The following is a 263355-nucleotide window of genomic DNA, read 5'->3' as shown; positions in this document are numbered from 1 at the left end:
CATCAATATGGTTGCACCAGTGGAAAAACTAACCCTCCCCTTCCCAATACTAAGCTTCAGACCTGAGAGAGCCCTGTAGATGATGAAAGGCCCTACTTTTGGTAAAATCAAGCAACTAAAGCATATATAGTGAAAGGCTGATCTAAATTTGAAATCAGACAAATGAGGAACGCAGACACACTGAAAACCTAGCCCGTAGCAATCTCATCCTCTACTGCATGTAAAGTCATTTGGAAACAATTTCAAAAAATCACAGACCTCGGGCTTCCCTGCTGGCGCAGTGGTTGGGAGTCCGCCTGCCGATGCAGGGGACACGGGTTCGTGCCCCGGTCCGGGAAGATCCCACGTGCTGCGGAGCGGCTGGGCCCGTGAGCCATGGCCGCTGAGCCCGTGCGTCCGGAGCCTGTGCTCCGCAATGGCAGAGGCCACAACAGTGAGAGGCCCGCGTACTGCAAAAAAAAAAAAAAATCACAAACCTCTGATCTGATGAAAGGTAAAGGGTTCTCAAATCTGTGGTCAGTTACAGTTGGGGACTGGGATCCATTATGTCCTCCAGAGGCCTTAACGTGCTCCTTCCTGTAGTGCTTTAACTCCCTGATCTCAAGTCTGTTCGATCAGGACCCTAACGTGGACACAGTCATCAGTTAAGAGACTCTACCTTAAGTTCTCACCCCCTTAACCACTTTGAAAAACAGTTTGACAGTTATCTATAAAATTAAACATAAAACTTGCTATATGATCCAGCTGTCCCACTCTAAGTTATTTACTCGAGTGAAATGAAAACGTATACTCACACAAAACCCACACCAGGAATGTTTATAGCAGCTTTATTCATGTTCATCAAAAACTGGAAGTATCTTGTGACAATTTTACATGCCAACTTGGCTAGACTGTAGTGCCCAGTTGTTTGGTCAGACATTAGTCCAGATGTTGCTCTGGGGGTGTTTTGTAGATGTGAGTAACATTTACAATCAGTTGACTTTAAGTGCTGGAGATTACCTTCATTAATGTGGGTAGGCCTTGTCAAATCAGTTGAAGGTCTTAAGAGCAATCACTGAGGTTTCCCGGAGAAGAAGAAATTCTGCCTTGAAAATGTAACATAGAAGTCCTGCCTGAGTGTGCAGCCTGCTGGCCTACCCTTCATATTTTGGACTTACTAGCCTTACAATCACATGGGCCTCAATAAATTTTTTGTCTCAGTAGATAGATAGATAGACATAGACACAGATATTGATACGGATGATGTAGATAGGTATAGAGGTATATATGCATGTGTATATACGTATAGGTATATGTATACATATATACATATATGTATATCCTACTGGATCTGTTTCTCTGGAGAACCCTGACCGGTACATATCCTACATATCCTTAAACTTCTGAATAGATAAACTGGTACAATATTCATACAATGGAATCACACTTAACAGTGAAAAGGAATGAAACAGCAAGCATGCAACAACAGCAGTGAACCTCAAATGCATAATGCTAAATGAAAGAAGTCAGGTTCCAAAGTCTGTACTGTGTGACTCCATTTATATGAAATTCTGAAAAAGGCAAAACTGTAGGGACGGAAAACAGATCAGGGGTTGCCAGAGGTCGAGGGCTGGAAGAGGAGTTGACTGCAGAAGGATTAAGGGAGATTTTGGGGTGTGATGGAACTGTTTTATAGCTTGATTTTATGATAGTTACTTGACTGCATATAAATTATACCTTCATAAAAATACTCTAAGAAATGAATAGGAGGCAATCATGTAAAGAAAATTATTCTACTGAGAAGAAACTGTATGGTAACACAAAACTGCCTACTTAAATATATTAATGATACATAGAATTTGAGACTAAATCTGCAATATAATAATTATCTTAAAAATAATGTCGGGGCTTCCCTGGTGTCGCAGTGGTTGAGAGTCTGCCTGCCGATGCAGGGGACATGGGTTCGTGCCCTGGTCCAGGAAGATCCCACATGCTGCGGAGCGGCTGGGCCCGTGAGCCATGGCCGCTGAGCCTGTGTGTCCGGAGCCTGTGCTCCGCAACGGGAGAGGCCACAACAGTGAGAGGCCTGTGTACGGCAAAAAATAATAATAATAATGTCGGGACTTCCCTGGCAATCCACAGGTTAAGATTCTGTGCTTCCACTGCAGGCGGGCAGAGGTTCAATCCTTGGTCGGGGAACTAAGATCCTGCATGCAGTGTAGCCAAACAAACAAACAAACAAACAAAAAACCACACAAGGCAGTTAATAAAAATATTTAAAAAAATAATAGGTCATGTACATTAAATTTAATTGAGATATGTACCCTACATAAATTAAATTTAATTGAGATATTTAATTGAGATAAATTAAATGTAATTTAATTGAGATATGTACACTACATAAATTATATATTTTTTTATTGAAATAGTGTTATTTAAGAAATTTATATAAAAAAACCCAAACACCAGTAAACTGAGACTGTTAAAAACAAAAAATCCATGTTGTTGCATGTGGCTTTAGTTTTTTTTCTCTTCTGTGTTACATTCCATTGTGTGACCATTGCAGTGTATTCATTCTTTCATTAATGTGCACTTTATGCTATCATGAGTAGTGTTGCTCTGAATATTAAAGTATTATTTAGTAATAATAATTACCTTTTCCTGAAAATTTACCATTATCCCTATTGCCTACAAATAAAACCCAAAGGGACTCTTATGGCTGCATCAGTAGCTTGTCCTGGGCTCTGGCTTCTGCCTGCATTCAGCCAATGGAGAGTACTGGCTAGGTTTGCCTGATAAAATACAGGACACTCAGTTAAATTTGAATTTCAGTTAAACAACAATACTTTAGCATAGGTATTTCCCATGTAATCTGGCAACCCTCATATTAGCACGTAGGAGGAAAGAGAAGACAGTATTTATTCCCTCAACTTCCTGCCCACTGGGTGGCTACGCTACAATGGGCTGGCTGTGACACACCCCCGCTTCGACCATCGGCTCTCAACATACAGCTCACCAGGTTCTAGTAACTGGTCCTTCTTGCTCTGTCAAGCCTAAAGTGGTAGTTGATAGCTCCCAGCTATTATTAGTACCAGGGTACTGTACCAACTCCCCCTTGTTGCTGTTACTAAACCCTGCCCACACTTTTGAAAATAGATCCCTGATTCATTTCCTTTCAGTTTCCCAGTTTGATTGTGTTGTCTGTGTCCTGCAGAGATGAGGCTGTTCCCAGCTTTTTGAGACAGAATATGTAAATCTTTCCTTTTTTGGCACTCCCACAGCAATTTGTGTATACCCTTCTAACTCCTGGAGAGGCCAGAGTATAGGGCCCCTCCTGCAGGCCCAACGTGAGCTAAGCCCCTCTGATTCTTTCTCTCCTGCTGGTTTGTCACTATCATCTCCTTTAGGGCAGGAAAAACAACAAAAAACTGTTCCAGGGACCTCAGGGCTTCCTTTCCTCTCTGTGCTTTTGGTATGAGCTCTGTATTCTGAACCCTCCAGGCTCTTGGTCTCTGAAACCTCAGGAAACCTTTTCTCTCTCAATAAGCCTAGCTCTTGCAATTGAAAAGTATAGCTTTCAAGACCATTGTCTTGGTTAAATGTTTGAAAAATCCACTCAGAAGCTCTGTGGACTTGTGACAGGCCTAGCCCTGACACACTCCCCCCTGAGATGATAAATGTCACTGCCTTTATGGATGAGGGCCAGAGAGCAGTAAGAAGATACTGGGATAGAATAAAGCCTCAGTTATCTCCACATTTTCTCTCATTGCATGGTACCTAGTATAGTGAGAGTTCAGTGCAATTGTGCTTAAGAAAGATGAAAAAAGAGTTAATAACGTAAAAATAGTTATTGAACATTTCATCTGGGCTGTGCAAACAATACCAGTCTTCACCACGCCTGCAAGGCAAGGGAGATTTCGTTTCAGCTCTCACCCGTCTACCCTGTGCTCTGTGATTCATGCCAGGGCTGGGAGTCTGCAAGGTACATTTCTCCTTTGTCAACTGGCCAAAAAAGGGCCACTAGGGGGAGTTTGGAAGGCAGAAGGGACTTGTTCCTTCTTATTTGCTTGCCAGGAACAGCAGATGGTTCCAATTTCCAACTTCTTTCCACATTCCCGGCATTGCTGGGTGGCGCCCACTTTTCAGCAGCCTGTGCCCCAGCTCCGTGAGACCCCTCCTCCAAGGTCCTGAGGCAGCAGTAGTAGCTGGAGCCCCCTCCTCTAAACTTGTAGGTTCTTGTGATCAACTGTTACACCAATGACCCTTGATGGATGACGCCTCTTGAAGTCAATGCCCTCGTGGAGTCCCCGCCAACATAACTTGGGCTAGGCCAGGTGATCTGCTGTGGCCAGTGGGATATCAGCTAACACAAAGCAGAGCCTGGATCAGAACTTACGCTTTGGGACTCACTTTCTTGGACTGTTGCTGCCACCATCACATGAGGGAGCCCCGTTTAGTTTCCTTGAGGATGAAAGACAGAGACAGAGAGAGAGGCCAACCACCAGGATGTCCCAACCTACTTTCCAGCAGAAGACTGCAGCATGAATGACCCCAGGTGAGACCTGCAGAAGAACTGTCAGGCCAGCCCAGACAATGTGAAGCCTCTAAGCTTTGGGGTAATTTGTTGAGCAGCAATAGATGGCTGAAGCAATTCTAATAACCCCAACCTCTTCTCTCCACCAAAGGAATGGTAGCTGCCTCTTGTGGTTATTATCTGTAGCTTCAAAATACCTGTTTTGTTTTTTCAGTCTTCCAACACATGTTTAACAACTTCCCCATGTTCTCTCTGTTAAATCAACTAGTGTAATTTCTTTTGCTGACTGATACAGTATTATTATACCCATTGTACAGATGAGAAAACTGAGGCTCAGAAATTAAGAAATATGCCAAAGGTCACTGCTAATAAGGGTCCCAGGCTGACTCCAGAGCCCTTGCTATACTTCATAGTAACATTATTAATCTATAGCAATAGATAATTGTACTAGATAGTAAGCAAATTGTTATAGATTGTTATGATGACAATTATTTGAAGTTGATGTCACATTAAGAAGGGTTTTGTTCAACATCTAGAAGTCTCCAGCTTGTGAGCCAGCAGAGGGAGCTCTGTCCCCAAGGACCCAGCCAGCCACTGGCTGGCCCAATGGGGAGTAAGGGTAACATACCTCTCACCATCAAAGGTTTGGGCAGAGGAGACTGTGGGCTCCTTGAGGAGAAGGGAAAGGAAGCAATGTAACATTTATTAAGCCTCAAGAGCCGTGTCAATTTAAATTTTAAAATATTAAACTAGAGCCACTTGTTTCGAGTGGATTGTCCTCCAGGAGAAGGAATCCAGGGTCCCTTCCTCTCCTCCGCCCGGCCTACGCCTGATTCCACCCTGAGGTCAAGAGGAGTTTCTCTGGAACTCAATATGGGCCACACTTGCCAGTGGACAGATTTACTGAGTTAAAGGGACCTCGGGTACAGTGTGGCTCTTTCCTCAGTCTCTTCCGGTAAAATGATAGCAGGAGTGGGAAAGGGCAGGCCTGCTCCCTCCCCAAGAACATGTGACCAAACTGCCTCTGATCGCTCCCCGCTTCTTTTCCCGACCTGCACCAGCTCTGCACTTGGCTCCTTGGCTCTTGCCCTCTGGCTACATTTCTCCCTGATGATGAAGGGTTTGTGTGAAGCCAACTTTTCCTCATCACGGTGGCAAAATCTGAGACTCAAGTCTGAGTTCTGGGGTAGGAAGTACTAGACCTCAGAACCTGTAAGCAGGCCTCACAGCCCAACCAACCCAGGCAAGAGAGGGAATACCGGTCCAGCCCAGCTTACCTCCTCTCCCTGCATTGGGGTTTAGAGCAAACAATCAATGACTCCTTGGCCTCCCAGTTGCCTGCCATTCCCTCCTGTTTTGGAACTAGGTCTAGCTAGAGCTGATAGGCCAAAGGTAACATTTGGGCATTCCAGACTTCCCCTAGCTAAATGCCATTTTAAAACATGATGTAATATGTAACACATACTAAAGAATATATATAACATATGACAGTGTCAAGGATAATAAAGTGAATTCTTAGGAACCCACCACCCAACCTAAGAATTAGTACATAACCCACCCCCAGGTTTCTATCTATATGCTCCCCCTCCTCTCATCTAATCTCTACTCCTTTAAGTTAAGGGTTAACTTAAACTAGGCTGAATCTTTTTCCATTCCTTCTTCTTTCAAATACTAATTTATCACAGTTGTATTTCTTCTTTAATTACATTGACACTTTTTAAAGGTTCAGGCTCTCGATTTGGATTTGTCTCATTGTTTTCTCATAATTATATTCAGGCTAAATATTTTTGGTAGGAACACCTTATAGGTGATGCTGTGTCCTCAATACATCCCATTAGAAGCTACATGGTGTTGATTTGTCCCATTACTGATCATATTAAAGAAGATGCGAAGAAGATAACTGGTGAAGATGTCCACCAGATTTTTCCTTTGGAAAGGAAGTTACTGTTTGTAATTAATAAGTAATCTGTGACGTAATCATTCGAGTTGATGTAAATATCCTTTTCCCCAACATTTTTTCAGCAGTGGTTTTAGCAGTTATTGATGATGCTTCCCTACAGTGCTTCCAGAGTTTTCTAGTAAACTCTTTTTCACCAACCCTCGTGCTCTCCCAGTATTTGATTTGAAGTCATATCCTTTTGTTCCCAGTTAAGAGCCATAAAGTAATCAAAAAGCTTATTCTCTTATTTCACCTTCATTCTTTAGTTTATTTTCTCCCCGTATTCTGAAGGTATTGGCTACTCTTTGCTGGCTTCTATTATTGGAAGTGAGAAGTCTCTTGGCACCTAGGGCTGCCCTAACAAAGTACCACAAACTGGGTGGCTTAAACAACAGAAAATTTTCTTCTCCCAATTCTGGAGGCTAGAAGTCTGAGATCAAGGTATTGGCAGCATTGGTTTCTCCTGAACCTCTCTCTGTGGTTTGCAGGTGGCTCTCTTCTCCCTGTCTTTTCACGTGGTCTTTCCTCTGTGTATATCTACATCCTAATCTCCTCTCTCATAAGGACATCAGGGCCTATGTGCTCAGGGCCCTAATGACCTCATTTAGCTTAATTCTTTAAAGACCCTATCTCCAAACACAGTCACATTCTAAGGTACTGGGGCTTAGGACTTCAACACATGTACTTTGTGGGGGAGGGAGGGTGGGGATATTTCAGTTCATAGCAATAAGAATTACAGTATATATCAGGTATGGTAAAAAAAAAAAAAAAAAGAAATCCACACCCAACACAATATAGTGCAGTTGCTGAACACCGAAGACAAAGAGACGATTGTAAAAGCAACCAGAGGAAAAGTTACGCCTCATTTAACAGTAGAAGGGCTCCCTGCCAGGCATCCTGGAATCCAGCTTCTAAAAGCTGTCAAAGCTCAGCTGCGCCCCGCCCCCCGCCGGATGTCTTGTCCTGAGGTTTGCCTTCTCTGAACTTACTCAGCACTAGTTTAGTCCCAAGCCTGTAATGTGGCCTTTCTGCTCACCTGCAGTAGAGGGGTTCTGGCAAAAGTCCCCAGGTGGAGCCAGACCTTAAATCTCTCTCCCACCCAGACCAAAAATGAAAAATCCACCTGGGTTACAGCACAGCTTTAAAAAGTAGATGGGGGACTTCCCTGGCAGTCCAGTGGTTACAGCTCCGCGCTTCCAATGCGGGGGGTGCAGGTTCGATCCCTGGTCAGGGAGCTAGGATCTCCCATGCCGTGTGGCGCAGCCAAAACAATTTTAAAAATAAAAAAATAAAAAGCAAATGCGTGTTGGGGCCACGAAAGCTGGCAGGTGGGGTCTGAGTAGAGGGTCAGTGTGGGAGATGAGGTGGGTCTGTATTCCTGGCTGGGGAAATAAAGGCGGCAGAGACTTTATAGAGTTCACAGTTTTGCCAAGGGTCGCAAAGGCAGATGTCTGTGCAGCTAATGAAATCATCCCTGCTGCCCCTGACTTTCGTGCCCAAGGTCACAAGTGCCTGAGGCCTGGCATCTTATGATTCAATTCGTCAGGTGGGGATGTTTGGTCTACCCATGAGACAGGTGTCTGTCTTAGCATTTCCTATAACCCCTATTGCACCAGTCATCTGTGTCTGTGCCAGGCAAGTGCTCAGCAGAGGACTCATGAGTGGGTTGATTGGAAACCCTGGAGGATCTTTGTATCCTGGAGCCTGCAGGAGTTCTGACCTGTTGGAGGAATTTATAACTTAGCTGTGCATCTGCTGCTGTAACAACTGTCTCCACCACTCTTGCCTGGAATATGGGCGCCACCTTCTCCATGGCGTTCCTTCCCTTCAATGAATTCTCCACATAGCAGTCACGTGGTCTCTGTGAAAAAATAGGAATCAGACTACATCACTGTTTTGCTTAACATCTTCTATGGCTTCCCATGGCACTGAGAATAAAATCCAAGCTCCTTGCTATGGTTTATACGACCCTGCTAGATCTAGGCCCCATTGGCAGAGTTTCTTCTCCTCCTCTTTGTCACTATGGTCCAGCCACCTGGGCTTTCTCGGTTCACCAAACATACCGAGCCCTTCCCCACCCCCAGGACCTTGGCCCTTGTTCATCCTTTTGCCTAGAATGGTCTCTCTCAGTTCTCCCCGGAGCCAGGCCCTTCTCATCTATCAAGTCTCAGTTCACATGTCCCCTCCCTAACGTCCTATGGAAAGTGGACTCTCCCAGTTACTCTCTATTTCATCACTTTATTTCCTTCTGGGTGCTAACCCTAAGCTCTATCCATTTTGTTTCCTTGCTTGTTTACGTCTGTCTCCCCAGCTAGAACCCTACAGTACAGGGACCCTCTCTCATTCTGTTGTCCATTGCATCTCTAGCTCCCAGCACAGTGCCTGGTGCATTCAGTAGGCTTCCTGTGCCAGGTGAGGTCTGCCCTGGGTCCTGGACTCTGTAGCAGAACTCTTTTCTTACATTCCAAGGGAAGCCAAAGCTCAGCAGAATCACCAGAGCTGCAGCCCTGGCGCAGTCCAGCTCCTGAGCATCCAGTCTATCAGAATTTAAATGGACCCCAGGAGCCAAAAAGAGTTGAAATGCAGAGCTAGCAACTGTTTACCTCCATAAATTCACCTCCCCATTGCTCACAGTATTAACTCTGGTTTCAGGCACTTCCACTTCAATTAAGACTTGGCACAATTCAAAATACCTCTGAACAGCGGGACACTGATTGAATTCCAGGTGCCAGGAAGCCAAATGGAAAAATAACAGTAAAACCACTGGTCCTTTGACATTATAGTTAAAAGCTTGAACAAACAACTATTACACTTCCTTTGATGTTGATTCTGTTCCAGATTAATCTGGAATAAGTGTAGTAACTTACACTGTTTTTAACAGGCCCCATTAGGCACGTCCAGTCCGGTCCACAGCGCTCTTGATCTGAGGTTCCAGTTTGTCTCTCTGTACCACTGTTGGTACACAGGGCCAGTCAAGTCTATAAGATTTGTAAATGTTGTAAAGGATGTTTAAATTATTTCAGTGGTTCTTTGCATGTATGTTCAAATATAGAACCTCTGGACAAGTTTGTAATTATATATTTTAAGTGCTCTCCTTTCGTCATATAAATTATGGTACCTATTCAATGAAATACTGCCCAGTTATTTAAAAAGAATGTGGGAAATCAATATGCATTAATATGGAAACATGCCCACACTATTGTTAAGTGAAAACAGCAAGTTGCAGAGGGTTAAGTATAACATCTCTCTGTGAGCATGTGTATGTAGATAAATTTTGTTGTAAGCATGGAGTATTTCTGGAAAGAGACCCTACATCATCTCTGGAAGTACAATGGCTATGATGACTATCATTAACATATGTGAGGTGCTTGCTCTCCTCCAGGCGTTGCACCAAGCATTTTTCAATGCCTTCATTTAATCTCCACAATAATCCTAAGAGGAAGATATCACTATTATGCCTCAATTACAGATTAGGAAACTGAGGCCAGGAGAAGTAATGTAACTCAGTTTCGGTGTCCTAGATTTTTTCTTTTTTAACTTTGAATCTACATTACTTCTCTCATAAAATCTTTCCCTCTTGGATTTTGAAACTGAGAGGGACAGTAGAAATGTTCAGTCCCAACAGGTTCTATTATGACAGTGAATGAAAATCCAGGTTGCATCACTTCTCGCTGAATGCACTTTCTTCTGGCAGCCTTGCATGGAGAAGGTGATCGGGAGCAGAACTCAGTGGAAGTCATAGCAGAGCTCAGTGGAAGCAGGAAGGAAGAGAGGCCGGTGTGAGGCGCTTCAGGAGCCCCCGACTCTGGTTTCCTAAGCGTGTGATTATGGACGAGCTGACCCCACTGCCACTAGGGCAACATTAAGGAGGCCTCAGAACTGAAGAGTAGGGGCTTCCCTGGTGATGCAGTGGTTAAGAATCCGCCTGCCAATGCAGGGGACATGGGTTCGAGCCCTGGTCCGGGAAGATCCCACGTGCTGCGGAGCAACTAAGCCCGTGCGCCACAACTACTGATCCTGTGCTCCAGAGCTCGTGAGCCACAACTACTGAAGCTGCGTGCCTAGAGCCCGTTCTCTGAAACAAGGAAAGCCACTGCAATGAGAAGCCCGCGTGCAGCACAACAAAGAGTAGCCCCCGCTCTCCGTAACTAGAGAAAGCCCGCGCACAGCAATGAAGACCCAACGCAGCCAATAAATAAATAAATAAAATACTTAAAAAAAAAAAAACTGAAGGGTAGCACTGTCCCCCAGTAGCCTACATAATTTAAGATTACCCACTGACTGCAACCTTTTATCCAGTGGTACCTGGATAAAACCCATTACCATTCAACACTCATTGTGTTGCCAGGCCTTACATTAACAATTTGTTTGACACCCACAATTACCCATGAGCCTCCTTATCCCCATTTTAACAGCAAGGAATCTGGCACTTTGTGCAACTCAATAATTTAAGACCCACAGCAAACTGCAAGATTCGCACTTGAACTCAGGTCTGTCTGATTCCCTGCGAACTTCCATTGTGGGCTTCCCGTGGGTGACCTGATGGTGGACAGGTGTCACAAATTTCATAGGTTCAGCCCCCCCTTACTAAGCATCCTTCACCCAAATTGTGTAGGATACGAAAAGTGAACAAGTGCAAGGCTCCTGCCTCTTGAGCCAGCCTCTGTCTGCTCTCAAGTCTTCTTCGTTGGAGGAACATTGAGCAAAGTGGCCATCTGCTACCAGATTGCCCTATGGCCACCTGCCTAATGACCTCTGAAACTGCCCTGAATCTTGTTCCTGTGGTCTACAGCTGAGATCTTCCTGGACTGATTGTTGTGTCCTGGAATTTTCACCTGGGCTCTGGTGCCTCAGCCTCCATGGACTGGCCACTCTGCCACCCGTGGACCTTAATTTTAATTACTCAGGCCCCATTGCACTCTAGAGATCCAGCTTGGAAATGCAACTGCTTGGCCTCTGCAGAACTTGGGAGGGTTCATCGTGTTCTGAATCTCATGCTCTAGAAATCTGGTGTCTTGGAGATAAGATACCGGGGCAGTTCCTGAAGGATTTTCTGAGGCTAAAAATGATGGTGATGGGCAAAGCTAGTCTCCCAGCAATCCCACTTGAACACGGGGCTGCCTGGAGGCACAGGCACACACACGTGTGTGCATACACACACACACACAGCCACGCTCACACACCACGTTTCATACCTCTGGGTCCTGGCTTGCTCTTCCCTCTGCCTGAAATGCCCTCTCTTCGCGTGGCTGACTGTTACTTAATCTTGGAGATTCAGCTCGGATGTCATACCCTCAACCCCCAAGCTGAGCTAATGCTTTCACAGCACCAGGGTTTACCGCCATGCCAGCCTCCTACAGTGAAACACACCTTCCTCTTTGGACTGCATGTATTTAAGGATGGAGCCCAGGTTCAGGTCCCCTGCGGTTGCTCAGGGTCTCACCTGATGTCTGGCACGCGCGGGCACTCAGAGCAGGTAGTTGGCTCTGTCCAGCAGTTGTGTTCTGAGCCTCCAGGTGGCCTCTTCGTTGTGCTGCCACAGGTTCCCATTGTGTGGAAACGTTACCTAAGTGCAGGGCTTGTAAGTTTGCGGCTTATCTGAGGTTCCTCTGCAGAAGCCGCAATTAAAACAGCTTCCACGATGGAAAAATCACTTCTAGAATTCAATTTCCAAGGCTGTGGCCTGGAGCGTTCAAGCTGATTACCGGAAACGGATGGAGTGCTAATGTCCCTGTGCCGAATCCAAATGGGTGCGTTTACTAGGCTGAGAAATGTTAATCCTGTCTTTGGCCCCAGAAATGTCTGGCCTTCACTTTGGAGGAAAATAGAAAAATAGAGTAGTATAGCCAGCTAGGCTCAATTATATTCCTCTTAAGGAATGTTTTTTCAAAACAAAGCTGGCAGGGGGTGGCAGTGGGGTCCTGCCAATTCTAACCTGGGGCTGCTGGGGGACCTTTGCTGTTCAGGAGATAGTGTGTTACTGACATTGATTTTAAAAATTCAGAAAAAGAGTTGTGAGTAGTCAGTCTTTAGCACGATCACACGGCTGGCCAAACGTCAAGAGAGTCTGAATGCTGAAGGAGGAGTGCGCCTAGGGGAAAGAGCAGAGGTCTGAACCTGCTCTCCTTATGTAAGTAAGAGGGCGCATGTGATCAAATGACAACAAGAAGAATTGACTGAGCCCTGGCTTCTTGCCAAGCATCATGCGGAAAAACTCTACATCCCTTACATCATTTGATCCAATAACTCTTGGAGGTAGATGCTAATACTAACTCCATTACAGCCAGGGAAATCAAGGTTCAAAGAGTGGCCTGTCCGAAGCAGTAGGTGTCCTACATGCTTTGCAAACACTTTTCACAACTTTAAACAATTTTTTCATCCCCCATCTATGGTAGGAACGCAACTGGCCCTGCTTCTGTGTGGCCACCCCTGTGCTGTGTAGTGAGAATTCAAGTTGATCTGACTGAAAGATTGGCAGGTGCTCCCCAGGTGGTAGGGCAGCAGGTGCCCTTTTCTCCCCAGGACTCTTCCACGCAGAGCTCAAGACAGCAGAGACAACAGATTCATTAACTAAATGAGTGACCCGCCACCTGCTTGCCCCGTCCAAGCTCTGTGAGGGTCTGTCTTGGGTTACAAGTGCAGGGAGCAGCCATGGAGAGGAATAGACCTTTTGAAGCCCCATGGCCTGGCGTGGAAGTATCTCTGGGCCTCCCCTACCACCTTCCCACCAGTGCTAGGGAGACAGCAAGGAGGGAAGAGTCCCTCTTTGTCAATCAGGAACGCCGCCTCCTGGTGCTGGCACCAGAAGAGAGCGCTGAGCCTACCTCTGGCCCCTGGGCTCAGCCCTGTGACCCAGCCCCAGAGCCCCTGCCTTGCATACACGGTTTGTGGAGCGCTGTAATTAGCTAATGAACCATCTGAATGATATTTCTCTAGTCGTTCAACCAGTCCCTCTCCTCAGGGTGGTAATTGTATTTGAGGTTATTTTGAAATGTTGCTGTATCCAAATAGAGTTTACATCAGCAGACAGCGTGATTAGTAATCCTGCTCTCCCTTGGTGTTTCTAAGCTGTGCTATGAACTGCCTGGTGAGTCGTGCAAAAATGGCTTCTCCAGCCACGGGACCCCCAGGGGGGCTTCTCTGCCAGAAATAACCAACCATCTGAGAGGGGAAGTAGTAAAAGTAACTTCTGGCCAGAATCCAGTTGACCTTGGTTTAGAACAGGTGTTTCCAGAAGAGGTGCGCTGCTGATCTGATCATCGTCTTGAGATGTGAACTCACTCTCCTTTATCTTTACAAGAAAATGTTCTGACAGTAATCTCAGACTACCTTCCTTTACCACCTTTTATGGAATTATTAGAGTGATACAGTTAAAAACATGTAACCCTGCTTACTAAACATCTCCAAGCCTCCATTTCTTTGTCTGTAAAATGGGGATCATGGCAGTGACAGTAACAGGAGTTAACATTTTAGAGCTTATCATGTGTCAGGCACTGTTCCAAGTATTTTACATGAATTGTCTCACGTGAGCCTCAGGGTAGCTCCGTGAGATAATATGATTAGGTAATATAACCAGATACCTATGATAATCCTCACTCTTCCTGTAGGGAAACTGAGTAGTAGAGAGGGTCAGTAACTTCTCCAAGATCACTCCCCTGCAAGTAGGAGTGATCCAAATTCTGGAGACTGATTCTAGAACCTATGCACTCACCACTGTGCTACTCTGCCTTTTTCATAAGGTTGTGAGGACTCAGTGATATTCACTAAAGAAATATTTACTCTGTGCCAAATACTGTCACGGGTGTTAGAGTTAAGGACAAGTTCCACCCCCACCCCCAGCGCCCATAGATATCACATCCAAGTAGGGCAGATTATCCATTTAAAGCTTTTAGTGTAACACTCAGGAGAAGGCCAGTGCCCAGTTCAGGTGTTAGGGCTTTAGAAGTTTCTACATGGTATTTTAGTTATTTATATACATGTTTTAATGCTCCTGCTAGACTGTAAATTGCCTGAAGGCAAGATTAAATTCTGATTCCTTTCTATATGTTTTCTAACTCCTTACACATAGTAGGAAGTCAGTAAATATTTGTTGAATTAACAAACCTGTAGATCCTGAATGTATGTGAAAGAATTGCAAAAAGTGCTTTATCCATGTAGTAATGCAAACGTTTTCAATGTAAAGTTAATCTATAGTGGTAGTTATATCTGAAATGTATTCGATAGAATTACACACCCATGTCAATTGCTAAGAGGATCAGATGAGAGGTATATAAAATGCTCTTTGAAAACTAACACGCCAAACCTAAGTAACATGTCATTGGTATAAACAATACAGAGAGATGTATTATATCTCTTCTAGGCTTTCAGTGGAGCAGATGCTAATCCTAGGGCATAAAATGTCCCTAGAATGTGGATGAGAACCTACCAACCACACAAGGTAGCAGTGAGTAAATAGTGAGTGTTTACACACAAGCCAATACAAGAGATTTTTAAATTTTATTTATTTTTTTGGCTGTGTCGGGTCTTAGTTGCGGCACGTGGGATCTTTTGTTGCAGTGCGTGGGCTTCTCTCTAGTTGTGGCGCATGGGCTCCAGAACACTTGGCCTCAGTAGTTGCGGCACTTGGGCTCTCTAGTTATGGCACACGGGCTTAGTTGCCCCACGGCATGTGGGATCTTAGTTCCCCAACCAGGGATCCAACCTGCGTCCCCTGCATTGGAACTCAGATTCTTAACCACTGGACCACCAGGGAAGTCCCTACAAGGGATTTCTATTGTAAGAAACAAAAAGCTGTATTAGTCGTCTATCACTGTATAACATATTACCACGTTCTGTGGCTTAAAACAACAGCAAACACTTATCATCTCACACAGTGTCTGTGGGTCAGAAATTTGGGAGCAGCCTAGCTGGAGGTTTCAGCTCAGTGTTTCACGCAGTCAAAATGTCTGCCAAGGGCTTGACTGGGGCAGGAGGATACACTTCCCATGTGACTCACTCACAAGTTGGTGCTGGTTGCTGGTGGGAGGCCTCAGCTCCTCTCCATAAGGGCCTCTCCACAAAACTGCTTGAGTGTCTTCTCAACATGGTGACTGGCTTCCCCCAGGGGGAGTGATTCAAGAGACTAAGGCAGAATCATCAATGTCTTTTATGTTCTATCTTGGAAGTCACACACCCTCTCTTTCTCAATATCCTATTGGTCACATGAGTCAGCCTTATTCAATGTGGGAGCGGACTATACAAAGGCAAGTACCAGGAGGGGATGGTCATGGGGCCATCTTGGAGGCTGGCTACCACGAAGGGAAACTGGAGCTCAGAAATCAAGAACGGTGGCCACAGCCAGGCCTCCCTGAGACAAGAGCTAGAGGGTATCCTGGAGCCAAGACAGCTCTGGACACTTAGGTAGCAGACATCCTTAAGTCTTCACTCTTGTTCTCTGCCCTTCATGTGACTCAGTCACACCTCTGTCTTCTGCCAGTTATTTCTATGTTTCTTACTTCACGTTCCTAAAAGCAAAGCTTGAGGGTTCAGTCCATCTTTGTTTCCCAGGTCATTGCAGGTCACATACCAGCCATTGAGTTGGCTTCTGGGGACCCACTCCTAGCCCAGACATTTAGGGGAATTAAGGTTCACATGGTCCAAAACATAGACACTTTAGCATAGAGTTTAGTCCGTGATCAGGATAGTCTTGCTAAGATGAGATTGGGGGGAGGTGGGGTCAGAGCTCAAGAAGCATCGTCTGCCCAGTGTGGCTGTTGCTCACCAGGCACTGTGCTGGACAGATGGGCCGCAGATGGGGAGAAAGAAGAAAAACAAATACAAATAAGTTGATCCTTGGCCTGTCTGTTTAACGAGGAAGACGCCCATAACCAAATAATTATAATTTGTGTATCATAAAGTATACTAGTAGTACCTGGGTCAGGTGGGGAAAGTTTTCTAAGAAGACCCGTCTGCCGGGGTCTTGAAGGATGAGATGGATAGGATCCAGATGAAGAGAAGGGAGAAGGGCATTCCTGTCAGGAAGGAACCCATATAGGATATTTTGTGGGGAGGTGAGACTCTGTAGTGGGACTGGCAGGTGGGGTGGATGGGAGGAAAGCTGGCAAGGTCGGCTGGGGTGACACTGCGGTGGGTTTGGCGGCTTAGTGAAGAGTTTGGGTTCTTCCCCGAGAGTGGTGGGAAGTTCTCGAAGGTTCTGAAACAGGAATGAGGACTCCTGTGGGTGGCTCCCGGGGCTGAGGCTTCCTTCGAAGGCTTGATTAAACACACGCGCATCCATCCCCTTCAGGTTCTAGATCACAGGGGGCTGTGTATGATTTGAGCAAAGCTGTGGTCCCCACTACGCAGAGACATCCGTTCCTGTGAGGAGCTAATCACTGCCCCTCCGCTGGCTTCCTTTAATAGCAGCCAAATATAATTCCACAGGCGTGCAAATTGAGCAAAGGTTTTTCAGCACCAAGAAGGCCACATCTGCAGAATGAAAAGATGTCGTCAGAAGTCTGCGAAAAGTCTCCCTGTGGACTCCTCATCAAATAACTTGTCATCCTCCTACCAAAAAACCTCCCAACCAATTCAGAAAATAATATTTGGAAGATAACCCTTTTTAGCAGTTCAGGTCCTACCAATAAGCAGCTTACAGCAGACTCACAATTCCTATGTAAGTGAGCAAAGTCCAGAGATGCTAGTCGCAGGTTTTATTATTTAAATGTCCATGGGCCAATTTTACGTCTGGGCTTTCACTCTGTGGTTGCTTTGGTGAAGCCTGGTCCTGCGTAGGGGAACCATTATGCTGCAGAAGCTCCTGGAAGCCGCATGGCCCATGGTTAAGAGCCTGCCTCTGCAGCCAGCCTGCCTGATGTCCTGGCTCTGACACTTTCTACTCTGTGACCTTGGGTAAGTTACTTGAGGTCTCGGCACCTCTGTTTCTCATCTGTGAAATAAGAATGGTCTTAGTCTGTTTGGGCTGTTCTAACAAAATAACAGACTCGGTAGCTTACATGAACAGAAATTTATTTCTCACAGTTCTAGAGGCTGGAGTCCAACATGAAGGAGCCAGTATGATCCGTTCTGGGGGAAGCCCTCTCCATTGTTCACAGCTGGTGCCTTCTCACTTTGTCCTCACGTGGTGGAAGATGGTCAGGGATATCTCTGGAATCTCTTTCATAAGGCACTGATCCCATTCAGGAGGGCTCCACCCTCATGACTTAAGCACCTCCCAAAGACCCCACCTACTACTACCATCATCTTTGGGGGTTAAGACTTCAACATATGAATTTTGGGGGGGAGACACAAACATTCAAACAGAATGAATTAATCCTCATGGAAGATTATGAGCATATGGCATATAGCTCCATATAAGTATATGCTGTCATTATTACCCTAGTATAAATTAATTGATCTGCAACTTTTCTCCCGTTAAGCTGTACCTATAAATTTTTTTTGTTTTGAGTTAGCTGTCCCAATCATAATAAATGGCACCAATCATCTGGTTGGGTTCATGGAAGAAACCATCCAATCAATCACCAAGTTCTGTTATTTCTTACTCCTCAGTATATTTTGAGTCTTATCTATTTCTTTCTAGTACATATGGTACATATGGTCATTAAGCCTACAGGCTTTGGACCCAGAGTGCCCAGGTTTAAATCCTGACTCTCCATTCACCAACTGTGTGACCTTGAGCAAATTTCTTTTTTTTTTTTTTTGCGGTACGCGGGCCTCTCACTGTTGTGGCCTCTCCCGTTGCGGAGCACAGGCTCCGGACGCGCAGGCTCAGCGGCCATGGCTCACGGGCCCAGCCGCTCCGCGGCATGTGGGATCTTCCCGGACCAGGGCACGAACCCGCGTCCCCTGCATCGGCAGGCGGACTCTCAACCACTGCGCCACCAGGGAAGCCCTTGAGCAAATTTCTTAAACTCTCTGAGCCTCGACATTCTCTATAAAACAACAAAAATAATGATACCTACTTCATAGGTGTTTGTGAGGATTGAATGAAATCATGCAGGTGCCTGGCACTTAGTTATACATTCAATAAAACCTAATCTTCATTAATATTATCCCCATTCTAGTCCCAGCCATACCATCTCTCACTTAGATGTTCATGTTGGCCTCTTAACTTAGTCCCCTGACCTCCAATCTTGCTTTCCTATGAGGCATTCTCCACATGGCAGCTAAACGATTTCCTAAAAACACAAATCTGATCGTGTCACTCACGGCTTAAAATTCTGCAAATGACGCCCATTGTCCTTGGAATAAGATCCCACACCCTAGAGAGGCCTTGCTGGTTAACACAGACCTTCACACTTACTGCAGAACGACTCCTCTGTCCAGCTAACTCCTATTCATCCCACAAGGGCCAGCTGATGTGTGACTTCCTCAAAGATGCCTTCCCAACCTTCTGGCTAGGATGGCTGTTCCTTCTTGGTGTTAACAATTGTGACTAAATTGTTATCTGTACAACTTTTGTGCCCATGGTCTAGAGTTTGTGCTGTTCACGGAAAATCCCCCGAGCTTGGTGTGGTGCCCTGTCCATAGTAACCACTCAATAAATATTTACAGAGTTGTGAATGAATGAACGGACAGATGTGGCATTCCCAGGGAACTAACCCTCTTCTGCAAGTGCCACTCTGCAGAGCCTTGATTCACTTTGCCTTCTTTTGCTCTCTGGGGCAGCGGTGGGGAAAAGGGACACACTGTTTAAAACCCAGCAGGCTGAGGACAGGTTGTCCTGTCACAGAATCAGAGCAGGAAGGCCCTTTAGAGGCTGGTCATTCAGTCCCCTTCCTTGTTAACACTGCCAGTGACCAAGAGCTCACTCCGAACTGTTAGCACGTTCTTCCCCATCTCAATCTTAATCCCGTCTCCTTAAAAGTTCCCATCCAGGGACTTCCCTGGTGGTCCAGTGGGCAAGACTCTGCGCTCCCAATGCAGGGGGCCCGGGTTCCATACCTGGTCAGGGAACTAGATCCCGCACGCTGCGGTGAAGATCCTGCGTGCTGCAACTAAGACCCAGTGCGGCCTAAATAAATAAATATTAAGGAAAAAAAAAAGTTCCCATCCATGTGTGAGACTTTCATTTTCTTCTGTGACTTCTGTATTTTCCAGCTTTTACAGAGTGTATATAAATTGCTTGTGTAATTACAGAGAAAACAATAAGAATCTTTAAATTCTAATCACAAAATCTAGTTATGCTTTTTACATGAACAAGAAAGAAAAAGAGAAAGAAACCTAACTGCTGGCCTCCTCTCCCACATGAGGTTGGTAACTGAGTCCAGCGTGAGCACAGCTTGGCCTCCCTTGTCTTTGGGACCTGCCTGCTATTGGCACGGACAGTGAGCTGTTAATAACTAGCATATGCTTTTCCCGACTTTCAAATGCACATTTACCAGCCTAGCGCTGTGGGCAAGGAATGCTGTATGGACTCCTAGGGTGCTACCAGGCCTGTCCCAGAGGGTGCAGGCTGCCTCACCATGTTGTAGATGCCATGAAGGCAAACACTGCCTGCTCCAGTTCCCAAGTAGGTCTTGGAACCTTGTGGCCGATCAACAGTACAGGATAGCTGGGTGGGTAAAATGAATATAATTAATCTGGGAAACAGAGACATTTTGGAAAATCATAACAGATTTTTCCCAGGTACAAGTAGGTTAAGATCTAGCCTCCACTGTGTAAGAACAACCCTAAAGAATGCAGAGAAAGAACAGATTAAGACATTGGATGAAATGCTTCATTTATACTTGAGTTTAAAATTTAAAACACATTTTCAAACAATGGTATGTCTTATATATTATTTATGTACTTAAAAAATAACACTAAAAAACTCCAAACATAAACAATGGAAATGCTGCTAATTATTCCTCTCTATTTACTGAGAATAATGCTTCTTTTTGTGAGTGAAGAGTGATAAAAACTAAACCAGTTTGGCCTGTCAGGGTGAAGAATGTGATCTTTAAACACAAACAATAACCCCCAAAATCATAAAACTAAAGAGGCTGAGTTGCCAGAGGGATCCACAGAAAAAATGAAAAGGGCCCTTCAAATTTAACAACCTATTTTGTATAAAATGGGAATGGCTCCAGAGAAATGCCCTGAGAGATTTGTTCTCCACAGCCTCGGAAAGGGAAAGGAAAATGTGTATTTCAAGCACAGCAACAACTAAAGACCATGTGTCCAGCGGCCAAGAGGCGGTACAGAAACACCGAAGTTGGGAAAAGCTTTGATTCTGTGAGACTCTCTCAAATCTGCTCAACCCGCCCGGAAGGCAGGGAACCCTGTGTCTCTCTACTTTACCTTTGTATTTCAGTCCCTAACACACAGCAGGAGGTGCTTAATAAATATGTCGGTCCTGGTTCAAGAGCAAGGAGAGATCTGACAACGTGGCAATAATAACGTATCACATTCTACAGTTAACCATGATTAAAAAAAAAATTTATTGGTGTATAGCTGATTTACAGTGTTGTGTCAGTTTCAGGTGTACAGCAAAGTGAATCAGTTATACGTATATATATATCCACTCTTTTTTAGATTCTTTTCCCATATAGGCCATTACAGAGTATTGAGTAGAGTTCCCTGTGCTATAAAGTAGGTCCTTATTAGTTATTTATTTTATATCTAGTAGTGTATATATGTCAATCCCAATCTCCCAATTTATCTCTCCCCCCCCTTCGCCCCTGGTAACCATAAGTTTGTTTTCTGCATCTGTGATTCTATTTCTCTTTTGTAAATAAGTCCATTTGTACCATTTTTTATATTCTACATATAAGCAATAGCATATGATATTTGTCTTTCTCTGTCTGACTTACTTCACTAGTATGACAATCTCCAAGTCCATCCATGTTGCTGCAAATGGCATTATTTCAGCAGTTAACGACGATTAATGTTATTTCATTTCCATCTCATCTCTGGGCAGCAGGACTACAGATGTTCTATTTTCTATTTTTCTGCATTGTCTGAATTGTTTATGAGTATGTTTTGTGAAAAGAAAGTAATATAATTATTTCCCTATTGGGAAAAAGTAATTCTCTTAACCATCATCACCAATTTCTTGACCCCTTTTGGAACAAGGTTGGGAATTCATTCTTCCATAGATTATAATTCAATACAAGGACAAAGTGAATACATTCACTCCATCAATAAATTTATTCAGCACCAACTTGTGGTAACAATTTAGGTAGGCATGGGGAATATGTATGCTTAAAAACCACCAGGTTATGGCCTAAGAGGGAGTCAGACATTAAACACATACTTCTACTAACAAGGTCCAGTTGCAACTCTGACAACTGCAGTGTGGAAGGTACCTGGAGCCAGGAGCACCTGTGTCTCCGGGATCATTCCCCTGCTTAGGCCCAGCTTTCCTCTTCCTCTTTCACCTCCCAGAAGGCCCTTCCTCCCTCTTCCACCTATTCAAATTTGTCCTTGCTTCAGAATCCTGCTCACCTCTCCAGTTCCTGCTCAAGGCCTCCCTGACGGCTGAGGCCCACCTTCCTCCCTCCCCTCAGCATCTCTCTCAGCTTGTGCTAAGTCAGATACTGCCTTGAGGGTCACACAGCTCACTGGTAGTTGTATTAGTCAGGGTTCTCCTGAGAAAGAGAAAAACAGAGTCTATCTATCTATCTATCTATCTATCTATCACAAGGCAGAGGAGAGATGGAGAGAGAAAGAGATATTTATTTTAAGGAATTGATTCACACAATTGCGGAAGAGCAAGTCCACAAGCTTCACGGTAGGCCAGCAGGCTGGGCACCCAGGAAAGAGTTTTAGTCCAAGTCCAAAGGCAGTCTGCTGGCAGAACTCCCTTTTGCTCAGAGGACATCAGTTTTTGTTCTGATTAAGGCCTTCAAGGATTAGATGAGGTCCACTCACATTATGGAGGGCAATCTGCTTAACTCAAAGTCCACTATTTTTAAAACTTCATCTCATCCAAAATACGTCTTTACATAAACATCCAAAATAATGTTTGACCAAGTATCTGGGCACCATGGCCCAGCCAAGTTGACACATACTATTAACCATCACAGTAACCTTATTTCCCTAACTAGAGTCTACCATCTTGGAAGGCACAGGTCAGCTCTTTTTTTTTTTTTTTTTTGCGGTACGCGGGCCTCTCACTGTTGTGGCCTCTCCCGTTGTGGAGTACAGGTTCCGGACGCGCAGGCTCAGAGGCCACAGCTCACGGGCCCAGCCGCTCCGCAGCATGTGGGATCCTCCCGGACCGGGGCACGAACCTGTGTCCCCTGCATCGGCAGGCGGACTCTCAACCACTGCGCCATCAGGGAAGCCCCACAGGTCAGCTCTCGCATGTCTGTATCTTCCCACAGGGCCAAGGTCAGGGATTATTGTCAGGAGGTGTTCCATAAATCCCCAAAGAATGGAAAAATAGAACAGCAAGACTTGATAGACTCTCTGGAAGCAACCCTAGGCACCTTCTGGAAACAATAGGGGATGCGTGACCAACATCTGCTTAATCCCCAGAGTGCAAAACACGCGGCTGCAGAGAAACCAGAAGCATAACCCGGATCCTTTCTCTGTTCTGAAAACAGCTCTTCAGACATACTCAGTTACACCTTCCAAGATAATGACAGATTGAGACAGAACTGGCTGTTCGTTTGAGTTTGAACTCAGCACAGCCCTAGCCGGTGAAGAAAGAACAACACAAAAGCATGCTGTGGCCTAGGGAGGAATTTCTGAACCTGGTCTCTGACTGTCTTTTTAGGACTTACGTACCTGTTTCAAGCCTCACCTTTCTCCTAAACCTGTTCCAAATTCAAGCAACAAGCTCCCACTTCTTATGCCCCCTCGCGGCCCCCACCAACTTTGATCAGCCCCCTGGAGATAAACCAGGCTCAAAGGAGGGGCCCAGTGCTTTCTCAGACGACTCCCAGTCCAAGCTCAAATGTGCAATTCTAAACCCAGAATCTAGTTTCCAGGCTTCCCCTTGGCTCCTGCAGCCCCTTGCTTAGGCTGGAGAAGGAAGAAATCTCAAACAGCTGGAGAGGTGGTAGTTCCTCCAGCCATCCTCAGGGCCAGTCCTCATCTTCGTGTGCCCCACAATTATCTGACGCCCCTTTAAAATTCCATCTTTCTGCTTCTGTAAAAACCCTTTTCATTCCTCCTCAGTTTCAGCAGAAAAATGGGCAAAGGATAGCTACAGGCTTAAAGAAAGGGAATACCAAATGTCTCTTAAACAGATGAAAAGATGCTCAATTATGCTCATAATAATAGAAATGCAAATTAAAAATACAAAGCGAATATATCAGATTGGCAAAGATCAGGAAGTTAGGTACACAGTCTGGTAAGATTATGGGGAAACAGGCACTGTGAACACGGCTCGTGCGAGGCTGACCTTTTCTGACCTCTTTGGAGAGCAATTTGGTAAAACAGCTCAAATTTTTTAAATGCCCTGATTCGATGACCAAGCACTTTCACCTCCAGGTATTAATAGATGTACTTGTACATTCATGCAAAATGACGTGTGCCAGAGAATATACATTGTGGCATTGTTTGTAATAGCAGAAGCCTGGGAACTATCTAAATGTTTATTAAGAGAAGACCAGTTAAATAAATTATAGATTGTTGTGCAGCCACTTAAGGGAATAAAGAAGGTCTGTGTGGACTGATATGGAAAATTTCACAGGATATTAAGTGAAAAGAGTAAAGAGGATGCCAGTGCACATGATGTGCTAGTATTTGTGTGTGGGAAGAATGCACATACATGCTGAGAGATGTATGGCAGAATACCCAGTAACCTGGGATTACTGGTTGCGGGCACCTGGGAGCAGGGACCTGGGAGGCTTGGGAACATTAGAGGAAAGGAGATTTATATTTTTCTGAGTACTGTTACGGGTTGAAATGTGACCCACAAAATTCATTTGTTGAAGTCCTTACCCTCAGTATCTCAAAATGAGACCTTATTTGGTAATAGGGTCATTGCAGAGGTAATTAGTTAACATGAAGTCATACAGGAGTAGTGTGGGCCCCTAATCCAATGAGCCATGTATCCTTATACAAAGGGGAAATTTGGAAACAGACAGGCACACAGGGAGAACATGGTGAAGAATGGAGATATTTTTGTTGAGGAAAAACGATGATAAAAATTTTGTCCTACAGTTGGTTGGGTGGGAAAAAAAGGACAAATTTGTATGGATCCAAAAAGTGATAAAAGGTTTGTGAAAAAGGAACTTTGAGAAAAGCATTTCGTATGTTGTCAGGATTAAGATTAGACTGAATTTAATTAGGTAAATGAATTTTGTTATTAACAGTAAATTGGTACAAGACTAAATGTGGTTTTCTCTCTCTGTTAAGAAGATTTTTTTTTCTAAACCAATTAGGATTATTTGGTATGTTTAATTATATGGAAAACATTTGATAACTTTCAGATCATACTGTTGAACTGGGTAAGCAATTAAAAAAAAATCTGACCGAACGCTATTGTTTTGTTTCTAACCATACTTTTGACCCTGATATTCAGGATGGAAAAAATTGTCCAGTGAGGTTGTCACAGAGTATGACTACTCATGATGTGTATCACTGCTGGCTCTAAGTTTACTGCTTAAAGCACATGTACAGTGTTTGTGTGAGAATTGGATATAAATGGTAAAGTGTATGGTCTATAAAGCATTTCCCGATTAACATACCTCTGAGTCTGTTCATGATATCTGATTAGTTTTCTCTCAACGTGGACAACTAGGCAAATACACAAACAAAAAGAGGCCTAGCACCGAGGGACATGAATGGATCCAGAGCAGGCAACTGAGCCACTCTGGAAAAATATATTGCATATCAGTGCTTTCTATGGAAAGAGTTACAATTAAAAGGGGGAAATGATGGAGGAAATTTTCACATCTTGAGGTACGGGGAAGTCATTCTGGCTTATACATGATTTAACTTGAACTTCAAGCAAACCAAAACAGCCTGTTTATGGCCTATTAAACATACATTGTACATCTGCTTTAACCATTAAGAAAAAATACATTCAGGGGCTTCCCTGGTGGCGCAGTGGTGGAGAGTCCGCCTGCCGATGCAGGGGACACGGGTTCGTGCCCCGGTCTGGGAAGATCCCACATGCTGCAGAGCGGCTGGGCCCGTGAGCCATGGCCGCTGAGCCTGTGCGTCCAGAGCCTGTGCTCCGCAACGGGAGAGGCCACAACAGTGAGAGGCCCACGTACTGCAAAAAAAAAAAAAAAAAAAAAGAAAGAAAAAATACATTCAGAGAATAATACAAAGATGCATCTTGATTATTATCTTCATTGTAAAATGTCTACAGATTTTCACGTGTTTGTCCAGGTACTATGAAAAGGAATCAAGGAGAGAGGTAATGTTCTCATAATACAAAATATGGATGCTAAGCATGGAGCTCGAGATTATTTCCAATTCTTTCCATTCCCCAAATTAGGCAGGACTATGCCCCACTTCAGCAAGAAGTAACCAAGAGCAGTCGTTGCCCCATTCCCTCAAACAGTTGGGGAAAATTGAAACAGAAATGGAGCTAAACCCGAGCTCCTCTGCCAAGTTGATGACTAACCCTCTACCCAAAACCTTCTTCCCCTCTTGTTCTGTACCCGTCCCTCCTGAAGATTGAGGAGTATCAAAGAAAAGAGGGCATTGAAACGGAGCAGGACCCTATGGTCCTTGCCCCCCATGTCCTCCGCCTGCCTTTTGTGTGCGGAAAAACTTAGCCAAAGAATAAGTTTAATCAGAGAACTGAAAAAATGCAGAAACAGAGGAAAACAGTCAAAGGAGACCAAATAATAATAGTTTAGTCATTAAACATAGTCAAGACCTTTAGTTCCTCCTTAAGGGCTACAGATAACATTCTGAGCCACATCCTGCAAGCTGTCTTACAGGTACTGAAACCCTCACCAGGTAGAAGAAGCGAACTACATGGTGACCAGACTGTAGCCACGGCATAAGCTGCCACAATTCCGAGAATTGGCCTCAAAGAAATGGAAACAAACCGACCCTGGAACTGAAGATTAACTGTACCTAAAACAATCGAGATGACGCTGGTCAGACCACCGATGACCAAATTTCAAGATGACTGTCAGAGCTGGTTGTGCTGTTTCTGCTCGCAGCCCCTCCCTCCGTCTATAGACGCTCTTGTCCACTGATTGTTGGGGGAGGGGGGAGTCGGCCTTTGGACAGGCATCCGCCCTCCCCCCTGCTTGCCGGCATCCAAAACAAAGCAAACTTTCCTTTCCACCAACCTGGCCTCTTTATTGGCTTTTGAGTAGTGAGCAGCCGGACCCCACTTTCGGTTACAGGTTGATTCCTGCCTGGTGGGGAGATGAGGAATCAAGAAATTCTACCTCCCTGCATGGCTGTGTGTGATGAGGGACAAATGAAACAATTTGTCAATCATGCTCTAAAGGGTGGTTCTTATTATGGATTACAGAAGCAACGTTTGGGTTAGACAATGAAGACTGGTAGTATGGCTGCTGTATTGGTTTCCTAGGGCTGCTTTAACGAAGTATTACAAACTGGGTAGCTTAAAACAACAGAAATTGATTGTCTCTGGGGAGGATCCTTCCTTGCCTCTCCCAGCTTCTGGTGTTTGCTGGCAATCCTTGGCTTGTCGGTGCATCACTCCAATTTCTGCGTCACGTGGCGTTTCCCCTGCGTGTGTGTGTGTGTCTGTGTGTGTGGGCACATTTTCCTCCTCTTATAAGGACACCTGTGATCGGATTAGGGTCCTCCCTAATCAAGTACGACCTCATCTTAACTTGAACACATCTGCAAAGTAAGGTCACATTCTGAGGTTCTGGCTAGATATGAATTTGGGGGGAACGCTATCCAACCTAGCACAGCTGTTCAGCTGGGACTCACTGAGGATGGAGAAGCAGCAAAAGGCAAAGGCGTGTTTAACCTTGTAATTAAGCACAGGCCATGGAATCAGACAGATTTAATTTCAGATCCTTATTCTACCTGCTGATTAGCCATGTGAACTTGGGCAAGTTACTCAATATCTCTAAACCCGTTTCCTCCTCTGTGCAATGGGCTTAATGCATCCTAGAACTGCTGCGTGAAATAAATAAGGTCAGGTCCTGGTGTGCTTAGCACTGTGCCTGATATTTTTAAAAACTTAGCTTTTGGGACTTCCCTGGTGGTCCAGTGGTTAAGACTTGGCTTTCCAATGCAGCGGGTGTGGGTTTGATCCCTGGTCAGGGAGCTAAGAGCCCACTTGCCTCGTGGCCAAAAAACCAAAACATAAAATAGAAGCAATATTGTAACAAATTCAATAAGGACTTTCAAAATTGTCCACATCAAAAACTTTAAAATAAAATTAGCTTTTAACACTAGCGTCCCCATTTCCACGGCTCCTGCCATCCTTTCAGGGAAGAACATAGACCGTTAGATAGCAAAGCAGAGTAGTTTATGATTAAAGGCCCAGATGCCTGGAACAGGATATGCCTGGAACAGGGTGTACCTGCCACAGGAGGTCAGAGAGCACAGGGCGGCCGGGCTGGAGCAGGCGCAGACTATAACTTTTAATAACAAACAGATGCATAGTTAGTGCTGAAATCTGAAACTCTGAGCTAAGCCATATTGATTTTCCCCTCCCCCTCCACAGGGTGTATATCTAGAGCTTATCATTGAGGTCTACACAGCATAACCAGACCAGACATCTCCTATTCATCTCTCTGCTCTACCACCTACTGCCTGTGGCCCCTCCCAATGAACTTGACCATCAAGACATTCAAAAGAGGCCAGAGCTTCCATCCAGGTGGGCCTGGATGCATGTGTTGTTCTCTGATCACATCTCAAAGCAAACAGAAACAACTTGGGCTGATCAGCATTTTGCACAGATTGAGGAGAGCTGGCTGTCCTTCTATGCCAGCTCACGTGTTCCATTAGAAATGGATTAAATCATCCAGACACTGAGATCTTTCAGCTGACATTTTCGTTTAGAACTCTCCTTTATGGCTGGGCTTGAGTCCGCTCTCTGTGACCTGTGTTATGAGTCAGCCAGGCCCGTCCACACCATTGACAGGACAGACTGTGATCGTCCCCAGACGTCTGCTGCTGCCCTTGTTTCCTCGGCATTGAGAAAATTATGTGCACAAAGCTTTGTTTCTCAATAGTAGCTTTAAAATTTTTTTTCCTTGGTGACTAGTGGGACTAAGCCATTGATTCACTTATTGTATTTATTGAGTGCCTGGTTAAAAGCGTAGGCTCTAGAATCAATTGCCTGAACTTAAATCCATGAGCTTTGTGACACTGAGCAAGTTACTAAACCTTAATTGCTTCATCTGTAAAGGGAGAATCTTAGTAACACTTACCCATGAGGCTGCTGAGAGGTTTGTTCCAGGTTTGGTTCCTCGGGAAGCAGATTGTGAGACAGAAGTTAGCCAGCAGGATTTTATGAAGGGATTCTCTTAAGAGCAACAGGGGAAGAGGGAGAGCAGGAAGCGGGCCTGGGCAGAGGGAGAAGCAGAGCTGGGATGCAGTCCCAAGAAAGCAGCAGCCAAACCCAGAGGGCGCTCTGGGGCTGGGAGAGCACGTTAGCCCCTACCCGGAATTGAACCCAAAGGACAGGGCAGTGATGCCCCTCTGTTGATCAGTCACTGGATCCAGGCTGCCCCTAGAAGGAGGTGTGACCATGTGCAAGGCAGTTTTCTTCAGCTGAGCCAATCCCCAAAGGACGCCTGAGATTGGGTTTCCTGCAGTGTTCGCAGCATCCAGGTCCTTCATTCCTGAAAGGGGATCACAGGCTCCATCACAAAGATTAAATGAGATTATCCACATAAAGCTCATAACACAGTACCTGGCACGCAGTAAATGCTTAATAAGTGGTCGCCATTACAATTGTTGCTGTTTTTATAACTGTTATTTGCCAGGCACTCTGCTATAGGCTGGGGACTCAGTGTTGATCAAGATTCTGCTCCTGCCCTTAAGAAACTCAATCCATAGCAAATCAGACCATCAAGCAAGCAATTGTAATGCAGTGCACTTGATAGGGTGTCACAGGATTTGTATGGGAGCATCCAGAAGGGACACATGACCCAGACTAGGAAGGCGAAGGAAAGTGATACCCAAGGTGATACCTGGAGGTGGAGAGGAAGGAGTCAGCCAGGCAAAGGGAGTGGGAGGCGTCGGGGGCGGGGAAGAAGGTTGAGGAAGCAGTGTGCGCATGATGCAGTCCAGCAGGGCCAGCACGGAGTGGGCGCCAGGAAGAGGGGAAGAAGGGTCTGATATACACCAGGGCAAGGCGTGTTGGACTTGGATAGAAAGAGGGCCATGGGGAGCCATTAAAGCATACTAACCAGAGAAAGGACATGGCCCATTTGTGCTTGAAAAAAGTCACTCCGGCCACCATTTGGTCAATGGATTGAACATGGACAACATTAGAGGCTGTTTCCAGGGTCCAGATGAGAGATAAGGATGACCTGGACCAGGGTGGTGACACTGAAGAAAGAGACAGGTACCCAAAGTCAAAGAATACTGAGGTGGTGGAATCTACAGACTTGGTGACGATTGGATGGTAAGAGAGAAAGGGGAATTCAGGGTCATGTTTAAGCTTCTGATATGGGCAAGTGAATTCCAGAAGGCCTGGTGTCTTAGTCCATTCAGGCTGCTATAACAGAATAACACAGACTGGGTGGCTTATATACAAGAGAAATTTATTTCTCACAGTTCTGGAGGCTGGGAATTCCAAGATCAAGGTACTAGCTGATTCGGTATCTGGTAGGAGCCAGAGGAACAGCTGTATTCTCACTGTGCCTTCACATGGTGGAAGCAAGCAGTAAGAGAGATCTCTGGGGTGTTTTTTGTAACAGCACTAAACCCATTCATAAAGGCTCCATCCTCATGACCTAATCACCTCTGAAAGGACCCGCCTCCAAATAGCATCACACTGGGGATTATGTTTCAACGTATGAATTTTGGAGGGACACAAACATTCAGTCTATAGCCCCTGGGGAACGTGTGTCCTAAGACCTAGAAGAAAAAAAGCCAAGGACAGACATGCCCCTAATTATTCAGCATGGCTCAAAGGAGCATCTTCCAGGCAGTTCTCCAAGACTTACAGCTCCTTTTTAGACAAACCCACTTGAAGCCCCCGTGGAATATAACTCTCAGAAGCAGCTATGTTAATCCCAGAGGAACCTGCCTCCTCCCTGCTCCTGTCTAGCAAATCTAACAAACAAACAAATGAACAAAACACCAGCAAAGAATGCTCTCAGTGTTTCAGCGTAGTTGTAGTGGAAAACAAATTGAGCAAAGGAAGAAGACAAAGATAAAAATTCTCTTTGGAATCAATCTTCAATAAACATCGATATTTATTGAATATGAACTCTGGGCCCAGCCTTGTGCTCAGGGTTTCAGAAATAAGGAAGAATAAGAGAGCCACTGACTAGTGCATTTGAGGGTCTAGCTCCTTCAATAGTAATACTTCTTATGGTAAATTACTGCACTGGCATTTGGGTTTATACCCCATTCTCGTGTGTTTGGTGACCCAAGTCAGTCCCTGGGGCTTAATCATCTCTGTGTTTTCACAAAACTGAGTTTTTGTACTTTAAAGCTGGTAAGTAGACCTACGTAAGTGAGAATCATTCCATTGGAAGTGATTGGCAGGCCTCTCTAGCATTTGCTCCAAGAGGAGTAATTTGAGGGCGGGAAGACACAAAAGGTGTTGTCTCTGAGGTTCCAGAGTCTTCTCTGCATTTGAGTTGGAAAGCTGGGCCCAACATTAGCCCAAGACAACTTCTCAAAATGTTTCTGGCTAAGGGAATGAGTCTGCGTGCCTAAGGATCTAAAATGGGACCCCCCCCAAACATTCTGCCTCTGGGGGCGCACTCTCTCTCCCAGAGGAATTGAGGTGCTTGGCTGAGGTTACAAGTGCAACCCACCACTGAATTAACCAAACAAAATTTTTTCCTGATTTGAATTCTCCCCTACTTTCCAAATGAAGGTCAAATTAAGAGAGCAAGAACCAACTTCCACCATAAAAAAGACCCAAACCCAAAAGAATATTTTTTTTTCTTTAAAGTTGTTCAATGCAATGATAGTTTCTACATTTGAGATTTGAGGTTCGGGAGCATAAAACCATGCGCTGATGCAATCTTTCTTTAGGTTTCGAAAGAAAGGCAGGTGAGTTTCCATTTGTACTTCCATTTTCTCCCTGGCTTGGTGATGGTGTCGGATCAACATTCCAGAGCTCCTTCCGGACGGCCCTTAAGCCTATGGAAAAAAGTGATTAAAACGTAACTGAGGGACGCCAATATCCTGGTGTATCAGTATATGGGGATGCAAAGGGGAGGTGGGACAGACTCGAGTTTAAATCCAGCGACTTTAAAGGTTAACGATGACTTTGTTTTTATACGAAGGAGCCAGTCCCGGGAACACCCATGCGGCTCGAAGAAGAGGGAACGAGTCTGAAAACCGAAACCGGCCCAGGACACACAGACGATGTCCGCGGGGCTCGCTAGTCCTGCCGGCCGGCGGCATGCGGACTCCGCGGATGCACCGGGCCCACCCCAGGGCCATCTCGGCCGGGGGACCCCCGCCGGGGAAGCTGGGGCTGGGGAGGAGGTGGAGGGGTGGAGGAGGGGCGGCCTGGCCGAGGCCCCGCCCACGCCCTGCCCACGCCCCGCCCCGCCACGATTATAGCTGATGACTCAGGGCGGAGCTCCACATCCAAGCGGCGCCGCCGCCAACTTATCTGGATGGGACCAGAAGTTTCTAGCCGGCCAGTTGCTACCTCCCTTTATCTCCTCCTTCCCCTTTGGCAGCGAGGAGGCTATTTCCAGACGCTTCCAGCCCTCTCCGGCCACGTCACCCCCTCCTTTAATTCATAAAGGTGCCCAGCGCCGGCTTCCCGGACACGTCGGCGGCGCGCACGACTCTAGCTCCGGTCGCGGCCAGCGAGCGACTCTGCACCTGGAGGTCCGGCACCCCGCGACCCCGTGACCCGGCACCCCGCGATCCGGCACCCCGGCGGCCGCCTCTCTGGGCCGACCCCGACCCAGCATGAGCGCTGCCACCCACTCGCCCATGGTGCAGATGGCGTCCGGCAGCGGCGCCGGCGACCGCGACCCCCTGCCCCCTGGCTGGGAAATCAAGATCGACCCGCAGACCGGCTGGCCCTTCTTCGTGGACCACAATAGCCGTACCACGACGTGGAACGACCCGCGTGTGCCCCCCGAGGTCCCCAAGGTGAGCAGGGCCCGCGCCGCAGGCCGCCGGGTCAGCGGCCCCCCCCCCGACGGCCAGCGGTCGGCACAGGGCCGTAGGGGGCGGCTGGACTGGGCCGGGCTGCGGGGACGCGAGGCGCCAGGTGCCCGCCGGCCGTAGCCCGCCTGAGCTGGTGCCCCGGAGGTCAGTGAAGGCCACCTGGGACGCACGGACCCCCCAGAAGGATACCAGCTCTCAGGGGGTCGGCCTGCTGCCCCCCCAACGAGCCCCCTCCCATGGCCGGCGTCGGGGCGGGGGGCAGGTCCCGGAGAGGACTGTCCTCCCTGGGTCGCGTTTGGTTTCCGGGGGTCGGGCGGGAAGTGGGACCCGCGCGGTGGCGCCGGGTCTGGTCCACCGGCTCGATTCGAGGGGCCGTGGGCCAGGAGACGAGGGGAGGCCGGCCTGGTCAGCATCGGAGGCCCGGGCCAGGCCCCGCCGCGGCCTCCGCCCGGCTTCCAAGACCGAGATCCTGGTTTCACCCTGCTGACCGTACTTTGGCGGACGCCGGGGGGCCATTGGCAAGCTGGGGTGGGGGTCTTTTAGGGTCTGTTAGGAATTTTACCCCCTAAAGTTCCTGAATTCGATTGAAGGTGTCTTGACTTCACCCTCCCATCTCAGGCACAGAGTGACTCAGGAGACTGGATGTAAATTCATTCCTTTTTTTTTCCCCATTCTGTATTTGAAATTAAAATTGTATTATTGGTTGAAACTGTTTTCACTAAGAATATATTCTAGTATGACTTGTTAAAAACAAGATGCTGTTCTTCCAGGCAGTTTCTAAACTAAAGATGTGGGACTGTCTCCTAGTTGGCTATTGCCTTAGACATTGCCTCACACTGGCAAGAAAGAGACTTTTTTTTTTTAAATGGCAATACATTCCCTTCCTTGTTATGTTACTAAAATACCTAGGATTTGTTTCTAATACACAAATAACTGTGTAGTAATACTTTTGTTTTAGAAGGATGCCTCATTTACATATATGCAGGGATATATACTACTTAATCCTTAGAAGCATGAAAATTTGAAAATAGGAGCTCGGAATGAGTGTTAAAAAATTATAACTAATCGTACTACTCTTGTAATTTTCTATAAATTTGAACTTTTTCAAAATATAAAGCTTGACAAAAAGAAATATACTTAAAGGGTAGTGTTACGTTGTCTGGGCAAAATAAAAATAAAAGTCATAGAGAGTTAATAAGTTATTTTGAAGATTTAAAAATTCACAAAATTAAAAATGCTTTATAAATCATTATTTTAGAAGAAAGATCTGTTATCCACCTTCATTTTTATGCAGTTTTTTCTTAAAAATATTTATAAGACTGGTGCCCAACAGTGAGACATTGTAAATTCAGCAGCTTACATTTATAAGAAATTAATTGTATATTTATTTCTGAAAATTAGTACCAGAGGCTATAATTAGCTGGGATGGGCGTAACCATATATACTTTTTTGCTTGTCTGTTCGGCCCATTATTGAGTGAAACTGATGCTCATTTCAACCAGCTCTGTTACTGTGGCCTGCAAGGACCTAGATCTTTACTGTGGGCAAAAAAACACAAAAAACAAAAAAAAGTATCATTTTGAGGCTTCCTTCCTATAGAGACAGGGACAGTCGGAATCCGCTGGCATCCTTGGTGGTGAGCGAAGATCAGGTTTGGACACATCCACTGTGAGTGCAGGGTTAAGTCCCGCCTTGCTGGCGCTTTGTTTCCAACATGAAACTCACTCAGCACGTTGAGATCTTCGTGCATCTGTACAGTGGATGGGTTAGGCTGTGGTTTTATAAACTTTTTCAAGGGGGAAGAAAACAGGTTGAGTTACTATTATTGTTCTCGACAAGTAGAAAATGCAAGCTACTAAATCAGAAGTCTGATGCTGGAAAAGTTGATTTGAAAATTTAACAGTCAGAATTTTAAAGTGGAAAAAGGTCCTTAAAGACCTTTTACCCCAGCCTCTATTTTTCTGAGAAAGAAACCCAGAGAGGGGCTTCCCTGGTGGCACAGTGGTTAAGAATCCGCCTGCCACTGCAGGGGACACGGGTTTGAGCCCTGGTCCGGGAAGATCCCACACACCTTGGCGCAGGTAAGCCCGTGCGCCACAACTACTGAACCTGGGCTCTAGAGCCCGTGAGCCACAACTACGGAGCCCACATAATAAATAAATTTATAAAAAAAACACAAAAAACAACCCAGAGAGTTCAAGTGTGTTTCTAAAGGCCACTCAGCTAGTACCAAGAGCAAAGAGAGAACTACACTGAAAAGTCGATAAGAGGCAGTGTATCTGTTCAGAGGAAGGTAGAAGTGTCTTAAATTTTTATGAAACTATGAAGCGTGCAGGCTGGAATACTTAATAATTTTTGTGTCCTCCCAACCATCAAGTATTGGGTGGCTGACTTCTGTTCTGTGACTATTTAGATGGTGATGGCTGGATGTGATCAACTCAAGAAAAGAGCTCTCTTTACCAAATTAATTACTTGAGATTTCTCAGCACGGTACCAAAACATAAGGAGAAAACTAACATTCAGTTCATTAGCTCTGGGCTTCATTGCTTTCAAGACTGTGCTTTGATATACACAGAACATCTGTGTGACTAATTCACTTTCACGTATATGAATGACACCTTACTTCAGAGTAAATACAATGGAAAATCCTTCACTGTTACTTTATATTCGAAATTTGGTTTCTTAATGTGGAATGAGAAAAGGGCTCTGGCAGAAAACAAAGGGTGATTTTAGAGGAACTGAGCTAAGAGGACCCTCTGAGCGTCCTTACTTTCAAGAGGAGATGCTGTCAATCAATAAAGAGCTATTCATTGAGCATGAAAAACAGAGAAAGCCCTCTTCTGGAGAAGACAGCTTCTGGGTGTTTACAGTTTAACCATGTAGGTACAGAAATGGCTTTCGCGGAAGGAAGATAAAGATTAGAACTTTGGTTTAGTCTTATCCTCTGTTGTCTTACGATTGATCCTCTCTCATTCCCCTGAGGTGGTTAGAGTGACTTTTCATCCCATTTTTACAGAGGCGGCAACAGAAAGCAAGTCTCTTGCCCTTCATTGCAGAGGCAGGACAGCTAGAGGCAAAGGCTTTGGGCTTAATCCAGCTCCACTCTGAGCAACTGAACCTGCAGTCTTCCCGGATATCGATTTTCTGCACACGTGGGCTTCCCACTAATCTCCTGGCAATTTCATACCAGTCCAGGCCCCGTCTCTGGCAGAGAGCTTGACGTCCACTTTGGAATCAGGGGATGTGCAGTTTCTGTGCAGCCACTCCTCCAGGCTCTCTTGCTAAATAAACAGAGGCCAGATATTTTGGAGTGTGGCGCTGTGCTGCTCCCTCACAATCCTTCCTGCGACCAGAGCGAGACCCTCCTCCCTGGAGGAGCAGGGCTGTTCTAGCTCTGCCGGTCTTGGAGGTCCCCGGCACGGATTCCCAAGCCTGGCAGTCTCCAGGGAAGCCTTTTAAGAACACACGTTGCCAGCTGGGTGCCCCCTTGTTCAATGCGAGTTGCTCAGGGTAGGGCCCAGAAATCTGTATGTCAGAAAAGCCTCCCTCTTGGTTCTTGGTTCCGGCAGTCTGGCATTTGGGAGCCACCGAAGGACAAGGATCCCACTTCTTAGGGGGGCGGGGGAGCTGTGACTTCACGTGCGCCTGCGTAGGCCTTGGCATCCTCAAGGGGCCTGCTCAACATCTAACCTGCAGAGCCATCACCGGAGCCTCCTTTCCTTCGTGGTGAAACTCACCCGGTGTGTGGCTTCTGGGAACGAACATAGGGGTGGCATGGGGAGGGGTGGAGCCTGGTGGGGTGCCAGTGGCGGGTGTGGGGAGGTGGTCCCGAGACCCTCCTGAACCCCAGGAAGAAGGAAGCCAGAGTCTCTCCCTCTTGTCTTCCGCTGCCGGCAGAATCTCACCACAGTAATTTGACAGATTATCCTCAGGCTCTGTGCGAGACAGGTAGGAACATCCTTTCAGAGGAAATCGGAAATGTTTTGAATGTCGACTGAAGTAGAGCCCCATTTCTTCCCCTTCATGTTCAGCGGAGCTTCCTGAATTTTCTTAAAGATGAGATCACCTTGTTCTTTGCAGATTGACTGCAAGCTCCTGTGCCTCTTAGAATTGGAGCACAGTCAGGAAATGAGCGGCCATTCTCTCCTTTGTATCTCCAGCAAGTTGCAGTTACTCTGGAGCCCATTTCTTTGTGACTAATGAACAGTGATTTGCTGGGGGTGCATAAAGAACATGGCCAGATGCCTTATGAGTCCAGCTCATCCGGGACCTTCATTTTCCCTCTAAAGAACAGTCTGTGTTTGGCTTATGCAAGAACTGAGCAAAACTTGTCTCCTGTTTTGTGGAGTGTATTTACCCTTTACAAGGGTAGAGTCAGTGCCTGGGAACCGTGGCAGCGTTTGACGTTAGCCAGGGCCGGGAAGGCTTGGTTGTTTGTTGCTGTTGGGCTGCCTGTGAGTCAGAAGGCTTCATACCACCCATGAGGCTTGATTAGCACTGTCCTCGTTTCTGGAATGACACACAGTTGCCTTATATAAACCACTCTGCATGTCTGTTACTTCCTATTGACATTTTAAAATGATCTGGTATTTTTCATAAAAATTAAGAAACCGTGCGTAGCCCAAACCTACTCTTTCTCCTTCCTAGTTTTGCTGTTTTCATGTTGCTCTTACATATTTAAGACACCTTATATAGAAAAACGGGGAGCAGGAGACAAAGGCCTTGCTTATTAGGAACCTCCGAGGACCCTCTAGTGCTGATGGACACCGAGCAGACCTCTCTCCTACCTGACTGAGGAATTCTCCAGCCCCTCCCGGCTCCCCATTGCTCGGGAATCAAGTCTACACACCCTTTTGTGCCTCAGCCCTCAGACTCACAGCTGGACTTTTGAAGCTAGGCTCCGGATCCCCTCCTTCTGCAGATGTGGAAGCTGACCTCTAGCCCTTGTTCGGCGTGTGCAGCTGCGGGAGCTATCTGGTGTCTTAAACTCTTCACATATTTCTACGACGATTTCTCTGGGGGCCTCGGCAGCTTCTCAGCAAGCCAGGCAGCTTGTAAAAGCTTAAGCAGAGAGAATTTCTTCAGGAAGGGATGAGCTATTTTTTTGTCTGTCAACATATTTATAGCTATGTGCCAGACGCAGGTGGGTGCTTTTCCAAACCTCTCTTTAAATCCTCAAAGCAGCTCACTAAGGTGGAAGCTGTCAGGCTCACCTTATGCATGAGGAAACAGACTTGGAGAGAGAGGATGTGCCTGGCCTGTCAGCTGTGACGAAACAGAAAGGCTGTTGTAGCCAGAGGTTTACCACCCCGCCCCCACCCCCGCCCCAGGTGACAGACAGGCTTGCCGCTAGTGGACCTGGCTGCTTCTCTATACTCAGTCCTTTATGCTCCGAGCTCGCCAGGCACAGTTCTGCGGATAAACAGCCTTGAGTCCATCTCTTACAGCCGATCAGAAATGTTGGCTCGTTTCCTGAGCCTGGGTCTGAACCTAGAAGATGGCCCCCAGTCTTCACTCATTCATCTCTTCCGACATTTTTGAGCACCTGCTCTCTGTAAGTCATGGTGTTAAAGGCCACACAGAGGACAGTGCTGCCTCCTCCGGTGCCATTTTCCACAAAGCATTTATTCCGTCTCTCCGGTGAAGTAGGCTGTCCCTGCTCTGGACTCCACATTACTTCCATTCTAATCTTTCTTCCAAAAGGCAGCACTTTTCTAGTTTGCCTTGGGGTCACGTCCCTGTGGGCTGGGAGTCCCAGAGGCACAGTCTGCGTCTCTTTCCCCTTTCTGCCTCTCAGAGCCCGGCAGGGTCTACAGGCTCAGTGTGTGAAGGATTCTGCGTGGGGAAGAGTAAAACATGGGCCTGGGCTCCAGAGTGGACAGGCTGGTTGAAGGAAAGCATCCCTTACTGAAGAGTGTGTCGCGGGAAGCCTCCTGTTGGTTCCTAAGCAGTGTTGTCTTCTGCTCCCCAATGTCTCCCGGGAGCCGGTTCCTTTTTATTGAATTTCTGAATGGCCTTTTCTCCACAGGGGACTTTGGTATTGATTCCCTAAATTCATCCTTACGGGTCTGGAGAAGCTCTTTTTTGTCCCCGCCAGTGACACAGCGTCTTGGAGCAGGCCTGCCGGGGAGGCCGGTTGCTGGCAACAGCCAGACGCCACTAAGCCACAGCGGCAGAGAGCAGCCCCGGCGCCACGGAAGGAGCCTCTCTCCAGTTTTTTTGTCCATGAGGCTGGCAGTAAGATCAGACGCTGCAGAGCGAAGCCTCTTATTCACTGTCAATTCTGAAGCGCCCAGGATGGTAGATTGCCTGCTGCCTACATTAGGAGCCTGTAAACAGTGTGCCTCCTGAGTCCCTGCGCAGAGCTGTGTCCCCAGTGATTGAGGCGAGACTTTCCCCTGAAAATGCCTTAGCATCCTTTTGAAGAGCAAACATTTCCTATTTTGAAGTAACTTCCTCAGTTTCTTGAAAATTTAATTTAATTTAAAGTAGAATTGTTGTTCTTTTCAGTTATTTTAAAAATTCTTCTTGGACAAAGAAAGAAAGAAAGAATGAATAGTTTAGAAATGGAAACGGCAGGAAGAAAGGAAAGGACGTGTGTGGCAGAGAAGGCAGCCACATCGCTTTTGAATCTTCCAGATTATCCCATGGACCCTGAGTGTCAGAGCAGGACCCGCTCTCCTGCTGGGCTAGACCTGGGTTCTGTCCCTGCAGAGGCCCCATGCTGGGCTTGTGTGGAGTCTTGGGGCTGTGGTGACTCAGGGGTGCGCCCCGCTCCCGCTGCCCTGCCTCAGCCAGGCAGTGACTCAGCATCAAGCTCTGGCTCCCTGACCGAGACCACACTCGAACTGAATGTTCCAGGTCTGCGCCTCAGCCCAGCTCCAACCGGGCGAAATGAAATGCTTTCCCTCCTGCTGCATTTCACCCCAAGAAAGTGAAGGGTTTGGAGACATTAGCCAATAATTATCACACAGTGTACAGGGGTGGCAGGAATAGTGAAAGGGTTAACGTACCCCCGGCCTTGGCGTCTGACAGACCTGGGTTCTGGTGATCTCAGGTAAATCACTCACCTTCCCCGAGCCTCAGTCTCTCCTTCTGAGAAATGGGCATACACCAGTACCTGTCCAGCAGGGTCGTAAGGATCGGGAAAGTGATGAGCCAGGGCCTGACCTGAGGCATGTGTGTGGTCCGTGGCGACAGTCCCAGTCTTCACCAAGAAGTCGGAGGGGATTCACAGGCGCTTGGCTTTCCCACAGAGTGGACAGTGCTGGCTGGACGTGGGTCTCTTGGTTCCCAGATGGGTATGAAGTCTCGTTTCCCAAGACAAGGCCTCTTCTTATCGCCCCTGGACCACTTTAGCTGACACTCTCCTTCCACCAGTGTCCAGACACCCTCAGCACCCTTCCCGGGGGTTTCCTGTGTCCCTTGTGGGGGTGGTAGGTGCTGGGCAGTAACTCAGTATGAGGGCAGATGAAGGCTCTCAGCCAGACCTGCAGCCCACAGCCTCATCAGCCTGTGGACTCACCCCAGATCCCGTGCCCAAGATGGGCCAGCAGAATTGTGTATCCTGTGTTCTGCAGGGGGCGCTGTGTTTACCCTGAATCCCGACTGCTTGAGGCGGGGCTCTCCCTCCAAGTCTCTGCACAGGCCTGAGGACCGACCAGGTGCCCAGTGGTGTTGCGGGGAAACGGAGCCACGTTAAACGAGGGGCTGGCCGTCTGCACAGGTGTACTGAACCCTGCCCTAAGTGGGGGAAATGTCACCGTGGGTGGAAGGAGAGAGGCAGGGGGTTTCTAATTGCCACCACCCTTTTGGGGGAGGGTGGTTGCTGAGGAAGGAATGCTTTGAGAAGCTGCTTAGGGTGGGGGAGGAGTCCCTCCAGCAATCCCCCCAAGACTGCCACCATCTGTCAGAGTCTCCCCTTGCCGCAGCTGTGGTTGATGAATTGGAGATTTTTTTCTTTTGCGAAACGGTGTTTTGTACAAAATACATGTCCAGTGAAGCCCAGCACCCTGATAACAACAGATGCTTTGCATGGTTGACATCTCACAGATGGAGGAGCCCGGTGACTGAACAGTGTTCTACCTGAGTCTGAGAAAGAACCTTGAGAAACCCATGGAAATGTGTCCATGGGGATGAAGAGGTCTCTTTATCTAAATTCAGACAAGATTTCGCTTCCTAATATGGAAATTTCAGGTACTTTTCCGTTTGTGATTTATGCCTTTAGATTGTTCCCTACCCTTTTTTTTTTTTTTTCCTGAAGAGGAAGTAGGTAGTCTTTAATTTCCCTGAAGCCATTGAGCTCAGGAGCTGAACCCCAGTGACCGGGATTCTCTTCCTGGTTCTGCAGTCACTTCCCATGTGACCTTGGGCCACATCTGCTCCATGGTATCCTTGAGGAGGGGTCCAGGGGGCCCATGGGGGACTCTGAGTCCCGAGCGCTCTCCCCAGCAGGGGACATACCCAGCTGTGGCCTGGAGACTGCTTATATGCCCTGGGGGGACACACTGAGAATATTAGGGGGACACCAGCAGATGTTCTACTCCCAGACACCAGCCTGGCTTGGCTCTTTCCCCTGGGTCTCAGGGGCATGTGTGCAGGAACCACAGTCACTGCAGGTTGCGTGTTGATTCCTCAGGTGAGTTTGTCTGCAAGGCAGACCCCTTCAGCGCCTGGGGCCTGTTGAAGGGAGAGGGGAGTTTAGGGCTCAGGCCCCTAGAGTTGTTTTTAGCTGTGTTTGCTTACAGGTTGTGAAACTTTAGATACATTTCTTAGCAGAGAAAGTGCCATCCCTGCTAATTAGGGCTCTTAAGACTCTCAATAAAGGGGCTTCAGACTCTAACAGGCTCATTACCAACTTGGTGAGATCACTGAAGAGTTAAACCCAAATTCACAACTCTGTAAACAATAGGCCCAACCAACTGTTGCTTGGGAAAAGCTGGGTTCGTCAATAACTATTTGTGGCATGGAGGAACGTAGTTGTATAGGGCATGGGACAGCTCAGAGTTTACAAAGACTTTCTCATGCCTTATTTCACGTAAATCTTGCAAAAAGCCCTGGAAGGCATGGGGATTTTTATAGCTGGGGGAACTGAGTCTTAGTAGCAAGGAGTCCTGTCCGAGGGCACACACCTGGCGAGCAGCAGGGCGGGATTGGAGTCCCGAATGGCAACTTGAAAACAGGGGCTCATCTCTCTCATTGTAAGCACATCTTTAAAATGTGCTTTTCCCTAGCAGAAGCACATAGGGACACCCATCTGAGTAATCCCAGGATCAACTATACGTACTTTTTTTTTTTAATTTTTATTGGGGTATAGTTGATTTACAATGTTGTGTTAGTTTCAGGTGTACAGCAACGTGAATGTGTTATACATACACATATATCCACTCTTTTTTAGATTCTTTTCCCATATAGGCCAATACACAATGTTGAGTAGAGTTCCCTGTGCTATACAGCAGGTCCTTATTAGCTCTCTATTTTATATATAGTAGTGGGTATGTGTCAATCCCAATCTTCCAATTTATCCCTCCCCCATCCCTTACCTCCTGGTACCATAAGTTTATTTTCTACATCTGTAACTCTTTGTAGATAAGTATACATACTTTAATAACAGGGCATATCAGTTAAAACCTCCAAGCACCTGGGACTACGTTGCTTACAGCACAGACTCTTGTCTCACTAGGAGTGCTGTAAACAGACTTTGGTGGATGTGGACGTTACTTATTATGCAGAATATGCCCAAAGTCCATTACATGCCCCAAACAGGGCTGGGGGCAGTGGAAGAGACCCTTTACCACATTCCAGTGGGAACTTTGAGTTCGGCTGTGGGGATGTAGATATCTCTCTATATATCACATTGGCAATACCTTATTTCATGTCTGTGGCCTGTAATACCAAATGGAAAGTTTTGGTAGGATGTTGAAGCTCAGGTCTCTATGTGTGCTTTAGAAGGAAGTTTTTCTTTTGTTTTGCTTCCTGCCTGAAAGAGGCAAGCCAAGCCACTTTATTTTATTTTTATTTTTTTTTTGTGGTACGCGGGCCTCTCACCGTTGTGGCCTCTCCTGTTGCAGAGCACAGGCTCCAGACGCGCAGGCTCAGCGGCCATGGCTCACGGGCCCAGCCGCTCGGCGGCATGTGGGATCCTCCCGGACCGGGGCACGAACCCGCGTCCCCTGCATCGGCGGGCGGACTCTCAACCACTGCGCCACCAGGGAAGCCCCAAGCCACTTTATTTTGATCCACGTCCTCGCTAAATGGGGAGTCCCAGGATTCTTATTGCCCGCCATCTTTTTTTTCCTTGTTTTAGGAGTTCTGAAGTGTCTTTAGTAAAAATCGCTGCCTGGCAGGCGTGAGACTCTTCTGGCCTAAAAACCCAGTTGATAGAATCGGTGCCCTACTTAGGACTCCAGGCTGTTGAGGCGGAGGTGCTGCAGGGCAGCCCTCAGAGTGGCCTTTGTCGCTGTTCCCCTTCATTCAGACCGTGGTCTGTAGGTGTCGAGCCCCCGTTTGAAAGAGCACTGTACCGTGGAGCTGGGGTCGGGGCTCACAGGGGCGCCGCCGTTTTCAGGGTTTATGGTTCTGCCCTGCTTTTAAGGTGCAGGGTCAGCGGCTTCCTCCTCTTCACTTGGTTCGTGCAACTTTGGGGCACCTTGAATTCCAGAGAGTTCTAATGTGATTTAACTGGGTGCAGTCAAGAGTGGTCATTTTTAGATTTCCGCCACGTCAGCTTTTCCTTGGTTTTGAGCTTTATGTAGGTGTTTAGAGCTAGAAGAGATCTTGGAATCAGAGGTCACGGAGAAAGTCAGGGCTGCAAGGAACCTCCTTTAGGTCAGTGCTCCCAGTGCCATGGGGGCTGGACTTGCCCACACACCTCCTGAGTCAGACTTTGTTGGGGTCTGAACGTAGCGTCTGCACCGTTTTGCGTTTCCTGGGCGCTCCGGACGCCCCCTAGAGTCTGAGGACCACTGCTTTACAGAACACCTGGGCCTCCCCTTCATTTCGCAGCTGAGGAAACTAAGGCCCAGGGAGGGGATGTGAGTTGCTTGCGTAGCACACAGATTTCAGAGCAGAGTCAGCTTTAGGACCAAGCGCAGCCTCTTTCCAAGTATCCTAGCTGTCCCCTAAGCACCCACATTGTTACTAAAACTCAGTAGTGAAGTTTAGCTGTGCTCTTAAGCAAACAAGACCTGTGTGAGCCGCGGGCTCATCCAAGCCCGGAACCTGGCCCCAGGCTTGTCTAGTAATAATACCTTGTACTCGATAGGGCAGACTTTGGCTCACCTGAGGTAGTTTTCCCTGCTTTTTATCCCGGCCTTCCCATGGAGATGTTTGGCACCCGCAGGGGATTTTAATGCAATGCACAAAGAAGAAGCTTGAACCAGTGCATTTTATAAATTAATGCAGTGAGATAAGCAGTGGAAGTCAGGCTCTTATTTCCTAATTGGATTTCATGTGTATGTATTCCTGATGGCTCTGCCCACAGATAAGGATAATGAGCTGAGCTGATTGGAAAACGCTTCCTGTAATGCTGTCACTGCTCCTTAGGGAGCTTAGGCAGGTGGTGATGAGGAAGCAGGGCTGGCCGTCATCTGCGTGGTGACTGTGATGGCACCCCGTCCCTATCACGGGGTCACACAGAAGTGCAACCCCCAGGAGACGGAGTCCCCAGTCCCCAGCGAAGTCAGGGTGGGGCAGGTAGTGCCTTTCCTCTATGAAAGATGCTGGTTGGTATAACCCGTAGGCTTGGGCTTGAACTCGAGGACACTTCTTATGGGACTGAGGAGACATGTTCTAGTCATATTCTAGGAGAATTATAAATATTAAACATTTAAAAAACTTTTTTCTTGGACTTCCCTGGCGGTCCAGTGGTTAATACTCCGCCCTTCCAATGCAGGGGGTGCGGGTTTGATCCTACATGTCGCGTGGCGTGGCCAAAAAAAAAAAAAAAAAAACTTTTTCCTTGGAAAAAAATTATGTCTTTTTTTTTTTTTTTTACACTAGACTGTGATGAAAACACCACAGAAGGTAGGAAGGGCAATTTAACTCTCTTGGGCAGTGCTTTTTGGTTAGTAAAACTGAAGCATTTGTTGTTGACAGGGCTCTGATGAGAGGAGAGTAGAAACAGAGGTGGTGTCAGCATCTGGTGCAGACCTTGTTATGGGTGGGCGTGTCATTTTCAGTTTAAATTATTCACGTACAAGTGTTAGTTTTCTATTCTGTAGAAGTGAGGTGGTCTTTTAAACTTACCTAAAGCAGTGTTTTCTAAACAAAGCCCCCACCAGAGTGGCAAGGCAGCCCACCTTCTTTCAGAGGCCATCATGAGAGATGTGTGGGTTTTTATCACATGACATAAATGGGTCGTTAATTCACACGGAACCAGGAGTGCAGACCTCAGGACTGTAGGAAAGCAGCCTCCAGGCCTCCCGTAGCCACCCTGCCTTCCAGCTTGGGCCCCTGACACCCCCAGCCCTGCCTGCGGTGACCGCACGCTCCCTCCACTGACCCGGACCACTACTCCCAAGACCAGGTCAGGTATCGCCTCCGCTGTCGCAGCCCCTGGGGCAGGTGGAACTGCTCTCCCGCCCGCCTTCCCTTCTTCCTTCCTTTTTCTTCCCTTTTCTTTTTCAGCTGAGGCACAAAATATGCTCAGGGAGATGCATAAAAAGCACATCTCGTGGCAGGCCCGCTCCAGTACCTTCTGGATCCGGGGGCTTCCCCCAGGAGCGGGCAAGCCTCAGCCAGGCCTCTGTATGGCTTCCAGGCCCCGGGAGGGTCTGAGGTGGAGGCCCAGCCAGCAGCTGGCTGTGCGGCGATGCTGGGGGTGGCAGCCCTCACCTGTTCGGTCTGGACAGTGTGGGTGGAATGTGGCAGGGGAGGGGCAGTGTGGGGGTCCCAGGGAAGTGGATGGTGTGAGAGACTTCGACACGGATGTAAACCCGTTTACCACGACCCAGAGAAAGACGGAGAACGTTTCCATCCCCTCCAAAGGCTCCTTCCCAGACGACTCCGTTTTCTCCAGGTGCAGTCACCGTTCTACTCCAGTCACCACCAGTTAACTTCGTCCTTCAGCTTTGATTCCTCTGACACTTTGGGGTCTGAGGAGCATAATCATGGGCCTGTTTAGGGGGGATTCACATGCCTTTTGGCCTTCCCGGCATCACTCTTTTTTGTGTGTGTGTGTGGGGGGGGCATCCCTCTTGACGTGCTCTCGTAAAACCTCACGACAGTCCTATGAAGTGGGTGTTGCTAGCTCATTTTCTAGAAAAGGGGATTAAGGCTCACCGAGGTTAAGAGAATTACCCCAGATGAAAGAACGGTTACTAACAGAGGTAAGAATGAACTTGCATCCTCTCTAGGAAAGCCCCCTCCTACTAGAAAAGCCCAGGCGGTCCCCCATCCGCAGGGCCTCCTGTGCTTTCCAGGTAGTTTTGCTCCCTGTTTGTTTCATGCAGCCCCCAGTTGGCAGGGATCGTGCCTTCCTGGTTTGGTGATCCCATGGTACCAAGCAACTCGGGAGCAGGACGTTGACCAGGGGCCAGTCAGCGGATGAGGGCCGCTGGCTGCTCAGCTCTGCTTTTGTGCGTGGCCAGGAGGAAGCCTGCAGAGACGATGCCCCGGCACTCATCCAGGCCCCTGCTCCAGGCTGGAAGGAAGGTGCCCAGTGCGTGGAGAAAATGCCCGGACGGCCTGTTGTGAGTCAGCTCCGAGCAGCACGGCGTTTCTTCGGTCCCTCTTGCTGCCTCCCTTTTGGTGTCCCTCTCATGGCAGGAATTTGGTTCTGAATGTGAGGCCTGGACCCACTCCCTGCTCTTGGGTGACCTGAGTTAAGCAGGCTAAAATAATGCCACTGCCCTGAGCACGTGGGTATTCTAATCTGAGAGTGCCTGTCTGCTGGCGTCCCCAAGGACATGGCAACACCCTTGCCTCTCCTTCGTGCTGGAGGCCCTCTGGGGCGGGGCTCGGCAGGAGGCAAGCAGTTCATGGGTCTGAAAGGGCTAAGTTCCAGGGTCAGCCCTCGGCTTTCCCCACTTGTGACCAGTTTCGCCCCACTGGGAGTTACACCCTGAAGCTCCTAGAGCCTCAGCTCTTGGCGTTCGTTTGCAGTTCAGAGGGCTGCCTCGTGAGGAAGGATCATGCTCCTTCGTAATAGTTGACCCACTCGGGCGTGTGTCAGAGGCACAAATCCTCAGCCCCCTCCTCCGTAAGAGGACCCTCTAGTGCTCAGGAGGTCGTCAGGACCGGAAGCCGTGGGGGTCCCTGGTTTCAGTTGCCCAGTCTCTGCTTGGGGAGAAGTGACATTGCCCGGCGAGTGACGGGCCAGCCTTGTTGTCTGAAACAAGATCTTTCTCTGTGGTACATCTGGAACTTGGCCTTCTCAAGGGTCCCAAAATAGCCGGGCCGCTGAAGGGAGAGCTTCGTGAGAGGACATGAGAGAGACCCAGCCGCTCCTCGCCAAGCAAGCTTTGTTGGCATCACAGGACCAGCACAATTAATCCCCGGGTTTTGTTCTCATCCTGTGCTGCTTCTGCATTCCTTGTGTATCTCCCTTTCTCGCAGCTTGTTCTGAAAATATTCCTGAGGAGGCAGCGTCCCGCTGCCGCCCCTTCTCGGCAGACTTCCAGGCTGTGGCCTGCGTTGGGGTCCAGCACGAGTCTGTATCGCTAGGAGACATGAGGCCCTTTTAGAAAGCAGAGAAGCTGGCTGTGGCTTAGGGAGCTGGGATTGAATGCTCCTCTCACCTTCTGATCTGGGTCTGAAGATTTGGGAGGCGGTCAGTGACTCACCTATATGCACTGCCGCCGTGTCACCCAGCAAAGAAACCTGTCTTACCAGTTTGGGAAACTGGGACTTCTCTTCTGCTCAACAGTTACCTTGGCTCCCCTGCTTCCTCTGGATGCTTCTGATTCTTAAACTGCTGCCCATACAGCGGCTTCAGTAGGGGAGGGGGCGTCTGGAAGAAGTGGGGGGTCAGGGGAGGCACCCACACTCTGTGTGCTCAGCTGCCCTGGCCGGCACTGTGGGACCCAGGGTCACTCTGGAAGGTCGGAGTGCTCTGCGCCATGCTTGCTCCTGTTCAGGGCTGTCTCCTTCCCAGTTTCTAACAGGTCTGTGTTTCTCTTTATTTTAGGAAACCGCATCCTCTGCAAACGGGCCTTCGAGGGAGGGCTCCAGGCCGCTGCCCACGAGGGAAGGCCACGCCGTTTACCCCCGGCTCCGGCCAGGCTACATTCCCATCCCCGTCCTCCACGACCGTGCCCAGAGCCGGCAGCCACATCCTGTCTTCGCCTACCCCCAGCCTGGGACGCAGCGCTTCCAAACCGAGGTAGCCCCGGCGGCCCCGCAGAGGCCCCAGTCACCTCTGCGGGGAGTGGCGGAAGCCACCCAACCAGATAAACAGTGTGGACAGGCGGTAGCGGCTGCGGCAGCCCAGCCCCCAGCCTCCCATGGACCTGAGGTAAGGAGAGGCTTGGCTCGCGGGCCTGTGGGGTGCGACCCGGGGGTGCCGGGTTTTGTGCTTCCTAGGCTGCCCCAGACCCTGATGCGGTGCCCAGGGCAACGCCTGTTGAGATGCGGGGCATCTGGGCCTGGCCCGCAGCGTCAGAGGTCACCCAGCAAAGATCGCTTGCAAGACAGCCCAGCGTCCCCCCAGCGTTTCACAGGTTGGTTTTTCAGGTGGGCAGGGATCATGGTTTATTTTGGTAGTTAAGGAATTGGGGCTCAGAAGGGTAAACAGCTTGGTCCACAATCAAAAAGTTGGAAGTGGTGTCGCTGGGACTGGAAGCCTGGCCTTCTGGCTCCTCATGTACACCCACCGAGCTTTCTATATCAGAAATACAGAGATACCCTGTGTTATTTCATTCAGTTCAGTGTTCGCAGGTAAGTATTAACTGCTTGGAGCTGTACTGACGTGAAAATGAGACCGCATACCTGCCCTTACAGTGTCCACAGTTTCAAGGGAAATGTAAAATCAGGAGTCAGGAAGGCAGCTGCTTTTCAGGTTTTAAGTCTGAAGCCGACACTTCTTGCACTAATGTCTAAAGAATAGTTCTTAATCCAGTTCTTAGCTGAGATTTGAAGGCCAGTGGACCCCAATAGGAATCCTGAGCCGTAAGCCCTCTGGGTTTTGCAGTCTGCACAGCATCCCATCGTGTCTCCTGCACTGCTCTTGAGCACAAATGCTTGCTCCGGGGATGAAAAATCATAGTTAATGTGGGACACCAGGAGGCTCTTTTCCCTTCCTTGGAGAAGCGGTACCTGAATTTGTAATGTTTTTGTTGTAAAAATCAAAAGTGACACATCAGTCAGAGAAACCTGAACAAATTTAAGCTAGCAGGGCCCGTAGAAGCCAGCTGCGGAAACACCCTTCTGATTTTCTAGAACAGAAAGTAGGTGGCCGGGAAGGGAAAGGGGCCTGGCCTGCCTCGGTCCACACAGGGGACACAGTTCCCAGTGCCCAGCTGAGTTCTCTGTGGATAAGCAGGAAGAGAGTTACGGAAAGAGGAAATGCAGTGATAACAATAAACAAAGTGTAGCGAGCGCTTCCTGTGTGTGGCACTGAGGCTGGGACACACGCACAGATTATTTTACCGAATTGTCAGGTCAGCCCAGTGACTGGGCTGGGGGTTAAACGCGGCTCCTAAAGCTATTGAGCTGTTAAGAATTTGAGCCCAGGCCTCTTGACTCCTGAGCTCCCAGTCTTAACGCTACATTTTGAAAATGGAAAGGCTTACAGACGGGAGGTCATATTAAACCTGCTGCCCAGAGCAGGCGCATGACGGGGACAGAGTCGGAGGGCCAGACAGCGGTGGCTCACGGGGCTGTGTATCCACCCTTTGCGTCTTGCAGCGATCCCAGTCTCCGGCTGCCTCGGACTGCTCATCCTCGTCCTCCTCGGCCAGCCTGCCCTCCTCCTCTGGCAGGAGCAGCCTGGGCAGTCACCAGCTCCCCCGGGGCTACATCTCCATCCCTGTGATACATGAGCAGAATGTCACCCGGCCGGCAGCCCAGCCCTCCTTCCACCAAGCCCAGAAGACCCACTACCCAGCTCAGCAGGGCGAATACCAGACCCACCAGCCTGTGTACCACAAGATCCAGGGAGATGACTGGGAGCCCCGGACCGTGTGGGCAGCATCCCCCTTCCGGTCACCTGTCCGGGGTGCGTCCAGCCGGGAGGGCTCTCCAGCCAGAAGCAGCACGCCGGTGCACACCCCGCCGTCCGTCCGCGTGCAAACCGTGGTCGACAGGCCTCAGGTATGGGAGTCGGTGTCGGCAGACTAGCTGGGGCAGCATCTCTCCAGGGCCTGAGGAGCTCTGTGCAGGTGACCTGGGTCCCCCCACCCCACCCCGCCCCACCAGCCCCTCCTGGTTTATGCACATAACTGGGGGGGAGAGCGAGATCCTGAAAACGGCTGGTCATCAGCAGAAATGCAGGCGAGGGCTGTGAACCTCCAGTGCTTTCTACAGCTTTTGCTCATTTTTCGCTGCAGCTGCCTCAGGGGCAGAGCTCCAGCCACCACCGTGGGCAACGGCGGGCAGAACACAGCGTCACACACCTGTTGGGGGGGCCCAGGTGTCTCAGTGCCCACCATACCCTTGCAGTGCCCTGCAGCCCCTCCACACCCCACCCTCAGCCTCGTCTCCTGCCTCACTCACACCCCTTCCTGCACTCTGCAGGCCCTTCACTCTGTTGTCTCCTCTTTTGTGCCTTTGCTTGTGCTGGACCCACTTCCTGACATGCCTTCACAATCCAAGCTGTCCCCATCCTCCAGGGGACAAGCCAGTTGCCACTTCCACGAAGCCTCCTCATCTTTCCCACGGTGCCTAGTATGAGTCCCTTACAGTTCAGCTCTGATTATTCTGTGCATTTATTCCAAAAGTGTTCATCCACTCTCTTCAGCTCTGCTCTGACCTTGGCCACAGGGAGCATGTCTTACTCCTTTCTCCTCCTTTGCGGTAGAGGACCACGTTCCCTGGCCGATGCCTGGCTGGCTGGGCGGATGGGAAGCCTTCCTTCCTGCCTGGTGAAAGTTACAGGCAGGACCCACTTATCCTTCAGTAGAGACGTGCAGGCACTGGTTCCTGGGGGAGGAAGTCTTCTGGTTTTAGCCGAAGAACACTCGGCAGCCGGGGCCGCTTAGCTGCTGAGTGAATTCTCGGCCACAGTTTTTATTTTTTATTGTTACTTAAATATTTATTTATTTTTTCAACATTGTGGAAGTGCCTTTACATTTATTTATTTATTTTTGGCTACGTTGGGCCTTCCTTGCTGCGTGCAGGCTTTCTCTAGTTGCGGCGAGCGGGAGCTACTCTTCCTTGCGGTGCGTGGGCTTCTCACTGTGGTGGCTTCTCTTGTTGCGGAGCACGGGCTCTAGGCCCATGGGCTTCAGTAGCTGTGGTGCGTGGGCTCAGTAGTTGTGGCTCGCGGGCTCTAGATCGCAGGCTCAGTAGTTGTGGCGCACGGGCTTCGTTGCTCCGTGGCACGTGGGATCTTCCCGGACCAGGGCTCGAACCCACGTCCTCTGCATTGGCAGGCGGATTCTTAACCACTACGCCACCAGGGAAGTCCCTTGGTCACAGTTTTTAAAAGGAAAGTGGTCTGTAAACAAATGCAGGGCATCTTCTTACTACAGATGGTGACACTGTTCAGGGCCCTCAAACAGAACTCCTCCTTTTATGGTTTGTTTGTTTGTTTGTTTGTTTGCCTTTTTATTTGGAAATGATTTCAACCTTACAGAAGAGAAGTCCAGTAAATATGAAGGTCATGAAAGCAAAGATGCACCCATATTTACTGTTAACATTTTGCTACATTTGCTTTGTCATCTTTTCCTCTCTCCATATATTATCTGTATTTTTTGTTTGAGGTTTAGTTGTAAATATCATGTCCAATACCCCTAAATATGTCAGCAGATATTTTCCTAAGAGAGCGACCTTCTCATTCATACCCACAGTAGAATTATCAGACGCAGGAAGTTTAACGTCCTTAAAACATTGTTGTCTCATACGCAGTCCCTTCTCAGATCTCCTTTATAGCAATTTCCTCCTGTTCCAGGATCTAATGTAGGATCATGAGCACTGCACGCAGATGTCGTTTTCCCTTAGTCTCCTTTAATCTGGAAAACACGTTCTCAGTCTTTCTCTGCTTTCATGACCTTGACATTTTTGAAGAGTACAAGCCATAGGACACCCCCTCTTAAGTGTTTCCAAAGTCACTTACTCAGCCATCGTTTTAAAACCCAAGAAGAGGCGTGTGGCTGGTTCATGAGTGCTAAGGGCCAAAGTTAAGCATTTCTGGTTGGCAGAAGAGATTTGATGGAAAAGGAGGCTACTGGTGTTCAAACAAAACAGCCAAGCGTCCATCAGATCCTTACTCAGACTCAGTAATCCTTTCAAATGGGAAAGAAGTGCCCATTTGCAAAGCTGGAGATGTTTCCTCTCATGCCTTTCCCATATTATCAATATTTTCTGTAATTGGTGGAACAATATTTAATCCTATCTCCACTTAATCCTGTTTGTTTGTAGTGGCCTCCCTTTTATAGCTTGTCTAGAAATCCCTTTTCAGAGGCTTGCAGAGATTTGACCTAACTGAACCTTATAGTGGGATTTAGTGTTTTTAACATGGAGTACTTTAGAAATAAGGTAGTCCAACTCCTATTTCCCAGTTGATAAAATCAGTGTGTGAGATTTTTAAGGGGGTTTTAGATGTTCACTTAAATGCTAGGTGAACCAAGATGTTTCTGTTTCAAGCATAGTTAATTTTTTAAAATATCGCTATAGCTTATAGTCACATTAAAGAGTATCTCAGCCTCTGTAGCCAATGTAGTCGGTGCAGAGATTCTGCACTGCTGAATGTTAGCTCTGGCACAGATGTGTCCGGGCAGGATTCTTACTGCATTACCCATTTTCAGCATCTTGCTTATTCTCAAAAAATACATCAGTCTGGGCAGAAACCACAAGGCTGTCATAGGTTTTTTTTTTTTTAAAAAAAAAAAGACGATTATAACTTTTCTGAAACAGGAGATGGGAAGGCCACACCCTGAGCGGAGACTGTCACACAGGGTGATGAAGGGGGCCAAGTGGCCATTACTACTCCCTGGCTCCATCACCTGAAAGTCTGAGTCACCCAGGACTTTGCTTTGAGGTAAAGTAACTCAGCCGTCAGCATGCGTTTTTGGTATTTTCATTTTTGAAAATTATATTGGTTTTCTTTTCATTGCCGTAAGAATACCATCTCCAGAAAAATTCAGTGAGAGATGACAGACCAAGAGACCAAGGTTAACGAACGGAAGCATAACAATGGTTTGGTCACATACATGATGAATATCATATTTTAATTTTGTAACAGGTTTGGCTGACTTTGAAAATCCCTCTTATACTATTAAACTTTAAAAAAGTCATTTCTGGGCTTCCCTGGTGGTGCAGTGGTAGAGAGTTCGCCTGCCGCTGCAGGGGACATGGGTTCGTGCCCCAGTCCGGGAAGATCCCGCATGCCGCAGAACGGCTGGGCCCGTGAGCCACGGCCGCTGGGCCTGCGCATCCGGAGCCTGTGCTCTGCAACGGGAGAGTCCACAGCAGTGAGAGGCCCGCGTACCGCAAAAAAAAAAAAAAAAAGTCATTTCTGTTTTCTTCTAGTCAGTACTAGCTACAAACGACTGCCTGTGACTCTCAGCCAGGTATTAAAACTATCTCTGTGTCCTTGCCTCTTCTCAGCAACCCATGACCCATCGAGAACCTTCACCTATTCCCCAACCTGAAAACAAACCAGAAAGCAAGCCAGGCCCAGCTGGACCAGATCTCGCTCCTGGACACATCCCGATTCAAGTGATCCGCAAAGAGGTGGATTCTCAACCTGTTTCGCAGAAGCCCCTGCCTCCCTCTGAGAAAGTGGAAGTAAAGGTTCCCTCTGCTCCGGTGCCTTGTCCTCCCAGCCCGGCCCCTTCTGCCGTCCCCTCTCCCCCCAAGAACGTGGCTGCAGAAGAGAGAGCAGCCCCCAGCCCTGCCCCTGCAGAAGCCACACCCCCAAAACCAGGAGAAGCTGAGGTACCCCCAAAACATCCAGGTGTGCTGAAAGTAGAAGCCATCTTGGAGAAGGTGCAAGGGCTGGAGCAGGCTGTGGACAACTTTGAAGGCAAGAAGACAGACAAAAAGTACCTGATGATAGAAGAGTATTTGACCAAAGAGCTACTGGCCCTGGATTCGGTAGACCCAGAAGGACGCGCTGATGTCCGCCAGGCCAGGAGAGATGGCGTCAGGAAGGTTCAGACCATCCTGGAAAAACTTGAACAGAAAGCAATAGATGTCCCAGGTCAAGTCCAGGTTTATGAACTCCAGCCCAGCTCCCTTGACACCGATCAGCCACTTCAGGAAATCATGGAGATGGGTGCCGTGACAGCAGACAAGAGCAAGAAAAGTGCTGGAAATGGAGAATATCCCAGTACTGAAACCCAGCAGCCAGAAGCCAAAGCAGCAGCAGCTCCAAACCCCAGCAGCACGACAGACACAGCTGCAAACCCAGCAGCACCATAGTCTCCACGAAATAAAAAATCAGCCCCGGAGACCGGGAACTGATTGTGTGCTTTAGAGAATTTTAAGTTGCATGCATTTCAGGGCCTTAAAACCAGTTGGTTTTTACTCTTCATAGCTGCTTGGTAGGCAGTAACTTGGGTGGAGGTGAAACACACTAATAAAAGGCCTAAAAGGAGAATGATGCTTTTCCTGTGTATTCATATTCTGTACAAATAAAGAAGTTGCTTGTTACAGAAGTTTAACCCCATAGCTTGCTGTTTTGGAGCCCTCTCTGTATGGGTCCCACATGTTAGTCATGGATGTGAACTGTCTTTCTACAGCTCTGGACTGAAGGAGTTTTTGCAGGGGTAGATGGGGAGTCGATTTCTCATCAGTAAATATGAAACCCATTTTTCAGAAGTGTTGCCATTTTAGTGGGATGATTTTTGTCATCTCATAGCTAAAATACTTAACTTTAGATAGAATAAAATGTGTAAGGAGCCGTAGGAATATCTGTATGTTGGATGACTTTAATGCTACATTTAAAAAAAGGAAAATAAAGTAATAATGTAACTCAAAATGTCTTCTGTGGTTTCTAAATTTTGAAGAGTGGCGGCATCAAGATGGTCTTTCACTGGCTTCAGGAAAAATAAACAGACACATTTGCAGGCCTGCTCTGGGATTCGTAACATCTCTACTGGCCCGACTCATGAGAAGATGAGTCTTGGTCATTTTTCATTCTCAGGTTGCAGCTGCAACCTGGGAAGACTCAGAGCTGTGAACCCAGGTAATGGGAACGTGCCCATCACACCTCTTCAGATTGCTCCAGCAGAGGTGCCTCTCTGCCCACCTGGCCCCAGGCCATCCGCAGACCTCACTGAAGGGCTGAGTGGGTTCAAAAGTGCACAGTTCCCAGTATTGTGTGAGGCTGGCCCAAGCGTTCCCTGGAGTCCAGCTCACTGGGGGTTGGGCACATGTTCTATGAGAGTCTTGGGGTCATCTTTATCTGACACTCCTCTGAGTCACCAAGCCAGTCCGAGACCAGGTTTATCTTCCCACATTGGGTTCCTCGAAGTCACTGGGGTTAGGGACCAGATGCACTGTGAAGCCACTGGGGGGAAGAAGGTTGTTCTAGGCAAAGGTTTTTTAAGGGCTTGGGAAGGACCACCGCCCAGAATGTGGACACGTGCAAGATTTTGTTTTCTTAAGTCCTTTGCCAAATAAACCTGAAATTGAGAAGGAAGAGAAAGATGGGTCTGAGATCTTGGAACTCCAAGGGAGCCCTCTGGCTTAAGAGCCCCTGGGCTGAATTCCTCATGACTGTATTGAGTTTAATATTGGTGCCTGACGATGCTGCACAAAAATACACGCCAGTGTGCTTGCCACTCCCAGCTTCATGAGAAAGGTTGAAGTCATTCTGATGGGAATCGCCAACATCTTTACAGGGTGAACTCATTTGAGGAGTAAAAGCTGACTGCTGACAACACCACCGATTCTAGAAATGCAAATTTGTAAATAGGAGAAAAGCTTACTGGACTATTTCTTAGATGAATCACAGATAAAGAACGTGACCATCTTTTTGGCGACTTGGGCATCTACTCTCAACGGATCTCAACGTTAAGGCTTCTTAAGTGGTTACTGAATTAGGTTGATGTTTTATCACTGAAGATCATCAACAGGTAGCCCTTTAACGTGGTTAGAATGTTTTCAATCATCCAAATTAGATGGTACGTGGATATCAGGCAGGAGTTACCCGACCTGTGTTGGTGGTTCCTGGGCCTTGCATGGCGGCAACCAGCTGGGCATAGGGCTGGCTGCAAGGCTCTTGTTAACGTGCCTGTCCCTGTAGGAGTCAGGGGACATATATCCACTGAGTGTCTCCTAGTGTCAGGGGAGTTCGGCTTATTTAATCATCCCAGTGCTCTTTAAGAGAACATAAAAAAAAGAGAGAACATTATGGGCTTCCCTGATGGCGCAGTGGTTGGGAGTCCGCCTGCCAATGCAGGGGACATGGGTTCGTGCCCCGGTCCGGGAATATCCCACGTGCCACAGAGCGGCTGGGCCCGTGAGCCATGGCCGCTGAGCCTGCGCGTCCGGAGCCTGTGCTCCGCAACAGGAGAGGCCACAACTGTGAGAGGCCTGCGTACCGCAAAAAAGAAAAAAAGAGAACATTATACTTTAGAACACAGGCTTGATTCAGAACTCCTGGGTTCAAATCAGAGCTTCACAGAAAAGCTCTGGGACGGTGGGCAAGTTACGTAGCCTTTTCTTTCCTGGTTTCCTCGGTTGTAAAATGGGGCCGGGGGAGCGGTAATGATTAAATGAAATCAGACATGGGAAGCAGTGAAAGGAGTGCCTGCTGGCACATTAGCTGTAATTAACGTCCTGGTGTAATGGGCGCAGGAAGTGACTTGCGCTGGCCAGGCCAGGAGCAGGGGCAGGATTGAATCCAGGCCCAGGAGACACTGAAGTGCATGCTGGTCTCACCATCTTCTTTAGCACCGAGAAGAAAAGGACTCCGTGTGAGGTACCACAGAAATTTGAGAATAACCTCTCACCTCTTCCTTGGTCAGAACGTCGGTTCTTTTTTTTAACATATTGCGTCCAAATCCTATGAGATTATTCCTGTCTCTCAGATAAAACAAGTGACTTAGAACTATTTTTTTTCCGGCTGCGCCACGCGTCTCACAAAATCTTAGTTGCCCCGTGGCAGTGAGACTGCGAGGGAATTCCCAACTTGGAACTATTAAGTAATGGCGTCTATACTAGAGTCACCAGCAGACTCAACGCTGGGCGCCCAGACCCCTGGGTTTGGTTTCCAGAGGTTCCTGGAGCTCCCCTCCCCCTCTCACCTTGCCTCTGCTCCCCTCCAGCCATTCCCACCCAAGTCTGTGCCCACCCTTGAGGCCTACCTGTCTGTGAGACCTTCCTGGCTCAGACAGTACTCTTCTTCTCAAACTTCCATTTCCCGAGATTCCTAACAGCCTTCAATCTGTTTGCCAGGGGACAGTTGTCTTCCAGCTGTTTTAGTATCTTTAGTCACTTACTAAGCAAGACTGTAAGTCCCCTGAGGGCAGGTCCATTCTGACCCCTTATTCCCACATTGTTGTCCAGACCTGGCACATGGGCACCCTGGACGGCCAAGGTCCCTTAAAGTTCTTTTGACATAAGGTCTTAGGATTCCAAGGCTAAATTGACGTTTACTCAGAAATAAACATCGGTATTAGTTGACGAGAGTTTAGAGCCAGCTCTCCCACCAGCTTTCTCTTGTAATCCCCAGAATGTATGTTTAGGCAAATTGATTCCCTCTCTGGGCCATTTTCTCCCCATCTGTGAAAGGCAGGCGCTGACCCAGGCCCTGGCTGGTGGTCTGGACAATTCCAGCAAGTTGGCACTTCTTCCTGTTGTGGTCTCTGCGCTTCCTTTTTCTCCAGCCATGCAGCACGGAGCTCCGTCGTGGGCTGGGCATTCCTGCAGCGCCTGTGTGAGTGTGGCCGCCACTCTGTAACGTTATACAAACGTAATCATATGCCAAGGGACAGGATCCAGGGTTGCAGTTATTTTGGGACGTGCAGGAGCCTGTGGGAAAATGCTGGAACATGTCTGAGTCACCCAGGCAAATACCTTTCTTTCCGTGTTCCAACATGTTTTGAACTTCCAGGCAGCACAAAAGAAGCCCCAAGCAGGGCACACACGCCCTTTGTGTCTTTGTGCCCTTCCTGGGCTGCACCTCTGTTTCTCGGCTGTGTCCCTACATCCTCTGAGCACTGAAACGTTTGCATGTGGAGGGGTGCGAGGCGGGGCTGGATTAAACCCTTGGAGGCCCTAAGCGTGGAAAAAATCGTGGTGCCTCCCCACAGTGTAATTCAAAATAAAAACAACCGTAAGCCTCAAAAGAGAAGTAAGGATGATCTGAGTTTACCCCGCTCTATACTCTTGTTGCTTTTTTAAAAATTAAAAAATTCCTCCAGCTGTGTGTGTGTGAGGTTGGGCGTGTCCCTACTTTGCTGATACGCAAGCTGCCTGTTGTCCAGCGCTGCCCACTAGCAACCAGTGGAGACCAGGAAGGGCTGCTTCAGTCCTGGGGGAGAGTCCTGAGCAGGGCGAGGAGGGTTCAGGAGCAGAAGAGAGAGCAGGAGAGGCCAGAGCTGGTGCCATCCGCTCTCAGTGGGAGGCGGGGGGGAAGGCAGCCACGGGTCACGTGCTCAGGTCCCCGTACTCGGGCGCCCAGGACAGTGGGGGGCAGAGTTCCTGGAGCCTCTGGAAGGCAGTCTTTTTTTTTTTTTGTATTGCTTTAATTTTTATAATAATTTATTCTCATGGCAATAATTTGTGTGGCTAAAAAGGCAGTCTTAAGGAGGTAAAAGGAGGTGGGGAGGGCATGGGAAAAAGAATTCCAGGCAGACAGGGCCTTTTTCTAGAACACTCCCTTTCCTGTCCTTTCCTGCCCTAGCCAGCCCTCCACCCTGATGCCCTGGGTTGTCCACAGCCCTGTTGCTGAGGAAGCAGGCCTCCTCTGATCCAAAGAGAAATCCTACCATCAGCCCCTCCCTGTTCCTGTCCACCTCACCTCTCTTTCTCTCTCACCTGGCTCCTTCCTTCTCCTGAGCCTACAAAGTGCAAACCAAAAAGAGGCATTTCCTCCTCAATCCCCAGTTTACCCCCCTTATTATTAAATACCTGGGAAGAGCAGCTGAAGTCTACCTGGCCTCCCAGGCTCTGCTCTTCCTGCTGCAGTCCGTCCCCTGCCCGCGCCTGTGGCCCGGGCTGCAGTCCCGGCACAGCGGCCTGGACTCGCCCCCTCCCCTGCGCACTCTTACAGTGAGGTCTCCCAGGCTCCCTTCCCCATCCCACGGCTCCTATCACTGTGTGACGCTTAGTTTTCTGTGTCGGCTTGGCTTGGTGATAGTACCCGGCTATTAAGCAGACACTAGTCTAGGTGTTGCTGTGCAGGTATTCTGTAGAAGTGGGTGGGCCTCATAAAATCAGTCGAAGGCCTTAAGACCACTAACAGATTTCTTGGAAAAGAAGACATCCTGCCTCAAGATTGCAGGGTCAGCTGCCGCCCGAGTCTCCAGCCTGGGGACCTAACCCACAGATTCCCCACTTGCCTGTCCCCACAATCGCCAATTCCTTAAAATCTCTTTTAAACACACACACACACACACACATTTTCTGGGGAACCCTGACTGATGATACATACTGTTTACATTCTCACTGGGTCACTGGCTTCTACTTCCCAGACCCCAGTCACCTCTGGGTCTGTGTTTCTGGTACCTACTTTCTCCTGAGCACCAAACTTCTATGCACAGTTGCCTTCAGGGCACACAGGAAAGTGAGCAGTCACTTGATACCCTCCAGGAACCTAGAATCTAAACTCCAGGGTTCCTTCAGCACCATCAGTGCTGTCACAGCACAAGCCGTCCGTGGGGCACAATCCCAGATGCTCACGGAGGCCACCAGCTGGAGGAGCAGCAGAGCCAGGCATCCCAGAGGGCATGGCTGGGGGCAGATGCCACCCTCCTCAGTCCCAGCCCATGGTTGCCATGTGAGGACATGGGTCCAGTGTTGTAAGAGCTTTCCAATTTTCAAGCAAGGCCAGAAATCTGTTTCTGTGAAGTCTCTCAATTTTTAAATATTTTAAAATGTTAAAATCCCCCAGCAGGCCCAACAAAACCCATCTGCATGCCAGATCTGGCCTTCAGCTGCCAATTAGCAAGGCTCAAGTCCAACTGTGCTATAAATACTTAATTCTGTCTTGGTCCCTCCGTCCTTCCCTCTGCCCCTGGGAGTTGAGAGAGCAAGGCCTGTGGCCCAGGTTCTTGGACCACTGTGCCCCGCCTGGGGTGGACCACGTGACCGGGAGAAGTAGCAGCAGAGAGGCAGGGCTCAGCTCCCTGCTCCCCTTCTCTCCATCTTGTTGAAATCCTGCTTTATTCCCCACCGCATCCACGGCTTTCATCCTGCCCCTCAAGACCGCCAGCAGTGCCCTGTGGTGTCTGCTTCAGAGCTGGCCTGCCTGCGAGTTCTCCAGCCCCAACCGCTCTGTGCCAAAGGACTCAGGGGCCGTCTCCTGGCCCCCTCGTGCAAGCACATTCAAGTCCCTCCTCTTTTCCTGGCCTGCGCTCTTCACACACGGTTTAAGGGCAGCGGTTGGGAGTCGGCGCTGGCGTCAGGTAGGCTGAGTCCCAATCCCAGCCTCATCACTCAATGGCTTTGTGACCTTAGGACAGGTTCGCTAACCTTTTTGAGCCTTGGTTTCTCCCTCAGCTAAATGGTGGTAATAAGAGCACCTCACGCTACGTGCCTTAACACATCTAATCCTGGGGACAACAATTTGTCCAACTGAGAACATTGTTTCCACCATCCTTCCCTACACACCACCCAGTGACAAGGAGAAGGGGCCAAGGAACCGTTCCACAGGTCCTTCTGGTCTCCAACCTCAAGATGGTATCTGGGCAGAGTCCAGGGGAGGGGTAATCCAACACATCTCGGTTTCTTCTCTCCCAGCCCTCACCATCCCTCTCTGCAACCCCCCGCTCAGGCCTGGATTATGTCATTTTACAGTGCGTTCCAGGCGGGAATTTTACAGTTGCAAGGAACAGGGAACAGAGACCCCCCTCCCCGCATAAGATCTCAAGCAACAGGGTTTGCTGCAAAGATCTTTGATCACCAGAACCCAGGAAACACCCAGGCCAGGCCTTGAGAGGATCAGAAGCTGAAGGAAGGCTGGGATCCAGAGTGGCCCAGGGTCTGCCATTGGACTCAGCTGCCAGCTCTCCCTGAAGTTGCTCTGCTCTTCTCTACCCAACAACGATTAGGACATAAGAATCAGGGCACGTTATGCCATCAGGGAAGCACTCAAGTTGGCAACTACTGGCCATTCCAATTGCCATGAGATGGAACCTTTGGGGAGAATGACCTCAGCAAAGAGACCAGGAATCAGAGTGGTTCCTGGGAGCTGGAATCTGCTCACAGCTTCTGGAATCTACACACAAGAATATAGAAATGGGGGCTGTAAGAGCTCACTGACCCTTAATGCCCCTGGCAGTTGGTATCTAACAATGGCAGTCACCCTTCAGGGCGCTTCAACCCTATGTATATGGAAGGGTAATGTTTAAGGGGACAGTCCAATTCCAAAACTGAGACACAAAAAGGATGCCCCTTTACACATTTCTAAACAAAATGTAAGCAAAGTCAATCCTAGGTGGTGGGATGTTGAGCCAGACAGAGCATGTGTGAGGACCAGCTCATGACCTAGATCCTTAAAGGCATACATGCCCAGCCTCAGAAAACCCCCCATGCCTTCCTAGCATCCTCCCACTGATACGGGAAGGGTGTGACAGAATAGACAAACTTCCAGCAAAAAGGCCTCGGTTGGGAGTCAGTCACATGGAAATTCACAGTGGACAAGCTCCAGGAGGAATACCTCCAATGTGGCTCTTTATGACCTAGAGATTCTTGGAACTGCTTAGCTTCGAATGACCACGTCAGTGTGGGAATAATGTGAAAAGCTGTGAAATCACACAGCTTTAGGAGACCTTATCACCTTCCTCCTCCTTCCATCCCTCCTAGCGATATAGCTTCTATACACCCAGAACTTCAGTTTACATAGGCTCCTCATGGCCACATGGTCTTTCTTCATATCTGAACCATTTAGCTTCCTCTCCCATTGTTCACTGTTTCATTATCTACATGTCTTTTTCTTTTAAATTCATATACCATACAATGGACCCATTAAAATGTACAATTCAGGGCTTCCCTGGTTTTTGCAGTGGTTAAGAATCCGCCTGCCAATGCAGGGGGCACGGGTTCAATCCCTGGTCCAGGAAGATCCCACATGCCGCGGAGCAGCTAAGCCTGTGCGCCACAACTACTGAGGCCACACGCCTAGAGCCCGTGCTCCACAACAAGAGAAGCCACTGCAATGAGGAGCCTGTGCACCGCAACGAAGAGTAGCCCCCACTCACGGCAACTAGAGAAAGCGCGTGCGCAGCAACGAAGACCCAACACAGCCAATAAATTAATTAATTAAAAAACCAAACAACAACATTAGAACATTTTCATCACCCCCTAAACAAAACTCCACACCCATTAGCATTTACTCTCCATTTCCTCATAACCCTCTCCCCACCCCCAGCCCTTGGTAACCATTAATCTACTTTCTGTCTCTACAGATTTACCTGTTCTGGACATTTCATATAAACGGAAGCATTCAATATTTGATCTTTTGTGACTGGCTTCTTTCACTTAATGTAACGTTTTCAAGGTCATCCACATTGTAGCATGAATCAGGACTTCACTTGTTTTGGTGCTGAAAAACATCTGTTGTGTGGATACACCACACTTTACTTATCCATTCCTCAGTATATGAGTATTTGGGTTGTTTCCACTTTTTGGCTATTATGAATAATGCTGCTATGAAAATCTGTGTGTAAATTTTTGTGTGGACATATGTTTTCATTTCACTTGAGTATATACGCAAGTGAATATACTTGCTGGGTCACATGGTAACTCCTATGTGTAACTTTTTGAGGAACTGCCAGACTGGTTTCCAAAGCGGCTGCACCATTTCTACATTCCCACCAGCAGTGTAGGAAGGTTCCAATTTCTCCACATCTCACTCTTTACATATCTTAGTTAAAATGTTTGAGTATAGATTTGGCTGACAGCTCATCCCTTAGCACCAGGAGATACAGTTCACTGACTAGTCCACAGATTGTCTGCCTTGGGTTGGATATTCAGCCTTGGTCAACTCAGCTAGGGCCAGGGTGATGAAGCAGAGTAACATGTTCAAAGCAAGGCTGCAGAACGCCCATACCTTCAGCACAGTCCGTGGGGAGCAGAAGAGGTTTGAATGACCCAATTCCCTAAAGGCAGAGTGCTTGAGGATGAGACCAGCTTCATCTCAGGACCACACACACCCAGAGGGCAGCTGGCTACAGAAACAAAATGGGATTGCTTTTCTTGGGACTCTAAGCAAGGCAAATTAGGAGACCTTGTAACTAGTTTTATCTGCTTCAACCAATGCTTTGGGGTCCACATACAGTCAGGTCTCTAATTTTTCCAATTAGTTGCTGGGGCACCTGCGTGCCCTCATGGGCAAGAAGCCCCGTGTCTTCATCACAAGGCCTCTCCTTTCCTCCCTGAGTTATCCAAGAACCTCAGGAGGCACTCAGGTCAGTGGGCTCCACCCTGCTGCAGGTACAGAAAGAGAGAACAGGAGGTGAGCCTTTTTCACCAGCTAGTGCCTCAAAGTCACCCCGGTGTTGCCATTGAAAGCAGGCCCTTCCTTTTTGGGTGGACACTTGCTCCTTTTGCAGACACCTGGCCTGGATCCCTAAGGCCACCACCTTGGGGCCACATTCCAGGCTCCAAGTTCATGGCTCTCTTGGATCACACTGATACAGCCAACAGCTGGATCCAGGACTTTCTCCTCAGCCATACCCTGTGCGGGAATCAGCATGTAGTCCCCATGAAGATGCAGCCCAAGCTTGAGACCTAGGAGTAATGGACACGGACCTTTCCAGCTCATTGGATCACAAACTCACACACCTGTTAGCATAAGCCGATTAAACAGTTTACTTAACACAAAGAATATGGCTGCTGAGAGGGGTTCACAGTTCACCTTCCTTCCCAGGTGTGATGCAGAACAGGTGTTTATCACCATAACAAGACTCTTCTGAACACCTTCACCTGAACAAGCGTCTTAGCCAACTTCAACAGAACGCAGCTGAAACAGTCAAGCAATTTTTACCCATGGACCTACCCCTTTGGGCCTCCAGGTATGTCCTCCTGTGAACCTTCGCTAAGCTCCTTGCCGCCCCCCAACAATCTCCCCACCTTCACACCCCACACCCCTGGTCTCCAGTTCAGATTTCTCTCACAGAATTTCCCTTGGGGCCTTTGGTATTCTTTTCTGTCGGCAACCTTTCATCCATCCCAACAGGTTTCCTGTCTTTGAATCTCAGAGAGAAAGGCCTGGGATCTGGAGATTTCGCCCTGGCAAAACTCCTTAACTGTCAGGCAAGTTTATATTCTTTCTTCCTGGCAACCGGATTTACTTATCAGGAGGTATTAAGGGAGAAACGGGCTTCAGCAACCCTTTATAAACAAAGTTGACGTCACTTTCCACTCATGGCAATGAGTGCCTACTTGCACAAAATCTTCATAACTAAAAGAATCTACACGGAGACTCTTGCCTGAATGATGCAAGTTCTAAGATTACTCTGGGTCCGCCCTCCGACACAATCATAATTATGGCATAATTTATAAATTTCTCCCAATAGGTGCCAAGTTGTATTTTTAAAAAATTTAAGATAATTTTGGTGAATTATTGGGTCACAAAGTTCTTTCAGGCAAAAAGAGACAAAATGATCATTAGCCCCTATATATATATATATATATATATATATTTTTTTTTTTTTTTTTTTTTTTTTTTTTGCGATACGCGGGCCTCTCACTGTTGTGGCCTCTCCCGTTGCGGAGCACAGGCTCCAGACGCGCAGGCTCAGCGGCCATGGCTCACGGGCCCAGCCGCTCCGCGGCCTGTGGGATCTTCCCGGACCGGGGCACGAACCCGCGTCCCCTGCATCGGCAGGCAGACTCTCAACCACTGAGCCACCAGGGAAGCCCCCCCAATATATTTTTAAACCCTGAGGGTTTAGAAATACTAAAAATATGGTAACTCTTCCATTTTGTTCATTATATTTCACCCTAACGATCAAGATTTTATAAAATACATAGTTTAAAAATAAAGTAACATTTCATAATAATGAAATAACATTTCATGAAAGGTTTTAAGGATTAAGATTCTTCGAATGATAAGAGAAAAGAGGAAGTAGGAGGTAGGAGGAAGGAGGGAGGAGGGAAGGAAGGAGGGGGTCCCAAGAATAACATTATCAATTAGTACAAAATGTATGGCCGAGACGGTTTATTTTATTATAAATGTGATTTTATTTGTGATACATTGGAATGTGAAGCTCGAAATACTTCTTTAGAGCTAAGGCTTTACCAAAAGCTATTTGAAACTTGGAAATCTCCAGGGAAGTTAATTTATGAGCACAGACTAAAGCTGGCAGCTTCTGGCCTGGGTGGACTGTGGCTATTAAATTAGGCCCTGGGGTCCTGAGATCCTGGCTCTTCATCCCAGCATCCCCAGTAACTCACTGTGTGTATTAGCAAGCCGCTTCCCCTTGGACTCACGAAATACAGCTTCAGTTCCATGATTGCTAACAGAGGACTCAACGCCACAAATAATTAAAATCTGAGGTCAGTGATTTAACTCCATTGAGCGGTAGGGGGCGACTCATGACTGTGCTTTCCATTTTTACCCCAGCCCGAAGAAATCCTTTCCTGCTTTCTCAGGAAGTCATTCTTGTGACGGTGGGCTGCATTTGAGAATGAATTCCTTCTTTCATTATTTTTTTATTTCTTATAATACAAGTGATACACTAACAGAGATCAAGGCCTTCCTTGAAAACCAAGTAAAAAAAGCAAGTACAGGATGTGGTGCTGGTCTAAGATTAGAACACAGCCATGCATTCATTCATGTTTTCATTCCATGAATAAATGAGACACCCCCATTTTCTAAAATTGGGGAGATTTGTGAATCATAAATAATCTAATTCACAATCTGATTAGAATTCTATTCCAGTAATGGAAACTGACCACACCCATTGAGATGAGATGATATGGCCCACTCATATCTTGGTTGGTTTCCTAGCAATGTAAGCCTGACTTTGGGGGGAAAATGCAAATGGTCTTAGCACTTAATGCCAGGCTTATTCTTTCATAAGGAGCAGGGTCAAAATAAAATTTCCTCGTACAAGACAGAGCTATTTTATCCTTGTCTGAGAATGGAAAAATTAATGATGAGTCATGTTTACTTCTTAGATGACTAGTAAGACACCCCACCACCCCACAGCCCTCTCCCGTTGCTCTTGATGGTGGCAGTAATTATGGGAAATCAGAGCACCCATCATCATTCCTGCCACTGGGACTAGAGATGCCCCTCTCCAGGCAAAATGGGCAAGGTATGGGCAGAGAAGAAACTCAGCATCATGGTAAGGCCTAAAGGCTGCCTTTGAAAGACTTGAGAAAAGAGTCAGAAGCAACTTCCTCCCTCTGTGGAAAGCGATGGTTCCATGATGGCAGATCGGCAGATCAACCCTCCTATTGAGAACAGCTAGAAAAGCTGAACAAAACATCAAAGACATGTGTTTGAAGGTGAGCTACCAAGATGGTGAGGATTTGAGGGCCAAGATCCTAGAGAAAGGGTTAACAGAGACGTTAGTTTTGAGATATTTTCCCATTCTTAAGAGGCAGAGAAGTTTCCAGCATCTTACGCTAAGGGGACAAAAATTGGAGCCCAAGGAGGAGGAGCCCAAGTAATCACCTTAGGCTTTCAGCTGGGGCTTCCAAAGGGCTACAGCAAGGAGTGGGGTGAAAATAGAGAAACCCTCGCAAAGATTGAAGTTCAGCTTCCAGTCAGCTCTATTTCTGATTGGCAAGTTTATATTCTTGCAAGGTTTCTCAACCTGAGCGCTATTGTCATTTGGGGGCAGCTAATTCTCTGCTGAGGGGACTGTCCTGTGTCGTAGGATATTTAGCAGCATCCCTGGCCTCTACCCACTAGAGGTGCCAGTAGTACCCCCTCTCCCAAGTTCTGACAACCAGAGCTGCCTCCAGGCATTGCCAGTGTCCCCTGGTGAGCAGAATCACCTCTGGTTTAAAACCAGAGTGTAAGGGTATCTGCCCAGACCCTACTGCCTGCCAGAAGCAAAAATAAATCTTACCATCATCCAGAGCCTCAAATTATATCTGTAAGTTTTCCTACATGATATCCAGCACCTGATAAAAACATCACTTTAAAATAGATGACAAAGTTGACAGACATAAAAACAAATAGACACAACCACAATCATAGCGGGAGATTTTAGGACACATTTCTCAGGAATTGATGGAATAAGCAGGGGAAAAAATCAACAAGATTTGGGCAACAGGGTTAATAAACTGTGAAGAAGGGAGAGTTTCTAGAAGGAAAGAATAGGGCAGCAGGTCCAGTTCCACAACGGTGGGGTGCGGGGGCTGGAGGAAAGGGAGGCATTAGGGGAGATGGACAGAGATGAGGAGAAAAGGAGTGTCTTTGTGGACGCCCTTATTCTGAAGGCCTAATGCTATAAGACCTCTTCACTGTGGGTGGTACAAGGGAACTGCCTAAGTGCAGACATTTCTTTTGTTCCTTCCTCTAAAATCTATACTGGCTGCTCTGTGAGATCTCCCGGCATCTCAGCCCACAACTGTGGCCTCCATCACATTTAGTGATGTTTGTGTTAGCAAAGACTAGTAAGGCAGGCAAAGGAGTGGTAAGCACTTTCTGATCAACTGGGAGTGTGTCTCCAACAGAAGAGAAGCTGAAATTCTCCTCCTCCCGGACCCCTGCCATTGAGGTACCGTTGAATATCACCAGACTTAGAGTCCTATTGTCTGAGAGCAGTTTCCAAATTGGGAGACAGTAGGACTATCTGATTCTTGTTACCACTCTCCCCTCAATATGTTAGCAAGAAGCGCTCCAGGACACAGATGAGGAGCCTGTCCCACCTGGGTTGCACAGGTATTGTTGATACCTGCTATGTGGCAGATGTTATTCTAATTGCTACCATGACACAGAGAGTATAATAAGGCTGGGATACAGAGATGGATGAGACCTATCCTTTGCCTCCAGGGAGCTCCTCCCAGTCTAGCAGGGGTGAGGGCCTGAGCAGCAGCAAAACAAGCAAACCAATAGTTTGAACACGGTGTGCTGAGGCTCTGCATGACGGAACATAGTATGCTAATAAAATGCAGGTGTAATGGGACTCGAGTGGTTCGTGGAGAGAGAGGACAGTAGATATGGGGAAGCTGGTTTAAGCATCTTCTGGGGAGCAGGAATAAAGTGAACAGAAGTCTGCAGGTGGAAAAGTATGAAGTTCATTCAGGGAAATTTTTACTCAATAGTTATCGAGTGCCTACTCTATACCAGGCCTCATGCTAGGAGCTAGATGGATGTCAGCAAGCAAGACTCAGCCCTTCCCTCTAAGTTGCTTAGGGCTGATCCAGTCGGGAAGTTTGAAAAGGAAACAGGTGATTTCTGGGCCTTGCTGGGGAGAAATTCTACAGTGAGCTGCCTGGAGTAGCTGGAGCATGGAATGTATACAAAGAAGTAGTGGGAAATAAATACATCTGTCAGGTTCCCTAGGGGCCATATTACGCCTTAAAACTCAAGGTGAGGCCTTTTTTGCCAAATTTGACTGATAATAGGGAGCTACTGAAGTCTATTGAGCAGAGAATTGGTGTTTTACACATGTGAACTCATTAGGCAAGATGCTGTCTTATCCTCGATCCCTTCACCCGGGCCAAATCAGAGCTCAGGGTGGAATGGACAGCAGCACGTGTGTGATTGATAGGATGGATGTTTAGGCCTGAGTGCAAGCTTGTGGGGCATGGAGGTCCCCTGTCAGTATCCATCCTACTCCCACTGCCTGGGAAGATCAGGTGCCTGGCCTGGTGGAGGGGGAAGGCTCAGCAGCTGACACCCTCAGCGTTTTTCTGGAAAAAAAAATTTTTGTGACACTGACTCCTTATAGCTAGAAAGGACATTAGAGATTTTGGGCACAGCTCTCTCATTTTCAGATGTGGACATCAGTGTCCAGAGAGTTTGGGTGACTTCCCCACAGGTAAGGCAGATCTCAGAATAAACCTGATCACCAATATGGGCCTCTGATGTTGTTGCCTGCTCACTGTTTCCCCTTCTGCTAACAGAAGAACCGCAGTTTTACTTTGGGAAAACTCTGATCCCCCACTATCAGGCCACCTGGCTCAGCTGGGGCCTTTTTCCTTTCTATACCATTTCTCAGGCTTGGCTCATCAGAGCCCCAGCACCAGCTCTGTGGCTTTTGCTGAAGCTATGAGAATCTTTTCCTGGAGAACCTGGAGCTTCCAGGGGTCACTGTGCAGAGAGAACATCCCACAAAACCGTCAATCAGGGGAGAACAAAGCTGAGAGGTGGAGAGAGTGAGACCAAGGTCTGATGACATAGTTTGACCCCTGGATCCAGCCATGCCTGATGGATATTGACTCCTGGACATTTTTTTTTTAATTAATTAATTTATTTATTTACTTTTGGCTGTGTTGGGTCTTTGTTTCCGTGCGAGGGCTTTCTCGAGTTGTGGCAAGTGGGGGCCACTCTTCATCACGGTGCGCGGGCCTCTCACTGTCGCGGCCTTTCTTGTTGCGGAGCACAGGCTCCAGACGCACAGGCTCAGTAGGTGTGGCTCACGGGCCTGGTTGCTCCGCGGCATGTGGGATCTTCCCAGACCAGGGCTCAAACCCGTATCCCCTGCATTGGCAGGCAGATTCTCAACCACTGCGCCACCAGGGAAGCCCGACTCCTGGACTTTTCAGTATGTGAACCAATACATTTTCTTATTTGTTTTGTGCTGTGTTTCATTTGCAAGTGTGTCTGAACTAATACATTCCTGACGTGTGTTCCTTTTTCCTTTTGAGCCACAAATGCTAATCCTTGGGTTTCTCTGGCAGGGTCACTGAGGTCTGTGACACAATTTCTTTCCCCATCTATTATTGCCTTCTGCTGTGGAGACTCTCCAAGCAGGACAGTGATGGCAGCAAGGAGTGAGTGAGGCAGTTAGCCATGGGCCTGCAACATAGAGAGGAGGAACACCTAGGGAGTTCCTTGGTGGTCCAACGGTTAGGACTCAATGCTTTCACTGTCGTGGGCCCGGGTTCAGTCCCTGGTTGGGGAACTAAGATCCCACAAGTGACACATGGTGTGGCCAAAAAATTAAAATAAAATAAAGACTTGAGCCTGCATTTCATTCATCTCAGTGGATTTCTGTAGTAACATCAACGTTAGCAGAAATACAGGCAACTTGTTCAAATGAGAAACTAACCAAGATATAGATAATTCATCATTTTTGTCTCTTGTTTTCAAATTATATGTATAATATGTGTGTGCATGTGTGTGCAGGTATACATATTATACATATATTAATATGTGTGTATATATGTATGTATATATAGATTATACATATATGAGTAAGTGATATATATATATATATACACATATTCTGATTTTAGAAGTAATATACTACTTCCATTGAAGAAAATTCAGAAGGCAAAAAACATATGCAATGAAGAAACTCTTCCATAATGTTAACACCCAGGGAATACTGCTATTGGCATTATGTTATATTTACCTTTACTGTTTTTTCTATACATGTATAATTTACAAAATTATCAGGTTGTATATTCAGTTTTGAGTATTGTTAAATGAAAAAGCAAGCTGTAACATGTAAAAGAATGAACTTAGAACACTCCCTAACACCATACACAAAAATAAACTCAAAATGGATTAAAGACCTAAATGTAAGGCCAGACACTATAAAACTCTTAGAGGAAAACATAGGCAGAACACTCCATGACATAAATCACAACAAGATCCTTTTTTGACCCACCTCTTAGAGAAATGGAAATAAAAACAAAAATAAACAAATGGGACCTAATGAAACTTAAAAGCTTTTGCACAGCAAAGGAAACCATAAACAAGATGAAAAGACAACCCTCAGAATGGGAGAAAATATTTGCAAATGAAGCAACTGACAAAGGATTAATCTCCAAAATTTACAAGCAGCTCATGCAGCTCAATAACAAAAAAACAAACAACCTAATCCAAAAATGGGCAGAAGACCTAAATAGACATTTCTCCAAAGAAGATATATAGATTGCCAACAAACACATGAAAGGATGCTCAACGTCACTAATCATTAGAGAAATGCAAGTCAAAACTACAATGAAGGGCTTCCCTGGTGGCGCAGTGGTTGAGAGTCCCCCTGTCGACGCAGGGGACATGGGTTCGTGCCCCGGTCGGGAAAGATCCCACATGCCGCTGAGCCTGTGCGTCCAGAGCCTGTGCTCTGCAACGGGAGAGGCCACAACAGTGAGAGGCCAGCGTACCACAAAAAAAAAAAAAGAAGAAAGAAAAAGAAAAAGCAAGTTGTAGAAGAGAAGGTGAATGGCAGCTTTTTTGTTGTATTTATGTCTATATCGTATGTTGGTACTCTCAGGTCTGGGAAATATATGTCATACTATTGATATAAATAGATTCTCTCTGGAATTGAAACACAGGAAACTTTTACTTTGTAAGCTCTACATTACTATATTCCCTGAACTTTTTGGAAAAACTATGGGTTTCCCTTTGTTTTTGTTTTTTGGAGATTTTTTTAAAGCATTTTAAAACAATTAATTTATTTATTCTTGGCTGCGTTGGGTTTTGTTGCTGCGAGTGGGCTTTCTCTAGTTGCAGAGAGTGGGGCTACTCTTTGGTGCAGTGCGCAGGCTTCTCATTGTGGTGGCTTCTCTTGTTGTGTAGCATGGGCTTTAGGCACTTGGGCTTCAGTAGTTGTGGTTCAAGGGCTCTAGAGCGCAGGCTCAGTAGTTGTGGCATGCAGGCTTAGTAGTTGTGGCATGCGGGCTCCAGCGCACAGGCTCAGTAGTTGTGGCACACAGGCTTAGTTGCTCCGCGGCATGTGGGTTCTTCCCGGACCAGGGCTCGAATCCGTGTCCTCTGCATTGGCAGGCGGATTCTTAACCACTGTGCCACCATGGAAGTCCCTAAGTGTTTCCTTTGTTATCTAAATAAAGGTAAATAGCAATTTCTTTAGCATTAATTCCTCATTCCTTGTTTAATATCATTTATGCAGCTGAACATTACTTTTTTTTTTTTTTTTTTTTTTTTGCGTTATGCGGGCCTCTCACTGTTGTGGCCCCTCCCGTTGCAGAGCACAGGCTCCGGACGCGCAGGCTTAGTGGCCATGGCTCACGGGCCCAGCCGCTCTGTGGCACGTGGGATATTCCCGGACCAGGGCACGAACCCATGTCCCCTGCATCGGCAGGCGGACTCCCAACCACTGCGCCATCAGGGAAGCCCTGAACATTACTATTTATTTCCCAACTCATCTGCTAAAACCAGTGTTTAAGTGAGCTGTATCAAAACAGCCAGAATATAACCAACTCCATCGTTTTTTTTCCCTTTGGCTGCGCTGCGTGGCTTGTGGGATCTTAGTTCCCTGACCAGGGATTGAACCCGGGTCACCTGTAGTGAAAGCACTGAGTCCTAACCATTGGACCACCAGAGAATTCCAGCCAACTTCATCTCTGAAGCTCTTTATTAGAGCCGGGTGCTGATAAAGTCCAACGGGAAGCAATCACATACAGCAGTCAAATGTTACCAGGCAGTGACTTAGCAAGTCTGTGAGGCATTTGACATGACATATTATACATCGAACCCAAGCTGCTAAAGACCTGATAGAATGACATGGTGGATTAAGACAGAGCACAAAGTCTTTGTGGCTCCTCCCTTACTAGGAAGCATGATCAGTGGGGCAGCTGAGAAGAGACCCACTCTGACCTGGGGAGCACATGCAGGTCAGATGCATCAGTGCCAATGACACTGGGCTCATGGGCTCTGTTTGAGGATGATCTCACCACCCACCTCTTCTGAGACCTTGCTTTATCCATTATCTCAGCTCTCTCGAGTGTCCAACTTCTCTCTCTCTCTCTTGATTTTCCCATCAGCATTAAAATATCCTTAAGTCATTCTCATCACTCTATCCAGTTAGTGCCCCATCTCTCTCCTCCCTTGCAAAACCAAGTTTCTGGAGGGAGTTGTCTACACTCACCACCTCTACTTCCTCACTTCCTGTTTTGCTCAAGTTCCTTTGGAATAGAGACACTTCTGGCTGGTACAAGGGAGCTGCCTCTTGCAGGAACACACTAGAAACCATGTGCAAATCTAGACATAAGACACTGAAACAAAGCTGGTCCCATAGAAACTGGAATAAGAATTGCAAGCCCATCAGGATCAGATGTTCCTCATCTTTCCTCCCTTCCCCTCCACTCTTCTCCCTTCCCCTTTCCTCCTCTCCTCTCTCTCTGTTTCTCTCTGACCATCTCTTCTATTCTCCCCTCTCTCTACTTCTCACCTAGCACCATCCCATAATGACCACTCCAGCTCCAGTCAACCTCAGAATCTTTAACCCAGCTCCCACTGTCAACAGACAGATGCCCAAGAGAGATGGAACCTAATTAGCCTGGTAATTTCCTCAATAGAGGAGACGAGTCAGGTCTCTGACCTCATATTACAGGATGTGGCTATTTAGGGCCAAAGGATCATGCACGGGGCAGCCTCCCTTATAAGGGGCTGCGGAGGGGGAGAGCAGGCCATTAGAAGCATCTTTGTTTTCCTCCCATTCACTCTTCAACCCAAGGCAATTGGCTTATGTGCTCAGCAGTCCAGAAGCTGCTCTCACCAAGGTCATAAACAAGGTCTTCGTGGTTGAATCCAATGGCTAGTATTCATTTCTTTCTGTCTATGAACATTCCGTGGCTTTTAAAACTGTTGACCCTTTTCCTGTTCCTTTGCATACAACTTCCATGACATTGACACTCCTTAATTCTCCCCCTACCTTTCTGGCTGCTTTCTTCCAGCCTGTCTTGTGGGCTCCTCTTTCTCTAGCTCTCCTTTCTTTTTTTTTTCTTTTTATTTATTTATTTTTGGCTGCGTTGGGTCTTTGTTGCTGCACATGGGCTTTCTCTAGCTGTGGCGAGTGGGGGCTACTCTTCATTGAGGTGCGCGGGCTTCTCATTGCAGTGGCCTCTCTTGTTGTGGAGCAGGGGCTTTAGGCGCTCAGGCTTCAGTAGTTGTGGCTCAAGGGCTCTAGAGTGCAGGTTCAGTACTTGTGGCGCACAGGCTTAGTTGCTCCGCGGCATGTGGGTTCTTCCCGGACCAGGGCTCGAACCCGTGTCCCCTGCATTGGCAGGCGGATTCTTAATCACTGTGCCAGCAGGGAAGCCTAGCTCTCCTTTCAAAGTCAGCCTTCTTCTGTGCTCAGATTTCCTTTCTTCTCCAGAGTCCTTTCTTCCTGCTGGTCCCTCTACAGGCACCCACACGGCCTTAATCACCTGCTCTATACTAATAACTTTCTCTACCTGCCTGACCTCCTCCCAGACCTCTTAACCAACTGGACAGCTCCACCTGCGTGCCCCACAGGTACCTCAAAGTCATTGTGTGTACATTTGAACTCACCACCTTCTCCCTCAAACTTTTTCCTCCCTGGATGTTTTCTTTCCTTTTTCTTTTATTTCCTATTTATTTGGCTGTGCCAGGTCTTAGTTGTGTGTTCAGGATCTTTAGTTGCAGCACACAGGATCTAGTTCCCTGACCAGGGATCAAACCCGGGCCCCTGCATTGGGAGCACAGTCTTAACCCCTGGACCACCAGGGAAGTCCCTCCCTGGATGTTTTCTACTTCAGAAGATGTCACCACCCCCTTGCTCAAGCCAAGAACTGGGCCTCATAATTTATGCCTCTCTTTCCATCACTCTCCACACCCAAACAAATACCAAAAAAGAACAGACAGTAATTCCTTAATATATCGAATACCTGGTGCTCCACCTTCTAAGTGTCTCTTCGTTTTTTTTCTTTTTCCTTCCCACCATCACCATTACTCCTAGGGTCATTCAAACAGCCTCTAAACCGGGCTCTCCACCTTCAGTTTTCCAACCACTCCAATCCAGTTACCCCACTATAGCCAGAGTAGTCTTTTTCCTTTGTAAAAGAAATATGGTTTTACTACTTTTATATATATACAAAAACTCAAACCACTATGAAAAATGGAGTCAGGCCTGCTTTACTATAAATATATACTTTTATTACTTTTAACCTTTTTGCAGAATTTTGAATGTACATTAAAGAAGACAGAATACTATAATGTTCCTGTGTTCCTATTCCCCCAGCCCTAAAAACCATCAACCCAGACCAGACCTGTTGTATCCCTATCCCAACCTGCTCCCCACTCACATAATATTTTGAAGCAAATCCCATATGTCCTATGATTTCATTCATAAATATTTCAGTATGGATTTCTAAAAGGTAAAGACTTTTAAAATACCATTATCACGCTTTAAAATAATTAACAGTATAACTCCTTTTGCATCCCCATCGTGTCATTTAACTAGATCCTCAGTCTGCTGTATTTGCTATATATTGGTAGTTGGACTTAGGAGATATTTTAGTCAGGTCGGGCTGCCATAACAAAATACCATAGGTTAGTTGGCTTAAACAAGAGAAATCTATTTCTCTAGTTCTGGAAGCTGGGAAGCCCAGGATTAGGGTGCCAGCATTGCTGAGTTCTATGAAGGCTCTATTCCTGGCTTGCAGACAACTGCCTTCGTGCTATGTCCTCACATGGTAGAGAGAGAGCTCTATCTCTCGTCCTCTTCTTATAAGAATATTAATTCCATCGTGGGGACCCCACCCTCATGGCCTCACTTAAAACTTAATGGGCCCACCTCCAAATACCATCACATTGAGAGTTATGGTTTCAACATATACATTTTGGGGTAGGGGGGGTAAGGGGGGCACAAACATTCAGCCCATAACAGAGAGTATCGTATTTTATTAGCAGTATCATTGCATCACACTCTTAATATTCGGGTCTTAAGGTTAATTGGTTTTCCTTAGCATCAATAGTTTGAATTTCCTAGACAAGTAGATGTTTCTAAATCTGATTATGAGGACTTCCCTGGTGGTCCAGTGGGTAAGACTCTGCACTCCCAATGCAGGGGGCCTGGGTTCAATCCCTGGTCAGGGAACTAGATCCCACACGCTGCAGCGAAGACCTAGCACAGCCAAAATAAATAAATAAATACTTTATCAATCAATCAATCAATCTGATTATGTCCTCCCCTACTTAAAATCCTTCAGCAATGCTCCCATTTTCCTCAGGCTAAAGGCCAAAGGAGTGATCATGTGATTATTCTCTGGCCATTACAGTTGGCTAAGGGGTGAATATGTGACCCAAGCTAGACCAATGAGAACGCTTTATCAGCTTTTTCTGCCAGAGCTGCTGGGACTCTCTTTTGCTGTCCACTGACCCTAGGTGAGGCTCAGAGAAATTCCTCTGGAACGTCTCTTGTTTCCATGAAGGGACCTCTGCTAGCACCTGGTTCTTAACCCTGGCTGCACAATCAGAGAGATGTTTTAAAAATACACTAGCCCATGAAAGAAGCCAGACACTAAAGACCACATATTGTATGATTCCATTTTATGAAACGTCAAGCAAATCCATAGAGAGAGAAAGTAAATTGGTGGTTGTCAGGGGATAGAGATAAGGAGGAACGGGCAGTGACTGCTAATGGATCTGAGGTTTCTTTCTGGGATGATGAAAATGTTCTGGAATTAGATGGCAATCATAGATGCACAACTTTGTGAATATACTAAAACCACTGAGTTTTACACTTTTAAAGGTGCGTTTTATGGTATATGAAGTATTTCTCAAAGAAGCAATCCACGAGTCCAGATGCCCCCCCAAGGCATGGACAATTTTGGAAAGCTCCCCAGGTTATTCTAACGAGTAGCAAGGCTTTCCATCCACTCTTAGACTAACACACCTGCTCCCTCCCTTCCCCACTCCCTCGTCTCCAGGAGAAGTGGAGAAGCTAGGGAGAGAGCTTTTAGCATGCCTGCTTGACTTGTGTCTCTGTTTCTCTCCCTTTCTCTTTCTCTTCCCTCTCTCAGATCAGTTCCCCTGGGAAGATATCAAGAAGCCCAGCTATGGCCATAGTCTCTGTTACGGACTGAATTGTGTTTCCCCCCATTTAAATGTTGGAATCCTAACACCCGGTGTGAATTTCTTTGGGCATAGGGCCTTTAAAGAGGTAACCAAAGTAAAATGAGGTCGTAAGGTGGGGCCCTGTCCTCATCAGAAGAAGAAGACACACCAGGGATGAGCTCACACAGAGCAAAGGCCATATGAGGAAAGAGAGAGAGTCTCAGGAGAAAGCAAAACTGCCGACACCTTGATCTTGGACTTCCAGCCTCCAGAACCGTAAAAAAATAAACTCCTGCTGTTTCAGCCACGAGTCTATAGTATTTTGTTATTGCAGCGCTAGCTGACTAATACAGTCTCCAGTCCAGCTGTTCTGGTGGTAGAGCACGAGGTAGGCAACCATATCTGTACATAATGATAATTTTGTCTTACCTTTTCTAAGTGTTATGCCTCTTATTTTTAAAAATTGTGTTATTGTGGTGTCTAGAACTTCCAGGAAAAATGCTGAATAATATCTGGAATAACAGACTTCCTTGTCCTGTCCCTTGACTTAATGCCTCTAGTGTTTCACAGATAATATGATGTTTCCTTTTCATTTCTGATTGCTGAGTCAGGTTGCTATAACAAAGTATCACAGACGGGGTAGCTTATAATCAACGGATATTTATTTCTCACAGCCCTGGAGGCTGGAAGGCCGGGTGCCAGCATGTCGGTGTGATGGCTCTCTTCTGGGTCACAGACCTCTCGCTGTATTGTTATGTGACACAAGGGGTTAGAGACCTCTCTGGAGCCTAAGAGCACTAATCCCATTCATGAGGACTCCATCCTCATGACTTAAGCACCTCCCAAAGGCCTCACCTACTAATGTCATCACCTTTGGAGGTTAGAATTTCCACATATGAATTTGGGGAGGTTACAAATATTCACACCACAGCAGACACTTTTCTTCAAGTTAATCCAGCTTGACAAACCCCCTTGTTCCCGCCCAGCTGTCCAGACACTTCTGGGGTTTCCTCTACACACTCACTAGGCTATAAACGAAATGAACTACAGACTATTTCTTGGACTTGCCATTCTCTCTTGTGGCTCCGTGCCTTTGTACAACCTCTTCTTGGTCCCAGGAACACCCTTCCCAACCTTCAAATGTCTGGCAGCTTAAAGAGAACCAGATAAAATTTTAATTCCTCTTTAGACCCAGGACATAGGGAATAAGATTTCTCCTTCTCTCCCCATTTGGGAGAATATCAGAGGAAGCATTCCTATCACCCTTGCTCTCTCCTAGGGCAGAGGTGGGCAGTCTGATTGCACCACTCTCAGCAGTGGGTGGGGTGAGTGATCTTAAAGACAGGGCCCAAGCTGCACCCTTCTTTCACTTCCTGAGTTCACACATGATGCTGACCACATATGTGTGGTTAACGCCCCTTGACAGGGCCACCCTCCTCAGGGTGGGCCAGGGAAGCAGGGATCTGTCTTTCTCTCTTTTCCAACATCTCCACTGTGACTGAATGGGTAGATCCCATGACCCTTGCCCTGGGGTCCTGCTCTCTTCAGCTCAGCAGAGAGAGAGGAGGACTACGTCTCCCTTAGGCCTAGGTTTAAGCATGTTCACGTCAGCTTTTATCGGAGCTTTGCATGAAGTTTGGTTTTCTATTTCCCATTTAGCTGGAGATCCTCGGACATGTCTTTAGCTGGTGTATCTCCTGGAGTACGGGGAAGGTGAGAGACTCTCACACAGTGCTCTCATCAAATGTTTGCCAGGTAAATGAGGGGATTGATTTATGTATCCAGCCTTTCCCTCCTCTGGTAATAGCTACCGTTTACTGAGTACCTTCCAGGAGCCAGGCCCTTACATGATCTCACTGCATTGTGCCAACGACTCTATCGAATATGTATCATTATTTCCATTTTATAAAAGAAGATATCCTATATACCACTACCATATTAACTCTCCTGGAGAAAATCTCTGCTTTAAAAAATCGACCCCCATTCCTTACAAAATCCAGCCCCAGTGTCATCAGTCTTCACTTCGGCTGACTCCTTGGGAGCTCAGAACCCACCACACCGCTGTGTTACTGATCTTGCTGAAACATGCACTCTCCTCCCTAGTTCCTTCATTCATTCAATCACACATATTTATTGAGCACCTACTATGTGCTGGGTACTGAATCAGGTGCTGGGGACATGGCGGGTGATGAAGATAGACAGGGTCGCTGCCCCCAGGGGGCTTTCCTGTACCAGGTCAAGACTTGAACAAGCCCAGTGAGTGTTGCAGAGGAGAACTGAGGGCTGAGTGGGTGTGAGACAGAGAGACGTAATCTAATTTGGGGAGCCAGGGAAGGCTTTTGTGAAGAAGTGATGGATTTAAGCCTACATTTCTGTGTGCTTGCTCAGGCCGCCCCTTGGGCTGGAACACCCTTCCTGCTGTTTTTCTCTGATCCCCTTTCATTATTCAATATCCATGTCCATTGAAATCTCCAGAAGTCTGTCCTTGATCTTTTTGTTAAAATATAAAGTAAGAAGATGATAAGAAGTGCAAAAAAAAAAAAAACTTTAGAAATAATTTCATCATAGAAGTAGAGACTGTTCATTGTCTTCCAGTATCTCTTCTCCTCTTCTCTTTGGTAATAGAAACCTAAATTTTAGCTGAAGACTATTTCCCCACCTCCTTTGCAGCTACGCTTGGCTGTGGGCTGTAAGTGGAAGGGGCAGGTGCTACTAATAGATGTGCCCTTAAAAGGAGGAACGAGCTCCTTTTATTCTCCTTCCCATCCTATTGCTCAGTGGACATGAAGGCTGGATATCCATCTTGGACCGTGATAATGGGACCACCTCCTCAGGATGGGAGAAAAGAAGCTGCAAGTAGCCTGTGTCCCAGGCGCCTGGAGAAACACTGTTTCCTGTGGCTGCCATAACAAATTACTACTAAGTGTGTGGCTTAAAACAACAGAAATTTATTCTCTAACAGTTCTGGAGGTTAGAAGTCCAAAATCAAGGTGTTCGTAGGGCCAGGCTCCCTCTGAAGCCTCTAGGGAAGAACGCTTCCATGTTTCTTCCACCTTCTAGTGGCCTCAGCTGCTCCTTGGCTTGTGGCAGCATCCCGCCAATCTCTGCTTCAGCGTTCACATAGCCTTCTCCTCTGTGTGTCTCTCTGTCTTCTCTTCTTATAAAGACACCAGTCATTGGATTTAGGGCCCACCCTAAATTGAGGATGATTTCGTCTTGATATCAACATAATTACATCCACAAGGACCCTATTTACAAATAAGGTCACATTCTGAGGTTCCATGTGGACATGAATTTGGGGGAGACACTCTTCCACCCACTATACCCACTATCCATCTCCAGAACTTTTTTCATCTTCCCAAACTGAAACTCCATACCCGTTAAACAGTAACTCCCCATTCCCCCTCTCCCCAACCCCTGACAACCACCATTCTATTTCCTGTCTCCCTAAATTTGACTCTTCTAGGTACTTCATATACGTGAAATCATACAATATTTGTCCTTTTGTGACTGACTTATTTCACTTTTCAGGATGTCTTTGAGTAGGCAGCATCACTCTTAACTGCTTCAGCCTAAAAGTGACATGTGTCGCAGTCCATTGGCTAGATTTAGTTACATGACCCCAGAGGAACTACAAGCAAGGCTGGGAAATGTAGAGGAGGACATGGAATATTTGGTGAGTACTAGGTTCCATGACATACACCCGTGTCACGTGACAAATTCTCTTTTTACTTAAGCTAGCTTGAGTTGGTTGCTGTTACAACCAGGGAATTCAAATCATACCCATTCTGTACATGCATCTCAATATCTGGTGAATGAGGAAGCTCAAAACTGGGAACTCTGGGGTTTCCCTGGTGGCGCAGTGGTTGAGAGTCCACCTGCCGATGCAGGGGACACGGGTTTGTGCCCTGGTCCGGGAAGATCCCACATGCCGCGGAGCGGCTGGGCCCGTGAGCCATGGCCGCTGAGCCTGTGCGTCCGGAGCCTGTGCTCTGCAACGGGAGAGGCCACAACAGTGAGAGGCACGCATACTGCAAAAAAAACAAAAAACTGGGAACTCTGTAAACAACAAGGTCCTACTGTACAGCACAGGGAACTGTATATTCAATATCCTATGATAAACCATAATAAAAAGAATATATGTATGTATAACTGAATAATTTTGCTGTTCAGCAGAAATTAACACAACATTGTAAATCAACTATACCTCAGTAAAATTTTTAAAAATTAAAAAAATTTTTAAAACTGGGGACTCTCTTACTAGCTGGTAATATTTTTGTGCTGCTATTCAAAATCAGAATTATAGGTTGTTGATGTTAAAGAACCCTGAGTCCAGAGTTAAGGTAATCTTCTAGTTTGACTTTCTGTAGACACGTACCCATTCGACCAGCATTTATTAGACAAAGTGCATTGAGCACTTATGATGGATGCATCAAGAACTATGAGGACTGTGGTGACACCACACCAAATAAAATATATAATAAAATATATTAACTATACTAGTTAATGGAAAATATTGTCTTTCCTCTGTTGATTATAATTACTTGCTTGACCTATGACCCACATGTTTTATTATTAGACGGTTCTCTTGAGGGAAATTTATGAGTATACCATGAGTATATTTTTGAGTTGTGTAATTTCACTTCCTTTTTCTTTCTCAACACTTTTACTATTGATAATACTGTATCAAAATTTCCCCTTTTTTCTTTTCTTCTTTTCTTTGTATATGTGCTGCCGAAGCGAGCACTCTTCTTTTCTCTGTATTTCTCTTTTTTGTGAAGTTAAATAACAACAATGCCACATTTCATAAACGTTTATGAAATCTTCTGTCATCTAACCAGGAATGACTTCTCAAAACTTTTAAGCAATGGAATAACTTTTCTAAATCTGTACTTGATGACCCAGAGCCTATGATTTGACATTACTGCACAGTGTAAGAGATCAGCCAGCATGGCAGTGATATGAAAATTTCTTATATGAATGTAGAATTAGGTACAAAGAAGGAATCAGTGATGTGTTGAGGTGATCAAGACACCTGGGTTCTAGTCCTGGGTCTGCCCACAAATTAACTGCATCACTTTGGGCAAATTCCTTAAATTCCCTAGACTTTGGCCCTTCATCTGTAAAATAAAGCTGTTAAACTAACTGGAAGTCCCTTTTCCCCTTAAATTTCTATGCTTTTATGATTCTAGAGAGAGCCATAAGGAAGAGAGAGTGAAACAGCTGGGACAATTAGGAAACTGTTTGGAGAAAGAAAAAAGATAATGAGGGGAAAGGAAAATTCCAAGGACAAAGAAGCAATATAAAATAATTCAGAACAGCAGAAAGCAAAGGAGTAAAGTAAAACAAGGTGAAAAGGAGGAAATAGAAGCTTAAATTTTTTTTTGGAATTGCAAAAGATAAATCATGTGAAGTTTTAAGCCAAAGAGGAAGAAGAAATCTATTTATATTTCTCTTCCATTAAGACAAATCCTTCAGAAGTTACTATGAATTGCCTCTCTAGGGTTTAGCAATTCTAAGGAAAAAAAAAAAAAGAGCTGGACTTCCCTGGTGGTGCAGTGGTTAAAAATCCGCCTGCCAACGCAGGGGACATGGGTTTGAGCTCTTGTCTGGGAAGATCCCACATGCCGCGGAGCAACTAAGCCCGTGCGCCTCAACTACTGAGCCTGCGCTCTAGAGCCCGCAAGCCACAACTATTGAAGCCTGCATGCCTAGAGCCCGTGCTCTGCAACAAGAGAAGCCACTGCAATGAGAAGCCCTCGCACAGCAACAAAGAGTAGCCCCGCTTGCTGCAACTAGAGAAAGCCCACACGCAGCAACGAAAACCCAATGCAGCCAAAAATAATAAATTAAATAAATAAATTTATTTTTTTAAAAAAGAGCTGATAAAAAAAAAAAGCTGATATCTAGCAGTGACTTTGAGCTATCAGCTTGTTAATACTAGCGCATTGTCATTATTGAGTGAATAAATGCTTTTTAAGGAGAAGGTAGACAGAGAATGTTGTGGGCTAAAGTGAGACAAAGTGGGGTCACCCATGAATGAACCATTCAACTTTGTTGGTTCTCCTCCAGACTAAGAAAGAGCGATTACATTTCATGACTTCCTCCAGCCTTCCAACAAAGCACAGTACAGAGGAGGAGAACAATGCTTAGCTCACAGTCACCTGACTCACATGACAATGGGGCCCTGTTGTAAGGTGTTGTATGAGTGGCTTATTCTGACTCTGTTGGTGGGTCAGAGGCAACACTGCACAAGCAGAAACAGCAGCCCCTAAACAAACCATGGCTTAGTACAGAAAGAAGGAAGGAAGTGTCTATTCCTGGCTTTTCCCATCCTCTCTACTCTTCTTGCTGGTCCCAGTTGTCTTGCTCTTGTGGTCAGAAGTAGGGTGCATCTGTCCATCCCCTTTATCCTCTTAGGGCCTCTGAGATGTTGGCAAATTCCTGTGTGCTCTGCCTCTTATCTTCCTCATCCCTAAATAGGGATGATCATGTACATCATGTTAAGTAGACTGATGGTGCCTACTACAGAGTCTCATGCAGAATGAAAGCTCAAAAATGTTAGTCATTCTTATAACATGCTTTCCCTCCATGGACAGTCTTTTTCTTTTCCAAAGAGTAGATGAATTGTTTAGAGCAGAATACCACATTTTGGAAGAAGTTTCCTCTGAAAAATGATGTTACCAGCTTTAGGGATGGGAATGTGAAATTTTTGTAATGGAAAAGTCACACAAGATATTACAGATAGAGTCTATGGGACAATAAGTTTTAAGTCATAGAATCATGAATCTTGGAGATGGAAAGAACTCCTAGAGAGCTTATTCAGAAAGGGATTCTGGGCTATTGCACCAGTAAACACGTTGTTATTCTCCCTTTTTGCCTGGAGAGTCATGGCTTTTGGTGGTTTTGAGAATATTTAGCCTAGGTAGCAATATCCTGTTCTTAAAATGATCATTGTGGATTGAATTGTATCCCCCCAAAAGATATGTTCATATCCTTACCCTTGGTATGTGTGGATGTGACCTTGTTTGAAAATAGGGTCCTTGTAAGTGTGATTGAGTTAAGATGAGGTCATACTGGAGCTCTAATCCAATGGCTGGTGTCTTCATAAGAAGAAGAAAATTTGCACACAGACATACAGACCCATAGGGAGAACACCACGTGACAATAGAGGCAGAGACTGCAGTGACGCATCTACAACATGAGGAACACCAAGGATTGCCGGCCAGCACCAGGAGCTGAAAGAGGCAAGGGAAGATTCTCCTGTAGAGCTTTCAGAGAGAGCATGGCCCTGCCAACACTTTGATTTTGGACTTCTAGGCTTCAGAACTGTGAGAGGATAAATTTCTGTTGTTTTAAGCCACTCAGTGTGTGGTAATTTGTTACAACAACCGCAGGAAACTAACACATTGACCAAATAACATCTCTTTGTCCCCTGTCTTATCTGTAGAATAGAACTAATTCATGCTCTCAATAGCTTTGAAATTTCTGATGGAGATAATTATCAACACACAGTATTTTATATTAAAATAATATACATTTGGACTGGGGAAGCTTTCTGATGGCTGAGTTGGTAAGCTCCTAGGAGAAAGAGAGACACTCTCTCTACAAGTCCTCTTCTGTGCTGATCCATCCAGGGCAGGAGATCCTGTTGGGAGAAGCCAGGCCCCACCAAAACCATCTGTGAGCGCTACTGATATTTACTCCCTGCTACCTCAAAATAAAAATACGTCTTTTAAGTATTTTGAGCTCTATAGAGGCTGCTGTGGAAAATTAGAGGTAGCAGTAGCTTCCTTTGCCTCCTTTTTTTTTTTAAACTGGATTTCCCTTCCTCAGAGCTTATTATTCATGTCTTTTCCCTCAGGACATCTTCTCCTTGGTACCTGATGATAAATAAATCTTGTTCTGATGTCACTGGTGATTCCACACCTGAGCAAGGTATTATTTTTCCATTCTATCAGGAACTCAGCTATTTATTTCCATTCATTCATAGACTTGTAGCCCAGAAGGATATTTTGGTTGAATATATTCCCTTACATGTAAGGTTGTAAAAATGAGTTAAATGGAATACATCCCTAGCACTGTGGGTTTTTTTTTTCTTTTATATGTGAAACCCTGTTTTAATAGGTAAACCCTGTTGACTTCATGCTTTTTTTTTTTTACATCTCTCACTGCTACAGTGAATCACGTAGAACCTGCAACTGCCACTAAGCAGATGACTGGAAAAGGATCTGTTGCTTAATTACATCTTCATTAGTGATAAGCTCTCTGGTCTCATACTTTCTAACTCCAAAACAGGTTTTGTCTTGGCTGTTGAAAGAGGAATCCTCTGTCCTGGTGTTGGGAATATTTTTCTGTGCTTACTTTCTGGCTTCAGCGTTCATCTTCCTCTAGGGCATTGCTAATATTCTTTTTCTTCAAGCCCTAAAGAGAAATATGAATAGTTATTTGGTTTTATTTTTTTCTCTGAACACAATCCTTTGGCTCTCATTGTGCCTCTGAAATGTAGGCTTTTTCTTTTGCCCATCATTCACCTTTTTTCGTGTGCTTTAAGAAGAAGACACTTTCTCACATTAGGGGTTGGTTATAATTGAGGTTTTTATGATTAAAAAAAGTAATTATTCTCAGTCATCTTGCTAATTCACACTCTTGGTGCTATTTTTAGCATACAGCAAACCTGTTGTTTTAGATTAATTAATAATGGAACTGAATTTCTCAACTCTGGTTTTTTTCCATTTTCTCAATTAATGGAATACTTGTAATATGTCTCTATAATCATCATTTTTAATAGGTACTTTCATTTATCCAATAACTTTACAGAACATATCACTCATGGGTAAATTGTAAGTATCTGGTTTATATGTGTCTATATTATTTCATATATTTCACATTATACTTAGAGAAAAGATTTCACATCTTGTAGGGTGACTGGATGGATGGACCCCAAGAATGGGTAGGGGCTGATGGGAAGAAAAGAGAAGAGCAGGTAAGCTGACGATGAGCTCTTTGGCTGGTGTTTTTGCCTGAATTGTGTTCCCGCCAAATTCTTATGTTGAAGTCCTCAGACTGACTGTATTTAGAAATAGGGCCTTTAAAGAGGTAGCCAAGGTAAAAATGAGGTCATCTGGGTGGGCCCTAATCCCATGTGAGTGGTAGTGTCCTTATAAGAAGAGGAGATTAAGACATATACAGCACACAACGGAGAGAGAATCATGTGAGGACACAGCAAGAAGGCGGCCAATTGCCAACCAAGGAGAGAGACCTCAGAAGAAATGAACCCTGACGACACTTTGATCTTGGACTTCCAGCCTCCATAACTGTGAGGAAACAAATTTCTGTTGTTTAAGCCACTTACTCTGTGGTACTTTGTTATGGCAGCCTGAGCTGCTAATACAGCTTGGTACCAGCTTCAAGTCCTTCCCTCTAGCGGAGGTCAGCTTGAAGGGCAGTGGGAGGGGCTTGAAGGAGAAGGACGGGTGGCAGAGCTGTCAATTTGGAGATCTGCTTGGTACAACTCTGGAAGCTCTAAGTATGTCATCATATGTAGGCTGGCTTGCAGAAATGGGGCCCTTCTTGAGTGTAGGGAAGGGGAAGCAGTGCAAGTAAGAACAACGCATACTCAATATACAAACACACACTCCTGGATTTGGGGGGTGCTGGGGAATGGCTGCAAATATTCACACTTTAATAATTTGGTTGCTGTCATACTCGAGTCCCTGCTGAATGATGTTTTACTTTCCTTAGGAGTAAATAAATCTGGACTTTCTAGAAACAGAAGGAAGCAATACAATTAATTTGCGCAGGCTTCTATTCCTCTGTATGGCTTTTTGTTTCTGAGTGACATGAGGAACTGGTGTATTAAAAAGGGCAGTAAAAGAAAATCAAGCCATCCAAAGAGCCATCCACCTGTAAATCTCCCTTGGGCAAGCGCACTTGGTTGAATAGTATCCATCTCGCCCCCGCAAATTCACATCCGTGAGGAACCTGTGAATGTGACCTTATTTGGCAATAGAGTTTTGGCAGATATAATTCGTTGTTAAGGTGATGTCATACTGAGTTACAGTGGGTCCTAAATCCAATATGACTGGAGTCCTTATAAGAAGAGAAGAACCGAAAGAGACACGCAGAAGCAGAGGGGGAAAAGGCCATGTGACAGAGGAGGCAGAGACTGGAGTAATTCAGCTGCAAGCCAAGAAATTCCAAGGGTTGCCAGAAGTCACCAGAAGCTACACAGAGGCAAGAAAGGATCCACCCCTAAGCCTTCAGATGTGTGTAGACCTGCCAGCACCTTGATTTTGGACTTCTAGCATCAGGAGAGAGCGATTTCTGTTGTTTTAAACCACGTAGTTTGTGGGGCCTGGTTACAGCAGCCCCAGGAAACAGATATAGAAAATGAGCAGGGCAGAGACAAGCACAGTGCTTGACAAGTGCTGGATGGCTTGTAAGTGTCATACAGTAGCTACAGGTCCCAATGAGAGATTTCAAACCTGTGGTGAGTATTACATAAGTGGGAAAGTGTCTAGCAGAGACCCTCAGAAATAGCTCCCCCCTTCCTTTCAACACATGTATTGTAAATGGAAACTGCCAATTGAAGTTCCATGAGGACATCTTGAGGGTATCCATTGTCTCAAAAAAGATAACACATGTAAAGTGCTTTAAAACCAGAATGCCTCATAAGCTGGGAGGTGATTAGTGCAGCTCCAGTGTAAAAAAATCTTCTCTACTCTTATATAGAATAGCTGCTTTGGGACATAAAGTCAGCTAACTTTTGAGAGAAATCTTTCCCTTTATGAGAAGAATGATCGTTTAGCAAAAGGTACAGAAAGGGGAGTATTGGAACTGCAGTGTTTTCTTACATCTTTCAGATGTAAACTTGAAATATGAAGCTCTGGTTTTAACGTTTAGTGTATGGTAAGCTTGTCTTTCCTGCCAAAAGCAATCATGTGAAGATGAGTGAGGTGTATATCTGAAGCTGATTGGGAATGGAATAGCATGGTTCCTAGGTAGGGAATTAGAGACAGGCTAGGCAGTGTGGTGGGAAACATGCTGGATTAGAAATTCCTCATAGCTGGTTTCTATGAGGCCTGATGTCAATAATGTGCTGCCTGATCCCATGGCAATTTGCTCCAGCTTGTGGAGTCCTCATGAGGCTAGATGATTGCCGGAGTCCTCTGCCGTTCCGCCACTGAGTGGGAGGGGTATGGCCCCTGCAGTGGGTTGAATAGTGTCCCCCCAAAAAGATAAGTCCAAGTCCTAACACTCAGTACCTGTGAATATGACCGTATTTAGAAATAGGGTCTTTGCGGATGTAATTAATTTTTTAGGTTGATTTTTATTTTATTTTATTTAAAAAAATTTTATTGGAGTATTGTTGATTCAGTTACAGAAGAGTGATTCGGTTATACATATACATATAGTCATTCTTTTTCAGATTCTTTTCTCATATAGGTTATCACAGAATATTTCGTAGAGTTCCCTGTGCTATACGGTAGGTTCTTGTTGGTTAACTAATATATAGTAGTGTGTGTATGTTAATCCCAAACTCCTGATTTACGCGCCCCCACCTTTCCCTTTTAGTAGCCATAAGTTTGTTTGGTTTTTTTTTGTTTTTTTTTTTGCGGTACGCGGGCATCTCACTGCTGTGGCCTCTCCCGTTGCGGAGCACAGGCTCCGGACGCGCAGGCTCAATGGCCATGGCTCACGGGCCCAGCCGCTCCGCAGCATGTGGGATCCTCCCAGACCGGGGCACGAACCAGCGTCCCCTGCATCGGCAGGCGGACTCTCAACAACTGCGCCACCAGGGAAGCCCTTTGTTTTTGATATCTGCAGATGTAATTAATTTAAAGATCTCTGGATGAGATCATCTTGGATTAGGGTGGTCCTTAAATCCAATGACAGGTGTCCTTATGAGAGACAGAAAAGGAAAAGATACACAGAGATACAGGGGAGAAGGCCATGTGAAGATCCACATGAAGACAGAGGCAGAGACTGGAGTTCTGCAGCTACAAGCCAAGGAATGCCAAGGATCATGGAATCTACCAGAAAGTAGGAGAGAGACATGGAAGGGATTCTCCCTCAGAGCCTCCAGAAGGAAACAATCCTGCCAACGCCTTGATTGTGAACTTCTGGCCTCCAGAATGGTGACAGAATAAATTTCTGTTGTTTTAAGCTACCGAGTTTGTGGTAGTTGGTATGGCAACCCTAGGAAACAAATACAGTCCCCTGCAGGTCAGGAGGGGTCCTGGCACAGTAGTCCTCTTCCCTGGTAACCCATGAGGAATCATTGCTGCATCTGATGACTAGAAGCCAGTGCTGCCTGTCTCTGCCAATCTTTGCCAGACCGAACACCTGCAGAATTCTAATGGAGATTGTATTAGTTTCTTATGACTCAAAACAACACGCCTTTGTTCGCTTATAGTTCTGGTGCTCAGAAGTGCAGAATCAGCCTCACTGGGTCAAAATCAAGTTGTCAGCCGGACCCTGCTCCCTCCTGGAGGCTCTGGGGCAGAATCAGCTCCTTGCCTGTGTAGCTTCTGGTGGCTTGGCATTCCTTGGCTGTGGGCATATCTCTTCCATCTTCAAGGCCAACATCTTCAAGTGTCTCTCAGCTCTGTCTTCATATCACCTTCTCCTCTGTGTGTGTAAAATCTCGCTTAGCATCCCCCTTTCTAAAATTGAGATGTAAATGACATATAACATGTATTAGTTTTAGATGTACAACATAATGATTTGATATCAGTATATATTGTGAAATGATTAGCATAAGTTTAGTTTACATCCATCACCACACAGAGTTACAAATTTTTTTTCCTCGTGATGAGAACTTTCAAGATCTACCTCAACCTCCTTCTTGGAAGGTTACATGTGACTGCATTTGGGGCCCACCTGAGTAATCCAGGTTAAGAGCCTTAATCACATCTCAAGATATCCCATCATATTTTCAAAGATACTTTTTCCGTATCAGGTAACATTTACAGGTTCCAGGGATTAGGCTCTCATATCTGTTATCTGTATTCTGCTGGCTACAGGGGTCTAGACTGAGCTTTTATGGAAATGTCAGATAAGCAACCTGAAGCCGTCCAGTAGTGGGGCTGGAAGCTTTGCCTTCATCTAACTTACTCTTTTCCTCCTGCCACTCAGGGTCGTGGTGGGTGAGGCCCACCCTCTCAGTTCAGGCCTTCAGGGAGTATTCTGAATGGTTACTACCTGGCTCCTCGTTTCCATCTCCCATTTTTGAGGGTCTGTCGCCTGCCTTCCTTTAATTCCCCTTGCAGTCTGATGTCTCCCAGTCCCAATTTTGAGAATTCCAACCCTTCCAACAGGTTAGGACCTGTGCTTTATCTCCCCAAATATCTGTCCCTTCAGGCTTCATCCTGATGTGACTGAGGATGTTCCTCTGGCGGCTCTGGATTGCGTGCGGGAGCAGGTGTGGGGGAGTGAGCCAGGGCGCCTATGAACCGGGGAAGGACTGTGGTGCCTAGCTTGCTTCCAGGGATTTCCCTGACTAGGTGTGGTGTAGCCAGGTTCCTTCTGAATCCCTCAAAGATAAGCACACCTGGTACATGGAGTGCTACTTTTCTTCCAAAGACAGCCTAGTCTAATATCACATGATGAAAACACTTTCTTCCTATTTATAGTACTTTTGAATCCACTCTTGGAACATGTACAACCTTAGCATTATTGAATGAAAGAATTCTTCCTAGCTCTATTTTCACGGTAAGGGCTCCACATTAACTGGAATAGCTCTCTCTGAGTCATTTGGGATGAATGGTGCTATCCTTGAACACACTGTTTCCAGTCTCTAAATTTATCTCTTGATAGAAGTCAGTGTGTGTGTGCGTGTGTGTGTGTGTGTGTGTGTTCACCCAGCTATGTGAGTGTTAGTGGATTAGTGAATTAGGGGTAATAGAAAGTATATTTGAATTTAGAAAGAGGGGAGGAGCTAAAATGATACAAGAGGATGACCAAAGAGGGAAGGACAAATTAAGAGAAGACCAAGAGCAGGCCCCAAATTCTCCTGGGATGTAGAGACCAGAACATTCTTTTATGCTAGTGTTGGGATCAAGGTTTGTGGCACCTGAAGCTTTTTTAACGTATGGCAGGTCCTCTTTAGAAAGAAGAATACAAAATAATGAATACAGAATTATGTACAGGGCTTTGGATGAAATCCAAGAGCCCTGAAGCTTAATGTAAAATAAATAAGCAACAAGGATGTATTTATGGCACAGGGAAATATAGCCATTATTTTGTAATAACTTGAAATGGAGTATTAAAACAAACAAAACTCCTGAAGCTTAAGTTTCATTAGCCTCAGGGCAAATCCTCTGTCTCTGGTTGGAAATCTGTGTGGTTAGGTCATTCAAGATGGCTGTTCTCTTGCTCCCTGTACATGCCCTGTTCGACCAGGCCCTGCTTCTCTCACATGATTATCCAATCCTCTTAATTGTAGGGCTTAATTAGTAACTGTCTACATGCTTGCCCCCTGCCCCAGCCGCTGGTTTCCCTGGTAACTGATGAACCAACCTGACATCAATCCCCCCTATAAATGGTAGCCTCCTTCTCCCCTGAGTAGCAAAGATTACTGCCTTTCACCACCCACAGTGTGGGTTCCCTCTAGGACCTTTGTTTTGGATGCGTGAGATCTCTTATCCAATAAATTGTTGATGTCTCTGTCACTGTCTCTGGGTTCTTTCTTCAGTCTCAAGGCTGAAGAAGACTGAAGGCTTTCTTCAGTCTTTGGGCTGCGGGGTGCAGCCCAAAGGAATCAAGACTAAACATCCTTCTAGTTATATGATTAATATCTATTACTTTTATTTCCCAATGATTTGAGCTAAAACATCTGAATCATACCTATTAACATATTTCTTCTTTAATATATATTAATATATACGTATTAGGTATGTAATATATATGTTAAAAATCTATGTAATATGTTAGAAATCCATCAAATAAGCTGAGATTTGGAGGGGAAAACTTTACACATAAAGTACATTTAAAAAAAATTATACAATAACATTTCTTTAACACTTCATAGTTTGGGACACCCTTTCAAAGACAAGTTCATTTAATCCTGGCAATAAACTTGTGAAGAAAGTTTTCTATTTTATCTCCATTTTACATAAGGGAAACTGACCTTCGGGAGGGAGTTGGAGATTTGCCCAAGTACCTCAGGCTTAGGTAAACAGGGGAAGTGGGCTGGGACCCAGGGCTCTGTTAGCCTCTTGCTGGGAATGGGGGAGGGGGTAGGAAGAATAAGACAAGCGAGTTCATCTAAACTGCCTGCCTCCTGGCACTGATCCTTCCTACCTGTCTCTCTTCATCCCCCGCCACCCCTGGATTTCTCAGCTCCAAGCTCGACAGGCAGAACAGTAAGTAATTTGCTCCAAATAGGCCGGGTCAGCAGCAAACAAGGAACTGGCGTTGCTTTGGGGAATGCCTTCAGATCCAGTGCGTGTCCATCTCTGCTGGCAGATACCAGTTCCCCGAAGCTTGCTCTCTTTCTCTGAGCCAGATACTTGAGTTCCAATTGTGAAATCATAAGGGAAGAAAAGTCCAGATAGTAACCTGGGGCTTTTTAAATGTAAGGGCCCCAAATAAAATTGTTTACAGGCCATATTTTTTTCCCATTCAAAATGAAAATAGTTTAACCAAATCCCAAGGGAGAAATAGGCTCATGCTGAAGTGATGGGATAGACTTGTTAGTGTCTGAGTGTTCCCAGCCTGTCCCCTTTTCCCCACAGCTGGAGAGCTTTCTGGCGTAGTCTTCCATTTCCTCCTCTCTCCCATCCTCCAAGGAAGGCCAGGCCTCTCCAGGGGAAATAGCCCTGAGTGGTCAGATTTCACAGCAAAGAGCTGAAAAGGGGAAAGGAAGCTGGAGAGGAGGTTGGAGAGGAGAGGTATGGGAGTATCTGTGCCATAGGATGATGATGAGCAGAAAAGAAATAGATTAAAAATAAACAACAAAACAAAAACTTACAGAGGCCTTTATAGTACTTGAGAAATACTCAAAGGACTGGAGCTTTCTCAGATATGTATGGAATGGCTCTTTTTTCAGCTTTGATGCTGCCATGGACTGAACCGCTTGGGTTGTGGCTTTATAAGCATCACCCCTACAACCTAGAATCCCTACTTGATTAAATCATAGAAGAGTGATGTGAAAAACCGTGAGAAGTGGTCCACTGCTCACAGGCAACCTCAATGCTAGTATCTCACCATTTTCGAGAAACAGCAACTATTAGAGTGATGGCCAAATTTCGAAGATGTATTTGCCACATTTGCAGCTGGTCTCTGGTTACCCATCATGGGCCTCATCATGGAGACTTTGCAAATCACACCGCGTCGCTCTCTTCCCCCAACTACATAACCCCCACTCCCTATGCTCACCTGGTCAGGAGCAGCCCAGCACCCTTCCCCCAACACACACCCTTCACTGTGCTTCCTCAGGCTCTTTGAAGAATTGCTGTAAAGGGCTTCCCTGGTGGGGTAGTGGTTAAGAATCTGCCTGCCAATGCAGAGGACACTGGTTCGAGCCCTGGTCCGGGAAGATCCCACATGCCGCGGAGCAACTAAGCCCGCGAGCCACAACTGCTGAGCCTGTGAGCCACAACTACTGAGCCCGTGTGCCTAGAGCCCGTGCTCCACAGCAAGAGAAGCCACCGCAGTGAGAAGCCGGCGCTCCACAGCGAAGAGTAGCCCCCGCTGGCTGCAACTAGAGAAAGCCCGCGCACAGCAGCGAAGACCCAATGCAGCCAAAAATAAATAAATAATAAGTAAATTTAAGAATTGCTGTAAAATTGAGGGAAAACGATGGAGTAGAATTAGGGAAACCAAAACCCTATATTTCCTGTTACTAAGTGCTACTCTTATGAAATGGTGAAATGCTGTGAGCTGTTATTATTTATCTTTAACCAGGAGAAGAAATTCCACTGGGCAGCTTTTCCAAAAGATGTACCAAGTTCCTACAGGAGTAATTCCAGCCCACCCCCGCCGTTGTTTTCTGGTACAGCACAAAGCATTCTCTGAAAAATCTCTAAAATGATTATCTAACAGAAGGCACTTTTGACAATTGTTATTGATTTACGATGGTACAGGCCCCAACAGGCCATCAGCCTGAGAGTTGCAATTGGCAGAGGAAGGAGAAGCCACAGCTACTGCTGTGGTTTAGAAAAGGTGTCAAAGAAAAATACTCTTCCTATATTCCGTGTAAAAGAGGATACAGTGCAGAAAAATGGCTTATATACTTAACTATAGCTCACTTTGACAGCATTTAAGGTTTTAGGAAAGCTCAAAACTACTAAGCAGTGTGTGAAGAATAGAAAGAGCTTTGCCCTGGACTCCTGGCTTGTCAATGCAAAAGGTTCTAAACCCCTACGTAATAAGTTACCTAAAAATATGTTTTTGTGTGTGGTGGAAGAATGTGCTTTAGACACACACATATTTAACTATTTTTTTTAATTTAAAGCAATAAAAGCACACACACACACACAAAGCAAAACAGCATACAGGAATATAAAGTGAAAAGGAAGTTTCTACCCTCCTTCTTGCCATTCCTGAGTATCCCCCACCCCCATTTCCATTCCTCAGAGGTAACCACACTTCCTGTGTTTTGTTTCAGAAATGTTCTGTGCTTATAAAAACATAATATCTCTTCCATTCTCCCCTTTAAAAACCCAAATGGGATACATTAAAATACAACTCTGCCGCTAGGACTTTTGCTATTTAACAGTATACCTTGGACTTTTTTCTTCAAATTAGCTATTTAGAACTCTCTAATCTTTTTTTTTTTTTTTCTCAGTATGCGGGCCTCTCACTGTTGTGGCCTCTCCCGTTGCGGAGCACAGGCTCCGGACGCGCAGGCTCAGTGGCCATGGCTCACGGGCCCAGCCGCTCCGCGGCATGTGGGATCTTCCCGGACCGGGGCACGAACCCGCGTCCCCCGCATCGGCAGGCGCACTCTCAACCACTGCGCCACCAGGGAAGCCCCCAGAACTCTCTAATTTTTAAGCTATTTTTAAAATTGGAAAGTAAATACATAACACAGAGGAAGTGAGAGACAGCTGGCTTTAGACAAATATGAAATTATCACTGTAAAAGGCTAATTATCTTTCCTCTGGAAGGAGAAAGATTAGATGCAGAAAACACATTTCATTTTCTCTCTCTCTCTCACACACACACACACGCACACACACACGCAAAAGAACTATTATAGCTGGTTTAAACAATAACTTGGGTCCTTGACAATTTTATCAGACTGTACAACTAAAAAGCCAGTACTTATTAACCCCCAAAGTATAACAATGGAGGAGAGATGATCTCTATTAAACAAAAGTGTCTCTCATTTAGACCAATGCAACAGACTTTTCCCTTTTTGTTCCATGGTGCTTCTCAAATGAACAATTTTACATATGTCAAAGCTCCAAAATGGTTGTTACAATTTCCAGTTGTAACTTCATGAAGTTATGGGAGGAGGTATGGCAGTCAAATCCAGGAGGTATCGGCTGATGATTGGTCAAATGTGAAAATTTGGCTTGTGAGTATCTTGGGGTCTTAACCGCTCTGACTGCTGACTGAAGGAATCAGCAGCCTCCTGGCAGGCAGAACATGTATTTAAAAAAATATATCTCCTTTGGAAGATTTCTCATATACAAACAATACTGAAGAAAGTTCTCGTAGACAAACAACATACAAGACTGTAGACAAGTAGACGGGAGATGATGTTAAAAGTCAAATTTCACCACAGGACACTAGAATCTAATCATAACCCCCAAATCTCAGAAACAAATAATAAACATGACATTGAAGGCCAAATCGATAATCAGAGTTGAGTCTTTTACCATCCTTATTTGCCTGAGTTTAACTATGTGGACACATTTCCTCACATTCACTGATTTCAGGGCTGGAAGAACCGTTAGTGGTAATCTCTTTTAATAAATAAGGAAACTGACACTAAAAGAGATTAAGTGACTTGACTAAGATCAGATAGAACAGGCTAGAACCTAACTTCCTAGTGGATATACTTAAACTAGTATAAATATATGATACATGTAAAAGATATATAATACACATGATGGTCATTCATGTTTAAAAAACAGAACAGCATCACATGAACTTTCTACCATAAACTGGGTGGCACCATTCAAGGGCAGGAGGGCCTTGAATTAGGAAGCTGGAAGAGAGTGATGAAGGTTGGCAGATAGCCACAGGCCAAGGATGGGGAGGCCAGCCAGGGAGTAGAGAAGCTGCAGTGTCAGGAGCACCTGGCAGGTAAAGAGTATTTGAGGTTCAGGAAGTCCTTAGCAGGAACAAGACAAGACACCTGTGGCAGGAGACTGAGGATGTGATATCTGCTAGGGACACAGTATTTACTCTTTTCACTCATTCTGCTTGGCCAGGCCGGGCTCTAGCATGCATTCAGAGTGAGAGGGAGAGAGCACTGTGCATCTGGGTCAGATAGATTCCAGGAACATCTTCAGGTTTTCTCTCTCCTAAGGGCTCTGCTTGTTAACTCTGGATTTACAGGTCATCACCCGCATACACTGATCTGAGTTAATGACTGACTGGTGTTTTCTACTAAGCTGCTGTCAGGCAGATTTTTCCATTTAATTTCATTTAAAACAGTGGTGCTTAATCCTGGCTGCATATCAGAATACTCTGGGGAGCTTAGGAAAAAAAAAAATACTGTTGCCAGAGCCCATCTCAATTAAATTCTGCTTTAATTGGCCTGAGGTCCTAGTATTGGTATGTTTGAAAAACTCCCTAAGTGATTCCACTAGGTAGCTATGGTTGGAACCACTGATTTAAAACATCAGGGAAAGTTTCAATCAACTAAGCAATTGTTTCAAAAGTGACAATAGCATTATTTTCTTCACATCTGGCAATGTGATTCATTAAAAAATAAAGAAGTAATTTGCAGAACACCCTGTCTTCATAAGACTTTCTCATTATCTATTCATTTTTGCTAAGGAAAGTCAACACATGGCTGAATTCAACAATAAATCCGAAACTGATGGCTCCACTGAATCTTCTTTCCACCATCTTATTGCCATTATCTTCTTTGTCCAACTCACCTCATTTGCCATAGTAATTGCTCCTATTGACCTTTAGGTTGAGATGTCTGGACAGTCCAAAAGGCATAGTACTTATCACAGATTCCAGGACAGTTTGTCATCATGGGACTTCCTGTGCTATGGAAATTCAACTGAGAAACCAGTGTGGGCTGGAATAATTAGTAATGTGGAACTCCTTCCTGCTTTTGGGCCCTCTCACTTTTATCTAGCAGAAGGTTAAAAGCATTGCCTTGCTTCTACCTCGTTTTTGTTTGTTTTTTCCTTCTTCCTTTCTAAGGCATTAGAAAAGGCAGGAGATAGGAGTAGAAAGATTCATTTACTCATAAAACTGGGAGTGTAATTAAAGGTCATTTAGTTCAACCGCCATCTGAGACCAAGAGACTTTCTCAAGATCACACAGCTAGATCACCCCTGGCGTGGGGCCTGGAACTGAGGTCCTGACTCTCAAGCCCCATTCTATTCAACATACCACCTGGCCTTTCAAGATAGCTCGAAGATACTTGGGAGGGCTTCCTCCTTCCACGAGAGGTTCTCCAGCCACCTTATCCTTGTCAAACTAGACCCCTTTTACTTCCTTGACATTTTATTGTCTTCTCACATGCGTCCTGCTTAATTCGGGACATGATAGCTTATGGACTTTGCTCTCTTCCTTCTCGTTATTTAGAGCCCCGTGCTGGTAATACTTGTTTAATTTCTATTGTTACATGCTTCTCGTTGATATGCATTTATTGAATGTTTGCTGTTGTCAAATGTTGCAAGGTTCTAAGAGGAAATTCCAAAACAGAAGACGCCCCAGCTCTGTGGAGAGCCTGGCTGGTGACAGACCCCTGCAACCAGCCCCTTAGGTCGCATTTCCCAGCTCTCCTAGTCTGGGTCTCTGCGGGCAGTACAGGCCCGGGGGAAGAGGGGGCGGGTTTCAGGCTGGATTTAGGGAGTCGGCCTGGCTTTTCTCAGGGCTGCTGAAAGTAACGAATAACCTGCTGGCATGGGAGGGGAGGCCCCAGAAGTGGGCTTCTGCTCCAAAGGCCGCAGGGCAGTAAGGCGGCCAGCCTGTCTCATCCAGGCCAGTGTTCTGCCCGCAATCCCCGGGGTTGGGAAAGCGGGCCCGCCAGGGGCGGGGCCTGGAAAGAGCGGGAGGAGGAGGAGGGGGCTTGGATGGGGAGAGAAGAGGGAGGAGGAAGAGCCTCGGGGGAGGAACCAGGCGGAGAAACCCAGGAAAAGCTGGAGAAGAAGGAGGCGGGAATGGGCAGGAAGAGGAACAGAAAGGAGAGAGAAGCGGGGAGGAGACGGGGAGGGGGTGGAGCCTGGGAGAAGTCAGGGGAGAAGCCGGGGAAGGGGTGGGGCAGGGGGAGGAGCCATGAAGGGGAGCGGGGGCGGGGCCGATCAAGGGGCGGAGCCGGGGGGAGAGGCCTCCCAAGGCCGCCGCCGCCGCCGCCGCCGCAGCGCGTTCTCCTCCCGCGGGTCTGGCAGCCGGGGTGCTCCCTCAGCCGCCGCTCCCCGAAGCGCGGGCTTTGGCGGCCCCGGCCGACGAGGACGCCCCGCGCGAACCGCCGCCTCTGGGGTCGCGGGGTCGCGGGGCTGCAGAGCCGCTGGCGCGCCCGGGCCGCCGCCGCCTCCCTCAGCGTCCGGGGCCGGCATGGAGCTCTTCCAAGCCAAGGACCACTACATCCTGCAGCAGGACGAACGCGCGCTGTGGTGCAGCCGCCGCGACGGCAGCCTCCATCTCCGACCGGGTGAGGCTGGCGGCACGGGGTCGCCCTGGGCGGGCGGGGGGCGAGGAGGGGGCGCGGCCGGGGCCCCTCGGCCGGGGGCTGCGGATCTGGCGCCTCCTGCGGCCCTGGCGGGCGGGGCGGGGCGGGCTCGAGCGAGGGCGCGCGGTCTGTCATTATTTCCTGAGAGGAGGGAGCGCTGCCGTCGCCCCTGCCCCTCTGCGGGGGACAAAGGACTGGCGACCCTCGTCCCTCCGAGCGCGCTTCCGCGTCGCGATCTGCTCCGCTGCCCGGGAGAGGGGACGTGAGTCGAGCCGCCCGCAGTCGGGGTCGGGCCGGCGCCCACCAGAAAGTTCGAGCGAGGTGCGCCTGGCCTTAAAGGCCTCTTCCTCTCAGGAGTGGCCTCTGCCCGTCCTTCGGGACAAGTTCTGGGTTCGAATCCCGATCTCAGGCCAAAGGCGATCGCGCCAGTTCAGTGGAACATCCTGCTGGAGCTTCAGTGCCTGTGGACAGCTATGTGTTTCTGGTGGTCCTTTATCATTAAAGGCGTGACTTCATTCTGGTTACCTCATAGGCACTCGATTTACAGCGCCTTTTTTTTTTTTTAAATTTTAGTATTACAGTTAAACTGTATCGTAATGTTCAACTTTTAATATTTTTATGTGACTCAGTATTGTGAGATACACTCTTGTGGGTCCATGTTTGGGTGTCATGTAAGCTGTCATGAGATGTCTAAGTCTACAACGATTAGTCTGCATTAGGAAAACTAGGTCACAGTGGTGAGTTAAACAGGGCAGTCGCTGCCCTCAGAGAGCTGACAGTCCGGGGGGGGGCGGTTTCCCTTGAGGGGGCCCCGGAGCACCTCCCCCTTTGAGGTTGCCAGTCCTTTTTCCTAATCACTGCAGATCTTTCATTTTAGGAGAAGTAAGAGAACAGAGTTCTTGAGAGAAATAGCCAGAGCATTTCAAGTTTACTTGTAATTCTTGTATGTAATCTAGACAAAAGAATTTACGTGGTATGAATTGGAAAGTATGAAAGGCACAAACGAACTTTTCATATACATCACAGCAGTTACCATTTATAGGAGGTTTCCAAGGATCTGGTCCCTTAATATATTATTCCCAGTCCTCACAACAACCTTACAAAGCAGGTGGTGAGGTGATATCCTCTTTCTCAGGTGAGGAGACAGGTGTGAAAGTTTGAGTAACTTGACTGAGGTCACAGAGAGTAGAATTGGCCCCCAGAACACTTTCTGGCCCGTCCCACTGCTTGCCTAGGAAGGCCTCCTCGTTGATTTGCTAGAGCAGTGAAGGAGAACTTATTTTTTTTTTCTAGGTTTTGGATGTATTTTCTTGCTATTACATTTTATTTCCTCTATTCAGAATGGAAGAGAAACTACTGCACCCAGATAAGGTTCTTTGATAATCTTGAGACAGGAGGTGTTGTAGATAGGCTAATTTTGGCCGGTCTCCAGTCATTCTCTTCTCCCTGTTTTTCCTGATTTGATCATTTGCCTGGTCTTTCTCCCCTCACCCCACCCACAATGTTTGGATAAGGCTTCAAGTGCAGACTGAAGAAAAGTAGATTGCAAAATTCCCCAGGCTGTCAAAGAGCCGACTCTTTGGATTCTTAAGAGCTTAAAATTAACTATGGCAGCTGGATGGAACTTGACATCACCTCTAACTCATTGGACAGAACACTTTTCTGTACTTCATTTCCTCAGCTATAAAATGAGGGTTGGACTTTTTGGTCCTTGTGCATAATGAAATGTTTTTGAAACAGTGCCAATTTAAGTGTTTGTTCAGTGTACCTCTTTGAGGACAAGAATTGATGTGTTTCATGAAAAACACTCAGGAAATCTCTAGGTCACCTGTGTATTGGGACAGTGAATTGAAGCATATGTAGATAGAGGTGGATGTGGTTGTCTCCATTTCTAGGGCTACTCTCTCCTTTCTCTTAGCCTCTAAGATTGACAGAGATGAACCAAGCTGGTGGAATTACATGGAAGGAGGTAAGGTCCCAGGAGTCCTCTGAATAGATGGCTTTAAATGAATTATGTGTCATTCTGTTTGGTTTGTGTTCATTTCTCGTACACAGGAACCTGTCCAGTCCTAACAGCTTTAGGGATAAGTTGCTCCCCTCAAGAGAAGTAAGTCAACTCTTCTAGGGTGCTGGCTAGTAGCTTACTTTTCAGTGGAAGGATACTTAAACCCAATCATCTGAGCTTCAGCTCAGATGATCATGCTACAGGCTTAAGCCTTTAAGGAATATTCACAGGGAAACCTGGGCCTAGATTTTGGATTAAGCCATGTGGTTTGAATTACTGTTTATATAACCAAAGTCCATATCAGAAGGCAAATTAACTTTTTTCTGAATAAAATGGTTGTAGCCTTTGCAATTAAGTTTATCACACTTCTTAGGATACAGCCTACCACAGACTAAAGCAGACCAAAAATATAGAGGAAGGAAGAGGCCATTATCTTTCAGAACAGCCTGTTTTTGATCTTCAGGTGTTCAAGTACATATAGCCAATGAATAAAGAATCTCACACACCTGACTTTACCAAATAGTTTATCCTATCCAATACTCAAGAGCCTTTCTAAAGAATGCCTATGGAATAATGGCATTTAATTGTTAAATGTTTTCCAGGTCTTTTTCTGTAGACTTAAAATTCTCCATTTTATTGGATCATCTCCCTCTGCTTTTACAGCCAGTTTTGCTATTGTTTGTAATGAAAGCATTTAAAATCTTTCATAGTTTCTTGCTGGTTATTCAACTGAATAAATTACTGGCCAAGTCCTTTTCTTTCTAAAGGGCAGTATCATAAGACCAAAAAAGCCTGTGAGCCTTGTGATTTTTATGTTTGTGGCAACTTGAAAGAGGACTTTTCTTCTAGTGTCATCAGAAGGATCAGTATTGATATTTAAGTCTAAAGTGACCACTTCCTTGGTCTGGAATGTTTGTTACTGTCAGTCTCTTTTCCTGCCTAGTTTATTTTGTAAGACCCAGTTCAGATGCCACCCCTACTCTGTGCTCACCATAGCCTGCATTCCTGGGGCAGAATTATTGGTCACCTTTTTGTGTTTCCAGGTGCTTTAGACACTTGGTACACACGTTAGTTATAGCCCTGACTGTATCATATAATAGTGGTTTGCTTCCTTCTTCCCCAGTGGACAGAGCATTCCTCAAGGCAAGGACCACGTTCTACTCATCTTGGTATCTCTGAGCTTTAGAGTGCTTAGGACACAGAAGGCATTTTTGGTTGAGTTGAGCCAAATTAAATTTAAGTCCAGGTTTTCTCTCAGTACTATCATTGCCACAAATATAGGATGTTGTGTTATGCTTATTACTCATTTTAGGCCCTGTTTTAAATGTCTTCTAATTTAGGTGGAAAATCTCTGTCCAGCTGGATAAGGAAATAAATGTGAGGAAAGGTGCATTTCCACTTATATGTTGTTTTTCTATCTGATTTAACGTCATTTAAAAAAAAATCTTTGTGATGGTATTCCGTATTTTCTTCTTTAACATTGTTTAAATTTTTTCTTCTAAGTAGTTGAGTATTTTTTCTGGTTTTCCATTTTTTTAAGGTTAGTGAGTGTCTGTATACATACTTAGAACTGCTTTTTTGGTGGCTGCTTCTATCTCTTGCAGGGTAATGACCAGCAGAGGAAAATATTTAGACTGTTTTATTTTCAGCCAGGGAAAATGATAAAGCACTGTGTAAACATTCAGTAATCTCTTGAGCGTGGAGTTTCACTATCTGAGAATAAGGGCTGTAATTTAAAGACTTAAAAAGCAATATAATATAGTCCACTGTTGAGCAAGGGTGATATGGTCTTATCTCTTTAATCTTAAAACTGCTTCCACTTGTCCTTGTAGCTTTGTCTGATAGGACAGTGTTATATAATTTACTGCTGCGTATTGCTTCATTCTATTCTGAGACTGACCACGAAAAGATGGTAGAGCATCTGTCATACACATAACATTCATAAGCATGTAAACTATTTAGAGAGAGATGAAACACTGAATGATACATACCAGTGAACAGTTTTTGGAGGGGGATGCTAGTTATCAGAATGTACAGAAACATAAAAATGCATTCCTGTTTTTCTTAGTTATTTTTTGATAATGAAATTATTTTTAATATGTCATATGAAAACTTTTTTGAATGAGAAATTAATTACAGAATTGAAATCTAAATAGAACTTTTATCTGTTTTGCGGAATCATATTTTATGCAACTATATCCAGTTTAGACTTTTGTGTTATTTGGTATTTACTTTGAAAAAATTTTTTAACTTTACCTTTTTTAGAAAATCATGTTTGCTAAAAATTCACCACTTACCATGACAAAATGTAATAGGGCATTTTAATTTAAAAATTAGTTATTAAATATATTGTAAAAATCTTTTTAACCATTTTTGTTGCTGTTGAATAACCAGTTTTTTTCCTCTAGTGTCTTTAGTTTTCAGTTTCTTTAAAATGGCTTACCACTTTTATACCTTGAACACTTCTTACCCCATATTTTATATTTCTAACAGGCTAGCAGTTGGATTGAACAGATCTGTAAACTTATTTTGTGAACATTTATTGTTATGCATGCAAGATACAAAACACATCTTTCCAAAAAATTTCCCCCTTTCTTTGGCTTAAAAAAAAGGATAGTCTTTGTAGGGTGAATGATGACAATTTTTGGAATCAGGTTTTACAGCTAGAGGGAAGTTTTTGTGCATATTGTCTGCTTTGTGAACTGAGATTAGTAGTAGCTAATAACAACCGCTTTTATTTACTAAGCATTTTTCTGAACCAGACACTGTTCTAAGCCCTTTATGTGTACTGTTTCATGTCATCCCCACAATAAAACTTAGGCGGAGGGGTTTTACTATTATTTTACAGGCACAGAGAAGTAATTTGTCCAAGTTCAAAGAATAAGAGGGAGAGCCAGACTTCTAACCCCATATTAACTCCAAAGCCAAGTTTTTCTCAATATTGACAAAAATGTTTTATAAACCTTTCTACCTTCTTGACCACAAAGTTGTAGGATTTATATTTTTATGGGTAATATCTGAAATGTATTTAGCTGTCATAGTCATTATAGTGTAGCCTATGTAGAGAATAAAATAGCCTCTGAAATGTCAAAGTATGCACGTTGAGGAAGGATCTATGTAGAATGAAAAGGCTGATGATGGGACTATTGGTTTGTTCTTTGACCTTTCACCTGTCCTCACTCTTTTCTTGCAAAATTAGTTATATAGTTACAGGGAATATCGTTATATAATAGGTTGACTCGTTTTTCCAGTTACGGTCAGTTTGTAAGGTTTCTCTTCTTAAGTTTTTAGAACATTTGCAGGTTGTGGAGGGAATATATAGAGGGAAGATCTTGGAGCAGAAACACTGATATGTACTGGATGGGAACTATTTCAGCCAGTGATGAGCAACCTGAAGCCTTCTCAGTCTAACTTTGCAAGAGTTCCAGATCCAGTTCCAGATCCAGTTTCACAGACATCCTTTCAGAGCACATAAAGCAGAGAGGGAATGGAGGAGAAAAAGTCTTCAGGGCAACCACTTCCGAAGAGGGGAGGGACTTTGTAGCATCGCTGATTCCTAGATGCTTGTGTTCTGGCCATGCCAGCAGAGGCCAGGACTTGCCAAAGGCTGGCTTCAGAGGAGAGGCAGTATCCAGGCCTTTAGGACAGAGCATGCAGGTGCCAGAAACAAAGGTGCCCTGACAGCTTGGTCTTTTTGGAACATGGCTACTTTGGTGCTGCTCCAGGATGCCCAGCAGCACGGTTTCCCCTTATCCCACCTGCCCAGCCTAACTCAGCCCAAGCAGGGAGAAGGAGATGTAGATTCATTACTATATCCCTAGCACCTGGCCCACTGCAGGTCTTCTGTAAAAATTGTATTGAATGAATTGAAATAATTCTAGTTTCTGGTTGACTCTGTGTACCTTGAGCAGCAAAGAGGTTGTTGGGAGGATTAAATGAAGAACATAAGAACAGAAGACTAAAACGCTGCATCTCTTACCAACTTTAAAAAACGTGCTAATTTCTCATTGTCGTTTTATTCAGGAAACGGGGGAATCTAACTTTTAATTCTGTGGGATTCAATAAATCTTTTTTTAATGAAAATAAATGAGGCCCAAAGACATTTTTATTTTTCTCTAACTGGCCCTATGCCAACAAAAAAAAAGATTGTTGGCTGATTTTGGTTCTTATGATTTATGACAAAATTAGCTGATGTATTTGCAGATAGATATTAGACTATCGGAAAATCGAACTAATTTGGCTATAGTATTGATTCAGTGCATTCTCAGAGCTATAGTCTGACCTTGATGTGGTTTTATGGAGATTTAAATGTGTTAGATCTTTATAAGCTGCATTACTATCTCTCTGTAAACCTTTTTGTAAACTGTTCTATTCCTGTTCAAATATGTTTTAAAATATAAACTTTTAAAATCTAGTCTTGCAAACACAAACCTGAGAAGTAACAGCAATCTCATAGAACCTGTAACAAATTACTCATTAGCTGGGCTAAGTTATAATCATATGTGTCAGATGACCATAAACGAGCTGAGAAGAATATTTGAATTAGAGTATGTTTACCAAAATAGAGAAATAATACATTACTTTATTAGCAGTAGCTGTTGATAATACATTAAGTAATATTTAAGTAGTATTTAAAAAGTGAGGGTGAGCACTGCACATTTAGCATCATAGTACTATCAGAACACATACTGGTAGTATCTTAATTAAATCCCATGCTCTGTTAAGATGACTCATTTTCTGGTTGCTGTGAGACCCTTAAAGGAACTGCTCTCATTCACAAAAAAGCATCCACTCCTGCCAACTTTTTGGTAAGGCTGTTGAGGGAAGTACAGGTTGATTTTAGGTCAGTGTTCCCTGTTGTTTTTTTCTTTTTAAGTTACCTCATTTTAATTGCAGATTCTTTTACATTTAACCTTGAATTTCTTTAACTTCATAGTGAGATATTTAAAAATACATTTAAAGTACATTAATTTTTCTTTATGAAAATTTATGAATATTATTCTTTGAAACCTCTTTTTACTTGTACTAAACTTCAAATTCCAGTTTCTGCAATGGTCAACATACATAATTTGAAATAGTTCTAACATGTAACTGAAATGTTGGGACATTTTAAACATGCCACAGTGTTCTTAATTTTAGTAGTTTGCGTGTATAATATTAATGATGCTTCATGGTGTCATTATACATTGCTTTTATGCCAGATATAAACATTCTTCTCCCTATTTCCAGCATAATAACCCTCCCCTCCCCCAGGGAACAGTTGTGGTGGGTAGACCAAAGAGTTTGGCAGAGTTTCTAGTTTGCTAGTCTCCCTCTGGGCAGTTGTTCTTCTTGACTTCCAGGATTCACCTCTAGTAGCTATTGCATTTATCCCCCTTTGCACCTTTCAAATACTCCCTTTTCTCAAAGAAGCAGCCCTCCGCCCTGACAACTAATTTAGTATTCTATTCCTTTCTCCTTCCAAATTATATTAAGTCTGAAATTCTGTGAAGTCATTTATTTATTATTTCAACAAACATTTATTGAAGATCTGTCTGCGAGGCATTGTGCCAAGGTAAAAAGATGGATAAAATACTGTCTCTACCCTATAGCCCAGGTAGTGGTCCAACAAGGGAAAGGCATACAGAGGATTCTAGAGTGACAGATACTGTGATAGAGCTGAGTTCTGTGGGAGATTTGAGCTGGGTCTTGAAGTTCAAAGTCTCTGTTTTTTCCCAAGGTAGTGAAAATCTGTTTTTCTTCCTCATAAAGAAGTGGGAAGAAAGGTGTTCTTCTTTTTGATTCTCTGAAGTTCCTTCCAGCTGTAATTGACTGTGATTGTTTCTGTCTTATTTAAGAGTGGAAAGTCCTGGAAGAAACTGGCCGTGTGACTAATGGACTTTAATGGGTATATATATATTTTTGCCTTGCCTTGCCAGAAATAACTTTGTATGCACAGTGCCTTGGTTCTAATTAAGTACTCAAAAAAAAAAAAAAAAGAAAGAAAAAGAAAAAAGTTCATGAGAATGAATAGTGCCTAACTGGCCAGACTGAAATAGTACAGGTTCTCCCCTGTACCTCCCACCCCACAGGACACTCTGCTGTGGCCCTCGTTTGATCTAGAAGCAGTTCTACATTTGAGGGCAATTAAAATGGCAGATCCTAGACCTGATGGTGTGTTTGAAGGTAGAGCTTTTTGTTGGTAAGGACCTATGGTATCAGAATGACTATACAGACGATCCTAGATGGAAGAGAGTAAGTTTTGAACAGAGTTTTCAGGAAAAGCTAGGAAATTATTTAAACGCCAGCAGAGACAAAGGTTGCATCTATTTTATGTTCGAAGTGCTAATTTTATGCATCTCAGTTACCGGCTCTACAATGAGTTAAGGAAAATACCAACTGTTAGCTCACCTGTGCTCTTATTTAGCTTTCAGAATCCTATTTCTTTCTCTTGTCTTTTTCTAAAGATTGATTTATTTATTTTGGCTGCCGTTGGGTCTTTTTTTAAAAATTAATTAATTAATTTATGGCTGCATTGGGTCTTCGTTGCTGTGCGGGCTTTCTCTAGTTGTGTTGAGCGGGGGCTACTCTTCGTTGCCGTGCGCGGGCCACTCATTGCAGTGGATTCTCTTGTTGCGGAGCACAGGCTCTAGGCACGTGGCTTCACTACTTGTGGCTGGCGGGCTCTAGAGTGCAGGCCCGGCAGTTGTGGCGCAAGGGCTCAGTTGCTCCGTGGCATGTGGGATCTTCCTGAACCAGGGATCAAACCCGTGTCCCCTGCGTTGGCAGGCAGATTCTTAACCACTGAGCCACAAGGGAAGTCCCTGCGTTGGGTCTTTGTTGCTGCACATGGGCTTTCTCTAGTTGTGGTGAGCGGGGGCTACTCTGTTGCTGTGCACGGGCTTCTCATTGCCGTGGCTTCTCTTGTTGCGAGCACGGGCTCTAGGCACACGGCCTCAGTAGTGTGGCTCACAGGCTCTAGAGTGCAGGCTCAGTAGTTGTGGCACACGGGCTTAGTTGCTCCGCGGCATGTGGGGTCTTCCCCAACCAGGGATTGAACCCGTGTCCCCTGCATTGGCAGGCGGATTCTTAACCGCTGTGTCACCAGGGAAGTCCTATCACAGGATATTGAATATAGTTCCCTGTGCTATACAGTAGGACCTTGTTGTTTATCCATCTTATGTATATTAGTTTGCATCTGCTAATCGCACACTCCCAATCCTTCCTTCTCCCCAACCCGCTCTCCCTTGGCAACCACAAGTCTGTTCTCTATGTCTGTCTGTTTCTGTTTCATAGATATGTTCATTTGTGTTGTATTTTAGATTCCATATATGTGATATCATAGGGTATTTGTCTTTTTCTTTCTGACTTACTTCACTTAGTATGATAATCTCTAAGTCCATTCATATTGCTGCAAATGGCTTTATTTCATTCTTTTATGGCTGAGTAATCTGTTATGTATATATATACCACATCTTCTTTATACATTCATCTGTCAGTGGACATTCAGGTTGTTTCCATGTCTTGGCTATTGTAAATAGTGCTGCTGTGAACATAGGGGTGTATGTATCCTTTTGAATTATAGTTTTGTCTGGGTATATGCCCAGGAGTGGATTGCTAGCTCATATGGCAACTCTATTTTTAGTTTTCTGAGGAACCTCCATACTGTTTTCCATAATGGCTGCACCAATCTACATTCCCATCAACAGTGTAGGAGGGTTCCCTTTTCTCCACACCCTGTCCAACATTTGTTATTTGTAGACTTTTTAATGATGGCCATTCTGACCAGGGTGAGGTGGTACCTCATTGTAGTTTTGATTTGCATTTCTCTCATAATTAGTGATGTTGAGCATCTTTTCATGTTCCTATTGGCCATCTGTATGTCTTCTTTGGAGATATGTCTATTTAGGTCTTCTGCCCAAAAAACAATTTCTAATATCCTTCATGCTGCACTGTAATTAGATCCCAGTTTTTTTTTGTTTTGTTTTGTTTTTGCGGTACACTGGCCTCTCACTGTTGTGGCCTCTCCCGTTGCGGAGCACAGGCTCTGGACGCGCAGGCTTAGCGGCCATGGCTCACGGGCCCTAGCCGCTCTGCGGCATGTGGGATCTTCCCGGACCGGGGCGCGAACCCGTGTACCCTTCATAGGCAGGCGGACTCTCAACCACTGCGCCACCAGGGAAGCCAGATCCCAGTTTTAATAGAAAAGTCTAGAAATTCTTAGGATCCCATTCCTAGGTAGTATATCTCATCTTTTAACTAGTCTTAGGGTTTTTTGGTGGTTGTTTTTTTTTGCCCTTAGGGTTATTTTTTTAAACGTATTTTTTTATAGTAGCTTACACCAACTTTTTGCTTATTCACTATATATTATGAGCTCTTTATTCAGTTTATGGTTCTTAATTACATGAAAGAGTTTCAAGCTGTCCACGGCACAGGCGTCATCTTTGAATCACCCAGGTAGGATAAAACTAAAGCTACTAATGCAAGTTCCAACTAGTAACCTATAATCACTTCGACCTGTAATTCTCAACCTGGGTGTACGTTAGAATCACCTGGGGGAAATTTACAAAATACCTGTGCCTGGGTCCCACCGTAACCCAACAGTCAGACTCTCGAGGATGGGGCCCAGGCATCAGTATTTGTACAGCTCCCAGATGGTGATATTGAGCCGCCGGGATCCAGGACCGTTGAGCTGGAGTTCACACTGGGAAAGCAGCAGCTGCTAGAACTTCTAAAGTGGATTAGCTCTTTAGCTTGCTGAATGCTGGAAAATAATTACTATTAGAGAGTTCAGAGAAACATGTATCAAATTTTGCATTTATAAGATGGCATCTGAATCAAATTATTCCTTAACCTTTTTTTCTGGCCTAATTAAATTTTGAGAATTTAAGTATGGATGAGCTAACCATTGGAACTTTTAGTTCCTCATTGTAGAACCCTTTTCCTCATCTGTTTGACTTTGGTGTTGGTAATTGTCTTTTCAGAGCAATAATGTCCTTTTGTCTTTAGCAGGAAATGAAACTTGGGTCTGATTATGTATGCATACACTAGCACCTTTTTTTTTTTTTTTTTGACACAAGTGAAACTGCCTGTAAACTTCAGCAGCTGTGCAAAACCCAGGCTTGTTCTTGGGCTGAGGGAGCACCATCACTCTGGGCTCTTGGAATGAGTGAGTCATGCTCTCTGCAGGCACACAGTACTTAATCACTTGTTTTCTGTGTACCAGGAAGAAGAGGGCATATGAAAATAGAAGCCATGTCCTGCCAAATGGATCTGAAATAAGAGTGGAAATGTTGACCTAATGGGTCAAACAATTGAGCTTATGACAAACTACTTATGTCTTTGGGTGTATGTTACTTTAATGGTTTCACTAATTAAAATTTGGCATTATTTCTAAAATACTATGCTTTTGTAATTTGTAAGCAGCTCTACTCTTTACTAGATAACGTTGATAATCCTAAATTTTAAAACCTATTTGCAAACTTCAAATGTTTCTCTTTTGAAATTGTGTGCCACATTGGAATATACCTTTCGAAGGAAGGATTAGAAAGCAGTATGTTTGTTGGAGCAGATCAATTACATGGCTTTTCTTTGTGGAAGGAAGGGACAAGCCCACTGGCCGTTTTCCCTGCCATTCCAATGCCTTCTGCCTCCGGAGTAGGCATTAATAATGGTGACAGAGTGTCCATTACTAAGCATAGTTGCTACATATGCCGAGACCAGTATGGTTCATACATGTCCTCTATACAAACAGTCTGCTAATGCTTTTATTTATTTTTATCTCCTTAATGAAGAGTAACAGATTAAAAAATACACACACACATATTTTGAAGTGTCTGTTGTGTGCCAGGAACTGTACCAGGCATAAAGTCGTAGTGGCTCAAAAAGACACACTCAGCCTCCATTCTTGTGCCCGTTATATATAGCCTATTTCAGGCCTTCCTCCACTGGCTTCTCGCTATATTGGTGTGAGAAGCTGTGGACACCTGCTAAGAGATTTTAAGATAATTTAAAGTTTCCCAGAATTTTTAGTTAAGTCTTTCATTGTGAGAAATCACATGCTCATCGTTTATGGTTTGGTTCAGTAACTATTGAATGAGTCCCTGTTGTGTGTCAGACACTGTGCTAGGCTGCAGGCATACAGTGGTAAACAAAATAGGCCTAGAATTAAATAAACCGATAGAAGAGTCGAGACTTAATAGTCTGTCTTTTAATTGTAAGTTGAAACTTTACGTTTATTATAATTATTAATATATTATGAGTTATTTTCACCTTTTATTCATGTTTTCCATTTATTGTGCTTTTCTCAGTTTTTTTGTTCTATCACCTTTTACTGTGTTCCGTAGGATGGTATGAATTTTATTTTTACTTTAAAATTTTTTTAATCTTCTGGATGGTATGAATTTTTATCAGATGTCTTTCTGTTGCTGATTAAAAGCTACCCATTCTGTTTTTTGTTCTTCTATGGTTTCTCAAAACTTAGGACCCTAGTACTTATTTTCATGTATATAACTAAAGTCTACTGATGTCTGTGTCTTTTTCCCAAGTATATTTTAACCTTCATTTAGACTCTACTGCTTCTAAATTTCCCCTCTCCAGTGTAGGGGACTTTAGAGGGGGGGAGGAAGCTGGCAGTTATGCTTGATTTGCCATTTGGACCTGAATTGGGTTGCTAGGACTCTTTCTGCGTGCCTAATTTTGAGCTGCATCAGAGCCCTGTATCTGTTTCACATTCTGAAGAAACAGAATTTTGGGGGCATATCTAAGCATTGAGATATTTTCATAAAACATTTATTATTCTCAGAAGGCTTTTAGGGATTATGGCCTTAAGATTTAATGTAAAAAACAATTGAAGTTGGGTTTTTCCTTTTTTATCCTTTCCTTTTTAAATAAAAAGCCGTATGTAGACCCTTGAAATAAAAATCTGTAGAGAGATTTAGTGAGTGCTAGGAACCTGGAATTTTAAATGCATATACCTTTCCCAACTTGAGGTAAAAGTTATTGAACATTTATGTGCCAGGCATTGTGCTGGGTACTTTCACATAATTCTTCCATTTAATCCTCATAAAAATCCTGCAAGTTAGATGGAATTCCCGCTTATGAAAGAGGGACCTGAAGTTGAAAGGGGTTCCAAGACTGCAGTAGAGCTGGGACTTTTCACTCAGGACATGGAACGCAGGCTGTGCCCATGTCACTCAGAATCTCTTGACTCTGTCCAGCCTTACAGTTGCAGATTTGGAACCAGGTCACCCTCATGCACACTCCTGTCACCTGGATCTCTGGCTTTAGGCTTGCCTTCTCCCATCCATCCTCTGCATACTAGCCCCAGTGTTCAATCTCAAATGCAAATCTGCCCTCTCTGGAGGGAATGTCTCCTGAATTTACTGCCTGTGGGCCTCCTGAGTTGGTCCCTGTTTGGTTTTTCAGCCTCATTCTTACAGCTTCCTGCCTTTTACCTTAAGGGCTTACAGTACCAAACCGTTTAGAGTCCTCCTTGCATTCAGTAAATACTTAAGTGCCTGTTATGTGTTATACAGTCTGCTGCATGTGGGCCTGCCCAGGGCTTTTCTCATGATCTAGATGGAGGAGGTCTTGGCTCTGGACAAGGATAGTGGCCACGGGGATGGAGAGAAGTGAAACATTCATCAGATATGAGGAGGTAGAATCAACAGGACTGGTGAGGAAGAAAGCTGTTTTTTTTTTTTGGCCTCATCATGCAGCTTGTGGGATCTCAGTTCCCCAACCAGGGACTGAACCCACGCCACAGCAGTGAAAATCCGGAATCCTAACCACTAGGTCACCAGGGAACTCCCAGGAAGAAAGCATTTTGAATGTCTCCCAGGTTCTGGCTTGTGTGGCTGGAATGATGGTGGTGAGCTGAAAGCCCCATACGAACTTAAAATGAGAGTATTATGTCTGAGTAGTTACACATGGTAGGGAAACTTATGGTGTTAGAGGTAGGATAGAGCCCTGGACTGAGAGTGGGATATGGGGTTTTGATTTTAACAAGCTGTGTAGTTAATATTGGACACTTTACCTCTGCCAGCCATGATATCTTTATTTGAAATAGAGCAGATGACTTTAACTTTGTTAGTTCAAATACTGAACCCTTCTAATGTGATTCAGTGCAAATTAGCTGACTCCAGCCTGCTTCTGCATTCTGTGTCGTTCGTTCATTTGTCTGTTCAGCATTTGGAGCCTGCTGTATATCATGCACTTGGGACATAAAGCTAAATGAGATCAGGTCTCCATGAATTTTCTGTTCTTGATGAGCTTCCTGTTCAGTCAGGGAGACAGGCAAGTCAGTAATTAGGTGCATTAAACCAAAATGAGATGCCACGATGCGTATACGAGCAGGGTTCAGGGGGATCACAAAAGAGAACCCGATCAGTTCTGCTGGGTGAGTGGAATGGGGAATGTGTCAGGGAACACCAGTGACCCTTGTTCTGAGTCTGGAATGAACAGCATGCCGAAGTGGGTGGGGAGCAGCATTCCAGGCCCAGCCTGTGCACACTTCTGGATGACTGTAGGAAGACAAGGATGCTGGGGTGGGGAGGCGGGAGGAGGGTAGACAGGAGGAGCCCACGCTGGGCCTTGAGAGCCTTTCCAAGGAATTTGGACTTTGTTTCTCAGGCTCTGGGGGGTCGGAGAAGACATATGACTGGATTAACAATGTTCTATGTTGTATGTATTTTTTTCATGCCTAATGTATTTCTTTTACAATATCAATGTTAGACAAACTAGACTTTAGGGCAAAGAGCATTATTTGAAATAAAGGCAGTTATTACATCCTGATAAATGGAGCAATTCACCAGGAAGATATAATAATCCTGAATCTGTATGTGCCTGACAACATAGTCTGAAAAAATATGAGGCAAAAATTAAGAAGGAAGAGTACACAAAGCATGAGATTTAAAAAAAAAAAGAACCCTGTCAAAGTATTAGGCTAAGCAGTCAAAACATTAGCAAGTACATAGAGCAGTTGAATAAAATAATTAATAAAGTTGATAATGAGCCCTCACCCCAGAGTTGAATAGTGTATTCAAATGTTTGAAGTAAGAAATACTTTTAAAAGCATGACTTGAACAGACATATATGTATATACCTATAACTTCAGAAGCAAGAGTTTTGTGAAGTGTTTCCCCTTACATGGTACAGTTTTTCTCTTTTCTGTTTCTTTGCTGTTAGTGCTGGTCTCGTTGTACAAAATTGATATAATGACCCACCAACGGATTGAATTGACACCCTTTTTCTTGAAAACACTAAGAAAATATACGTGCTTTTCAAGTACACACAGAACATTTGCAAACTGGCTTTCTGGATTCCCCTCCCCACACCAAGCGTGTGGTACTCCTCTTGTTCTGCCTCTTGTCCTTCCCCCGCTAAAGCAAAGATGACTTTGACTCCTATTTTTACTGAGTCAAGGCCATACGATACATGCATCTGCTTCTCATCTCCATTTCTATATTTAGCCTTTTCATCTTTTCTTCTAGACTTAGAAGAAAGTAATATCTTTCATTTCCTAGGTTAACTTTTACACCTGTACTTTTGATTTCATTTTGTTTTCTTTTCCTCCTTAAATAGCTCCTGGTTTTTATGCCTAGACATTTCTCCTTGACCACCCTATCATGAACTCAGTCTTAATGGCCTAACTAGTTCTCTCTCAAATAACCTCAAAGATTATTAGTGGCTATTATTTTTATTTTTATTTATTTATTTCTTTATGTGTGCCGGGTCTTAGTTGCGGCACGCGGGATCTTTTTTTTTTTTAGTTGCATCACGCGGGATCTAGTTCCCTGACCAGGGGTCGAACCTGGCCCCCCTGCATTGGGAGCGCAGAGTCTCAACCACTGGACCACCAGGGAAGTCCCAGTGACTATTATTTTTAGTCGTTAGACCGCAAAACTTAGTCATCTTTATAGTTTTTTTTTTAAGTGAAATTTTAATTTTCTTGAATGGCTGCTATAGTCACATGGTTCAAAATGCCAAAGGTGCAAAAGGGTATTACTGAGTTAGGAGGTTCTCGCCCACCTTTTCTCCTGCTGCTGTATAGCCTGCTTTTTCTTCCTTCCTCCTTCTTACTCAACTATGTCCTCATCTTATCCCTCTCAAGAGAAGATAGACGTTTCACTGTCATTTCAAAATTCACCCTCTTCCTGTCCTTTGTGTAGCTTCCTTTGGGGTGTTTCATGTTAATCTCCTTTTGTACATTCTTCACCTACTGCCCACCCTGCTCCCCAGGCTACCATATCCTTTCAAGCCAAGGCTCTTGTGATAAATAACCTTCTAGCTCCTTTTCCTGCTCGCAGTCTCCACCCCCGTTCAGTGCTGTCACCTAATCCCTGGCTGCAGTCTTGTTTTACTTTTGTCATTGTCTGCCTGCCAAGGCCTCCAGGAAGTAAGGCTCATTAGTCTTTTATTCAGGTCTCTCCTTATTGGCCTCAGTTTACTTTTTCCAGTCTTATCAATAAAGATCTCCACCATACTAACGATACTCATTGGTCTTCTGATCTATACTGTTTGCTCCTTTATTTTTATATCTTAGCCTGATAACAGTGCCTGGTTCTTGGAAGGTACTTGATAAGTGTTTCCCCAGTGAAGGGACAGTTTCCAAAACAAACCTTGTACTTTCTTTCCGCTGCATTATTTTTCTTTCTGATTTCCTTATGCTTGAAGTTCCACTTCCTCTATGTAACTGTCCATGACTGTTTTAGCTCTAACTTTTTCATCCTCCTCCATATTCCTAGAGCTCATCTAAAACCCAAGGGATAGAGTCTTAAAACTGTGGTTGTTCATCTGAAGTCAGGGTGGGGTTATGAGTAGCTGGAGCTGTTTCCTTAGCAGGGGCACCTGTGTTGGCAGATGCTGAGATTTGGCCTGCCTGACAGGGATTCTGGTTATTTGAAAAGAAATCAGGGTACTTTTAGTTTGTACACCAACATGAATTCCAGAGTTAGAGTTAGATTTTTATAAATTAACAAAGAGGTAAAATTAATAAATACATAATTGATAATGGGTAAGGAACAACTTAGATAATATGATAAGCGAAAAAATAATGAAAAAACAGATTTGTATAAAAATTTAAAACTGAAAATATTTACAAACACGTCAAAGAGTTGATGTTCTTAATATAAAAAGAATTCGTAAATCAATAAGGAACATAAAGAAAAATTGTTAGAGGATATGAATAAGAAAATCATAGAAGAAGAAACATAAGCAGTCAGTTTTATAATTAAATGTTTAATCTTACCAGCAATGAAAAGAAAATAAACATCATTTAGGCAATGGATGCCATCAAATTAGCAAAATTTAAAAAGAAATTCTAAATGATGGCAAAGCATAAGAAGCATTTTCATATGCTTCTGGCAGAAATCTAACTTGGTGCATAACCTTTGCAGAAAGCACTTTGGTAATATTTGAAAGCTTTCATTTTTTTTTAATGTTTTCACCTATTAATTTCATTCCTAGGAACTGTTCTAAAGCTATTAATTAGGGAAATAAAGTATTTGCATAATGTTCATCATTGATCACAGTATTGTTTATAATAGAGAAAAATTGGAAATCACTTAAATGTCCAAGAGTGAGGAAGTGCTTCCTTAAGTGGAAAATTAGCCATGAAGTTATAATTTTGGAGAATATTTTAAAGATGTGAGAAAATACGAAATGGTATAAGAAAAATTAACATATAGTCTTGTGTTTGCAATATTGCAGTTGGATATGCACACAGACATATGTGAAATGTAGCAAAATAATGTTATCTCTGGGTGGCGGGATGGAAGTGATAAAATATTTTTTCCAATTTTATACAGTATTTATAATAAGAATGCATGTTATTTAAAATGTAAATATTGTCTTACTGATTAGTTCCATATATAAATTCTGAGGGAGGCACTGTAGTTGGATGGTTAAGAGCACAGGCCATGAGTCATGCAGACCTGGCTTTGAATTGCAGCTCTGCCCTTGATCCGTTGTATGACATGGCCACTTTACTTTTCTAAGGCTCCATTTCCTCATCTGTGAATTGGGACTCCTAATACCTAACTCATAGAATTGTTAGGGTTAGAAATGATAATGTGTATAACAGCCTTTAAAAAAATTAATTCCCTATTTTACTTTAATTCTTGAAATAAAAACAGAAGGTAACTTCTTTTTGCCTCCCATTGACTGTATCATTAACAACAGAGATGTTCAAGATACAATAGTCAAAAACTCTTCTGTAATTACCCACATGTGTTACAGATTGATTATACATTTCATTAAAATAGAATTTAAATGGTAATAACTAAAATGTAATTTAAATTTTCTGCTAAGAGAAATGCTGTTTTCATTCTTGCTAATTTTTTCCTGCTATTGAACCACCACTAATGTTACCTTTATCTCCATGGATATAACAGCCTTTTGTAGCCTGGGTTCCACAACAGAATTATGCCCTAATGTCCTCAGGCATCCTTTGCATGTAATGAATTAGCTTCTCTTCTGTGTGTCTAGAATGGTACAAACTATGTACCGTCCTTGGGAGAATTGAGAAAACAGTCATCCAAATCATTGTCTTGTTCTGTGGTTCAGATGAGGAACCCTGATTTGATGCCTGGCACATATTAGGCACTCAGTATAAATGGAAGCAATTCCTATTGTTTTTTCCATAGAAGTCACATAAAAGAGCACTTGCTTTCTGGGTTTCTTTGCTTGGTGTTAGCTTCTTTGGGAAAAGGTAAGTGCACATCTCTGTGGTGGTTTCTCAGGCCTTGTCTTTGGATCTGGGACTGGCCATGGCGACAGCACCTTGGATAACTCCTCTTGTTTGCCCTCTTGTAGTGTACCAGCCTCCTTCCTCCACTGCAGGGCGCCAGAGTACTGCCTCCCATCTGAGTAGAGTTTTAGAATTTCAGTTATCTCCCCATAACTGTCCGTATATTAGAAGGCTTATTCAGGTCGGAATTAATACCTGTCCACAAAGTGCTCGATAGTAATGTATTCAGTTCTGGGTGTTGAAAACTGCTCTTTTGGAAAGCTGATCATTTTTTAATATACTGCTAAAGATACCTTTTTTTTTTAATCGTCTTGTGACATTCCTGTGACATTTCTTTTTAAAAATTTAAAAATTTTTATACAATTTAAAAAGTTACTTTCCATTTACAGTTATTAGAAAATATTGGCTGTATTCACCGTGTTGTAAAATACATCCTTGAGTCTATCTTACACCCAACAGTTTGTACCTCCCACTCCCTCACCCTTATATTGCCCCTTCTCCCTTCCCTCTCCTCACTGGTAACCACTAGTTTGTTCTCTATAAAGATACTGTTTTAATATGTTTTCTGATGAATATGTTTTCATGATTGCTTCTTATTTTATTTTAGCTACTGATCTACTTCTTGCCTGGAATCCCATTTGTCTGGGGTTGGTAGAAGGTGTTATTGGCAAAATTCAGCTTCACTCAGGTATGTTTCTGTAAACTCCTTAAACTTGTCAAATTTAATGTGGCATTCTATGACATTTTCTTCTCTGAGGATAAATGTAGATTCTGTAATGGCTTTGATTCCTTTACCTTAATTTTGGGTCTGCCCAAAGTGGGTATATTTCCATATAAGTGAAACAAAAATACAAGCATACCTCATTTTATTGTCCTTTGCAGATATTGCGTTTTTTTACAAATTGAAGGTTTATGGCAACCTGGCATCAAACAAATATATTGGTGCCGTTTTTCCAGCAGCATTTGCTCACTTCATGTCTCTGTGTCACATTTAGGTAATTCTTGCAATATTTCAAACTTTATATTTGTTATGGTGATCTGTGATAAGTGATCTTTGTTACTACTACAACTCACTGAAGGCTCAGATGATGGTTAACAGTTTTTAGCAAGAAAGTATTTTATTGTTTTTTGCTTGTTTGTTTGTTTTGGCTGTGCCATGCGGCATGTGGTACCTTAGTTCCCCCACCAGGGATCAAACCTGCGCCCCCTGCAGTGGAAGCATAGAGTCTTAACCACTGGACTGCCAGGGAAGTCCCAATAAAGTTTTTTTTTTAATTGAAATATAGTTGATTTACAGTGTTGTGTTACTTTCTGGTGTACAGCAAAGTGATTCAGTTATGCATGTATGTATTTATTCTTTTTCATATTCTTTTCCATTGTGGTTTATTACAGGATATTGAATATAATTCTCTGTGCTATACAGTAGGACCTTGTTGATTATCTATTTTATATATAGTAGTTTGTATCTGCTAATCCCAAACTCCTAATTTATCCCTCCCCTCCCCCTTTCCCTTTGGTAACCATAAGTTTGTTTTCTATGTCTGTGAGTCTTTCTCTGTTTCATAAATAAGTTTTTTTTTTTTTTCCGGCCACGCCACGCAACTTGCAGGATCTTAGTTCTCTGACCAGGAATTGAACCTGGGACCTGGCAGTGAAAGCGCCGAGTCCTAACCACGGGACCACCAGGGAATTCCCTTGTGTCATATTTTAGATTCCACATATAAGTGATATCATATGGTATTTGTCTTTCTCTTTCTGACTTACTTCACTTAGTATGATAATCTCTAGGTCCGTCCATGTTGCTGCAAATGGCATTATTTCATTCTTTTTTTACGGATGAGTAATATTCCATTGTATTGATTTTTTTTTTAAAAAAAATATATAATCATATATGTATATACGTATCACATCTTCATTATCCATTCATCTGTTCATGGACATTTAGGTTGTTTCCATGTCTTGGTTATTGTAAATAGTGCTGCTATGAACATTGGGGTGCATGTATCTTTTTGAATTATAGTTTTCTCCAAATATATGCCCAGGAGTGGGATTTCTGGATCATGTGGCAACTCTAGTTTTTTAGGGAACCTCCATACTGTTTTCCATAGTGACTGCACCAATTTACATTCCCACCAACAGCATAGGACGGTTCCCTTTTTTCCACACCCTCTCCAACGTTTGCTATTTGTAGACTTTTTAATGATGGCCATTCTGACCAGTGTGAGGTGGTACCTCATTGTAGTTTTGATTTTCATTTCTCTAATAATTAGCGATGATGAGCATCTTTTCATGTATCTGTTGGCCGTCTGTTTGTCTTCTTTGGAGAAATGTCTACTTAGGTCTTTTGCCCATTTTTTGATTGGGTTGTTTGTTCTTTTGTCATTGAGTTGTATGAGCTGTTTGTATATTTTGGAAATTAAGCGCTTGTCAGTCACATGGTTTGCAAAGATTTTCTCCTAGTCTGTAGATTGTCTGTTTGTTTGTTTTTGGTTTCCTTTGCTGTGCAAAAGCTTATAGGTTTGGATTAGGTCCCATTTGTTTCTTTTTGCTTTTATTTCTATTGCCTTGGGAGACTGACCTAAGAAAACATTGGTACTATTTATTTCAGAATGCTTTGCCTGTGTTCTCTTGTAGGAGTTTTATGGTGTTATGTCTTATATTTAAGTCTTTAAGCCATTTTGAGTTTATTTTTGTGCATGGTGTGAGGGAGTGTTCTAACTTCATTGATTTATGTGGGCTGTTCAGCTTTCCCAACACCACTTGCTGAAGAGACTGTCTTTTCTCCGCTGTATATTCAGCAAGCAAGTTTTTTTTTTTTTTGCGGTACGCGGGCCTCTCACTGTTGTGGCCTCTCCAATTGCGGAGCACAGGCTCCGAACGCGCAGGCTCAGCGGCCATGGCTCACGGGCCCAGCCACTCGGCGTCATGTGGGATCTTCCCGGACCGGGGCACGAACCCGTGTCCCCAGCATCAGCAGGCGGACTCTCAACCACTGCGCCACCAGGGAAGCCCAGAAAGTATTTTTAATTAAGGTATGTACATTTTTTAGACATAATGCCAGTCCACTTAATAGACTACAGTTTAGTGTAAACAACTGTACACTGGGAGACCCAAAAATGTTGTGTGACTCATTTTATTTGCTTTATTGCAGTGGTCTGGAACTGAATCCACAGTATCTCCAAGGGATGCCCAAAAAGCTTTAGAGAAAGGGAGGCATAATATTAAAATCCTTTCTTCCTCTTAAAAAAAACCCCACAAGCTATTAAATGCCTATTTTTAGGAATTGTATCAGAAACTGTGCTAGTCGGTGCAATACAATAATGAGCAATAACTGACCTGTTCCCACCATGAGCGGAGCTTATGGTTTAAGAGGGAAGTTAGACATTAGTGAGTAATCCTTGAAATAAATGTATAATTATTTGTGAATTGTGTTAGGTGCTCTGACAGAAAGATACACCAACCACACTGATTTTGAGGGAGAGGACAGTAAGAACAAGGCTGGAGAGGTAGGCAGGTGTCAGACCGGGACTGGTTGGCTTTGGGTTAGCTGTCCATTCCTAATATAGTCAACTCTGGCCAGGGAGGAGTATGGGTCTGTTAGTACACAGTGCAGTCCTTTCCGGGAGCTGTATCCAGGGCGGGCAAATTCATGGAAGCTCTAGATCATTCACTAAGCCCTCCATTTGAAGAACAGGCACCTGTGCTGAGTTCAGAGGGAATTTTGTTTGTAAGAAGGTAGGTGTTACGTAGGCAGGTCCCAAAAAGTCATGAAAAGGACTGAATGAAATATTTTAAGCACTAAATTTAAATATCTGTTTTTCCTTTGGTAGCAATTTTAATGTGAGTTAAGAGCTATAGGAAGCTTTGCTGTTATTGCTGTGTTATTGGGAGTGTAGCTACCTCTGTAGTGTGCTTTTAAAAATGCTTTAAAAATAAAATTACTGAGCGTTTGGAAGCTAGGTAATTTCTGGATGATATAAAGCACAAATTGCCGGAGACAGTCTAATATTCTTTTGCTAATTCTTGTGGTTATTTTCTGAAATGTGTCATCTATTTTATAGACACGAAAAGCTATTTATCACGGATATGCAGCTTGCTGAAAAACAAGCTGCATTTATCTACCACCTAGATTAAGGAATGAAACATGACGAATGTCTTTGGAGCCCTCACTGCCTTTCTCCAAGTATATCCTCTCCTGCCTTCTTCCCTTCAAGAGAGTCTGTGATTTTGAATATTGTACTTATTCGTCCCTTGATTTTCATTATTGCTGTTGTTACACACATATCCCTCGACAATATGTTGCTGAGCCTTGTGTTTGGGGAATTTTATATAAATGATATTAAGCTGTTTGTGTTCTTCCACTTCTCTCCACTCCCACAACTTGATGCTTTGTGATTTATCCACGTTGATATAGGAAACTTTAGTTCCTTATTTTCACTATTGCATGAATATATCATAATTTGTCCTTTTTTCTGTCATTGGGTAATTTTTGTCATTGTTGTTTGTTTTTTTGCCATTAGAAATAATACCACTGCGAGCATTATTGTACGTTCTGTCTTTGGTAGTTTTAAAATTCTTTCAATACAAAGGAGAAAAGCATTAGACATTGTGTAACATGCTAAGTATTTTAGTCACACTCTCCTACCTGTCCACATTTACATACGTATATCTTTAATTCATTTATATGCTGACAGGATAATTTCACAGTTGAATGTTCTGAGCTAAAATTCATTTTCTATTGTTTAAGTGAAGCTTATGAAACTTTGGAGTTATTTTTCTCCAATTTCAGTTATATCTTGAAACAGTGAATAAATCACTGACATGAGTCAAGAGACCTGAATTCAGGCTGTATTTATTAGCTTTCAGATATAGGAGAAGTTACATAACATCTGTTTCATCTGTTGCTGTGTAAAAGCTGTCCCAAAAGTTAACGCCTTAAAACAACAACGTATAATAGCTCACGATTCTATGGGTCAGCCACGCGGCTCTTCTGCCCTTTTCTTCTGTTGGCTGGGGTCATCCATGTGGCAACATTCAGCTGGGGGTTTGCCTGGGGGCATCTCAGTTTTCCTTCATGTGGCATCTCTGTCCACGTGTCTCATCTCACAAGGCCTCTCCTTGGGGCCTGTCTCTCCTGGATACCTTAGCATCCTTTCAGGGTGCTAAGACGACAAGTTCCAATGTATAAGGGCTTATCAAGCCTCTGCTTGGGTCACTGAGCTTGCTAATATCCCATTGGTCTAAGGAGGTCACACATCCAAACATAGAACTAACGTGGGAAGGGGCTTCACAAGGGTTTCCATCCCAGGAGGCTGGTTCATTGGGGGCCACAATGCCCCAGAGCCTCTACTTTATAAACTGTAAAACAAGAGTAAAACTAACTGCCCACTTTTTTTCCTTAGGGTATTGTGAATCTCAAATAAGATAATATACCTAAAGGTGCTTAGTAAATTATCACTATTTCATCAATTCTTTGGTTGCAAATACAAACCTATCAGTTTATGCAAACAAATTTTTATTAGGAATTCAAGGGAACAAAACCAAGAAATGGATTTGTTCAGGATCTGAGATTACTTTTGTGGCAGGTGGTATCTGACCACCACTTCCCCCTGTACAGCTCCTACAGTCTTCTCTTCTTTTGGCTGTCTCTGTTTCTGTGTTACATGGGACAGAATTTATGCATTTATGTGGTACTCAAACCAACCTCAGCCCTCAAGCCAACCAACATCTGATGTTCCCTACAACTCCTGGAGACTGACTAGCCATCTAGTTCAGACCCCTACGGAAGAGACTTTTTGGCTTACCTTGAGCCAGGGACCGTCCCTGGTCACAAAGTTCAAACATGCCCACTGCTCTAAGCGGGACAGGCAAGCAAAGCAGGAGGGTTTGTCCTTGGCAGACAACCCAAAGTCATTTCCTACAAGCAATGTACAAATATGTTACTGGCTGATGAGTTTGATGCAGTCAAAGTATGGTCATTAGGAGGTAGCGGAGGTGTGGGCAGTTCCTGTGGTCAGCCCGTTTACATGCACTTTCTCTCCTTGCACCACGTGCCTTTCTTTGGACCAAAAACAAGAAGTTGGTAGGCAGTGTAGATATCTGTTATATAGGATATTTTGGAAGAGGGAAAGGTGGGGAATAGAGTGAACTAGAGAAAAAAATACTAAAAAGAAGTAAAGAAGGGCAGGGAGAGTGTCTCAGTTTTTCACTCTCCTAACCTGTCCCTTTTTTTTTTTTTTTTTCTTTTTTCTTCCTCCTGCCCCATCACTTCTAAGGTTTGGCTGTTAAGAAAGGGTGTGGGGAGGAAGCAAAGGAAAGTTTTTTCTGGGCCCCCTGCTGTTCTTCCCCTCACCCACAAGAGAACTGCAGCCGCACCCTGTGTATCAGTCCACCCCCAGCTCCCACCCCCTGAGCATCCATCTTACTCTTGTCACCTTCTCTTTCTTCATCCTTTGTCCTGGGCATGCCTCGTCTCCTCCCCTCCCTGTGTCCCATTAAAGCTCTTGCTCTGATCACACTACCACCTTGGCCGATGGGCAGTGTGTTCCTGGTATGTGTTGTAACGGAGATAATCACTCCATGTGCATTTTCCTACGGGGGCATCTTACCTTCTGGGGGTAGAAGATGAGGGGAATAAAATGTCTGTACTTAAACTTTTTCTCACTGCTGTTTCCCTCCTACTTAGTCTCTACATATTAATGCACGAATTTTCTTGCCTAGTGAGATGGGAACATAAGTTTACTTGAATAGTTGTCATTGACAGTCTAAAAACGGCGTGGGTGAGCCATGACTGTCATCAAGCTCATGGGATGTAAGCAGTCGTGACTTAGGAACCGTTAGTAGTTGGCTAGGGCTGCTGCAGCAAAGTTCCACAGACTGGGGGGCTTAAATAGAAATTTATTTTCTTGCAGTTCTGGAGGCTTGAAGTCTAAGATCAAGGTTTCATCAGGGTTGATTTCTTCTGAGATCTCTTTCGTTGGCTTGTAGATGGCTGTCTTCTCCTTGTTTCTTCACATCATCTTCACATTGTCTTCTCTCTGTGTAGTGTCTGTCTTCAAATTTCCTCTTATAAGGACACCAGTCGTATTGGATTAGAGCCCTCCCTAATGACCTCATTTAACTTACTTACACCTTTAAAGATCCCACTTTTTAGAATAGGGTCACATTCTGAGGCACTGGGGGTTAGGATTCAAACATATGAATTTTAAGGGAACATAATTCAGCCCTTAACAGGAACCTAACATTCACTGGAAAACTCACTGCAAAAGCATGTCAAAGAGAATTCCCCCCATTGCTTCTGACCCTTTGTTTTACAGTGGAATAGGCCATTCCCCAAATGTCACTGAGTAGGCACTGGCCCCAGCAGTGGACTAACCGTAAGATCACACAGTTGCCTTGGATCAGGTTACTTCATCCAAGCCTCAGTTGCCAACTATAAGACAAAGATGATGACACCTCCTAGATATGTTTATTGTAAGAGTTAATAAAACTTACATGAAGTGCTTAGCATAGCTCCTGTTAATAGTAGGCATTCAATAGATGCTGGCTATTACTAGTTTTTCCTTAGTTTTAAAGGTAACTTAGAGGTGTCACGTATATCACTAGAGAACCACTTAAGTTCTAGCTATACAATTTTGAACAAATTTTAAACTTAGACTTTTTTTTCCAATAATATTAATGTTTACTGAAACTAATGACACTAACATGTCACTAAAAGGTGACATGGTGGGGATTATAAAAAGTAATGTTTTTAGAAGTGAAATATTAGTAGCATTAGTGAAGGTTATATTTTATAATCCATCTGCCCCTTTAGAAAAATGTGTGTTGGAAGAATTTAAAAGTATTATTTGGTTGTGGTATCCTTTGCTGATAATTGCCCTTCCTTTTAGCAAGCTCTGTCCCCAAAATTGTTCTATTAACCCTGGTGCCTAGAAAACAACAATTTAGAACCATTAGCCTTTCTTCAGTTTGGAAGATGTCTTCCCCAGACATATGCAGGCAGGTGGACTTTCAGCCAGGGTCTGATGCAGCCTATTTTTGACAACCTGAAGGTGTCTGACTTTGGTTTGATCACTTGGGATTTATTAAGATGAGGAACAGAAAGTAGAAGGGACATGTAATGTGCTAAATAGATGAAGGAAAAGCAAAGCTTCATGAAAAATCATTGTCTTCTATTCCTTGTAGTGTCCAGGGGGGAGTAAGGATGATAGTCAGACTCTTACCACAGTTGTAATTACACATTAATTTTTTGTTTTCTTCTTTTTCGTTTGTCCTCTTCCACCCATCCTCCTTCCCCAGGGTATAAGCTCCAAGACAGGGGCTATGTGTGTTTTGCTCACTGCTGTGTCCCCCTGTGCAGTGGCTATTCAAAAATATTCAACAAATAGTTATTTAATAAATATTGACGGAGTGCCTATTATGTGCTGGGGGCTGCAGGATGAACAAAATTCAAAGCTTCCAGGAGCATAGAATCGAAGCCAAGAGATAGACATTAATTACCCCATCAGAATTTTATCATTAAACATAAGCTTCTGAAGAAGAAAAATGTAGGATGTTGTGAAGCACATAGCAGAGGGGCCTGACTGGTGGTAGCGGGGGCTCCTGGATGGAAGGCATCCCTGAGGAAGTGATGTCTGAGTTGAGGACTGAAATGTGTTTTCTCAATCACGGGAGTCTTTTTGCACAGCTGCTAACTCTGCCAACGACTACTTTCCTCTCATTCCCCACCCCTCACCTTGGCCCTGTCCAGATTATCATACTAATATTTCAGGCCTCAACCCAAACACCACTTCCTTAGGGATGCCTTCCATCCAGGAGACAGCTGTATCATCACAGAGCCAGGAAGAGATTGCTCGAGGCTGGAGGCTGTAAATGGATTACAAAAACTCTTTAAATTAAAATCTCCAGTAGTCCCCCCCTTATCTGTGGTTTCACTTTCCAAAGTTTCAGTTACCTGCGGTCAGCCATGGTCCGAAAATATTAAATGGAAAATTCCAAACAATTCATAAGTTTTAAATTGCACGCCATCCCGAGCGGTGTGATGAAATCTCACTGTTCTGCTTCCTCCTGCCTGGGATGTGAATCATCCCTTTGTCCAGCTTATCCACACTGTATGCTATCAGCCCATTAGTCACTTAGTCAGTTATCAGATCGACTGTTGAGGTATCACAGTGCTGTGTTCAAGTGATGCTTATTTTACTTAGTAATGATCCCAGTGTTCAAGAAAGAATGTATATATAGGGCTCGGTTCTACCTGTGGGTTCAGGCATCCACTTGGGGTCCTGGAACGTATCCCCGGGGGATACGTGTTTTGAAGACTGAGAAGAGGATAAGCTCGTTAGGGTAAGAAATATCTGAATATAAAATGCAAAAGTATTTTTCCTACAGTATATTCAGAAATAGTTTGAAGAGAGAATTGTCAGGAATCCTGATTAATTTAGCAATAGAGGCTCTTAGGTTAGTAGTAATTAAGTGAATTACTACTCCTAGTATTGAGCAGCTACAGACACAGTTCACTCAAGTCGCTCCCATTCATTCAAGTAGTACACACCATCTGCTGTTTCTTCACTTTTAAAGTGGTGAGGGTATCTCGATCATTAAAATGCTAAAGTGTATTATGAGTATGATTTAAAAAGTTTGAGTTTGGTCCGTGGCTGTCAGTGGAGACCTTGCTATGACACTCAAAGACATGAAATATTTTTATACTTTAGTGTTTAATGAATGGAGTGTCACCAGCGTTGCCTTAGTAGTTTCCTAAAAAGCCATTAGAAAACCCCACTGCTCAAGGGCACTGGAGAAAAAGGAAGAGAAGCCTGACAGGGTCCCTGCAGAGCTCTCAGCCTCTGCTGGAGCCCTGCTTCTCAGGCACGGTCTTTAGATAGTGCTTCTGTTTAAATACAAGTTCAATTGTCTGCGTACAGTTGCACTTGAGAGAAGTGGATTGTTTTATTGTCTACTGACAACTCATATAATAAAAACATGTAAGGATTGCGATGATGGTTGTACAACTCTAAATTCTTCAGAATCATTGACTTGTTATACTTAAAATGAGTGAATTTTAAGGTATATGAATTATATCTCAATAAAGCCATTGAAAATATTTAAGTCAGAGAATAGCTTTTGTTGTATCCTGTTGTCATTACTTCTGATTTTAACTTAATTTAAAAATTAAGTAATCTACCTTTTGGTAACAAAGGTGACTTTTTTTCACGTACTAAAGTTGATTTGAAGGAAGTATTTTAAAGAAACAGTGTTATTTGGGACTTCCCTGGTGGCGCAGTGGTTAAGAATCCACCTGCCAATGCAGGGGACACAGGTTCAATCCCTGGTCAGGGAAGATCCCACATGCCGCAGAGCAACTAAGCCCGTGTGCCATGACTGAGCCTGCACTCTAGAGCCCGTGAGCCACAACTACTGAAGCCCACACGCCTAGAGCCTGTGCTCTGCATCAAGAGAAGCCACCACAATGAGAAGTCCACGCACTGCATTGAAGTGTAGCCCCCCGCACCCCGCCGCAACTAGAGAAAGCCCGCGGGCAGCAACGAAAACCCAACTCAGCCAAAAAAAAAAAAAAGAAAGAAACAGTATTATTCATAACATAACATTTCTACCAAATAATCTACAATGTAATTTAAAAACAGTCATTTTATATTCGCTTTTTCATTCATGAGGGTCTCAGAACTCCTTATTTTGGAGGTAAGATTTACATTGGTGACTAGGTTCCTGGTTAATCCTTAAAAGATTCTTTAATTGTAGTTTAGCTGACCTATTCTGTTAATAGCTTTGGGTCTTGGAAGCAGGCAGCTAAGTGGTACAATTGGTTCCTTTCTTTGGCATCTTCTTGTCTCTGGTTTTTGCTTCCCTCTTCCTTTTACTCTCTTCCCAGGTACCTCGGTGCTGAATGACCCTTCCCTCCTCTCTTTGCTCCCCTCAGCCTGCTCCATTACTTTATGCTTCAGAATTTTCCATCACCTCCCTTGTCCCTGATCTGAGCTCCAATCTCCTTGGTGCAGATGGTTCCACCTCCCCGGTAGGAGCAGTACTTGAACTGGACACGTGAAGTTGCCCCATAGTTCTGAGCTCTCTCAAGGGTCATCAGATAAGCATGCTGCCTAGTTCTGAGCGTACCTCTAACTGGCAGATTTTTATATCCTCAGGCAGAGAGAAACTTTAGAGGCAAGCCAACTTGCCTATTCTGTTTCACGATCGTTCCATTTTCTAGTTATAAATGAATTTGTTCTTAAACTCTAGTTGTTTCCCTCAATGATCCCTATGGCAGTGATATTAAAAGTTTTTTTACTCCATAAAGAGAAGAGGCTTGTTAAGGTAAGATTGACTGACTGACTGTATGGGCCAGCTATAAACGTGCTTCCTATATTTATTTCCTCCTTTATATTCTTATTGAACATTTTGAAGTGATTACAATCAAATTATTATCAGGTCTAATTGTGTTTAAGAAAGAAGATCTTGGTTCTTGGCTATCAGGTTTTTTACAGCCGGTAGGCTTGGGTCCCTTCATGCACAGGGGCCAATCACCTCCAACCTTGAAGCATACTTATGTCACCCCCCCAAAGCAGTAATTTATCTTCATGATGCTAAACCTTCATCATAAATAAAAATCCCAATTATATTTAGTATGCCTGGGTTTAATAGGTAGGAAAGTATGTAATATATTAACATTTTAAATAAACGTGTAAGAAAACATCTTAGCACTTTAGGAAGATAAAGATATAGTTATCTGGAAAATGTACTTTTTATTTTTATAATGTTGACTTTTTAAATTTTTATTTTATTTTATTTATTTTTGGCTGTGTTGGGTCTTCATTGCTGTGCACGGGCTTTCTCTAGTTGCAGCGAGCGGGGGCTACTCTTCGTTGTGGTGCGCGGGCTTCTCATTGCGGTGGCTTCTCTTGTTGCAGAGCACGGGCTCGAGGCGCGCGGGCTTCAGTAGTTGTGGCTGGTGGGCTCTAGATCGCAGGCTCAGTAGTTGTGGCACACAGGCTTAGTTGCTCCGCGGCATGTGGGATCTTCCCTGACCAGGGCTCGAACCCGTGTCCCCTGCATTGGCAGGCAGATTCTTAACCACTGTGCCACCAGGGAAGTCCCCACTTTTTGTTTGGCCGCACCATGCAGCTTGTGGGATCTCAGTTCCCCAACCAGGGATTGAACTCATCCCCTCAGCAGTGAAAGCGTGGAGTCCTAACCAGGACTGCCAGGGAACTCCCTGGAAAATGTACTTTTATATAGAAACTCATTTTGCCCATGGATACTCTGTAAGTTAGACTTTTATAGTTTTCTAGGACTATTATAAATAGAAAAGACTTTATATTTTTATGGCGTATAATAGATTATTTCATTTTATGGCAGGTCATTATTAAGGATTTTATTATTAGGATGAATTTAAATTCATAGGTTAAGCTGAAGATGCTTCTGATTCCACCATTTGATACTTTTGAAATGGAGCCTAATAAGTGTACCTCTTGGCCCTAGATGCTGTTCTTATGAGTCATTGTCAGTTTTCTATATACCCAGACTTAGGAAACTTTAGTAGGCAACAGAGCGACCCATCAAGAAACACTGAGTAGTTACTATGCTTGGAAAATGAACAAATTAATAATTGGCTCTTTGGTCACTGAGAGTATTAGAAGCCCAATATGATGTACTTTGAAAAAAATAGCTCTGGTGTGCTGGTACTGTTACTTGTATTTCTACTTAACTGATGTATAATGGTGTACGTTGCTCCCTGAAATATATTCAAAGATGTATAGTGCTCTATTTCCATTAGGAAAAGAAAGCATTTTTCTTAATGTAGTTTTAAAAAATAGAAATAACCTTAAATATAAAGCAAAATATTATATTAAACATACCATGAATCCATATCTTTTAGTAGAAATCTAAATTCATGCATAAGTTTGCATAAAACCTATAGGCTTATGCTCATATTCATTTAAAAGTACTAAATGGCCAATTAATAGCTTATGCAATAGGTATCAATGAAGTAGGTTTTATGTACACATTGGACTGAATTTAAATTCCTACCAAAGATTTGTTTTAAGAAAAAAAGAAAAGCAGGATCCTTCAAATTGGAACATAATTTATCTTGAGATAAGCCGTTAAGACATTACCCAATTATTAGAGTCTCTTAAAATGCATAGTGTGTTAATATATTATATAACGGATCATTTAACGATACTTCGTACATTTTAAAAAATGAGATCAAGAGAAACTAGACAGATTGTTTCTGACAGCAAGAGACTAGCAGTACTTGAAGAGATAATAGCCAAGAATTTTTGAAAACCAACTATAAATACAAGTCACAATGTCAAGAAATACTTTGAACTGCAAGGGAAAAAATACAAAGAAAACCACCCTTAGACACCTTGTAGTAAAACTGATGAAAACTAAAGACAAAGAAAACATCCTAAAGCAGCCAAAGAAAAACCACACATTAACTTCAAGGGCATTCAATCAGCCTTGATAGGAACAATGGAAGCTGGAAGACAGTGGAATGCTGTCTTCAAAGTGCCTGTCTAGAATTTTATACCTTCAAAAATTAAGGAAAAAAAGACATTTTGAGCCAAACAAAGAATTTGTCATCAGCAGTATCTGCACTAAAAGACATACTAAGAATTCTTCAGGTAAAAGGAACATGATTCCAGATGGGAGTGTGGAGTTGTAGGAAGGAGTGAAGGTCAGTGGAAAGAGTAAATGTGTTGGTAAATTTAAATAAAGTTGGCTTTATATGAGGTTTAAAATTAACGCAGAATGAAAACACACAACAATAATAGTAACAATAGTGAGCTAGAAAGGGCTGGTGTTCTAAGGTCCTTTCACTGTCCAGGAACTGGCAAAAATACTAATTTACATTAGGCTTTTGTAAGTTAGGGCTCGTATTATCAGACCCTACAATATAACCACTAATAGCATAATAAAAGATTGTAAAAACCTAATAAAGGGGGAAATGGAATAATAATAATTTTAACACTTAATAATCCAAAAGAAGGCAAGAAAAGAAAGCATGTAGAACAGGTGGGACAAATGGTAAGACGGTAGAATGATTCTTAAGTTTATCAACAATTACATTACATACAAATGGACTTAGTACTCAGTTAAAAAACAAAGCTTTTCATAATGGAAAAACAATAAAATTCATCTACAAGCTGCTTTTAAGACAAATACCTTAGGTATATGTGTATGTATATAGAATGGTCCAAAGTAAAAGGATAGAAAAAAAAGAGAAACCAAGCAAATGCTAACCTACTGAAAAATAATGTGTCTATCCCAATATCAAAACAGACTTTAAGGCAAGAAGCATAAAGAAGATATACATTTCAAAAATAGCAAAAGTTCAAGTCACCAGAAAGATATAGCAATTTTAAATTTGTACACACCTAAGCCTTAAAATATAAAAAGGGCAATGAGTCATTTGCCTTAAACTTATTAGTTAGACTGTCAACTTGAAACAGCAGAGAAACATATGAGTATTCTTATTATCAGCTTGACACAGAAGAAAGGAAAGGTGAGCCAACTATAATCCCCTTTCCTAATTCTCTTTTTTCCTTCTTACCGACACATCTCCATTCTCTGATTCATCTGGTGCAAATGCAGACTCCGAGCATTTATTAGAGGCGTAATCTACAGACGCTCTTCAAGAATTTAAATATTTGTTACTTGAATATTATGTTACAACTTCGGAGTATGTAGTAACCACCTGGGTTATTATTTATTGGCATGCGGATATAATTATAAATTCTATTGTGCTGATTTCGAGTGTTAAGGCAGCAGGGTTCTCTCTGCTTTGTCATTTCCCAGCTTCTCCTGTTGGACACTCCAGGTGACGTGGACCTAGGAGAGGTGAAGGAAGTGCTTTGTCCTCAGGAATATAGCCTGCAGGATTGGGACAAGCTAAAGGAGGAAAACATATGAGAGTCGTTATCAGATCCACCTTCTTTTTTATTTTTGCCTTTGGTTGTAACGTGAATGTTTATAGAGAGACACAGAGAAACTGGAAAGTGTCCAAAAGAGCAGTGAAAACAGAACCTTTGTATGCTACAAAAGTAAATAAATAAGTTTTTTTTTCTCTAAAAGAATTAAGTCTTAAAAAAAAAATCCCATTGAACCAGTTCAAATCAGAACCAGTCTTTGGAAAAGGTGAGCCAGAAGAAAAATATCAGAAAAGCAAAATCATTTTCACGCAAATATTTCATTCACTTCAAGTGTCTGGCCCACAGAATACGTACTGCCTATGTATTTCTATCACTAGGGGCTCTTTTAGTTGAATCTCACTTAACCTGTTTGCCAGATTAACCAACATGCCTTACTGCCTCTGCAGAGTCTGTTGGTAGATGCATTGGATGCTCTGAAGGCTGGGGGAGACTGGGTAGGAAGCCCTCTCCCTTCTGGTGGATCGTGTTTATTTCCAATCCTGTTCATACTTGTTTTACTCGATATTGTAATTACATAGTTAAATAAGCCCATCAACTATGAGTATTGATACAAAAAGAAAGACTTCCTGTTTCTATGAAGGCTAAATTGAATGCTTTGGAAAGACTAGATAAAGCTGTGTTGCATCAAAAGAAAAAAAAATGGTAAATTACCCCACCAAATACTTATTAGGGGCTCATTCTCAAAGAATGTGGGAATTTAGTTCCCCGACCAGGGATCATCGAACCAGTGCCCCATGTAATGGAAGCGCAGAGTCCTAACTACTGGACCACCAGGAAATTCCCTAAATTATGTATGTTTAAAAGGTCATTGTTAAACTCTCAAGTAAGATTAAAAGGACTAATGCCAACAATGGTAACCAATTGCTCTCCTAGTCTCTGCTAGTCTCCTTATATGAGAGAACTCACAAGGTGGGGTTTGGATTAGATTTAAAGAATTGCCATGGAGTGGGGAACAATGGTCAAAGGGAACATTAATTGTATATGTAATGTTTACATTTTTAAACAAATGGAATGTATTCCTTTATTTCCTATCGAATTAACATTAATAAAAATGAAAAGGATCGCTAGACGTTCATTGTTGGATCAAATGCTTATCTTTTCTATATGTCAGTAGGATGGATAGTCATGTTGAGAAATATGTAAGATGCAGTACTTCCTAGAGGTGAGGTCACGAGTAGGGAGAAAAGAGTTTCATCCAATTTTAGGGAAAAAAAAAATTTTTTTTTAAATGAAAATCTTTATCCTGCCATTACTTATCCTCTTTTAACTGAGTCAGTTATTGTATAGGGCAAGCAATTGAATCTTTTCCAGGACTATTGTTTTAGTTTGCCCTAACTGGTCATGCTTTTCAAGATAATCACTTCCTAATCAGTTTTCTTATCTTGCTGGGGAAGTCAGATTTTCCTGTCTGTCTTTTCCTGAAGGAGTCAGGGTTACAAAATTGACCTTTTTTCCCATTGTAAAATGTTTAAAAAGTTGAAAAAATATCTTTATGCTGAAAGACCTTGCTAGACTAAATTACCTTTGCCACATGGTTGTACCGCATATCCAGAGTTCAGTGTGGCAGCTTTAATTGAGCCAAGTTTCTTCTGCTGGTGGGTGATATAAATTAATGCAGTAACCTGCATTTGTGCTTTTAAAAACTTTATTACAAAACTATGCCTGACTGGATACTGGGATTGCTAAACAGTAGTGATGCTATATATCAATACTTTTACATTTTTCTTGGCTTAAAGCACAAACTAGAGAAAATATATTTGGATCATTTAACCCTGTAACTAACATGCTCATTCTTGCCGAACTTCCAGGCTTCTATGTGTTTATTATTGTGTTTTGTTTCACCTAAGGCAAAATAATTACAGGACTACATATTGCTATTTCTCATGAGGTTTTTTGTTTGTTTTGTTTTGTTTTCTAGGGGCAGCCTAGAAATAGTGTCCAATTCAAATTTTTCATTTTCTTTCCATTATGATTTTAATGTTCCTTTGAACACTATTTCAAATACCTGTGTCTCTGTGTTTGACAGGAAATACACTTTTTAGTTTTTTTCATTTATTTATTTATTTATTTATTTATGGCTGCGTTGGGTCCTCATTGCTGAGTGCAGGCTTTCTCTAGTTGCGGTGAGCGGGGGCTACTCTTCCTTGTGGCGCACGGGCTTCTCATTGCGGTGGCTTCTCTTGTTGCGAAGCACGGGTTCTAGGTGCGTGGGCTTCAGTAGTTGTGGCACGCGGGCTCAGTAGTTGTGGCTCACGGGCTCTAGAGTGCAGGCTCAGTGGTTGTGGCACATGGGCTCAGTTGCTCCATGGCATGTGAGAATGTTCTCGGACCAGGGCTCGAACCCGTGTCCCCTGCATTGGCAGGCGGATTCTTAATCACTGCGCCACCAGGGAAGCCCACTTTTTAGTTTTTTACTCTCTGCTGTGGTAGATAAGACTCCTAACAAGTTCTTTTGTTCTTTAGAAGGAGTTTTTTTTTCAAAAATGATTGAGACATAGTTCACACACCATAAAATTCACTCTTAAATTACAATTCAGTGGTGTTTAGTATCATCATAAGGTTGTACAACCATCACCACTATCTAATTCCAGGACATTTTCATCATCCCACCTTACTTAGATTATAACTAGTAAATATCGATTTCCTTATCTATCTTACCCTTAGTTTTTTCATTTTGATCAGTGTGTAAGACTGAAAACAGTAAGACAGGAAACTGTATATTAAAAGACTTATGAGATTTTAACCCAGTGCAATTTGTAGAGCTGGTTGGAAGTCAACTACAAAAAGACATTTTTATTCATGGTCCCCACACTCCCAGCGTCTAAATTATTTCAAAGCAGATTCCAGATGTTTTTCTGCAGATACTTCAGTATGTATTTCAACACTAATTATTGACACACCATGCTTTCCCCCTCTTTATTATCATTTACTAGATGCCCATATTTACATGGGTCTGCATCTGTCTTCTCTGTTCTTTTCTAGTATTCATTTGTCCATTCTTGTACTGGCACCACGTTGTTTTATTTACCATAGGTTTATCATATGTTTTGCTACCTGGTAAACATTAGCTTTTAGTAATAATAACAGGAATTATAAAAATTATTTAGTCCTCATAGATACTCTCTGAAATAGGTGGTTTTATCCCATTCTACAGATGAGAAAACCAAGAATTGGAGCAGTTAAGTATTAAGCTGAAGTACATGACAAATAAATAAGGCAGCTAAAATTTGAGTCTTTCTGACCTCAAAGTCCAGAACACTGAGGCTTCTCTGAAAAGGGAAAGCTACTGTTTACAAAATTTTTTCTCTTTTGTTTGAGATCATTTACATGGTATTTTCTCAGATTTAGTCTTCATTATAATCCCTCAGGCATATTGAACTTAAGTCTGTAATTTTTTTTATAGAAGCACCTCAGTTTTTCAGTTTCTGTGTATGAGTTTAGCTAGCTAAACTCTAAAAATATGCGTATTTTATTTTTGAATGTATTTGAGTTTGTAAGTTGAATTTCAGTATTGACAATACCAATGTTTTTGTGGAAAAAAGCATGCCTTTCGTTTCCCAAGTGAGTCTATGTGTGGGGTAAAACCTCTGTGTTTGAAATTTAGTATTTTTATATTTTTGGTACTATACCATTAGATGGCTTATTGGAAAGACATTTATTACATTTGATTGTGCACATTGTGTTTTTGTCATTGCTGTAATTTCTTAAAATCGCAATTCTTAATGTTAATATGAAAGCAAGAAGGCATAAACTGGGAAGAGGGCTTCCTAATGTTGGCTTGTCTGATCATCTGCCAACACTAAATTGTTCAGTGTAAAATAGAAATTATTCCTGTGAGGTTAAGAGACCTGTGGTAAGAATTTCTTTTTATTCAGCAGACTGTATTAGCATTCAACAGTTTATTATGTATTATGTGCTTTATTTATTTTGTGTTAGGTTTATTGTGTGTTAGGTGCTTGGTAACCTTAATCTGTGCCTGACGTACTTCCCAGCACATGGTAGGTCCTTGGTTAAAGTTTAATGATATTAATGAAATGACCTGCAAAAGCCTTGAAACTTTGGAGTAGATTTCTACCCTATTTTATAAAGAACTATGAAACGTTTCCAAATTGTTGCATTTATGAAATGCTTTAAGCACATCTCCAGAGCACTTTCCCTCAAATGAGAGTTGACTAATATTTGGGGGAAAAATGGGGGAAATTAAAATACTATATATCTTTTAAAAATATTTTTTCATAAGGGGAATATATATCCATCATGCTATTTTTCTATAGTAAGAAATTCCTGAAACACTGTTTCAATTATTTTTATTTTTGGTACTAATTAGGTAGTATTTTTAAAGGGTGTAGAGTCTCATAAAATGAAAAATTGCTTTTGGATGCTGTCTTTCATAGACCATTTCTCAGTTAAATAGAAATCTTTTGTGAGAAGTAGAAATTTGGATTGGAAAGATAACTATTGGGCCTCTAAGTGTTTTCTTTCCTTTCTTTCTTGTAATTATTAAATACTTCTTTCATTTGTTTTACACCCCTCCCCCACTTTCTTCAATATATTTACTTATTTGCTCAGTCCTAGTGTACACATAAAGTAGTTTTGGAATTGCTAACTCATACTCTTCTGAAAAATAATTCACTAACCAGAGTACAATATTGTATACAGTTCTTTTTGTCTTTATCCTTGCAAAATACTGTTTTCCAAAGTTATTTAGATTAGTTTATTTCTTCCTTATCTCCTACATTATGGTTACGTTTTCCATTTGTAACAGAGTTGGGTTACTCTTTGCATTTTGTTTTGGGTTCCCTTCACATTCTGGTTAATTTGAACTACTTGTTTTTTAGGGGATGTGAAACATTACCATGATTCTAAGAGTCAGAACTACGTGAAAGGGTATACTTGGAGAGATGTCATCCCCCTGATCCCTTTTATCCCATTCCTGTTTTCTCTTCCTTCCATGTCATTTCCACCTACTCCTTGTTCAGTAACCAATCTCATTAATTTCTAATTTCTCTTTCCTCTTTTTTTTTGTACAAATGAGCAGATATGTGCATATTTTCTCATCTTTCTTACAGAAAGGGTGGCACACTCTAGATACTCTTTCGTGCTTCGATTTAATACTATATCTTATTATGTAATACCCTTATTGTATATTAATAATATCCAGTTTATCCCCTTAATGTATCGAGGAATCACTTCTTAGCAGTTTACAGAATGCTTTTTTACAGCTGCATAGTACTCTATTGCATAGATGTGCCATAGTTTATTCAGCCATTCTCCTATGTCTGGGCATTCTAGTTGTTTCCAGTATTTTACAGTTGTAAACTGCTGCAATGAATAGATTTGAGTATGTGTACTTTTGTGTTGTTGAGGTGTGTCTTCAAGGTAAATTCACAAGAGTGGGATTGCTAGGTTCAAAGGTAAGTGTGTATGTTTTATTATTAGTTATCACAAAATTTCCCTCCAGAAAAGTTGTGTGCATTTGTATTCCCACCAGCACTAGGAGAGTGCCTGGTTCCCACAGCCTGGCCAGCGAATGTGCTGTCATACTTTTTTATTATCCCCAAGCTGATGGGTGAGAATGGTATTGCAACATTTTAATTTACATCTCCATTGAAAATCTTTTCATACATTTAAGGGTCATTTTTGTATCTTTGTTGTGCTCTAAAAGGTACCAGTCCACGGCCTGTTAGGAACCGGGCCACGCAACAGGGTGAGCGGGGCGGGGAGGAGGGGGGAGCAGGTAAAGCTTCATCTGCTGCTCCCCATCGCTTGCATTACTGCTTGAACCATTGCTCGCGTTGCTACCTGAACCATCCCCCCCACCGCTCACATTACCACCTGAACCACACCCCAACCCGCCTCGGCCGTGGAAAAATTGTCTTCCACGAAACCGGTCCCTGGTGCCTAAAAGGTTGGGGACCGCTGCTTTAAAGGGTTGTATCTTTTGCACACTGTGTTTGATTATTCACCTTCAGCTTGCCGGGACAGTACCACTTTATAGAAGCCAGACATTAAATATGACTTTTCTCTTTCAGATCTACCATGGTGGCTTATTTTAATTCGGCAGAAAGCTTTGGTGGGCAAACTTCCAGGAGACCATGAGGTCTGTAAAGTTACCAAAATTGCTGTGCTATCACTTTCTGAAATGGAACCTCAGGATCTTGAGCTAGAGGTAAGGTAAAGTCTCAGGAAATTTTATGGAAACTTGATATAGATGTAATGGCAACTATGGGGATTTGGTTTAATAGACCAGAATCATAGAGTTTTAGAGCTGGATAATATCTTTAGAGTAATTTAATCCTGTGGTTTTTAAGTCTCACTTTGGTAGTGGAACCTTTGTTTTAAAATCTGTGAAATCCAGTATATAAAATGCATAGAAGCCAGAGCTGCTTTTGTTGAGGTAGTGATAGGAGAAGAGGGGTTCCTTGGGGCCCTGCCTACTTGGCTTCTGCTGGAAGCCACCTTCTGTTTCTAGGGATCCCTAAGACTGCACAGCACAGTTCAAAAACTGGTTTGGGGTAGGGGAAGTCAAGGTGAGATTTAACATTTATTATATCTTTTATCTATATTTCTTGAAATTTCTCTCAGGCTATATTTCTCTTGTAGTTTTTTTTTCATTTCTCATTTTATTGATTTGAGTGCTCTCCCTCTTTTTCTTGATGAGTCTGGCTAATGGTTTATCCATTTTGTTTATCTTCTCAAAGAACCAGCTTTTAGTTTTATTGATCTTTGCTATTGTTTTATTTCTATTTCACTTATTTCTGCTCTGTTCTTTATGATTTCTTTCCTTCTGCTAACTTTTGGTTTTGTTTGTTCTTCTTTCTCTAGTTCCTTTAGGTGTAAGGTTAGATTGTTTATTTGAGATTCTTCTTGTTTCTTGAGGTAGGCTTGTATAGCTCTAAACTTCCCTCTTAGAACTGCTTTTGCTGCATCCCATAGGTTTTGGATCGTTGTGTTTTCATTGTCATTTGTCTCTAGGTATTTTTTGATTTCCTCTTTGATTTCTTCAGTGATCTCTTGGTTATTTAGTAACGTATTGTTTAGCCTCCATGTGTTGGTGTTTTTTATGTTTTTTTCCCTGTAATTCATTTCTAATCTCATAGCGTTGTGGTCAGAAAAGATGCTTGATATGATTTTAGTTCTCTTGAATTTACCGTGGCTTGATTTGTGACCCAAGATGTGATCTATCCTGGAGGATGTTCTGTGTGCAGTTGAGAAGAAAGTGTAATCTGCTGTTTTTGGATGGAAGGTTCTATAAATATCAATTAAATCTGTCTGGTCTGTTGTGTCATTTAAAGCTTGTGTTTCCATATTAATTTTCTGTTTGGATGATCTGTCCATTGGTGTAAGTGAGGTGTTAAAATCCCCCATTATTATTGTGTTACTGTCGATTTCCTCTTTTATAGCTGTTAGCAGTTGCCTTATGTATTGAGGTGCTCCTATGTTGGGTGCATATATATTTATAATTGTTATATCTTCTTGGATTGATCCCTTGATCATTATGTAGTGTCCTTCCTTGTCTCTTGTAACATTCTTTATTTTAAAGTCTATTTTATCTGATATGAGTACTGCTACTCCAGCTTTCTTTTGATTTCCATTTGCATGGAATATCTTTTTCCATCCCCTCACTTTCAGTCTGTATGTGTCCCTAGGTCTGAAGTGGGTCTCTTGTAGACAGCATATAGATGGGTCTTGTTTTTGTATCCATTCAGCCAGTCTATGTCTTTTGGTTGGAGCATTTAATCCATTCACGTTTAAGGTAATTATCGATATGAATGTTCCTATGACCATTTTCTTAATTGTTTTGGGTTTGTTTTTGTAGGTCCTTTTCTTCTCTTCTGCTTCCCACTTAGAGAAGTTCCTTTAGCACTTGTAGAGCTGGTTTGGTGGTGCTGAATTCTTTTAGCTTTTGCTTGTCTGTAAAGCTTTTGATTTCTCCATTGAATCTGAATGAGATCCTTGCTGGGTAGAGTAATCTTGGTTGTAGGTTCTTCCCTTTCATCACTTTAAGTATATCATGCCACTGCCTTCTGGCTTGTAGAGTTTCTGCTGAGAAATCAGCTGTTAACCTTATGGGAGTTCCCTTGTATGTTATGTGTCGTTTTCCCCTTGCTGCTTTCAATAATTTTTCTTTGTCGTTAATTTTTGCCAGTTTGATTACTATGTGTCTCGGCGGGTTTCTCCTTGGGTTTATCCTGTATGGAACTCTCTGCACTTCCTGGACTTGGGTGGCTATTTCCTTTCCCATGTTAGGGAAGTTTTCGACTATAATCTCTTCAAATATTTTCTCGGGTCCTTTCTCTCTCTCTTCTCCTGGGACCCCTATAATGCGAATGTTGTTGCGTTTAATGTTGTCCCAGAGGTCTCTTAGGCTGTCTTCAGTTCTTTTCATTCTTTTTTCTTTATTCTGTTCTACAGCAGTGAATTCCACCATTCTGTCTTGCAGGTCACTTATCCATTCTTCTGCCTCAGTTATTCTGCTATTGACTCCTTCTAGTGTAGTTTTCATTTCAGATATTGTATTGTTCATCTCTGTTTGTTTGTTCTTTAATTCTTCTAGGTCTTTGTTAAACATCTCTTGCATCTTCTCGATCTTTGCCTCCATTCTTTTTCCGAGGTCCTCTATCATCTTCACTATCATTATTCTGAATTCTTTTTTCTGGAAGGTTGCCTATCTCTACTTCATTTAGTTGTTTTTCTGGGGTTTTATCTTTTTCCTTCATCTGGTATATAGCCCTCTGCCTTTTCATCTTGTCTGTCTTTCTGTGAATGTGGTTTTTGTTCCACAGGCTGCAGGATTGTAGTTCTTCTTGCTTCTGCTGTCTGCCCTCTGGTGGATGAGGCTATCTGAGAGGCTTGTGCAGGTTTCCTGATGGGAGGGACTCTTTTTTCTTTTTTTTTTTTTTGAAGAAAGAAAAACCACTGATCTTGTAAGACTTTTTCATTTTCCAAGAGGAAATCAAGCCTTCAAATACAGTGACTTAGGGCCAAGATAATGAGATTGCCCAGGGCCAATGTTTGTCTCCACACTGTGCCTGCCACCGCCTGGCTGAAGTAACCCATGAAAGCATTTGTATCATGCCTGCTGTCAGTGTGGGGATGTGGCATCTAGGGATGTCATCACTCTGTCATAGTCCTAGCCTATTCTGGTCACTGTGTGATGTGCCAGACAGGCCCTGAGGGTTAAATGGATTATCATATTTAATCCTTTGGACTATCCTATAAAGTAGGCACTGTTACAGTCCATGTTGTACAGGTGAAGAAAGAAGGCTTGGAGAGGAGATAATCACACCTGGACTCAGGCCGTTTGGTCCTGTATCACTCTGCTGACCTTGCCTCCCTGTTACCTGAATAGCAGGTAACAGGTAACATAGTTCCCACTACCCCACAGCTCAAATACATGTTTTTCTAAGGTGAGTTGTTAGGAAGAAAGTTTGGGGACAGGGTTAAATTGTTTAAAAAAATAAGTACAGAGATACCTCAGAGACATTGTGGGTTTAATTCCAGACCACTGCAATAAAGCAAATATCATAATAACATGATTCACATGAATCTTTTTGTTTCTCAAGCATATAAAAGTTATGTTTATACTGTGGTCTATTAAGTGTGCAAGGACATTATGCCTAAAAAATAATGTACATACCTTAATTTTAAAATACCATTGCTAGAAAAATGCTAACCACCATCTCAGTTTTCGGTGAGTCAATATTTTTGCAATAACATCAAAGGTCACTGATCACAGATCACTATAACAAATATAATAATGATGAGAAAGTTTGAAATTGTGAAAATTAACAAAATGTGGCACAGAGACATGAATTAAGCAAATGCTGTTGGAAAATCCTGCCAATAGACTTGTTTGATGTAAGGTTGCCACAAACCTTTAATTTGTTAAAAAAAAAAAAAAAACGAAAAAAAAATATCTGCGAAGCACGGTAAAATGGGTATGCCTGTGACAATATAGTTATTTTTATGCTGGAAGTTTGACAATCTAATTTTAAGAAACAAGCATTAAAATGAACTTAGGAAGACATTGATATTCTATTTGTTGCAAGTATCAAAAAGAGATTAGAGTACTTCTTATTTCCTTTAATTGGTACTAGAGATGGAATACTAATACTATTGCTGATCTGAGACAAGTACCTTAGGTGGCAATTGGGCCTATTAAAAACAGGTATTGGCAGGTTTTGTTTGCATTTTATTTTAGTGAAGAACAGCCAGACTAAAAAAATTGTGTCAGTTTGCTAAGCTAATAAACTTGTGTCCTTTGGATGACTGCTGACAAATTGAAAGGTCAGTGTGGCTTCTTGTCACCAGCCTTTGCCTTGAGGGCGAGCACCCCTTGGGCAGCATGCTGGTTTGAGCATTAAGCCTGGGGGCCCTGACAGTTAGAGTTAGAGCAAGAAACAGCTTATCCAGCACCTTGGTCACCTGCTAGTCATCAGTTTGTACATCTAGCACTCCCAACCCTGGGGAAATGAGCTGTCCTCATCGGAGAACTGGAGCTGGACTTTTCAGGGAGGTTTTCTTATGCCCTTTGTGGCCACCAATCCGTAACATTTGAGATTAGTAGCTGACTATTGTGTAAATGGCAGGGGTGGAGGGGGAGGAATCTTTAGGAAATAATATTTAATGGAATTTTAAGACACAAAAATGTGAATATGATGAAAGCTTTTAAAATGTCTTTATTCTGAAGATCTTTCCTTTTCTCTCTTGATACTCTTAAGTGAATGAGATTATCTTCAAATACAGGTGAAAATGAGATATGCCCCCACATAGCTGAGTATTTTTACAGCACAGTTGAACAGTCTGAGCTATGGCATTTGCCAGGGTACTAAAAGTTAAGAGTTGGAAATATGTAATGACCCTTGCTAATTAAGGGTAACCGTGATTATAGATAAAGTATTTCCAGATCCCATTTTAGTGATAGTTTGGCATGCCTTTCTCTCAAGAGAATAGAATTTTAGAAATTTGCATTTAAGCCTTTTTTCCCTTTCCTTTAATCCTATTTTATGGTAATGGAGCTTTACAGTGAACAATAGGAGGAAGGGAAAGAACAGCTATGTTGAAAATCACAAACTGTTTGCTTATTTTCTGACACATTAATTTAAATCTTTGGTATCTTTAATTCATTTTCCGTATAACTCCAGTTAAAAGGTGCATTTAGAAGCATGGTAATTTTTTTTTAACATCTTTATTGGAGTATAATTGCTTTACAATGGTGTGTTAGTTTCTGCTTTATAACTAAGTGAATCAGTTATACATATACATATGTTCCCATATCTCTTCCCTCTTGCGTCTCCCTCCCTATCCCACCCCCCCAGGTGGTCACAATTAACCGAGCTGATCTCCCTGTGCTATGCGGCTGCTTCCCACTAGCTATCTATTTTATGTTTGGTAGTGTATATATGTCCATGCCACTCTCTCACTTTGTCCCAGCTTACCCTTCCCCCTCCCCGTGTCCTCAAGTCCATTCTGTACGTCTGTGTCTTTATTTCTGTCCTGCCCCTAGGTTCTTGAGAACAATTTTTTTGTTTTTAGATTCCATATATATGTGTTAGCATACAATATTTGTTTTTCTCTTTCTGACTTCACTTTGTATGACAGACTCTAAGTCCATCCACCTCACTACAAATAACTCAGTTTCGTTTCTTTTTATGGCTGAGTAATAGTCCATTGTATGTATGTGCCACATCTTCTTTATCCATTCATCTGTCAATGGACACTTAGGTTGCTTCCATGTCCTGGCTATTGTAAATAGAGCTGCAATGAACATTGTGGTACATGACTCTTTTTTTAAATTTTATTTACTTTTTTATACAGCAGGTCCTTATTAGTCATCAATTTTATACACATCAATGTATACATGTCAACCCCAATCTCTCAATTCATCACACCACCAGCCCCACCCCGCCGCTGCTTTCCCCCCTTGGTGTCCATACGTTTGTTCTCTACATCTGTGTCTCAATTTCTGCCCTGCAAACCGGTTCATTTGTACGACTTTTCTAGGTTCCACATATATGCTTTACTATACGATATTTGTTTTTCTCTTTCTGACTTACTTCGCTCTGTATGACAGTCTCTAGATTCATCCATGTCTCTACAAATGACCCAATTTCATTCCGTTTTATGGCTGAGTAATATTCCATTGTACATATGTACCACATCTTCTTTATCGATCATCTGTCGATGGGCATTTAGGTTGCTTCTGTGACCTGGCTATTGTAAATAGTTCTGCAGTGAACATTGGGGTGCATGTGTCTTTTTAAATTATGGTTTTCTTTGGGTATATGCCCAGTAGTGGGATTGCTGGATGATATGGTAATTCTATTTTTAGTTTCTTAAGGAACCTCCATACTGTTCTCCAGAGTGGCTGTATCAATTTACATTCCCACCAACAGTGCAAGAGGGTTCCCTTTTCTCCACACCCTCTCCAGCATTTATTGTTTGTAGATTTTCTGATGATGCCCATTCTAACTGGTGTGAGTTGATACCTCATTGTAGTTTTGATTTGCATTTCTCTAATAATTAGTGATGTTGAGAATCTTTTCATGTGCTTCTTGGCCATCTGCGTGTCTTCTTTGGAGAAATGTCTATTTAGGTCTTCTGCCCATTTTTGGATTGGGTTGTTTGTTTTTTTAATATTGAGCTGCATGAACTGTTTATATATTTTGGAGATTAATCCTTTGTCCATTGATTTGTTTGCAAGTATTTTCTCCCATTCTGAGGGTTGTCTTCATTTTGTTTGTAGTTTCCTTTGCTTGGCAAACCTTTTAAGTTTCATTAGGTCCCATTTGTTTATTTTTGTTTTTATTTCCATTACTCTAGGAGGTGGATCAGAAAAGATCTTGCTGTGATTTATGTCAAAGAGTGTTCTTCCTATGTTTTCCTCTAAGAGTTTTATAGTGTCCGGTCTTACATTTAGGTCTCTAATCCATTTTGAGTTTATTTTTGTGTATGGTATTAGGGAGTGTTCTAATTTCATTCTTTTACATGTAGCTGTCCAGTTTTCCCAGCACCACTTATTGAAGAGACTGTCTTTTCTCCATTGTATATCATTGCCTCCTTTGTCATAGATTAGTTGACCATAGGTGCATGGGTTTGTCTCTGGACTTTCTTTCCTGTTGCATTTATCTGTATTTCTGTTTTTGTGCCAGTACCATATTGTCTTGATTACTGTAGCTTTGTAGTATAGCCTGAAGTCAGGGAATCTGTACCTCCAGCTCTGTTTTTATCTCTCAAGACTCCTTTGGCTATTCAGGGTCTTTTGTGTCTCCATACAAATTTTAAGATTTTTTTGTTCTAGTTCTATAAAAAATGCCATTGGTAATTTGATAGGGATTGCATTGAATTGTAGATTGCTTTGGGTAATATAGTCATTTTCACAATATTGATTCTTCCAATCCAAGAACATGGTATATCTCTCCATCTGTTTGTATCATCTTTAATTTCTTTCATCAGTGTCTTATAGTTTTCTGCATACAGGTCTTTTGTCTCTGTAGGTAGGTTTATTCCTAGGTATTTTATTCTTTTTGTTGCAGTGGTAAATGGGAGTGTTTCCTTAATTTCTCTTAAGATTTTTCATCATTAGTGTATAGGAATGCAAGAGATTTCTGTGCATTAATTTTGTATCCTGCTACTTTACCAAATTCATTGATTACTTCTAGTAGTTTTCTGGTAGCAACTTTAGGATTCTCTGTGTATAGTATCATGTCATCTGCAAACAGTGACAGCTTTACTTCTTCTTTTCTGATTTGGATTCCTTTTATTTCTTTTTCTTCTCTGATTGCTGTGGCTAAAACTTCCAAAACTATATTGAGTAATAGTGGTGAGAGTGGACAACCTTGTCTTGTTCCTGATCTTAGTGGAAATGGTTTCAGTTTTCACCATTGAGAACGATGTTCGCTGTGGGCTTGTCATATATGGCCTTTATTATGTTGAGGTAGGTTCCCTCTATGCCTACTTTCTGGAGGTTTTTTTTTTTATCATAAATGTGTATTGAATTTTGTCAAAAGCTTTTTCTGCATCTATTGAGATTATCATATGGTTTCTCCTTCAGTTTGTTAATATGGTGTATCAAATTGATTTGCATATATTGAAGAATCCTTGCATTCCTGGGATAAACCTCCCTTGATCACGGTGTATGATCCTTTTAATGTGCTGTTGGATTCTGTTGCTAGTGTTTTGTTGAGGATTTTTGCATCTGTTTTCATCAGTGATATTGGCCTGTAGTTTTCTTTCTTTGTGACATCTTTGTCTGGTTTTGGTATCAGGGTGATGGTGGCCTTGTAGAATGAGTTTGGGAGTGTTCCTCCCTCTGCTGTATTTTGGAAGAGTTTGAGAAGGATCGGTGTTAGCTCTTCTGTAAATGTTTGATATAATTCGCCTGTTAAGCCATCTGGTCCTGGACTTTTGTTTGTTGGAAGATTTTTAATCACAGTCTCAATTTCAGTGCTTGTGATTGGTCTGTTTATATTTTCTGTTTCTTTCTGGTTCAGTCTCAGGAGGTTGTGCTTTTCTAAGAATTTGTCCATTTCTTCCAGGTTGTCCATTTTATTGGCATATAGTTGCTTGTAGTAATCTCTCATGATCCTTTATATTTCTGCAGTGTCAGTTGTTACTTTTCCTTTTTCATTTCTAATTCTGTTGATTTGAGTCTTCTCCCTTTTTTTCTTGATGAGTCTGGCTAATGGTTTATCCATTTTGTTTATCTTCTCAAAGAACCAGCTTTTAGTTTTATTGATCTTTGTTATTGTTTTCTTTGTTTCTATTTCACTTATTTCTGTTCTGATCTTTATGATTTCTTCCTTCTGCTAACGTTGGTTTTTTTTGTTCTTCTTTCTATGATTGCTTTAGGTGTAAGTTAGGTTGTTTATCTGAGATGTTCTTGTTTCTTTTTTTTTTAATCTTTTCAATGTCTGTTTATTGTGTAGTGATATACTTTTAATTTTTTTATTTTTATTTTTTAGCATCTTTATTGGGGTATAATTGCTTTACAATGGTGTGTTAGTTTCTGCTTTATAACAAAGAGAATCAGTTATACATATATATATGTTCCCATATCTCTCCCCTCTTGCATCTCCCTCCCTCCCACCCTCCCTAGAGATGTTCTTGTTTCTTGAGGTAGGATTGTATTGCTATAAACTTCCCTCTTAGAACTGCTTTTGCTGCATCCCATAGGATTTGGATTGTCGTGTTTTCATTGTCATTTGTTTCTGGGTATTTTTTGACTTCCTCTTTGATTTCCTCAGCGATCTCTTGGTTATTTAGTAGCGTATTGTTTAGCCTCCGTATGTTTGTATTTTTTACAGATTTTTTCCTATAATTGGTATCTAGTGTGGTAGCGTTGTGGTCAGAAAAGATACATGATACGATTTCAATTTTCTTAAATTTACCAAGGCTTGGTTTGTGATCCAAGATATGATCTATCCTGCAGAATGTTCCATGAGCACTTGAGAAGAAAGTGTATTCTGTTGTTTTTGGATGGAATGTCCTATAAATATCAATTAAGTCCATCTTGTTTAATGTGTCATTCAAGGCTTGTGCTTCCTTATTTATTTTCATTTTGAATGATCTGTCCATTGGTGAAAGTGGGGTGCTAAAGTCCCCTACTATTTTTGTGTTACTGTCGATTTCCCCTTTTATGGCTGTTAGCATTTGCCTTGTGTATTGAGGTGCTCCTATGTTGGGTGCATAAATATTTACAATTGTTATATCTTCTTCTTGGATTGATCCCTTGGTCATTATGTAGTGTCCTTCTTTGTCTCTTGTTATAGTCTTTATTTTAAAGTTTGTTTTCTCTGATATGAGGATTGCTACTCCAGCTTTCTTTTGATTTCCATTTGCATGGAATATCTTTTTCCATCCCCTCACTTTCATTCTGTATGTGTCCCTAGGTCTGAAGTGGGTCTCTTATAGAGATGGGTCTTGTTTTTGTATCCATTCAGCCAGTCTGTGTCTTTTGGTTGGAGCATTTAATCCATTTACATTTAAGGTAATTATCGAGATGTATGTTCCTATTACCATTTTTTAAATTGTTTTGGGTTTGTCATTGTAGGTCTTTTCCTTGTGTTTCCTGCCTAGGGAGGTTCCTTTAGCATTTGTTGTAAAGCTGGTTTGGTGCTGCTGAATTCTCCTAGCTTTTCCTCATCTGTAAAGGTTTTAATTTCTTCATCAAATCTGAATGAGATCCTTGCTGGGTAGAGTAATCTTGGTTGTAGGTTATTCCCTTTCATCACTTTAAGTATGTCCTGCTACTCCCTTCTGGCTTGCAGAGTTTCTGCTGAAAGATCAGCTGTTAACCTTATGGGGATTCCCTTGTATGTTATTTGTTGTGTTTCCCTTGCTGCTTTTAATATTTTTTCTTTGTGTTTATTTTTTGATAGTTTGATTAATATGTGTCTTGGCATTTTTCTCCTTGGATCTATCCTGTATGGGACTCTCTGTGCTTGCTGGACTTCATTGATTCTTTCCTTTCCCATATCAGGGAACTTTTCAACTATAATCTCTTCAAATATTTTCTCAGTCCCTTTCTTTTTCTCCTCTTCTTCTGGGACCCCTATAGTGCAAATTTTGGTCCATTTAATGTTGTCCCAGAGGTCTCTACGACTGTCCTCAATTCTTTTCATTCTTTTTTCTTTATTCTGCTCTGCAGTAGTTATTTCCACTATTTTATCTTCCAGATCACTTATCCATTCTTCTGCCTCAGTTATTCTGCTATTGATTCTTTCTAGCGAATTTTTAATTTCATTCATTGTGTTGTTCATCATTGTTTGTTTGCTGTTTAGTTCTTCTGGATCCTTGTTAAACGTTTCTTGTATTTTCTCCATTCTGTTTCCAAGATTTTGGATTGTCTTTACTATCATTACTCTGAATTCTTTTTCAGGTAGAGTGCCTATTTCCTCTTTGTTTGGTCTGGTGGGTTTTTACCTTGCTCCTTCATCTGCTGTGTGTTTTCTCTGTCTTCTCATTTTGCTTAACTTACTGTGTCTGGGGTCTGCTTTTCACAGGCTGCAGGTTCATAGTTCCCGCTGTTTTGGTGTCTGCCCTCAGTGGCTAAGGTTGGTTCAGTGGGCTCTGTAGGGTTCCTGGTGGAGTGGACTAGTGCCTGTGTTCTGGTGGAAGAGGCTGGATCTTGTCTTTCTGGTGGGCAAGACCACGTCCAGTGGTGTGTTTTGGGATGTCTGTGACCTTATCATGATTTTAGGCAGCCTCTCTGCTAATGGGTGGGGTTGTGTTCCTGTCTTGTTAGTTGTTTGGCATAGGGTGTCCAGTACTGTAGCTTGCTGGTCGTTGAGTGGAGCTGGGTCTTAGTATTGAGATGGAGATCTCTGGGAGAGCTTTCACCGTTTGATATTACATGGAGCCAGCAGGTCTCTGGTGGATCAGTGTCTTGAACTCAGCTCTCCCACCTCAGAGTCACAGGCCTGACACCCGGCCGGAGCACCAAGACCCTGTCAGCCACACGATTCTTTTGGGAAGTCTGAGGTCTTCTGCCAGTGTTCAGTAGGTGTTCTATAGGAAGTGTTCCACATGTAGTTGTATTTCTGATATATTTGTGGAGAGGAAGGTGATCTCCACATCTTACTCCTCCACCATCTTGAAGGTCCCCCCAGCCCCCCAATTGACTTTTTGCTTTAGTTATATGGCTTGTTTGCCAGTTTTTAAAATAATTTTCATAGTATACAGTTTACTCATTTAAAGCACATAATTTCAGTGGTTTTTAGTATATTCACAGTTTTTTAACTGTCACCACAATTAATGTTAGAACATTTTCATCGCTCTAAAAATAACCCTGCACTCATTAGTAGTCACTCATTTCCCCCCAAACCCCAGGCAAATCCTAGGCAACCATTAATCTACTTTCTTTCTCTGTAAATTTGCCTATTCTGAATATTTCTGATAAATGGAATCATAAAATATGTGGCCTTTTGTGACTGGCTTCTTTTATTTAGCACCATGTTTTCAAGGTTCATGCTTGTTGTAGCATGTGTCAACACTTAATTCCTTTTTATTCCATTGTATACCACATTTTATTTATCCATTCATCAGTTGATGGACATTTAGGTTGTTTTCACTTTGGGGCTGTTATGAGTAATACTGCTGTGAACATTGTGTACAAGTTTTTGGGTGGACATTTGTTTTCGTTTCTCTTGGCAGAAAGAGAAATTCCATACCTAGGAATGGAATTGCTGGGTCATATAGTAACTGTGTCTAACCTCTTGAGGACCTGCCAGACTGTTTTTCAAAGCAATGTGCCATTAAAGGAAAAAAAAAAAAGATCTAGGGACTTCCCTGGCAGTCTAGTTAGTGGTTAAGGCTCTGCACTTCCACTGCAGTGGGTGCGGGTTTGATCCCTGGTCGGGGAACTAAGATCCCACATGCCATGCAGCATGGCCAAAAAAAAAAAAAAAAAAATCTATACAAGGGTATGAAGAATCTGTGGGTTTCAAATAAATGAGAACATAGATGTTCTTTCTTTTGAAAAAACATCCTTTAAAGTTTTATAGGCTTATGTTCCATATCTGCATATCTTATTTGCTGTATCTCATTGCCTTAATAGATAACTGTATCATTTTCCATATTTGGTTTCCCATTAGACATCTGTTTAAAATTTTAGCTCCAGATGGACATAGATAGCTACCAACCTTTAAAGTAAAATCATTTAGTTTCCTTTTCCTATACAGCAGCAACAACATCAGCCCTTAATCTTGGTTGTGAAATGTAAGTTGCTAGAGTAGTAGAAAAACTAGGGGAGCACTGTGGCGCTTGCAGTGGTGCTTTTCTTTTTGAGATGGTGTGTATCGATGTTGTGAGAAGTGCCTAAGCACATATTACACAGGACTGGCTGGGCCTCTGGAAAAGGGAAGGTGATCCTACTGTCCACACTGTATGTTGTAATCCCTAGAGCTCTGTCTAAACAAAACATCTTAAGACTGGAAGGGATCCCAAGAAGTAGTTTTCTGTATTCCTGTTTCTGGGTAGGCCTGAATTTAACCTATTTTAAAAGATAGTGGTCTATACTTTCTTTTCTAAAGTTAACTTTATATATGGAAGATTTTTAAATATTCATTGAAAATGTTTTATGTTTAAAGTATTCTAAATTTCTATTTAGAAAAGTCAGTTTTAAGAGACAGAGACAGACTTCTGGATAAGATGGTGTGGTGACTTTGTGCTTTGTAATGCAGATCACAATCCTTATCTGAAATCTTTGGGGCTGTATTTGTTTTAGAATTCAGGTTTGGGGGCTTTCTAAAAGGTTATTCCATGTACTTGATATATGTGCAGTGAGTCTGGGACATTACCCTACAATTTTACACATTCAAACTTCTTAAAGAATCATATGAATATTCATTCTAAGGAAGGTAAATGATGACTATAAATTGCCTCATATCAGTTCAGGGATTATTTTGTCATTAGATGAGCTTGTAGCAAACTTTTAAAAACTTTCAGGTTTCAGAGTTTTTTGGATTTTGGAGTTAAGGGATATTGGGCCTATACCAACTCTGTTCCAAGCCCAGGAAGAGGATAGATTAAAAAAAAAAAGAGGGCTTCCCTGGTGGCGCAGTGGTTGAGAGTCTGCCTGCCGATGCAGGGGACACGGGTTCGAGCCCTGGTCTGGGAAGATCCCACATGCGGCGGAGCGGCTGGGCCCGTGAGCCATGGCTGCTGAGCCTGCGCGTCCGGAGCCTGTGCTCCGCAACGGGAGAGGCCACAACAGTGAGAGGCCCACGTACCGCCAAAAAAAAAAAAAAAAGAGAGAAAAGAAAAGAAAAACAAGACATTCCCAGGCCTAGAGGGAAACCGCATCTTATCTTCATGGACCATAAACGGAATAGTGGGTCAGACAGAGGCCTTCTAGTTTCTGCATCCATAAGCAGGCAGTGGTGGGTGGAGATTTGGTCCCTACACATTAAAGGGAACTAAAAGGGCTATATTGGAGATGGGTGTCTGGAGCCATGTTCAGTACTTTAAGCCTGGTGCTGGAGTGGGACCCCCCAGTTCGTGAAAGGAGGCTCTTAGGTTATCTGTTCTAAGTGGGATAATTGTGCCGAAAAGAATTCTCTTGTCTGTTAAGCCAGTAGCACCTCCCTTGAGAAACACTGGTCTTGGCAAAAGATAAGGATCTGAATTAACACAATAACAATCAGCATGAAGTAGTTGGGGTTGATAGGAGAGACTTCAGCAGGTAGAATAATGGAAGATGACTCCAAGATTTCTTGCTTAAGTAATCCAGTGGGTGATGTAGTCATTGCCTGAGATACAGCATACCAGAGAAGGAACAAGATTTGCTAAACAGACGTTGGTCAGGTTTGGAGATGCTGAATTTGAGAGACTAGTGTCTCATTAGTGGGGAGATGTATTTTGGGGTCATGAGCTCAGAGCAAAAGAGTAGAGTTAGAAATGTAGAGTTCAACGTAGTGGTAGTTAAAAACGAGGAAAGAGGATGAAATTTTCTTGGCAGAGCATGAAGAATGGGAAGAGAACTAAGGGTGGAACATTGGGAGCCACCATTATCTTTAGAGATAGAGATGCCAACAAAGAAGACAGAGAAGGAACAGTTGGAGGTGGGGGAAGAGCCCAGAGAGACGGGTGTCATAGGGGCCAGGTGACAAGATGGCAGAGAGTGATCATTAATGCCACATTCTTAGACACACATAAGGTTTGTCCTTTTCAGAGCGAGGGAGTCCTTGTTTCACTCTGCCTGAGCAGTTTCATTGGCCTTCACTCTTTGACCTACTCCAACCAGACTATAGTCCTCACAGTTCCAGTGACTGTGACACTGTACCCTGCTCACTCATGGAGATTTCAGGGTTGAGGGATGGATTTAGAGAAAAGATTCTGGTAAACTTGAACAATGTTAAAAGGTGGTAGGAAAGGGACTATTAGAGAGAGAGGTTGGAACAGAGGAGAGAGCGGGTGAATGATGGGGCAAGGTCCTGATCCTAGAGGAGACACAGCCTTGCAGAGAAAAACAACTCCCGTCCTTCTAGACTGAGGAGAGTGGGTGCAGACTAGGTGTGCTGCTGCAAGATTACTTTGGAATAGCTAGATATTTAGAATCATCTTTGATATATTCCTGGGGGAAAGTCTTGCTGGCTTGAATGCTCTTAAGGAATAACTGTGTCTGACAGAGGCATAATATCCTGTTTGAATATTAAAATTGCAACAATCTATAACTAGGTTTAAGGCATGTTTTCAGATCTTTTAAAGAAGGTGTTATTAATATGACTAGATGATTACTAACAAACACTCTGCATAAAAATCACTAGCCGGCAATTGCTCAGTGCCGCAAGCAGCAGCAGCAGCAGGGGGCTAACGGGAGAGCTCCTTTACTGCCCCAATAATTCCGTACTAACCAAGGCTGGAGGGGTATGAGGTGTATTCATGGAAGAAGGGAAGTGATGGTTTTCTAGGACTACTTTTATGCCCCATGTGTGAATCTGGAGGTTACCACTTACATTTGTAGCGTCAGAGCCCATCCATTCATTTAACGAAGGTTTTTTGAGACCTCCTGTATCAGGTACTGCTAAGGCCCTGGAGATATATGAGTCAGTAAAACAAGGATCTCTGCTATTATGGAACTTACATCATGGTGGGGGTGCGGCAGACAGTAAACATCAACATAATTATATTATGTCATATGTTGGAAAGTAGTGAACGCTATGGGAAATAAAAGTTGAGTGCAGTAAGGGTGGTGGGTGGAGTGCCCAGGATTGGAGATTATGGTAAGATATCTGAGGAGAGGATGTCTGGGCCGAGAGAGCAGCCAGAACACAGGCCCTGAGGTGGCAGTAGTCCTGGCTTGTTGAGGAACAGCAAGGAGGCTGTGACATGGGTGGAGTGGAGCAAGCAAGGAGAGGAGAGCCACAGGAGATGAAGGCAGAGGAGAGAAGATGAGGGTCTAGTTTTGAACATGTTGCGTGTGAGGCACCTGATGGAAATCCAAGTGGAAACGTTGGGATTTGTGATTCTAGAATTTTGGGAAAGAGTGGGGTTGGAAATGTACCGCTGGGAGGGAAGGGTTGGCATGTAGATGGTATTTAAAGCCATGAGACTGGATGAAATCGCTGAGGGAGTGAATGCAGATAGAGAAGGGGGTCAAGGACTGAACCTTGAGGTGCCAAGACATTAAGAAGTCAAATGGTCAGGAAAGAACCAGTAAAAGAGGAAAAGAGTGATCACTGGAAGCCAAGTAAGACAGTGTATCAGAGAAGATGAGGGAGAGATGAACTGTGTCAAATGCTACTGAGCAGTTAAGATAAGGACCAGGAATCCACCACTGCATTTAGCCAAGTAGAGACCATTGGTCACACTGAAGATAAGATTTCGGTGGAGTGGTGGGGGCCAAAGCCAAGTTGGAGTGGGCTGGAGAGAGAATGGGAGGAGAGGGATTGGAGGCAGTGAGGAGTACAAAGAAGTAGGACCCTAGCTGGCACAGGAGGAGTGTTAGAGGAGAGAAATATCAGTGTGTTTCTGTGCTGGTGGGAATGATCAGGCAGAAAGAGGGGAGAGGAGAGAATTGCTGGAGCAACGTCCATATGCTTGATTCTTGCTCCTTCCCCATTATCTCAAGATCTGGTTAGTTTTGCTTACTTGAAGGGAAATTAAGTTAACTTGGTTTTGGCCGGATGACTGTAGATTTTTTTTACTTCACCTTTGGTTCCCTTGTCTTCACTGGTAGGCCAGGAGGAGTGTAAAGTTTCAATCATGTTTTGAAACCCATGTGAATACAGTGTTTGGTAGCCATAGCTTTGAAAAGACATAAAACCCGTAAGATTGCAGTACATCCGAATTCTTCATTCAGTTATCAGTCTCCACTTCCAATTTGATGAAACAGGAACAGCCCCCTTCCTTTTTTAAAAAAATTAATTAATTTACTTATTTATTTTTGGCTGCATTGCGTTTTCGTTGTGGTGTGCGGGCTTCTCATTGCGGTGGCTTCTCTTGTTGCGGAGCATGGGCTCTAGGTGTATGGGCTTCAGTAGTTGTGGCATTCAGCCTCAGTAGTTGTGGCGCACGGGCTTAGTTGCTCCGTAGCACATGGGATCCTCTGGGACCAGGGCTCGAATGCGTGTCCCCTGCATTGGCAGGAGGATTCCCAACCACTGTGCCATCAGGGAAGTCCACCCCCTAACTTTTTAAAAAAATTTATAATCAAAACTCGAACCAGGGGACTTCCCTGGTGGTCCAGTGGTTAAGAATCTGTCTTGCAATACAGAGAACGCCAGTTCGATCCCTGGTCGGGGAACTAAGATCCCACATGCCGTGGGGCAACTGAGCCCGGGCGCCACAGCTAGAGAGCCCGTACGCCACAACTACCGAACCCACGTGCTCTGCAGCCCACGCGCCTGCCACAACTAATGAGCCCGTGCTCTCTGGAGCCCGAGCACCGTAATAAAAAAGATACTGTGTGCCACAACTAAGACCCCAATGCAGCCAAAAACTAAATAAATAAATAAATATTTTTAAAAACCCCACAGTCTTGAATTAGTTTTTTCTCCTCATTAAGTTTTTTTATCCTGTTTATAATCTAGTAATAGTTATTTTGTAAGTAAGACACTACTAATGATAACCATTTAGTAACTGTTAGCTCTTAACAGGTGTCTACCACTTAGCATAGCAGTAAAACCAGTGTATTGAAAAAATGGAATTAGTCTGCATATGGTTAATAGAATCCTTGTGTCCCTTTCAGAATATTTGCTTTGTGTGTTGAGCCACATGAAATTATATGTAAAACGCTTGACTTTAACCAGGTAGTCCTCTGTAGAACCTCTGTGCCCTTCTCTTGTCTTAACACCTTCCCATCCTCTTCATCACCTTTGTTGGTTGGACTGCATATTTCCTGCAGCCCCTACTTTCTGCTTCAAACTTAATCTCTGGACCCAAAGAGTGTGTTTTTATGCTGATTTCATTAGTGTGTGTGACGATAGGAGGCGAGAGAGTGGTTGAAACGTCCAGCTTTTAACATTCTCAATAGAGCAGACTCTTCGCAACTTCTCACCCAAAACACTCAATTAACTAGCATAAATATTTAGCATATATTGCTCTAAAGAAGTGTGACTAGAGCATAGCATATGTGTATTTTGCACTATTTTTAACCTTTGATGCCAATTTTTAAAGCGTTAATGAATCCCAACCAGAGCATTTTATTCTTCAGTTATATTACATAAGAACTTACTATCATCCTAACCTGAATTTTCTACCCCTAAATCCTAAGTATATCCTGCCCTGTATTCTTTGCTTATCCTCTACTGTAGCTTTCTAATCCTTGAAACCACAACTGTGTTTTCTAATATCAGTTGTCTGCTGGGTCATTTTACCTGCTCTTGATGTTTTAACCACAGTGCTTGAGGAATAGTGACACTTCTGCACTCACACTTGAACATTAAGCAAGCAGATATTAGTAATAATGAATTCTCTTTCTCCTCCTATTATTTAGCTCTGTAAGAAGCATCATTTTGGAATTAACAAACCAGAGAAGATTATACCATCTCCTGATGACTCAAAGTTTCTACTGAAGACCTTTACGCATATTAAATCCAATGTGTCTGCTCCTAATAAAAAGAAAGTAAGAGTTTAATTGATATGGGCTTGGCATTCATCTTTGATTAGTTTTAAATTGAGGGGTGACTTTCCTGCTAATAAACTTACTTTCAAACTACTTGTCATATTAAAGCACCATCTCTGCGTATCCTTGGGGTTATTTTTTACTTTGTTCCTAGGGAGTTGTGTGGTATCCACACAATGCTTTACATTTAATTCCTGCAGTAATAGTAGATTAATTTCTTACAGGTTAAGGAAAGTAAAGAAAAGGAGAAGTTGGAGAGAAGATTACTTGAGGAGTTGCTGAAGATGTTCATGGACTCAGAATCCTTTTACTATAGCTTGACCTATGACCTGACCAATTCAGTGCAGAGGCAGAGTGCTGGGGAGAAGGACCCCTGTCCTCTCTGGCAAAAGGTACCTCTCACAGCTCAGAGCAGGGTTTGCCACCAGAACAATTCATGGACCCGTTTGGCTTCTATAGGAGAACTGAAACAACATGTTTCTGAACTGTTTGTTTTCTACCTTTTCCAGGTTGATGACCGATTTTTTTGGAATAAATATATGATACAAGACCTTACTGAGATTGGTGTGAGTAGTTGTTTCTGAAATATTCTAAGGTAGTTTATAGTTGTTAGGCAAATATTTTTAAGTTGTACTAAAAAATTTTAAATCTCACGTAATGTTTTCCCCTGTAGAATGAGAATCATTTAGCTAGGGAAAACCAGGGCACTACTTTAAATATTCATAGTTCATAATTTGACTATATAGCCACAGGCTTATCTTTTTAGCAGGTTTCCATAGAACAGTCATAATTTAAGGCTGTGGAACTAATATCCATAGAGTTCCTGTAAAAGATATTTTGTTTGTATCCACTGGAAGTGTTGAAGCCCGGTTTTCCTTTAGTGATACCAGTCATTTAATGTTCCTGTTTCCTCATATGGAAATTGGAGCAGACAAATCTCTAAGAACGTTCCAGTACTACAAGTATTCGAATCAGGGAAGACAGGGGGTATGATGAGATTATTGCATGAGGTTCCTTCAGGTTTAATGATTACCTTCTTCCTTTACTCTGTCATGTATATTGGAGAATTATGACTGTCCAAAGACAGTTCATTTATTCGGTCAATCAACCAATATTTATCGAAAGCCTGCCATGTGCCAGTTACTGTTTTGGACACAAATTGAGCAAAAAGTTGAATAGGGTCACAGATTATCTTTTTCTTAACCTTTCAGAAAGTTCAAACCTTTTTTCTTTCTGTTTCTCCCTATTGGTAGTGGTTAGTATAAATGATTTTGACCTATTTATCTGGTGGTGTCTAAAACTAGGTCTCTATCATGGCTTACCTCTCTAAAATGTTCTTGCCTCTCTATGATGCTGATCAAACCATGACCACCAAGACTTAATGATAGGGGGAGAAAAATAAGGGTGTCTGTAATGAGTATTTGTCCTGTTTGCTGACATATTGAGCTCTAATGTGTTTTGCAGAGTTTTTGTCAGACACGTAGCATTACCATTTAAAATCGATGACTTACAATAAAGGTGGCATTTCGTAGCATACCGATCTCTGTTCTCGCTGAGAGTTTTGTATTTATTGCTAAAACAAAAATATAAATAATGAGAATGGTGATAAAAGTAATGAATGCAGGTAGATCCTTTGCTTCACTATTTTCAACTCTAACCAGCTTCCTAAGATCCTATCTGCAGGCTCCATAAAACAAAACTGTGAGATAGGACCTGGAGTATATAAGTAGTATATTTCACAGCTACTTTAGACTGTGAAAGAAGGGGTGGATTTGAAGTTGATGCTGAGATTAAGGCTAGATACAGATACGGAGATAGGAGGGAAGGAGGGGCTAAGAACAGCTTCTCTGGAGCACTTTTCATCCTTTACTGTCCCTGCATACAGTCAGTTGAGAAATCTGAGTATTCTTAGTTGGAAAGACTAAGAGGAAATCTCTAACTTTAATTAATACTCTCCTAATTACGTTGGATGACTTTTTAAAATAAGATATTTATGGAAAGGATTCTTTTTTTGGTTCATTGACTACTTGGATTTTAGCTTGGCAGAGCAAGACTTTTCCTAAACTAGAAAGTAGAATAGACCTCTGTGTTTCATAACAAAGTGATCAGAGTTGGTTGTATTTAATTAAAGGCTTAATACAATTGGGAGTTGAAAATCAACCTTTAAGCTTTATTTTCTTCTATACCAGCAGGAAGAACCATAATAGCCACATTTATTAAATCCTTACTATTAGGCAGGCACTACGCCAAACACTTTTTAGATTTTACTCATTTAATCTTCACAACAACCTTATGAGGTGGTCGTTTTTCTTATTTCACAAAGCAGAATGCCGAAGCATGGCAAGGTTAAGTGATTCACCTGCGTCAGGAAGTAAGTGGTGGAGCTTGAATTTGTACCCAGCAGCTGTGGTCCCTTTCAGGCAGCTCTTCTTATGAATGACCACCATAAACAAAAGGAAAGGCTCTCACCTCCGCCCCCCTCCCTCCCTCCATTCCTTAGTGTTCTCCAAAAAGCAGAAAATATAGTTAAAGGATGGAAGGTTTCTGCTTCTAATAAACTAACAACAAGTATGTGCTAACTACTGCTCGGGTGTAAGGAAGTAGCAGTGCTGTACAGAATAGGAGCAACATGATGTTCATATTATTTTCAGACACCGGATGTGGACTTTTGGATTATCCCCATTATTCAAGGTTTTGTGCAGATTGAAGAACTTGTGGTTAATTATAATGAGTCATCTGACGATGAGAAAAGCAGCCCGGAGACCCCCCCTCAGGAGTCCACCTGCGTAGATGACATTCACCCACGCTTCCTAGTGGCTCTCATTTCACGCCGAAGTAGACACAGAGCAGGTGAGTGGAGGGCTGTAATAGTGTACAAATTAAATCCAGGCGAGAATGCAACATCTGCAAATGTATTGAAATGGTAATGACAATAATGGATTTGGAAACACAGTTGGCTTCAAAGTGCCCAGTGACTCTCAATAGTGTGATATAATTGGGGACCAAGTTTTTGGAGAGAAGTGAATGGGAGAGAGTTAACAAAAGGGAAAAGAAAAGGAGGTATATATGTGGAAAAGAGCAGAAAGTCACTTGGGATGTGCTTCTAGATACCATTGTTCCTACTGACAGCCTGTATCACAGTAATAAATCCTTCCCGAGTGCTAGCACCTTTGGGAAAAACCTCCTCTTTCAGTTCACAGGAACTATCTCAGCTTCAACTTTTAAAAAACGATGAATACAGGCATGATCTGGGGTAAGTTGATACTGTTCTGCCTGGCAGTTGCTCATTAGATCCCCAAGGCTGTCCTGAAAGACACAGATTTGGTTAAGAAGCATATCTAGTGAGACTAATTTTTTTTTTCAATGTTGCTGTTTTGTTTTAATTTTCTTTTAGGAATGCGTTATAAACGAAGAGGAGTGGATAAAAATGGAAATGTTGCAAATTATGTGGAGACTGAGCAGTTAATTCATGTGCATAATCATACCTTGTCATTTATTCAAACACGAGGCTCTGTGCCTGTGTTTTGGAGCCAGGTTGGGTATCGATATAATCCAAGACCTCGGCTGGACAGAAGTAAGCCTGTCAGTTATTTGGTTTGCAGACGATGATTTCAGAGGGAGTTTTTTAAAATATTAGATACTTCATAGGTTTGGATTTGTTTTGCCAGATACTTCATCTAAAATAATAACTCATGGTAAAATTTAATAGTGATATAATAATCACAAAAGTAATAATGGTTGTTGACAATTTAAGTAATCGACAATAAAAAGATTCCAAAAGAGAGCAAAACAGAGCTTAATTCACAGATTTTAATTTGTTGTTTCTTTAAAGAATACTTTATTACATGCTTAATTTTGGAAAAGTGTAAATATGGCCAATATTTATAGAAGCAGGAAATATCTTAAATAAGACAGCATCTACAAGGAATAGATAGGATGCCTTTACTCACATGTTTTGCTGGGAAAGGTTTGTTGTTGTTTTAAATATTAAGGACTTAATTTCTTCCAGTATTTTAACTTTAGCACTGGAATAGCTAAGTCATGTCAATCTAATTAGATTACTGAAAGAGGCTGATTTTAAAAATTGTTTTCAGAATATTTTTCAGTAAAACTTCAGTTTTTAACATCCTTGTTTTAAAGGGGTTTTTATTAATTTATTATGAACTACATGAAACCTTTTCTGACAAGTTGGCTGGTTATATAAATAATAAATGTCATTTCATAGTTGCCACCTTCAGTATTTCAGTTTAGTCTAATTGGGGGAAAAAAAATCAGAGATCTTCCGCTTAGCATTTCATTTTAAAATATTGGTTTTAGACAATCTTAGTTACATTTGGGCTGTCAATAAATTATGTAAAAGTAAACGTAAAGGTGGAATAGACACTAATTTCTGTGTTACACATGTGAAGGAAAAAAAGATTTTGTATCACTTCTTTGTAGGTGAAAAGGACACTGTCGCCTATTTCTGTGCCCATTTTGAAGAACAACTGAAAATTTACAAAAAACAGGTGGGTTTTGATCTGTAGTAATAAGTGTTCCTTCATATTTTTAGAAATGGTTATGCACGTTTCTTTAAATTTCATGAAAATAATATATGATTCATAATTAAGCAAAATGGCATTTCTCGTGAAGTTAAAGAACACATAGCTAAGAGTGTTTTTAATATTCTTTAAGAATTATCATTGAGTCAGCTACTTTAGACTGTTTTTAGATGAGATTAATCTACTGTCAGTTACTACAATCTGAGAAGTATCTGGAGTAGGATAGGAAAAGCATCTCTCAGTACCACCTATAGGTCCATCTCTTTGAGGTAACAATTTGGTATGTATCCTTCAATATCTTTTTTCTCGGCCCACCGTTCTTATTTATTCATACATTCATATGTAGGTATGTGAACATATAAACCAAAATCAATTGAGAACTGTTAGGTGAAATACAAGTTCAATAAGATGACCAGATTTCATACAGATTAATATAGACTAATCAGTAACTCTCTTATCCATTAGCAATGACCAGTCTGAAGGTGTAATGCCATGGGATGCATTTTTCTAACAGTAACAAAAATAGGAAGAAACAACCTGAAATCTACCAAACGTACAAAAAAGATAGCATGTATATGGGGGCAAGGGTGTTGGGAGGGGAGGATTACTGAAGAACGTAAAAGAAGACTTGAATAAACGGAGAGAAAATACCATGTTCCTGGAAGGAAAGACTCAATATTGAATAGATTTCAGTTGTTAATATATAAATTTTGTGCAATCTCAAAGAAAGTCCCATCAGGGAAATAAAAAGCAAACCCTCATATTGAAAAAAAACAAAGTTTGTAGTAAGAGATAAAGGCAGGTAACTGGGGAAATGAGAACACTCACACATTGCTGGGAGCAGCATAAGTTGCTATAGCCATTTTGAATGGTATTATCAATCAAAATAAAATATGCTTGGGCTTCCCTGGTGGCACAGTGGTTGAGAGTCTGCCTGCTGATGCAGGGGACACGGGTTCGTGCCCCGGTCCGGGAAGATCCCACGTGCCGCGGAGCGGCTGGGCCTGTGAGCCATGGCCGCTGAGCCTGCGCGTCCGGAGCCTGTGCTCCGCAACAGGAGAGGCTGCAGCAGTGAGAGGCCCGCGTACTGCAAAAAATAAAATAAAATATGCTTATACTGTTAATCCAGTAATTTGTCTTTTCATATCTATCCTACGTACCATATACAGAAATCAGTTCCAGATGGATGTGGATCTAAATGTGAAAGGTTAATAAGCCTTTTAAAGGAAAATATAGAACATCTTTTGACCTTGGGTCTTAAACAGGGCTTTAAAAGCACTAACCATAATGAAAAAAAATGACTTTACTAAATGTTTAATTTTTACTAAAATTTTATTTACTGAAACTTTATTGAATGATCAAATATTTTGAATATTAAAATACTACTATATGTTATAAATATTATTTATTAAAATTAAATAGGACTTAAGCACCAACCATAATTAAAAAATTGATAAATTTGACTTCACTGAAATAAAAGAACTTCTGATTATTAAAAGGCACCATTAAGAGAATGGAAAGGCAATTCACAAAGCGGGAGAAGACATATATAAGACAAAGGACTTTTATCTAGAGTACATTAAAAAGTCCTATAAATCCATAAAAAAGGTGTACAGCCCAAAAGAAAATTGGACAAAAGACTTGAGCAGATTCTTCATGAAAAAGGATGTCCAAAGGCCAATAAACATGAAAAGGTGTTCCACGTCGTTAATCATCAGGGAAATGCAAACTAAAACCACCATTCACAAAACCAGAATGACTAAAATAAAAATGGCGGAAAGTACAAGTTTTGTCAAGGATGACAAAAAAATTTAAATCTCCCTGAGAGAAACATGTGTTCAATCAAGGAGGCATGTATAAGCCTCCTTATTGCAGCATAAAAAAACCCTTTGTTCATCAGGAGGTCAGTGGGTAAATAAAGTACAGCATATCTAAAGTGCTGCCTACAAATGCTTAAAAATGATGAGGGGGCTTCCCTGGTGGCACCGTGGTTGAGAATCTGCCTGCCAATGCAGGGGACACGGTTTCGAGCCCTGGTCTGGGAGGATCCCACATGCCATGGAGCAACTAGGCCTGTGAGCCACAGCTACTGAGCCTGCGCATCTGGAGCCTGTGCTCCGCAACAAGAGAGGCCCACGCACCGCGATGAAGAGTGGCCCCCGCTTGCCACAACTAGAGAAAGCCCTCGCACAGAAATAAAGACCCAACACAGCAAAAATAAATAAATTAATAAAACTCCTACCCCCAATATCTTCTTAAAAAAAAAAAAAATGATGAGGTACATCTGTGTGTCCTAATGTGAAAAGATCTTAAACTCATATAGTGGAGTGAGAAAAAGTGCGTAACAGCATATGGCATGTTACCATTTAAAAACTCCCACAAAACAAAACTGTCATATGTAATTCTCTTCCATATATATGTGTTCTCACCTACATATGGCATGCACATTTATATAGGAACGCACTTAGATGGCCTGAAAGGGTACACATCAAACTTGTAGTGGGAGTTACCTTCAGGGAAGGCTGTGGACTTAGCTTGTGGTCAGGAAGGATGTGACCTTTATCTACGTTTGAATTTTTTACAATGTAAATAAATTTCATGTATTCGCAATATGTGTAATTATAAGTAGCATTGAAGAGAATAAACCATAATTTAAATGTAACACATAATCCCTGTAAAAATTGAAGTAATTGTGAGGTATGTAAAGGAAGTAGAAGAAATAACCTCCTCTCCACCCTCATTTCTGCTCCCTGTTGACTTTCACAACCTGTTTGTACACATTATACTCATCAACTTTATAGGCGTATGTGTTGAGGAGACACTTGTTCCTTTCTAACAGTACCCCAAGAGTGTTCTTTTATCCACCCTCATCCGCTGGGTAATTGCTCTCTGGGAGGTGGGCGTACGGTCGGTCTGACTCAGTCATGGTGTCACTACTGTTGCTCTTGCCTGTATTTGGTACAGGCGTGGGCTTGTGTATGTTCTTGGCACTTTGGCCAATGAGGTCTGATGTGAAGGGAAGTCTGCTGGGAGGCTCTGGGCAAGATTTCCTGCTCTAATAAAAAGAGATACAGGAACCCACAGTCAATCCCTCTGTGGTGGTTGTGTCTGGATTTGGTTCGTACTGCTGCAGCTGTGTCAAGCCTAGGTCATTAGCCTGAGGATTGACTAATACGCCGAGGATGGCAGAACAAAAAGATAGATCTGGTTTTGGTCACCATTGAATGAAGCAGTTCTGGAACCGTGCAACCTCGACTTCTGAGGTTCAGAACAGATTTCCGTTCTGAGATTTGAGTCAGTAATTTGTCATTTGCAGCAAAAAACATCTTGACACATGCATATTACACATTCAAAATTTAAGTCAAAAGAGGGCTATAAGCTATGGGATATACACTATTCTGCAACTATTTTCACTTAATAGCTCATGGCTATTATTTAACCATTTCTCCATTGGTGGACCTTTAGGATATAGTTTTTGCTATTATAAAATTCTCCAGAAAACATCCTTTATATATTTTGGAACACTTGTGTGCTTTATAAAGTTCTAGAGGTGAAATGGCTGGATCAAACATTACATTTCTTTTAGGTTGATACCTACCACTCAGTTGCTTCCAAAAAGATCACACCAGTGTACAATCTCAGTAACAGTGGGAGCCAGTGCCCATTACCCCATATACCCACTAATGCTGTCTACATTTAGTGTTCAGCTTTTGCCTGTCTATAGGTGAAAACTGGTTTCCTGTTTTAAAATGTACGTTTCTTTAAAGTTGTAGTCTCATGTTTATTGGCTATTTGTTTATCTTCTCTTGTGAATATCCTCTGTATCCTTTACCCATTTTTTTTCCTTACTGAATTTATAGCACTCTATATATTAATGGTTTTTATGTTGCAGGTATATTCCCCTAGGTAGTCCTTTATATATTTTTTTAACCTTTGCTTATTCTGTCATTTAGTACACAGAGGTTTTATATTTTTATGTTGTCACATCTGTCCATCTTTTCTTTACGCTCTCTGGTTTTTGTTATGCTTAGAAGGTCAGTGCCATCCTTCAATTAGGGAAAAATCATCCCAACATTTCGTCTAGCTTTTTTATAACTTGAAGAAAAAATATTTAGATCATTAATGCATCTAGAATCTATTTTGTGTATAATGAAGTGTAGAGGGCTAACTTAAGTCCCCCTCCATGTAAACAGACAGTTATCCCAATACCATTTGTAGTATACCACTATAGTATAGTCCACACATAGTCCACATATAGTATAGTCCATATTTCTCTCAGAATGATGTAACCATAGCTTAGATTCCTCAGTGTACATACGTCTGTCTCTAGGCCATCTGACCTGTTCTGTTGAGTCATTCATTTTTCTGCACTTGTACCACAGTTTTAATCACTATACATTTAAAGTATGTTTTGCTCTCCAACGGGACAAGTCCTTTATTATTATTAGTGTTCAAATATTTTCCTGTATTATCCACTCTTCCAGATAAACTTTAGAATTAATTTTCCAAGTCCATAAAAAGATCCTGATTGAATTTTGATTGGGATTGTTGAGTATATAGATTAACCTAGGGAGACTTGACATCTTTACAATATTGAATCTTGCCATCTAGCACCATGGTGTGTCTCTCCATTTAAATATTTAGGTTTTCTTTTACATGTTTCAGCAAAGTTTCAGAGTGTCCAGTATGTAGGTTTTGTATATTTCTTTAAAAATTATTCTAGAGATTTAAAATACCTGCTATTATAAAGGAATTTGTTTTCATTTTATATTCTAAGAGGTTATCGCAAATGTATAATGTGTAAAAAAGCTATTCATGCCGTTGATGTAAATTCTCATAAACCTAAATGTAACAAATGAAAATCTTATAGGGAAAAATAATTGATGCTTGAGTGGATTAATTTCTGAGTCTGGCTATAAATTATTTCTAAAACATAATTCTAAATAAATTCAGTAAAAATTATGAGTCTAATGTCTGATTAAACTAAATTTTTTCCTTTTCTTTACTCTCACAGGTTATTATTAATTTGGTAGACCAGGCAGGAAGAGAGAAAATAATTGGCGACGCTTACCTGAAACAAGTGTTGCTCTTTAACAACTCACACCTCACTTATGTTTCATTTGACTTCCATGAGCACTGGTAAGATGGCTTCCTGAGAGGAGTTTTGATCAGTTCCAATGTTTGTGGTAGACACTGCCACAGGGACCTTAGTTTTTCTTCTCTTTATTGGGAAGAAAATCTTGTTCTCCTCATTGTTAGAAAGGAAAGGACTATCATTTGTTTACTTAGTTCCATTTACATACGGGTTTTATTTTGCCTAAAAATTTAAGTTAATTCTTCCTGAAATATTTACAGTCTTTTTGTTCCAAAATGACTTGGAGACTTAAGAGTTCCTTTTTTCCTTTTATCCTTCAGTAAAAGAATTTCTGGAACTTTCCCTTTCTGCTTGAGTTTGAGCCTGGCAGGAGTAATAGTGTTCCCTTACTTAAGGCTCATCTTTATACTGTTAGTAATACTGCTCTCCCTTGGGATAACTCCACTGGAGTTTGCTCTGGAAAAACAACAATCATTTTGATGGTAATTTTAACTTGTGTGTATTCTGAAAGCAAGTTTCTTCTGTCATCCTGACTCTAATGTGGGTTCATTTACATAGGTATTGAAAATTTTGGTGGGGAAAGAAGCTTCTGATGGCTGCGATATGTTTCAGTGTATTCTTAAGCATATTTTCTTTCATAATGAAGATTAGTTATAAATATTTATATAATTGTCTATTTAAAGTAGTGTTATTCTCATATTTACAGTAATAATTTTCTTTCATTTTTCCAAGTAACCTTAGGTATCATAAGCTTAAAAAAATTATTAAAGTTTTTTTTTTTTCCTTTTGGCATGTATTTTAGCCGAGGAATGAAGTTTGAGAATGTTCAAACACTAACAGATGCCATTTATGACATTATTCTTGACATGAAGTGGTGTTGGTAGGTATTTCGTAAGAAATCAGTTTGACAGACTCTTGGTCTGTGAAATCATATGTATTTGTCTAGTACCACTAAGTGTTAAAATAATAGCAGGCTGAGAAAGGATTTTTGTTTTTCTTGTTTTGCTTCCCAATTCCTATTCTCCTTTTCAAAAGGGTGTGAGTCATTAGGCATTGTTAGCTTTGAACAGGGGAAAGGTGTCAGGTGGTCACAGCAAAATGGAATGGAGTGCTCCGTGACTATTCTTTAATTCCTTCTGACGCTCCATGATCTACATTTCTTCTTGGTCCCTAACATGGGAATGAAGGTTTAGAGGTATTTGGTCCCAGTTTTGAGACATTTAAAAATTATCAGAGAAGGAAGTTGATTCTTCAGGGGAGACGTTGGAAGAAGTTGGCTTAAAGGACAGGAGAGAACATTTGATTAGATTTTAAGGCCACAGGTGGCTAGAGAAGTTAGATGAGTGAGGCATGCTGCATGACTTCTCACTGGGTGATAGAGTGAATTAGTCTGTTCAAGCTAATTTAGATGCATTTCTACTTGAAGTCAAAAAGGAGGAATGGGATGGTGTTTTAAAGTGCCTTCTGGTTTTAAATGTGTAGAAAAGCATAACTAGGGTTTGTATCAGCTCTGCCTAGTAGTTGTGTGACTCAGGCAAGTCACTCTTTCTGTACCTGTTTCCCCCCCCCCCAAAATGGGGATAATATCTTCTTTGTTGAGTTATTGTGTAAATTAACAGTACCGTCTACAAAGGTCTCAGTAATGCCTGCCACATAATAATATTCTAAGCAAATTGATAACCAATGTTGCTGTTGTTATTATTATACTGTGAAGAATTGTGGGTTTTGAAAACTTTAAAGTATTTCATATTGTAAAGTAATTCCATACTGTTTTTGAAAAGGGTTGATCAAGCTGGAGTAATATGTAAGCAAGAAGGGATTTTTCGAGTTAATTGCATGGACTGCCTGGATCGCACCAATGTGGTCCAAGCTGCCATTGCACGAGTGGTCATGGAACAGCAGGTAATTTGGGGTCCACTGGATTGTAAATATTCATTTTTAATTTTTTTCACATGTAAACCAGTAACTAAAATCTTTGTTCCATAGAACATTTACAGCATGCAAACATCCTTGTTGCTTTAAAACTTGGAAAGTACAGCCTTTCCTAGAAATCAGTTGAATCAAGTGGCGTTTTCTTAAGTACTCATTTCAAAAATGTGAGGCCCAGCATTTAAAATTGTACTGGGTGGCACTGTGTAGTCATTTACCTTTTTATCTCAGCTCCAAACACTCGCTTCTGTATTGGGGCATGGGGTCTGCACACCACCTTTCTGCTCAACCAGCTGGTTCCACGTCAGGCTCTGCCAATAGAGGGCATTAAAGGAAGACCATGAGGCTGGAGGAGGACAAGGGGACAAGTTCCTTCACCCGTGTTATATTCCCATCATCAGCACCCTCTCTGTGGCTTTGGTTCCTTTGGCACCACAGAACCAGCCTCTTCCCTTTGTGCCCCAACCCTGCTGTTTCCTGGAGTCATTATATCTCTTATCTCAGTGTCCCCTTTTAGATCTTTCAGCCCTGTAACACCTGGGTAATGAATTCCCAAGGTTGACATTCCTAGCATGTTTTTTTCTCCTGATAGAACCTTGTGACTATCCTTTGGGGATGCCTTCTACTATCACATTGAAGCAGCCAGGCTTTGGAGATCAAGCCCTGGCCCTAGCACATACAAGGTGTTGACCCCATGCAAAGAATTCAACCTTTCCAAACTTCTATCTCCTCATCTATAAATGGGGGTAATAAGAGTATTGATTGCACAGGGTGGTTATGAGGAATAAATGAGATAATTTATTTTAAAAAGCTCGGACTTCCCTGGTGGCGCAGTGGTTAAGAATCCACCTGCCACTGCAGGGGACATGGGTTCGAGCCCTGATCCGGGAAGATCCCACATGCCACAGAGCAACTAAGCCTGTGTGCCCAAACTACTGAACCTGCACTCTAGAGCCCACAAGCCACAACTACTGAGCCCACGTGCCACAACTACTGAAGCCCGCATGCCTAGAGCCCATGCTCTGTGACAAGAGAAGCCACTGCAGTGAGAAGCCCACACACCACAACGAAGAGTATCCCCTGCTCACCATAAATAGAGAAAGCCCATGCTCAGCAACGAAGACCTAATGCAGCCAAAAATAAAATAAATTTATATTAAAAAAAGTTCTTAGAATGTGGCACCAGACTTAACATTTATTGGGCACTTACTGCTCTGCTACTATTAATATTATTGTTGTTTCTATATGGTTTTTTGATGGTTAGTTTCACTTCATAGCCAAATTTAAAAGAAAGACAAAATATAATAGTATGAGTCTACACATTAAAAATTACAGCAAAACAGTATAAATTTTTTATTCTATTTATTCAGATGTAGCAATTCATAAAGCTATCTTTCAAGTGGTGCTTAATTTTGAAAAAGTCTGAAAACATCATTTTTTAAAATTTAAGGGTCCTAAATTGTACATGCATATGCTTCCTTTCTCTGCAGTATACATTTTATGTTATAGTGTCCTGGCTTATATGCAGTTAATCTACCAATGTATTAATTTTAGCTGAAAAAATTAGGTGTGATGCCCCCAGAGCAGCCACTACCGGTGAAATGCAATCGCATTTATCAGATAATGTGGGCCAACAACGGTGACTCCATTAGCAGACAGTATGCTGGGACAGCTGCCCTGAAGGTAAGTACCTGCAGCCAGCATCTGTGGGTCATTATGAGGGACACAGGGTATAGTTTAAAACCAACTTGGTTTTTGAGAGGAAAGTACATGGGTTTCAGGTGGTAGGTGTAGTTGACTCCTTTCTGGAATGTTTGGGTAAGGCAGGGGTCACACATTCAAATTCCACAGATGCCAGGTAATGTGACCCATTAGATTAAAGGGAGAGATGGGCTGTGTGGACCTGAGGAAGAGCATATGTTGTCTTAGGAAGGTGCTGTTCTGCTACTTCCTAATGGGGATGGAGGCCCAGTGTTGCTAGATCTCACAGTTTTCAAGGGAGTTTGGAAAGTTGGAATTTTAAGTATAGCGGTTAAAACTTTATACAGACAAAATAAAACATGTCTATATTGGTGGGATTTGGGTCCCTGGTATAATTTGCCTCCTCTGAACTTGAATCCCAACCCTGCCTCTTACTAGCTCTGTGACTATGGGCAAGTCACTTAACTTCTCTGTGTCTGTCTCTTCATTTGTAAAACAGGAATAATACTAGGCCCACTTCAAAATATTGGCATGGGATTATATGAGTTAATAACATGTTAGAGCTTAGACCATTCCCTGACACATAGTAAATGTTGAAGAAAAGTTTTATTATCTTTTTGTGATTGTTATACATAAAGTCTTTTGAAGATCCCACCTAGCTGATCTTCACAGAATTTAATGTAAATGTAAACTGTAGTCACTGGTCACTAAATAACTCCCTCTGTGGGCAATAGGAAGTGGTTGAATTAACTTAAATTAGGTTTATGTTAATTTTCCTTCAAGGTAATAGTTCACCCCAGGATATTTGTTATAACAAATTGTACCATCGAGAGCTCAACAAGCATCAGATTATCCATCTTTTAGTTGGGTGATGAATGTCAAAAAGCTTTTTGTTAATTAAGGAAACTGAACTTTAGAAATCCTTGTGCAACTTATTGTTTAAAGAGAAGTACTACTTATGCACTCAACGTCAGAGCACCTAAATATATAATGCAAATACTAATAAAATTAAAATGAGAAATAAACAGCATTACAATAATAGTAGAGGACTTTAACAGCCCACTCTCAACAATGGATATATTATCCAGGCAGAAAATCAATAAAGAAACAATGAATTTGAACAACACTATAGACCCTATGCACCTAACAGACATATACAGAACATTCCATCCACCAACAGTAGAATACACATTTTTCAGAAGCACAAACGAAACATTCTCCAGGATAGATTATATGTTAGGCCACAAAACAAGTCTCAGCAACTTGACGAAGATAGAAATTATATCAGGTATCTTTTCTGAGCACAGTGGTATGAAACTAGAAATCAGTAACAGGAGGAAAATTGGAAAATTCACAAATATGTGGCAATTAACATACTCTTGAAGAACAGATGGATCAAAGAAGAAATCAAAAGGGAAATCAAAAAATATCTCGAAACAAATTAAACTGGAAACACAACATATCAAAATTTATGGGATGCAGCAAAAGCAGTTCTAAGAGGAAACTTTATAGCTATAAATGCCTATATTAAGAAAAAAGGAAGATCTCAACCTAACAATTACACCTCAAAGAACTAGAAAAAGAAGAAGAAACTAAACCTAAAGTTGGCAAGAGGAAGGAAGTAATAAAGATTAGACCAGAAATAAGTGAAATAGAAAATAGAAAAACAATAGAAAAGATCAACAAAGTTAAGAGTTGGCTGTTGAAGAGATAAACAAAATTGACAAACTCTTAGCTAGGCTAACCAAGGAAAAAAGAGAGAGAACTCAAAATTATAAATGAAAGAGATATTACAACTGATAACACAGAAATACGTAGGATTATGAGACTACTATGAACAGGCGTATGCCAACAAATTGAACAATTTAGAGGAAATGGATTAATTCCTAGAAACATATGACCTACCAGACTGAATCATGAAGAAACAAAATCTGAATAGACCAATGAGTAAGGAGATTGAATCGGTAATCAAAAAGCTCCCAACTAAGAAAAGCCCAGGACTAGGTGGTTTCACTGGTGAATTCTACAAACATTTAAAGAAGAATTAATACCAGTCCTTTTCAAACTCTTTTCAAAAAACAGAAGGAACACTTCCAAACTGTTTCTATGAGGCCCTGATACATAAACTAGATAAAGACACAACAAGAAAACTCTGAGCCCATGTCCCTGACTACTGTAGATACAAAAATTCTCAACAAAATACTAACAAACCAAATTCAGCAGCTCATTAAAGGGATCGTATTCCATGAGGAAGAGGGACTTACCCTGGTTCAGAATTTGAAAATGAATAAATGTGTTACACCACATCAATAGAATGAAAGATAAAAATCATAGGATCATCTCAATAGATGCAAAAAAAAGCGTTTGACAAAATTCAACATCCTTTCACCCAGTGGTGAAAACGGAAAGCTTTCCTCTCAGATCAGGAACAAGACAAAGTTGCTCACTTTCACCACTCCTATTCATCATAGTGCTGGAAGTCCTAGCCAGAGCAATCAGGCAAGAGAAAGAAATAAAAAGCATCCAAATTGGAAGGGAAGAAGTAACATTGTCTTGATTTGCAGGTGGTGTGTTCTTATGCAGTTGACTTTGAACAACATGGGTTTGAATTACACGGGTCCACTTTATATGTGGATATTTTTCAGTTGTAAATACTACAATACTACACAGTCTGTGGTTGGTTGAATCCCTGGATGTGGAGGAAATGTGGATACAGAAAGCCGGCTATAAGTTATACAAAGATTAACCTCCACATTGTTAAAGGGTCAATGTTATATAGAAAATCCTAAAGACTCCACCAGAAAACTGTTAGAACTAATAAACAAATTCAGTAAAGTTGCAGGATACAAAATCAACCTACCAAAATCTGTCGTTTCTATACGCTAATTGAGATTATCTAAAAAAGAAATAAAATCTCATTTACAGTAGCATCAAAAATAATAAAATAGTAAGGAATAAACTTAACCAAGAAGGTGAAAGATCTGTACACTAAAAACTGTAAGATGTTGATGAAAGAAATTGAAGAAGGCACAAATAAATGGAAGATAGCCTAGGTTCATGGCTTGGAAAAATTACCATTAAAATATTACCCAGGGCTTCCCTGGTGGTGCAGTGGTTGAGAGTCCGCCTGCCAATGCAGGGGACACAGGTTTGTGCCCTGGTCCGGGAAGATCCCACATGCTGCGGAGCGGCTGGGCCCATGAGCCATGGCCACTGAGCCTGCTCATCCAGAGCCTGTGCTCCGCAACAGGAGAGGCCACAACAGTGAGAGGCCCGTGTACCAAAAAAAAATTACCCAAAGCCATCTCCAGATTCAATATAATCTCTATCAAAATTCCATTGGCATTTTCTACAAAAATAGAAAAAAAATCCTAAAATTCATGTGGAACCACAAGAGACCCCTAATAGCCAAAGCAATCCTGAGAAAGAACAAAACTGGAGATATCCCACTTCCTGATTTCAAACTATATCACAAAGCTGTAGTAATCAAAACAGTACTGGCATAAAAACAGGCACATAGACTAATGGAATAGAACCGAGAGCCCAGAAATAAACTCACACTATCAGTCAACTAATAATTTGACAAGGGAGCCAAGGATACTCAATGGGGAAATGATAGTCTCTTCACTAATGCTGTTGGGAAACTGGATATTCACATGCAAAATAATTAAACTGGACCCCCATCTTACACCATTCACAAAAATTAACTTGAAATGGATTAAAGACTGTAAAACCTGAAACTTTAGTTTACTCCTACAAGAAAACATAGGGAAAGTTCCATGACATTGATCTTAGCAATGATTTTTTGGACATGACACCAAAAGCACAAGAAGAAAAGTAAAACAAGTGGGATTACATCAAAAAAAAAAGCTTTTGCATAGTAAAATAAATAATCAACAAAATGAAAAGACAACCCATGGAATGGGAGAAAATATTTGCCAACCATATGTCTGAGAAAGGGTTAATATCCAAAATATGTAACCAAGTAGTGCAACTCAATAGCAAAAAACAAATAATCTGATTTTACAACAGGCAAAGGATCTGAACAGCCATTTTTACAAAGAGGATATACAAATGGCCAACAGGTACATAAAAACGTGCTCAACATCAGTAATCATCAGGGAAATGCAAATCAAAACCACAGTGAGCTATCACCTCCCACCTGTTGGAATGGGTGTTATCTAAAAGACAAGAGATAACAAGTGTTGGGAGAAAAGGTAACCCTTGTACATTGTTGGTACGAATGTAAATTGGCATAGCCACTATGGAAAATGGTAAGGAAGTTCCTCAAAAAATTAAAAATGGAGTTACCATATGATCCAGCAATCTTATTTTATGAGTATATATCCAAAGAAAATGAAATCAGTATGTCACAGAAATACCTGTACTCCTGTGTTCATTGTAGCACTATTTGTAATAGTCAAGACCTGGAAACAACCTAAGTATCTGACGGTGGATGCATGGCTAAAGAAAATGTGTGTGTGTGTATACAAAATGTGTGTGTATATATATAATGGAATATTCAGCCATAAAAAAGAAAATCCTGATATTTGCAGCAACATGGATGAACCTTGAGGACATTATCTTAAGTGAAATAAGGCAAACAGAGAAAGACAAATATTGCATGATCTCACTTATACGTGGAATTTTAAAAAGTCAAACTCATAGAAACATTGAGTAGATTGGTGCTTACCAGAGGATGGGGAAAATGGGGAGATATTGGTCAAAGAGTACAAACTTTCAGTTATAAGTTCTGGGGATCTAACGTACAGTATGGTGACTATAGTTAACAGTACTATATATATACACACACATATATCAAATCATCACATTGTACACCTTAAACTTATACAGTGCTACTTGTCAATTACACAAAGCTGGAAAAAAAAGAGGAACACTTTTTTTCCTTTGATATTAAAATTCTTTGGATGCAGCATTCATGTCTCTCTCTTCTATAATAGATTCATGTTGCTAAATTAATACTTCCTGCGAATGACCTAATTGGCAACGTGTTCTTCCTAAGTTGTCAATTTTAGGACCAGGCTTGTTTCCAAGATTGCCTTGGATAGAAATAGTGGGGTTGGGATGCGGGAGAAAGAGACTATGCTTTCCTTGCCTTAAGTTTAAGTCACTACCTCTCTAGGGACTTGCTCTGACACCTTTGTTGTGAAAACCAAGAGAAACAAAACAATTAAATCTTCATTGGATCATTCTACAGGGATTGTAATGTGCAGCAAGGTATGGAAACCTCTGCTCTCTCTATATATACACACAACCACATATGCAGGTTAAATTCCATTATAATAAGCTCTAGGGAACTGTCTCCATTTTCCCACATCAGAAATTTGTGTGTTTTGAATATCATACCAGTTGGAGGTTTGAAAATCTTTTTGTTTTGTTTATTATATGATAAGTTTTGACCTGTAAATTCTAGATAGTCTACAGATTGCCAAGAATGGCTTTACCTTCAGGCACAATCTAACTGTGGAGACTTTATGCCACCAATAGCATGTTTAATTGTTTGACATGCTTGGATCCGAGTCAAATACTAGTAGATATTTTAATTACATTATTTGGAAATTATAAAACCCTGTAGATTTCCAGTCTTGAATCAAAAGCCCACATTGACTTCGGGAACATTTTTGTGCTTGAATAAATTGTTAAAGTGACTTTTTCCTTGACAGGGTGACTTTACAAGGACAGGAGAAAGGAAGTTAGCAGGAGTTATGAAAGATGGTGTTAACTCAGCAAATAGGTATTACCTGAATCGATTTAAGGATGCTTATAGGCAAGCCGTTATAGGTAAGGAACATAAATGCCTTTCTCTCTCTCAAATTTGTTATTCTTTCTGTGACTAACCTTTTACAGTAACCAACTTCATTAACATAGTTCATATGTTGTATAATATATTTGTGTCTCTGTGTTGAACATCTTACCCAATAAATCAAATTTTTACGAGATTAGAATTTTTTAAAAATATTTTATTTATTTGGCTGCATTGGGTCTTAGTTGCAGTATGTGGGACCTTCGTTGCAGCATGCAGGATCTTTCGTCGCGGTGCACAGGCTTCTCTAGTTGCGGCACGCAGGCTTCTTTCTAGTTGCAGTGTGTGGGCTAAGTAGTTGCGGCGTGCAGGCTTAGTTGCCCCATGGCATGTGGGATCTTAGTTCCCCCACCAGTGATTGAACCCACATCCCCTGCATTGGGAGGTGGATTCTTTTTTTTTTTTTTTTAATATTTATTTGTTTGTTTTGGTTGCACTGGGTCTTAGTTGTGGCAGGTGGGATCCTTAGTTGTGGCTTGCAGGCTCCTTAGTTGCAGCAGGTGGGCTCCTTAGTTGCGGCTCGCTGGCTCCTCAGTTGCAGCATGCAGGCTCCTTAGTTGTGGAATGCGAACTCTTAGTTGTGGCATGCACATGGGATCTAGTTCCCTGACCAGGGATCGAACCTGGTCCCCCTGCATTGGAAATGTGTAGTCTTATCCGCTGCGCCACCAGGGAAGTCCCTGGAAGGCGGATTCTTAACCACTGGACCACCAAGGAAGTCCCTACAAGATTAGAATTGACAATTTTTTTAGGCTGGAGCAGCAAAAGAAACCGCTCATTTCCATACGTATTTGTCAATTTGTTATTCATGTAACAGAAGGCAGGGTTGAGGCTCCTGGAGTATGGAATAAGGTGCCCTAAAACCTCATCGACTAAAAACTCCATATTCTATTTGTTTTTCCATTACTCAAGGCTGAGAGAGAAAAACGAGATGATTTTCTTTCTTCGTATAATGTTTACCATGTGTTCTTGCTATGGACAAATATAGCAGCCTTTCTTATAAGCATGATTTAACAGGGTATTAGGGTATCAGATTTAGAGATTATCCTAACCAATTCCTATCACTATTTAAGAAAAGAAATGGAGGGTAGATTGCCCAGTGGAATTCATGCCTTGGCATATTTTAACTTTAATTTTCATGAAAGTATTACCGTTTAGGATTAAAGTAAATGTAGAGTATTCTGGATTAGAATCAAATGTAACAGCTTGTCATATGGTCTCTAAGAATATTTTTTAAATCCTATTTTTTAACCTGATTATTTATTATAAATGAAATAGTAGGGCCTATGCATAGGCAATTTAGGAATTTGAGAAGTCTGGTGTAATTAAGTTTGGTCCGTTTGCCCCACATAGGGTGCATGCTGATAGGAAAATTGGATTTTAGCAGTTTATTCAAGGAAAACTAAGATACCTTTCTTTCTCTTGGTTGATCTAGCGCCTCAGTTATGTCATTGAGGAGGCATGTTCTGTTCCTCTCTCATTTTGACGATCAGTCGCATCAGCTTCATCCTAACCCTGAAGCTGGATCTTTTCAAGTTTAAGAGAGAGGGGCCAGTAGCAGTCTGGGCTTACTGCTTCCCTGAAAGGGTCAGTGGTTGGCAGATCTCTCCCAGAAGCCTCCTCCAGGCTTACAGTCCCAAACAAGCACAGGGAATGGGATTACAATGATTTTGTTAAGCCTTGAGCTGCGTGCTGTACCAGGACGAAGTTAGCTTGTCTGTTCAGTTCCTTTGCCCGTTTTAAAATTGGCTTATTTGTCTTTTTATTATTGAGTTGTTGGAATTCTTTATATATTCTTGGATACAGGTCCCTGATCAGATAGATGATTTTTAAATATTTGCTCCTATTCTGTGGGTTGCCTTTTAATTTTCATGACATTGTCCTTTGAGACACAAAAGTTTTTAATTTTGATGGTGTCCAGTTTGACTATGTTTTTTCTTTTATGGCTTGTGATTTTAGTTTCGTATCTAAAAAAACCATGCCTAGTCCAGGGTCACAAAGATTTATGCCTGGGCTTCCCTGGTGGTGCAGTGGTTGAGAGTCCGCCTGCTGATGCAGCGAACATGGGTTCGTGCCCTGGTCCGGGAAGATCCCACATGCTGCGCAGCGGCTGGGCCCGTGAGCCATGGCTGCTGAGCCTGCGCATCCGGAGCCTGTGCTCCACAACGGGAGAGGCCACAACAGTGAGAGGCCCGCGTACCACAAAAAAAATTTTTTAAAAAGATTTATGCCTGTGTTTTTTAATGAGTCTTATTATTTTAGGTCTTGTATTCTCTTTTGCTTTTTAAAAATGCATTAGTAAACTAAGAAGATGATAGATATTAACACTTTCTACTCTAGATTTGATGCAAGGCATTCCAGTGACAGAAGATCTTTATTCCATATTTACCAAGGAGAAAGAGCATGAAGCTTTGCATAAGGAAAATCAGAGAAGCCACCAGGAACTAATTAGTCAACTCTTACAAAGTTACATGAAGTTACTGCTGCCTGATAATGAAAAGTTCCATGGGGGCTGGGCCCTCATTGACTGTGACCCCAGGTGAGTTGGAGTGGTGTCCTGGTAACTAACGTGCTTTCTGATGTTGTTAAGTTGTCCTAATTATTGCTAGCAATTGTCCATAGAGCTGTGGTCATGGATGCGTAGTTCATAGCAGTTCTCAAATACACGGCTGGTACTAAGGCAAGCTAAGATACTCACCTTGGCCGTAAAATTAAGGGGGCACTAGCAATATTTGATTTTTTAAAAACCCAAATTGTGAAACTACAGTTCAAAGCTTGTTTCTTGAGTTCTCCCCTGCCCCCAACCCCACTCCATGCCCCAGAATCTAGGTTTATTGTATTAATGCACAAAACTGAGTGTACCAACAGGTTTAATGATGCTAGTTACTTTGGGTTGTAAAGTGGTCCTGGTCTTTCATAAAATAAATAGGGCAACTAATACTTAACGTTCTTTTTTAAACAAAAAGCATCCAGTTTCAAGTGGTTCTTTAAAATATCAACTGAATGGCAGGATCCAAATTTATCCACCAGACTGAATGCTTGCTTTCAGGCTAAAATCTAAAATTATAATTTTCAATATTATGAATCAGAAACACTTCAGAAAATTCTAGACCAAGCTCTGAGAATAAAAGGCTTTATTTAGATTTTATTTTACATTTCATATGTTTTTAATAAAAGGGGCATAAAATAAGCTTGAAAGAACAATAGGATGCAAGGTAGTATACATATATTAAAATGAGCGAAAGGCAACATTGACTGTAGGTTCAGAGGGAAACCTTCCATGACTTTAATTCCATGGATTATTTCACTTTGATAGTTAGTATTATATGTATGGATGCAATTTTTGGACTCTTAAAAGATGAGGTTTTCCTCACACACAACTTAGCAGAAAATTTCTGTGCTCTTATAAGCCATTTGGTAAAAAATTTTTATTCATGTACGTTAGTTGTTGTTTTTAAAATAGCAGTCCAACATAATGCAGCATGAAACAAACAAAAACTCCCAAAAGGTAGTACTTTTAATTCCCATTCAGAAATAACTGCAGGTATCACATCTGCATTTTGCTTGAGTTTTAACTTTGCACTTCACTTTTTTGAAGGTGTCATGATTGTCAATATCATTTTCCTTAGATCAAGTGTTTTTTTTTTTTAATTTATTTTTATTTTTGGCTGTGTTGGGTCTTCGTTGCTGCGTGCAGGCTTTTCTCTAGTTCTAGCGAGTGGGGGCTACTCTTCATTGCGGTGTGCAGGCTTCTCATTGGGTGGCTTCTCTTGTTGTAGAGCGTGGGCTCTAGGCACACGGGCTTCAGTAGTTGTGCCTCACGGGCTCTAGAGCGCAGGCTCAGCAGTTGCAGCGCACGGACTTAGTTGCTTTGGGGCATGTGGGATCTTCCGGGACCAGGGCTCGAACCCGTGTACCCTGCATTGGCAGGCGGATTCTTAACCACTGCACCACCAGGGAAGTCCCAAGAACTGTCCTTCTTATTAGAGATACTTTGTGGTTATCATCCTTTCTAACAGTGCTAAGATTTCTTTAAATTTGCTACTGGTATTTATCTTCATTTGCAAGGCGTAAAGATTTTCCAGATGGTGGATAGTTTTCCCTTTCTCTTGAAGGGAGATGTTTGGAAACCTGCTCTTTGGCTCTCTGAGTTTGCTATAGAGCCTTTGTACAGTCCGTCTACTGAGCCAGGGATGTGGACCCAGAACAGGCAGCCCCTGGTGGAGGACAGCAAGAGGTAGCTCTGGGAATGGCTTTGGGGGCTTAGGTCCCCAGACAGCCAGCGGTGAGTTCAGCCCCTTGAGCTTGGAGGCTTCAGCAGTCAGCACCTGTCTGCCTCAGGCTGTGTGTGTGGTTTTTAAAAACACCTTTATCAAGATGTTATTCATATAGCATACAATTTGCCCATTTAACGTGTACAATTCAGTGGCTTTTAGAATATTCACAGAGTTGTGCAACCATCACTTTGGTCAGTTTTAGAACATTTTTATCACCACAAAGAGAATCCGCATACTCTATCCCCACCCTCACTCCCTAAGCAACCACTAATCTATTGATACTTCTATCTCTCTGGACTCGTGTATTCTGGACACTTTATATAAATGTAATCATGTAATATGTAGCCTTTGTGACTGGCTTCATTCACTTAGCATAATATTTTCATGGCTCACGGGCGTTGTGGCATGTATCAGAACTTCATTCCTTTTTATGGCTGAATAGTATTTCATTGTATGGACAGACCGCATTTTGTTTATTCACTCTTCCTTTGGGCATTTGTTTCCACCTTCTGGCCATTCTGTTGTAAATAGTGATGCTGTGAACACTCATGTACAAGTTTTTGTTTGCGCACCTGTTTTTCTTTTGGGTGTATACCTAGGAGGGGAAAGTGCCAGGCCACATATAATTCAATGCGTAACTTCTGAGAAACCACCAAACTATTTTCCACAGTGGCTGCACCATTTTACATTCCAACCAGTGATGTAGCAGGGTTCCAGTTTTTCCATGTCCTCACCAACACTTGTTTTCCATGGGTTTTTATCGTAGTCATCCTAGGGGGTGTAAAGGAGTATCACATTGTGGTTTTGATTTGTATTTCCCTAGTGACACATGATGTTGAGCATTTTTTTTTCTTGTGCTTGGCGGGCATTTGTTTGTCTTCCTTAGAAAAATGTCTGTTCAAATCCTTTGCTCATTTAAAAAATTGGGTTGTGTGTCTTCTTGTTGAATTGGGCTACATGTTTTTGTAAATAAAGTTTTACAGGAACCAGGGCTGAGATTAGGGTGAGGCAAGTGAGACAGGGTTGTACAGGTTGCAGGGTCAGATCCTATCTTTATTTGAAATGTTGATGTTTTATCATGTTTGCATTAATTTTGATTTTTTAAAAATATTGCACTAAAAACTTACCTTGATGGCTGAGTTTTTTGGCATCCCCTTAAATTTTGCGCCAGGGACCAGTGCCTCACTCACTTCACTGCAATCACCGCCCTGTTTAAATACCTGGTAGAAAAAGTTACAAATGCTCCGTCCCGCGCAGCTCAGCAAGAATGGCTGCCGTTCCCTTTTTCTTTACCTCGCAGCACCCCAGCAGGAACTGTCCAGCACAGCTTTGTGCCGTTTGTTTGGTTTGTGCCCTCCTTCGTGCTTACCCGGTGCCCACCCCCGGCCCCGAGCCTTTTTCTGTTAAACACTGAGCACAGCTCAGTTTGTTCCCCGCGGACAGCCCCTGGCGCATACAGATCAGACCTCTCGGGCCGTTCTGTGTCCTTTCCCTTCCAAGCGGCCGCAGCGGCTGCAAGGAAAGCTGACTTGAATGACAGCCGGTAAGCGCCGGCTGGCGCGCTGCGGCCGGGGGAGGAATCTTTAATGTGACGGGAAATCGGCGGTACCGTCCAGGTGCCCTTCAGCATCAGCACAAAGCCAACTCTTTATTTTGTCCCACTCGGACTCACTTTTTCTTACACCGAGAGCACATGACCACTTGTACCCGCGTTAGTGGACTAGTGAGGTGCGCTGCAGCCCGCCCGCTAGCAGCCCTCCGACCAGCAAAGATGGCCCTTCGCAAAGGCGTGCGTGCGCTCTCACGGGAGCCGGGCTGGGGGACCAGGGCCCGCGGCCACCTCGGTACTCCTCGCCGCCGGCCCGGGAACCCTCCCTGCTCGCGGCGAGGGCGGTGCCGGACCAGCCGCGCCTGCGCACTAGGCGCGCGCCGCGGCGGAGGCGGGCAGCGGAAGCGGGCTGAGGTTCTGGGCGTGACCCCGGCACGGCCGCGCTGCAGTTGCCGCAGTCAGCGCAGTCGCTGCAGGTGGTAGTTCTGCTGCCAGCGGCTCTGACTGAGCTTCGACTCGTGGACGGACGGACGGACTGACGGGATGCCGCGCTCCCACCGGCCTCCTCCGACCGCCCAGCGGCAGGCGAACGCCACGGGCAGTGCCGCCGGCAACGCCGCCGAGCCCAAGCCCGAAGGCGGCAGCCTGGCGATGACTTTCAAAATTGTTCTCCTTTTTGCAGGACTTATGGTTAAAGTTCCCGTGGGGTTGTATTTTTCCTGTAAATTACTGCTTTTCCAAAGCCTCCTGTTAATGTCGCCTGATGACAGTGGCTTTTACGCGACCATTGTCGCGGTGGTGGGGCTGCATGTGGTGCTGGCGGTGGTCGTGTTCTTCGTGTGGAAGGAGGGGATGCCTGACTGGTGGGAAGAGAAAAGCGAGTAGTGCAGCGCCGCTTCCCAGCTGCAGGCGCGGGGGCGGGGAGCCCTGAAACGGGGTTTCTTGTTTTTCTTGTCCGTGTTTAAAAAAAAAAAAAAGTGTGTGTTTTCTGTTTGCTGGGGTTTTTTCTGTTTAAGTGGGGCGGAGGGTGGCGGGGAGGGAAATTAAGTATTTACTGCATCTTATACATCGATAAAAATGCGGGGGGGGGGGGCTGACATTTTTCTCGACTGTCATGTGCCAAGTGCTTTTCGTCCGGACAGGATGCTTTTGACGGAGATCATGTTTGACCGATGTAAATATTAGTGTCAAAATAGAAACTAAGATATAGTAGAGTTAGAATTTATTTCATATTACAGTACGTGTCGTGACGTAATTTTTATGGCTTGGCTCAAGCGACAATTTTAAGAGTGCACGTAAGTACCAATGCGCACAACTAAATTACGTTTTACGTCATTAGTCTGTGTTCTCAGTGAGCCTCTGCCAGAATCATAGAATTTGTGGTTTTTTCTTTACCGTTGGTTGGTTATTGCTCATATTTTGGATCAGTCTGTGTATTCATTGGGTTCTGGCTTCTGACCTAATCAGTTGTATTTTGGGGGCATATTTTTGGTGAAAATTGAGGTCAGTTTGTTATTTTAGATTAAGACTGTTAGAGTTAACGCTGCAGCAACGTGCTGCCGAGGTAAAATCCTGCACTGGAAGATCTTGGTAAAGTTCTCTGCAGTACCTGTTAAAGAGTGACCTCATTCTTATGCAGGTTATGTACGTGACTTAAACTCCATCTACAAGTGATTTTTTCTCCCTCCTGTTTTCCATTTGTTTTTCAGTAGCATTTGGTAAGTCTTTGCAAATAGCTATGAAATTCTAAGGTAGAAATATCCACTCTAACAGTGGAATTTTGAGAAACAGTATAAGAGGCGTGGATTAATTTCACCTTTTGATTGGAAATGCTGTTTTAATAGATGACAGTTTGAGTTCGGATTCTGCCCGTGTTATCTGTTGACTATGTGTAGATTTTATGTGTTGACCTTTTTTAAAAAATTAGTATTTGGTTTAATGGTTAATCCCTTATTCTGATACTTGATTTTAGAGTGGAAATAAAATATGGCAAAATGGACTTAGAATAAAGAAATGTTTACTCATTCCTTAAAAGCTGAGTAAATCTGTAGTAAGAAAAATGCAAAGTAGTTTGGGCTGGGTTCCATTTTTGCACATAAACACTACATTTATGTAAAGTTCTTTCAAAGGATGCATTCTACATGAGTGTAAAAATACCCTAAATGTGCAGTGTCATTTTGAAGGTTAGGTCATGTGAGATGATCTAGACAATCTCTCTTCTCAGCCTCACATTTTCCTTTCTTTCCAACCCTGACCCCCTCTACCATCATCCAGTCCCCCGCCCCCATTATCCCATTTCCCCTGAGCACTCTCTCCTCGGCTACCTCTCTGAGAAGGGACCTCTTCTCAGCTCCAGTCCTTTCCTTCACCTACCCCACCTTCCTAAGCTGGGTTCTTGGTTTTTCGGATTTTTAAAATTTCCAGATGGACAGATTGTATATATTTAACTGAAGAAGTAGGACTCGTTGATTACTTGATTTTTTCCCCCACCCCAGCCCCTCCAATCTTTTATCATAAGTGGATCTGCTGTAGGAAAAAAAGGTAAATGAAAACAAAAATATTTAATTCCCTGTGTCATGTTTGTTTAGCCTCATTGATGCTACTCACAGAGATGTGGATGTGCTGTTACTGCTTTCTAACTCTGCCTACTACGTGGCCTAGTAAGTTGCTTATTGATTTAAAGCTTTTACTTTTCTTTTCTAATGCGAGTAAATTTCCTTTTTAGAATTTGTAACACAAAAAAGTTAAGAATCTAGTTTTATGTATTTTAAGAAATTTCACTGAACCCCTTTACCTTACATAATTGTTACATCACTCTGACTTCAGTTTGAAAGTGCTTTATAATCAGTGTGTTTATATAAGTGTTCTTTTAGTATTAGTTCCTATAGATCTCAAGTTTTGATGTATTCCACATATTTTTATTGTGAATGACCATATAGCATTGTTTATTACTATACCTTAGTTAAATGTTTCCCCATTGTTAGGCATTAAAATACTCCCATCTTTTTTGCTATTATGAATGATACAGCTGTCTATGTGCAGGTAATTGTGTGTGTGTGCACATGCACTTCTCTGATTATAAGGGTATGATGAATTATATGACTTTTGTGCCTTATTGCAAGATTGATCTCCGGAAAGACTACCAGTTAACAATGCCACTAGCAGAAATACAAGTACTTCCTCATAGCCTTACCAGAATTGAGGTTTATTTTTTTCAAATACATATATATTTACTTTCTTTTGGGCCTTGTGTGAACTGTCATTGGCCCAGGTGCCTATTGGCACTGATCATATGGATTTCTCATTCTTGATTTTGGATATCAGATTTATCTGCTGTATCAGGAATACATAGCTTCAGTATATGTATGTGTTTTTCTCTCCTTTTAGATTAAGTTTTAGGTTTGTTTTCTTTTAGTGTAAGATGTATAAACTGATTTTCCTTTAGCTGTTGAACTATATATTTATGTGTGTGTGTGTATATATATATAAATATTAGTTCAAAATAGAAACTAATTTACCCCAGAATGTATTGTGCTGTGGAAGATTTTAACTGCATAGTAGTTGCTGTTATACCTCAGCTGACAAGCCAAATATGCTTTTGATTTTAATCCTCTTCTTACTCTCTTTCCCTTTGTCTAGTTATGATGATGAAGTTGACAAAGTAAACCAGTATCAACGACTAAGTCTAGAAGATCTGGAAAAAATTGAAATAGGTAAATTTTAACATACTAACCAAGTCATAGAAAGCAAATATTGTTTCTTCTAAGAATGGGTCATTATTTAAGCACATGGTATAACATCTTATTAGAATCAGAAGGGGATAGTCTAGTACATTTCTTAGGATTCCCTTCTGATTTTGAGAGATTAGTGATGGATATAGTCTAATAATAACTATATTTCTTTCATTACTTGCCTTGTGAAGATTAACCCTGGGATCGAGACAGTTTAAATATTTGAGACTGAAGAATTTTTATTTATAATCTCATGAAACCAAATCATAAGCATGTGCTCTCATTTAGATTATGAAGAAAAATACTAAATAACTGATGAATGTCAGTCTTTTGAAGATACAGAAGAAAATGAATGTTATGTGAAAGATTTACATGTATTCATTTGGGTCTTTAGGTCCTGAACCCACTCTTTTTGGTAAGGCAAAGTTCTCCTGCATGCGACTGCACTACAGATATAAAGAAGCAAGTGGCTATTTCCACACCTTGAGAGCTGTAATGCGCAATCCAGAAGAGGATGGAAAAGGTAATGGAGAGAGATGAAAGTATTCAGTGATAACTTTTTCTCTGCTTTTATAAGCCCAAGTGGACTTGGGGACTGTACATCCCCAGTACCAACTGAATGATCCAGGCAAACAGCTTTGTGATTTGAGATCTCGAAATAGCAGCTTTGTTCCCAGCAATGCAGGGACATTATTTGAACTGATGATGTAGTCTGGGGCAAGGGAATCTATTATGGGAATTCTCAGTGTGTTTGGCCTTATGGGTGTCATGGCTTTTCCTACCACATACGCCTCTCATGGATAGTAGTCAGAAACAACACCTGTCTTGTTCACGGCTGTTGTCTCAGCATCTAGCAGTGTTTGGACCGATGAGGGTTTCAGAATAAACTTTTAATTCCAATTGATTTGGTTATTTTGTTCTTTAGTCTTCTGTTGAAATTTTACAACATTTTGAATTAGTGAGGGGAGTGATGAACAAATAGCATTTTTCTGTAAATTATAACAAATAAACTTGTATCTAATTACAAGACTACAAATTTCATTTGGAGTTCTGAGAACTGCTAATTTTTAAATATGTTTTTGGAGAAACTGGCAAGCAACTATATTTGGGTTTCAGATACCCTTCAGTGCATTGCAGAGATGCTGCAGATCACCAAGCAAGCCATGGGATTAGATGTGCCTATAATAGAGAAAAAGCTTGAGAGGTAAGTATACTACTTTGGATAGTAATGTCTTTATTCTTCAGAGAAGATTAAAGTTTTACTTCTTTTAAAGTATTTGCAAAAGGGAGAGAAATCACATTATGATACTGTGTCGGTATTTAGAGGGATCAGAAAGTAATAATTACTTTCGTGGATCAGAAAGTAATAATTTTGTTTAAATTATGGCCATGGGACTTCCCTGGCGATCCAGTGGTTAAGAAAGACTCCGTGCCTCCACTGCAAGGGGCCACTGGTTTGATCCCTGGTCAGGGAACTAAGATCCTGGATGCCGCTCGGCGTGGCCAAAATAGTAATAATAATAAATAAAATAAATTATGGCCACAAGTGATGCATTTTGAAACGCTTCAATATACTCTTAAAAGAGGGAACATTCAAATTTAAATAACTTTTTAGAGAAAATAACCAGCCAGTATGTTTTAAACACTAGGTTTTTGAATTTTGGAAAAGAATGCCTGTAAACAGATTATTTTACATTTAAAATCTGTGGGTTTTCCATCTAATGAGCAGGTTTTAAAGTCCACATTCCACTAGAAAAGAGTCATTTGGTCATCTAGAGGAAAACTGTCTTCTGTTAGAAATAATTATTTCAGTGGTTCCTTTTTTTTAATTGAATGAGATTATTTAAATTTTATAGAATCTATAAAGAGCTACTATAAAGTAGCTCTTTAACATCATAATTTTTATGAAATATTCTCATGACCAGTGATCTTGCATGACCAAGTGTGGAACCAGTGTACTAAGACGTGTGGTAAATAGCACTGACTTTTTTCTTTATAGCAGCCATGAGGGATGCCAGAGAAGAAAACACTAAGTGCAGTTATGTTAAATGTCCCAAGTCTTCTAAAATAAATCCAGGTAGCCCACAGGAAACATAAGGAAACGGCGTTCTTTCCCCTCCCCGCTCTGCCTGAATTCAGCAGAATTGGAATGTGTAGACACCTTAGTTAAGATGCTGTAGACAGCTGTCTATAGTTAGTGTTGCCTTTGCTGGTGGTTTAGATTGCTGATGTGGTGGATCTGTGCTGCCCCCATTTGTAGTCAGTCACCACATATGGCTGTGGAGCCTTTGAAATGGGACTAGTCTAAATTTTGGGTGTGGGGTTTTTCTGGAAACATTTATTCTCAGAATAATGCAAAAGCAGAGGTTGAGGCTACTGTTAGGAGGCTTCCCTCCCCTCCTCCACTACCTCCCTCTCCTCCCCGAATGCCCAAGAACTCAACATAATTCATCTAATTACTGTGAAGCGCTTCATTAAGTAGGATTAAAATATTGCAGATGTGGTGTTTCCACAGGGTGGTTCTTCGGTGCACCAGGTGGCCTGCTTGAGAAAGATGACAGCACATGTGGGAGATGTCTGTGGCCTGATGGCTGAACTTGGGGTTAAAGTCACACAGCCGGGCCACCCATTCCATTCGGTGCCTGGGGGTGACTCGTCAATGTCACTTACAAAGGCTTCTGCTGCCCTGTTGTAAAATATAAAATACTGTGCATTGGCTGTTCCAAAGACTTAGTTTAAGAAAGATTAAAATATCTGATTAATCATCTTTTAATACTGATTATATGTTGAAATGACATTTTGTATATAAAATTGTCTATAGCTCACATATTTGTATTGGATATTAATGTTCTTGCATCAAGTCCAAGGGGTTATCTGGGTTTATCATTTAGCAGTGTACTGTTTTTAAGAAATTGGGGCCATTTTAAATAAGAGTTTTCACTTACATTAATAATTGGCCTCCATGGGGAAATTAACTTTTTTCTTTTCTAATTTGTAGGAAGAGCAGCAAACCTCATGAAGACATCATTGGCATCAGATCTCAAAATCAAGGCTCTTTGGCCCAGGGAAAAAAATTTTTAATGAGCAAATTTTCATCTCTAAACCAAAAAGTGAAACAGACCAAATCCAATGTAAATATTGGCAATCTACGAAAGCTAGGAAACTTTACAAAACCTGAAATGAAAGTTAACTTTCTAAAACCAAACTTAAAAGTAAATCTTTGGAAGTCAGATAGTAGTCTTGAAACCATGGAAAACACTAGTGTGGTGGATAGTAAAGCCCAGGCAGAGTCAGATGGGGAAATGTCTTCAGATAATGACTCATACCACTCTGATGAATTCCTTACAAATTCTAAGTCTGATGAAGACAGGCAGCTAGCTAACTCTTTAGAGAATGTAGGGCCAGTAGACTATGTTCTTCCTAGTTGTGGTATTATTGCTTCAGTACCTCAATTAGGCAGTCGATCCCAGTCTATGAGCAGCACTGATATTAGCGTTCATGTTCCTTCAGAGGTTACTCTTGCTCATGAAAGTGGGCCTGGAAAAGGCTGTGAGTCTTCTCAGAAGAAAAGTCCTTCTGCTGACAACATACACACATTGACTGGCTTTGCCAAGCCCGTGGATATTTATTGCCACAGATTTGTTCACGATGCACAAAACAAAATGAGCCAGCTGTCAGAAACCAGGTCTGTTTCTCAGCAGGCTAGTGAGGAAGGAAATCACGTGACCAATCAAGTTTCTAACGAAGACACTCAATTTGAATCAGCGGAACAGATACCTTCTCGACCATCTCAGTTAGATGTGTCTTTTTCTGCAGCAGGCCCACAGCTTTTGTCAGTTGAACCAGTGCATTCGGTTGTATCTCAAAAGACCCCCGGCTCCGAATCTGGCACACTTGAACTCGAGAGAGGGCTTCACGTAACTCCTTCTCCTTCAGAGAGCTGTAGCAGCAGAGCAGTCTCTCCCTTTGCAAAGATTCGAAGTTCCATGGTCCAGGTTGCTACTATTACCCAAGCTGGATTAACCCAGGGGATAAGCTTTGCAGTGGCAAAGGTTCAGAAGAGCCCTGCAGAACCTGAAGGAGTTAATGAAGTCCAGCAGAATGAACTTAAAAATATGTTTACTCAATGCCAGACACGAATAATTCAGATTTAGTTTTTAGCCACACAGAATCCTGTGGCTTTTATTTAATCCAAAAAAAAAGGTGTCATATAACCTGTACTGTCTTTGAATCTAGGGATCACAAATTCTAATTATGTTTATTTTGGAAAGGTTTTAAAAGGAGACTGAACCTGAGCAGATTTCCAAATTTGAGAGCTAGGACAGTGGAAGTGCATCATCCTAGAATGTAGACCTAAGTAGTTTATACACTACAGAGCAGTTTGTCTCTTTAAAAGTAATTCAGGAATAGATTACTTTGGGATGTAATAACCTGAACATTTTTTGGAGTTGGGTGGGTGGGGAGAATGTATGAAGTAGACACAAAGGGTGGACATGGATCCATTTAGGTGATTAGCATTTTTCGTAACTTGTTTTTCTGTTTGTCAGTTCATTTCTGTGTGTTTCCTCTACAAGGTAAATACTTAGTTTTTAGTGACTTCAAAGTGTTACTAGTATGGCAAAGCATTTTAATATAAAAACTGTTGGTTTAAGTTTTTAATGGCTTAACCATTCCCTATAAAGAGTTAATTGAGGGCTAATGGCGTTACAGTCAAGAAATGAATGCCCATTTGATGTTAATTTTCCCCACATTCTACTTAAATTTAAAATACTGCTACCTTGTACGCCCCAAAGTCTAGGAGCATTAAGACTTGTCAGTCATAAAACCTGAGCTGTCAGATGTGAACACCAGCACCTATTAATTTTGCTCTCTTTTCAGAAATGTTAAGAACGTATACATATTGGATACTGGTAATGTTTGAAAGAAGTCTTTCAAGTTGTAATTTTTTGCAGGGGGCAGTCCATAACATCCTGTGTAGTCGAGCACAACTACTGAAAGTTTAATCTGAAGCACAACTGTGCTAAAACTTTAGGTTTTATGACTGTAACCTTGACCACATGGAACCGGGGCCTTGTCTGTAAGCCTATACAGTAAGAAAGTTGCACACCTTATTCCAAACAAGTACTGGTTTGTCTGATATCTTTAGAGCCTTACTCTGTTGAAATGATTCTCAGCTAAACATTATGTCTGTTGTAACTTTGATATTCCACTTTTGTTATTTATTAGTGGTATCTTTTTTGAAGTGTCAGATGTCGTGACTATTTAAAATAAAATACCATCATAATTTAAAGTGACAATGTCTATGAGAATTCCTTGAATAATATTTTGAAGATAAAGGTTTGATATTTTATGTCAGACTAAAGAATTTGGAAACAAGGTAAGTTTGCCATAACTGAACACTTGGTCCCAGCCTTTCCTAATACTTCACTCTTTTGAAGTGTTTTCATGACTTTAAAAATGATGAAATGGATCACAAACCATCAAATTTTAAAAACCAAACATCGAAACCGAATGCTTTTTTCTCTTACCACCTTTTCTTGAAACTATTAGATGTCCTACAACATGAGAGAAAATAAAGTCAAGGTCAGGTGATAAAAGTATGTGTTTTTAAGCTCCAAAGAAATTAGTTCCAAAGAGATTTTTGAAAACTAAAATTAAGGAATTAAAATTAAGTTAATTAAAATTAATTTTAAAACTAAAATTTAATCTCAATCAAGGTGATAATATATAGATGTCTGTTCAGTTTCCCGGTGCTTCAAATAGGATTAACATTGCATTAGAACAACAAACTTCACTGTCCAAGGAGAAAAGGATTTCTGAAGCCCAGAGTACTAATGTCTTACCTGAATGGGACTTCAGAGGGAGGACGCCGTGCTGCACCATCTCTCATACTGAAGTTTACGTCTGGTAATGGTTTTCCACACAGAAGATCACATGGGGTGAGTCTCATAATTCATGAAAAACAGCCCAAAGTACTAGTAATTTAGGAAGTTTTATTTATTTGAAAGGGTTTTCCTTTCAGGGGAACTTCTCTGTAAGACCAAGCAAATTATGTACTTCTCTTTGGTAAATTACAATTCACACTGGCACAATAAACACACAGTAACTCATCTACTCTGTTGAATTTTATTCCCACAAATCCAGTTGAACCTTTGTTTTATTTCTAAAAGTTTAAGGAAGGTCTAGTCTACCAGTTATAAAAATGAAAACCAGTTAGAATTCTAAATATAAACAGATTATTTACATTAGTTTATAAAAATAGATTTGAGTTTAGGAAAAGTTAAACAACTAGTAATTTTCACTTCAGTTCATGAGGCATAATAAACTCCTCCATTTTCAAGGCTGACCCTGTTTTCTTGGTTAGCAATGTCACTTTAGGCCTTGGGGGCCAGGGGGGTGCAGAATTTAAGTAATCATTTAACTGATTTCTAATGTTTCCGACTAAGTAAGTTACTAAGAGAAACTAATCTTTATATATAACCAGTGATAGCTTAAAAGTAGTGTTCTAACCTTTTCAAAGATTCTTGATGCCACTTATACTACTATACTGTATCAATTCGCTTTCTAGCTATGGATAATATTTTTATTCCTTTGAAAATTTGTATTAAAACTGTAATTTGTCTGGGGAAAACCTACCTACATACAGTTTTATCAGGGCATTCCTGGACTAGCAGATAATATTAGTTCATCTAATACATCTGGAACTAATTGATAAATTTATATAAAAAGTGCAAAATCCAATGTAATCACAGCAACTAAATGACATTTATTAAGGAAAAGAATTAAAAACCAGTTTTTTCTAAAGAAGGCATTTTTTAAAAAGTTAAATAAATTTTGTCCTCTTCCTATTTGGGCAAAACAACTTCACAGGGCAGACAGCATTCCCTTAAGCGAGTCCATAAAACAGTGGTTCCCAAATGCACTGGAGTGAAATGAGAAAAATAAGGACAATGTAGTGTTTTTTCAAAAAGCTACATTTATTCCATTTAAAGGACTATCTCTTCTTCTGAGATTGTCCTTTTATGAAGGAAAAAAGAGTGATAATACAGTGACTTCTTTCAGATTACTTGGCAAAATAAATTGGCAACTCTGTCAATCCCGACAATTTTTAGAAGTATTACTGGTCCATGAAACCCAAAACGTCTGGGAACCACTGCCATTTAAAGACTTGTTTTGCATGTTGTTAACAACTGTTAAATGGAAAAAAGCTGTGGTCAGATGTCTGGGAGATAATATTATAGAATTTCACATGATCATGTGAATTATGGCAAGTATGCTCCATTCCCCAAACTTGGACCACTGTACACATTCACACCCACTGTTCATTGGAAAGACATAAAAATCTGAAGTGAACAATTCCTCTGACTTTGGAATTGCAACCATTTTCTTCAAATGATGTTGATGTTAGCATTTCAACAGAGTCTGGCCTATGACTTAGCTGAAGCTACGGAAACTAAGGAAATGGTATAATCAGCAACATTATCAATATTAAACTTTTAATATCAAATACAATTTTGTACATTACTAATTTATATAATTATAAAACAAACTTCAAAAGCTCCGTAAAATCAGTAAGGAAAAAGCCCTTACTGAATATTATATAAACTTTAGATGTTACCAGGTGTGATTTCAGGAAAAGACATTGTTTTTTTCTTTTGATACAAATTATCTACAAAACAGTGTGGTATAAATGATATTTGAATTTTACAATAATGTGGCTACAATTCGCCCATTACTCTTTCATAGATGTCAGTACCTTCAAAGTTCATTTCCATTCACACATTTCTGCTGTTGAAGCCTGGTTCTTCTTAAAGACTCTAGCTGCTTTGCTCTTAGCCATCGTTCTCTTGACAGTGTTGTCTGACCAGCACTGAGAGACAGAAACCTGGTTTGAAATACAGAAACAAATTTAAGTCTAGACCTAGAATAATGACTATTTTTTTTTTAAGACCTACTGGTTTGTAAGTTTTTTTTAATACTGTTGTGGGAGACAAGACCATCTGGTAACTACAGAGCTCAACAACCAAGTTAGACTTCTACAAAGGAACACTTTGTCATATTTGGAGGGTGATTCCCTCTTTGAAGTATGGAGAACAGGGAGCATGCCTGGTCCACTGAGGTGATCCCTGGCCACTGATTCCCTCTCAATGAGTCATTCCACAAGGGATTTTTAGAAGGAAGAAGTTCATTTCCATTTTTCTAAGTCTGCCTCAGTTACCCTAAGTAAGCAGATTTATCTACAGCTCAATGAAAAGGCAATCGTGGACATGTACACTCACCGAGCTACAATGAGCAACTGGTGGAGATCATCGGCAGTGATGCTCTGAGGATCGTTCTTGCGCATCTCCACAAAATCATCTTCAACTGCCTTTATCAAACAGTAAATGAACTTTAAAATTATTCCTTATGAGGAAACGACATTTGCATTTTGTAGGGAAAAGGAAGGTAACATGGTGCCTTGCCTGATGTGAAAATGAGGAAGTCACCCTGCATCTTAGACAAATGAGGTAATAATATGGGTAAAAGGACTGAAAACCAAACTTTACACATAAGTTATACCACTGAAGAAAGTACTCTAAACAAAGTAACAAAACTCAAGATTCATTTGAGAACACCAGGCAAACAGATAAAAGCCAGCAACGTGCATAGCAAACATGATGCCTTTAAACACAGGGAAGAGAGACGTCAGCAAAAATTGCCAAGTAAGGACCTCTGAAGATCCTCACCACCATTAAAGGGAACATGAACACAGGCAAAAATGATCAAAATCAGCTTCTTCAAAACTCTATACATTAACCAGATGCTTGAAACAATTCGGGGAGCATTTTTTCAAGAAAGATAGGAAGAACAGTGAGCTTTGAGGCATTTAAATTTGCCCTATTCCTCTACCCACCTCCAAGCAGCCCTGAAAACAGCCAGCCTGGCAACCACTGGAGAGGGCTGTGGGGCTGGAGCTGTCAAAGCACCATTCCCAGAGAACTGTTATTATTTGACTGTCTGGTAGTTCCCAGGAAGAATCCATTTGCAAGCCTGTCTTTATTTAACCTGACTTGGCACTTGCCCACTGTAAGTAGCCTATTCCCCCAGAGAGTTTATCAAAAGCAATCAGAAGCAACTACTGATCATCTTAGCCATCCCAGACATTGGGTAACAGCTGGGGCAAACAGCAGGCTAACCAAAACCATTAAAAAGAAAATCTAGGGAATGAGAGAGATTGGTTCAGACGGCGGAGTAGATGGACATGTGCTCACTTCCTCTTGCGAGAACACCTGAATCACAACTAACTGCTGAACAATCATCGACAGGAAGACACTGGCACTCACCAAAAAAGATACCCCACATCCAAAGACAAAGGAGAAGCCACAGTGAGACGGCAGGAGGGGTGCAATCACAATAAAATCAAATCCCATAACCACTGGGTGGGTGACTCACAAACTGGAGAACAATTATACCACAGAAGTCCACCCACTGGAGTGAAGGTTCTGAGGCCCATGTCAGGCTTCCCAACCTGGGGGTTCGGGAATGGGAGGAGGAATTCCCAGAGAATCAGACTTTGAAGTCTAGAGGGGTTTGATTGCAGGACTTCGACAGGACTGGGAGAAACAGACTCCACTCTGGGGGGGAACACACAAAGTAGTGTGTGCATCAGGACCCAGGGGTAAGGAGCAGTGACCCCAGGGGAGACTGAACCAGACCTACCTGCTAGTGTTGGAGGGTCCTGTGCAGAGGCGGGGGGTGGCTGTGGCTCACCGTGAGGACAAGGACACTGGCAGCAGAAGTTCTGCGAAGTACTCCTTGGTGTGAGCCCTCCCAGAGTCTGCCATTAGCGCCACCAAAGAGCCCAGGTAGGCTCCAGTGCTGGGTCGCTTCAGGCCAAACAACCAACAGGGAGGGAACCCAGCCCCACCCATCAACAGACAAGCAGATTAAACTTTTACTGAGCTCTGCCCACCAGAGCAACAGCCAGCTCTACCCACCACCAGTCCCTCCCATAAGGAAACTTGCACAAGCCTCTTCGACAGCCTCATCCACCAGAGGGCAGACAGAAGAAGCAAGAAGAACTACAATCCTGCAGCCTGTGGAACAAAAACCACATTCACAGAAAAAATGGACAAGATGAAAAGGCAGAGGGCTACGTACCAGATGAAGGAAAAAGATAAAACCCCAGAAAAACAACTAAATGAAGCGGAGACAGGCAATGCTGCAGAAAAAGAATTCAGAATAATGACAGTAAAGATGATCGAGGACCTCAAAAAAAAATGGAGGAAAGATCGAGAAGATGCAAGAAGTGTTTAACAAAGACCTAGAAGAGTTAACAAACAAGCAGAGATGAACAATACGATAACTGAAATGAAAAACACACTAGAAGGAATCAATAGCAGAATAACTGAGGCAGAAGAACGGATAAGTGACCTGGAAGACAGAATGGCGGAAATCACTGCTGCGGAACAGAATAAAGAAAAAAGAATGAAAAGAAATGAAGACAGCCTAAGAGACTTCTGGGACAACATTAAATGCAAAAACATTCGCATTATAGGGCATAGAGGGACCCTACCTCAATATAGTGGGCATAGAGGGACCCTACCTCAATATAATAAAGGCCATATATGACAAACCCACAGCAAACATCATTCTCAATGGTGAAAAACGGAAAGCATTTCCTCTAAGATCAGAAACAAGACAAGGATGTCCACTCTCACCACTATCATTCAACATAGTTTTGGAAGTCCTAGCCACGGCAATCAGAGAAGAAAAAGAAATAAATACAAATTGATAAAGAAGAAGTAAAAGTGTCACTGTTTGCAGATGACATGATACTATACATAGAGAATCTTAAAGATGCCAGCAGGAAACTACTAGAGCTAATCAATGAATTTAGTAAAGTTGCAGGACACAAAATTAATGCACAGAAATCTCTTGCATTCCTATACACTAATGATGAAAAATCTGAAAAAGAAATTAAGGAAACACTCCCATTTACCACTGCAACAAAAAGAATAAAATACCTAGGAATAAACCTACCTACAGAGACAAAAGACCTGTATGCAGAAAACTACAAAACACTGCTGAAAGAAATTAAAGATGCTACCAACAGATGGAGAGATATACCATGTTCTTGGATTGGAAGAATCAATGTTGTGAAGATGACTATAGTACCCAAAGCCATCTACAGATTCAGTGCAATCCCTATCAAATTACCAATGACATTTTTTACAGAACTAGAGAAAAAAATCTTAAAAGTTGCATGGAGACACAAAAGACCCCGAATAGCCAAAGCAGTCTTGAGGGAAAAAAAACAGAGCTGGAGGAATCAGACTCCCTGACTTCAGACTATACTACAAAGCTACAGTAATCAAGACAATACAGTACTGGCACAAAAATAGAAACACAGATCAATGGAACAGGATAGAAAGCCCAGAGACAAACCCACACACCTATGGTCAACTAATCCATGATAAAGGAGGCAAGGAGATACAATGGAGAAAAGACAGTCTCTTCAATAAGTGGTGCTGGGAAAACTGGACAGCTACATGTAAAAGAATGAAATTAGAACACTCCCTAATACCATACACAAAAATAAACTCAAAATGGATAAAACACCTAAATCTAAGACTGGACACCATAAAACTCTTAGAGGAAAACATAGGAAGAACACTCTTTGACATAAATCACAGCAAGATCTTTTCTCATCCACCTCCTAGAGTAATGGAAGTAAAAACAAAAATAAACAAATGGGACCTAATGAAACTTAAAAGCTTTTGCACAGCAAAGGAAACTACAAACAAGACGAAAAGACAACCCTCAGAATGGGAGAAAATATTTGCAAACAAATCAACAGACAATGGATTAATCTCCAAAATATATAAACAGCTCATGCAGCTCAATATTAAAAAAACAAACCACCCAATCCAGAAATGGGCAGACGACCTAAACAGACATTTCTCCAAAGAAGACATACAGATGGCCAAGAAGCACATAAAAAGCTGCTCAACATCACTAATTATTAGGGAAATGCAAATCAAAACTACAATGAGGTATCACCTCACACCAGTCAGAATGGGCATCATCAGAAAATCTACAAAGAAAAATGCTGGAGAGGGTGTGTAAAATAGGGAACCCTCTTGCACTGTTGGTGGGAATGCAAACTGATACAGCCACTATGGAGAACAGTATGGAGGTTCCTTAAAAAACTAAAAATAGAACTACCATATGACCCAGCAATCCCACGACTGGGCATATACCCAGAGAAAACCATAATTCAAAAAGACAAATGCACCCCAGTGTTGACTGCAGCACTATTTACAATAGCCAGGACATGGAAGCAACCTAAATGCCAATCCACAGACGAATGGATAAAGATGTGGTACATATATACAATGGAATATTACTCAGCCATAAAAAGGAAATAAATTGGGGCATCTGTAGAGACGTGGATGCATCTAGAGACTGTCATACAGAGTGAAGTAAGTCAGAAAGAGAAAAACAAATATTGTACATTAACGCATATATGTGGAACCTAGAAAATGGTACAGATGAACCGGTTTGCAGGGCAGAAATTGAGACACGGAAGTAGAGAACAGACGTATGGACACCAAGGGGGGAAAGTGGTGGGGTTGTGGTGTGATGAACTGGGAGATTGGGATTGACATATATATACTAATATATATAAAATGGATAACTAATAAGAACCTGCTATATAGGGCTTCCCTGGTGGCACAGTGGTTGAGAGTCGGCCTGCCGATGCAGGGGACATGGGTTCATGCCCTGGTCCGGGAAGATCCCACATGCCGCGGAGCGGCTGGGCCTGTGAGCCATGGCCGCTGAGCCTGCGCAGCCAGAGCCTGTGCTCCGCAACGGGAGAGGCCACAACAGTGAGAGGCCCGTGTAACACACACACACACAAAAAACAAAAAACAAAGAACCTGCTGTATAAAAAAAAAAAAATTCAAAAGTCACTGTGGGAAAAAAAAACAACCACCAAACCAAAAAGGAAAAAAAAGAGAAAATCTGGGGAATGAGATATCCTTAAGGGGATCTGGAGGGGGAGGAATACACATATATATGTATATATACATATACACACATATGCATATATATGTATATATACATATACACACACACACATATATATTCTTTTATACACATATACATATACACACCCACACACACAAATATGTGTGTGTGGGTGTGTATATCTATCCCCAACCACCAGGAATTTAGAAGGTCACATGCATGCCCAGGGCTGGGCACATGCTCAGAAGATCTGAGCCTGAGTAGGCAGGCCATAAGCTCTCACCACTGAACAACCTTGAGGCTCTGTGCAAGTAGAAGGCAAAGGCTAGGGGGCAGCTGTAAACTGCATGGCTGAGTGTTAAAGGATTGCTCCAACATGGATACAGAGTCCCTTAGCTTAGACTGGGAGACTGCTTCCAGGCATCTAAGGAAATTAAATTTCTATCCAATCACTGCCCACTGAGCTAACCGAGCCAAGACTTCAGTGCCCACATACAACTAGAATACAGACTTTTAAAAATCAGTTCAGAAAAGTCACTAAACAACAAAGAGCAACAACAACAAAACCCTGGGGGGGCAGGCGGGGAGGGGGCAGAATCTGCCAGAGCAGAGTTGCCAAATTACATTATTTACAACACCTGGTTTGGGCTTCCCTGGTGGCGCAGTGGTTAAGAATCCGCCTGCCAATGCAGGGAACATGGGTTCGAGCCCTGGTCCGGGAAGATCCCCCATGCCGCGGAGCAACTAAGCCTGTGCGCCACAACTACTGAGCCTGTGTTCTAGAGCCCGCGAGCCACAACTACTGAAGCCCGCGCGCCTAGAGCCCGTGCTCTGCAACAAGAGAACCCACCCAATGAGAAGCTTGTGCGCCACAACGAAGAGTAGCCCCCACTTGCCTCAACTAGAGAAAAGCCTGCACGCAGCAATAAAGACCCAACGCAGCCAAAGATAAATAACTAGATTAAAAAAATAAATCATCTATAAAAAAGCTGGTTTTCAATACAAAAAGTAGGAGAAATACAAAGAGACAAGAATGTGTAGCCCCCTTCATTGGAAAATAAGGCCTTGAGGAAACTTAAATATTGGAATTACTACACAAAGACTTTAAATTAGCTATTTTAAATATATTCAAAGAACTAAAGGAAACCATGAATAAAGAACTTTAAGTATGAGAATGATGTCTCACCAAATAGAAAATACCAGTAAAGCGATAGGAATTATTTAAAAAGCAAACAGAAATTCTGAAGTTGAAAAATACAACTTAAATTAAAAATTCGCTTGAAAGGCAGAAGAAAGATTCAGCAAATCTGTAGACAGGCTGACCAAAATTATCTGGTCTGTGGAACAGAAAGCAAAAAGAATGAGGAAAACTGAACAGAGCCTCAAAGACCTGTGGGACACCATCAAATGTACCACATACATACATGGGAGTGCCACAGAGGAGAAAGGGGCAGAAAAAAACTTAAAGAAATAATGGTCAAAAACTTACCAAATGTCTTGAAAACTCCCCCCAAATGTGCATTAATCTGCACATCCAAGAAGCTCAATAAATTGCAAGTAGGATAAACTCAAAGAGATCCATATGTAGACACATTACAGCTAAACTGTCAAAAGCCAAAGAGAGAATCTTGAAAGGACAAGAGAAAAATGACTCATTGTGTACAAAGAACCCTCACTGGAAACTGACTTCTCCTCAGAAAATCCACTAGGCAGTTGGAGGACTTAAAAGTGCTGAAAGAACAAGCCTATGAACCAAGAATTCTACATCCAGCAATATTAGTCTCCAAAAATTAAGGAGAAATTAAGACATTCCCAGGTAAGCAAAAACTGAGAATGTGTCACAAGCAGAGCTCCCCCATAAAAAATACTGAGAAATACGAAAGAGAGTTCTCCAGGCTCAAGTGAAAGTAACTCGGATCCACGTGAAGATCACTGGTAAAGGTAACTACACAGGTAAATATAAAAGGTAGTATAAATGTCTTTAAAGACAACTGCATAAAGCAATAATTACAAATGTGTTGACAGACCTATCAGTGTATAAAGACGTAATGTGAATGATAATAAAGCACAAAGGAGCGGGAGAAGGAATGGAAGTATAAAGGAGCAAAGTTTTTGCATACTATTGTGCTTAAACTGGCATAATCCTAAATTAATCCCAGATTATCATAGTTAAGATGTTAGTGTAGCTCCCAGGGCAACTACTAAAGAAAAAAAATATGTCATAAAAGAAAAGGCATGGAAATTAAAATTGTACACTAGAAATATCTATTTCAAACACAAGAAGACAATAATGGAGGACTAGAGGAACAAAAAAGACATATGACACAGAAAACAAATAGCAAGATTACCTTACCAGTAATTACAATAAATGTAAATTGATTAAATATCCCAATTCAACACAGGGAAATCCTTTGTTTTAACCCAAACACACCTTGGTTATTTCATCAGATATGCTATAATCCAGGAACCTCAAAAGGGTCAGGTAAATGCGGAATTTATTCAGCACGGAAGGCAGCACCGCAGAGAGAAGGCTGTTCATGTACTCCTCCATGTTTGGTGGAATTAGCTGTGGCTGTAAGTGGATCTGGCAGTCTGCCTAAAATGAGAAACAGTACACATCATTTTCCAAGTTCCTAAATCAACCTAGAATTTCAGGGGGATGCATTATCTCTATCAGCCCCTAAGGGAATTAAATACAATTCATTATTAGGGGGAGGTCACTTTTTAATATTAATTTCTATGCACTGTAACTCAGCAATAATTACAGAAGTTAGCCTTTTCTTGGTTACTTATGTTTCCTCAATGGTATCAGTAAACATATAAAAAGATAGTGAATCTCTAAAAAGCAGCTAATTAAAATGTTATAGATGTTTCCTTAATCATGGAACATGTACTCTATTTCTTACTGAACTGCATTTCTAGAAACCACATATAGCAAATCACACTTTCCCACAGAAATTTACCACTGGGCCATTTCATTCTCATTCACAGGCAGTTTCTCATATATCAAGGGTGAACATCATTATACAGAGCAACTGTACGCCTTTTCAACAACTGGGCATACTTCTCATCATTAATGACTCAGACGTAAAAGCTCTCTTCATTAGTCACTGATGATTCACCAGAGCATTTCACGATAAAGCATAGAAATAATTACCAGGTGATTAGGAACATTTTAAAAGGAACTCTAAAATATTTCTCACGTAGGATTGGCAGAAAACAATGGAACAGAGGCAGCAAGAACAAAGGTCTGGATGTTAATCAGGCAATTTACAGACAGTTTCTACTTTCTCTCCCTACATGTGGGAGTTTTCTGCTGCCAAGAGTCTTCTTTGCTTGTCTTGTGATTTTCTTTACAGATACAAAGTTTTCATCCCAGAGAACAAAATAAGCAGTTCCCTCATTAATAATCGGCAGCCACAACTCTGAAACAAGTTTAACTTATTAATAATAAGCAGTACCAAGAAACAAAGCAAAAATATAGATATCTTTCCAATATAACCTCCGTCCATTTAAAAATGACCCTTCATTACCGGCAGGAGTGATCTCCCCTCCGAAGTAATAAAAACATTAATATTGCAGGGGAATTCCATCTGGTGGTAGCTGAAGTCATAATCCACCTTCTGCCAAGTTATTAGGTTGCTCAGGGCAGTCACATTATGAACACCTACAAAAACAAGGGAATAATTTTTCAGTAACTTGATTTTAATCACCTAACCAAATTAGTTTTGCTGACATTAATAATAAGACATGAGATTTCTACTGCTTTAAAAAAAAGTATATGAGGCACTGTTCAATCTTCTAAATGGTCATTAATTAATAGGCTTCACAGATAATATCTGTCAAGCTACACAAACATACTTCTGGAGCCAAGATTCCTCCCCCACCCACCCCCAAATCTAATACCAAGCATCTGGTGTGCAATTAGATATAAAATAGTTCCCGATAAAAGTATGATTATTTTGTATGTGGCATCTTCACAGGGCTAAAATAATCTGGTAGAACCAAAATTATTTTTATACAGAGATAAGGTTACTGAATTTTACTGAGTTTATACTCACCTTTGCCTTAATTCTACCCAGTCTACACTATTTTTTCTACTTTTACCTCTTGAACTTACACCAGCAAAGTGTCTTAATTCTCATTTGAGCACAGATAAAGCAATCTGCTTTCTTGTAATTTTATAACATGTTCCATAACTGAGGTTGGTGCAAGCCATCTGATCTACTAAATATTTTTTCAGAGATTCTTTGAAAAAAAATTTTTAAATCACATTGGCTGGTAGAAAATGTTTTATTAGATCTTTTCCACAACTCTTCTTTTGAGGTAATATAGGACTAAAGGCAAAACCTCCTCCCTTTTCAGCCTTTAAAAAGCTACCTGCTACTTGGTGTATTATCATACTATTTTCAAACTATCACAAAACATAGTTGATGTACACAACTTATTTGTTAATGATATATGCTTTAACCAAATTCACAGAGCAAGCCTTTGTCTTAAGTACTTGTGAAGTGTGAATTTGTCTTTGTTCAGTTATTCCTTAGAAGATCATTACCACGCCTGGCTTTGCTGGGAGTTAGAAATGGAAGGATAACGTCCGTGCACACACCTGGCGTGTCCAGCTGCCCCTGTTCCAGGAGAGTTTCATCAATTACAAGAGAAGTATTGCTGGGCAGCTGGAGGAGCCCGCTGACCAAGCGATTGGCTGTGTAGTCTTTGTGGGGAATGAATTTCAAGTGGTTCATGTTCGCTATAGTCATCTGCAGATGAAAAGACTGCAAAGAGAAATTTTTTTAATGATCAAGGAACTAAGTTTCCCTCTTTTAAGAAAACATATATTTGGAGTTAAACACTATATTTTATAATGGAAAGAAAGAGCTTATTATTTCTAAGGGAGTAAGCAGTCTCATGGTTTCTTGAGCTCTTAGAAACAAAAATTTCTCCATCATAAGAATTTCTGATTCTATGAGCTGCTTTATTTTCAGCTGTCTTGTTCAGTATTCTTGAAGAATATTTTTTATTTTACCAGTGAACCAGAAACAAATGATAGACAACTGATATATATATCAAATATTCAGAGGCTTAACTTCTTTAACTGACCACAGGCTAACAAAACAGAAAATAAAATGTTTATTTACACATCAAGACGGAGAGAGAAAAGCTTAATTTTCCTCTGTGCTCCCTGAATTAAAATCATATTCATCAGTAAAGGCAAACATACAGTAGAAGTAGGAAATCATCCATACACAAATACGATATCTAAATCAGTAATCATGAGAGGAGAGGACAAACACCAAACTATATTGCCCAAGGTGATCTACAAATTCAATGCAATTCCTATCAAATTACCAATGGCGTTTTTTGTTTTTGTTTTTTTGCGGTACACAGGCCTCTCACTGTTGTGGCCTCTCCCGTTGCGGAGCACAGGCTCCGGACGCACAGGCTCAGCGGCCATGGCTCACGGGCCCTAGCCACTCCGTGGCATGTGGGATCTTCCCAGACCGGGGCACGAACTGAACCTGTGTCCCCTGCATCGGCAGGCAGACTCTCAACCCACTGCGCCACCAGGGAAGCCCCCAATGGCGTTTTCTATAGAACTAGAAAAAAAAATTTTTAATTTGTATGGAAACACAAAAGACCCCAAATAGCCAAAGCAATTTTGAGAAAGAAAAACGGAGCTGGAGGAATCAGGCTCCTTGACTTCAGACTATACTACAAAGCTACAGTCATCAAAACAGTATGGTACTAGCACAAAACAAAAATATAGATCAATGGAACAGAACAGAAAGCCCAGAAATAAACCCACACACATATGGTCAATTAATCTACAACAAAGGAGGCAAGAATATACCATGAAGAAATGACAGTCTCTTCAATAAGTGTTGCTGGGAAAACTGGACAGCCACATGGAAAAGAATGAATTAGAACAGTCTCTAACACCATATAAAAAAATAAACTCAGAATGGATTAAAGACCTAAATGTAAGACTGGATACCATAAAACTCCTAGAGGAAAACATAGGCAGAGCACTCTGACATAAATGGCAGCAATATCTTTTTGGATCTATCTCCTAGAGTAATGGAAATAAAACCAAAAATAAACAAATGGGACCTAATTAAACTTAAAAGCTTTTGCACAACAAAGGAAACCATAAACTAAATGAAAAGAAAACCTACAGAATGGGAGAAAATATTTGCAAATTATGCAACTGACAAGGGCTTAATTTCCAAAATATACAAACAGCTCATACAGCTCAGTATCAAAATAACAAACCCAATCAAAAAGTGGGCACAGGGCTTCCCTGGTGGCGCAGTGGTTGAGTGTCCACCTGCCGATGCAGGGGACACGGGTTCGTGCCCCAGTCCGGGAGGATCCCACATGCCACGGAGCGGCTGGGCCCGTGAGCCATGGCCGCTGAGCCTGCGTGTCCGGAGCCTGTGCTCCACAATGGGAGAGGCCACAACAGTGAGAGGCCCGCGTACCGCAAAAAAAAGAAAAAAAAAGTGGGCACAGACCTAAGTAGGCATTTCTCCAGAGACGACATACACATGGCCAAAAGGCACATGAAAAGATGCTCAACATTGCTATTAGAGAAATGCAGATCAAAACTACAATGAGATATCACTCACACTGGTCAGAATGGCCATCATCAAAAAGTCTACAAATAATAAATGCTGGAGAGGGTGTGGAGAAAAGGGAACCCTCCTACACTGTTGGTGGGAATGTAAGTTGGTGCAGCCTCTATGGAAAACAGTATGGAGTTTCCTCAGAAAACTAAAAATAGAATTACCAAAGGATCCAGCAATCCCACTCCTGGGCATATAAACAAAACTCTAAACCAAAAAGATACACGCACCCCTTTGTTCACAGCAGCACTATTCACAATAGCCAAGACATGGAAACAACCTAAATGTCCATCAACAGATGAATGGATAAAGAAGATGTGGTACATATATACCATGGAATACTCAGCCATAAAATCCAATGAAATAATGGCATTTGCAGCAACATGGATGGATCTAGAGATTATCATACTAAGTAAAGTAAGCCAGACAGAGAAAGACAAATATCGTATGATATCACTTACATGTGGAATCTTAAAAAAAAAACAAAAAACAAATGAACTTATATACAAAACAGAAATAGACCCACAGACACAGAGAACAAATTTATGGTTACCAAAGGGGAAAGGGCTGAGGGGTGGGGGGATAAATTAGGAGTTTGGGATTAACATAATACACTACTGCATATAAAACAGATAACCAACAGGGACCTACTATATAGCACAGGGAAGTATACTCAATATTCTGTAATAACCTATACGAGAAAAGAATCTGAGAAAAAAATAGATATATATGTGTAACTGAATCACTCTGCTGTACGCCTGAAACTAACACAACACTGTAAATCAACTGTACTTCAATTTTTAAAAAATCTGTGAATCACTATATTGTGTATACCTGTAACTTATATAATATTATATATCAACTATACTTCCATTTTAAAAATTTTTAATAAATTTTGAAAATAAAATAAAACTATATTCATTCAGCACAGACAGCTGCAGACCTCTAAACAAATTGCTCCAAGGAGGCCTGAGGTGTGGAGGACTCCACACTGTCATCAGCGCTGTGGGTCTCGGAACCTGCTCTACCCGGGAGAGCCACCTCCTCACCCAGTCTCAGCAGTAGAAAATCAGTTAAGTCCACCTGCACCTCCCTCCGTCTTCCTGAGCCCACCACCCAGTGCCCTCTGCACCCTGCGTTGTACTCCAATCTAAGATCACTCTGGACCATAAAGAAGTATGTGTGGTACGGGTGGAGACTAAGGTGGGGAAGGATGTCAAGGAAGAGAGAAGATGTATTTTCAAAATGCAGAGGATTTTTGTACTTTGGCTCAGTAATTCAAAGAAAGCGGGGGGGGGGGTCATATTATAGATACAAGGAAATGACCCCGAAAGAAACAGAGTCTGTCGAAACAAAAGGTGCCATAGAGCAGGGTGCAGCTCCATATAAGCAAAAGTAGGTCACTCACACTTACTGCTACGAAAACTAAATAAGATATTAAAAAGGCAAGTGTTTAGAAAAAGTTCAGTGCTAGCTAAACACAAACATAAGAGTAATATAAGGGAGTGGGATATGGTAAAAATGAAACAGTAAAACAAACCACTACAAAGTGATGTAGAATAAAAAGAACAAAAAGGAAATACCTTACCATGCAAGAATCCTGAGTACTTTTCTCATATCACTTTCATACTTAAAAATATAATTCACGTCCCAAGTATGTGCTACTTAAATCTTGGCCTCAAGCTTTGAGTGGCCCTAGGCTGCCACTCAGACCCCACGTCCTACGCTCCTCCCCAGCACTCATTCCATGGCAGTACACCGGCCCCTCAGGCTGGCGTTCCTCAACATGCCCAGCCCGCTGCGCTCGGACCCTGAACTTGTTCTCTGCACAGGACAGACACTTTCCCCAACACGGCCCTGTGTCTTGATCCTGGGTTTGCATCAAGTCTCTCCCTGAACTCCACCCTGGAGAGGGCTTCCCCGACACGCTGAAGATGTCAGCAACTCCACCCTGGCCTACCCCCAGCACTCCCTATCCCCTTCCCCTGGGCCTTTACTGTTCTCCATGGCACTTCAGTGACATACTATATATGTTATTTATTATTTGTTGGTCTTCCACCACCAACAAAATGTGGTCCAGGGCACTCCCAGGGAGTTGCTGAAACCCTTTTATGGGGTCCATGAGGTCAAAATCACACATGGATAAAAGATCCATTCAATGTGCAAGACAGACCAATGAATTTATGATAGCAGAGTATAAAAAGTTCATTGATGAGATTACAGATTTCACACAACTATCCTTGAAGAAAATGCCATATGGACAGTTTTGGTCTAGTATCAGAAGAATATCTACAGTTATCTGAAAATGCCATTAAAAGTCCTTCCTTTGCCAACTACTTTTTCATCTGTGTAAGGCCAACATTCCTTCATATACTTCAGTCAAAACATCATGTTACAATAGACTGAATGCAGGAACAGATATGACAATCCAGCTGTCTTCTATTAATCCAGACATTACAGAGACTGGCAAAAATTTAAAACAATGTCACTTTTATCACTAATATTATTTTGTTTGGAAAAATAGCTATTTTTTACAAAAATATTTACTTTTGCTCATATGTAATTGATTTATTTTCAATGAATATTTTAGTATGTTTTTAGTTTTAACTTCTAATATGGTAAATTGATAATAAAAACCCAAACAACATCTCTTTAAGTTCTCAATAATTTTTTAACATTGTAAAGTGAGTCAAGGAGAGTGAGAAATGTTGGTCTATTTAGTCCAATGCTGTTTCTTAAGAGCCCAGAAGACACTCCATAAACACTGGTTAAATGAATGATCTGTTTCAACCTCTTAAATTTCCAAAGAAGTGATCGGCATTGCCAGTCACACAACTAATCAGAAGCTATTCTCCTGTCCCCAAGATCTTAATACCACACAAACACTGCGTTCCAGATGTCCTGGCAAATAAAGGTAGCTTGACTTTCCAAACAGGAATTAAAACTGGGGTAGGAGAGATCAAGTTATTACCTCAACTAAAAGAATTATGCTCCTATAATTTAGAGTTTACTTAGATTTATGATTTTAAAGCACACAAAGGATACCAAATTGTACAAACAAACTGGCATCAACGGAGAGTACAATGTTAAGGGAGTTACTACAGTTGTGTTGTTACTTGAAGAGACCTGTGCTAAGGCAATAAAGGAAACGTGAAATGTTTAGGAGTTAGTACATTTTAAATTATGAAACTAGGCAGGCTTTGTTTCCCCTTAATGAGGTCTGTTAACATCTCAAAGTTAAATGTTTGGGTTGAATGAAAGACAATTAGATGGACTTTTAAAGTGTACTTAAGCTTATAATACATATTTATATTGATCTTACTGCTGGAACTAGATGTTGAATAATTCGATATAAGTGTTCGGTGAAGGTACTATTCCGTGGACATCCACTCAAGTTAACCGTAAATTTTCCTAGTGGAAGAACATCTCTTCTTGTATATCTAGAAAAAAAAAGATATCAACCAATAAGATACTCACGTGATTTCCTGATCTCCATCAAAAAGCAAACGAAGAAAAATTAGCTTAATACTGTCATTAAAATTAAAGCAGATTATTCTGATCAGTTGTTTTTTTAAGCAGAAACAACAATAAAAATAATAGCCAATATTTAAGTGCTGGGCATGTGCCAGGTACTGTTCTAAGTACTTAAATGCTTTCTCATTTAATTCCCAAACACTCTGAGGTAGGTATTATTGTTTTCATTTTACAGATGAGAAACCGGAGATACAGAAATTTTAAGAAACATGCCCACGTTCACGTATCCAGGAAGTGACAGAGCTGAATTTGAACCCAGGTAGTTTGGTTCCAGAGTCTATGCTCTCAATCATCATGTACTACTGTCTCAAATCCTACCTGAGGAAAGATTTATAGTACAAAGATGTTTACTGGAGGATTGTTTAAACAGAGAAAAAGTAGGAAAACCTAACATTTAGGGAAAAAGTACAACTGTCTATAATGAAATACTGCACAGCCATTAAGAGGTTCAAGAAGAATTATGATAGGAAACGCTTAACATAAATGATAAAAGCAAGATAATGATATGTTTAGAGTATAACTGAGATCTAAGTAGGGATGGATACACATGTAAACCAAAAAAAGATGATATGAACAGGTACGAAGATCTGTTAACTGAGATCATCTTTAAGTGGTGAGATTACAGACAATTTCAATTTTCTTCTTTATGCTCTTGGAACTTGTTGAAGGCACACATGTTATTTTGAAATCAGAAAACAAAGAGCTGTAGTGAAGTGAAAGGGAGAGGGGCACATGTCCACATACAAGTGAGATGTACACCAAATGGACCTCACAGAGCCTTGGGATGTATAAATAGAGAATTCAGAATGCACAAAGGATAAAACAACTCATTTTACTCATTGGCCAGGTTCTTTATCTGATTTTTGCTCTTAAATTTAAGAAGATACAATCAAAATGCTACATGTGACACTGAGAAAAGTGAAAAAGGAATTTCTGTGATTTGGTATAACACCTGTTACACTAAATAAATAACCATCTGGTGATGAAGCCTGATAAAAACAGAAACCTTTCTGTTCTTTTCCCCTCTCAACAAAACACCAAACTCCCTTAATTCCCACCAAGAACAGAGCACTTACACTGTAGAAATGAGATGTAATATAAGATATTCAGCAGCCAAACTGTCTCCCAAAAGGGCGTGAGTGAGGAACCCCAGCAGTTCTGCTCTGACTGGAGACAATTCAGACATGAAACTAGAAACAACTGGAGAGAGAAAGGAGACCAGATTCAGAACACAAACCAGTTCCTCTCGTGTCTCTTAGGTTAAAAAGTAACTGGAACAAAGCACTGCACGTCAGTAGATGACTAGTATGGACTTAAAATATTGGTCAGTAAGTGATGCCAGCTGTCAAAATAAGACAGCGTGTATACCTTTTGGGGGGCCTCATTTTAATGAAGAGAATTAACATAAAGGAAAATGGGGCAAAGAAATGGTGATCGCTGGAGAAATTTATTCTGACGACCAAGAATCTGACTGACAGCTCCACCATGCAGCTTTCACATGCTGGGTAAGTCTCTGGGCCACGAGGCTTTAGCACTTACACTTACAGGTTTTGCTCTCCTCCTTGTTAAGGCAAGCAGGCAGTAAAGGGTTGATGTGCTGCAACTTCTGGGCTAAAACCACATGGATTCTTGGCACTAAGGAGGCAGGAGGACTGTGTACTCTCTGTTCTTCGGCTGTGTCTGTGCATTCCATTGGATCTAGCAGCGAAGAGGCATCCCTGCGGAGAGATGACAGAGCTTCAGTTCACAAAGGCGGCAGCTGTACAGATGTAAAAATAACACACATCTCTGAAAATCAAATGAGAACTCAAGCCAAGAACAATTTCACCTGCACGTCCCCTTAAAGAGCAGAAAATGCTCCTCTTCCTTGTGAACAGTTACATCACAGATTTCAGGCTACTTTGGTCATATTATGAGAGAATGTATTTATTCTATTCTTCAAGATCAATAACATTTTTACTGGGTGTGCTGTAACTGCAACAAATGGGATACAGCATATCACTCATCAAGTTACTTCAGAATGCAGACACCCTTTCTTAAGCTACTAGCTGGGACATCAAATGCTTCATCACGTGTCTCAAAAATGGGGGTCTCTTCCTTAAAAGCCATCAGGTGTCTACTATTCAGTGTGAAGAATCCATTCATCTCTCTTGCTAATTCTTTTTCCTAAATTTTATTCCTACATGATACCTCTCTTGAATAGTGAATAGACAAGCAGTGAAAAGGAAGTGTGAGTTTTTCAGGTTTGCTAAATAAATTAGCAGATGATAGATTTATTGTGAGATGACTGAAACAAATGACTAAGATGTTTTTAGACTTTACAGACTGACTCTAGAGAGTAATCAATTCATACCACCATCCTCCTTAAATACAAGAATGATACCAACAACCTTTATATAGTGTGTACCATGTGCCGGGCAATGTTCTTCACTTTGCACACACAAATTCATTAAAACCTCACAACCACCCTCATGTATAATGAGGAAACCAAGCCACTGTAGTAGTTAAGTGTAAGGTCACAAAGCCAGTAAGTGGCCAAACCAGGATTCCAACCCAGGCCATCTGGCTCAGTCTGTGTACTAAAATGCCTCCATAAATGAAGTAACTCAAGCAGGAAATTCACCATAACCAGAAACAGCCAAGACAAGCAATTTTGTATGCCATTATTATGGAACTGTTTATTTAAAGTTGTTTAAAACGTCTGTTTTGCATCATTTTTTAAGTGTGAAAAAATAAGTTCTTCCTATGGAAAACCAAGATGAATGTCCAATATTTAACAAAAAACTCTACTGCAGGGGCAGAATATAATTCCTTTCTTTCACCAACCTCAAAACAAAAAAAAAAAAAAAATGAGGATGATCTGGATTTTCAGAATATATTAAGTGAGGGGAAAAAATATGTAAAAGAGCACATATACCATGCCCCCTTTTATATAAGGCTAAGTGAGGAAAAAAATATATATGTATCTGTTTTTGCAAAAAAGAGATACAGGAAGGATAAAAGCAGAACTGAGGCTGGTTCCCTACAGCAGCAGTCCTCAGCCTTTTTGGCACCAGGGACCAGTTTCATGGAAGACAATTTTCCCACGGATGGGCTGGGGAGTGGGGGGTGCAGGGGTTGGGGGGATGGTCCAGGTGGCAACACGAGCAAGGGGAGCAGCAGATGAAGCCTCACTCTCCTGCCCTACAGAGCATGGGTGGGAGCAGGGTAGAAGAGATGAGGGTAGTGGGGAATGACATTCCTACATTCTTTTTATACAGTTTTGATTTTGGCAACAATTTCCATGTTTTCTATACTTAAGTACAGAAACCAATAAGGACAGAGGGAAAACTCTGCAGTGAAACACAATGGAAACAAATGAACCTAACTATGTATAATGAATAACAACTAGCAGAGCACTGAAGTGGGAAGAAGTCACCCAGGTAACTCTGGAACACAGCTGACTATATATACACTCTCATTCTAAAATAAAAATTGGAAACAATTTTTATTGTTTATTGTTTATTGTTGCAGTGGTATGGGTTATCAATTCTGAAATTACCTTCTCTGCATAGCAGTCTCCTCTTATCGTCAGGGAATATATTCCAAAATCCCTAGTGGATGCCTGAAACTATGGACAGTACTGAGCCCCACATATAATATGTCTTTTCCTATATATACATTCCTATGATAAAGTTTAATTTACAAATTAGGCACCGTAAGAGATTAACCATGATAACTAATAATAAAAATGAACAATTACAATGATATACTGTAATAAAAGTTAGGTGAATGTGGTTTCTCTCTCAAAATATCTTATTGTACAAATTTAATGCCTTCTCCATCTTAACTAAGCACTTATCACATACCATGACTGTAACTTTTGCAGGTTGAGATGCAAAAGCAAAACTAGCACTGATTTCTTTTTCCATCTCAACAATTTTACAGAATCTTCTACTGCTCTTACTGTAGATCTTAACAACCTCAGCATACGATTTTTTTTCTTTCCGTATAAGTCAAAAAATTTTACCTTTTCACTTTAAAAAAAGCATTTTACAGCTTTTCTTTGGCATACCCAAATTGCCACATCACTACTCTTATGCTTTGGGGCCATTATTAAGTAAAATAAGGGTTACTTGACTACAGGCACTGTGATACCTGGAAAGTCGATCTGATAACTGAGATGGCTACTAAGTGACTAACGGATGGCATACCCTGGACAAAGGGATGATTCACGTCCTGGGCAGGACGGAGTGGGACAACTCAAAATTTCATCACACTACTAAGAAAGGTATGCAATTTAAAACTTATTGTTTATTTCTGGAATTTCCCACTTAATATTTTCAGACAGCGGTTGACTGTAGGTAACTGAAACCATGGAAAGCAAAACCAAAGTGAGGGGGACCCTACTATATCACAGAACTGAGCAAAGGAATATATGGAGGATACTAGGAGTCAAGTTTCTTTCTGTTAGAAAAGGGAATGACAAATACGGAAAGGAGGAAGACTAGAATGACACCGAGTTGTGGAGCTGAACTGAACTGGAACCAGGAAGACAGTGTGAGCTCATGGTTTCTGATATTGTAAATAATATAAAAATATATGTAGATGTGTGTATATAAATGTGTGCGTGTGTGAGTATGTATATGTTTATTTCCCAGCTCTGCTGAAATGGCATAGAAGCAATGCCAGCTCAGTACCAATGAGCACACCAGTACTCAAATCTTGATTTTTTAAACAAAATTCCTCACAGGTGCTCCTTGGGAAAAGGGCTGAAACTGAGGCTGAAGCATGGGAAGTACAAGATGAGGCTGAAACAGCTTAATGCATCAGAAAATATATGTTCAAAAATGGTAAGATAAGGTCACGTCAAAAAGAACCGACTGGTGGCGCAGTGGTTGAGAGTCCGCCTGCCGATGCAGGGGACACGGGTTCGTGCCCCGGTCTGGGAGGATCCCACATGCCGCGGAGCGGCTGGGCTCGTGAGCCATGGCCGCTGAGCCTGCGCGTCTGGAGCCTGTGCTCCGCAACGGGAGAGGCCACAACAGTGAGAGGCCCGTGTACCGCAAAAAAAAAAAAAAAGAACCCACAGTTCGATCGGTAGCAGGAGCGGACCCCGGAGAGCCCCGAGCAGCCCCACTGCCACCGTCCCCACTCACCATCACCGCAACCATGAGCAGCGAGGCCGAGACCCAGCAGCCACCCGCCGCCCAACCCCCCGCCCTCACTGCTGCCGCCGCCAAGCCCAGCACGACGGGCATGGGCAGGACTGGCAGTGGCTCAGGCAGCGGTGGCCCCGGCAGCCTCACATCAGCGGCGACTGCTGGCGGGGACAAAAAGATCATTACGGCGAAGGTTCTGGGAACAGTAAAATGGTTCAGTGTAAGAAACAGATATGGTTTCATCAACAGGAATGACACCAAGGAACATGTATTCGTACACCAGACTGCCATAAAGAAGAACCCCAGGTAGTACCTTCGTGGTGTAGCAGATGGAGAGACTGTGGAGTTCGATGTTGCTGAAGGAGAAAAGGGGGGTGTGCAGGCAGCAAATGTTACAGGCCCTGGTGCAGTTCCAGCGCAAGGCAGTAAACACGCAGCAGACCGTAACCATCATAGACACTATCCACGTCATAGGGGTCCTCCACGCAATCACCCGCAGAATTACCAGAACAGTGAGAGTGGGGAAAAGAATGAGGGATCGGAGGGTGCCAGGCCCAACAGCGTCGGCCCTACCGCAGGCGAAGGTGCCCACCTTACTGCATGCAGAGACCCAGTGGGTGTCGACCACAGCACTCCAACCCTCCTGTGCAGAGAGAAGTGATGGAGGGTGCTGACAACCAGGGTGCAGGAGAACAAGGTAGAGGAGTGAGACAGAATATGCCTTCCTCGCCAAAGATGCCCAGAGAGGACGGCAATGAAGAAGATAAGGAAAATCAAGGAGATGAGACCCAGCGTCAGCAGCCACCTCGACATCGGTACCGCGGCAACTTCAATTACCGACGCAGACGCCCAGAAAACCCTGAACCACAAGATGGCAAAGAGACAAAAGCAGCCAATCCACCAGCTGAGAATTCATCCGCACCCGAGGCTGAGCAGGGCAGGGCTGAGAAAATGCTAGCTTACCATCTCTACCATCACCCGGTTTAGTCATCCAACAAGAAGAAACAAATATGAAATTCCAGCAATAAGAAATGAACAAAAGATTGGAGCTGAAGACCTTAAGTGCTTGCTTTTTGCCTGTTGACCACATAACTAGAACTATCTGCATTATCTAAGCAGTAAGGGGTTTTTATTATTTTTACCTAAAGACGTCTCTTTCAGGTAATGACAAACGTGTTTAAAAAAAAAAAAAAGAAAAAGCCTGTTTTTTCTCAATACACCTTTAAAGGTTTTTAAATTGTTTCATATCTGGTCAAGTTGAGATTTTTTTAAGAACCTCATTTTTAATTTGCAATAAAAGTTTACTGCTTGATTTTTTCAAAAAAGTCAACAAACTGCAAGCACCAGTTTTAAGGTCTTAAATAATAATAATTAAAAAAAAAAGAAGAACCCAGAGCCTGCTTAAAGTGGCTCCCAGTAGCCAAATATGGGAAAATTTGAGCCTCAAAATAAATAACAGATTAACATCCACACTAACATAAACAAGAAGTACTTGAATGAATAAATAGGAGAGAAATCTTACAGTAGAATGCCAATGAATAAATGTAGAGGGAATGACTGAACAGAAAATCACCATCAGAGTAACAACTGAGTCTAACAAGAATCATCAATGAATGCTAAAATAAGTGGGTGAAAATTAAATGAAACTGAAATGATATGGTCTTGAAGTAGCTCCCTCTAAACTACCTGTTAACTACAAAGTGAAAAACAGTAACTTTACAGTAGAGAAACCTGGTAGACCTTAACCTGAGCAAAAGAATATATTGAGGATACTGGGAGTCAAGTTTCTTTCTGTTAGAAAAGGGGATTACAAATACAGAAAGGAGGAAGACTAGAATGACACTGAGTTGTGGAGCTGAACTGAACTGGAACCAGGAAGACAGTGTGAGCTCATGGTTTCTGATATACCGACTTGTAAATAATATAAAGACTGATGTACGTGTGTACCACAAGTAACCAAGTGGTCAAAAAGAACTTCACCAGGAACGGGATACTGTACCTGCTGGTGTGATACACTGAGAAAGATACATCACTTTGTAGTTTCCTGCCCAAAATGTATAACCAGAATCTAATCACATGGAAACATCAGACAAACCTACACTGAGAGACACCCTACAAAATAACTGGCTTCTACTCTTCAAGTGTCAAGGTTCTGCTCTGCCATGTGAGGACACAGCAAGAAGACAACCGTCTGCAAACCAGGAAAAAGGCCCTCACTAGACATTGGCGTCTTAGCCTTGGATTTCCCAGCTTCCATAACTGTAAGAAATGAATTTTTTGTTGTATAAGCTGAAAGAACAGAAAAAACTGTCAAGGCCTTGGAGGACAACAAAGAGCTGGAGACTGCTCCAGGTTAACGCAACGAGTGATCCTAAGGATCCTGGACCAAGAAAATGACTGTCAGAAAGAACAGCAATGAGACAATTAGTGAAATTTAGTGTCGTCTGTGGTTAGTGTATTGTGTATTCACAGCAAATTTCAAACTCTGTAGCTATACTCTGATTATATACGAGGTCTTTGTTCTTAGGAAATATGAATGCAACAAGTATTTAGGATATGACATACGTAACTTACTCTCAAGGGTTTCCAAAAAGTGTACGTATATATAAAAATAAGCAAATGGAGCATAAGGGTTAACAACTTGTAAATTTGGGTAAAGGCAGAAAGGGAGTTCTTTATAATTTCAAACTTTCAGAAAAGTTGGAGGATAATTATGTCAAAATAAACTCACCTTTCATCATTATTCAGTATACTTAGCACAGGATCCACAGATAGTATGCCATATAACTCAAGAACATCATTTACTTTAAAACAATCCCAGTCTTCATAGACCTAACAAGAGGCCACAAAAAATCACATTGTTAGGACTAAATAACACCAAAAAAGCATACGATATTAGTCTTAAAGTAATAATAATATCTTAGCATTTTAAATCAGAAAATGAACCTCAAAGCAACTCCTTTATTTGATAAATTGAGATCGAGAGAGGTAAAGCACTTACCTGAAGTCATTCTGCAACGAGCAAATACGTTAACAACTAAAACATGAGCCCTCCTGACTCCTGACCAATGTCTGTTTCCCCACTACATTCAGAGAAAAGGCTTTCCCCCAAGGATGATGGTCAACTAAAACTAGAAACATGCATTATCTCAAAATCTATTAACTACATCAAGAGAAGGGAAAACCCCACGATTATTAACTTTGGACTTATTCACAAGCTATGCAGTGTTAGGAGGATTAACACAAACTTAGAATGGCCATGAGGTTTCTCACAGTAAAGAGCCAAACTTTCAAAGCTGTCTATCATGATGGATATTAGAAACTGTCAAAGCCTCCTACTGGTGAGACCTAAGAGAAGCATGGAAGGAAAAACGTGCTAATTCTTGCTCCTGTGCTACATAACTGAAGTGCCATTTAAGTTAAAACCACAACAACTAAGAACAGAAATTCTCAATGATCATTTCTGAAACTTGTATCACTTGTTCACCTCTCATGATTAAAAAATCAGAATAAGCAGAATAGGGGAACAAACTATTAACAGATTTTTTTCCTTCTACCTTATTTTAAATCTAAGTGAGAAATGGCTTTTGATAAGAAAAGGAAGAATGATGAAAATAAAGCGGATAGGGACTTCCCTGGTGGTCCAGTGGTTAAGAATCCGCCTTCCAATGCAGGGTACCCAGGTTCGATCCCTGGTGTGGGAACTAAGATCCCACATGTGGTGGGGCAACTACACCCGCGCTGCAACTACATAGCCTGCGCGTCTCAACTAGAGAGAGGCCAGCGCACCGCGACAAAGATCCCGCACAACTAAGACCTGACGCGGCCAATAAATAAATATTAAAAAATAAAGCAGATATTAGTAAGTTAGAAATGATATAGAAAGGAAATAGATATTAATTTAAAAGTTGTTCCACATCTATCTGAAATATCCATTTCTTGTAAACAATGCCGTGGTAGACAAAATAATGTCCCCCCACCACTCCGACCAATATCCACTTCTTAATCACTGGAATCCCTGAGTATGTTGTTACCTTACATGTAAAAGGAACTTGTATAAATTAAGGACCCTAAGATGGGGAGATTATTCTGGATTGCATGGGTGGGCTCAATTTAATCATACATGTCCTGAAAATTGGAGAATCTCTCCTACCTAAGGACAGAGGGAGATGTGACTATGAAGAAATGGTCAGAGGGCTGCATTACTGCTGACTTGGAAGATGGAGGAAGGGGCCACAAGCCAAGGAATAATGGCAGCCTCCAAAAGCTGGAAAAGGCAAAAAAACAAACTCCCCCCTAAAGCTTCCAGAGAGGAACCAGTCCTGCTGTCACCTGAATTTTACCCCCAGTGAGATCCATGTTGGACTTCTGGCCTAAAGCCTGCAAAATGATAAATTTTGTTGTTTTAAGCCACTAAGTTTGTGGTGATTTGTTATAGCAGCAAGAGAAAACTTGCTAATACAAATGCTAAGAGATTTCTGTTTTAATTTCTGAGACACTTAACACATCTTTGTCAGCATCAGGTCTATGATATTACCTTCACGAGGCATGCAGGACCCTTCTCTCCTGGCAGTGGAAAATTCAGATCAAAAGGAGAAGAGAGGTTTAGCGAGTTCAGCTGTTGTCCAGAAGAAGCTTCAGTTTCTAAACGTTTTGGTTCTCCACACCACTGAAGACCACCAACACTCCCTAAATTCAAAGGGACAGCATTGCACATCATCATCGCTAAGGCTTCCTGGAGATAAAGAACATTCCTAAATAGCCTTTTGAATTTGATAGAAATGATGCTTCTGAGCTTACAAACTTCAAGTTGTTACAGTTTTTAAGGAAATAACACATACTAGAAGCCCTCTGACCTATCAAGAGAACAAAGATTATTATGAAGATCTGAAAGTGTAATCACTTTCCACCTGCAATAAAATGGCAACAAATTCCCCCCCCCATCAAATCTCATGTAAGTAACTTTAAAGTTAATATTTAACATCGTTACTTGACATCTTTGACCCAAGGAGTACACGGGTCTACTGATAACAAAAACACCTTTGTAGAACATACTTCTTTCTACTTATTAAGTAGAATAAAACCATATAACAATAAATTCATTTACCAAACATCTATTAATGTCCACTACGTACCAGGAATCAGACTAGTTGCTGGGGATACAAAAGATCATTTAAAGATAGCCTCGGGGGCTTCCCTGGTGGCACAGTGGTTGAGAGTCCGCCTGCCAATCCAGGGGACACAGGTTCGTGCCCCAGTCTGGGAAGATCCCACATGCCACGGAGCAGCTAGGCCTGTGAGCCATGGCCGCTGAGCCTGCGCGTCCGGAGCCTGTGCTCCGCAACGGGAGAGGCCACAACAGTGAGAGGCCCTCGTACGGCAAAAAAAAAAAAAAAAAAAAAAGGTAGCCTCGGGCTTCCCTGGTGGCGCAGTGGTTGAGAGTCTGCCTGCCAATGCAGGGGACACAGGTTCGAGCCCTGGTCTGGGAGGATCCCACATGCCGTGGAGCAACTGGGCCCGTGAGCCACAACTACTGAGCCTGTGCATTTGGAGCCTGTGCTCCGCAACAAGAGAGGCCGCAACACTGAGAGGCCTGTGTACCGCGATGAAGAGTGACCCCCACTTGCCACAACTAGAGAAAGCCCTCACACAGAAACAAAGACCCAACACAGCCAAAACTAAAATAAATAAAATAATTTTATAAAAATAAAGATAGCCTCTACCCCTGAAGTAGTCACAGTTTAGGGCTGATAACTAGTTAGAATTAAAATATAGCTTCCCATACCACACAATATTGCTCAGCAATAAAAAGGAATAAACTATTGATATAAGCAACAACTTGAATGGATCTCAAGGGAATTTTGCTGAATGAAAAAAAGCCAATCTACAAAGTCTATATACTACATGATTCCATTTATGTAACATTCTTAAAATGACAAAATTATAGGGATGAAGAACAAATCAGTGGTTGCCAGGAAGAGGTAGAGAGGCAGGAGAGGTGGGTATGATTATAAAAGGGCAACATGAGAGATCCGGGTAATGAACAGTTCTGTATCCTGACTGTGGTAGTGGTCACATGAATCTACACATGTGATGAAACTGCACAGAATTAAATACATACACATGCACAAAAATAACTGCATGTAAAAATGTGAATTCTGAATAAGGTCTATGGACTATATCAATATCCATTTCCTGGTTATGATATTCTACTATTAATTATGCAAGATGTTGACCCAGATGAAACTGGATCAAGTATATACAGGATCTGTCTTATGTTTTACAACTGCATGTGAATCTACACTTATCTCCAAAACAGCTTAAAATATACATACAGCCTGAAAGATTGCTTAGAAACCAACAAACAAGGTAAACTTTACATAAATAATGCACTCAAATGTATTCAAAAGCTCTGAAAAGTATGATATTCAAACAAAAGGGGCAAGAAATAGAAAGAAGCATCAATAGCTTAAATGATAAGAGAATTACCATGTGTCTTGGATTCTAATATGTTTATTGTTATGATACACCGTTAATTTTAATAAACATTTGGGGGGTGAGTGGAGAAAAAGAATACTATCACATTTGTATACATTTACTGTAAAACATTCCAATTTTAAAAACATTAAAATATGCCTTAGCATTAAAGAAATACGGTAATATGAACTTATAAAGTAGAATAATATATGATTAAATGAAATTCAGTAGTAAATCTTTGTTTACCACTGAGTGTTATATTTGCCCTCTCAACCCATCCTTCACATTCAAATTAACTAGACTAATTTGTTTTTACCTCCTCTGCCTTTAACTTGTCCTTGGATTAAAGATGCTAAAGAGAAATGACTGGACACAAAAGGAGAAATAAAGACAAACTTATCTACCTGCCATATGAAGGAATTCAGTGTTCATAATAACTGTGACTGGAGAAATCAATAATGATATATACCAATTTTGAAATTCTCTCATTCTCTTGGAAAATTTCAACTTTTGGTCTCCTTGTTTTAATCAGAATTGTGTTTTAATTAATTTTAAAGTTTAGGAGTAAGTAATCCAGTATACCACAATTTCACATTTTTCCTCCAATGTTTTCAGTCTTACTAATTAAAAGCATCACTATTCCAAAAAGAAAGTAAGAAAGGATGTTTCAGATATAAATAAGTCACTTTTAGGGTAGAGTACTTCATATTACTTAAAAGCTGAGATAAATAAAATATGAAGAAAGATAAAAGACCTTTTCCAGTTGTTGAGACCCTTAACAACTGACAGTAGAGTAGCCACTTCTCACTAAGTGATGCCTAACTGCTCAATTATGAAGCACAGTGTGACCAAAGAGTAACTGTTCAAACTCTCAGAACCGTCTATAATTCTGATAAACCTCAAAGCAAAGTTGTCAAATTACTGCCAGCTCCTAAATCTAGAGCTACATTATACAACAATTAATTCTGAATATGAATCTACTGCAAGAGACCAGAAGTCTACCGAAAGCCCAATGGCACACACTACCTGCTTGCCTGGCACCCGCGTGCTGCTCTTTCTGTTTATTCGGCTGTAGGTCCATATCTTCATCATCTTCATAACTCCTCTTGTGACGACTGGGAGTGTAGGACGTTGAAGGGCTGACTCGAGCTTGGTTTGTATTAACATAGACGTTAAATGAAAGGTTAAGGAAAGATTTTCATGAACTGGGGAATATCGTAAGTTACCCTACCTAGGTGACTAATAAAAGACTATTACTTTGGAGGGAAGAGATATGGGAACATATGTATATGTATAACTGATTCACTTTGTTATAAAGCAGAAACTAACACACCATTGTAAAGCAATTATACTCCAATAAAGATGTAAAAAAAAAAAAGACGATTACTTTGGCAGTTTGGTTAAAATAAAAATGTATTTTTAAAAGAAGGTTGATGTATACAATAAATAAGCTATACGGATATATTGTATAGCAGCAGTCCCCAACCTTTTTAGCACCAGGGACCAACTTCATGGAAGACAATTTTTCCCGGACGGGTGTGTGTGTGTATGGGGGGGATGGTTTAGGCGGTAATGAGAGCCGTGGGGAGCGGCAAAATGAAGCTTCCCTCACTCGGCCGCCGCTCACCTCCTGCTGTGCAGCCCAGTTCCTAACAGGCCACGGCCCAGGGGCTGGGGACCCCTGTTGTATAACACAGGGAATACAGCCAACATTTTATAATAAATATGGAGTATTATCTATCAAAATTTTGAATCATTATGTTGTACATCTGAAATTAAAACATTATTGTAAATCAACGACACCTCAATTTTTTAAAAAACCCAGAATAACAAAAATTCCTTTTCAATAAAAGAAGGCTGAACTTCCAGTTTGGGTCATAAGAATTAACAGCTCAAACTTATGCCCCCTACCTTGCTGCAAAGAACTGTAAAACTGATCTCCCAAGGCAACAGAAATAAAAGCAAAAATAAACAAATGGGACCTAATCAAACTTATAAGCTTTCACACAGAAAACGAACCATAAATAAAATGAAAAGACAACCTATAGACTGGAAGAAAATATTTGCAAAAGATGAGTCCTACAAGGGCTTAATTTCCAAAATATACAAACAGCTCATATAACTCAATAAGAAAAAAACAAACAACCCAGTCAAAAAATGGGCAGAAGATCTAAACAAACACTTCTCCAAAGACGGAATATAGAAGGCCAACAGGCACATGAAAGATGCTCAACACTGCTATTTATTAGAGAAATGCAAATCAAAACTACAATGAGGTATAATCACTTCACACTGGTGAGAATGGCCATCATCAAAAAGTCTACAAATAGTGCTTGCTTCGGCAGCACATATACTAAAAAAGTCTACAAATAATAAATGCTGGAGTGTGGAGAAAAGGGAACCCTCCTACACTCTTGGTGGGAATGTAAATTGGTGCAGCCCCTATGGAAAACAGAATGGAGGCTCCTTAAAAAACTAAAAATAGAGTTACCATTAATGATCCAGCAATCTCACTCCTGGGCATATATACAGAAAAGACAAAAGCTCTAATTTGAAAAGGTACATGCATCCAATGTTCAAAGCAGCACTAGTTACAATAGCCAAGACATGGAAGCAACCCAAATGTCCATCAACAGATGAATGGATAAAGATGTGGCGTGTATACACACACACACACACACACACACACGGATATTACTCAGCCATAAAAAAGAATGAAATAATGCCATCTGCAGCAACATGGATGGACCAAGAGATTATCATATTAAGTGAAGTAAGTCGGACAGAGAAAGACAAATATTATATGATATCATTTATATGTGAGATATAAAGAAATAGTACAAATGAACTTATTTATAAAATAGAAACAGACTCACAGACATAGAAAACAAACTCGTGGTTACCAAAGGCAAAGGGTAGGAGCTGGGCGGGGGAGGGATAAATTGGTAGTACGGGACTGACAGATGCGCACTACCATATATAAAATAGATAAACGACAAGAATTTACTGCTTAGCACAGGGAAATATATTCAGTGTCTTGAAATAAACTATAATGGAAAACAAACTTTAAAAAAGAATACATATATATATATATGTATAACTGAATCACTTTGTTGTATACCTGAAACTAACACAATATTGTAAATCAACTATACTTCAATTAAAAAAACAAAAAACCTGTAAAGCTGAACAAAAGGCATGAAGCAACTGTTTTCAGTCTTTGGACAACAAAGAACATAAGGTTATGATCCTTGAATGAGAAGAAACACCACAGGTAAACTCCACATTCTCCCCAGCTCTCTCAGGGGCATTTTCCAAATTGCAGCAAAGGGAAGTGGAGGTTCTGCTCTTGCTGGTAGAGAAAACAGAGCACATAGCTCAAGGCTACTGAAGCAACTGGAATTTGCAGAACAGTTAGAGAGCAAAGAGCTTCAAATAGAGCCCTAGGAGAGAACAGCTGCTGCTCGGTTGGGAGCTTAGCAGAGCTTCTGGAAGTTACACAATACTAGAACTGGACCCTGCTGAGAATCACGAGCATTTAGGTGAGACCCGGAAATAGCACATCTCGCAAGTAAGGACTACATCCTACATTGTAAGTGCCACTCATACCTACCTTAACAAATCCCAAAACCAAGCCTTGGCAGGATCAAAGTGATGCACTTAAATTACCTGCCTGCCAGAGCAAAATTCAACACTCTTGAAGACAGAACTTTCAACAGTGTTGTATATCAGCATAACTAATCATAACACATGATTAATTATGTGAAGAAGCAGGAAAGTATGGCCTATAAGCAGGATTAAAAACAGTATCAACAGAAAAAAAAAACAAAACCCAGAGACAACCTGGATATTGGAATTAGCAGACAAGGGCATTAAAAAGCAATTCCAAAATTTACAATTTTAAAAGAAAAGATGAGGACTATCATCAGAAAAATGGAAACAAAGAAAAAGAACCAAATGAAAAAATCTAGAACTAAAACATAAAATGGAAAACAAAAAACCTCAATCACCTGAGAACAATAATAATTAGTCTACAATCATGTGATTTGAGCCCCAGAAAATGAGAAAAAGATGAGACTGGGACAGAAAAATATTTGAAGAAATAATGGCTGAAATCTTCTGAAAATATCAACCCACAGATCTAAAAGCTCAATAAAACCCAAGCAGGATAAACACAAAAAACCCAGACATGGGCACATCATGGTCAAGCTGCTGAAAACCACAGAGAATATTAGAAGCAGCTAGAGGAAAACTAAAGTCCCATTACATACACGTGACAATGATAAAAATGACAGCTATCCTTTCATAAAAAAACAATGGAGGCCAGAAGACAATGGAACAATAACATTAAAATGTTGAAGATGGGAGATACCTGTCAATCAAGCATTCTATAACCACTGGGAGAAAAAAAAGCGTTCTACAACCTCCGAAAATATCCTTCAAAAATAAAGGTGAGGGACCTCCCTAGCAGTCCAGTGGTTAAGACTCCATGCTGCCAATGCAGGGGGCACATAGATCCCTGATCAGGGAACTAAGATCCGGCATGCTGCACAATGCAGCACCACGACACACACACACACACACACACACACACACACACACACACACACCCCCCAAAAGGGTGAAATAAAGACATTTTCAGTTAAAAAAAAGCTGAGAAAATTTATTACCAATGGATCAGTACTTAAAAAAAAGGGCTCAGTGAAATGATTCCAGACAAAGACAAAAAGAGCCAGAAATGATCAATATTTATGCAACATAAAAGACGTAATTTTTCCCCCTTATTTCTAAATTTATGTAGGAGACAACTGTTTAAAAGATCAACAGAAGTATATTGTAGTGAGGCTCAAGGATCAAAGAAGAAATCACAAAGGAAATTAGAAAATATTTTGAACTGAATGAGAGTAAAAACAAGTCAAAATTTGTGGGATCCAACTAAAGCAGTGATTAGAGAGTATTTTATGGCCTTAAATGCTAATATTAGAAAAGGAAGATATGAAATGATCTGCACACTAACCTTAAGGTTTAAAAAAAAATTAAAACCATTACTAAAAATGAAGGAAGAGCAAACATCAATGAAATAGAAAACAAAAAATTAAAGTAAAAACTTGATTCTCTGACAAACCCCTAGCAATACTAATCAAGGATAAAAGAGAAAAATAAATTAACATTTTGGAAATGAAAGGAGATCACTGTTAGATATGCCTTAGACATTAAAAGGAAAATAAGGAAATACTATGAAAGTTTTATGTCAATAAATTCAAGAACTGTGATTCAATGATTGTGAAACATTCCTTGAGAGATACACAACTTTATCACAACCGACACAAAGTATCTGTTAAAAAACTGATTTAGTAAGTTAAAATCTCACCAAAAAATGCCTGGCCTCAAACTGGAACCCAAATGTTCATCAATTGGATATTATATAAACAAATACCATCAGCAATAAAAAGGAATGAACTATGGATACACATGGATGAATCTCAAATGCATTATGCTGAATAAAAGATATCAGACACAAAAGACTGTATGTTATATGATTCCATTTGTATGACATTCAACAATAGGTAAAATTAAGCTATAGTGAAAAAAATCAGAGCAGTCGTGGCGAGGAGGTGGTGATGGGAAAAAGGCACAAAATTCTTTACTTCCATGGGTGTGCAAATTACAGGTGTATGCATTTATCCAAACCACTTAAGTATACCTTTAAAATCTGTGCATTTCAGTATGTGAACAATGCCTAAAGAAATTAGTAACTAAAAAAAATAAAAATGAGAATGAGATGTCTCCACAATCTCTCAAAAGAACAAACATATTGTTTTCCCTTAATAAAATTAGAATGAGTTCTAATTTAAAACCAGTTTTTTTACTTAATGATTGTGCAACTCTCTTTTTCAGTCCCTTTAAATCCACCTCAATCTTTTAAACAGTTTTTCACTAGCAGAATGCACCATAATTTTATCATTTCTCAGTGATGAATACTGAAGGTTGTTTTATAGATTTTCTTGTTTAGGACAAAGGAAACACATTTTATAAAAATAAAGCCAAGCTCTATAAATGAAGAATAATTTTCTTTTCCAGCTACCTTCACTGAGGTAAAAAGACTAAGTTTAAAAAAAAAATCAAAATGTGAATTGTGCTCTCTTCAATTAAGAAAATAATCAGTAACCATTCAACACATAAGAAGGTTCAGATAAAGGATATTTCTTTTACCCACGTGGATTCTCCAGGCACTGGAACACAATAGAAAGTCTGTCTTTCCAAAGTGGTAGTTCGTGGAGAGTTTAAATCAACTTCTTGCTGAGGCTGTGATATATACAAAATTTTGTTTTATTTAAAAAAATTTATTACAAAAACTTTAAAAATTAGCAACCATATTTCCATGTTATTTATAAAGTCACAGTAAATACTTTCATATTAAGAGTTAATTAACAAGCAACTACTAAATCCAAACTATCATTTTTGAAAAGAAAACAGACATAAAATCATTTCAAATGCAATAATCAATACAGTACCTTCCTTCAAATCCAAATATACAGCACCCTAGGTTAAAAAATTAAATCCCTTTGAATATTAATCAGAGTGAGGCCTCCCGGAGGTCCTCATTTCAGCACCAACACCAGCTCTATCCAACTGTCTGCAAACTCCAGTGCTGGACGTCTCAGGCCAAACAACCAGTAAGACAAGAATACAGCACCACCCATCAAAAAGAGGAAAAGAAAAGAAAAGAAAGAAACAACAAAAAACTATGTTACAGACGAAGGAGCAAGGTAAAAACCTAAAGACCAAATAAATGAAGACGAAATAGGCAACCTACCTGAAAAAGAATTCAGAGCTATGATAGTAAAGATTATCCAAAATCTCGGAAACAGAATGGAGAAAATACAAGAAACATTTAACAAGGATCTAGAAGAAATCAAGAGCAAACAAACAGTGATGAACAACATAATTACTGAAATTAAAAATACTCTAGAAGGAATCAATAGCACAATAACTGAGGCAGAAGAACAAATAAGTGAGCTGGAAGATAAAATGGTGGAAATAACTGCCAGGGAGCAGAATAAAGAAAAAAGAATGAAAAGAATTGAGGACAAGGGCTTCCCTGGTGGTGCAGTGGTTGAGAGTCCACCTGCCGATGCAGGGGACACAGGATGCAGGGGACACAGGTTCGTGCCCCGGTCTGGGAGGATACCGCATGCCACGGGGCGGCTGGGCCCGTGAGCCATGGCCACTGGGCCTGCGCGTCCGGAGCCTGTGCTCCGCAACGGGAGGAGCCACAGCAGTGAGAGGCCCGCGTACCGCAAAAAAAAAATAAAGCAAAAAAAAAAAAAAAGAATTGAGGACAATCTCAGAGACCTCTGGGACAACATTAAACACACCAACATTCGAATTATAGGGGTCCCAGAAGAAGAGAAAAAGAAAGGGGCTGAGAAAATATTTGAAGAGATTACAGTCAAAAACTTCCCTAACATGGGAAAGGAAAGAGTCGATCAAGTTCAGGAAGCACAGAGAGTACCAAACAGGATAAACCCAAAGAGACACACCAAGACACATATTAATGAAACTATCAAAAATTAAATACAAAGAAAAAAAAATAAAATCAGCAAAGGAAAAGCAACAAATAACATACAAGGGAATCCCCATAAGGTTAACAGCTGGTTTTTCAGCAGAAACTCTGCAAACCAGAAAGGAGTGACAGGACATATTTAAAGTGATTAAAGGGAAAACCCTACAACCAAGATTACTCAACCCAGCAAGGATCTCATTCAGATTCGATGGAGAAATTAAAACGTTTACAGATAAGCAAACATTAAGAGAATTCAGTACCACCAAAGCAGCTTTACGACAAATGCTAAAGGAACCTCTCCAGGCAGGAAACACAAGAGAAGGAAAAGACATGCAAAAACAAACCAAGAAACAGGATAGAAAGCCCAGAGATAGATAAACGCGTACACATACTGTCATCTTATTTTTGATAAAGGAGGCAAGAATATACAATGGAGAAAAGACAACCTCTTCAATAAGTGGTGCTGGGAAAACTGAACAGCTACATGTAAAAGAATGAAATTAGGGGCTTCCCTGGTGGCGCAGTGGTTGAGAGTCTGCCTGCCGATGCAGAGGACACAGGTTCGTGCCCCGGTTCGGGAAGATCCCACATGCTGCAGAGTGGCTAGGCCCGTGAGCCATGGCTGCTGAGCCTGCGCGTCCGGAGCCTGTGCTCCGCAACGGGAGAGGCCACAACAGTGAGAGGCCCGTGTACACCCCCCCCCCAAAAAAAGAAGAATGAAATCAGAACACTCCCTAACACCATACACAAAAATAAACTCAAAATGGATTAAAGACCTAAATGTAAGGCCAGACACTATCAAACTCTTAGAGGAAACCACAGGCAGAACATTCTATGACATAAATCACAGCAAGATCCTTTTTGACCCACCTCCTAGAAAAATGGAAATAAAACCAAAAATAAACAAATGGGACCTAATGAAACTTAAAAGCTTTTGCACAGCAAAGGAAACCATAAACAAGATGAAAAGACAACCCTCAGAATGGGAGAAAATATTTGCAAATGAAGCAACCGACAAAGGATTAATCTCCAAAATTTATAAGCAGCTCATACAGCTCAATATCAAAAAAACAAACAACCCAATCCAAAAATGAGAAGACCTAAATAGACATTTCTCCAAAGAAGACACACAGATTACCAACAAACACGTGAAAGGATGCTCAACGTCACTAATCATTAGAGATATGCAAATCAAAACTACAATGAGGTATCACCTCACATCCATCAGAATGGCCATCATCAAAAAATCTACAAACAATAAATGCTGGAGAGGGTGTGGAGAAAAGAGAACCCTCCTTGCACTGTTGGTGGGAATGTAAATTGATACAGCCATTATGGAGAACAGTATGGAGGTTCCTTAAAAAACTAAAAATAGAACTACCATACGACACAGCAATCCCACTACTGGGCATATACCCTGAGAAAACCATAATTCAAAAACAGCCATGGACCACAATGTTCACTGCAGCACTATTTACAATAGCCAGGACATGGAAGCAACCTAAGTGTCCATCGACAGATGAATGGATAAAGATGTGGCACATATATACAATGGAATATTACTCAGCCATAAAAAGAAACGAAACTGAGTTATTTGTAGTGAGGTGGATGGACCTAGAGTCTGTCATACTGAGTGAAGTAAGTCAGAAAGAGAAAGACAAATACCGTATGCTAACACATATATATGGAATCTAAAAAAAAAAAAAAAAAAAAAAAACCAAAATGGTCATGAAGAACCTAGGGACAGGACGGGAATAAAAACACAGACCTACTAGAAAATGTACTTGAGGATGTGGGGAGGGAGAAGGGTAAGATGGGACAAAGTGAGAGAGTGGCATGGACATATATACACTACCAAATATCAAACAGATAGCTAATGGGAAGCAGCCACATAGCACAGGGGAGATCAGCTTGGTGCTTTGTGACCACCTAGAGGGGTGGGATAGGGAGGGTGTGAGGGAGGGAGACGCAAGAGGGAAGAGATATGGGGATATATGCATAGCTGATTCACTTTGTTATAAAGCAGAAACTAACACACCTCTGTAAAGCCACTATATTCCAATAAAGATGTTTAAAAAGCACCCAAAACAATTAAGAAAATGGTAATAGGACCATAAATATCAATAATTACCTTAAATGTAAATGGATTAAATGCTCCAACAAAAAGAAACAGACTGGCTGAATGGATACCAAAACAAGACCCGTACATATGCTGTCTACAACGGACCCACTTCAGACCTAGGGACACATACAGAATGAAAGTGAGGGGATGGAAAAAGATATTCCATGCAAATGGAAATCAAAAGAAAGCTGGAGTAGCAATCCTCATATCAAACAAAATAGACTTTAAAACAAAGACTATTACAAGAGACAAAGAAGGACACTACATAATGATCAAGGGATCAATCCAAGATGATATAACAATTATAAATATATATGCACCCAACATAGGAGCACCTCAATACATAAGACAAATGCTAACAGCCATAAAAGGGGAAATTGACAGTAACACAAAAATAGTAGGGGGACTTTAACACCCCACTTTCACCAATGGACAGATCATCCAAAATGAAAATAAATTAAGGAAATGCAAGCTTTAAATGACACATTAAACAAGATGGACTTAATTGATATTTATAGGACAGTCCAGCCAAAAACAACAGAATACACTTTCTTCTCAAGTGCTCATGGAACATTCTCCAGGACAGACCATATTTTGGGTTACAAATCAAGCCTTAGTAAATTTAAGAAAATTGAAATCGTATTAAGTATCTTTTCTGACCACAACGCTATGAGACTAGATATTACAGGAAAAAAAAAACTGTAAAAAATACAAACACATGGAGGCTAAACAATATGCTACTAAATAACCAAGAGATCACTGAGGAAATCAAAAACTACCTAGAAACAAATGACAATGAAAACACAACAACCCAAAAGCTATGGGATGCAGCAAAAGCAGTTCTACGAGGGAAGTTTATAGCAACACAATCTTAACTCAAGAAACAAGAAAAATCTCAAGTAAACAACCTAATCTTACACCTAAAACAATTAGAGAAAGAAGAACAAAAAAATCCCAAAGTTAGCAGAAGGAAAGAAATCATAAAGATCAGTTCAGAAATAAATGAAAAAGAAATGAAGGAAACAGTAGCAATGACCAATAAAACTAAAAGCTGGTTCTTTGAGAAGATAAACAAAATGGATAAACCATTAGCCAGACTCATCAAGAAAAAAAGGGAGAACACTTAAATCAACAGAATTAGAAATGAAAAAGGAGAAGTAACAACTGACACTGCAGAAATATAAAGGATTATGAGAGATTACTACAAGCAACTATATGCCAATAAAATGGACAACCTGGAAGAAATGGACACATTTTTAGAAAAGCTCAACCTTCTGAGACTGAAGCAGGAAGAAATAGAAAATATAAACAGATTAATCACAAGCACTGAAATTGAGACTGTGATTAAAAATCTTCCAACAGGGCTTCCCTGGTGGCGCAGTGGTTGAGAGTACACCTGCCGATGCAGGGGACACGGGTTCGTGCCCCGGTCCGGGAAGATCCCACATGCCCCGGAGCGGCTAGACCCGTGAGCCATGGCCGCTGAGCCTGCACGTCCAGAGCCTGTGCTCCGCAACGGAAGAGGCCACAACAGTGAGAGGCCCGCATGCCGCAAAAAAAAAAAAAAAAATCTTCCAAACTAAAGCCCAGGACCAGATGTCTTCACAGGCGAATTCTATCAAACTTTTAGAGAAAAGCTAACACCAATCCTTCTCAAACTCTTCCAAAATACAGCAATGGGAGGAACACTCCCAAACTCATTCTACAAGGCCACCATCACCCTGATACCAAAACCAGACAAAGATGTCACAGAAAAAGAAAACTACAGGCCAATATCTCTGATGAACATAGATGCAAAAATACTCAACAAAATACTAGCAAACAGAATTCGACAGCACATTAAGAGGATCATACACCATGATCAAGTGGGGTTTATCCCAGGAATGCAAGGATTCTTCAATATATGCAAATCAATCAATATGATACACCATATTAACAAACTGAAGGTTAAAAAACCATATGATAATCTCAATAGATGCAGAAAAGGCTTTTGACAAAATTCAACACCCATTTATGATAAAAACTCTCCAGAAAGTGGGCATAGAGGGAACCTACCTCAACATAATAAAGGTCATATATGACAAACCCACAGGCAACATCGTTCTCAATGGTGAAAAACTGAAACCATTTCCTCTAAGATCAGGAACAAGACAAGGTCACCCACTCTCACCACTATTATTCAACACAGTTTTGAAAGTTTTAGCCACAGCAATCAGAGAAGAAAAAGAAATAAAAGAAATCCAAATAGGAAAAGAAGAAGTAAAGCTGTCACTGTTTGCAGATAACATGATACTATACAGAGAATCCTAAAGATGTTACCAGAAAAATACCAGAGCTAATCAAAATATCAGGTAGAGTAGCAGGACACAAAATTAATGCACAGAAATCTCTTGCATTCTTATACACTAATGATGAAAAATCCAAAAGAGAAATTAAGGAAACAATCTCATTTACCACTGCAACAAAAAGAATAAAATACCTAGGAATAAACCTACCTAAGGCGACAAAAGACCTGTATGCAGAAAACTATAAGACACTGATGAAAGAAATTAAAGATGACACAAACAGATGGAGAGATATACCATGTTCTTGCATTGGAAGAATCAACATTGTGAAAATGACTATACTACACAAAGCAATCTACAGATTCAGTGCAATCCCTATCAAACTACCAATGGCATTTTTCACAGAACTTAGAACAAAAAATCGCACAATTTGTATGGCAACACAAAAGACCCCAAATAGCCAAAGCAATCTTGAGAAAAACGGAGCTGGAGAAATCAGGCTCCAGGACTTCAGACTATACTACAAAGCTACAGTAATCAAGGGTTTCCCTGGTGGTGCAGAGGTTAAGAATCCACCTGCCAATGCAGGGGATATGGGTTCGGGCCTTGGTCTGGGAAGATCCCACATGCCACAGAGCAACTAAGCCCGTGTGCCACAACTACCGAGCCTGCGCTCTAGAGCTCCTGAGACACAACTACTGAAGCCCGCATGCCTAGAGCCTGTGATCCACAACAAGAACCCCATGCACCACAACGAAGAGTAGCCCCTGCTAGCTGCAACTAGAGAAAGCCCGCGCACAGCAGCGAAGACCCAACACAGCCAGAAATAAAATAAATAAAATAAATAGATTTAAGAAAAAAAAGCTAAAGTAATCAAGACAGTATGGTACTGGCACAAAAACAGAAATATAGTTCAATGGAACAGGATAGAAAGCCCAGAGATAAACTCATGCACACACAGTCACCTTATCTTTGATAAAGGAGGCAAGAGTATACAATGGAGGAAAGATTGCCTCTTCGATAAGTGGTGCTCGGAAAACTGGACAGCTACATGTAAAAGAATGGAATTAGAACACTTCCTAACACCATACATAAAAATAAACTCAAAATGAATTAAAGACCTAAATGTAAGGCCAAACACTATAAAACTCTTAGAGGAAAACATGGGCAGAACACAGACATAAATCACAGCAAGTTCCTTTTTGACCCACATTCTAGAGAAATGGAAATAAAAACAAAAATAAACAATTGGGACCTAATGAAACTTAAAAGCTTTTGCACAGTGAAGGAAACCATAAACAAGATGAAAAGACAACACTCAGAATGGAAGCAAATGTCTGCAAACAAAGCAATGGGCAAAGGATTAAACTCCAAAATATACACAAGCAGCTCATGCAGCTCAATATGAAAAAAACAAACAACCCAATCCAAAAACGGGCAGAAGGCCTGAACAGACATTTCTCCAAAGAAGATATACAGATGGCCAGCAAACACATGAGACGATGCTCAACATCACTAATCATTAGAAAAATGCAAATCAAAACTACAATGAGGTATCATCTCACACCGGCTAGAATGGCCATCATCAAAAAATCTACAAACAATAAATGCTGGAGAGGGTGTGGAGAAAAGGGAACCCTCTTGCACTGTTGCTGGGAATGTAGATTGATACAGCCACTATGGAGAACAGTAGGGAGGTTCGTTAGGAAACTAAAAATAGAACTACCATATGACCTAGCAATCCTACTACCGGGCATATACCCTGAGAAAACCATAATTCAAAAAGAGTCATGGACCACAATGTTCATTGCAGCTCTATTTACAATAGCCAGGACATGGAAGCAACCTAAGTGTCCATCGACAGATGAATGGATAAAGAAGATGTGGCACATATATACAATGGAATATTACTCAGCCATAAAAAGAAACGAAATTGAGTTATTTGTAGTGAGGTGGATGGACCTACAGTCTGTCATACAGAGTGAAGTAAGTCAGAAAGAGAAAAACAAACAAATACCGTATGCTAACATATATATATGGAATCTAAAAAAACAAAAAAAAGTTTCTGATGAACCTAGGGGCAGGACAGGAATAAAGACACAGACGTAGAGAATGGACTTGAGGACACGGGGAGGGGGAAGGGTAAGCTGGGACGAAGTGAGAGTGTAACATTGACATATATACACTACCAAATGTAAAGTAGGTAGCTAGTGGGAAGCAGCTGCATAGCACAGGGTGATCAGCTTGGTGCTTTGCCACCACCTAGAGGGGTGGGATAAGGAGGGTGGGAGGGAGGCTCAAGAGGGAGGAGATATGGGGATATACGTATGCATATAGCTGATTCACTTTTTTATACAGCAGAAGCTAACATAACATTGTAAAGCAATTATACTCCAATAAAGATGTTAAAGGAAAAATGAAAAAAAAAATTAACTCCCTTTAAATAAACATGTTATTTTATTAAATTTTTTCAAAGACAGTGCTCATGGTAATCCCACTGTCTCTCTCATAAAAAGCTATCAGAATTAGCCCATTAAATAGGAATTTAGTGAAATACTCATTACGAGGTAGCTCTGAGATGAGATTTAAAAGTCAGATATTATTCCTTAGAAAAGGCATATTCTCTATTTCAAATATACTTAGAGATAAGAGGCAGAGAGGACCCAAGATGTAATATTGAAAAAATTATTTCAACAAACACATATTACTTTTAGGGTACCAAAAAAAAACCCTTAAAAGTAAGTAAAATCTATATTCTGTTTTTTAAGAGAAAAAGAAAGAAAGAAAGGAAACAAAGAAAGAATCCCAGAGATATCAATTGAGCCTGAGATAATATATATAAGCTAAGTTTTTTCTGTATTTCTTTCCAGGGCCAAAGTTCCCTTTTCCTGGTGTGGTGCTTTTACTTATGACTCTTTAGCAACGTAGTACAAAATAAAAACTCTTTGCCTTTGGGAGTGTCACAGATAGACAGTCTCACCTATTTCATTTTCCCATTTCCAGGGGCTGAGATTGTTGAGCTATAGAGACACTGCATTATTGTGTACTAGGAAAAAAAATGTGTATTAATTTATTAGCCTAATATGGCTTAGGGCCCCTCAAACAAGGGATGCAGGAAACCTCAAGTTGATTCACTAGACTTGCACAATGGTGCATGCTATGGGGCACCCTAAAGGAAAAAGACATGGGAGAGCTGGAGGCCATCATGTGTAAGATTAAACGAATCCATCATTCGTGAGTCTGTTACTCTAAATAAGTATAGGAAGTTATCATTTTTTCTTTATAGCAAACTTTCAAATTAGGGCTTTTCTTCCATACAGATCAGCCCGCTGGGCTAAAACATTTATTCAACAGAAACAATTTATACTGTGAATTAACAGGCTGGGATTAGGGTTTATATATTAACCTCTTGAGGTTTGGGTAAGCAGGAGACAGACTCCCAGAATGTAAAAAGCCCTAAATAACCCGATTAAACTAAGATTCTGGACTGCAAAGCAGAAATCTAATAGATCCAGAATGGAGGTAACTACTGAGGTTCACCTTTCTACCGGGGTCGTGCCTCAGCACCTGCCTGGTCAATCCCTACCTGTGATACTTGTTTTCTTTCTAACAATTGAAAATTACCACCTGTGTTTCAATAGTACCACATGAAAAACACACAAAAAGCAAAATATGAGATATTTTTAGTTAATATATTTTGACATGCTGATAATCTTCTTCTACTATTAAACCAGAAATAAGTTTTAAACTTTCCCCAGTCACAATGCCAGCCATGTTGAACAGGTGTCTGAATGAAATTAAGTTTAATTCTGCATGTTGTTCTTCTACTATCAGAAAAGCAATACCAAAGAAAATGCAGATATACTGTGGTTCCTCTAATTGCTTTTCTAGTAAGTTTCTATCTCAAAACTACCCCTTTTACAACTATAATTATATCCAGGATTCTGTCTTCTTCCCTTTCCCATTACTGATATGTAAGAGAGTTTCTATTACTTCCTTTTATCAAAGAAAGCTTAAGTTTACTTTTTTCCTCCCAGGAAAAGAGGGCAGGATTTAATCAAATTTAATTAAGCACGTGTAAAGCCCTAAATTAATCTTCTTTCATTTTTCTTCTACTTTTCATTTTAAAAGAACTTATCATAACCTGTAATTTTAAAAAGCAGGTATATAGGTATTAGGAAAAGAAAGGAATTTTTCATTTACAATATTCCACCTTCTAAGAGATTTTTAGATCAAAAAAAAATCATATCAGTGAATATATTTTAAGTATACATACCCCACACTCTGCTACATCTCTATATTTTCCAAAATGAAGAACCTATGACCCAAAGCAAAAAAATAACAGTATTATATCAATCTATCAGAATGAAAATTACCATAAACAACACAAGGACAAAATTAATACTACTAATTGTAAACAGTAAGTTTCATGAATAAAGCAATACATACACGTGCTTTTGTGTTTCGGTTAACGGTTTCATAAACTCCCATGTAAAATTCAGGGTCAAACATATCCTGAATCATGCAACGGAACTTGACAAAACTGTTAGGTTTCAAATAATGAAGGGGAACTTCATTCAATGATGGTACCTTTAACGAAAACGAAAAATCAAGTCAAAATATTCTGTGTATAAAACATTAAGTACATATACATAGACATATATATCCAGACTCAAACCGCAATTCCCACACACACACACAAAATCAAGGGAGCCAAATGATCCCAATGGTTAATATAACACAATTGCTAAAAAAAAGTACTTCCTGTGTTCTCGCAAGTTTGTATGATGACATTTGACTATAATGTAAAAGGATGCTTTTCCTTCACAACACTTTCCAATTAGCAGAAAGGCATTTGCTTTGTTGAGTTCCTCTCTTAAAACTCGTACATGTCAACTCTTTTAAAATGAAGGTAATAAAACAAAAGATAATCGAATCTCTCACAACTACCCATTTTTTCATGGTCAATTACTGCCACCTAGAGGCGCCAATATAGAAGCACTTATTTGCTTGAATTTAAGTTTAAGTTGCAAAAGAGACCAAAAACCTTTTAATACATATGCACTTAAAGCACAGGGCAGTGAACATTAATTTATATATATTTAAACTGTATGTGGATTACTGCTCTACTGTGAGAAACTGCAAGTCTGCCCAACCCTCGCCACCCCCCTCCCCCCCCCAATAGCAATGAGCTCACCCATTTAGGAGCATTATTTTCCTTCAGCTTTTCCTTAAAATACTCAATTACTTTCTTCTCCCAGCCAGGATTAACTCCATTTTGAGCTGAAAGAAAAATATACTGTTCAAAGCTGAAAGTACAATCTATAATAATAGACAATGTTCACACATTAGTTTAGTGTGCACCTTATTGGAAGCACTGAACAAGACACCAGAAGCTGCCCTGTTGGGGGTTTGGATATTACAATCAGGGCGAGGCTGACCCCCTGCAGGCTCTCAGGAGCTAACAATCTCCTGAGGACACCCACAGAATGAGATACGAGACTCCCCAGACAAAGCAGAACAGGAACCATCATTTGAAAAGCAGACTGATCTTTGAAAACATTTTTATACAGATTTTAAAAAATTTTTACAATTACCCTGAAATGAAGAGCAGAGAGTGGTGGTGGTTTTTTTTTTTTAAGTTTTTATTTGGGAATAATTTCAAACTTTCAAAAAGTCACAGTGAAAAATATGTCACAATGATAATTACAAAGAACACCTGTAACCTTGCCCCATTTACTTTATTTGCTTGCTCTCTCTCTCCCACATATTTTTCTGACTCACCTGAGATTACATTACACACATCATTTATTTTTACCTTTAAATAGTTCAATGTGTTTCCTAAGAATAAGGAGATTATCTTATATAACCACAGTACTTGTTATCAATCTCAGGAAATTCAAAATTGATACAATACATTTTATCTAATCTACCATCCATATTCCAACTTGTCATTTGACCCAACACTATCCTTTATTGCACTTTTTCCACTTCAGTACAGGACCCAGTCTAGAATCACATACTGCTTTTAGCTATCGTGTTTTTTTAATCTCCTTTATTCTGGAACAGTTCCTCAATCTTTATCTCTTATGACACTGACACTGCAGAATACAAACCCTTTATTAAAAAATAGAAATCTCCTCACTGGGTCTGTCTGACGTTTCCTTATGAGTAGATTGCAGTTACGTGTTACCAGTCAGAGTGCTACATAAGGATGCTGTGCCCTTGTAGGTACATCATTTAGAGACAAGATGTCCATCTTCCCCTCATCGATGACGTTAATTTTCATCACCCAAAGTGACAGCCAATTTCTCCACTGTAGTTACTTTCTTCCCCTTACAACTAATAAGCAATCTACAGGAGATACCTCAGACAATTATCATGAAACTTGCCCTGCTCCCAAGATTCAGCATCCATTTTATGCTTCTTGCAATGATGATTGCAAAATCAGAGAAAGGTGTTTTTAATGTCATGTTAAAGAAAACCAGACTTTGAAAAATTATGGGAATTGGTCAAGACCAAAGAGTGAATCATCAACAGAATTAGGAATATATGTTTTCATGAACTAGAACTACCTAACCATAGCTGGTCAGTACTTCCACCATCACACAGGTACCATACTCATCACACAGGTGCTATGGAGATGTGGCGTAAAGGAATTTTGTCTATATTTGTTGTGGAGCTGATTCTGTTAGAAATACTCATAAAATCCTGCTAACACCATGCTGCAGCAGAGATTCCAAATGCTTTCACTTAACTGAGCAAAGGACAGTTCTTAAAAAGAACTCGTGGAGGTGAAAAACGAGGAAGTGATTCTGATGTGCAATGAGGGTTAAATCTACTACTAGTAAACCAGTCCTCAAAGCTTGGTCCCCAGACTAGCAGTATTAGCACCACCTGAGTGGTTGTTAGGCAAATTCTTCAGCCCATCCAAGACCTACTGAATCAGAAACTCTGGAGGTGAAGTCTAGCGATTCATGTTTTAAAATACCCTTGAGGTGATTCTGATGCACACTAACATTTGAGAACCACTACTCTACTAGACACATGCCAATAAATGATTACTGAATTGGACGGTGGGGGGAGGGGACCAGAATGGGTATTTTTGCTTCTAGTCCAAATGGATGTTTAAAGAAAAGACCTACATGCAGCCATGACTGTGAACACCACTATGCTGACTGCATTTGTGTAAGAAACTTGAATATACCACATCACAGGTGATGAGGCTACATCAAAGAGTGATTGGGAAGCAGTAAGTTACTTCTAAGTAACTTACATGCATACAAAATGTTCTTAAGTAAAGGCCAGCTTACTAATATCTGGTACTGCTGGACAATTAAAGGACTGCAATAGATAATTCCAAAATTATCAAGAGTACAATAACTGGGCTTCCCTGGTGGCACAGTGGTTGAGAATCTGCCTGCTAATGCAGGGGACACGGGTGCGAGCCCTGGTCTGGGAGGATCCCACATGCTGCGGAGCAACTAGGCCCATGAGCCACAACTACTGAGCCTGCGCATCTGGAGCCTGTGCTCCGCAACAAGAAAGGCCACAATCGTGACAGACCCACGCACCGCGATGAAGAGTGGCCCCCGCTTGCCACAACTAGAGAAAGCCCTCGCATAGAAACGAAGACTCAACACAGTAAAAATAAATAAATTAATAAACTCCTACCCCCAACACCTTCTTTAAAAAAAAAAGAATACAATAACTATCCATTATTTATTAAGCCTACTGTGTGCCCAGCACTCTGCCAGGTGCTATCAGGATATTTAAAATTGAAGGAACTTAAAGCTAAGATAAGCTATGGATAGAATAACAGGCAAAAGCAAAGAAGAGAAACTAACGTAGGTCAAAAAAATCTCAGTGAGGGCTTCTGAAAGAGGTGTTTGAGCCAGGCCTGGGAAGAAGGGTAGAACTGAAACATGTTGAGGTATGAGGGATGGGCATATTCCAGACGTAGAGCACTCTGGGGGAAGAAAGAGTAATGGTAAACCAAGGACAAGGATGGACACTACCAGAAATTCAAATACATGGAGCACAAAGTGCCTGGAAAAGAATAAAGCTACTGAACAAAAGGAAGAGGAGGCCAAACACATCACAGAGTTTTCAATGCCAGGCTACAGATCTGCTCTCTATTCACAAACAATTCACCTTTATATTTCCAGGGTCTAGCAAGGGCCTGGGACATAGCTATCGGAGTTAGAGAAATAAACATTAAATAAGTACAATGTAGAGAAAATAGGTTGTTTCGCAAGACTAGCATCCATTTCCCCTTTTTCTAGTGACAGTGCCTCTTTTTGAGGGAGGAACCACAGCACCGTTACTCCCAGCCCAAGGGTGGACCTGACCTAGACCTCACAGTGGTTCTGATGATCAGTTTAGGGATGCATCAATCAAGGACAATCCTGGGAATAAGGCTTAGTAGCTGGGCTCAACATTATAGGTTATAATCCCGCAGCTGCATGTGGCCACAGTGACCAAGGTCTGTCTGAAAACTAAGCCATCCCAGAGGAAAGTGGAGTAAAAAGGCTGATTTCTGTAGACACAGTGTGAAGTATTTGGCTGTAATTGAGCCTGACGTTAACCCTCTCAGGAACCGTTACCTGAGACAACGTATTCATCTTCTCTGGTTTAAGCAGAATCGAGTTGGGCCATTTGCAACCAAGAGACCTGCTGAGCACACACATATCACTCTATTATATTTCCCATGAATTCCTGGCCATCTGAATGTGGGCACCACTGCACTCAATCCTGCCCTAGTTTAAGTGGTCAGGGGAACTGAGGAACAAAAAATATATACACTTTCACACTCTCACCAACAGCATATGAGGGTTCTATATAACCTCACCAACACTTGGTCTTGTCAATCTTTTTAATCCTAGTCATTGTGCTGGGTATGCAGTAATATTTCACTGGGGTTTGAATATGCATTTCCCTAAGGACTAGTGATGTACACCTTTTCATATGTTTATTGACCATTCCAATAAATCCTTTTGTGAGGTGCCTGCTTATTAATTTTGCCCATCTTTTAAAAAAATGATTTTGTTGGGAATTCCCTGGCAGTCCAGTGGTTGGGACCCCACGCTCTCACTGCCAATGGCCAGGGTTCACTCGCTGGTTGGGGAACTAAAATCCCACAATCCACGCAGTACGGCCCCAAAAAAAAAAAAGATTTTGTTGTGGCATCAATGATTTGTACAAATTTTGTGTATTCTGAATGCAAGTCTTTTGTCAGATATATGTAGGGCAAGTATTTTCTCCTAATCTGTAGCTTGCTTTTTGACATTCTTAATGGTGTCCTTTGATGGGAAGTTTTCAATTTTGACGAAGTCCAACTTTTCAATTTTTTCTTTTATGTTTACTGACCCCAAGGTCATAAAGATATTCTCCTGTTTTTCACTTTTCACATTTAAGTCTGTAATCCATATCAAATTAATGTTTTTGATTATAGTGTGACATAGACATCAAGGCTCATTTTTTTCCAAAAAGATATCCATTTGTACCAGCATTATTTAATTAAACAACTTTCTAGCAGTAAATTGCTTTGGCAAACAGAGTAACAATTAACTGTCACACATCTACCAAAGAGAAAATATGCAAAAAATAACCACTCACTAAACATATGCACTCACTAAACCCATGGTCAAAGACAGGAACTTCACTCATACACTGCCAATCTTTCCTGCTATAGAATTAGCAAACTATCATAGTTCCAAGTCCATCAGTGATGAGAAATAGATGTTGTGACTGGGGGAAAGTCTCCTGGTTGGTCCTCAGCAGCAATAAATGATAGATTTTTTTAAAATAAATAAATAAATAAATTGCTTTGGCACTACTGTCAAACTCAACTCATTGTATTTACGTTAATGTATTTCTAGACTTTCTGTTATGTTACACTGATCTAGTTGTCTATCCTTATGCCAATACCATATTGTTTTAATCACTACAGCTTGATAGTTAGTCTTAAAATCAGGTAGTTATGTTCTTCATCTTTGTCTTCAAGTCTGTCTTGATTATTCTAGATCCTCAAGTTTTCTAAATAATTTTGAGGAACAACTTGTTGACTTTTATATAAAGTCTGCTGAAATTTTGATTAGGTTTATATTGCATAGTATAGATTTGAGGAGAACTGAAATCTTAACAATATCGAGTCTTCCAAGCTATGAACTCTCCCATGGGAGAGAGCATAAGGAAAACTATGTATAAATTCCAAGAGACTCCATCTGTCTTTTCCCCTTATGATCCGGCTGTGTATCCTTACCATGCTGCTTTAATAAATCTTAGCCAGGAGTACAACTACATACTGAGTCATATATGTCATTTTAGTGAATCTCCAAACATACGGTTGGTTTTGGAACCCCCAACACATAAGTGTATCAATAGTTCATTTCTTTTTTATTGCTGAGTAATATTCCACTGTTCAGCCGAACTACAATTTGTTTCTCCATTCACCTGTTGAAGGACATTTAGATGGTCTCCAACTTTTGATGACTATAAATAAAACCATTATAAACACTTTTTGTGTGAACATAAGCTTTCATTTCTCTAGGGGAAAAACCTAAGAATGCGACAGCTAGGTATATATATATATATGTACGTGTGTATGTATATACACATACATATATATATGTATATATTATTACGACTAACATTTTAAGATTCTGCCTATTTCCCAGAGTGGCTGTACCATTTTGCATTCTCACCAGCAAGGTATAAGAGATTCAGCTGTTTGCATTCTTACCACTACCTGGTATTGTCAAAATTTTTTAAAAATTTTAGCTCTAGGGCTTCCCTGGTGGCACAGTGGTTGAGAGTCCGCCTGCCGATGCAGGGGACACGGGTTCATGCCCCGGTCCGGGAAGATCCCACATGCCACGAAGCGGCTGGGCCCATGAGCCATGGCTGCTGAGCCTGCGTGTCTGGAGCCTGTGCTCTGCGACGGGAGAGGCCACAACAGTGAGAGGCCCGTGTATCGCAAAAAAAAAAAAAAAAAAAAAAAAAAAAATTTTAGCTCTACCAGTAGTTGCGATATCCCATTATGCTTTAAATTTGCATTTCCCTAGTGACTAATGATACTAAATTCTTTTCATGTGGTTATTTGCCATCCTTATATCCTCTCTGGTGAAGTGTCCATTCAAATCTACTTAAATCTTTTGCCCCTTTTTAAACTGGCTTAATAATCATTACATTTTCCTTATATATTCTAGATATGTCCTTTATCTGATATATGATTTTCAGGTATATTCTCTCAGCCTTTCATTTGCCTAACAATGCTTTTGCAAAACAAAGTTTATAATTTTGATGAAGCCCAATTTATCAAATTTTTGTTTTTATGCATTGTCTTTGGAATTATGTTTAAGAACTCATAGCCAAACCCTGGGTCATGAAGATCTTCTCTTTATTTCTAAAAGTTTAACAGTTTAAACACTTAGATCTATGACCCATTTTGAGTTTGTTTTTCTATAAGGCATGAGATTTAGGTTGCAAGTAATATTTCTGCATTTAAATGTCTAATTGTTCCAATATCTTAGTTGAAAATAATCTTATTTTTCTATTGAATTGGCTTTTGTATATTTGTCAAAAGACAATTACGGCAACAAGAATGTGCCTTAAAAACATGCTAAGTGAAATAATACAGACAAAAAAGACAAATACTGTATCCACTTATATGAAGTACCTAGAATAAGCAAATGCATAGAGACAAAAAGTAAAACTGAGGTTCCAGGTGGGCAATGGAGGGAGAGTGGACCTGAGAGGAGGGAACTCCATTTTATCTTGAGTGAGTCTGGATAGTAGGTGGCCGTGGTAGACAGAATAATGCACACCCCCCCCCCGCAAAGATGTCCACATTCTAATCCCCAGAACCTGTGAATATATTGTTACATGGCAAAAGGGAATTTAGGCGGAGCTGACCTTAAAACAGGGAGATTATCTGGGGGGATCCAAGGTAACTACAAGGGTCCTTAAAAGTGGTAGGAGGCAGAAGAGGAAGTCTGAGTAAGAAGATGTGAGAAAAACTTGACCAGCTGTTGCTGGCTTTGAAGATGGAGGGGGGCCACAACCCAAGAAATGTTGGCAAACTCTAGAAGCTGGAAAAAAGACAAGGAAGTAGATTCTCCCCTAGAGCCTCCAGAAAGGAATGCAGTCCTGCTGACAACTTGATCTTATCCCAGTGAGACCCAAATCAGACTTCTGACCTCCAGAAGTGTAAGATAATAAATTTATGTAACAAACGCTGGAGAGGGTATGGAGAAAAGGGAACCCTCCCACACTGCTGGTGAGAATGAAAGTTGATGCAGCCACTATGGAAAACAGTATGGAGGTTCCTCAAAAAACTAAAAATAGAGTTACCATATGATCCAGCAACCCCGTCCTGGGCATACATATGGACAAAACTATAATTCAAAAAGATACATGAACCCCTATATTCACAGCAGCACTATTCACAATAGCCAAGAAATGGAATCAACCTAAAAGTCCATCGACAGATGAATGGATAAAGAAGATGTGGAACATATATACAATGAAAACTACTTGACTATAAAAAAGAATGAATGCCACTTGCAGCAACATGGATGGACCTAGAGATTATCATACTAAGTGAAGACAGAGAAAGACAACTACCATATGACATCACTTATATGTGGAATCTAAAATATGACACAAATGAACTTACCTACAAAACAGAAACAGACTCATAGAGAACAGACTTGTGGTTGCCAAGGTGGAGGCAGGTGGAGGAGGGATGGATTGGGAGTTTGGGATTAGCAGATGCGAAATAGTATACATAGAATGGATAAACAACAAGGTCCTACTGTATAGCACAGGGACCTATATTCAATATCTTGTGTAAACCATAATGGAAAAGAATATAAAAAAGAATGTGTGTGTGTGTGTGTGTGTGTGTGTGTGTGTGTGTGTGTGTGTATATATCTGAATCACTTTGCTATACAGCAGAAATTAACACAACATTGTAAATCAACTCTACTGTAATAAAAAAATAAATTTATGTTGTCTTAAGCAACTAAATTTGTGGTAGTTTGTTACAAAAGAAATAGGAAATTAATAGGGTGTTTTTTAAGGAATTGGTCGATTTCATCCAAGTCGTTCAATTTATGCCCAGAGAGCTGTTTGTATTATTCTTTTCGTGTCTGTATTATTCTTTCACATGTCTCTAACAGTATCTCCCATTTCGTTCCTGATGTCAGTAATCTTTGTCTTCCTTTCTTTTTTCTTTGCCAGTCTGAAGATGCATATGAATTTTATTGATCTTTTTGGGTAAAAAAACAACAAAACACCCAACGAGCTTTGGGTTTCATTGATTTTCTTTTTCTTCTGTTTTCAACTTCATTCATTTCTGCTCTATATTATTTCCTTTGTTCTGTATGATTTGCGTTTATTTTGCTCTTCTTTTCTAGTTTCATAAAGTATAAGCTTAAATTATTGGTTTGAGACCTTTCTTCTCTTCTAATAAATGCCCTTGAAGTCTCTCAGTACATCTTTGGCTTATCTCACAAATTTTGATATGTTGTGTTGTCATTTTCCTTTAGTTTAAAATATTTTAAAATTTCCCTTGTGACTTCTTTTTGATCCACAAATTGTTCAGAATGTTATTTTCACAAGTCTGAATTTCTTGTTATCTGTTACTGATTTCTATTCTAATTACATTATGGTCAGAGAACATACTTCGATGATTCCAATTCTCTTAGGTTTGTTAAATATTTGTTTTATGACTTAGGATGTGGTTTACCTTGGTGAATGAATGTTCCATGTGCACTTGAAAAGAATGTGTATTCTGCTGTTGTTAAGTAGAGGGTTCTACAATAGTGAGATCTATTTGACTGATGGTGTTCTATATCCTTGCTGCTTTTCTCTCCACTAGTTCTGGTACAGTTCTGCGAAGAGTAGTAGCATGTCCGACTATAATTGCAGACTTGTCTATTTCTCCTTTTAGTTCTGTCAGTTTCTGCTTGTATTTTGAAACTCTTGCTAGGTGTATTTACATTTAGGTCCTCTTGGTGAATTGACTATTTTATCATTATGTAATGCGCCTCTGATTCTTCTTCTCACACAACCTTTCCTAAAAAGAATTTAAAATTTAAAAAGACTCCAATAAAGAGGTAGACACAGGATCCAAGAAACAACAGAATTCATGAACGCAATGGAAAAAAAAAAAATCCCAGTATGAAAACTAAGCAACAAACCTAAAAAGCAACTGACACAAATTAAAGGAGTGATTCAACAGGCTCATTAAAGAACATCCACGAAAAGATAACAGTCTGGAGTAAAAAAATGATGTGAATAAAATGCCAGGAGAACTTAGTGAAAATGATGTCAAAATTCTCTTCAATGGGGAGAAAATGCAATAATACAAACAAATATAAGTAAATTAAATTTTAACATAAGAAAATAAGATACATATATACCTGACATAGCCTCCAAAATACATAAAGCAACAACTTTCAAAACTAAAGAGAAAAAAAATAAAACAGCAATCACAATTAGACTTTTCCACAGCTCTCTCAAAACATAAATTAAGCACAAAACACAAAAACAAATAATATGGCAAAATGAATAAGATAATTAATAAATTCTCTAATAAATATATAAATATCCAAACAGAGAGTGCATTTTTTAAGTACACAGGACATTCACAAAAAGTTCTATGTACTAGCCACAAAGGAAACCTCAATAGATATGAAACATACAATGTTTTCTGACCAAAATGTGACAAGGTAAGAACTCAATAACAAAAGGAAAGCTTAAAACAACTGCATCCTCATGTCCTTGATGATTTAAGAAAAAACAAATAAACTTATACTATTAAAAAATCCTTAGTTTAGAAAGGAATATGGAGTGATAATTATCAAATACTCTTGGATGACAAAGAAACCTGTACAGGTTAATATCTGTGGGCTACTAAAGTGGCGTTTAGGAAGAAAGTTACAGATTTTAACACATTTATCAAATACCAAGAGAGAATGGAAATAGATGAGTTTATTAGCATTCAAGTTAAGAAGCTAAAAAAAGAGCAATAGGGACTTCCCTGGTGGCGCAGCGGTTAAGAATCCGCCTGCCAATTCAGAGGACACAGGTTTGAGCCCTGGTCCGGGAAGATCCAACATGCCGCGGAGCAACTAAGTCCGTGCGCCACAACTACTGAGTCTGCGCTCTAGAGCCCGTGAGCCACAACTACTGAGCCCACGTGCCACAACTACTGAAGCCCGCGCGCCTAGAGCCCGCGCTCCACGACAAGAGAAGCCACCGCAATGAGAAGCCTGTGCACCGCAACAAAGAACAGCCCCTGCTCGCCGCAACTAGAGAAAGCCCACATGCAGCAACAAAGACTCAATGCAGCCAAAAAATAAATTAATTTAAAAGAAAAAAAATTTTTAATTAAAAAAGAAGAGCAATAAAACAAACCAAAGAGTAAGAAAGGAAATAAAGCTAAGAGCAGACATCAATGGAATGGAGAACAAAAACACCAATACAAATGATTAATATTAAGACAGACAAATTTTCTGGCACGCCTGTACAGGAGAAAAAGATAAAAAGAAAGAAAGAATAAAATATACAAATAAATAAAAACAACAGGATACAAATAAGACACAGAACTATAAGGAAAAAGTAACAAAACTTTAAAAGGAGAAATGCTATAGATAAATACTAAAAACTATATATAATATCATGAAGTATGAACTAATAATTTTGAAAATTCAGATAAAATGGATGAATTTCTGAAAAAATATAAGTTGCCAAAATTGGCACAAGATTAGAAGACTGAGTTCTTATTTTTATCACAATTTGGTCAAAAAAAAATTGTAGGTCCAATATCAATGAGAGAAACAAAAGAAACAGTAGCTAATCCTTCCTCCCAATCCCATGAAGTCCCAAGTCCAGAAAATTCTGCAAAGTTTCAGGGCAACTTCACAAAAGATAAAGAAGCAAAACTCCTATATAAACTATTAACTTCTGAATCCAATGGAATATATATTTAAAAAATCATGTTCAAGCAGTACTTTTATCCCAATAATGCACAAGTTTGTTATTAGAAAATCTATTAGTGTAATCTGCCACACTAAAAGATTAAAGAAAAAAAAAATGACCTTCTCGGGGGATACAGAACCAAGCATTTGATGAAGTCCAAGACCTATTTTATTATGAAAAACTGTAAATTATGGCTTGATATTAAACCTTGGGGTTTAAGAGAAATGATTTGACCTTGTTCTTAAAAGACTATTCTTAAACCAAAATAATTTAATGACAAGATTGTACTCCAGCTTACTTAGTTTATACATGGTAGTTTGCACCTCTTAATCTCCTACCCCTATCTTGCCACTCCTTCCTTCCTCTTCCCCACTGGTAACCACTAGTTTGCTCTCTATATCCATGTATTTCTTTTTGGTTATATTCAGTAGTTCATTTATTCTGATTTTTAACCTTTCTAACATGATCAGACAAAGCACAAATTATAGTCACAGATAGAATATAAATATTATAAACTTTGGTAATATACAATGACTGACACAAATTGGGTAGAAGCAATGGAGGGCAGTAAAGAGACACTAATTTCCTCAGTGAAAGCCTTGAATTAGTATCTAAAATTGTTGGAGGAAAAAAGAACATGCCTGTAAATCTAAAAGGAAAGCAACAGAAGAATTAAAAATAGTATAAGTGAGAAACCAGAAGCTTTTTCACTAAGAACGGGAACAAGGTAAGGATGCCCCCTCTCTCACCACTCCTTTTCAACATGGTACTGGAGTCCTAACTAATGCAGTAAGACAAGGAAGGGAAATAAAGGTATATGGATAGGAAAAGAAAATAATAAAACTCTCTGTTTGCAGACGACATGATTTTCCACATAGAATACCCAAAAGAATCAACCAAAAAAACCCTCCTGGCACTAATAAGCTATTAAAACAAGGTTACAGAATGCAAGGCTAACATACAAAAGTCAATCACTTTTCCTATGTACTCCCAGTGAACAAGTAGAATTTGAAATTAAAAACATAGTATCATTTGTAGTAGCATTCCCCAAAATTAAGTTCTTGGGTATAAATCTAACAAAATATGTATAAGATCTAGAGGAGGAAAGCTACAAAACTCAAAAGAAATCAAAGAAGAACTCAATAAATGGAGAGATAGTCCATGTTCATGGAGAGGAAGACTCAATATTTTTAAGATGTTGGTTTTTCCCAACTTGACCTATACATTCAATGAAATTCCAATCAAATTCCAACAGGTTATTTTGTGCATACTGACAAACTGAATCTGAAGTTATAGAGAGGCAAGAGACCCAGAATGGCCAGCAATAGTGAAGAACAAAGAACAAAGCTGGAGGACAAAGAACCCTTAAAACTCAGTAAGAAAATGAACAACCCAATTAAAAAATGCGTCAAAGACCTGAACAGACACCTCACAAAAGAATACATACATTGTGACCACCTAGAGGGGTGGAATAGGGAGGGTGGGAGGGAGACGCAAGAGGGAGGAGATATGTATAGGAGATATGTATAGCTGATTCACTCTGTTATAAAGCAGAAACTAACACACCATTGTCAAGCAATTATACGCCAATAAAGATATATTTTTAAAAAAGAATATATACAGGTGGCAAATAAGCAAAAGATGCACCACATTGTATATCATTAGGGTAATGCAAATTAAAGCAACAATGAGCTACCTCTACACTCCAAAATCCAGAATACTAACAAATGCTGGAGAGGATGTGGAACAAGAGGAACTCTCATTCATTGCTGGAGGGAATGCAAAATAGTACAGCAACTCTGGAAGACAGTTTGGCAGTTTCATATAAAACTAAACATACTCTACCCATACCAATGGCACTCCGTGGTACTTACCCAAAGGAGTTGAAAACTTATGTCCACGAAAACCCTATACACAAATGTTTATAGCAGTTTTTATTTGTAACTGCCAAAACTTAGAAGCAACTAGGATGTCCTCCACTAGGTGAATGGATAAGTAAATTGTGGTATACCCAGACAATGGAATGTAGTGCCAAAAAGAAATGCACTTATCAAGCTAGGAAAACACATGGAGGAAACTTAAATGCATATCACAAGTGAATGGAGCCGATCTGAAAAAGCTACATACTATATGATTCCAACTATATAACATTCTGGAAAAGGCAAAAAAAGCTATGGAGACAGTAAAAAACAGATCAGTGGTTGCCAGGGGTTAGAGGGGAGAGGAGAATTAACAGGCAGAGCGCAGAGGATTTTTAGGGCACAGAAACTATCCTGTATGCTGCTATGATGAATGTATGTATGTACATATTATTATACATTTGTCCAAAGCGACAGAATATACACCACCAAGAATGCACCATAATGTAAACTATGGACTTTAGGTGATAATGATGTGTCAGTGTAAGTTCACCAATTATAACAAATGCACCACCCTGGTAGTACATGTTGATAACAGAGGGGAGACTATGCATGTGTGGGGCAGGAGGTTATTTGGGAAATCTCTATGTCTTCTGCTCAATTTTGTGGTGAACTTAAAACAGCTCTAAAGAAGTCTTCAAAAATGAGGATGGGGGGAAAAGTACACACTGAGACTCAAATGGAAGTAAAATATATACTGTTTAGAATAATGGTTGTAAATTATAAATTTTACCAAAGTATAGTAGCTAATGTTTAGTGAACACTTAGAAGACTGTGCCAGGCACTATTCTAAGCACTTTATATGCATTATCTCATTTAATCCTTTTAACAGGCTTAAAAACTGGATTCTCTTATTAGTCCCATTTTATAGATGATAAAATTGAGGTAAAGAAAGGTTAATTAATTTGACATGTTCACACTCAAAGTTAGGAAGTAAGAGGGGCCAAGCAGTGACCTACTACAGAAGTGGTAGGAGTAGTCTACCCTAAGTGCTAGCAATAACAGATACATTTCCTGCAGAGAATTTAAAAATAATAAAACCAACTAAAATTCATTCTGCTTCTACCATCACTCTGAATTGGCAATTCTAAACCATGTCAGTGATAAAATATTCTTCCTTGGAAAATCTTTTGTTGGTATTAATCCCAAACAATTGTGGGAACTAAACTAAAACTACTGCTGAGTTTTAGTAATACATGTGGTAGTGTCAAATTAGCACATTTTTACTACTTAACCTTTAATGAATATTGCATTCTACATAGAAGGTAATTTGAAGAATCCTCAGTTACACACTTGGCTCCCAACAGACACAGCTACATGAATATGTCTGGATAGTAAATTTCTCAGTGGTACAGAACAGTCCAAATTTGGTTAGAGCAGTTAGTATCCCCCAAGCCCTGTGGTACTCTAGAGTCCTACATGTATACAAAAGATTTTAAATAAACAAACAATAACCCAGTGATTGTAAAGATGAAGAAGGAGAACTTGAGTTACTTCAATTCTATCTTCCATGGGACAACTTGTTGGAATTGTTATTTGTGTTTAATAAATCAGTGAAACAGTGAGAAGTGAGAGGTGCAGTAGGTGCAAATTTTACTCATACATGAAAATTTTACTGAATCTGAATCATATCTTAAAATTGAAATGTATTCTTTTTAAATGGCTATTTGTTTTAAAGCTAAAGAATGAATTATGAAAATATGTTAGTAACATCAGTGGAAAGATTTGGTATCTCTCTAATTTGTGTCTTTTGCAGATGTTTCAGTTTTATCAAAATTCACTTATTAGTCATCAGACAATTCTTTATATAAAATATTATGATATCAAACTATAACTAAAAGACCAAAATTCAAACTATTAGGTAGGTATAAACACTACCAAGTAAACAGTTGAGTTTTGTCTGCTGAAACTTGCTAATACAAAAAATTCATTAATTATACAATTAATACAAACTTATTCAAATCTAAAGTGTGGTACCCATACCACATGAAACAACATCAACATAACAGAACTCAACAACAAAAAATTCTAAAATGGGCAGGGAGAAATTGATAGAAGCAATGTCTAGATCTATTTTGAAAATATGTAATTACCTTAAGCACTGCATATAGCTTTATTTCATGATTATTACTGAAAATAATTCTGTAGTATAAAGAAGGGAGATATTAAAAAATGATTATAGACAAATATCCTGGGTATGGCCCTGTAGTTAAGCAGCAGTCTGGCTCTAGAATCTGTAATCTTTTTTGTTTTGTTTTTTGTTTTAACATCTTTATTAGAGTATAATTGCTTTACAATGGTGTGTTAGCTTCTGCTTTATAACAAAGTGAATCAGCTATACATATACATATATCCCCATATCTCCTCCCTCTTGCGTCTCCCTCCCACCCTCCCTATCATAGAATCTGTAAACTTTACTATTCTCTATTACCAAAAGAACTAAACGCACTACACATTCAATGCAATCCCTATCAAAATGCCAAGTGCCTTTTTTTTTGCAGCAATGACAGACTGATCCTAAATTCATATGGAAATACAAGGGATTCTGAAGAGCCAAAACGATCTTAAAAAAAAAAAAAACAAATTTGGAGGACTCACATACCACTTCAAAACTTACTACAGGGCTTCCCTGGTGGCGCAGTGGTTGAGAATCTGCCTGCCAATGCAGGGGACACGGGTTCGAGCCCTGGTCTGGGAAGATCCCACATGCCGCGGAGCAACTAGGCCTGTGAGCCACAACTACTGAGCCTGCGCGTCTGGAGCCTGTGCTCCGCAACGAGAGGCCGCGACAGTGAAGAGGCCGGCGCACCACGATGAAGAGTGGCCCCCGCTTGCCGCAACTGGAGAAAGCCCTTGCAAAGTAAACGAAGACCCAACACAGCCAAAAATTAAAATAAAGAATTATTCTGCAAAAAAAAAATAAAAACAACTTACTACAAACCTACAGTAATCAAGACAACATAGTACTGGCAGAAGGGTAAACATATAGATCAACGGAATGAAATTGAGAGTTCAGAAATAAAGCTATACATCTATGGTCAAATGATACACACACACACATTTTTTAAACAAAGTTGCCAAACCCATTCAGTGGGGGAAGAATAGTTTTTTCAACAAACAGTGCTGTGGGGCTTCCAGACTGGTGAACACAACCACATACTGAAAGGGTAGCACACCCAAGTTCCATGGAGACAGAAGCTCTTCCACAAGGGACCCTTCCACACCTTGCCCTATGTACCTCTTCATCTGCATCCTTTATGATATCCTTCAAAATAAACTGGTAAATGTTAAAACACAAACACACACACAACATGCTGGGACAACTAGATATCCACATGCTAGAGAATGAATTCGGATCCCTACCTCATACCATATACAAAAATTAATTCAAAATGGATCCAAGACCTCAATGTAAGGAGCTAAAACTTAAAAATTCTTAGAAAGAACATAGGTGTTAATCTTTGTGACCTTGCATAAGACAATGGTTTCCTAAATATGACAACAAAAGCATAAGCAACTAAAGGAAAAAGAGATAAACTGGACATCATCAAAATTAAAAATTTGCATCAGAAGACACTATCAAGAAAGTGAAAAGACAATTTATAGAATGGTAGAAAATATTTCCAAATCATATATCTGATAAGGGTCTAATATTCAGAATATATAAAGAACTCTTATAACTCAACAGTAAAAGACAAAACCCCAATTTAAAATCTGCAAAGGGGAATTCCCTGGCAGTCCAGTGGTTAGGACTCTGCGCTTTCACTGCAGAGGGCGCAGGCTCAATCCCTGGTCGGGAAACTAAGATCCTGCAAGCTGCGTGGTGTGGCCAAAAAAAATAAAAATATCAACAAAAACCTGCAAAGAACTCGAAGAGACATTTCTCCAAATGAGATATATAAATGGCCTATATGTATATGAAAAGACACTATTATACTATTATCATTACAGTAATACAAATCAAAATCACAATGAGATACCAGTTCACCCCCATTAGGATGGCTATTACTAATAAAACAATAGATCATAACAAGTGTTGAAGTGGACTGGAGAAATTGGGACCCTCACACATTGCTGGTGGAAGTGTACAATGGTGCACACACTTTGGGAAAAAGTTCCAGCATAAAATTACCAGATGGCTCAGCAATCCCACTCTGAGACATATTCCCAAGAGAACTGAAAACATATATTCACACAAAAACTTGTACATGAACGTTTACAGCAGCACTATTCACAATAGCCAAGTGTTCACCTATGGATAAATGAATAAACAAAATATGGTATATCCATACTATGGAACATTATCTTTGGTCATAAAAAGGAATACAGTACTGATACATGTATCAGTACTGTACAAATACAGTACTGATACATGCTACAACATAAATGAACCTCGATAACATTATGCTACGTTAAAGAAACCAGACACAAAAGGCCACAAGTTATATGTGCCCATTTATATGAAATGTCCAGATTAGGTAAACCATAGACAGAAGTAAATTAGTGGTTGCAAGAGGAGGGAGGAGGGGGCAGTTGGGAGTGGCTGCTAACAGATAATGGGGCTTCTTTCTGGGGTGATGGAAATAATGTGGTGATAATTGCACTCATAGTGAACATACTAAAACCCAATGAACTGTACATTTTAAAACAGTGAATTTTATGTTATATCTCAATGAAGAAAAAAGAACTATAATCGGAAACAGTTAAAACTGGTGACCTCAGTGGGAGAAGAGCAGCATACTTCTACTCTTCATTTAATACTATCATGCTGGCTTTTTTTAACCATAGGCAAGTTATTATTCAATAATTTTAAAATGCATATATGTACACGTATATATATCCACATATATGCACATGTATAGATATATGTATTTATGCTTCTGCCACAGCTGCCCAATCCATTCATCTTCTCTGAGAACTTCCCCCACTGCTGAGGTATGGGCCTCAATAGTTACGACTATCCTACATAACACTGCCCTGGCCATAGCTGACTAGTGGACCCCTGACTCCACGGTGGGCCAATCAGATTCTCTAACCCTGGAATTTGGGATTGAGATAAAGATGCTAGCTCAAGTGGGTTGGAACTGACAGGTGAAACTGGGAGCTGTGGAACAGAGAAAGATAAAGTTTGTGTGCAGAGATGAACATAGCCTAAGGGAGAAAAACTGAGAAGCACTGCTTGGTTGGATTCCTGCTAGTTTTCCAATTCCATTCAGCAGTCTCTTGGGATACCAAGCCACCCTCCCTGCCTTTGGGTTTTATAGCCTTATAACAAATCACTTTTTTTCAGTGGTCTAACAAGGGCCAGGTGGTAGGAGAGATCGAAGGTGGATACAGACAAAAGGGGGTGAACTGTCGGTACAGAATCATGGTGACAATAAAAAAGCAGACAGACTTTTAGATGATTTTATTATTGCTTTAAATTCTCTAAACTGCTAGTGATAAAATACTACTCCTTTCCCTCCTCCACACACCAACGTCCTTTTTTTCATGAGCTAGTCTAGTTCTAGTTCTGTTAGATATGACCAAAGTGCCTTGAATATAATCAGAACTAATAATCCTGACCCAACCAGCAAAGTGAAGAGAACGTACATAAAGAATCAGTTGATAAGCATTCCTACTTTTCTGAAATTAACAGCAGTTATTAATTCACAGGAAAAAAACTCCTTCTTTAAAATAAAAAATGATTAAAAGAAAAAGAAGCATACAAAACTTTTTCTCATCTAAGATTCCTGCTCTTGTTTAAGGGAAGCAATTTAATATGGGTCAGTAAATGAACAAGCACTGTGGGGACTGAGCCATCAGCATTACGCACATAACAGAGCCCAATAAAGTATTCCTAAATCTTAAGCCTTTGGCCCTCAAGAGTCTACATATAAAATCTTTTAGAAACTGGTACAGAAACATAAAAGGCATTTTATGAAGGCTTATAGGAAAAAAATTACATACGAACAGTTGTAATATGGCAGATACAAATTCAAAATATGGATTGGTTCACAAAGATGAATTATGATTCATACAGTTATGACTGGCCTCTAAGAGAATTTCAAAGTTTCTTATCCAAACTAAGAAAAAAGAATTAGGATTTGCATGTGAGAGTAACTCATACCTGGTACGATCACATTGCATTCTCTGAACCAATACAATGTCCACCAGGACTGTCCTTAGTTTAGATTTGTGGTCACAGTAACCACCACAATTTATACCATTTCTGATTGATTAATCAGTCTTTCCACTGCCTCTCCTCAGCAAATGTTCACGGAGCCCTTCTGATGTACAGGTATATTCTAGGTGAATAAAGCAGATACACGGCCTGAATTCCCAGGGTTAAAATACAGCCGAGGAACCCAAGAAACAAGTGATTTCAACAACATGCTTTACAAGCTAATTTCTAGGCCACACAGGATCCTATAATTACATGCAGCAGGAGGTACCTAACTGAGGTTCCCAAAGGAAGAGTAAGATTTAGCCAGGAAAGTGGCCCTGGGAGAGGAAGTGGGGACCAGGCAAAGGAAATAGCCTATGCAGAAAGCCTAGAGGCAAGGTTCAAAATCAAAGAACTGAAAAAAGGTTCAATATGAGGGGGAATATAGTGATGAGGTCTGAGAGCTGGGCAGGGGCGGGGCCCAGAAGCTTCATAAACCACAACAGACGGGCACTCCTTTTCTATCTGGGGGAAAGATGGATTCAAAACAATTTCCTACTAAACCAAAAAGAGTCTACAAGTTTAACACCTCACTTACTTCTCACCTGTAAATGCTGTTATGATAAAGTTATTCAATATATTCACAGTGATAGGAAAATATAGCAAAAATATATACTATACATCAGAACAGCTTCTACAAAAACATCATGACTGTAAGTATTAGTTGTTTTCTCTGTAAGACACACCTGTATGAGAACAAAACATTCTGGAGGGAAACACATCCACAAGGTCCAGGTTCCCACAACACTACACAAACTTTACAAAATACTGTGAAGCCAATATTTTATATCCAAATTACACCTTTTGTACTATAATGAGGCGTCTGCCTCTTAGGATCATACATGCAGGAGACAAAATCTGACACAAATACATTCAAATATATACCAAATATAAAATCATCTCATTGATCCAGCAAGACTAGGATAGGGGTATTTCTCATAAATAAATTTTCTAAACATCAATAACGGGAACTTCACCCTTTAAGCACCAAAACTTACTTTTGAAAGATTTTTCCTAAAAAGTACTTACGCCCCTGAACCCTCCTAAACCTACTGTGCAACTTAATCTTCACTCCACATTTTGGTGCCATCACTTTGGAAATCAATTATTAGTTCCAGTATTCATTACGAACATCAATCACTAGGATTCAGTGGAGAGGTATATGCCCCTTCCTCAAAAGCACCCTTGATGGATATACAGTGATTCAAAAAAAAAATTTTTTTAACAACATATGCATAGTTCTAAATTTCTTCTTTATCAGGTTGTCGGTGTTCACTGCCTACAGTCCGGTTGCCTATCCAGCCCTTCTCCTCATTTGCTGCTTCTAGTTTCAGCCTGGGAAACCAGCTAACTAAACTAGTTCAAATTATAAGGAAAATGAATGAAGATTTGTTGAGTGAGCCTTTCCTGCAAGAAGTACACACATTTTCTGCCATCGGTTTTGGCTGCTGGGGACTACTGAGCTTCTTAATAGGCGTTCTCACTAATATCCCACAACGTCTTAAGTGAGGAAGGCCACTCAACAAGTTTAAGTTACCTCCTGACACGTCAGGTGTTCTGATCTAACACACTGATTTCTGTTCGGGTTTGCGTCTACCACTCCTAAGCGCAAAACACATGGGGGTTGTGGCCAAAATGCCTAGTTAACTGCAAACAAACCTAAATTTTCCTTACCAGAAAAGTGGCATTAGCAATAATTGCAGCTAAAATTTACTAAGCTTGCCTGCCACATTCTAAGCTCTTTCTATGTAGGAGCGCGTTTGAGTAGTTCAACATTTCTTGCTACCTCTGGCACAAGAGGAGATGGAGACCCGGCTGGTTTTAAAGGCACCCTTAAAGAAAAATTAAGCTGTTAACACTATATCTTATCTCGAAAAGAAAGGATGTGTGTAATACAGGAGTTAGAGCCAACTTCTGCTGCGAGGGAGCGAGTACTCCCCCGACACACCGGAAGTTTTGAAATATCCTGCAGGCTTCCCCCAGGCAAAGTGCTGTTCCTTCACCCCATCTCCGCCGGCCCTCGCGAAGGTTCAAGGGCCCCTCCGAGCTGTGCCGCACGCGGGGCTCGGGCCGCCAGCGGGGCTCGGGCCGCCAGCAGGGCCAAAAAGGGAAGCGAGGCCGTCAATCACGGCCGCCCGCCCGCCCGCTCCTCGCGGCGTAACCTCGGCCGCTTGCGAATCGCGAATCGGGCAGGTGGGAGGCACCTGCGGCCGGGCCCGGGAAGCCGCGGCCCGAAGTTCGCTGTGTGGAACGCCGGCCAGCGCAGGCCCGGCTGGCCGTCTCGGCCGCGCGAGCCCTCGAGGTAGCCCCGCGTGGGGCCGCGCGGCGGGGCCGGGCCCGGGGCTCCGTCAACTCGGCGGCCCCCCTAGCCCGCCCCCGGCGCCGCCACTCACCGAAGAAGCCCTGCACGATCCCCAGCGGGTGGCTGAGCCAATCCTCCCCACAGGGCATCTCGCAGACGGGCCGGAGCCGGCGCGGCCCGGCGTCCCGAGCCGCTGCTCCTCTTCGCTGGCTCGGCCGCTTCTCGCCCGCGCCCTCCCACGCAGGGTGAGCCTCGCGGCGCGGGCCGCCCGGCCTCCCCGCGCCTCAGAGAACGGCGGCTGTGGCTGCGGCAGCGAGGCGCTGCCGGAGACGGGCAGGCGGCGCGTGCGGGCCCCCAACCTCCACTTTGCACAATGGCGGGAAATAGGCGCCGCCGACCGCGCTGCCTGCGACCTGGGTGGAGCTCGCGCGGGGAGAGGCGGCGGGAGCGCGCTGCGCGGTCCCGCGGCGGGGAGGCGGGGCGGGCCTGCTGGGGGGAGGGGGGCGGGCCGGGGAGGGGCGGGGCCGCGGCGGCAGAGCGGCCGCCATCTTAGAAACGGGCGAAAGGAAGGGCAGGCGCGGCCTCACGATCCGGAGCCCGGCGTCGCAGGCCGAGGGAGGTGTTTTGCTGGGTGTCACTCTGCAGGACCGAAGGGGGAAAACTCCCGGGGTCCGGTTTATACATTTATAGTGCGAGCCCTTGCACAGGCTTTGCAACAGCCCCAAAGCACAAACCCAAAGAGACCTCAAAGTTATCGCTGGGCAAAACTAGAGTGTAAAGCAGCCTTTGGTGTCTGCCCACCTCATGGCGTCCTCTTGGTGTTTTTTTGTTTGTTTGTTTTTGCCGGTGGCAACTCTTTTTTCTGGTTCCCTGCCCGAAACCCTGTGTAGTGACTTTCCTTCAGCTGGATCAAGTCTTACCCCACTGAGGAAGGTGTACATTTAGATAAAGGGGACTTTGAAAAATCCCAAGCTCTCTTTCTGTTATCTCAGGCACTGCGGAGGGACTAGTTCCTGATTGAGAGGCAAGTTCATAACTGTGAAAACATACCCTGGCCTGTGTCTGCCTAGAAGCTGGAAACAGCCGAGGAGCTTTGGCGAGGTTCCTACAGGACGTGTGTGTCAGGACACGCTCAGAATGAAGACGGTGGCATCACCACACACAAAAGATCAAGTCAACAGTAACCTTTGAATGAGGAAATTTGGGAAATATGCAAGTTCTGTAATGAAACAGCCCCTAGGCCTGGAATATATCTGAGAAATCCCAGTCTTATCAGCTGAAATATGGCGTATTAACGGAAGGATCTGAATGGAGTCTAGAAAGTGGGGAGCTGGAGAACCTGAACTCAGGTCTCAAGCCCTCCTTAGGGCAAAAGGGGTTATTTTGTATTTGTCACCGTGAACTGATTACATTCTGCACCCGGTATCCAGGGGTCAAGGTTGTTTGAATCCGCAGATGTAGAAACTGCAGGTATAGAGGGCCGGTCACCCAGGGCCACTGTTCTATGCCATTTTATATAAGGGACTTGAGCATCCGCAGGTATCCGTGGAGTCCTGGAACCAACTCCTTGCAACTAATACCCAGGGATAACTATGACTGGCGTACTATATCATACATCTGGCTCTGATGAGTTTGGGGGAGCTGTTTCAAATTTTTGGCATTACCACCACTTTGTTCATTCATTCATTGAACAGAGGGGGTTGCCAAGTCCCTGGTATTGAATGGAGAAACCCCCTCTTTAGCTTTGTGGCCAGTAATACACAAATTAAATATATGTCATGAACATCTGCTTTTATTTATTTATTAATTTATTTAACTTTTTGGCTGCACGGCAGGGCGTGTGGGACCTTAGTTCCCCCACCAGGGATCGAACCCCTGCCCCCTGCATGAGAAGCACAGACTTTTAACCACTAGACCACCAGGGAACATCCCGAACATCTGCTTTTAAATTGTGATAATTTCAGATTTACTTTATATGAAATTTCAGCTGGATAGCAATTCAGCAGTGGCTAGTAACACTTAAGCTTTTGGTTTCTACCTCTGTATTCAGTGATTTGTAAGCAAACAATTGCTCAGATTTTACTTAAAGAGACACTGTGATTCTACTGAAATGTAATTACTTTATAATGTTAATAATTTCACCCTCTAATTTTCCTGGGGCAAGATGTTTTGACACTACTAATAAGTAGTTATGAAAATTTAAAAGGCCAAGGGAAGGTCCCTGAGAGTACTTCTCTATGGCAAGTTTTCTCTTCCCACCACTGGTAATCACACTTCTGCCCCCACCCCAAGTCCGTATTTTTAAGGAGGATGTTACGTAACACTGTCTACAAGTGATTACCAAAGGCATTGGAAATACTGGGGTGAAAAAGGGAGATACCATCCCTGCCTTCATGGTATGTATGGTTCAGTGAGAGACTTATTACTAAATAACTATTCATTTACAACCATGATAGGTGCCAGGCAAGAAAAAGTGAAGTTCTATAAGAGGAATGAACAGCACTATCTATTCTAGTGAGGGAGTCTTGTGGGGAAAGGATCCTTCAGGGATTTCTTGAAAATGTGACATTTACACTAGGACTTGAAAGATAAATAAGAGTTAGCTAGGTGAAAAGTGTGAGGGAAAAGTGTTCCAAGCCTTAAAGGTAGGAAAACAAAAACTTGAATAGAAAATTAAAAGAATCACAATTTATTGCATGATATGGCTATCAATAGTGTTTAAATAGCATAATAATGTTACAATTTCAATATTAATCTAACCAACATTATAATTTTGTGTGTGTGTGTGGTACGCAGGCCTCTCACTGCTGTGGCCTCTCCCGTTGCGGAGCACAGGCTCGGGACGCGCAGGCTCAGCGGCCATGGCTCACGGGCCTAGCCACTCCACGGCATGTGGGCTCCTCCCGGACCGGGGCACAAACCCATGTCCCCTGCATCGGCAGGCGGACTCCCAACCACTGCGCCACCAGGGAAGCCCCTAACCAACATTATAATTTTTTAAAATATTTTTAAATTTATTTATTTGGTTGTGCCAGGTCTTAGTTGTGGTAGGCAGGCTTCTTAGTTGTGGCATGCGAACCCTTAGTTGCGGCATGCATTTGGGATCTAGTTCCCTCACCAGGGATCAAACCCGGGCCCCCGGCATTGGGAGCGTGGAGTCTTCTTATCCACTGCACCACCAGGGCAGTCCGTATAACTTAACTTTAGGAGGCTAGGGGGATGAGGATATATAGGATTCATATATGTGATAAGGACAAAGAAGACCAAAAAGAGCAAAATCCTCATCTTTCATCTGGGAAGTCAACACATAATGCAAAGGAGAAAAAAAGGAACAGAAGTGACATGTAATCATGTTAATTTAAAAATATAGAAATACAGAAAGAATCAGCAGAAAGAATTGAATGTAGTTGCCTCAGGATGGGGTAAAAATTTCTTTTAAACATTTGCTTGTTTTCTATATACTTATCACAAATTCAGCCTCAGCTGCACTAAAATTTCCACCAGATCCTTAAAGCAATGATTTTGGTATTTGTATGCTGCCTTGTTCCCCGGCACCTAGAACAGTGTCTGACATCATAGATGCTCAATAAATATTTGCTGAATGGGTAAAGCACACTTTCCATCAATTGCTCAAATCTCCTCTCTAGATATTTAGAGACATCAGCTATTTTATATACTTTATTTTCTTGGACATCTTTCCCAAAGCCCTTTTGCCTATTCCACTCTGGCCTTTGTTGCCTTCTACTTCTTAGGATCTTCTACCACCATTATCCTAACTCTTCTTCAGGATTCATCTGTTCATTGAGACTTTGAAAAAAGTCTGTTCTCTCCTTCCAGGGCTATATAAAGTTTTCCCAGGGAAGAACTGCATTTCCTAGCTACAGAAGCGTAGCTGAGGTTGGTTGCCTGGCTAGGGACTACATTTCCCAGCCTTCTTTGATGCTAGGTAGGGCTGTGTGATTAGGTTTACCAAAGAAACATGAGGGAATGTGACATCTGGAACTTCCACTTCAATTTCTTAAACATTTGGCCCTGGATATGTTCTTTGCTCCTTCCTGATGGATGGGATGGTGATGACTAGAATGACCTTGTGCTAAAGTCAGCCTGGATTTTTATAGGAACATTGCATTCCGAGATCTCTTTCTTAACAGCTGCTAGCATTACCCTAAATAATACAAAAAGTATTATCAGAAGTGGTGTGCTGTCGTAACAAATAGAAAATAACGTGGCTCTAGTTTAGTGGTTGGATAGTGGATGACAATAGGTGAAAGACAAAATGTCTCAGACAATGAAGGAGGTGATTTTATTCAGCCTGTTGCAATAGGGAGAACACGCATTCAGGACATTTTTAAAGAAGAGGGGTAAAATTTGAGATTTTATAAAACAAGGGAGTCATTGAGGATGGGTAGGGGTGAGTCTTATTTTGGAATGTGCAAGAGCAAGGTGGTCCTTTACAGTTAACCCTTTCTTAGAATACAAAAGGGAGCAGGAATTTTTTTTTGTTTGTTTGGTTTGTTTTTTGCCTTGCCCCCATGACTTGCAGGATCTTAGTTCCCAGACCAGGGATCGAACCTGGGCCCCTGCAGTGAAAGCGCCAAGTCCTAACCACTGAACCGCCAGGGAATTCCCAAGGAGGAATTTCTTAACCATTCCTGTTTTCTGGGGAGTGAAGGAAACAAATAGG

At 41.8% G+C, this 263355-nt stretch overlaps 3 protein-coding genes and 1 pseudogene across 8 annotated transcripts; 3 read left to right on the top strand and 1 right to left on the bottom strand.

The window, feature by feature from the left end:
* Positions 1–32034: 32034 nt before the first annotated feature.
* Positions 32035–54684, top strand: BAG3 (BAG cochaperone 3). Of its 2 annotated transcripts, none has more exons than XM_060286439.2 (4): positions 32035–32591; positions 47737–48063; positions 49455–49859; positions 53316–54684. In XM_060286439.2, exons 1-4 carry the CDS (start codon positions 32406–32408, stop codon positions 54129–54131), a joined length of 1734 nt encoding a protein of 577 aa, XP_060142422.1. In that variant the 5' UTR covers positions 32035–32405; the 3' UTR covers positions 54132–54684. The 2 variants fall into 2 exon arrangements, with proteins under 2 accessions (XP_060142422.1, XP_060142423.1); XM_060286440.2 differs by lacking the exon at positions 32035–32591 and adding an exon at positions 46400–47379.
* Positions 54685–98370: 43686 nt separating this feature from the next.
* Positions 98371–190796, top strand: INPP5F (inositol polyphosphate-5-phosphatase F). Of its 4 annotated transcripts, XM_060286668.2 has the most exons (21): positions 98371–98578; positions 117938–118018; positions 137941–137982; positions 138308–138444; positions 156715–156843; positions 157068–157235; positions 157353–157409; positions 159495–159693; positions 160238–160417; positions 161284–161351; positions 166399–166523; positions 167282–167359; positions 168261–168381; positions 169962–170090; positions 175793–175910; positions 178273–178471; positions 184347–184418; positions 185398–185471; positions 185884–186012; positions 186606–186693; positions 188488–190796. In XM_060286668.2, the coding sequence occupies exons 1-21, from the start codon at positions 98482–98484 to the stop codon at positions 189641–189643; spliced, it is 3447 nt and encodes a 1148-aa protein (XP_060142651.1). In that variant the 5' UTR covers positions 98371–98481; the 3' UTR covers positions 189644–190796. The 4 variants fall into 4 exon arrangements, with proteins under 4 accessions (XP_060142651.1, XP_030695256.1, XP_060142653.1 ...); XM_030839396.3 differs by lacking the exon at positions 137941–137982; XM_060286670.2 differs by lacking the exon at positions 167282–167359.
* Positions 190797–191462: 666 nt separating this feature from the next.
* Positions 191463–259066, bottom strand: MCMBP (minichromosome maintenance complex binding protein). 2 transcript variants are annotated; one of them, XM_030839397.3, is made up of 16 exons: positions 258763–259066; positions 237453–237538; positions 236705–236845; positions 236532–236573; positions 226486–226587; positions 221308–221452; positions 218342–218493; positions 216536–216636; positions 210203–210381; positions 209740–209863; positions 208452–208569; positions 203113–203278; positions 202037–202170; positions 200935–201099; positions 193769–193857; positions 191463–193374 (listed from the first exon to the last, which is right to left on the bottom strand). In XM_030839397.3, the coding sequence occupies exons 1-16, from the start codon at positions 258818–258820 to the stop codon at positions 193248–193250; spliced, it is 1929 nt and encodes a 642-aa protein (XP_030695257.1). In that variant the 5' UTR covers positions 258821–259066; the 3' UTR covers positions 191463–193247. The 2 variants fall into 2 exon arrangements, with proteins under 2 accessions (XP_030695257.1, XP_030695258.1); XM_030839398.3 differs by having other exon boundaries at positions 210209–210381.
* On the top strand, positions 213788–214791 carry LOC115843427 (Y-box-binding protein 1 pseudogene; annotated as a pseudogene).
* Positions 259067–263355: the final 4289 nt, after the last annotated feature.

The sequence above is a fragment of the Globicephala melas genome, chromosome 16 (genome assembly GCF_963455315.2).
Source record: "Globicephala melas chromosome 16, mGloMel1.2, whole genome shotgun sequence".
NCBI classification, from domain to species: Eukaryota; Metazoa; Chordata; class Mammalia; order Artiodactyla; family Delphinidae; genus Globicephala; species Globicephala melas.
This window is presented reverse-complemented; position numbering and strand designations above follow the sequence as displayed.

What these genes read in the sequence shown, in the direction of transcription:
- MCMBP (XM_030839397.3), bottom strand. Translation starts at nt 258,820, where the DNA reads ATGCCCTGTGGGGAGGATTGGCTCAGCCACCCGCTGGGGATCGTGCAG. An exon ending in ATACTGAATAATGATGAAAG is followed by an intron (nt 210,382 to 216,535) that starts GTGAGTTTATTT and finishes ATCTCTCCGCAG; the next exon opens with GGATGCCTCTTCGCTGCTAG. An exon ending in TATCTGATGAAATAACCAAG is followed by an intron (nt 193,858 to 200,934) that starts GTGTGTTTGGGT and finishes TGTTTGATAAAG; the next exon opens with GCAGTTGAAGATGATTTTGT.
- BAG3 (XM_060286439.2), top strand. Translation starts at nt 32,406, where the DNA reads ATGAGCGCTGCCACCCACTCGCCCATGGTGCAGATGGCGTCCGGCAGC. An exon ending in CAGCCTCCCATGGACCTGAG is followed by an intron (nt 48,064 to 49,454) that starts GTAAGGAGAGGC and finishes TGCGTCTTGCAG; the next exon opens with CGATCCCAGTCTCCGGCTGC. An exon ending in CCGTGGTCGACAGGCCTCAG is followed by an intron (nt 49,860 to 53,315) that starts GTATGGGAGTCG and finishes GCCTCTTCTCAG; the next exon opens with CAACCCATGACCCATCGAGA.
- INPP5F (XM_060286668.2), top strand. Translation starts at nt 98,482, where the DNA reads ATGGAGCTCTTCCAAGCCAAGGACCACTACATCCTGCAGCAGGACGAA. An exon ending in AAGACCTCGGCTGGACAGAA is followed by an intron (nt 160,418 to 161,283) that starts GTAAGCCTGTCA and finishes ACTTCTTTGTAG; the next exon opens with GTGAAAAGGACACTGTCGCC. An exon ending in GAGTGGTCATGGAACAGCAG is followed by an intron (nt 168,382 to 169,961) that starts GTAATTTGGGGT and finishes TATTAATTTTAG; the next exon opens with CTGAAAAAATTAGGTGTGAT.